The sequence below is a fragment of the Choloepus didactylus genome, chromosome 13 (genome assembly GCF_015220235.1).
Source record: "Choloepus didactylus isolate mChoDid1 chromosome 13, mChoDid1.pri, whole genome shotgun sequence".
NCBI classification, from domain to species: domain Eukaryota; kingdom Metazoa; phylum Chordata; class Mammalia; order Pilosa; family Megalonychidae; genus Choloepus; species Choloepus didactylus.
The window spans coordinates 66249045-66537402 of record NC_051319.1 but is presented as its reverse complement, the minus strand read 5'-3'; the positions used below and the strand labels follow the sequence as shown (position 1 = coordinate 66537402).

Sequence of the window (288358 nt, the reverse complement as noted above, 5' to 3'; positions counted from 1 at the left end):
ATGCTCCACAAAGGCAGTTTTTCTTTTTTTAATTCTGAAGATAAGTAACTGCCTGAAGGTGGGGAAGGGAGCCTGTTTAACCTTGCTGGCTTAAATATTTTCCCTATTTCATGGTCTGTCATGGTTGGTTGAAATCAGTTAGAATATCTTCCATCTCTTACCTGCAGAATTCAAACAAGTCACACACTGAATTGTTCACTTCAGACATTTCACACATTCTTTCTTAGTTGATGCACATTCCACTTCACATCATTGTGTATTGATTACTCCCTGTGTCAGGAATTCAATCTTAGATTCTATCAGACAGTCCCTACTGCTATGAGTGGGATTTCTTTCCTCCTTGTTTTCTCACTGATGAGACTCAATCCAGTCATTTTAAGCTAATTTATAGCTTCCTTGTCCTCATGTTTGATTCTTCTTTATATCTGTTCTAGCACAGAACTTGGCATGCAGTAACAATTGAACACTTTATGAATGGAAAAAGAAGTAAACATTAACATTGCCACCAATTTGTTCTTCTGAAATATAGTAATTACATATGGCTGTGTGATGATTTCTAAAATATAGTAATTGAGCGCTAATTGAGTTACTAAAATTTGTCAATGTTCAATTAATGTAACATGTAAAATTAAATCAAAGTATTATTAATAGTGAGGGGAAAGCCTGGCCATAATCATTTTTAATTCAATGTTTAAGAGTTCTAAAATAAAGGAAATGTCTATATTCTGAAACTCCAGTAGAAATATGGAAGTAGGGTTGTTTTTTATATTGTTTTGTTTTGTTTTCAATTCTCTGAAAGTTATTGGTTTAGGAGAAGAAAAATCAGAGTGAGACCAAAATACAAAATCTTGCTCTTCATTTTCCTGAGAGCTGATTTTTCTAGACTGCAAGTTCCAAAGGACCATATCTTTATGAATCATTACGGTTGACTTAGTTTCTTAGCATCATGCTTGGTAAGAAATGAATGTATGAATCTGAATACCCAAGTCATACTTGTGTTTATACTTACAGGAAAAAGTGTGTGTATATGTGTGTGTGTGTGTGTGTGTGTAGTGTTTTACAATACTGTGGGAGGAGCACAGCTGTCAAGATTTCTTCTTCTCTGAGGCTGAAGCAGGGAAATGTAGGAATAATATTAAGAAGTCAACCCCATAACTGCCCATTCTCTGCCCAGGAGTGATGTTGACCCTGAATCTCTGAAATAGTGGCAAATCAATAAATAAATTTACTTCCTACAATACAAGGATCATATTTGTCCTGGATCCTTCTTTGCTACGCAGTGTTCCACATATGATTTAAGATTTAGACTTTTTTTAAGGCTACAAAGACTTAGTTGAGGGCAGGAAGAGAATGTTTGTGTATACTTTATTTGGGTGCTCAATTTGAATTGCAGAGCTGAAAGATATCCTCAGATAAATTGTTACTTAGGTCAAAAAAGAAGTAAATCTGGGGGAATGCAGTAGATACATTAAAAGTGCTATCTGGCATGTCTAAGGAATTTGCAGATGGGAGGATATTCGGTGTATCACAACTTCATAGGGAAGAATCTTGCAGAGGTTACCACCCGCCATGAGCGATGGACAATGGGTGGCTTCCTGAAAGGCATCAAAGCAGCTCTGCCTTCAGCTTCAATTTCCAGTTTTAAGAAGCTAGGAGGTTTCAGTCCCTTCTTCATTATTGACTAGCAAAACTACTTTAACTCTTCCCAGATCTTCATAAAGTAAGTCCTGAAGTGGTTTTAGAGGGCTAACTTGAAAATTGAATCAAGTCAAAAACATAAAGGAGTTCCTTAGTCAGAAGGAAGTCAGATCTTCCTCTTGCTTCATTCTAATGGAAATGTCTGTGTATATAAATACATCTACTTTGAGATTCCATCTATGTGTACCATTCCCATCAGACAAGGCTTTAACAACCATACTTTCTTCCTTGATTATCAGATGAAGGATGTGGCTGTGTTCCAATAAAACTTTATTTACAGAAACAGGCAGTGGGCCAGATTTGGCCTATGGGCTGTGCCTTGTTAACTCCTGGGCTAGAATATTCCAGAAACTAGGAAATTTGTTTTAGGAGGTAGATATGTAGGTAGGTAGGTAGACATGAATGCGTAAATATATATGCTAAATATATTGTTTTAAACTGATACCTTGTTTTAAACTGATCTAAGTCAGTATGGTAGATCTTAGTAGCTACATTTACTCAGTAGATAAATATACAGGAGGAGTTTTGCCCTAGTCCTTATAACCTCTCTTTAGATCATAATGAAAGCAATTCTCTGCTTGAATTCTCCCATACTTAGGTTTATTAGCAAGTAAGTACAAAGAAATGTCATGCATCCTTGATAAAGTCCAAGCTCTATGTCTCTTTAGGTACAAAAAACAAAAACACTTCATAAAAGCTTTACCTGAAATAAATGATGATGATTTTACATCTTCAAGATTCAGCTCATCCTCCTAGCTGGAGTTAGGAGGTCAAAATTCCTCCAAATCAGTGATGGGACACAGTATTATTTAAAGATCAAGGCTGGGTGACCAGACGAGTTTTTAACTCCTATGTATCCAATCATGGGGTGGGGGAAAAGTGTTTCTGCAGCATCTTGATTACCACTAAGTTCACCAATGACAGCCTACTTCAAATATATATTTTGCTAATGAACAATCCACTAATTTCACCATTGAAACCTATTCCTAACATTGATTATGCTAACTTGCAAAGTCTCTGTGTTAATTGGTTCTGAAGATAGTTGAAGCACTTACAGTAGCCACCTGCATAAAGTGGGCCTTTTGATTAAATGCTGATCAACCATGGGACTTCCTCATGAGGGCGAATCGCTCTTTCAGGTGCAGATACAAATTAACGCATACATGTTTATATTCTACTGTATCTGCTGAAGAAATTAAGTAAAGTACAGACATAGTGACTATCCCATTTTTAGAGAAACTGGTTTTTTCCATATAAGATAGCATATAGACAGATGAACGCTATCAGAGTTTGGTCCTTGGCAGGGGATAAACGAATTCCACAGGGAGTAGGCTGGGAATGAAAGGAAATCAGGGAAGGGGAAGTAGGAAGTGTGGAAAAATCCGATCAGGGCCAGGCAGGTTTGAAAAGAGTCAAAAGGGGATTCCAATCTAGAGGAGCAAGATTGGACTGTGACTTTAGATACACGGAGTGGAGATGGTGAGCTCAAGGTTATTTTAGGAAATCTGTCCCAATAGGAAAAGAGCCTCCATCCTGGGCCAGTTTTGGAAAGTAAGTGATCCAGTAGACCCGGAAAATCAGGTATCTGCTTGAGAGTCTCGGCGAGACACGAAGCAGTGACTAGTGTATAAAGAATGAAAAGGACCAACAAAGCCAGCATCCCGGAGGGATAGGCACCCTCACCCTCACTCAGAGCCACAGAACAGTTGACGAAAGAATGTTCTTGGCATGTGGACAGCTGTCTTCTCATTAGTTCCAAGGGAAGATCAAAAAGTTGCCAAGGAACTAAATTTGATTTTTAAGAACTGGAGTTGGAACAGATAAGTTGTACCAAGTACAGAAGAAAGAAAAAACCATTAAAATGACTATAGACTTTTAAAATAATTCATTTTGAGTTAAAAAGATTAAAACCAGAGGTCATTACAGGTGAAATCAGCGTCTTAATAGCTTTTCCTATTTTTACAGACATCTCCAAATCTTCATCTTTCCCAGGTTCCTTCAAATCTGTTCATGGCGTTGACTGTTCTGCTTAGCTCACAGCGGAGGTAACTCAATGTGTATAGTACTCTAAGCTTTCTTTCAAAAGGTGTTGTCAGCTTTAAATGGTTTTGATATTTATGGATGGGAGTGTTACTAAGCAGTTTTCCTTGTGTAGGCCATAACTAATACTTGGCAAATCCCAATGCTACACAAATATTGCAGCTGCAGAAAAAATTTCAAAGCAATATGCAATGTCATAAAATTTAAATGCAATGAAAAATTTTGTGTATTTTGGTGAAGGTATTTGTAGCTTTATTTGAACTTGGCATAATACAAGTGCCAAAACAAATGGAAAATTATGAGTCATCAAATGATACATACTTGAGATATTTTTAAAAAATAAAATAAAATTTATCTTTAAAAATTTCAAAAATACACAAAAATAGAAATCAAGTAGTACAATAAAATCCCATGTTTCCAGCACCCAGGTCCAATGGCTATACAAAATTTTGCCACATTTACTTTGTCGATCCTTTTTATTTTCTTTTGCTGAAGTTACTGATGTATTTTTAACACTGAAACTAGAGTCAATATTTAGAATTAGTTTTGTGATTTTCTGAATGCTTCTTCTAAGAGGGTGCTTCAGTCCTTTAATTTGTTCCCTTAATTTGAATCTCCAACATCAAATGTTGCCCACCTCCTATGTGAAAGGATTTATGAACTTTAACTTCATCTGTCTTCAGGTCTTAGAAATGTAAGGCAGTTCCAGGAATGTCAGACATCTTTCTGGATTTCTTTATCTCATTGTATACACAGCTTCCCCATGGCAGAGATACAGAAAGTAATCTAGCCAAGTTGTGTAGATAATAATATGCCAGCATATTGGTATACTTAATTTCTTTTTAAGAGGATTTACTTTCTAGCATTTTTTCCAAAGCAATATTGTGTTGTTTTAATAATGTTAAATTAGAACAATAAAAGATATTGCTAATTATTTTTTTCTTTTGTTTGCATATCTTTATAACTGTATACTGTGCCTACAGAAAAGAAGCTAACAAATAGTTGGAAGCCACAAATATAACCACAGTTTGGAATAAGATAATCCCCAGTTCCTTCTAAATTCTTAGGACCTATTCCAAGATACATGTTGCTGTCTCCTGTGATTTGCTACACTTTGAGAGCCATGCCTGCTCTGTCAGCATCTCCAGTATGAACTCTTTATTCATGGGTTTATAACTCAACTGCTTAAAATTGCCCTGAGCCAGAACCTGACGTGGAGTTTTAACTTGGGAAACAAAAGCATGTCTGTGCATGTGTGAGAGTCATATATAGTTTTTCCTCTTTACAATAAGTTCATTTAAAATATACACACATGACAACTTGGCCATTTCAGAGCTATGTCCAAAAATTGGAGAATTGGTTCTTGAGTTGGTTGAATTTTACATGCATTAATAATAGAACTTAAGAAAGCCTTTCCTTTAGAGAGTGTTTTAGTTTGATAAGCTGCTAGTGTGCTTAGCTGCTGAAAGGAGACACCATAAAATGAGTTGGCTTTTAACAGTGGGAATTTGTTAGCTTACAGGCTAACAGTTTAAAGGTAAGAAAAATGTCCAAATCAAGGCATCATCAGGCAATGCTTGCTTCCCGAAGACTGGATGCCAGTGATCCTGGACGCCTCTGTCACATGGCAGGGCACATGGTAGCATCGGCTAGTCCCTCCCTTCTCTTTGGGGTTTTGTTGCTTTTCAGCTTCTTGCTTCCATGGCTTTCTCTCCCTTTCTCTGGATTTCATTTTCTTATAAAGGACTCCATTTAAGAGGATTAAGACTCACCCTGAATGAGGTGGGTCACATCTTAAGTTAAGATCCTACTCACCAAAAGATCCTGCTTAAAATGGGTCTACACCCACAGGAACGGATTAACTTTAAGAACTTACTTTTCTGGTCATACAATTTCCAACAATCACAGAGAGGAAGCTCTGTAACTCATAGGCCCAGGCAATTGGAGGATTTTAAAAGATAAATAAATAAAAGAGAGCAAGAAAATGAAGAACTGACTTCTTAGACCTTGAAAATGAGCTCTTATTCATCTAGTGTTTCGCTTATATCTGTTTACCATGTGAATACTTTGAAATTTGGTATAATGACATTAAATAACCACAATTGAGACAAACATTCTAAAAGGGACCATTATGGGTCGCCTCTAATGTGGTAATAGATGTCATTTTAAAAATGCAACTGCACTGTCTGAATGAAAGACAGTGACTCCCAGCACATTGGTTACAGACAATTGAATATTACAGCCATCTTTCCTCCTGATTTGCCGTTATCATTTATGGACTACAATTAGGGTTGGATTGTCATGGAATTTTTGTGGGATCAAGGAAAACACCCATTCAGGAAACTCTTATGTTCATTATGAAACAGGTAAAAAATAGATATGACTAAAGATGTGCTTATCTCCAGAATGGGGAAGAAAAAACAACCTGTACATACACATTTCTGAAATCTGGTGGGTCGTTCTGAGTTTAAGCATATACTCAACTTCTCTAAGCCCCAGTATCCTCTTCTAATACTTCACAGAGTTATTATTAAAGGTAAATGTGATAATAGAAAGAAGGAGCCTAACTCAGTGCCTGGTACATATGGAAGGTTCAAGCAATGTCAGGGCCCTGCTGCTTTGAAGAGATGATACATTAACTTTGTGGTTCCATTTCACAGAGATAAGTTGGCTCTTTTCTATTTAGTGGCTGTGTAGTAAAGAGTTAACCTTACCCAAAGAGATGCCTGGCCTTTGCTCTCTGCTACTGGAAAGTGATCTCTGGGGTCCTGAAATGTCCTGCTTGATAGGAGTTTCTTTGCCTGGAAGCTTTGCTCACTGGAAACTCTAACAATGTGAATTATGATGGGGGATTTGGAGCAAGTGATATCAGTTCCAGCCTCCATAGGAACTGATGACTAAGGTTTTAGACCAATCTCCAGGAGGGACTGGAGACTAAATATGAACCACATGTACAGTGTGTGATGAAACCCCAGTTAAAAACTCTGGTCACTAAAGTTTCAGCTGAGCATCCCAGGTTGGCAGTTTTGCAAGTTGTCGCATATCATGGCCAGAAGGAGGTAATGCCCTCCGTGCTTCCCGAGGATGATGAAAACAAAGCTCTACATTTGGACCCGTCCTGGATTCTGCCCTGTGCATGTCTTCCCTTGGCTAATTCTAATTTGTATCTTACCCTATCATAAACCATAACTGTGTGTATAACAATTTTCAGTGAGTTCAAAGAGTCCTTCTAGTGAGAGCACTTTTGGAATCCCTTCCACTCCCACCTAAAAACTTGCAATTGATGCTTGAATCTATAGCAGAGGGCAGTCTGGTGGGGTCTGTGCCCTTCAACTTTGTAGTCGGCTAACTTTTGCAGTTGGCCCCAAATTCATAATTTAGTTTCACTCCTTCCTAGGTTATTACCACTGGTCCCTGAATAATTGCAAATTTTCTAAAGTCTTCCAAGTTGGAATCTCATGGCTTGTAGTACTAAAAAGATGGAGCTTCTATTTTATACTGCCTACGAGTTTTCCATCTTGTGCGTTAAAAGTGAAGAATCTTGCCTTACACTGTACTGTTGGAGGGACAGATAGGTAGAAAACAATAGCCTCCTAAAAATAAAATTATTTGACCCTTATTTTCCACATTGAAGTAAGAGAATTTCCAGAGAATTTTCACTGATACTTATTCATCCCTACAATATTAGCTGACATTTGAAAGGGATTAATTTAGCGGCTAGGAGCTCTTCCTAACAAATATTTTATTCCAGTCTTTATTTTCAAAAGATTATTTAAGCTATATTCTATGATTTGCTTCAGCCACATTTGAAGAGAGCTTTGCATATTAAAAGCTAGTAATTGTCCACTTACAAATGAAGATGCATAGTCCTGGGGAGAAAGTTGCAGAACTGCTCTTGTTAATGATAGTTTAATACCCAAAAATTTGTATTGAGTATTTACACTCATCCGTGTATCCACACCCTAATTTACAGAGAGTAACTGTGGTAATCTGAAGCTGTATAGACCCCACAAAAACGTGTTCTTAGACCTAATCCATTCCTGTGGGTGTGAACTTATTAAGTAGGACCTTCTAATAAGGTCAGTTAAGTTGTGGCCCACCTCAGTCAGGATGGGTCTTAATCCTTTTACTGGAGTCCTTTATAGGCAGAATGAAATTCAGACAATTCAGACACAGGGAAAGAAAACCACAGAAGCAAGAAGCTGAAATTCAATGGAACCCAGAAGAGAACAGAAAGGCCAAGAGAGGCTGCCCTGTGCCTTGCCATGTGACAAGCTGGACAACAAACATTGCCAGCAGGAGACCCCAGAAAGCCACCATCTTCGGGGAACAATGCATCATCCTGATGGTGCCTTGATTTGGACTTGCTCTTAGCCTCAAAACTGCAAGCAAAAAATTCCCATTTTTTAACCTGCCTTATTTCATGATATTTTCTTGAGCAGTCAATGGAAACAAAAACAGTACATTTTGCCATACTTACATCTTCTCCCTCCTCATTTGTAAGCATTATCCTGAAGTTGGTTATATCATCCTCCTGCATGTTTTATATTTCTTATATATTACACAATGCTTTTACAAATAATATGACAGCAAGTATACAAGATATGGACTCTAAGAGACATAAAACAAATGGTACACACAGCACCACTTAATTCAGTACCACTGAACCAAGAAATTTCAAAGTGCTGTGGATTTAGTAGTAGAGGGAAGGGGTAGTGAGTTGGGATCTTAGTGGAAAGGAAGATTGAACCTGGCTAAGGAGGATGGGGAATAGCATTCTAAATGAAGAAACAATGAGAACAGAGGGACACCTGAAAAACATATAATACATTCACTTACTTGTTTATTTCCTGCCTCCTACTTCATAAAAATACAAGTAGTTTGCATTGAATTGAGCTGTTACTTCACACCCTACACTACTCTGGGCAGCATAGGAACACAAAAATTTTATACTATAATCCCCTGAACCTCATGGCATTAAAACTATAGGTTAGTGTAAGATACACTAAAATACTTACATTATTAGCAATATTGTCCCTTCCCATCCTGAACTATGGTATGGCTCTCCATACCTAGAACTATCCAGTTCTTTTATATTTCTTAGAAAAATTTTTATCACTTTCTCTACAGAAATTCCCCATATTTCTTAGAAAGGTGGTTCATGGAACATGCATGGGTTTTATTTTTATTATCAATAGGATTTCTTTTTTCTCACTATGTTTTCTAACTACTAAAGCTTGTGTAATGGAACTCTTTACATACTTGGATATTCCCCTCATAGTCAGGTGCTTTGCTGAGTCTTACAAATTATGGAGGTTTTTCAGCTAATCATTTTTTGCATTTCTAGGTACTAATGAATCCTCTATTCTGATAGTTATAACATTTAGTTTTGTTTCATGTTCTATTGTGTAGATCAGAACTTCCAGAATAATACCAAAGAATACTAGTGGTATTAAGCAGCCTTGTTTCACTCCAACTTGATAGAGATGCCTAGAGTAGTTAATTTTTAAGTATTATGTTGGCTGTTGGTTTGAAATAGATTCTTTATCATATTAAAGAAAAATTCTACTGTTATAACTTTTACCTAGATTTGTCCCCAGCCATCATTATTGTATAAAACAAGGTATTCCTGAAACTTAGAGTATATGCTCCCCTAGAGAAGACTTGGCACTTCCTGCTCATAAAAAGCACTCCCATTTCCTGGCCAAGATGGGAATTTTCAACCTTTTAGTGAAATCACTACTCTGTCCTCCCTTCAGGAGGGTGAGTTTTGCTTCCATAGTCGTACATTCCTAAACAATGGGATCTTCCATGCCGAATCACACCGTGCATGGCGCCTTCTCCAAAATAGGACTGTAACAAGCCCACCCAGCTTCCTTCTCACAGCCTTTCCTCTGGATAAAGTGAAAAGGTCATGTTCCCTGATGGAGTATTGGAGGTCACAAATAATATTTTTTACAGTCAGTCCAGTCTACAAATGTATTTTTTAAAACATGATCTCTTAATCTCAAGATACATCTATTTGTCAATTCTAAAAATAATATCTCAATGTGATCATCTGCCTTCAGGGTGAATGATGGTGTGCCGGTTTGTATATATTACATCTCCCAGAAAAAGCCATGTTCTTTGATGCAATCTTGTAGGGACAGACATGTTAGTGTTGATTAAGTTGGAATCACTGGATTAAGTCATTTCTGTGGAGATGTGACCCATCCAACTGTAGGTGATAACTCTGATTAGATAATGTCCATGGAGGTATGACCCCACCCATTCAGCTTTGGCCTCGATTAGTTTACTAGAACCCTATATAAGAGCTCAGACAGAAGGAGCTTGCTGCTGCAGCTGAGACAGACATTTTGAAGACAGCTATTGAAGCTGACACAGACATTTTGGAGAATGCCATTTTGAAACACAACCTGGGAGCAAGCAGACACCAGCCATGTGCCTTCCCAGCTAACAGAGGTTTTCCAGACACCATTGGCCATCCTCCAGTGAAGGTACCCAATTGTTGATACCTTACCTTGGATACTTTATGGCCTTAAGACCTTAGCTTTGTAACCAAATACACCTCTTTATGAAACCCAATCCATTTCTGGTGTTTTGCAAAAGAGCAACATTAGCAAACCAGAACAGATTTTGGTAACAAAAGTGGGGTTTGAAAATATTTAGCACTCCTGAATTTGTGTATGGGATGTGTGAGTCAAGGAGAAGAAATGAGTTATAAAAATCTACCAACCTATATACCAGAACAAGATGGTAGAGTAAGAAGCAGCTTTAGGACTCTGCCCCCTACCCCCAAGAAGCTTTGAAAAACAAGCAAAAACTGGCAGAAATATCTTTCTCAAAGATCCAGAAAACAGTTAGACTGCAGTAACAGGGAGAGCCCCAAATAAAGGGAACAGCATCTTCCTAATGGTAGGATCTCCTAGCAACCAGACTGGACCCTACCCCACCCTTCATCAGCTCGTTGCAGAGCCAGCCTGAGCTCCCAGTGTGTATTCCTGGTCCTGATTGCAGAGGAAGCTGAGTAATCCTCATGCACATAATGGGAGTATGTAGGGCTGGCCCAATCTGTCCAGTGGTAGTGTGGGGGACTTGCTGTCCCAGAACTTGCCCTGGGTGTAAAAGGCAGAGCTCTTCTGTAGAACACTGGGAGAGCAGTCAAATGGATGCCTGGAGCAATAGATTGTTGGCTGTAGAACACACAGCACTGTGTCTGGACCATGAGGAAACTATTTCCTAAGGAAGAGGGGACATTTAGAACCATGTAAACGCAGGATTCCTCTGCTATTCCTTAGGCAATGATGCCTAAGACAAGAAACATGCAAAGAAAGGAATAAGGAGACCTCTACACTTCCACCAGGATTTATTCTCTAAACTCATTATATGGATGAGCTTTGAAGGAGAGAACTAGCATGGGTCAGTCAGCAAAGACTGGAAAAGGTGTTTCTTTTTTTCTTTTTTTTCCTTTTCTTAATTTACTTTTTTGTTTTCTCCTGGCATTCAAGGAAGCTCTGTTATAACACGAGTTGAATACAAGCTTAAGAAGCACATGCCTCGGAATCTAAATCCCAGTGATAACATATTAAAATATCAAAATGTCCAGATTTCAACAAAACATTACAAAGCATATAAAGATATAAGAGACAAAGGCTTAGGCAAAGGAGAAAATTAAAACATTAGAACCCTTCTATGAGGAGGATCAGACCTGGAACATTCCAAGACTTTTAAAAAAATGGTCCTAAAAAGGCTCAAAGAATAAAAAGAACTACAGAGAATCAAGGAAATTATAGATGATTGAAAAGATGATATCAATAGAAAGGACAAAATTATGAAAAGTGACCAAACAGAGCTGAGGACCACAGCAACAGAAATTAAAAATTCCTAGAAAGGTGCAACAGCGGATTGAAGCTGGTGGAAGAAAAAAATCAGTGAAACTAAAGATAAGACAATTGAAATCAAACAGGAGCATAAAAATAAAAGAATGAAGATAATTGATGAGCCTGAAGATCCTGTGGGAAAACAGTTGTACCAATATACTTATTGTGGGAGTCCCAGAAGGAGAAGAAAGAGAGAAAGGAACAGAGAATATTCAAAGAAATAATGACTGAAAACTTCCCAAATTTAATAAAAGTCATGAATATGCTCATCTAAGATACTCAACAAACTCCAAACAGGATATATCTAAATAGACTCACACCACACCATGTTATAATCAAATGCTGAATGCCAAAGATAAAGAGAGAATTCTAAAAGTCACAAGAGAGAAGCAATGTGACACATACAAGAGATCCTCAATAAGATTAAGTGCCGATTGCTTATCAGGAACGATGGGAAGTTAGAAAGCAGTAGGAAGATATATTTAAAGTACTGACAGCAAAAAAATTTGCCAAACAAGAATTCTATATCCAGCCAAACTGTCTTTCAAAAATGAGGGAGGAATTAAGATATTCCTAGATATCTATTCCTAGATATCCTAGAACTAGGCATGCCCTACAAACAATGTTACAGGGAGTTCTGCAGGTTAAAAGGAAAGGACATTAGACAATTAACCAAAGCCACATGAAGAAATAAAGATCTCCAGTAAAGATAACAACATGGGTAAATATAGTGCGATTGTATTTTTGTCTTGTAACTCCACTGTTTACTTCCTACAGGATCTAAAAGACAAATGCATAAAATGTAATGATAAATCAATGGTTCTGAACTCATAATGTGTAAAGATGGAAATTGTGACAAGAACTACATAAAGCTGAGGAGATGGAGGAGTACAGGAGTATAGTCTGTGTATGCTATTGAAGTTAATTTGGTATCAAAGCAAATGAGATTGCTATAGATTTAGAAAGTTAACATTAAGCCCCATGGTAACCACAAAGAAAAATATGCAAATTCATAGAGACAGATTACCAGGGGTAGGGGAAGGGACAAAGAGAAGTAAGTCAAAATGAGTGCAGCATTTCTGTCTGGGTGAAGGGAAAATTCTAGTACTGGATGCTGGTGAGGGTACTGCAGCATTGTGACTATGAGTAATTCCATTGAATGGTAGGCTAGGGTGGAGTTGGGGTAGGAAGATTTATGTTGTACATATGTTTCCATATTTAAAAAAAACAAAGAATGAGAAACTAAAGAGATAATGACAATTAAATGTCATATGATACTGGATGGGATCTGTATTAGTTAGGGTTCTGTAGGGAAACAGAACCAACAAGAGATATCCATAATTGTATGATTCTATAAAAGTGTCTCATGCAACTGTGGGGATGCACGAGCCCAAATTCCGTAGGGCAGGCAGCGAACTGGCAACTCCAATGAAGGTGTTCAATGAACTCCTCAGGACACGCTTGCTAGCTAGCCAAAGAAGAAGTGAAGGTCCTCTCTCTTTCTCCCTAAAAGTCTTCCACTGGTTGGATTAAATCCAGCTGGTTGAATTCTCTCATTGCTGAAAACATGCCCTTTGTTGATGTACTCAGTCACGGGTGCAGTCAGTTGACTGATGATTTAATAAACCAGCCTTCTGGTTTATTAACCAGCCACAAATGTCCTTGAAGTTACGGTTAGGCCAGTTGCTTGCTTGACCAGACACCTGGACACCATCACCTGGCCTAATTGACACATGAACCTAACCTTCACAGGATCTAAGAATGGAGGTGAAAAGTCTCAAAAAGACATTATTGGGACATGAGAGAAAATGGAATGTAGAATGTAAGCTTTATATCAATTGTTAATTGCTTTAGCTTGATAACTGCACTTAAGGTGATTGCATAAATGAATGTCCTTGTTCATAAGAAAAATACATGGAAGTATTAGGTGTTAAGGATTATGTGCAACCTGCTCTCAAATGTTCAGAAAATGATAGATTAGCTAGATAGATAGATGATAGATAGATAGGTAGATAGATAGATAGATAGAAAGATAGAATGACATGGCAAAGGTGGCAAAATATTAAAATTGAGTTGAAGGTCTCTGTATGGGATTTGCATTATTGTTAGAACTGTCCTGTAAGTTTGAAGTGATTTCAAAATAAAAAAGCTTAAAAAATGGATTATATCAATAAGAATATATTCCGAGGCAAGCCATGGGTGTCTAAGGGTGTCTCTGAGGGTCATGGCTCAAAGCTTGCTCATATGAGAAATAGTTGATGAACAGAGGCTGTTTATTCTGGGAAAGACAGGTTATGAAATATGTATAATTATTTAAAATATCTGAACAGCGCCACATGTTGCATAAATAAAACAATCAACTGCCAAAAAAAAGGGAAAACCTACCAACCTTATCCATTTACAAGCAGGAACCATGGTTCCTCCAGACAAAGCATGCCATCTCTTTGTTCAGGGGCTATCTCTGCCCCCATACATTGTTGTGTTAAATGAAGGCAACTTTGTGCTGGTGATTCAGAATTCCTGGCATTCACTACCCAGCTAATTGTACCTTCCAATTAGTCTTTCCTGATAAGGAGATGCCGTGTGTCCTCACTGATGTGATTTTGTGCTATACACAAATTGGTTTGTGGAAACAGATTATAGCTTTGTGCCACTGCAGCATTTTAATAAAGTAAATCTGAAATTCAGAAGGGAGTTTTCAGCCCTGGTTTTCTTGGTATCACTTCAACCTTAATATTGCAATTTACCGCAAATCAGTGCTTACAAGGAAAGAGTATGAGTCTTCAGTGGTGTGCCCTCTCTAGTTAATTTTACTGGGACTACTCTAATGGCTTTACTATTTCACAGGACTGCACATTTCATCAGATGGATTCTTTGTGTTCTACATACACATATACAGATTCCAAAAGAATTTTATAGCTTTTTCAAAACACAATTTCATGGGCATTTCAGGGAAATGTTTGTTAAGGGAATATGAGCTGCTACAGGAAAGGTTTTGTTTTGTTTTGTTTTGTTTTATTGTGAGCCTACACCAAAACAGTGGTCTTCAAAGTGTGGTTTCCAGATCAGCATCATCAGCATCACCTAAGAGCTTGTTAAAAATCCACATCTTAGGATACACACCAGATCTACCAAATCAGAAACTTTGAATGAGGGTCCATCGATCAGGGTCTTAACAAGCCCTGTGGTGATTTCTGATGCAAGATCAAGTTTGAGAACCAAAGGATCAAAGAGGTTCTTAAAGAATGTTGCCATAGACCAGTGGCTCTCACACTTCATTTTATGTCGGAATTATCTGGGATGTTTGTTAAGAGCCTGATTGCTGGGAGTCATCTCCAGAGTCTCTAATTCAGCAGGTCTAGAGTGCTGCCCGAGAATTTACATCTTGGAGTTCCCAAGTTAAATTAATGCAGTAGCTCTGGAAACCGTACTTTTAGAACCACTGCAGAAGATTTAATAATCTACTTCTTTGCAATCTTTTGTGACACTATCCAGTGTTGTACTTTGGGTATAAAACACACAAAATCTGACAGGATCTTGGAACTCAGAAGAGTTCCATAATCTCAGAAATTTTAAAATTATAGAACTAAATGGAAAATGCTAAGAGTTTTACGGGGTCAGAGGGAGATTTGCTTCTGATATTCTGACTTTCAGAGTCCTCTTGGGCAAATTGGGTTCTCTGGAAATGCACTGGTAAGCTAGATATATGATGGGGCACAGATACCTATTTCAATTTTTTGCCTGGTAGTTTATATTGGAGAAGTATATTTACTAACTAAGAAGAACTGTAGTAGTAAAGGACTACAAAGAATAAAGCACCAGACAGAAATTGAGATGAGTATAATCCTAGTTGCCATTCTCTCACTAGCTTGCCTCATAGACAAGTTTTTTAACCTCCCCAGCAATCAGTTTCTTCTTCTGCAAAATTCATTTAACAAATGTCAATTGACTCAACCATGTGCAAAACACCAAATGTCATGTTGTTGAAGATGAATTAAACGTCTTCCTTGAAGAAATATATGCATGTAAGTAGCTACAGCACGTGGTAGAAAGTGAGAACATTGCTGAGAAAAGTCCCATAAACACTATGAAATTATGGCTCCTGTCACTACATCCTAATGATGCTTCCATTCACCCAGGCCTGGGCTTAATGATTTAGAATCATCTTCTCCTTCCTCCTCTATTTCCACTGACTCCTCAAATGACTCCTCCCTTGAAATTTCTCTAAGCATCATGTCTCCTCCTCCCCACAGCCTTTCATTCTCAGTCTTTGTCTCTTTACTCAACTTTGTAGTAGCCCCCACACCACTCTAGATGCCTGCCATCTTACTTTCTTCTAAGATATCCTATAGCCTGTCACCAGATTCATCTTCCTCAACTGCTTTTCTCATCCTGTCTCAACTCTGCCTCTGTTTATTGGTTCCTGCCTAACCTGCCCCATCTGGCATTCAGGAATCTTCAAGAAGTGCCTCCCTCCCCACCCACCACAACTTTCCTCTCCAGTGCTATTCCTTAGTGCTATTAGTTTGACTTTTTCCTGTTTCACCAACACATTCCATGCATCAAAACAATGAGTCTTTACTAACATTCCACCAGGCTCTTGGAAGATCCTGCCCTCTCCTCCACTCATCCACATTTGGCCCATTAGTCAAGATCCCCTTTAAGGGTCCTTCTCTTACTTCTCCAAACACAATATTTTCTCCTACTCTGGATTTCTCCCACATGTATCAAATAATCCATCACAGAGTCCTTTTCTCTAATTGTTCTTAGAGTCTAGTTATGTCTCTCCCTTGAGGGAAGGGATTTGGCCTTCTACTTTTGAATTTCTTCCCACTGTGCCCATTGCCTGATTCCCTGTCCCACATGACTTCTCTTGCTCAGACATGCCGTTGGTGCAGGGTGTGCAGCAGAAACTCGACTGATGTTTCCTGGATGGGTGAAGGAAGGTGGCAGACATCTGTGGTTTTCTTTTTGCCAGACTGGCACACATTCACACTTCTGATTTCCATGCTCTCTTTTTAGTGCTTTGGGTAATGCTGAGAGACATGGTACAGGCCTGGCTAACTGGAATTCTGGATCTCTAGACAGCGGTGAATGTTCACAAGTGATTTAGTGACCCAAGCCACGCAGAGAAGGACCAATGAGACTCAATTTGAAGCCTTTTGCCAAACTGTAGGAAAAAAGAAACTCTTTATCTGCTGTTCTTGAAGACAATTGGATACTTACCTGGAAATGCTGGCAGATGTCTTAGGAGAGAAAATCTTCTTCAGAAACATGCCAACCCTGAGGAAAGAGGAGCAGAAAGGCAGATATCCACAACATCATTGATAACCTGAAATGCGCTGTGTCTGAAGCCAGGGCCTTGATTTTTCATAAGCCAATAAAAGCCTTGTTTTCCTTAAGCTGCTTTGATTTGGCTTCTGTCATTTGCTGTGAAAAGAGACCAGACTAATTTAAATAAAAATAATAAAAACTAACACAAATTGAAAATTTACATCATACAAGGCAATGTGCTAAGTACTTATACTAAAAAGTGCATTTACTCTTTGTTAAAAGAACCCTTATAAATAATTGTGGTGCAGCAATAATTTGGGATGCTTATTTCTGGTTGAAATAAGATAATGATGGCAAATCTTATACACCAGTCAGTATTACTGATTCTTTCATGATAGGTTTTATAATCCTAAAATGTGGGAAAGTGTTGGAGAAAATGTCATTACCTACATCTGTAGCTACTGAGTTATACATGTACTGTAGCACTAGCATCTGCAATCACATTTACTCCATGAACAAAACCATTTAATTCTGTATAAAAGTTGTATGAGCATACAGTACAGAATGTATGACTATATCAGTAACTCAGTTTTTCCAAATACAATTAGTTTGTTAAATGCCTGAACATTAACATGTATATTTTAAATTTAAAAATAGCATTAGAAAAAAATCCTTAACACAACAAGTAAAATGAGGTTTTATGTGTGAATATGATTTAGACTCTTCTGATATAAAGACCAGAGGCAAGCATCTTTACAAGAGATTGACAATTGGAACTAGCACACATGCACAGACACCAATTTGGGACTATGAGGGGTAGTTTGGTCAACAGGAAGCTTTGAATTCCTTCTATGTTTATTGTAATTATTTTTAGACTTGTGTTTTATTTGTAATCTTTAAAATGTGATTTCTTTATACATGTGGACATGTAGCCTAAGTGGTCTTTCAAGTTAAAATTGGAAATATGTAAGGGCTCTGACTTGGATTGGATTTTAATTTCTCAAAATACAAACTTTTTTCTGAAAAAAAGAGACATCTTGGTAAAACATCTTACATCCATGCTCAGTGAACTGTTAGAGTTTTGCTTTTCAGCTCTTTTGAACAGAATGGTTTACCAAGCTGAAAAAGCCCTGTTTGTCTTATTAAAACCTTGCAGTTTGACTAAGAAAGGTTTGTTGTCACATACACCGTTAACTTTTAAACTCAAGATCAGTTCATGTGACCTTATTCAAGAAAAATTGTATCTCCTTTGCAAGGGCACATATTCTGATGCTCGAGGAAGCCTAAACCTGGGTAACCCCAGTTCAACATGGTGGTAGGAGGCCTCTTCCATCAGAGGCAGATGCCCATCCCCAGACTTGCTGGGAGAACAAAGAAATAGAAAAAATCAAAATCAAAATTAAAGAAAGGAAGAAATGAGGAGGGAGAAAGGAGAAAGATAAAGAAAAGAGACTATCTTGCTTTGAAAGTTAAGGAAAATACTCGTGTCTGGTGGGAATTCTTTCCATGGGCTGATAACGCACTTCCACACCCTTGCACTTCTGTGTTTCTCCACTCAGCACTGGCGTCCAGATAGAAAAACCACTTTCATCCAGAACAACCACAAAGACTTCTAAAAGACCAGGTTATGACCTAGTTTGTGTTGACCAGCTTGAGGCCAAGCCTAAGTTTAAATTCCTTCACCTTTAGAAGAGAAAAAGAAACTGATGATTATGATGTAGAACTGAATTGGGGAAATCTGACAACACTTAAGCCCCAAATGCTTTTAAAACAGCCAGATTTCTTTGGCATAACCAGGCTGGGAAGAGACAATGGAGTCTTTTCTGAATCATCATTATGCACTAACTGTGCAATGTAATTTTAGAGCAAGCCTCCCAAAGAAATAATTAGAGACCTGTTTGCAATAGGGATCAGTGACTCTGAAATTTCTCAGACTCTAAATGCAAAATGACATTAGCCTGCATGCAGTTCTGGACACGGCATATCACTCAGCGGTGTTGAAGCAGCAGAATTTGGACACGCTAGCTGAGCATGTGGAGGAATCCGAAAGGGCAGTTGTCATTTTGTCAGAGCCAAGAAAATAATGACGGAGGAAAAGCTCAGCCAAAGATCCGAGAACAGCAGCTAAAGGAAGCAGGCACATGGGAGAAGAGTCTGCATCGACCATAAAGAATGTCTGCCTTTGAAATGTGAATGCACAGAACCAGGCAAACGTTTGAGCCACGAGAATGTACCATAAGGGATATCTTGTTTAATAGCCCTCTAGCTGAAAAATCAGGTGCAAACCTGATATGTGATCCTAAGAACAGAAACAAAGCAGTTTTTCTTGAACTCGACTCAGGGGGAAAAAAATCTTGATCTCTAAACACAGATAGAACATACTAAACCTTGGCTAAGACAATGACTATGATTCCATATCTTTATTTTGTCAAGTTAAAGAAGATAGAATTAAAAATCTCAAGGGATAGAATGGCAACAATAAAGCTTGCTAAACAGGAACATTTAAATTTTACTGGGTGTTTTGCATCTTCTTAGGAACCATGAGGCCTATAAGGAAATCATGGGGCTTGATTTTTCAGAGGCTGTAAGACACACAAAGAAAGTTAACAATACATTTACACATAGAAAGTTAAACAATCATTCACAACCACAATCCAAGTGATGTCACAAAGCTGAATTGGTGCCAAGGAGCAATGAGTCACTGCTTCAGAATTCCCCGTCATTCAGCAGCCACCACACTATACTGTGTCCCCACCTCCTTGGACTTGTGACCCTTTACAAGCCATCTGACTTCTCTGATTCTTAAGGTCTGCATCTCAAAACTTGGGGTTGAACTTGAGGCCCCCTCCACTCTAAAATCTCTGAGGATCGTTGAAGTTTTCCTAGACCCTGAGATCCTCTACAGTCACTGTGATGTACCATTGGCCTTCCTTCCTCTCTAAATAGGAAACTAAAGCTGAAATAGTGAAAGGTCAAAGAGGAACCCAGAGTTGGTAGAGCTTAAGGAGCAAAATGATTCTTCCTTTAACATAGATACCTATTTATGTCCAGTCAACTAATGTCCCTAAATTTACAAGTGAGAATTATAATATATAGAACTCTATTCTTCCTATAGCTTTTAACTTCAGAATTTCTGTATCTTCAGAATCTCTATATAGCCCATCAAGTGTTAATATTTTAACTGGAAGGCTGAATGAAGAAATTACTTCCTAATTTCAAATACAAAAGACTACAATATAAAAAATTAAAATTTTGTTGTAATTTAAAATGCTCTCTAATCTGCTATACCCTTCAGATTTTAAACTGTACAAGTGATTATTGTCAAAGGCAAGTCATGTATATCTCAAATAATCTGTCATTCAGGAACAAAATCTAGAGCACTGGTATTCAATAGTTGGAATTCCATTAGGCTAGCTTTTGGTTTTATTTCAAGACTGATTCTATGGCATTTAAAATTTAGCCAATACCTACAAATCATCATATTGACTCCTTCAGAGTAATATGTCTTTCCTACTTTGATTGCTTCCTCTTTTTCTTTCACTTTAATTAAGTAATAGACCTGATAAAGTTGGAGTGTCTGTTTTCCTTTTTCCTACTTCCACTTAAAATATAGTAATAATATTTCACATGTAATGCTATATGATGAGGTGTTTACACTTACTTGTAATGCACCATCTCTCTTGAATTGTCATTGTACTAGATGAGAGTAAATGATAGAATGCGAGGCACAACCAGCTCATGAAATGTGCATGGAGAATTTTTAATTTTAGCACATAAAAAAGCAAACCCAGGCACAGGAAATTAAGGGGTCTTAACAAAATCACTCAGTCAATCTTTAGAAGGACTTAAAATCATTCGGTCAATCTTGGTTTTCTAGACCATTGGTCTAAATATGGGATCATGCTAACTTTGGGCTGACATAACTAACATTTTTTAAAACTCACTGGATTATGTTAGATTTTACAAAAGCTGCCAATTCAATTTACTTATGCATCTTTTGAGGTTTTATATACCTCTAAGCATCTCTGGAGTCATTTTAAGTTGCAAATATGAAGTGTGTCCTTGAGAATTTATGAGTAATACTTTTTGGAGTTGTTAAATTTTCTCCATGGAATGTCCTATAACTCTAACCTCACAGATGATCAACAATATTTAGTGTAGACAAGACTCTCAGTTGCTAGAATCTTGACAGGGTTTTGAGGTAGAGTAAAACTCAAATAATCAGAGTCAATCAGCATTAGATGTATATTAGACTATTGAGGAGTCTGGATAATCTAAAGTTATAGTATGGAGCCCCCTAATTTCCTAGAGGATGAACCAGTTCCAACCAATATGGAGGGAAGACATTCTGTTTCCTAATAGCCAGGGGCCTCCTCAGCATGCATGTAGTTTGCCATTTAATAAGCTCACTGAATTCATTGTTGATTCTACGACGCATGATGCTCGCCACTAAGGATAACAAGAAAAAAGACATAGTAGCTGCCCTCAAGGAACCTACTGTCAAAGTTCTAAGATGACCCATACTCTGCCTTAATTCAAGGTGATATAGGAGGGATTAATTCATTTCCTCATTCAACAGGATATATTTGGTGCTCAGTATGTTAAAGGCACTGTGCTGTGAGCTACAAAGAGAGTAATGAATAAAGCAGACATGGCCTTTGTTCTCACAGAGCTTACATTAAGGGAAAATAAACAGGCACGTATTTCATTGCTATTGTTATATGTGCTGAAAGGGATAGGAGGGAAAATGGATAGCGATGAGTAAAGGATTGAACATGACGGATAAGGGAGAGGCTGGTACCAAGGTTGAATTCTAGGCTCCTGGCTTGTGCAACGGAATGGTTTGTGGGACCCTTCACCAAATGGGAGAAAAGGGAAGAGGACCAGGAATAAGGCAAGATGAGTTATGGCAGGTCAGGAAGAGGGTGATATCCAGGATGACCCAAAGTGTCTAATTTGGGCAAGTGTTGCATTTAAAGGCAATATAGTCTCCATGAAAGTGTGCTTTTATGCCTTTTGGAGGAGGGATGAATTTTCGGTCATTGCCAAATATCATACTATTACTTTTAAATTTGTATTTGTCACTCCATCATACTTCAAGGTTTTAGTGCAAACCTAACCTAATCAGCAGCATGAAAATATTTGTCGTTCTATTATAGTATAACACTGTTCATTTTCTCTGCCTTCCCATGGCCCACCTCTCTGGACACCTCTCCCTCTTATTTGCTTCCCCACAGTTGTTATTCTCACTTCTTCTGGATCACAGTATGGGAAGAGATAGCCAATGGCATCACATGCCATAGTTCAAATCCCAGTGCTGCTACTTGGTAGTTGTATGACTGTGTTCAAGGTGGCCAAATTCTTTGCATCTGCTTTTACATCCACTATATTATTCATCCATTCTATATCCTTTCTATTATTAATCTATAACAATAACTACTTCAGGGTTTTGTGAGATTTTAATGGAAAGATTTATTTAAAATGGCTCATTCCCTATGTTTCAGAATTTCCTGACACCCATTCCTCTAGCAAACCAGAATGGTAGATGAAGCTCTCCTGCCCCACCCCTTAGGGAGAATGCAACAAGGGTACCGTTCTAACTTGAGTCCAGAATCTCTTTAGCCCGCTCTTTTCCCACTAAGCCTGTCCTCTCTCCAAAGTACACAACCCCATCACTAACCCTCCAGCCCCACTCCTGAAGCTGAGAAAAGGAAGGGAGAGGAGTTTTTTGTACATACAATGACATAATGCAAACGGGAGAGGCCCATTAGAGTTCACCTCTGGTTCCTCAGCATAGCGTGGTTGAAGTAAGCCCATGATTGCAATACTTTTACTTTCAGAAGTGTGCAGACCTAGAAATGATTTCCTTTCCTTGAATACCCCAAACGCTTTTGACAAAAGCAATTGAGAAGTTGCTTATGTAGACATAACATTAGTTTCAGCTGCCAATTTTGGAATTAAATGGCTTATTATATGACAAAATTTTAACAGAACATGTTTTCCCAAATAAATGATGCTAAATCTACACTCCCACCAACCAATTAAAGACTTGAGCTCAGAAAATACAGCAAAAACAGCAGAGCAACAACATAAAAGAAAAACACATGCTCACTTCTTAAGGCAAAAATGATTCTTCCCTTCCTCTCACATGAAGGCCCATACACTTGGGAAATGATTAAAGGGAATTTTGCTTCCGCTAAAAGTAGGGAAGTCCTAAAAGGTGTCCACTTGTTATGAGTTAAAGTTGCATTAGACATTGTGGTAGACTGAATTATGTGACCCAATTTAGACATGTGCTTAATCTTAATCCACATTCCTGTGGTTATGAACCCACTGTAGATAAAGTCTCTTGAAGTTATTTTTAGTTAAGGTGCAGCTCATCCAAATGAGGTTGGGTCTTATTCCAGATTACTGGAGTCCTTTATGAGAAGAAGAAATTCAGAGATAGTAAGAGAAAGCCAATGGAAGGAGTTGGAAGTCAGACATCAATGGAACCCAGAAAAGAAAGGAGAGGACATCACCATGCAAAATGAGGCAGGGACATAAGCCAAGGAACCTCAAGGATCATCGGCAGCTAAAACCACAATGTTACAGACTTTGGGGAAAAAGCATCTCCTTGTTGACACCTCAATTTACGGCTTCTCCCAGACTCAAAACCGTGAGTCAATAAATTCCTATTGCTCACCCAACCAATTATGTGGTTGCTCATCAGAGCAAACTGGTAGACTAAGGCAGACAATATTCAATTCATTTTGTCACAATTTAAAGTTCCATTTTTAAATTAACATTGAGATCCTCTTTATTTATTTTTATTAATAATTTAAAAACAAACATGACCTGAAATACTAAACATTTTGGCAAGTCAGGGAAGCCATAAAACTGAGGAAATTTGCACCAAGAGTCTTAAAAATAATTTAAGTATTGTCTTCTGGAGCTGAGAATCTTACCTATCTTCAGAAGAGTTGTATTTACAGTTCTGAGAGTTAATGAGCCACAAAGAGATCATTTAAGTGGTTGTGTCACAGTGGTGGTCATATGAATTCATCATTGAGATGACATTCCTTGGAAAATCATCTCAATTTGTACCTTGTACTTTTAGAAAAGAGAAAAAAACCTTTATACCTCATTTCTGCCCATTTTCTCCATCTGGAATAGAAGCAGTGTCTGATTAAACATATGGCACATAAACAGTAATTTAATTAAATGTGAACACAGCCTTTTCATGTACCATATTTAAATTTTGAAATGTAGCCTGGTTTTCCTTCTTTTTAAAATACATGGAACAACACACACACACACACACACACACACACACACAAAGTCACATAGTTAATGACAGATGTGATAGTGCCATGGAATGTGCTCTTGCTGTGTATTACAGCCTGGCACCACCATCAACGTAGGTAGGCTATTTTGAGGATGCTTCATCTCAATCCTCAACAGAGTTGAGTGATTTTGTCTTGACCAACCTATCATTTTAATAAAACTGCAAGCATAGTTTTGTTTTGTGATTTCATCCAATTCCAGCATCTGAAATAGTTTGACTTAAATCATTCTAGTGTTTTTTCAAGCCAAACCACAAGCTAACCAGAGACAGTTTATTGAAACTTTTACGTCCTCTTAGAAGTTCCTGAGCAAGTCAGGAATCAAATACAAGTTTGAGAAAAAGACGACTTTCTACACACTGCCTGTACAGAAGATTTGAAATTTATTTAGCTACAGCAAAACTAGAGAATTTGACTAAGGACTCACATAAATCAAAATTAACAGGATAATTGTTAAATATGTCCCCCATCAAGTTGGCCAAAAAGAGTAAAAGTAAAAACAGACTATAAGAATCTTGAAATATTTGTTTATTTTTCCTTGATAGAAATTATCAAAATTCTACAAAGAGAAGACCTTGTGGATCACACCCCCTTTATCTAGTGTATGGATGAGTAGAAAAATGGGGATAAAAACTAAAGGACAAATGGGGTGGGATGGGGGGATGATTTGGGTGTTCTTTTTTCACTTTTATTTTTTATTCTTGTTCTGGGTCTTTCTGATGTAAGGAAAATGTTCAGAGATAGATTGTGGTGATGAACGCATAACTATGTTATCATACTGTGGACAGTGCATTGTATACCATGGATGATTGTATGGTGTGCAAATGTATTTCAATAAAACTGAATTTAATAAAAAGAAAAAAATTCTACAAAGACCCTAGTTATCAAAATGTCTGAGGGAGATGAAATGGTATATGTAAAACATGATCCGGTAGATTGCACTACTTTTTGTAAAGCCTTAAAAATTTAAACAAAATTATCAAATATCTCTGTAAGTACAATTGCCCAGTTACACATCTTTACTCAGACAGTACACCCCTATTATGAAATGGATTCCTCACAGCCCTGTCCCTGGTTCTCACACAATAAATGCCGATAAATACCTGCTTGGAAATTTTTTAGCAATATAATTAGGTCAAACACTAAAAATATATCAAGACTTTCAGAATGGAAGCTCTCAGACAGAATGTTCTGACTGCTGGGTCTAACTAAGTGGTGTACATTATATAAATATTTAAAACTCATGATTGCTTTTGACTCAATTGTCTTCATCATTCATCAACCTCCATCTTCTAGAGACCACAAGAGAAAAAAGAACAATAAAATTCAAAACATGTTGTGCAGAACACTTTTTTCCATTAATTTTTAAACCCATGCATATGGCAAGGGAAATAAAATCCATGTGTTTCTGACTCATTTACACTTAACTCATCAAGATAATTCTTTTTTAAAAGAGAACTGCTGCCTGACGAGTCTTCTGAACCTTTTTTTCTTTTACATATTAGTCCCATCCTGTCGATGTACAGTTCCCAAGGTTCGAGGTTGGTTCACAGCTTTGAACCCATATGCTGAGAGTGACCTTGAAACTTCACAAAACAAATATGTTTTGCTGTGACCTCTCTGAAAATAATTCCAGATAAGCTTTGAGTGTGATATTTTGTCACTTCTACTTCAAACTTGAGTTAAAATTAGAAGCAACGAGAAAAGTGAAAGCAAAAAAAGAAGAGGAGGAGGAGAAAGAAAAGAAAAAACAAATGAATAATTCACTTACAATATGGTAGAGCAGAAAGAATGCTGGACCAGAAGTAAGGGGGAACCCTAGGGTTGTTCATCCCATCTTCAACACTAGCTAGTATACAGGTGACTGTGTTACCCATCCAGTCTGGGCCACAGATCCACATTCATAAAAATGAGAGGGTTGGAATTTACAAATACAGTTGGATGAGATAATTATTATGTTTCCTTCTATCCCTAACAACTTTATTACTTGATGGATTTATCCCTGAGCGATAAAGCAAGCCAAACCACTCAAGAATCTCAGTGATCATGCAAATTGCCCCAAACTGGCATTTATTCTACCTCTTATTCTGTCTCTGCCTTCTCCACTCCCCACACTACACCAGGAAATTTCCCTAACCTCTTGGCTGCTTCAAAGGCTCCAGCTTCATGCTCCTATTGATCCACTTCTATTTCACGTTCTTATTGACCCATTGCTCTAGATCTTGAATCTTCTGCTTAATTCCATAGTCCCTTCTTGGCCATGAATTGATTCCTTTGGACCTATCATGGGATTTGGCCCCAGTGCCTTCCGTGTTTTGCAGTCTCTGAGCCCCTCCCCTCTGAGCTCTTTCAATCTCCAGAGACCAAATTCCTGCATCTCACAATTTCTAAAGGCCTCTGTGTAAATAGTATGAAAATGGGTTCAGATTTAACAGAAGCTTCAGTCTGCTGTAAAACAAGACAATCAAACCTTAATCCAAGATGTCTTCTACTCTAGTATTCTGATCGAAAAACATATCCAACCTTAGGGAAGAGAAGAATTACTTCCAGCCTAGTTACATAAATACAAAGGAGCTTTTTGATAGATATGTGTTCAATATATTTCATTAAAAGGAAAGAAAGTCATTGGGACAACAGAAGTTCTGAAGAATGGAACTTGTCTTTTTTTGTGGAAACATTAGCCTATTGGCTTCTGTTCAATGTTTGGTGCAACTGGTCCAAGGCGGGGTTCTTTGTCCTGATCCTGAAGTTCTTCTACTTAAGGAACATAGGTGTAAGATGATCTGTATTTCAAGTCGCCTGACTAAACATCTTCATATTCCAGAGACCCTATTTATGCTTGTGATGATTTTGACGTCTTTTGACGTCTTTTGGTCACATTAAAGACTTTGTAACCATGTGTATGAAAAGAAATTTGCCAAGTTTCAGACCTCTTGGAATTTCCTTAGTTCTCCATTTGGAATTAGACTTAAGCTCTTCCAGGTTCTGTTTTACCCCTAGCTAATGATGACTTCCTTATCCGAATGGGGGAAAGACTTTTGAACATATATTAAAATGTGTGTATGATTTCTGAGACATCAAATAGCTAGAATAACAAGTCAACATTTTGATGAGTTAAGTATAAATTAACTAAAAACATATGAACTAAATTCTCCTTGAAGCACAGATGGTTTTAGAACCTAGAAGTGCTTGGGAAAAAAATATGGCTTTTATTTTCATGAACTCCCAAAGTTTGAAAAAATAGTTGAAGATTAATTTCCATCTCTTTCCAATTTTTGTTTTAGATTTTTAATACACTGTATCCTTTTTTTGTTTTAACTCAGATCTCCTAAGGAATGAAGTCATTTCTTCTTCTTTCTCCCCTTTCTTACTCAAGGATGAGTGAGAATCAAGGGCAATAAACTTAACTTCCAAGTGGGAAGAGTGCTAACTGACATATTAAATATCAAGACACTGGTCAGCCACATTTTCTAATGGATGAAACACTAGATATTTAGTAAACCTATAGAGTGCTTGGCTCCAACCCTATTTCCTTTAATGCTGGCAGAAGTACCTTTCCATATATTATTAGAATGCTAAGTCTTGATCTTCTGGTGTAGTAAGGCCAGTGTTCAGAATGCTTTGATTCAGGATTCAAGGTTTCCAATAGCTCAGGGAAAAAGAACGCCATGCTTGGTGCAGAGAAGCTCAGGGGATGCTGCACTGGTTTTGAACCAAATGCCCAGCAAATTAAAAAGTGATATACCCTTCCTTTCTTTGAACATGCTTCTGTTTTAGGGAGATTATGGAAAGAAGGCAAGAGTCTGGATCTCTGGGCAAAAACCCATCAATATGTTACTGCGCTTCATCTAATACAGCCCCATTATTATTTATTTCTGATACTTAGAATATTGTACCAATATTTAAAGTATCTCCTTTTAACCATTAAAATTTATGTGGCAACAGAGAGAAAAGAATTTTCTATAAAACATATCAATTATGTATTTTCACCTTTTAAGTGTTCTTCATTCACTTTTTAAATTATAAAAGTAATACATACTTATTAATCATGGTGTATAAATTTTTGAAAAAACAAACATAATTACATCACCAAATCATTTTACTACTGATATAACCGATTTTAATAGGCTGCCATGTATAATTTCACACCTGTTTTCATATTGGTGTTTATGAGTGCTCATTTATGTTTTTCACACACACAAAAAAGTTTGATTACATAACACATTATTCTTCAAGTTGCTATTTTCATTTAAATGAGCATTTTGAAAATCCACCACCTACTTCAATAGCTATAGCTCACACATGCCTTTTAAAATAACAGCTTAAAAATCTATCTTATTGCCTATGATATATTGAATCATTACATAATTGACGGACCTTCAGGTTGTTTCTAGGTTTTTTGCCATATTGAACAGTTTTGCTATAAAAATCCTCATACTTATATCATTGCATTCAGGGGGCTTTGATCTATGTAGTATTGATGCTCAAAATGAGATTGCTCAGCCAAAGAGAATGTATATGTTTGATTTGTAAAAGGTATAACTACATTTATTCCTAAAAAGAAATGCAGAAATGTGTGACAATGTCCTTTTCTCCAGACTCCCTTTTTTATTTTGCTCATTTAGTGAATGAAAATAGTTAATATTTCTAAATTATTTTCTATTCCATTAATTTCAGTTTTTTTGTTTTACGAAGAAAATTTGTTCAAATTTCCTTTGTTTATTTTTTTCATTTAATTTCTGCAGTGTTTGTTTCTTCCTAGTTTCATTAGTTGACTGCATGGTTCCATTATTATATTTTTATTTTTTTAATAATGAAAACATTTCAGGTTATAAATTTTGGACTGAGCATATTTTTTATGGTTTCCTACATGTTTCACTATGAAATGTTCTCTTAATCTTTAATTCCATAAAAATTGTAATTTCATTTTTCCTTTCTTCTTTGATCCAGAGATTATTCAGAACAATATTTAATTTTCAATTACATAGACTATTTTATAGGGGAAAGAGGAATTCTATTTTTATTGGGTTATGTCCAATGGCCTTAAGAGAATGATACATTTTTTTCTGTATAATGTAAAGCTACATTTATACAAAATTATTGGTCAGTAGGCAAGACACCTAAAAAGATGTCAACCCACCCCAATATGGGTGAGGGGTCGCCAGCACAAACACAGCTATACAGGCTCTGGTGGAAAGACATTTTACTCACATAGAGAAGAGACAGCAAGGTCAGCTCACTGGTGGTTGTCGGTTCACCACAGCCAGTGAGTCTCCATCCTGACCACACAAGGAGAGGTTCTACGCACAAACCCCCTCTCTTGTATTCCTGTGCTGCCACAGTGGGGGAACCCGGCTCCTTCCCCACCAGGGAAAGAAAGACCACTGGGTGTGAGCCGGATATTGTCAAACACACCCAACAGAATCAGACTGTCTCCAGTGAACATTTACAAATGCTCCTGACAATAGGGGAAGGAATATTCCAGCAGTCCCCTTATCCACCAGGGGATTGCGTTTTATCCTGCAGAGAGGCAGCGGCCACACTACGACTCTCCCCTACCACAAAAATCAAGCTTACTTTTTGAGTTATTAGAGCTGTGTACATGTTTATTTTTTGCCTACTTGATTAGTCAAATTATAAAAGAAGTGTATTTTAAACATTCTCCCATAACTTTGTATCAAATTCTCCTTCTGTTTCTGAGAATTTGGGACTGCATGTTATCTGGTGCCTAAATGATAACTATAATATCTTCTCAGCAAATTTTACCACTATCATTATTTAATTTTCCTTTTTTGTCCAATATAATGCTTTGTCTTGAATTTCACTTTATTTGATGTTAATATTGCCAATCCAGCTATCCCTAAACATCATAATAAATGTGCTTTTCTCTACTAAAATAACAGTTAAGAATAACTGTCGTCACATCAACGGTTCTCAACATGCCCATCTCTCTCCCCACCTCACTCCTGCACTAGCACAGATGAAACCATAATATACATGGACTTCCCACTCTACCAGCTCCTCCTCCAACTTACACCAAACTTTCTGCTCTTACTGAGCACGTTTAGAACTTTTCATTTCAGGCTTTTTTTTTTTTTTTTTTCTTTTATTGATACGTGTCTCTTCCATTTTAGCAACATGCAAATTCCAGCCATTTCTGAAGTCATATTGTCATTGTTTCTTTAGACTAAAGGCACATTGCTTAAAACTATTTCTTATCTTCTCTTCCTTTCCCTTGTTTGAGATTTCTTGTGACTTCATAGACATTGAGTGTAATATTTCTTTGAGTATTTTCATCAGATAGGTAACATGGATAATAACCTCTTGACTGCCCTAACACTGAATGTTACCTTAGCTGGCTAGAGGACTCTGGGATCATTGCCCTTTTCTCTTCATAATCTAAATATTTTCTGCAAGAAATATTATACTGCAAGAATAAATGGCTGGGAATAGGTCACCCACATCACTGGTACAAAGGGAAAAAAAGGGAGGTGGGTTGTGAGTGGTGGCAATTCCCTCATCAGACTACATCTGTGCAATAATTCTATACATTTTTTCCTGAACACATAGCCTTGGGTCTATTTCTCCTGCTGCCCCATAAATTTGTAAGCTATTGAATATCCTTCAATAAACTCCTATTCTCCTTAAACTAGCCAGAGAGGATTCTGTTACCTGTAATAATAACTCTTACTAATATAACAATTTCTCTTTCAGTAGTGAATTGTCTGAAAGCTTATTGAATTTTTCTCTTTATCCTTTGATTTTAGAAATGTTCTTGCATTTGCCTTGAAAATATCTTTTTACATTAATCATGCCTAGAATTCCAAGTGCTCTTTCTATTTTCAAGTCTTTCTTCTGATCACAAAACTTTTCTTTAATGACAATGAGGAGGATGATATCAAAAATAATAATGTAAGATGTAATAAAAATAACTAATAATAATAACTTATTGAGCTCTAATTCTGCCAGAGAGTTATAATGCTTTATCTGCTTTAAATTGTGTAATGCTCTAAGCAAATATCTTATATATAAGGCAAATTCTATGATTATCTCCAATTTATAGATTAAGACACAGATGTGCCATTTAATTATTATTTTTCTTTTCTGTTTTCTCTGCTGGAATTCCTATAATTTATATGTTAAGTCTTCTGATCTGTTCTCTTTTTCCATTGTCAATTGACTCATGATTTTCATCTTTTTCTAACTTTGTTATGTGTTCCGAGCTATTTCTTCCATTTGATCTTCCTGAGCACTAATTTAGTTCTCAGTAAGGACCAATCTTTTCCACAATTTGTATAATAAATTATAAAATTTGGAAAACAAATGAGGTATAAAGTATGCTACTCCCACATTAAGGAATATTCTAGTAACCTCAACTTTGCACTCTATTGGTTAAAGGATATGTGGTATGTACATCACCAAATTACTCCACTGTATCAGATCAAGTACACATAAAAAGATCAGAAGAGTTGTATAAACAGGGCTTTACTTTAGGTTTGATTTATTCCAACCTACATATTGGGCTGGAGGGAGTAGAGGAGGTGGGGAAGAGATTCCAAAGAGGCTTGGCTTCTCTATTCAGCTCATCCCCAAACTCCTCCCACAAATGCAGGCCATTAATCCCTAGTTGACACAAATATGTCCCTTCCCCCGCCCCGCCAACTGCTCTGTTTCATTTAAACCTTTTGCTGCTTTTCCTTGAATCTATAACTTCTTGTACTCAACTTTCAGCATCTCCACCCAGTTCAGGTCGGTTCTGATGTTGCCATGCATGGCCAGCAAGGTAGGAGCCAGGAGAATACATCTCCATGGAGTAACCTTACAGTAAACTGTCTATAAGATAAGCACACCTTTTGCAATGCCAGTATTCCAATTCTCCTAGCCTCAGCAGCTCAACCACAGGAAATGGGAGTGAGGAGTGAACAAATTACCCTCATCTTGATACTAATTAAAAGAATTAGATAGATCTCTCTGTATTGGTGTGAAGGGATAGTGAAAGGATTTTGTTAAGCGAGAAATAAAGTTAGAAGGTAAAGAAATATATATAAAATAATTCCTTTTTTAATTTAGTAGGGATAAAAAGCTAGTGGCAAACACTATGTAGAGTATGGTTCTGTTTTTTAAAACTATATATAACTGTCCTCATACATAAAATGTATATGCTTGCATATGTGCAAAATCAAGTATAGAAAATTCACACAAAACTGACAGCAATGAGGCTGGCCAGAGGTTGGAAAAGGGGGAGAGTGAAGGATGCGTTTACTTTTTACTTTATACACATTTGCTTTGCTGAATTTTGATAAGAATTTATTTTCATCATTTAAAATAATGATGATGACAATGAGTTTTATAAAGAGAAAATTATTACTGTGAAGTTTAACACAAAGCAAAAGAGAATGAGTTAGGCCATATGTTGACATAGGAAGATGCCCACCACCAACTAGTAGTAAAATCAAGATGCAAAACCAAATTAATAATATAAATTTCATTATATAAAACAAAAAAAAAATTTTCTCATAAATGAAGTCTGAAACAGTGCTTACCAAAATGATAATAGTGTGGCTTCTGAGTACTCTCTTTGTAGGGAAGGAATCTCATGTTTTATACTAAACACACATTTGTACTGTGTAAATTTGTTTGAGTGTGTATTATTGTGTACCTAAAAAAAAAAAAATACAGACAGTTTAATTGAACACTTTACTACTTAGTTTGTAGTGGGCATCTTCCTATGTCAACATATGGCCTAACTCATTCTCTTTTGCTTTGTGTTAAACTTCATAGTAATAATTTTCTCTTAATAAAACTCATTGTCATCATCACTATTTTAAATGATGGAAATACATTCTTATCAAAATTCAGCAAAGCAAATGTGTATAAAGTAAAAAGTAAATGCATCCTTCACGCTCCCCCTATTCCAACCTCTGGCTGGTTGCAATGTGGCTTATACTAGTAATATTTTTTTCTCAGGCAATAAACCTTATTTTCTTACCTTGGTAAGTAACAATATTGTGTGCTGAATTTAACTTTGTTTCCTGAAACACTGTCAGACTCAGGCTAGAATATTCCAGATAGAATTTAAATCTGAGCTAAATTTTTCTGGCTGCTCAGTCCCTGACTCAACCTAATTAAGAGCGACTAGTTTAAGTCACATTACCCTGGCAAGAAAATTAACACAAGGAAAATACTTCCAAGTGGAAAGATTGTACCTGTTAAAACAGCATTTCAGTTACCATGCTGCTGTTGTCTTAGGCATCACTTTAGACACTGATATTTGTCAGACCACTGTGACAACTTCTGACATGAGCCATGCTCAGTGTTTAGTAGCGACATCTATGTCTGAGACCAATTTCCAAGTTGGTTCTGTGGTATAATTTTATTCTTCTAGGATATTACTGTCATTTGTAATTTTTCTGTCTGAGTGAAGTACATCTTGCTCTAGTTCGTAAGGTGTTTTAACCACTAAAGTTCAAAATACAGTATCATTAACAAAAAAAACTGTATTAGTCAGAGTTCTGTATGGAAACAGAACCAAGAGAAGAGATCTGTAAATATGAGATTTTTATAAGAATTATCTCAAATGACTTTGGGGGTGGGCAAGTCCAAATTCCATAGAGCAAGCTGCAAGCTGGGAACTTTGATAAAGGTTTTCCATGAATTCCCCAAAAGAAGCTGGCTGGCTAAAGGAAAGATGGAAATTCTCTCTTCTGACTTCTAAAATCATCACTTCTCCTTTTAAAGCTTTCAACTGATTGGATGAGACTTCTCTCATTGTTGAAGGCAATCTCCTCAGTTGATTGTAGATGTGATCAGCCATAGATACAATCAACTTACTGATGATTTATGTCCATGAAATGTCCTCACAGTAACAATCGGGCCAGTGCTTTTTTGACTAAACAATCAGGCCAGTGCTTGCTTGACCAAACACCATAACCTGACCAAGTTGACATGTGAACTTAGTCATCACAACAACTTTACCCTTTCTTTAGAAAATTATAGAAATAAAGTTAGATGATACTGGTATATGAATATACAAACTGATCAATAAAATTAACAGAAGTAAACATTATATTACATATTCTTATATTGTATATAATTATATATTACATATATTATAAAATTCACATGTCAAATAAGAGAAAAGATGGAGTGATGGTTAATTTTATGTGTCAACTTTGCTAGGCAATGGTGTCCAGTCATTTGGTGAAACTATGACTAGCCTAGATGATGCTATGAAGGTATTTTTAAATATGATTGGCATCTATAATCAGTTGACTTGAAGTAAAGGAGATTACCCTCGATAATGTAGGTGGGCCTCATCCAATCAATTGAAGGCCTTAAGAGCAAAAACCTGAGGTTTCCTGAAGAAGAAATTCTTCCTCAAGACTACCACATCAACTCTTGTCTGAGTTTCCAGTCTGCCAGTCTCCCTTATGGATTTCACATTTAAGATTGCAATATCAGCTCTTGCCAGAATTTCCAGCCTGCCGGCCTGCCTTACAAACTATTTCATACTTGCCAGCCCTTACAAACGTGTGAGTCAAATCCTTAAAATAAATCTCTTAATATAGATGTCTCTATCCTGTGAGTTCTGTTTCTGTGGAGATCCCTTACTGATACAGATGGATTATCCAATAACTGGTGACAATACAACTAGGTAACCATCTACAAATTAAAAAAAAAAAAAAAAAAGCAATCCTCACCTCACACTTTATGTCAAAATAAATTCCAGATAGCTCAAATATTTTAACATAAAAAATGAAACCAATGAAGTACTAATAATATGGGGGAATTATTTCTATAGTCTCAGAGCAGAGGAGGCTTTTCTAATGCCATAGAAAGCTAGGAAACAAAATAGAAGACTGATGAATTTGACCACATAATAAGAAAATGTCTGCCTATCAAAATATGCCATAAACAAGTTAAAAGCCAGGTGACTAATTAAAAAAAAAGTTTAAATGACATATCCCAAATTGAGAGCCAATATTTTTAACTTATAAAGCATTCCTAAAAATCAATAAGACCAACAAATTGTTAGAAAATGGAAAAGAAATCAGAACATAAGGAAATGTGAAAAGTCTCTCTAAAAATTACAGAACACTCCGCTTCACTTATAACAAGAGAAATGCAAATTAAAGCTTCAAGATACTATTTTTTTTTTTTTTTTGTACCCTCTCACTGGAAAAGACCAAAAAGTTAATAACATACTCTCTTGGCAAAAGCAAGGAAAATAGGCATTCTTATCATTTATGTTTATAAGACTATAAGTCCCAATGGTTCTGTTGCAAAGAATTTGTCCATATATCTTAAAATTAAAAAATTCTATTTGACTCAGCAATTTTACTTCTAGGAATTTATTCTACAGATTAACATGTACAAGGTCAAAATAATGCATGTTAAAGGATTTTTGTTACAGCAATTGCTTGCAAGAGAAAACTTAGAAAACAACTAATGGAGGTCTGGTTAAATAAATTATGTTATTTCCTTATATTTGAATACTATGCCAACATTGTAAAACATAAGCCAGCTGTATGGATACTACGGATAGTATGGTTAGTGATACAGTGAAAAATAGAAGATGTGGAACATAGTATGCTACAAATTGTTTTAAAAAGGAGAAAGTGCACATATATACATGAATAGGCATAGAAGTACCTCTAGGAGTGTAGATATGTCCCTGAAGACAGTGGTTTTCTCATGGAGAGTACCTGAGTCCCTGAGGGATGTGGGTAGAATAAAGACTTGCCTTTCACTATATACGTTTGTTACATTTTGGATTGTATCATTTCCCCAAGTATCCCAATAAGGGTCCTTGCTCCTGTTGCAGGGTACTCCCACCCACTCCTACTTCCCAAGTGAGTGACTGGATGCAGAGGAATAGGAGAAAAAAGCTTTTCTAAATACCAAAATATTTCCTCTACACATTAAGTGCCAAGTTTGGTAAACTCAGATCACAAAGTTTTACTATCATCCATACCATAGACACTGGGAGAATGTGATAGTGAAAGGAAAGGAGAATAAAGAGAAGAGTGGGATTTTAGAAGTGAGGTCCTCTCCCCTCTTGTGGTCACAACCCTGAGGGGATTGGAGCAATTCCAAGGCAAATCTCCTTGTTTGTTTTGGTTTGCTTCAGTTCAGTTTGGTTTGATTTGGCTTGGTTGGGTTCTTTGGGGATAGCGAGAGAAGCTTTTGTGCCTCTTAGAAAAACTCCATGTTCATCATTATACCTGAGAAACAGGGGTTTGTCTAAGTAGGGAGACTTATGACAACACCCCCTCAGTTCTCTGATTGGAGGACAAAAAAGGGCAGAGTGAATTTTTGGACCGGAAGAGGACTGAAGTTGGGCCAAGGAGGCTACAGAGTACACAGATTTTGTGACCAGAATCACAACAGGGACCAAGAACTTCAGCAGAAAGTGCCGGTGCTATGCCCAAAGAGACTCCAGAGGACTGGTCACTCACGGGAAGCACCAGCCAAGATACCCAGGACAAGATCAAATCAGCCACCCTGCCGTGGAGAACACTGAGGAGCCAGAAGATAGGATGTAACACAGACCTTGCCCTGGCTTTTGAGAGAACACATGCAAAGCCCAGCTTTCAAGACTATTATTTGGCAGTGACCTGAAAACTATAGTTTGACACTCCATGCTAAACAATGATTTCTTCATTGTAGGTGGGATCTGTCCTCATCCTAAAGCAATGAAGGGTTTGATGCAATATATAGGGAGTCAAAAAAACATCACTCATGGGAACTGCAAAATGCACTGGTTTAAATACATTATCTCTTTTACATCAGTATGTCATTTTTGCTTGTTGTAAATACAGCACCTAAAATTCTGTTAGGCATAAATAAATAGATGTATGCTATTATACATTTTGACTATAATGGTGAAAAAATCAATATTTTTTTGTCAAGGGCTAATAACTATTGCATATTTGCAAATGAGAATTATATTTCCCCCTAAATATTTATTTGATAGGCAGAAACGACGTAGGAAATAGTAATATTTCCCTTTTGTTGAGATCCCCTTCTCTCTGACCTTGAACATGCAGTTAAGACTCCAATAAAATCTCCATTTTTAACTTCACCTGCTCTAAAAGCATCAGCATGTCAATTATCCAAAGCAAGAAAGAAGTGTGTGTGTGTGTGTGTGTGTGTGTGTGTGTGTGTGTGTGTATCTTACAGCCACGCACACAAAAAAAGTCATAAGGTTAAGCAGCAATCAACTATTTATAGTGCTTTAGGTATATTTCCAAAAACAATGTGAATATACTTGGAAACCCCCAAAGTATTTCTTGCCTTGTATATTCATCAAAGTGTTGGAAAATTATACCAACAGCAATCAGATAAGACAGTTAATATGGCTGGCACCAATGTGACTGCTTTACTCCTCCCTTCATGATTAATTACAACTAAATTGATGTTACCAGCAATGATTAATTTACAACTTAGGTGCAAAGTAAATGAACTAAGCAAATTGAAATTGGCACTAGCAATTTCTTAAGCTCAGCAAAGCACCCCAATCATGGTAAGCCATTATGCACAGAATAATTTCTCCCCCAAAATGGTTAAAATGCATAAGTGTAGACTTTGGTTCATTTTTATATACAGTTAAATATTTTCTAATATCTTATGAAGCAAAGCTTAAGTATAAAAAGATAACCTTAGCTATTCTGTGCTTGGCTATACAGCATGTGTATGCACAAGAAGACAAGTGTCTCAAGTCTTATTTATTCAAAATAAATACAAAATGTTGTCTTCTACCCTCCTCTTTTACTATTGGTTTTAAGACCTTAGCTTGAGTTGTACACAGACTGTGGTAGTTTGGAGCTGTCCTTTAACTGTATTAAACCTCCCAACCTAGTATTTAAAAAATTTCATTTTTCAGCCACTTTTTCTGATTTTCAAATTCTCAATTGCCTCACCCTTCCTGTGCTAAGCTTCAAACACTAAAGAGCAAGCAGAGTTATTTCACTTCTACAGCACATTGGATGCCAGGAACATTCAGGGCACTTAATAATCTCCAACAGTCGTAATGTGGATTGACAAAAATCACATAAAATCACCCTCTTCTTACATTATTACTTCAATTTCCCTCTGGGTCTAGGTAGAAATGAGAGAGAGAATAATTTATATGATGGGCAGAAGAAAGACCTTCCCACAGTTCCTGTGGTGCTGTCCATTAATATCCTTCAGTAGCGTCAGTATTTGTCCACTCTCTGCTCATTTGCTAAGCTGGTCCAGCATTCCAAGTGTAAAACAAAAGGAGCTATTGGACCTGGCAGAAGCCCCTTCTCAGAAGTACCCTCAAGAACCCAAGGCTCTGGCCTTAGTCATTAACCCAAAGCACTTACCTGAGTAAGCTGTGTTAAGCTATGCATGCCACTTAAAAGAATCATTGCTCATGCGTATTATTATTAAACTTAAGATCAATTACATTTACTTCCTGAATTCAGGTAGGATAATGTGACAGCCTTTGTCTTCAAGGCTACAATTAAGGCCAAGATGACAACCGATAGCTGATTTCCTGCCCCCAAGCATCAGAATGCTCATAGATAATTCATGTCATTGAAAACCGAAATGCATCCATATTTTGAGAATGAGAGTTTTATAAATGAAAGCCAGGCCAAATCAAGTAAACAAAAGCAATAGAACATGAATCCCAAACCAGAGCTTATTATTTCTTTTCTCTTTTTTCTTTCATATATATATATGCCAGGCTATTACTAAAAGAGATATTAAAAGACTGAAGATTTTAGAAAATATTACTATGTTTCCTCATTAAGTTTCACTGGAGCAATTTACATTTCCTTGCTTCATGTTAGCTCTTTATTTTCTTAACAATCCATGATAAATTTCCTTATATTCTTTTCAGTTTAGCTATGAGATTCCAAAAGCTAAGTATTGATTATTTCAAGTTACATAATGTGTTCTAGAATTCATAACCAAGTAAGAATTTCAGAGAAAATTTCCATAGTTTACCAAAATGTTCCCTACAATCAAAATATAGGGCTATACACACATTAGTTTTTTTTTTTTAATTCATTGTACTCAGTAATTTATCAGTCATCTGTAAAACTTCAACCTACAAATTATTTATAGCTATATACTGATCATTCTTACGGCTCTTACATATGTTCTTCCTTCATCTGCAATTTAGTTTTATATAAAGATTTAATCTTTTTTTTTTAAATAAAAGAGACTCATGTCTTTAGAAAAAAGAAAGAAAAGTGGACTTTTCTTCCCTGCCTTCTATCACCACCCTGCAAGAATCTCCATATTGGATCCAGAGACAATCTCTCTGACATTAACTACATAAGGATATAATGCTTATTAAAATAATGTTATTGTCCTGATCTCTCCAACTAGCTTTTCACAGGTAACAGGAATTTGGCCCCATATATACCCATTAATGGTCCACAAGTCAATTTGACCCATTTTTCTTGAAGAGTTTCATCAGAAGAAGATTATATTTCCTCTGGTAATGAGAGAACCACCTCCATCTCTATCTAGTACAGAATCATTTTATTCTCACATTCCAAAGAGGCTTTCCTTGGCAAGAGTTTTATCTTGAATACCGAACTGCCTCTGGCCAAGAGTTTAGGAAATCATTGTAAGAGGGTTCTGGGAACTAAATTTCCAAAATACAGTGACTTGCCAGTAAATTCCCTTCCTCTCCTAGCTTCCTTTTCGGCTCTTGCTCACACTCTTTTGGTGAGGAAACATTAATTTCAAAAGCCCTGATGCTGTATTAAACATGGTTGACTCTTGCCAGAGTCTGTCGTGGAATGGGAAGGGATGTAAATACCATTTTAAGGTAGCCATATTTGGAGGGAACTAAACCTCCAAAGGGGGTTTGTGCTTCCCAATTCTAGTCCCTCAAGGTCAAACTTTTTTTACTTCATGGATTCAGTGAGACATTCTGTGACCTTCCAATATACCTCTCTTCTCTGAGGACTAGTCCTAAAAGCACCATACAGTTATTGCCTTCCACGGTCCTGTCACTTTCTTGGGGAACAACACAGGAGCCATAACAATGCGCTCTGGTTTGTTCAGGGAACCTCAAGCCTAGTCACTTCCTTAGACTTCAGAAAAAAATCTCTGTCCCTCTCTTTTCTGTCTGCACTCTCTCCTCAATGATACCAACTTCTCCCTGCCTGTATTGTGTCACCCTAGCATAAGCTTCTCCAATGTCTTCAGCTTTCTAAACCAAAATCAGAAGAGAATTGACTTTGGGCTATTTCTGCTTTGACCCCACAGCCCAACCACCCTAAGGCAGGGGAATTCAGAAGTCCAACCACCTATTTTTAGAACTGGTGAGGGGAAAAATACAATGAAAATAAAATATGAATTAATATTCAATAAACTCTATCATCTTAATAGTATAAGTATGTATCTGCTAGTTGCAAATGAAAGATTATTGACTAAAAGAAAGGATTATTGAAAATAACAAATGGCAGTTATCACCATGTCATTACCAGAGCCAAGTCTGATGAATAAGGTGGTGTTCAAGATGGGTAATTCGGTTTTGGGTCCAAAATGAGCTGTAACTATAAAGTAATTAAATTGACATTATTAATGACTTGCAAGCTGGCTCTTAAATCAATTCAAAACCATTGAAATGATTACATAGTTACCCAAACGACTATGATAGACGGCTTTTATTTGCATATGGAATTGTTGATAATGTGTTTTTTTACTTTTCAAAAGTTTCCATGTGTCGTAATTCATATATTCCACAAATACTTGTTGAACTCCTATGTACTGAAAGCTGTGTTCTGGGTACTAGGGATACTTTGGTGAATAAAACAAACAAATAAAAAATGCTCATACTCATGAAGCTTACATTCTTGTGGATGGAAACACAAAATAAGCAAATAAGTAAGTAAATTATATATTATGTTGTATGGTAATAAGTGCTGTGGAGAAAAATAACTCAGAGCAAGAAGTGGGATAGGAAGATGGGATTAAATTCTAAATAGGGTGGTCAGAGGAGGCCTCACTATGGTGACATTTGAGTAAAGGAAAAGGAAAAGCCTTTAGGAAACCATGAAGGAAAAGCCTTTACGTAGTGATCAGTAAGAATGAATACATGACATATTTAGGGCAGCAAAAAGACCAAGTGGCTGGAGTCAAGAGGGCAAGTGGTAAAGCAGTAGGAAAGAGGTTAGAGAAGGAGCAGAGAGTCAGGCCTTTTAAGTCCTTTAGACCATTGTAAGGATTTTGGTTTTTACTCTGGTGAGATGAGAAGGCTTTGTACAGTTTGACATGATCTGATTTGTGTTTTAATAGGATCATTATGGCTGTTGTGTTGAAAATAAACTAAAGGATGTCAAGAGTAGGAGCAGGGAGACCAGCTGGAAGTCTCATGCAATAATCCTGGCAAGGGATGTAGTGCTTTGGACCAACATGTTACCAGGTATGTTGGTGAGAAGACTTCAAATTCAAGATGAGATTAGAAGTTAGAAACCAGGAGAATTTGCTTCCAGACTGAATGTGAAGTGAGATAGAAAAAGAGAAGGCAAGGATGAGCAATGGAAAAAATTGGTTTACCATTTAGAGATGGGTAAGAGAGCCAGCATAATTGGGGCAAGATGATCAGGAGTTCAGTTTTAGATGTATTAAGTTGGCACAAGCTAGAAATAAAATGTTGGGCACTGTGATTCTATACACAGTGTTAAGATTTTGATTAAAGGTCCCAGACCTAGTGTTTACTAGGTATAATGTTAACTTATAGATTTTTATTTGGTAGGGCAAATCATGGTTTATTATCCTGTGAGACATTAAACTGCTTTGTATCTAACTCTTAAATCTCATTTTGTCATTCCTTTATTAAGTTCCCTATATATACATAGTTTCCCAAATATTCTTTGAACTAGTCTTGGCGTTTTAATAGTTACTTACTCATTAATTAATGAGTTTTATATAAAATATTTGGCATGTGTTCATTTTATATTTGCATGAAAATTATTATTTTACCTTTTGAAAATTAAAGTTCTAGCAATAGTGTTTAAATGAGACAACCAATTAAAATGAATGTAAATCAAGAAGTGAAAAAGTCCAAGGACTGACTCTCAGGCATTCTCCTGTTGAGGAGAAAGAGATGAGAAGCACTCAACAAATGAATTGAGGAATGGCTAGTGAGACAAGAAGAAAACTAAGAGATTGTGTTCTCCTGGAAGCAAAGCAAAGATTGTAGCTCAAGAAGAGTGATCAAATATATCAAATGTTGCTGCTAAATATGGCTAAGTGATGACTAAAAATTTATCACTGGTTTTGGCAATTTGGTGGTCATTGGTGATCTTGACAAGAGCACTTTTTATGATGGTGGGATAAAAGAGTATTTGGAGTAGATTGAAGAGAATGAGTGGAAAGAATTTGGAGACTGTGAGTATAGAAGACTCTTCCAAAGAGTTTTCTTGTAAAGGAGAAAAGAGATAAGTCTGTAGCTGGAGGTTGGGCTGGATTATTTCTGTTGTGCTCCTTTTTTAATGGAAGAAGTAAGAGTGTGTTCTAAGCTGATGGGAATGGCTCCATATAAGGGGAAATGGCTCCATATACAGAAGACAGAGGTGGAGATAGAAGAGTCATTCTACTTTCCATACATTTTGTGTTCCTTAAAATGTCAAAAAAATACCTTTCAAACTCTACTTAGGTAATAGTAAAATGAATTCTGCTGGTGTCTAAGCCCAGCTCTGCCACTTTCTTCTGTATCTTCATGAAGTCTCTCAAATCCTCATAGCCTAAATTTTCTCATCTGTAAAATTAAACAACAGAACAGATAATCCCCAAGTAAACTCTCAGTCTCAGAGTTCTACGATTCCCTGATTTTCTCTTACTAATCTTACTATGAGATCTAAGACTATCTTTTTATCACTGGATCTCCTCAGGCTTCCTTTAAAAAAAAAACTCAAAGCTATACCTTTTTATAGCAGATTTGATAAAGGGAACACATAAGATGAGCAAAGAACTTGAGACAAGCTAGACGCAATCAGAGACATCTGAGTGGATTTAGCATCACAACTTAAAAACATCTGGGTGATGTTAGTGCTCCAGTTGTGAAAATCATACATTGATAAATCTGACGTTAGTTTGGATGAGCAACTTGTATCCTTAAGCAGCATGATGCCTCATTTTGTCAAGAAAATCTTATAAGCAAAGGATAAAAAACAAAAGAAAATAAAAATCAGAGCATGTCCAGCATGCAGTAGTAGAATATCTTAATGTAAAAAGCTGGGATCTAACTGTAATGTGGTTTTGTTTCATAGACTATAGGTATTTGATAACCCACTGGCACATCAAATTCAACATGCCTGAACCAAAATTGTTACATTTTTCATAATACAGTTCCACATGACTTGCCAACCTTTATTGCTTTTGCCAGTAATCAAGTTCAAAACTTAGGAATCATTTTTTTACTTTTCTTCCTCTTTAGTCCCCTTTCCTTTATCATTTGTTGCCTGTAGATTGCTATCTCCATCTTGTTTCTGGCTATCTTGCTGCATTATTACTGTTATTCTCTTTGCTAACTCCGTGTTCCCCGGAGCCTAGACTGCTCCATATTCCAATTCATGCCATTTGACCAATTAACCCTTTTTGTAGGTAAAACCAACCACAGTAAGACTGGGCTCAAAATGCCCCAGTGTCTGCCCCAGTGGGATGGCCTACCTACCCACCACTCACTGAATTGAGTACAAATGCCTAGGCCTGAGATACAAGTCTTCTTGAAATGTGGCCTGATCTTTACTTCCAGTGTGCCAGAAAGAACGCCCTAATGTCCTGGCTCACGTATCAGCATAATGATGATAACTGGTCTTGAAACATAGTCTTGTCTTTTCTTTTTCATACTTCTATGTAAATACTTATTTAGGCAGAAACATCCATAATCACAAAGAGGATTAAGATTACTGCAGCATGAGTATAAAGAGAAAGAGTTAGTGCCCAATTATGACTTCAAAACTGGGCCAGGAGAAGGACACAGAGCAGAGATGATAGTCATGGCTAGCCCTGGCCATGACCTCGGCACATGGGACCACCCTGATGCCACCCTCTCCACCACTCCCACCACCCAAATTCCTCACTACTCAAATGGTAAATTAAACTTAACAGGAGGGTTCCTTTCAGGGGAAGTGCTATGTGTTGTTGGAAGGAATAATATAAGGTCCTGAACAGGCAGGTTAAGACCTCAAAAGGACAGGTCCTGAAAAGAAGGGAGCAAAATTGCCATTTAAGGGGATTGGTTTTGCTACCTTCAGGGCTTATGGTTTTACTTTCTGGAATCTGCCCTTCAGAATCTCCAATTGTGTTTGTTTCTAAGGTCTGCCATAGCTAAGTACCACAAATTGGGTGGCTTAAAACAACAGCAGTGTATTGTCTCACAGGTCTGGAGGCTGGAAGTCAGAAATCAGGGTGTCAGCATGACCAGGCTCCCTCTGAAACTGGGCACTTCTTCCTCTCTTCTTAGCTTCCAGGGGTTTGTTTGCCTGCAATCCTTGGTGTTCCTTAGCTTGTAGCTGCAATACTTCAATCTCTGTCCCCATCAGCACACAGCATTGTTCCCTGCCGTGTTTGTCTATCTCTGAGTTCAAATTTCCAGTCATATTGGATTAGGACCCACCCTCATCCAGTTTGACCTCATCTTAATCAATCACATCTTCAAAGACCCAGACTGGGGGTTACAGTTTGAACATATCTTTTTAGGGGACATAATTCAATCCATAACACTGGCAAATCTCAAATTAGGTAACCCATACTTTTGGAACATTTTGACTTTTTAAAAGGCATTTGAAGAGGTGTCAAAGGCAGTATCAGTGATGTTATAGAGTGAAATCATACTATTCTCTTACAACAACCGTACACTGGTCTGCTGGAATTTGTCCTTGAAAGAAAGGAATGGCAGACTTCTAGAAGGTCATGTTGGGTATTAATATTGGCACATAATTTTGAGTTTCATTATTTAGTGTTACTTTGTAAGTTAGCTGGAAAATTATCAATTCATAATGAAATGCTACAGATTTGATAAGACTAATTGTTAGAAACATAATTTTTTTAAAATTCTCTTCAGACAAACTGGTTAAAAGATCTTCATTGTTCAAATGTAGATAAAATAAATTGGAGGGAAGGGCTTTGAGACAACCATCCATGAGACCAGAAAACAAGTTTATCATTCATAAAATACAATAAGGTTAAACACTTAGAACTTTTAGTTAAGTTTGCTTTAGAATCCTTAAAATAACAAAAGAGAATAGATGTAAATTGCAAAGGACAGTGGTATTAGGCAAATTGTCTTTAGTTCTATTTGTCTGTTAGCAGTAACTCAACACAATTGAGCTAATTCAAGCTTATTTAAAGAAAACAAAACAAAACAAAAAAAACCTCTGAGGCCTAAATTATGCTCCAAACACCAACAAAATACTTAAATGAGATTTTTAAAATATATTTTATTCTCAGAGAAACTCTGAGAATTAGCTAAAATAGGTTTTAGCTGCCCCGTTTGATCACTTAGGAAGCTGAGATAAAGAGAAGGGGCTGTGGCTTTCCTTGAAGGGCGCTCACAAGGGGTAAGAATGTGAACAAAGGCCTCCTGATTCATTCCTATCTAGAGAAAGTTAATCAAATAACTTCCTTCTTTTCTTCTTTTCACTATCATTATGTGTAACGCCAAGAAGACAAAATTTGAGAGAGATGTTCTTCAAGAAAATTTTATTTTCAATGTAATCTAGTAAATGATAAAATATAGACAAGAATTCCTGGCTGTGTCAAGGTTGCTGATGGCTAGCATGACAGGCAGTATCACTCAGGATCATTTGGTGGTGGTATTTTTTCTTAGTTCGAAATTGTGGTGGTAAGATGGATAAGGTCATTTAAAGATGGTGACATGCGGTATCCGTTAACAAATGCTGGGTCACATTTAAAACATGCTGAGAGCAGCAAAGAGGCAGGGACAAAATGTTCTTAGTTCTTCAAGCCTAATATCTCTTGCACTGTATAGATTTCCATCAATTGGGTCTATTAGGTAAATTACAGCTGACCTTTATATCTCAGTAAAGGTAAATGTAATTTAAGAGTTTATGAGCATGGGAGTAGAGAAAAAGAAGCACGTCCGTGTGCAAAGGAGGATTTGTGATATAATGACACAGGTGGCTTTACATATGCTCCCTTTGTTGTGTATCTAGTAAACTCCATTAGAAGCATTGTTCTTTGTTGGTTTGTTTTTTCCTCTCTAAACAGAATCTCAGAGCTGGAACTGAATTCCTTGCTTTTGTTCCAAATTCTCCCTAGGGAATCATCCATTTTTTCAATCATTATATATAGATAACTGCACAAAGGACAGAAAATTCTCAGTGGAACCGATAGTGTCGTATTCTGTGACACAGATATTGGGACAGACTTTAGAAAGAAAGTTTCCTCTGTTTTTTCAAGGGCCTTAAAGATATTCATAACTTTGTCCCAGTAATTCAACTTTTAAGAATTTATCCAAAAGAAATTATAAGATGCACATAGTGATTTCTACAAGGCATTTGTTATAAAAACCAAAAACTGTAAACAACGTCAATGTCCCATAATAGGAATAATGTTAAATTATGGTATATCTGTATAATGGAATAAAATGCAGCCATTATAGTCAGGTTTTCCAGGATACTCCCACCTTTAAAACAAGGCCTATAGCTATAGCTATAGCTATAGACAGAAAAAGAAAGAGATGAGATATTTTCTAAAAAGTTAACAGTTTAGATAAGTAGTGGGTTTCTGGGTGATTCTTCAAATGTTTCAGGATAAACATGTATTATTTTTGTAATTCACATAAAAACAATAATTTTTTAAAATCATCTTTGGAGAACATGTAATGGAATGAGTAATGTTCAAGATAATTTTGGATAGAAGAAATAGATACTAAATAGTATATACTATATAAATTCTCAAAGAATATATACATGCTTTATATTGAAAAGAGGAAAGGATCTGGAAAGAAACAACAAAATTCATACAGTGTCTGGCTTATAGAATTATAGGTAATATTTGTTATTGATATTTTTCTGTATTTTCAAAAATTCTTAGAATTAATTTTTAAATCAAACTACTATGTGCATATAGAAAAAATCAAATAGTACAGAAAACTTGTTTTAAGCATTTCTATTTTTTATGCTTCTGATACCTACTTCATAACTCTAAATAATAGGCTCATACCTCTCGTAGTCAGCTCCCAAGATGGTCCCCAATAATCCTTGCCTCCTGGTTAGTATTCACACCCTTGTGATGTCCCCTTCCAGAATGAATAGAGATGACCTGGGTGACCAATAGGATATTGCAGAAGTGACAGTGTGTGACTTCTGAGGCTACATGATTGGTTTCTTGGATAGTTCTCTCAGGAGGAAGCAGCTGCATTATCCACATGAGGATGCTCAAGCAGCCCAGTGAAAGAGGGGTTTGTAACCTCACGTGAAACAGAACTCCCAAGCCAGCTCCAAATTCTTGACCCACAGGGAAAATAAATGTTTGTTGTTGTGGTAAGCCACAAAGTTTTGGAATGATTTGTTATGCAGCAGAGAGTAACAAATACACCTCTATTTCTCTTTCTTTTTTTCCCAAGTAACAGTTTTATTCTAGTTTATAGCACAGTTTTTGCATACACTTCAGTGTTTTTGACAGTGTTAGTTTCGAGCAGACTTTAAATGAACCCACAGAAAGTTAATACATTAAAAATAAACTATATACAATGGAACAATGGGCTTCCTGATGTTGAGAATCATGCAAACAGAGAGGGTGTGGTTAGTGTTATCACTGAGTAGTTCATCTACTTAAGAAATTCACAGCAGATACCAGTTCTTCTCTTCTTCAAACCCACATAATTCATCAAAATCAGAGAATTCTAAATGTAAACACAGAAAACAAGCATTCTTTTAAAGCCATATCAGGACAAAATTTCAAAAACAAACTTAAATGTCATCAAATTAATAGACAAATCTTATGATCAAGCTGATGCTAGGAAACAGGCAACATCTGGCACCTGATCGAAAGGCAAAGTTGTTTAATTTATTAAAACACCAACAAGAGAGATTAATCAACAAAGCAACTGATACGCAAATCTTCATATAAGACACCGAAAGAAAACCAAAAATTATACATTAAATACCACTCACTGAGCCAGAATATAACCTGTGGACTACAACCACATGAGTTTCTGTCAAACAACGCTTTAAATACTTTTCTATGAAAAAAAACATATAGGAAGATGCAGAAGATAGGTACACAAGTGAATTTATGCATTTAATTCCACAATTTAAAAAGAACATCACACTGATCATGCAAAGCTAAGTGACAATGACATAACCATCAGGCACCAAACAGGAAATACAACTATGCCATACAATTCATAGTGCTCTTCAGTTCTCAGCAGATGGCCCGCCCAGCGATATTATGGTAAATACAAACGTGAAAACTCATCCAGTGTTGAAAGAGACCCTGGAAACATGGCAAAGGCACAGAAAAAGTTGGATCTTTTGAAAATGTTAATGATATCAAAATACTTTTCCATCACTGATAAACCCCACTAGATCAAGTATATGACCCAAAGCAGCACTAAATTCAGAGTCAGAGGTTGGCAGAAAAGTGGAAAACTTCAATTTTTAAAAATGGGCAATTTCTTCACACTTCATAAAACTACCAGTAGAGGTATAATGTTTGTTTGCTTGTGGAATGTTGACTGCTTGCTCCAAAAATTCACATGAATGAAGAACCATAGAGATGCGTGTCAATGGAATATTTTTTAAAACTTTACGAAAAACTAAAGTTTCCAGTTAAAAAATAACCAAGTTATGCTGAGATGAAACATGTAAAAAGTAGTGTAAATTCTGTCCATGATTCTTTACACAGCTAATGGGAAAATGATAGAAACAATTCTTTTCTTCAAAAGGAAGCTTTGTCATTACACTGACTTTTACAACCTGAGCTAGAATTTAAAAATATGTAGTAAAATCTGTAAAATGAAAATACAAAATTCTGGTTTTGTAAACTTCAATTAGCCAAGTCTATCCAGAATCCTTCATGATAGTGCAATGGAATGAATAATTAATTCACTAATTTATGTATTTTCTGTGAGGGGGGCAAAATTCCAGAACACAGCTTTTATATTTTCATAGTAATTATAAAGAAAATCAGTAAAGTTGCCTTTGTATTTGTGCATGTGTGTGTGCAATTTTCAGCTCTACCCTACTCCCAAGTGCCATAATTGAAATAATGCTGGTTTGGAGACCTAGTACAGATTGATCATAAATGAAGCATAATGTCTGTAGGACTTCATAAAGATATTTTCAAATGGCATAGTAATGCATGGCAGCTGCCTTGGCCACAAAGAGGTGCCAGATGGTATGGGCAAATGGAATGATGCCATTACTCTTGAATGAATACATCAGGCAATAAATCAATAAATCAGGCCCCCACTGGTAAGTTCCTGAAGTCCATTGGTGTTATTCACTGATGTCACCACCAAGGCTGGAGAAAATCCCATGAGATAGAAAAAGAGCTCGACCACCTTTTACTTCTCATGGTAGAGAAAAATATAAATGGTTTTTCCAGCTGCCATGAGCCAGTTACACCAGCACATATGAGAAGCCAAGGGCCCAAGTTCACAGAGATTTAACCATGGATCATAACAGGCAGCAATGAAGAGATAGATAACCATTCTATCATACATGTGAACCAATGCCCCACTGTCATTAGGTGGTTTTTTTCCACTATACAATACAAAATACAGTGAATACAATGAAGAGGGCACAAAGGCCCATTCCATAAATCCATGCTGTCTTTTCCCAGCAGTCATCAGACTGTGGTGGAGGTGAGCACTGCTCACAATTGCCAGAACAATGGGGAATGCATGAGTGTTAGCAGCATGTTCATAGCACGTTGGTCCGTAGTGGCCATTGGCTGGGGCCGGATGGTTCATGAACCGTTGGAATTGCTTCTAGAACCACGTTGATCCTCCGCTCCTCCTCAGGGGCCAGGGAGCTCCGGGCTTGAGCCAGGTGGAGCAGGGTGGTGGGGCAGAGTGGGAGTGGGCCAGGCCAGGTGTCTGGGGGAGGGAGAGAGGCAGCTTAAACGACCCTGGCTCCTCTCTCTATCTTAATTTATCAATCCTGAATATTCTTCATTGCCACCCTACTCTGAGAGATAAGATAGCTCACTTTCACATCTCCCACAAGGTAACATACTATATGATTCCATTTATATGAAATATTCTCTTTTTGTTGATTTTTGATAATTGTACCATTTGTGGGAGAAGGATTCTATTCATTAAAGTTGAGAATACAAACGATAGGCCTAAAACTCATGTCTCTTCCCATCAACTTTCAATGACATCTCTTGATTTTGACATGTAACCCAAAGGCTAAAGTGGCTATCCTACGCTCCACACTCCTCTCCCAGCCATCTCCTATTGTCCGTCTTCTATAGCTTTGTTTAGGATCCTAAAACCTGAGGACGTTTAGTTTACACTCTGCTCTGTGACCACAAGTAATTCATTGGTGCTTTGCTTATAGGTTGATATTTGAAACATACACAGTATTATGATGATGTAAAAAATTTTCTCGTGAAAAGCCATGTTGTCTGGTAAGATTGTGTTTCCATTTATATTGATCCAATGTGATGACTCTTAGAGGAATCAGAGGAACATGTTTTTGTGATAGGATCAAAGCAATTTTCTTTTCTTAGATTCCGTCAAGTTCTAAAAATCATAATGAGAATTCATGAAATTCAGTTTGCTTCATATCTGGCCATGCCTTCTTCAGTTTTTTGTCTTTATTAGAATTTTAATGCGTCTTTCCCATTTTGTCAATATCGTCCCAGATTTCTGCAGCACATGGGTGAATTCACTCCATTCTTCCTGACTTCATTCTTGGAGTCCCCTGCATCTTTTACTAGTTTGAACTCATTTCTTCCAATGCTACCCAGCTAGCATCTGGCATTTCTTTCCCTAGCACTCTTGCATTAATTCCACCATTTCTTTTATTTCCTGTCTTCCTTTTGTTTTATTCTCCCTCATTTCACTAGGGCATAATGTCAATAATGTCTTCAGATTGGCTGTTTAAGACCTTGCCTGAAATGTCTTCTTTTTACCCTCATACCAGATCAAAAAATTGAATACATAATTCTTGCTTCAAAAACTTTTTCCCATGGAATTTTGAAGTATTGTGCTATTTCTTATATACCCATTGTTAACTAAGGAGAAATTTGGTGCCAATCTGTTTGATATCAAACTTTATGAGCTATTTTATTTTTTTCTCCCTGGAAGCTTTTAGGATTTTGTCTTTACCTTGTTTTTATTGAAATTTCATGAAACATAGTCTAGATCCTTTGACCACACTTAAATACATTTACTATGAAGAGTCATGTCTTTCCTCAACTATAGCAAATTTTCTTCCACTATTTTTTTTTATAATTCTCCCCTGTGTTTTTTCCATACTCTTTAATAATTGAATATTGAACCTTCTGAATTGATCTTCTCAATCTCAACTTTTCTCTCATATTTGCTCTCTCTTTTAATTTTGCTGTTATATTGTATTTCTCAACTTTATCTTCTATGCTCTCTACATACATATATATTTTTAATTTTCTCAAATTTTAATTTGCTATTGTATGTAACTGGTTTTAATGAAGTGTGATAATGACTAGCTAATTATACCACAGTTCAAGAAACAACTTCACTGATAATCAGAAATCAGTCTTCATTGGCCATTCCACCCCAGGAAATCTCTTACTTGCTGCCCCAGGTCAGGTGACTTTCTCTGATCTAATAAGATGGGACAGAGATTGCATGGTGGGGTCACACACTATAGAACCAGAATACTATGGTTAGGGAATTCCTGAGTTTCCTTGAGACAGCAAGAGACTAGAGTTGGGGGTACACTCTAGGGAATACTTTTCCTTCCAATCTCTCCCCTGAGTCCAGTCTCCCCGCTCTTCTCTAACCCTCTGGAACTGCCAAAGGAAATCTGAAAATCCCTTTCCTTAAATATGCAGTGCAATTTAAGTTCCTTTACTCCAACCTCCCCATTCAGGACCATGTTCTGAGCCTTGTCTTTTATAACCACAACATAAATTTCTAATTCACAATAGCCAAAAGGTGGAAACAACCCAAATGTCCATGAACAAATGAATGGATAAACAAATTTTGGTGTATCCTTACAGTGGAATATTATTCAGCCATAAAAAGAAAGGAAGTATTGATACATGCTGCAACATGGATGAACCTTGAAAACAGTCAAGGAAAGAAGTCAGACACAAAAGGTCACATACTATATGGTTCCATTTATACGAAATATCCAGAATAGGTAAATCCATGCAGACAGAAGGCAGATTGCTGGTTGCCAGACATGGGAGGAAGGAGGACTAGGGAATATTTTGAGAAGATGAAAATGTTTGGAGCTGTTTATATAGATGGTGATTGCCCAACATTGTGAATGTACCAAATGCCACCGAATTGTTCATTTTTAAATGGTTAATTTTATATTTTGTGAATTTCATCTCAACATAAAAAAAGAAATCTCTAATTTATTCTCCAGCCACTCAGCAAATCTTTATGCCCAAGTACCCAATGTGCCCAAGTGCTCCTGTTCTAGAAGCTAGAGATTCAGCAGTAGAAAACAGACAAAAACTCCTACCCTCATGAAGCTTACATTCTAGTCAAATAAACAGAAAATGTATAATATAAATAAATAGGTGCAGTGTTATGGAGAAAACTAAAGCAGAGAAGAGAAAGGAAGGAGGATTTTGCAATTTTTAATAGAAGTTACCAAGGAGGACCTCAAGGAGAAGTGTACCATAAATGAAACCCTATCCAACATTTCTGGCTTCTAAATGTCTATCCAGATCATTTCGGTCCAATCCAAACAGATTTTTCAGGAAGAAAAAGGAGTATTTAATGATCAAAGTTCTTAAGGCGAATATCGGAATCAGACCACAAAACTGTTTAGATGTCAGACCCATCCTAGGCTCTCTGGTACTTGAGGATATCAAATTGCATAAGATTTTTGTAGAAGAGGGAGGACCATTTAACATTTAATGTTTTGGTGAGCATGTACTTTTGTGAGGATCTTCTGTTCTCCCTTAATAGTGCTTCCATTGAACCATAGCAAGTAGCTGCTCTGCCTTCTTACAAGAAATGTTAACATCAGCCTAAAAATACCATTTCACAAAACTGCAAAAGTGCAGTTTAAAAAAAGCAGTCAATATTGCCTTTGCATTTAAAATTGAGTCATAAACACTCAAACCCAAGCTGGAGGCAATGTATCCTATACAGAGCCATTGATCCACAGGTTAAAAGGAAATTCATTAAAAGGTATATTTAAAAACTTTTTTAATTTAGTTTAAAGAAAAGAAACATAAAACATTTCACCCACTTGCTTTTTATGATTAAAAAAAAATCGGAGCTTAGAAAATTTAAAACTTAAAATAATCTTTGGTCCTCTGCTACTTTCTTTTATATGGAGAACCATGCAGACCAAGCATTAAAATGGCAGTCATTTCCACAACAACCTTCTAAGGTATTTACTGTCACTCCTAACCTATAACAGCTTGTTATAACTATCAATATTTTTGAGTGTGCTGCTTCAGTATCTAACTTTCTTTGTCTAAGTCATTTGCCTGGCATGTAGCATTCCAAGGGAAGGAAGGAAGGAAGGGAGGAAAGAAAGAAGGAAATGTGGGACGGAGGAAGAGAGGGAGGGAGGGAGGAAGGAAGGAAGGGATGGCAGACTTTGAAATTTCAATTTATATAACACATTTTTCCTGCTTTTACTCATCAAATATCTTCTTATCTTCACACTGTTGAAAAATCATAAATCCCCTTTAAATTCCAACAAAAGACAATAACATGAAATGGTAAAATGTGCTATAATATCATAATTCATAGGCCTCAGGGATGAACATATATTCAAATCTTCCTAATTAAATAAGTCTCAGTACCCTTTCTATTTTCTTTCTCAAAGAGATTGAAATGTGTAAGTCTAAAATGATCAGGAGAATTTTTCAATACTTACATTTCATGGTCTTTAAATTACTCAAATATTAAAGATATAAACCTCCAATTTGTTTGCATTTCAGGTTGGGGTAAGTGGTTCAGGTATGTTACTGCATAACAATCAACCACAAAACTTAGTGCCTTAAAGTGCTTTATTATTTATCATAGTTATACAATCTAGGCTGAGTTCAACCGAGTGATTTTTCTGTACATGTGTTACTTACCAAGGCAAGAATATCCAAGATTGGGTCATCACTCATATATCAGGAGACTTAGCTAGGATGGCTGGGGTCTGGCCAGGCATCTCTTTCTCTCCACATTGCTAGTTTGATTGGTTTTCAAGATAGTCAGGCTTCTTACATGGAAGCTGGTTTTCAATATGAAGGAAGCAGAAGCTGTCAGTCCTCCTAAAAGCTTGGCCTGAAACTGATGGAACATCGCTTCTTTCATATTGTTATTGGCCAAAGCAAACAGAAGGCCAGTCCAGATTCAAGAGGAGGAGAAGAGAGTGCATCTCTTGATGTGCAGAATAGGTAGTGTATACAGGAAGGGAAGGAATAGATGGTGGGCTGCCTATGGAGACTCTGCAATGGTGGCATATTTCACATCTAAACAAAAATTTGTATTTGGATCTTTGCATTGCCCTATTAGAAAATATAATTAATACTAAAGACAAGACATGCTCCTTTAGTAAACAACAACAGTACAAAGTCAACACATTTTTAAACTCCTCCTTTCCACCGCCCACCTACTCAACTCTTTCCCCTAAAATAGCCATTATTAAAAGTCCTTGGGTTTTCTTCTGAGCACACTATATATAATGCTCTGTAATTTGCTTCTTCACTTTAAAAAAAAATTGTTGGACACATTCTCGCGTCAATTTGTTACCATCTACTTGACTGCTTTTTTCTACATGTATTTCATTTTAAGACGTGTCATATTTTATCCAACCAGTCCCTTATTGGTGGATATTGAGTTTGTTTTCAGATTTTTACTATTATAAGCCAGACTGAAAAAACATTCTTGTAAATACAACTTTGCACACACATAAAAAAAACTGTAAGATAGATTCCTATGTGCATTTTCAGTTATGAAATTACTAAATTGAAAAGGAGAAATATAGTTTCTAGGTCAGAGCCTTGAAACTATTAATCATTGTTCCAATGGTTTCTAAATTGCAGGTTTAATTACCAGCACCCTCTCCAATCATTTTTCTCTTCCAAAAAAATAAATCTACCTCTGCATCTCACAGATTTTTGTTTTGTTTCGATTTGATTTAGCTTTCATGTCAAATCAATTCCTCAGATTTTTAAAAATGTCATATTTTTCCTAAAATTCTATCTTTTCTTCAACCTCACTACTTTGCTATGGACACCCACTCCCCTTGAAAATACAAACTCAACACCGTGAGCCATTCCATTTCCACAATAATCAGTGTTGAATCAACCTGCTTTGTGCTTCTGCGTGTGAAGCAGTATCTCATATATAAATTAAGACTAATTTTTTATGAGGAAAAAAGAAACTATACTTTCACATAAAGCCAAGGAAAACAGCTTTGTGTGAGTATAAACAGAAAGAAAGTGTCGAAAATCAGAGATTCTTTTTAATGTAGCTTTTTACTCCATATCCACCAAGAATGGCCACAATTATAGGCTAATAATTCTGGAAAGCAAACATTTCATTTAGTTAAAATTAAAACACCAACAGTAGTTATTTCTAGGCAGTAAAGTTGAAGTGATTCTTATTTTCCATTTTTTGCATATTTTTACAGCAAATATACATTATTTCCATAATTAGGGAGAAAATAGTTACTAAATTTTCCTTTAAATTTGGTTTGAATAGTGAATATCAGAAGAGAAATTTCTGCCCATGCTGAGTGATTATTCCTGGCACAAAATTATCTCAATGAATATCATTGATTTATGCGTACTCTTAAAGGATTTGGAATATGACAATCAATATCCCAAAATATCTGATTATAAATGCTTTGAAATCTTGTCTGTTTTAAATGCAGCTGAGATCCAGCCCCAAACATGGAAAACAATAAGTAACGTGGAATGAAGGTCAGCTTCACTGACCACATTCTGTACATTGGTCATGAAAAGACAAAGAAGGAAAATAGCAAAGGAATACTTTCTATATGCAGCCTGTAATCATAGTACTACACAGAATTGTCCACTTGTTATCATTATGTTTGCAAAATTGATTTTAGAGAAATCAATTAAATCGAACATACAATGAACCAAATCAATTGTTGAAATAATCAAAAATTGATCCAACCATATCATAGGTTTTATTGTGTGGTTGAGACATGGCTTCATTCTCCAACATATCTAGATACATTACAAAGTTTATAGTACACATCTTGTTTGCTTGTTAAGCAAACTTTTAACCAGAATAAACTAATATAAAAGGAAACAAGAAGGAAAAAAGATCCACTCAATTAATCCTCTGAATTTGCAAAAATCTAAATTAGGGGAAAAGGGTTTATTTAAAACTATTGATTTGAAGGACCCCTTAAATTGAAAACTCCTATTTTACACTACAAGAGTCTGATGTAGCACATGATCACATTCACCTGCTCTAATAGGATGCGGTGCGTGTCTCTAATAATGGCACTTACTTCTTTTGACAGGAAACGCATACTTTCTTGTCTACTTTCCCAACAAGGCTGGGAGATCCTCTCAGGCAGGAGTCAAATCTGACTCATCTTTCACAAAGTGCCCAACACCTAACTGGTCCTTAATACTGTTGATGGCATAGCATGTTTCCCATTTTAACTCATCCCAATAACAAGAACATCAGCTAACATTTGTTGAGCACCTACTGTTCTAGGCAGCTGGCATCATTAGCTCTAACCCTCATAGCAAATGGAAAGGTTACATCCTCTGCCAGTTTTACAGATGAGAAAACTGAGGCTCAGAGGATTTAAGTCAATTTAGTCTAAATATATGCAAATAAGTATAGATTCAGTCTAAGTGTATACAGTAAGCAAAAATGGGAGGGCTAGGATCCCATGCCAGGCATGCATAGCCCCAAACTTGTGCCGCCATCTTGTATTACACCTTCTGCATCTCTTAGACACAGGTGGATGAGACGTCTCAGAAGGAACAAGGAGGAGGAACGTCATTTGTCTGTACTTTTGTTTCCAGAAAGTCCAAGAGAACATACCCGGGACATTCTAGTACACATTAATGTAAGATTCATCTGTCACCACAGCCCTCCCTTTGCAAATTTTAATGCATCACAAGCTCAGTGGCCACTAACCTTTAATCCCTACATCTCAGGCACATTTAGAAAGAGAAGAAATGGAAATACAATGAGGTTAAATGGCTTCTTATAATAAGATACACAATCTCTATTATTAGAACACTTGAAAGGCTCTATTATTTCCCTATCTCCCTTTTAGAGGAATAAAAAAAGTCCCCCCAAAATGGCATGCAAACCAACTCTGAGGTTAATAAGAATGTATAAAGGAATTTTTTTTTCTGTTTGGCAGGCCCTTATGTTGTTCATAGAGACCAAGAGAACCTGCAGAACATGTCAAAATTAGGGATGTCAAATTTTCAGTAACTCTTGGCTGCTTCTAGCTGTGCTTTGAGTGTGACCCAGGCAAGTCTAACATCGCGTGCTGGTGTGTGGTTTCCCATACTTTGTTCAGGCTCTGGTGTGCTCTCTCTCAGCCCACAGAGCAATCTTATGGTTTATTTGGCATGATGGCTTTACATAAACGTCCTGAGTTATGTAAGGCTATTAAATCAGAACTTGCCTAGGCATCTTTGGAAGGCTGTAAGGCTAGTTCATTCTGGGCAAATACAATTAAGGTCCTGACTATTATTTACAGCAAATACCAGTGAAAATAACCTGAAGTTCCTGGGTTTATGAACATTGAAGCTGAAAGAAAAGGGGGAGGATCAATGTGGAACGTGTTCAGTGTTGCAGCTTGCACTGATTAAAACCCTGCTTGTCATATTCTGTATCGTTGTACTGTAGTTATAGCAAATGTTCCTTGTAATGCATTTTCAAGCACAAAAATTGCTTCAGAAAAGATCATTTAGAAAACTAATTCTATTGAAACCAATGAAGTGTTGACACATTGCCTGATGCAGATTTGTTTAAAGAGGCTTGTTTTAAGTTATAAAAGTACAGTCCTGGAGGCAAAAATCAGTGACTCCTCAGTCTAGTGACTGAGAGAACAGTGAGGCAGTATGTTCAACCAGCACCCCCTCATTAATCCTTTCCCGTAATTCTACCCCAGCCACCTTCTCCCTTGCCTGACTCTATAGAATTTCAAACCTGCTGCCAGCCCAGAAACTCGCTCAGAAACCATTCATTACTCAGGCAAGGCATTTATAATGTTTGCTGATGTGATGATGAATAGGAACACAGTGTAAATCTGGACTGAAGAGTGGTCTTTTTTGTCATCTAAATTGCTCCTGTGTGATGTGTTCCATAAGCGTCAGAAATCACCCAGGGTTTTGACACCCTCATCTTTCTGAAAGTAGCATTTCACTATGCCCAACCCCAGGAACTAAAAAGGATAGAGAATGTCTGCAGCTGAAAAGAGAGATACGGCATGAAGTAAAAAGCTGATTATTTGCCTCAAACTAGGCCACTCACTCCTACAGAAAACCTTTAGTGCCTGTAGCTGCTGCTGGAATCAAAGACCCCAAGCAGGCATCTCTTGCATTCTAAGCAGGCTTGCAGTGGACCAAATTAAGCAGTTTAGTGATGAGAGAATAGTAGGGAAAGAAGGGAGTGGTCAGAAAAGAGGGCTGGTTCGGTTTTTACGTGACAAGCTATGTCGTGGGAGAAACATGCAGCAGTACTTGTTAGGTGTTAACTCCGTGTTTTAGATGGTACTTTGGGGTATCCTGTGGAAACGGGGTTTCTGGTAGGGTAGACAGAGGCACACTTTCTTTTGTTCACTTGGGTGGTGAGTTCATCAGATTTGCCCATGCTGTTTTCATCCGTGGTCATCTGTCTGAAAATCTGATTGAATAGTTCTCTTCCCAGTTCTGTGCCTGGTTATAGGAGACATTCCACAGACCTTGTGCCAGCAGATTTTAGCTCTTTAAATGGTATAGATAACCGTATCCACCTGTCCTGAGGAATAAAAGGAGAAAATAATCATAATTATGCATATCAAGTTTTAGAATATAGAAGACCACTCTGATAAAAAAAAATGTAATGGAAGAATGGGAAAAGGAAAGGCTTTGAAGATAGAGATTCAGGCTTCACCAATTTCTGCCTGTGTGACCTTAAATGTAGGTGACTTAACCACTCTGAACCTCAATTTCCTTATCTGTAAAATAGGATTAAGCTTCATTAGGTTGTGAGGGTTTACATTTATAAACATAAAACCTGTGGTCCCTAAAAGTCACTCTACAAATATGTTTGTCCTTTCCTATCCAATAAATAGGGCCACATGGAAACTTTCACGAAAATCAAGTCACATTTTAAGTCTGTGACTTAAAATACTCTTATTTTCTTCTTAAAAGGATTTTATGGTGAATCCAATCGTGTATAGAAGTTCCCTTTTATAATTAACTTTCTGGTTTTTGTCATTTGTAAGTGCTTCTTTTCATTTACAATCCACATCATGCTATATATTTTTTTAAACTTTATAAACCAGTTTTGAGTTCGGAAGGTGTTTTCCACTGGAATATTATCAATATTGTAGTTAGAGTTCCAGGCTGGCCCACAAGCCTCTGTTACATGGAACAATCTGAGCTTTAGGACTGTCGGAATCAGCCTCATCCGGGATTCCGGGGGCAGGGGCACCTGGGGCCAGGAGCAGGAAGAGGGAAAGGGCTGGTCCTGGGCAGAATTTTGAACTAGACACAGTACGGCTTTGGCATCCCCCTATCCTTTCGGTGCCCCTTCTCCTCAGGCCTCCATGCCCACCAAACACTGGAACTGCCTCCCCTTCAACCCTCCCACCCCAAAGCAGCCCTCCAGTCCTTTGAAATTGCTCTGTGTTCTGAAGACACCTCATCTCCTTGTCAAAATTATCATTTCCTCTGTGCCTTCTGATAAGTGAATTCCAAAAAGTTCCTTAAACTTCAAATAGGTATCTTCATTTTGGAAATAGGAGATTTGTTAACTCAAATAAATGACCAATTTTTGTAGTAATGGCAAAGAATTACTGTAGGACAAAGAATCCCTCACGAACCAGCCAGCTTTCCCCAGATCGTTTCTCAGATGGGCATCACTAAGCCACAGCAAGTTGTGCCTGCCTTCCTCTCTTCCTTCCCATCTGAGCCCAGAGTCTCTAAGAAGTCCATAGTTTTTTCCTGGTGGTTCTCACAACAGCCCCAGTGCTGGTGGTGGGAGATAATGGCGAGACTGCAGGCCCAGTGAGCCATTGCCTTGAGAGGATTGTGTATCTTTTGGGGGGTTATGAGTTTAGGGCAGCCTCTGTTGGGTTTAGATGACCTGAGATTCATAAACCACCTTCATTTCACAAGGAAATTCTTGGGTGTCATTTGTGGTCTAGACCTCACTGCCCTTTTTCATAATTATTTCCGTTTTCATTCTTTTTGCATCCACCTCCTTTCAGAAAGTCCACACAGTAAATATTACTGCTCCTTTTCACAAATAAGGAAACGGAGGCTTAAAAATCTTAAGTAACTTGTGCAAGGTGATACAGCTAGTAACTGGAGCCACATTCCCAAACCAGATCTGTCTCCTTCCAGAACCTGAGCCCTTAACCACTACACTATACTATCCCAATCAATCAGCTACCCTAGAACCTTAGCCCTGGAGCAGACCTTTGGGAACAACAAGCCCAGCCCATTCATTTCTCAAATGAGAAAGTGTCCTGAGCTCTCATCATTTACATATTTTGCCTTATATACCATTGTCCACCTGTTCAGAGTGACAAGAGCTCTAGTTTCCCTGAAGTGAATTCTGTGTTCTTCAACTAACACCACATATGTGCAAACCACATTCCAGTCACTTTGTAGCTACTGGTGGAGCAGCAACTCTTGAATGAACTCTTTGGTGGACAGTTCGATTTTGCTAGCGAACCTAAAAATCTGAGCTACATTATGGGACTTCCAGCCTGACGTGTGAAGCCCTCTCAGGTTTAGCCAGTGAAGCCCTCTCAGATTTCCTTTGAGGCAAAGAGGCAAATGCTTTGGTTAATTGGTGTGGTCAAGTCTCAGTATGAGCAAGACATGTTTTCTTGGCCCACAGTTTAGGGTTTCATGCTGATCTGGTTGACACAGCTCAGATCAGTTTGACCCACCTCTCCCATGGTTATCCTTTGATCTGGAGTCTGGTTTGTAATTTGACCCATTCAGATAGCTTTCCTATAATAGTCAAGCAAGACAAAACCAAAATCAGCCCATTTATCTTACTGCACTTTTTCTTTCTCTCTCTCTCTCTCCCTCTCTCTCTCTCTCTCTCTCTCTCTCTCTCTCTCTCTCTCTCTCTCTCTCTCCTTTTTTTTTAAATTTTTTTCAAGAGTGAAGCCTTGGAGATCTTTTGTAAGAAGAAAAAGGAATCTGTGTATCTGATGGGCTTTGAAATACCATCTGGTGTTTAATGTTATTGTGCTCTGTTCTCACAGTGGTGTGCTGAATCATATCTTAAAAGTTCAACAACCATTCAGTCACAGTCACCATTCAATACACTGTGTCATTATCAAAGATTTGAATTTACAAAATGCTACCTGGAAACAAAGGACACTTAACAGGCAGTTCTCCCTGAGGCCGGCTCTGCAGCTTGACACAGGGTCTTCAAGCGTGAAGTCTGTTTGTCTTGACATTTTGTAACTGCCCTTTGGGTACCCAACAGAACCTGTAACCCTGAAAATCGCTGGTTGAATTATATAGATTTATGTGACGTAAGAAACATGACAGTGTTTTTACTTTAAGATATAAGTCTGGGCATGAATTAGTTTTCTTTTATAAACACCCATATATTGGCAATGAATGTGTGAACAGATAAACTTCATTTTCATCATTAAGTATGTGCCAAGGAAGTTTTGTATTCACAGATATTCTCTAAGTGTTAACTGCCATAGGAAGACCCATGAGTGAAATAAAACTAGTGATGCATTATTTGTAGCAGGGAAAACATTTCGTAAGGAAATAATCATTCCAGAAGGCATCTGCTTAGCAGGTAAAAATATTTTTTAAGTGGAACACACACCCGCATTTAGTACACTTTCACAGGCTTAAAGAAGTATCATGAAATGCCTGCATGCAACTTGTGCTTACTACTTTCAGAATAACTATGTGGTTTTCTCTTTTCTCTTAATAATGATCAAGATTATTTGTATGAAACACAGCAGTATAGTGCTTTATGCAATAGTCATAAACAACGTTTCCTAAAATGCATTTTTGCTTTTATACCTCAGTGAACAGCTCTGTTTGAGTAAATGATCCATCCTTGAATCATGTACACAGGAGAAGATCAGCGCTGGATTGTTGTTTTAATAAACTGGAAGTCTGCCAACATTCTCTGGGAAGAGGACGAGGACATTAATGCTAGTGTGCAATCTAGCCCGTGTTTGGATTTAAGGTGGAATTTAATCTTCTTTCTTCCTTTCCCTCTCCCCGCCGCCCCCTTCTCGGTTCTTTCTTCCCTTGATACACATTCTCTTTTCATGGAGTTAACTCAGGCTGTCTTAAACAGCATGAACTAATAAAGGATGGCATTTTTTAAAGGGGAGGCATTCACAAATGTTGGAATGTGGAACATTTAAAATTCTTTCTATGGTACTTTAAGAGAGTGGTGATTAATGAGTTTATGTTATCTATCGAAATGCTTCCATCATGCTGCTGATGTGACACAAGATTTATGGTAATGAAAAACCTGTAATCCATTGCTGGTATCTAAATCTATCAGCCTTGCATCTATACAAAAAGCATTAAATGATATATTTGTAGCTATCTGAAAGCAAGATCATTTTTAAGAGATTATGTACTGCCAAAAAGGAACATTCTTAAAATACAGGAAGGAAATGATTTCCTTTCCAACCTAGTGCTCTAGCAAGCATTGTGCTACAAATATCAGTCTCTTCTTGGGAAAAACAAAAACTAGCAGATGATGATCACGTGGTTAGGCTAGTAATGCTCAATGAATTTCCTGTAATTTCCTTGGAACTCCTTTGTAAAACATTTGTTAAGGGTCGTATGGATTTTCATTGGGACAATTTGTAACTGCCCTTTGTGCTGCAGGTCCTAGAAAGAGAATCCACTAGTACCTTGAATAAAACTCACTTGATTCTGCCTGTCAGTCAAGAGAATTCACACAGCCCAATAAAAAGCTTCACCATTCTCAGCAATTGGAACACCCATATGTGTACCATTCATCCTTCCCTCTTCATTTGACAGATATTTCTATTTCTGCAAACGCCTTAAAAAAGGATGAAAATGCACTTTTAAAAATTTTTCCCGTATCTTGCTTTCCAATGCTCCCCTCAAAATGGTGACAAAAATATAGACATAACATGCCACATGAGTGTGTGAGTATACTTGAGGAGATGGGCACCAAATCTGGGTTCCAGAGCCAAGTCTTCACACTGACGGGTGTTGATTAGCTGTGAGGCGTGATGAAAAATTCATTTCTACAAACAGTGAAAGTACTGAACTTGGCAAATGATTCACTTTTTTAAAAGAAATTTACCAGATCAAGTGTATAGCCATAAAAATTTCAGTCTGCATTACTTACTTATTGATATAAGAGGGAGGAGTTATGCCTAGATGAAGCAGAAAACTTTACATAACCCTGGTCATCCTTGGAAGTGTGTTTCACTTGTGAACACAGTCATGTGTGTGCCCTAGTTGGGGGGTGGGGACCACTGCTCTTTGCATCATGAAGACCCCATTACAATTCTATATTCTTAACTTTGCGGGTAGTCATTTCAGTCAGGTCAACCACATGTCAGGCATTTTTGTGCCTACATTTTAAGTTAATCCATTTTTGTATGCTTTGGAACGCAGACAAAGAGCCCTGTAGTGGAATATTTGTTTAAGGCAGTATTTCTACCTCCAGAGTGCGGACACAAACTTAGTGTGTTCCAGAAACAGCACAGGCTTGTATTCCTTTGCCATTTCCCTGCTGCTTTGGCTTCTTCTGCCTTGGAGAAATGCAAAGGCTTCAGAAACACAGCTAAAGAGAAAGGAATCCCAGAGGCGGAAGGCGAGTGGTAACAAGCAAGCATGTGTGTGCTCTGTTGTGCAGTGTTGGGTTTGAAGGGTGTGGGGGCTTGTTAAAATCACAAAAACTGCCTTTGCAGCAAATAGATTCTCCTCCCCCTCCTCCCACAGCTAACACTGTACAAAATGCCATCTATCAAAATGCTCTTAAAAGCAGTCCCTGATGATGCGGGAATAAAACGATTGTTATGACAACTATGAGGTGGGAGGAGCCTCCTCCCACCAGCTGCCTGTCAGACCGGGGTGTCACAGGCCCTTTAGATTAGCAAGGTCACTCCAAGAACCTGGCTCCTGATTGAGAGTTTCTCATTCTGCACCTTCCCCCGCCACACTCCCAGGTGCCCTCAGGCCCAGCCCTTGGGGTCAAAGTACAGAAGGGGAAATGTCATTTCCTATTGATTATGCTGGTCTTGCGTGTGTTTGTTTTTTATTCTTCTGGTCTCAGTATTTCTGGCCTCACTGGTCTTACTGTGGCCCAAGTAACCCCAAATGCCATCTTCAATACTCCTAGATGGAGAAAGCTTAGAAAAGACGACGAACCGTTTTCAAGTTTTAAAAACCACTTCTCTAGTTTACACCGAGATTGGTTTCAGTTTTGAAAACATAGCGTAGTGTCAACGTTATTGCCCTCAATTTGTTGCCTGCCTCACTGGCTCTCAGTGTTAAAAAACAATTAATACTTTTGTTTGTTTGTTTGTTTTGTTTTGTTGCCAGCTTGGTAAGAAAATCATGAAAAATTCACTCCCTTGTCAAGGACAGCCCATTTCTTCTATAACAAGGGAAAAGGAGGAAAAAAGTTACATTTATTGTGTAATAATAAGAAAGGTAGACTTGCTGGTGAGAAAACACCATTAATTGCTTTAATCTGTAGGACGAAGAGAATGAAGAGAGCAGGCGTTCATTTCAAGCAAAAAAAAAAAAAATCAAACTTTGCTCTTGAAGCAGAATCACAAATAGAGACTAGATAAGCCACAGAAATAACCAGAAGGAAAAGGATTGACGGTCAGTGTATGGGGGCTTTCTCAAATCTGACCCGGCCACCGTAAGCATCAAGAACTCTCTCAAGGGTCTGACAATAAGGAAAGAAAAGGAGTTGCGGGATTGTGACAATACTGGACTGAGCCATACTGGAGCATGAGGCAAAAAGAAAAATCAATAACACTGATCCTGTCTTTATTTAAAATTTTGATTTTACGTTGATCATGGATTTTCTGCATTAATTTTTTTTAATATTGTATTAAAATATTATTTATCTTGATTCCTGAATTTTTTGGTACCCCCTAAATATTTCACCCAATGTAAGTCCCTCACTAGCCTCACTCATATCAACCTAGTCTCAGTCCTGCTTCAGGAAAAACAAAACAAAAAGTTTAGTCAAGCATCATGTGATTTTCTTAAGTTTAGCAAGACCAAATGCATAGAAGAACTGAAGAGTAGTTTTTAATTGTTGGAGTCACCAAGACTCACTGTTTTCTAAATCACATGCTAAATTTCTTAGGAGCCTGAAACATTTTCTTTAAATAAGGTGATATATTTTGAGATGATATTAGGAATTTCTTTTCCTACCTCTTGTTGCCAGTGGCACTCCCCTACTTCATCCGTGACATTCATTACCTCACAGGGAGGACATATAGCGAAGAGCAAAGAAGTGAATTGAGCAGCTATTTGTCAAAATAAAGCCAAGAAAGTGTAAAAAAACTAGTTTTCAATTGCAAGAGTCAAGTGATGGAGACAGAGATTTTTTTTCAATTCCAAAGGTGTGGCTTTTAATAAACAGGTACAAAACCTAGAACATTCAGACAAAATGCTGATACATTCTATCACACAATAGGAAGAATGTGTGATGGCATAAGAACCTACTATTTTCCCATCATAAATTAATAAAAAGTATTCAATTGGAAGATGGTAAAAGAAGAATTTTAGGGAATGTGGTGAAAGCAGAGACATTGGTAGGTGCCCAAGACACTGATAGGTCTTGTCCTCTTAGGGAATCAAAATCATCAGGAAGTGTAGAAATGCCAGGTAGGTACCAGAACACCAAAAAGAAGCGATTATTTTCTAAGGTTTCATTTTCTAGCTTGAGAGACAATGCACCCAAAGAGAACTTCACAATTATCATAATCCGGAAGACTCAGTCTGCAGAAATGAAAGTTACTTTATTTCTCTATAAATAAGCTGAACCAAACTTTGAAGCCTCCATTTTTATGGTAGAAAACTTGAATTGTATTTGGGCTTATGAACCAGCAGATGCAATGTTGCTAAAAGTTTCATTGCAAATAGAGATGCTGTTTGGAGCCTTTGGCAGATCCTTCGGATTTTGGAGAAAAGCCCTGCCATCCCCTGCAAATAACTATTCTTCTTTTGAGAGATAGGTTTGGTCTGCTACTGTGCCCTAGTAGAAACCAAACACTTAACTATGGGCCACCAAGTTACCATGAAACCTCAATTGCCCATCACAAACTGGGTGTTGTCTGACCGAACAAGTCATAAAGTTGGGTGTGCACAGCAGTACTCCATCATCAAAGGGAGTGGTATATATGAGATCGGGCTCAAGTAAGTTATACAAGGACATGCCACATTACCTTCTCTTTCCCAGCCTGCAGCTATGGCCTCATGGGGAGTTGCTTACATTCAGTTGACTAAGGAAGAAAAATCATGGATCTAGTTTAAAGACAGTTCTGTACAATAACAGGCACCACCTAGAAGTAGACAGTGGCAGCATTACAGCCTCTTTTTTGGGACATCCTGGAATGACAGTGGTGAAAGGAAATTCTGCCTATAGTGCAGTATACCTGGTTATTCATTTTACTTGGAGAAGAACTGGCTGGAAGTGCATTGTATACTGATTCATGGGTTATGGCCAATGGTTTGGCTGGACAGTCAGAGACGTGGAAGGAACATGATTGGAAAATTGGTGACAAAGAGATCTGGGGAAGAGATATGTAGACAGACCTTTCTGCATGGGTGAAAAAAACATGAAGCTATTTGTGTTCTGCATGAACACTCACCAGAGGGTAACTTCAGCAGACATGTATGGGTGCTGGTTTCACAAGGGGTGGACTGTGATGGCTAAGTTCATGTGTAAACTTAACTAGGTTATGGTGTCCAGTCCCTTAGTCAAGGAAGCACTGGCTCATTGTTAATGTGGGTGTGTTTTATGGATTTTAATCACTAGTCAGTTGATGACATCTATGGCTTGTTACATCTACAATCATCAAAGTAGATTGCCTTCAGCGATGAGAGAAGTCTCAGCTAATCAGTTGAAGGCCTTAAAAGGAGAACTGATGATCTTAGCAATCAGAAGGAAGAATTTCTCTAATTCAGCCAGCCAGCTTCTCCTGGGGAATTCATCAAACCCTTCATTAGAGTTCCCAACTTGTGGCCTGCCCTACGGAACTCATACTTGCCTATCCCCACAGTTACTCCTATAATAAATCTTGTAATATTTACATACAAGTGTATGTGTCTGTATATATCCTATCGGTTCTATTTCTCTGAAGAAACCTAATACTGATAGTAATCCTGTATACCTCTATGATTAAAGGAATTAATTTACATAAAGGACTTAAAATATTACTTGGCTGGTACATTGTAAGTTCTATTTTAAGTGTTTGCTACAATATTGTTACTCCTGAGAGGAATGGAAGAAAAGCAGAATCCTGAATTAACTGAAATGTGTAACAAATTAAACTATGTTCTAAGCTAGTAGTGACTGTGTTTACCTTGACAGTTTTAAGCTTTCCATCAAAAAAAAAAAAAAAAAAGATATGCCAAAGCTAAATTCAGTTCAGTTACAGGGATTAAAAAAATATTTCTGTACACTGCCTCTGCTGGGAGGCAATTTTTCTTAGTTCCCTCATGTGTCTACACATCTTATGAGCTGAGGAACTGACTGCTTTTTTTCCAAACTATATTGTCAACGATGACTCCATAGCAAAAGAAGCCTTGGAAGATATAGCAGCTCCCTCCAAAGAAAAGAGGGCAGATTTGTTTACTGTCCACTAAAATAAATATAGTGTCTCCCTCCAGGGCAAAGTTGAGGCACGTTTAATGCCCATTACAAAAGACTCAGCTTCCCTAAGCTCAGGGATCCTCTCTTGTAACAAAACCCACTGTGTGTGTTGTGTGTGTAGATACTGCCTGTTCCTCTGTGCTTAGCCCTGTGAAAACTGGAGCTTAGGGAACTGGAGCAAATGCTGATACTCTGGCTATTGCTATTGCTCTGAATAATAAATGGTCCTTTTTCTCTGACCCAGAGATCTTATGTCTTCTGCCAACATCTGTATAACTAGTAGGCTAACTTGTTAGCTTCAAGAAGGGTCAAAATCTCAGAACCTTTATATCCTGTTTAGTATATATCCATATCCTAACAAAGGAAACTTATTTAACTGATGTTATACAATGTGATTTTATATGATCATGAGAATACTAACTTTTTACTTTTATAGGTTTTTCAGTGTTTTGTTCTCAGGTCATTTAAGTGTATATTCTTATTTTATTCTTCACCCATAATATGTCCTTTAAAGAGAAAAATACTTGTCTATACTTAAGCAATAATTAAAGGTTTCTGCTGGTGACCAGAGACATCCAAATACGGTATATTCTAAACACATACAAAGTAAGAACATTGCCAAATACAGATTTTCAAAGAGCACAAATTCCATTTCTCCACTTGCTGCATTCAGATGAGGTCACGAAATCAGAATGCACTTGTGTTTCAAACCGAAGTTCAAGATAGTATCGTAAAGAAATTAATAACAGCAAATGGATTTAAAGATACAGAAAACAAATCCTCTGATGGTTCTTCTAAAATCACATAATGAGATCACCAAAGCAATCATACAGAATATGTATTCACCACACCACAAACATTGAAGAAGGGAGTCAACGTTTTTCTCTAGCTCTATCCACACCCGACCGTTCTGGAATAACATGTTTCTGCCATCTGCCCATTTGTGAATGACTTGTAGAAACTGACATCTAAAATAACTTGACGGGTGTAATTAAACCTAACCAGTCTTGGCTACTTTCTCAAATGTCATAATAAAAGGGTAAAATTATATACTAGACATAGTTGTTTTCCAAAATGGGAAACATAAAAATTTAGGGAGATGGATTATAATGTTATGACAGCAGTATTTTTACTGAGTAGAGCCCTGAATGTGGTGTTGCTGAGATGCTTCTTTGCCCTGCTCTTGGGAGTTGCCACTCCTCCCTGTTTTATGCCTCCTCCACTTTCCTTACTCAGTCATTATCAAATACCCCCATCTTGTTTAAATAACACAGTGCTTAACCTTCGTTTGATGTTGGGAATGCAGGGCTGCTGAAATTGAGACTTAGAGGGATATGAGAGAGTGTGAGAGAAACAGACAGAGAGGAAAAAAGGGAGAAATTTCATGTTTATGCCTCACATGACCAGAAATACTTTAAGTTCAAAATATGGCATCTATTTCTGGAAGGAAGAAGCCAAACAACAGACATTTTAACATGGTAAAACTGGGCCCATGGATAGCAATATATATATATGGGCTGAAAATTTATGTCAGGATTTTACTTAGCTATTAATATAGCTTGCTGACCACCATCCCCCAACCCCAACCCCATCATCAATACTTAACATTTCTCCAAACGACTCTTCAAGAATCATGGATCTGGAAAGAAAGTCCAGTAAAGTGCATCTTAATCAGGCCTTTGGGTTTTTCAAAAATTCTGTCTTTTAAAGAGTCTTACAGTGACTCTGAAGGTATCCATTGAGAATCACTGATCTTTGCTGTATTAGTTGGTTAATTTGAGTTTGCCCAGGAGAGACATTCATAGCTGACCTTCATACTGGGGCTTTTTAAAAGGGTATATAAGGAATGTCATTTATTTAGCAGTCTCTCTAAGTCACAGAGCTTTTTAAGACTGGGATGAATGGTGGGCTTCATGGAAGAACAGAATGTAGCTCAAAATGTTTGTGGAAACGACCTGAACTCACGTGGCCCATCTCTTTTATTTACCTGGCATTTATTTTTCCCAGAGTGAAGGTAGAAACAGTATCCTGCCATTCAACAAGGAGCCCTCCTATTAGCCAGGAATTCATGCTAAGCCACATCATAGGCCTCCCCAATTTTCAGCCCACGTGTAACTGCCTTTGGTTTGAGTCCCATTAACAAACTCAATTGGTGCACTTTCAGTACAAATAAAAGAATTTATACCTAGCTTATGCCAAACGAGGTCTTTTGTCATCTGGCATATCTCAGCCACAGCAATGGCAGTGGTTAAGGCCCAGAGTTAACAGGAACCAGAACTCAGATGAACCCGGGTTCTTAGGTCTCTCATTTTGTGGTTCTCTGCAAGCTAGCTTTTTCCTAGAGCTGAAACTATGGCTGCCAGTATCTTGTATCTTCCCAGCTCTGTGTCCAGAGAGGAAAGTACTCTCTTCCCCAGGTTGTAAATTTAAAAACAAAACAGCACACACACACACACACACAAACACACACACACATGCAATGGCAGAGCAGCCCAACCATGACTTATACCCACATTAATTACCCAGCAAAGATCCAGAAGTATGTCATACCACATACACTGCCGACTGGTTTATGTGGATTGGCTTGACTGAAAGTTAGAAACTGCCTGTAGAGTCAACCTTCACAGCAAGATGCCATCTATCTACAGAAGCCGCTATCTATGCACAGAAGCCGCTATCTGTGCATTTGTGTCAGCATCATGTATATTACTACATACTCCTGCTGTGACTATAATGCCCTTTAAGCCTAAAATGGAATCATTATCGATGCCTCCTGGCAGCCCTCTTGACCCTGTGGGAGACCTTCTGGCCTCCTGGCCAGTCTCCAGAGAGATTCCTGTTGTTCTGCCTGTGAGGAGACACATTCTGGGCTCCCTGCCCACGCCCTAGCGTCCTGTTCACACGGGTATGGAGCTATGCCTATTTGGGTCAGTCCTTCTGACTGAGTGTTCTGTTGCCTTTAAGGAAGTTCGTTTGAATGCTGTACATCTGCCAACTGTGTAAATGGCACGTTTGAATGCCAGTTGCCCAGTAAAGGTATGAGCTACGATGGAAAGGGCATCTGTAATCTGAGACTGAGGATTAAGACTAAGCTATTCTAGGTTCTGGGGTGACATCTTGGAAAACTCACTTAGGTTCTCGGAGCCTCAGTTTCCTCATACGCCAGAGAGTACTGTGACATCCTGTAATTTCCTTGCAAGCTTATTGTGGAGCTCCACTGCAATGAAATATTACATTCAAAGTGCTTTACTTTACCAAAAATGGGGGAAGGCGTGGCTATTATTATTATTATTTACCTAATGAGAATGTGACTAACTTAAAAAAAGTAAAGAAAAACAAGAAGTATTGATAATGTGGCTCAAGCCAATTTAAGTGGGGCTAACAAAAGAATTACAGTAGCTGGTGGCAAATCTATAAGATAAAAAAGGATGAGACAAAAGGATTGGTGAAATTTTACCTGTCCCAAAGTGATAGACATTAAATGACTAGATCCATGAGTAAATTCATAATATTCTAGCCACCGTTTTCATATATTATTCACCATTCTTCCCATGAATCACTAGTCCAAAGAACAAATCTAGTTTTTATAGAGTTATTAATAAGGGAAATCAGAAACCCTTCAGTTTTTGTCAAAAGGGGCTTTCTTTTATGCAGCATATGACACTACTTTGGTACCAACATTTTTATCTAAAGCTTGATCCGTGGCTAAACTTCTATGATTTGACATAACAAATTGCTCCCCATATGTGTGAAACAAAAATCATTTGGGCACCAGTTAGAAGTTAGGAGTTTCTGCTCTGATCTAACTTTAGAGGGTGATTTCTCTCAGTTGCTGAAGAACACGGCACGTGGCTTGACTGCAGAAGCCACAGAAGTCAACGAGCAGATTCACTGACCATTTGTGAACTTTTCATGCGACCCACAGCTGGAGCAAAGGACCTCTTCACTGTGAGGATTTTTTCCTGGTGAGATTAGAAACTTCTCACTCCAACTTACCAAAATCCACAACTTCCGTTGCATAGAAAACACACACACACACACAGAGTCCAGAAGAGGAATCCAATCTAGGCATGCCAAGAGCCCCTGCATGACAGCATCTGGCTTTGATGGCCACAAAGGGAAATTTTGGCAGGAGATCACAATGGTATTTTGTCCTCTCAAACTTAAAGTCTTCAAATCACACTGTAAAATTCACATAGTTTATAGCTGTGTGATTTTCCACTAAGAATTGGGAAAACAAGATGGGAGAATTCACTGAATTTTTACCAGACAACAAGGCTAGAAACTGTGGTTTCTGAAACACAGGTATAGGTGAATTTCTCAATAAGAATTGTGTAATTCTTTGTAATTCAGCCACCACCTTGAGACCCCACAGAACAGGAACCACAGCTTATCCATCCTTGTCAACACAGAGCCTGGAGTACGTCCCATAACATATTTAATTAATGTTAGCTCAAGGAACAAAGGAAAAACAGTAGAATGAGTCAAAGGATGAAAGTGAATCCCCTACATGAGCCCATTTTGTTTCTGTGAATCTATCAAGGTTTATATCTTTCATTCTGCTAATAAGGCATTACTTCACATTTCTAAGGACCAATTTGAATTTTCTGCTGTCAAGAGTAGCTAGGCATCAAGAGACAATAGCACCATACCGGAAATGCAGTCCACGGCTGAAAAGCAGGTGTTCTATTCCTGCAGACGGAGATATTAGGGGACAACTAGCAGAAAGATGTTGATTTTCACCACTGTGTTTTGGTCACAGAGCAAGAAGCAAGGTGGTATGCTACAAGAAAAATGGGCTCAATCTCAGGTAAAGACTGAAATTTGATTTTTTAAAAAATAAGTAAATTAAGGCCTATTCTGTACAAAGCAGTTAAGTAAGATGAAGTCTCTGCTTACCAGATTACAAAGAGAAAAATTTTGTCCTCAGTGAAACACAATTTTCTAGTATTACCAAAGTTTGTTTCCATGAACACCATCTATGGTGGAACTTTAAAAATATCACCAAATAAGAGTAGTTCCATGGTCAAATAAAAACAAATCACCCAATATCCCTCTTTAGATTTCCAAGGTACATTTACATTGTAAAGAAAACTTTTTAATTTTATTCACTCAGGGTTTTCCCAAAATTATTTGACTATGAGCTCTTAAATCACAAAGTATCTTCCAGAACTAGATTAGAAAACACTATGCCGGGAACCTTACATTTACTGATAACTAAGTTTTCTATAAGGGCTAACATTCTGTATCTTTGGTGTCATCATTTTTAGAAGTGATAGATAAGCTCTGGGTACTGATAACTGCACCAAAAGAACCAGAGCAGAAGAACTGAGGTCTGAGATTAAGGTTTAGCAAAGAACTACCCTGAAGACCAAGGGGGGATAAAGCAGGTGGCATCACTGCGCCAAACTGAAATATTCTTGAAAAAAAAAAAATTGAACTTGAATCTGATCAAGCTCTCTACACCTCACCATCAATTTACAGGAATGACATCACGGAATGCAATCAATAAAATCCAGACCTAGAAGACGGCATGCTGTCTTCAACAAATAAATTTCAAATACATAAATTTCCAGACATTTCAAATAAATTTAAGGAAAAAAAATAATAAAGGGAGGAGGAACCTGTAGATTAAAACACAATTAAGAGGCACATTAACCTTTTAATATTTGAGTTGTATCTGGATAACACATTTGGGGAATTTTAAACACTTTCTTTAAACACTTTGTTAATTTTTAAATATGATAAGGTTGGGCGGGGCAAGATGGCAGACTGGTGAGCTGTATGTTTTAGTTACTCCTCCAGGAAAGTAGGTAAAAAGCCAGGAACTGCGTGGACTGGACACCACAGAGCAATCTGTCTTTGGGCATACTTCATACAACACTCATGAAAACGTGGAACTGCTGAGATCAGCGAAATCTGTAAGTTTTTGCGGCCAGGGGACCCGCGCCCCTCCCTGCCAGGCTCAGTCCCGGGGGAGGAGGGGCTGTCAGCTCCGGGAAGGAGAAGGGAGAATTGCAGTGGCTGCTCTTATTGGAAACTCATTCTACTGATTCAAACTCCAACCATAGATAGACTGAGACCAGACACCAGAGACTCTGAGAGCAGCCAGCCCAGCAGAGAGGAGACAGACATAGAAAAAAAAACAACACGAAAAACTCCAAAATAAAAGCAGAGGATTTTTGGAGTTCTGGTGAACACAGAAAGGGGAAGGGCGGAGATCAGGCCTTGAGGCGCATATGCAAATCCCGAAGCAAGGCTGATCTCTCTGCCCTGGGCACCTTTCCTTAATGGCCCTGGTTGCTTTGTCTATTAGCATTTCAATAACCCATTAGATCTCTGAGGAGGGCCGTTTTTTTTTTTTTTTTTTTTTTTTTTTTTTTTTAAATCCTTTTTGCTTTTTCTAAAACAATTACTCTAAGAAGCTCAATACAGAAAGCTTCAAAGAATTGAAATTTGGGCACGTCAAGTCAAGAGCAGAACTAAAAGAGCTCTGAGACAAAAGGCAATATTCCAGTGGCTGAGAAAATTCACTAAACAACACAACTTCCCAAGAAAAGGGGGGTGTCCGCTCACAGCCACCATCCTGGTGGACAGGAAACACTCCTGCCCATCGCCAGCCCCATAGCCCAGAGCTGCCCCAGACAACCCAGTGTGACGGAAGTGCTTCAAATAACAGGCACACACCACAAAACTGGGCGTGGACATTAGCCTTCCCTGCAACCTCAGCTGAATGTCCCAGAGCTGGGAAGGGGGAGCAGTGTGAATTAACAGAGCCCCATTCAGCCATCATTTGAGCAGACTGGGAGCCTCCCAACACAGCCCAGCAGCCCAGAACTGTCCTGGGGGGACGGCACTCACCTGTGACATAGCACAGTCATCCCTCAACAGAGGACCCGGGGTGCACAGCCTGGAAGAGGGGCCCACTTGCAAGTCTCAGGAGACATACGCCAATACCAAAGACTTGTGGGTCAGTGGCAGAGACAAACTGTGGCAGGACTGAACTGAAGGATTTGACTATTGCAGCAGCTTTAAAACTCTAGGATCATCAGGGAGATTTGATTGTTAGGGCCACCCCCCCTCCCCGACTGCCCAGAAACACGCCCCACATACAGGGCAGGCAACACCAACTACACACGCAAGCTTGGTACACCAATTGGGCCCCACAAGACTCACTCCCCCACTCACCAAAAAGGCTAAGCAGGGGAGATCTGGCTTGTGGAGAACAGGTGGCTCGTGGACGCCACCTGCTGGTTAGTTAGAGAAAGTGTACTCCACGAAGCTGTAGATCTGATAAATTAGAGATAAGGACTTCAACTGGTCTACAAACCCTAAAAGAACCCTATCAAGTTCAGCAAATGCCACGAGGCCAAAAACAACAGAAAATTATAAAGCATATGAAAAAACCAGACGATATGGATAACCCAAGCCCAAGCACCCAAATCAAAAGACCAGAAGAGACACACCACCTAGAGCAGCTACTCAAAGAACTAAAGATGAACAATGAGACCCTAGTACGGGATATGAAGGAAATCAAGAAGACCCTAGAAGAGCATAAAGAAGACATTGCAAGACTAAATAAAAAATGGATGATCTTATGGAAATTAAAGAAACTGTTGACCAAATTAAAAAGATTCTGGACACTCATAGTACAAGACTAGAGGAAGTTGAACAACGAATCAGTGACCTGGAAGATGACAGAATGGAAAATGAAAGCATAAAAGAAAGAATGGGGAAAAAAATTGAAAAACTCGAAATGGACCTCAGGGATATGATAGATAATATGAAACGTCCGAATATAAGACTCATTGGTGTCCCAGAAGGGGAAGAAAAGGGTAAAGGTCTAGGAAGAGTATTCAAAGAAATTGTTGGGGAAAACTTCCCAAATCTTCTAAACAACATAAATACACAAATCATAAATGCTCAGCGAACTCCAAATAGAATAAATCCAAAAAAACCCACTCCGAGACATATACTGATCACACTGTCAAACATAGAAGAGAAGGAGCAAGTTCTGAAAGCAGCAAGAGAAAAGCAATTCACCACATACAAAGGAAACAGCATAAGACTAAGTAGTGACTACTCAGCAGCCACCATGGAGGCGAGAAGGCAGTGGCACGATATATTTAAAATTCTGAGTGAGAGGAATTTCCAGCCAAGAATACTTTATCCAGCAAAGCTCTCCTTCAAATTTGAGGGAGAGCTTAAATTTTTCACAGACAAAGAAATGCTGAGAGAATTTGCTAACAAGAGACCTGCCCTACTGGAGATACTAAAGGGAGCCCTACAGACAGAGAAACAAAGACAGGACAGAGAGACTTGGAGAAAGGTTCAGTACTAAAGAGATTCGGTATGGGTACAATAAAGGATATTAATAGAGAGAGGGAAAAATATGGCAAACATAATCCAAAGGATAAGATGGCCGATTCAAGAAATGCCTTCACGGTTTTAACGTTGAATGTAAATGGATTAAACTCCCCAATTAAAAGATATAGATTCGCAGAATGGATCCAAAAAAATGAACCATCAATATGTTGCATACAAGAGACTCATCTTAGACACAGGGACACAAAGAAACTGAAAGTGAAAGGATGGAAAAAAATATTTCATGCAAGCTACAGCCAAAAGAAAGCAGGTGTAGCAATATTAATCTCAGATAAAATAGACTTCAAATGCAGGGATGTTTTGAGAGACAAAGAAGGCCACTACATACTAATAAAAGGGGCAATTCAGCAAGAAGAAATAACAATCGTAAATGTCTATGCACCCAATCAAGGTGCCACAAAATACATGAGAGAAACATTGGCAAAACTAAAGGAAGCAATTGATGTTTCCACAATAATTGTGGGAGACTTCAACACATCACTCTCTCCTATAGATAGATCAACCAGACAGAAGACCAATAAGGAAATTGAAAACCTAAACAATCTGATAAATGAATTAGATTTAACAGACATCTACAGGACATTACATCCCAAATCACCAGGATACACATACTTTTCTAGTGCTCACGGAACTTTCTCCAGAATAGATCATATGCTGGGACATAAAACAAGCCTCAATAAATTTAAAAAGATTGAAATTATTCAAAGCACATTCTCTGACCACAATGGAATACAATTAGAAGTCAATAACCATCAGAGACTTAGAAAATTCACAAATACCTGGAGGTTAAACAACACACTCCTAAACAATCAGTGGGTTAAAGAAGAAATAGCAAGAGAAATTGCTAAATATATAGAGACGAATGAAAATGAGAACACAACATACCAAAACCTATGGGATGCAGCAAAAGCAGTGCTAAGGGGGAAATTTATAGCACTAAACGCATATATTAAAAAGGAAGAAAGAGCCAAAATCAAAGAACTAATGGATCAACTGAAGAAGCTAGAAAATGAACAGCAAACCAATCCTAAACCAAGTACAAGAAAAGAAATAACAAGGATTAAAGCAGAAATAAATGACATAGAGAACAAAAAAACAATAGAAAGGATAAATATCACCAAAAGTTGGTTCTTTGAGAAGATCAACAAGATTGACAAGCCCCTAGCTAGACTGACAAAATCTAAAAGAGAGAAGACCCATATAAACAAAATAATGAATGAAAAAGGTAACATAACTGCAGATCCTGAAGAAATTAAAAAAATTATAAGAGGATATTATGAACAACTGTATGGCAACAAACTGGATAATGTAGAAGAAATGGACAATTTCCTGGAAACATATGAACAACCTAGACTGACCAGAGAAGAAATAGAAGACCTCAACCAACCCATCACAAGCAAAGAGATCCAATCAGTCATCAAAAATCTTCCCACAAATAAATGCCCAGGGCCAGATGGCTTCACAGGGGAATTCTACCAAACTTTCCAGAAAGAACTGACACCAATCTTACTCAAACTCTTTCAAAACATTGAAAAAAATGGAACACTACCTAACTCATTTTATGAAGCTAACATCAATCTAATACCAAAACCAGGCAAAGATGCTACAAAAAAGGAAAACTACCGGCCAATCTCCCTAATGAATATAGATGCAAAAATCCTCAACAAAATACTTGCAAATCGAATCCAAAGACACATTAAAAAAATCATACACCATGACCAAGTGGGGTTCATTCCAGGCATGCAAGGATGGTTCAACATAAGAAAAACAATCAATGTATTACAACACATTAAAAACTCGAAAGGGAAAAATCAATTGATCATCTCAATAGATGCTGAAAAAGCATTTGACAAAATCCAACATCCCTTTTTGATAAAAACACTTCAAAAGGTAGGAATTGAAGGAAACTTCCTCAACATGATAAAGAGCATATATGAAAATCCCACAGCCAGCATAGTACTCAATGGTGAGAGACTGAAAGCCTTCCCTCTAAGATCAGGAACAAGACAAGGATGCCCGCTGTCACCACTGTTATTCAACATTGTGCTGGAAGTGCTAGCCAGGGCAATCCGGCAAGACAAAGAAATAAAAGGCATCCAAATTGGAAAAGAAGAAGTAAAACTGTCATTGTTTGCAGATGATATGATCTTATATCTAGAAAACCCTGAGAAATCGACGATACACCTACTAGAGCTAATAAACAAATTTAGCAAAGTAGCAGGATACAAGATTAATGCACATAAGTCAGTAATGTTTCTATATGCTAGAAATGAACAAACTGAAGAGACACTCAAGAAAAAGATACCATTTTCAATAGCAACTAAAAAAATCAAGTACCTAGGAATCAACTTAACCAAAGATGTAAAAGACCTATACAAAGAAAACTACATAACTCTACTAAAAGAAATAGAAGGGGACCTTAAAAGATGGAAAAATATTCCATGTTCATGGATAGGAAGGCTAAATGTCATTAAGATGTCAATTCTACCCAAACTCATCTACAGATTCAATGCAATCCCAATCAAAATTCCAACAACCTACTTTGCAGACTTGGAAAAGCTAGTTATCAAATTTATTTGGAAAGGGAAGATGCCTCGAATTGCTAAAGACACTCTAAAAAAGAAAAACGAAGTGGGAGGACTTACACTCCCTGACTTTGAAGCTTATTATAAAGCCACAGTTGCCAAAACAGCATGGTACTGGCACAAAGATAGACATATAGATCAATGGAATCGAATTGAGAATTCAGAGATAGACCCTCAGATCTATGGCCGACTGATCTTTGATAAGGCCCCCAAAGTCACCGAACTGAGCCATAATGGTCTTTTCAACAAATGGGGCTGGGAGAGTTGGATATCCATATCCAAAAGAATGAAAGAGGACCCCTACCTCACCCCCTACACAAAAATTAACTCAAAATGGACCAAAGATCTCAATATAAAAGAAAGTACCATAAAACTCCTAGAAGATAATGTAGGAAAACATCTTCAAGACCTTGTATTAGGAGGCCACTTCCTAGACTTTACACCCAAAGCACAAGCAACAAAAGAGAAAATAGATAAATGGGAACTCCTCAAGCTTAGAAGTTTCTGCACCTCAAAGGAATTTCTCAAAAAGGTAAAGAGGCAGCCAACTCAATGGGAAAAAATTTTTGGAAACCATGTATCTGACAAAAGACTGATATCTTGCATATACAAAGAAATCCTACAACTCAATGACAATAGTACAGACAGCCCAATTATAAAATGGGCAAAAGATATGAAAAGACAGTTCTCTGAAGAGGAAATACAAATGGCCAAGAAACACATGAAAAAATGTTCAGCTTCACTAGCTATTAGAGAGATGCAAATTAAGACCACAATGAGATACCATCTAACACCGGTTAGAATGGCTGCCATTAAACAAACAGGAAACTACAAATGCTGGAGGGGATGTGGAGAAATTGGAACTCTTATTCATTGTTGGTGGGACTGTATAATGGTTCAGCCACTCTGGAAGTCAGTCTGGCAGCTCCTTAGAAAACTAGATATAGAGCTACCATTCGATCCAGCGATTGCACTTCTCGGTATATACCCGGAAGATCGGAAAGCAGTGACACGAACAGATATCTGCACGCCAATGTTCATAGCAGCATTATTCACAATTGCCAAGAGATGGAAACAACCCAAATGTCCTTCAACAGATGAGTGGATAAATAAAATGTGGTATATACACACGATGGAATACTACGCGGCAGTAAGAAGGAACGATCTGGTGAAACATATGACAACATGGATGAACCTTGAAGACATAATGCTGAGCGAAATAAGCCAGGCACAAAAAGAGAAATATTATATGCTACCACTAATGTGAACTTTGAAAAATGTAAAACAAATGGTTTATAATGTAGAATGTAGGGGAACTAGCAGTAGAGAGCAATTAAGGAAGGGGGAACAATAATCCAAGAAGAACAGATAAGCTATTTAACGTTCTGGGGATGCCCAGAAATGACTATGGTCTGTTAATTTCTGATGGATGTAGTAGGAACAAGTTCACTGAAATGTTGCTATATTATGTAACTTTCTTGGGGTAAAGTAGGAACATGTTGGAAGTTAAGCAGTTATCTTAGGTTAGTTGTCTTTTTCTTACTCCCTTGTTATGGTCTCTTTGAAATGTTCTTTTATTGTATGTTTGTTTTCTTTTTAACTTTTTTTTTCATACAGTTGATTTAAAAAAGAAGGGAAAGTTAAAAAAAAAAAAAGAAAGAAAAAAGACAAACAAGGAAAAAAAAAAAAAAAAGATGTAGTGCCCCCTTGAGGAGCCTGTGGAGAATGCAGGGGTATTTGCCTACCCAACTTCATGGTTGCTAACATGACCACAGACATAGGGGACTGGTGGTTTGATGTGTTGAGCCCTCTACCATAAGTTTTACCCTTGGGAAGACGGTTGCTGCAAAGGAGAGGCTAGGCCTCCCTGTATTTGTGCCTAAGAGTCTCCTCCTGAATGCCTCTTTGTTGCTCAGATGTGGCCCTCTCTCTCTGGCTAAGCCAACTTGAAAGGTGAAATCACTGCCCTCCCCCCTACGTGGGATCAGACACCCAGGGAAGTGAATCTCCCTGGCAACATGGAATATGACTCCCGGGGAGGAATGTAGACCCGGCATCGTGGGATGGAGAACATCTTCTTGACCAAAAGGGGGATGTGAAAGGAAATGAAATAAGCTTCAGTGGCAGAGAGATTCCAAAACGAGCCGAGAGATCACTCTGGTGGGCACTCTTACGCACACATTAGACAACCTTTTTTAGGTTCTAAAGAATTGGGGTAGCTGGTGGTGGATACCTGAAACTATTAAACTACAACCCAGAACCCATGAATCTCGAAGACAGTTGTATAAAAATGTAGCTTATGAGGGGTGACAGTGGGATTGGGAATGCCATAAGGACCAAACTCCACTTTGTCTAGTTTATGGATGGATGTGTAGAAAAGTAGGGGAAGCAAACAAACAGACAAAGGTACCCAGTGTTCTTTTTTACTTCAATTGCTCTTTTTCACTCTAATTATTATTCTTGTTATTTTTGTGTGTGTGCTAATGAAGGTGTCAGGGATTGATTTAGGTGATGAATGTACAACTATGTAATGGTACTGTAAACAATCGAAAGTACAATTTGTTTTGTATGACTGCGTGGTATGTGAATGTATCTCAATAAAATGATGATTAAAAAAAAAATTGTAAAAAAAAAAAAAAAAAGGCAGTTGGAAGAGAAAGAAAGGGCAAAGAGATTATTATGAAACTGGTAGAGTTTGAAAAACAATGAGAGGAAGGAATTTGGGGAAGGAGGGAGCAAAAACTGCATAGACGCAACAAAGGAGTTAATGAGTATGACTGAGAAAAGAGAGAAATTTCAATGAGGTTTTGAAAGAGGAAAACAGACTGCAGGGTTCAAGGAATGGTACCTGGTAAAGCAACACTGCAAGCAGCTATAACCTCTCATTTGAGGAAGATAAAAAGAGATGGTGGTTGAAGGTCAAGCAAAGGTTTGTCAAAATGGGTAAAACATGCACATTTACTTCATTAGCCTCTCTTGCTGCTTAGTTCAGCATTTGTCATGTGCTTCTTTTATTATGTTGGACTTAGACATGGGAAAAATTAATGTCATTGAGGTATATAAAGACTCAGTAATTGCTTCTTTCAAATTTTATTTTTGTAACTTGCTCTTTTCACTGTGCTCACCTTTTATTTCTTTAAAGGAAGGTAAAAACACCAGCTTATAGCTTCAATAATATTCAGAAAGCTTGGATAAACAATTTCAATTCAAATCTTTCTCCCTTATGACTTTCAAAGGCATAGAGACCCCACTTCCTTCAACTACTAAAAATGTACTAGTTCAAAATTCCCTACATTGATGATCTTAATTTTCTTCATTTTTATTGTCTTCTTCTTTTTTTTTTTCCCCCCACTTCCTAAAAGCAAGGGTTTATTTCTACTTAAACAATATTCAAGGGAATTTTAAAGAGTAAAATGGCCCAAACATAGCCAAGTTCACTCCGAGGTTTGATGATTCATATCCAGGTTTGACTCAGCATATAGGTGTACTCATGGCTATGAAATATTATAGTAAAAGAATACAAAGCAAAATCAGCAAAGGGTAAAGCTGCATGGGATGAGGTCCCAAAGAAATCAGGCATAAGCTTCCAGATTATGCACTTCATTCCTTCAGCAATAAGTTGTGACAACACATGTGAAATGTCTACCAGGAAAGTCCACTAGAACCCTCAGTGCCCAGGGTTTTTATTGGGGGCTGCTCACCTAGGCACACTGCCTGGCATGTACCAAAAGTCCAGACATGCAGAAGGAAAGCAGTTGTTCAGCATAAACCACATTGCTGGTCCAAAGAGTCTAGGCACAGTGAGCCGCTCTCATCAGTTAGGGAATGGTGGGAACCCTCCCAAATTCCAAGTTCCCAGATGCCAGCCAAGGGCCAACCTTGTGATCAGGCCTTTCTAAGGACAGTAGTCTCAGGCTTGCTATGTTAACCCTTCCCAGAAACCTATAAGAAAGCCCTTCCTTCTTCAGGATCATTCAGAGTCCTCACTTTCTGTGACCTTCTTGTACTTTCATACTCTCACCACCCCCTCTTTCTAGAAACCCCTTTCATGGTTTTCATACCATGCTGCAGGAGACTGTTTCTCTCCTTTTGTTCCAAAAAAAAGGGGGGGGGGGATTAAAGGGCAATCCCAAGGTGAGATACTGAGAGGCAAAGTTGACCCCAAACTATAATTCTTTTTTTTTCTCCAAAAGAATTTGAAATAAAAAAACCAAACATATCAAAAATGGAAACCCTTCAGAAGACCAACCCATTTGGTCTCAAAGAGAAATTCATATCCTCTTATTCCAAGTCTCTATCCCTTCCCCTTGTAACATGATAACTCCAAACAGGCTTAGGTGACATTTGCCCCAACTTGTTTATGGCTTATTTAGAAAGCGTATGCACCCTTGCTTCTTTCTAATCCCCAGGCTTCTGACCTGGCCAGAGGAATGGAATAGGTAGAAGTTCTACCATAATAAGTTCTGCTAGTTCTATTTTCCCTGTTATGTCACATTGACCTAGTTTCCTTTCTCAAGATCATCATGCTAGTTAAGACCTTTAGTCCTTCCTGCTTAAGTTACTTCTGAAATCTCCTAATTGGCCCTTCTCCTTCCATTGAGTCAATTCTACTAATAGCTAATATACTGATTCCCTAAACCACAGCTATGATTTTTAATTTATTTCATGATTTAAAATCTTCAATGTTGCCTATTGCTTACTGAATAAAACTCATGCTCCTTAGCCTAGCGTTAAGACTGTCCAGAATTTGACCACAGTCTCTTTGTCTAGTCCCATCTGTCTCTACTCCTATTCCCATAATCCCACCACTTCTAAGGTGATCAAGGCAACCATTTAAAAATGCTTCTCAAGATAATTCAGTCAAAAATAGTATCAAATAGCCAGTTTTAAAGGAAAACGTACTTTTTTCTCCAGTGAAAACTTTTACTCCAAGCTGTTAGGTAAGAAGAGGATCAAGGGCCTCATTTGTAAAATCAGCTAGAGCCGCAGTTCTTTACTTTGCCAGCATATTGGAATCACCTGGGGTACATTAAAACAAACTGACTCTGGGTCCCACCCCTTGAGTTTTTGATTCAGTTGATCTGGGATGTGGCCTGGGCACTGAGATTTTAAAAGCTCCCCAGGGATGCTACTGCACAGCCAGGGTTGAGAAACACTGACAAAAGCAATCTGCCTCTGCCTCTGCCCAGAGCAGACTATGCAACATTTACAAAACGCGGTCCATGCATCTTTTTATTTCTATGTTATTAATCTGTAATTACTATCCTCTCCTCAATCTCCATTTCTCTCCCTGGACTCTAATTCATTGCCGTTTTCTTACAAAGACTTCCCTGCCCTCCAACATCCTTACTTTACTCTGAAGGCAAAAAAATTTTGCATGTGCCCTGAGCTACACTCGCACCACTGTTGGCCTCTTATACTATTTGCGTGCTTGTGCTGTCCTTCTTGCCTTGTGTTGATTCTTCTCAAAGTTGATTTTTAATCAAATTTTGCAGTTCAGTGTTACATGAGAATTTGAAAAATCAAAACATGACAGTTTGTTTTACAAGAGTTGTGTAATGCTTTCAATAAGAAATTCACCCAGCAAGTTAAGTAAAAGTATTCCAATAATTTCCATATCACAATTTGCTCTGAGGAAAAAAGCACTCTTCCCCCTAACCATTCTAAGATCTGGATCAACTGTGTGAGGACATTAGCTTTACTTCTCACTGAGAACTTGTCACTTTTCAGGCTTAAGCTGCCAAATCTAAAATTGTTTATATGGGATTCTGAAACAAAAGAAAACAAAAATAGTCACCTTTGCCATACTGTCACCTGCTGTGTTTTAGGCTGTTTGTTCCCAAATTTTAGGACAGAACAAGGAAATGAGAATTAACATGCATCATTGGTTTGCAATAGCTTGATTTTCTTTTCCTGATCGCTTCAGGGCTGACAGGTCAGTTGTATTTTGAAACAGACACCTGCTAATTCAATCTCCCATCCTTTAATCTCACCCTTTACCCCAGGCATTTTAATTACCCTACAGTTAATATGCTCCTAGTTTTACCCACAAGGAAGGGTGGAATAGGAGAGGTTGATGGGAGAGGCTGGCCTGATATTAATTCATAGCCCAGATACCCTGTTCTTCTTTATTCTTGGAGGAGGTTTACCTGCTTTTATGTCCCTAATCCTGATTCATTCTAACAACAGGCTGCCCCAACACACACCCACAAAGTAGTAAAAGAGGGTGTGTCATATCCTGTAATAGAATCATCAGTTCCTCACTTTCACTAAAAATGTAGGTCTCTGACCAAACCTTCCCTGGATTTCACCCCACAAACCTGGGGACCCCATCTTTAAGTGGAAGAAAAAGATGGGTTGGAATACCAACACAACATGAGAAAGCAACAAGTAGAGCAAACGTTTCTGAAGAAGTTGGGAGAGGGAGGAAAGGGGGGAAATGAATAAACAGCGATGTTTTTCTTTGCCCTTTGGATGTTCTCCACGACCCTTGGACTAATTTCAAATTCTCAGTGGAGGAAAACTCAAGGCCCCAGCCTGTCCCCTGCTTTATTGATAATCTCAACTAAGTAAGGTTAATGTGCCAAACTCTTTCCAAAAGAAAAATCAAGCTGTGGGTCATCTGGGGGTCAGAGCAGAGGCTCTTCTGCAATACCTTTCTCCCACCCAGCCTGCCGCCCTAGAAACTGACCAGCAGCGGCTGCAGTCTGCTGCTGTTTATAAGTTGTCCTTTGGGTGAGTATTTGTCTAAGAGGACGCAGTGGGAGTTGGACTCTGGCCATCTAGCCCAGGCTGCCTGCTGAGGTTGTGGCCCTCCCTCACTCCTGCATGCGTGGGAATAGGGCTTTGCAGAGAGCTTTCATCTTCTTGGCAGAATTTTCTTTTCCTTTCTATCCAACATGGCATCTACTGATCACCTTAAGTGGCCATTTGAGAATCCTACGGGGTCCAGCCTTCTGCCTCTTTAACTCCCCTGAAACAGCCTTTTCCAGATACCGGCTTTGAAGTGCAGAGAATTTAAATGCCAAGCTTTTGTCCTGGTGCTTCATTAATGTTTGCCGACCACCAGCTTTTTGCTGAGAACTTTACAATTTATTTCAATTAGCCTCCCATTGAGGCTCCGGTATTAGTACCCTTGTCCCCATTTTACAGCTGAGGACACTGAAGTACAAAGTCTCACCCTACTTGAGGCAAAGCTTCTCCCAACTGTCTACGATGACACACAATTTCTCACTTGGTACCTGGTAAGCTCGGTGCATACAGTGTTATGTGTAATGCTTTGTTTAGATTGAGAAAAGAAGGCAGGCGATTTATCCAAAGGGGCCCCTTTTCTTTGCCACAATCTGGGAAAAATGAGACAGGCTATATTATGGCTTCTGAGAAATTAAAGAGGCATCTTTCTAAGCCTCAATTCCTCTCCAGGAGTAATTAAGATGTGTGCAGGGCTCTGACAATTTGTGATTAAATAGACTTGGAAATATGGCAAAAACTTCTGCCTATAACCAGGGCAAAACTGCTGCTGCAGAGGCCACTAATGCAGTCTCAAGCTTGCCTCATTATTAAACCCACACTACCCATTAACCCAAGAGTACACACAATAAAATATTTTGAGTGATCTTCTTAGTTTTTCCTTGAATTTCATACTTTAATTTTTATAGGTCTTTTCATTTAGAAAATGCCTTCACCTGTCACCTGATTGTCATTTTTCTAATTCTTAGTCTCATTTCACAAAAGAAGCCACAAGTTCTGCCTTGGGATTCAAATGCAGTGTTTCTTCCACTGTTCCATGCTACCTCTGCTCTTCAAACACAAGCGTAAAGAAAATGCTCACTAGGCAGCATCTGAATACAGATATTACAGAACTGGGCCAAAGCTTGGATTTGGGCTGCAACATTTTCCAGGTTCGGGTAGATATAAGCTATTTTGCTCTTGCCAAACAGCATATCATCTGTTGCTTAACTTTTTACAAACATAGTAAAGTTTCTTAAATTTCTTTTGAGATCCTCAGTGTGGTAGGGGAGTTCCCAGCTTAAGTGTTCTTTTTTCAAAAGAACGGAAACACACAGTCAGCTTTTGCTAATTTCTGTTCCCCAGCCCTATATTGCTTGCTTCTAGCAACTTTTCCCAAAAATCATCCTTTAACAGTGGTTCTCAAACTTTTGAGGAATATTAGAAATATCTGGTGAGTTTTGAAAATCCCAGGGCCTAAATTGTAACCTCAGACCAGTTAAATCAGAATCTCTTGGGGCTGGGCCTGGACATGGGATCCATATTTTTTAGTTTTCCAGGTGATTCCAGTGAGTGTCCAGTCAAGTCTAGTAGCCTATAAATTCTCTTGGGGCTCTATTTCATCAGAGGACAAACTTGAGTAAATCCCCTGCCAGATTGTAAGCCTCTAGAACAGGTGTCAGCATCTAGCTCACAGCCTGTTTTTGTAAGAGAAATTTTATTGGAACGTAGCCACACCCATTCACATATGTTGTCTACAGCTTCTTTAGGGATACAATGGCAGAATTGAATATTGCAACAGAGACCATATAATGCACAAAACCTAAAATATTTACTATCTGTCCCTTCAAGAAGTTTGCAGAAGACTGAAACTTGTCTGAAAACATCTTTTCCTCTCACACTGAAGATCTAGCAAAGGGCTTTGCACTTAGTAAGGGCCCAAATGAATTCAACTGAAGTCAAGTGAACTGAAATAAACTGAATTAAATTGAATCTTCTTCAACACATTATCTGAAAACAATCCAAGGTATGATACTTCCCAGGAGTATTGTATTTTAGTAAGTAATTCATAAAGATCCCAAAGCCTTTATTTGAAGACAGAAAGGTATACCTAACTGCTGAAATTGTAAGCACCTGTAATTATGAATGTGCAGTTCTATTCTACTGGATTGAGAAATCTCCCCCAGAACCCTTAAGTTGTACCCGGAAGGCTGCCACACAGCTTACCCAAGTGTAAAATCTAATCTTATGAAACATACCCACTGGAGGGCTTAATAGTCCTTACTGGGAGAGGGGGCAGATCTCCAAGGTTTATTTGTTTTGCTTGCACTCCTTTTCTTTAGCCCAACAAGTTCTCCCATGGAAAACTCTCACTGGTTTTGTTAAAAGGTGTCATCACTTCCTATTCCCTAATTCCTAGAAATTTTTCCCATGTGAACAGGTATATCAGCATAAATATGTCAGCAAATTTCATAATTTTACTTTGCTCTAGTCTATGAGTGATGGGAAACTGCTCTGAATTTAATTTTCTTAATGCCAAATCAACTTAACTGGGGAATTTGTCAATCAACTACATTGATGGAGGGGCTTCTAAGGGCCTCATTAACTGAGGAGTTCTTAAATTTTAAATTAGTTAATGTGGATGCTCACAAAGAACAAATGTCATGCTCTAGTATCAAATAAGTCAAACTTTCCCAGAGGAAGAGATTTAGGACGCTGACTGGAGACAGAGGTCACCAACCCAGGAGTAACAGAGACTGAAGTTTGAACACAGACTTTTATCATTTACTAGTCACTGAAATTGGCAAGTTCCTGAACCTCTCCTAACACTAGTTTCCTCAAGTGTAAATGAGATGATAAAAGGGTTATAAGGATTAATGACATGTGAAGAACTTGACGCAGTGCCCAGCACCTTTAAGCATTAAATAAACACCATCTTTTCTTATGGTCTTAGCTGAAATTAAGTTACTCTTGTAGGCACTTACATTCTTGAGATGAATGGTTCTAGAGAATTCTAACCCACATTTTCATGAAACGAAGATACATGATATGCTATCCCACAATTGTTATAATCAAGTTTGTGTGTGCATACCTGTTTAATATAAACACAAATCTTTTGCATCTTCTAAGCAAAACCTTACAACATTTCATGACTCTTACACAATAGCCAAATCTCCTTGTCCTCATATTCTTCCTCTCTAGAAAGTCATTCTATCCACTACATCGTCTTAGTTTCTCCTGCTCACAAGGTTCAAGTGGCTCCTTTTTCCTGCCCTCACAAGCATAAACTCTTCTGCTTGCTTCAAGAACCATGAAAATCTGCCTCCCCAGGAACCATGCTTACTAAATTCTGCCACAGGTAATTTTTCTCCTATTCTAGACTTTTCCTCTTGCCATTCCGCAAGCATGTCATGTTAATCCTCTCTTCTGAGGTCTCAGACCTGAACTTCTTTAGCTTTACTCCTCTCTTCCCTCTGTTTTCTCAAATCATATCCATCCTTAAAGATTCAGCTTTAGGGGGCGGGGCAAGATGGCAGACTGGTGAGCTGTATGTTTTAGTTACTCCTCCAGGAAAGTAGGTAAAAAGCCAGGAACTGCGTGGACTGGACACCACAGAGCAATCTGTCTTTGGGCATACTTCATACAACACTCATGAAAACGTGGAACTGCTGAGATCAGCGAAATCTGTAAGTTTATGCAGCCAGGGGACCCGCGCCCCTCCCTGCCAGGCTCAGTCCCGGGGGAGGAGGGGCTGTCAGCTCCAGGAAGGAGAAGGGAGAATTGCAGTGGCTGCTCTTACCGGAAACTCATTCTACTGATTCAAACTCCAACCATAGATAGACTGAGGCCAGACACCAGAGACTCTGAGAGCAGCCAGCCCAGCAGAGAGGAGACAGGCATAGAAAAAAAACAACACGAAAAACTCCAAAATAAAAGCAGAGGATTTTTGGAGTTCTGGTGAACACAGAAAGGGGAAGGGCGGAGATCAGGCCTTGAGGCGCATATGCAAATCCCGAAGCAAGGCTGATCTCTCTGCCCTGGGCACCTTTCCTTAATGGCCCTGGTTGCTTTGTCTATTAGCATTTCAATAACCCATTAGATCTCTGAGGAGGGCCGTTTTTTTTTTTTTTTTTTTTTTTTTTAAATCCTTTTTGCTTTTTCTAAAACAATTACTCTAAGAAGCTCAATACAGAAAGCTTCAAAGAATTGAAATTTGGGCACGTCAAGTCAAGAGCAGAACTAAGAGAGCTCTGAGACAAAAGGCAATAATCCAGTGGCTGAGAAAATTCACTAAACAACACAACTTCCCAAGAAAAGGGGGGTGTCCGCTCACAGCCACCATCCTGGTGGACAGGAAACACTCCTGCCCATCGCCAGCCCCATAGCCCAGAGCTGCCCCAGACAACCCAGTGTGACGGAAGTGCTTCAAATAACAGGCACACACCACAAAACTGGGCGTGGACATTAGCCTTCCCTGCAACCTCAGCTGAATGTCCCAGAGCTGGGAAGGGGGAGCAGTGTGAATTAACAGAGCCCCATTCAGCCATCATTTGAGCAGACTGGGAGCCTCCCAACACAGCCCAGCAGCCCAGAACTGCCCTGGGGGGACGGCACTCACCTGCGACATAGCACAGTCATCCCTCAACAGAGGACCCGGGGTGCACAGCCTGGAAGAGGGGCCCACTTGCAAGTCTCAGGAGCCATACGCCAATACCAAAGACTTGTGGGTCAGTGGCAGAGACAAACTGTGGCAGGACTGAACTGAAGGATTAGACTATTGCAGTAGCTTTAAAACTCTAGGATCATCAGGGAGATTTGATTGTTAGGGCCACCACCCCTCCCCGACTGCCCAGAAACACGCCCCACATACAGGGCAGGCAACACCAACTACACACGCAAGCTTGGTACACCAATTGGGCCCCACAAGACTCACTCCCCCACTCACCAAAAAGGCTAAGCAGGGGAGATCTGGCTTGTGGAGAACAGGTGGCTCGTGGACGCCACCTGCTGGTTAGTTAGAGAAAGTGTACTCCACGAAGCTGTAGATCTGATAAATTAGAGATAAGGACTTCAACTGGTCTACAAACCCTAAAAGAACCCTATCAAGTTCAGCAAATGCCACGAGGCCAAAAACAACAGAAAATTATAAAGCATATGAAAAAACCAGACGATATGGATAACCCAAGCCCAAGCACCCAAATCAAAAGACAGAAGAGACACACCTAGAGCACCTACTCAAAGAACTAAAGATGAACAATGAGACCCTAGTACGGGATATGAAGGAAATCAAGAAGACCCTAGAAGAGCATAAAGAAGACATTGCAAGACTAAATAAAAAAATGGATGATCTTATGGAAATTAAAGAAACTGTTGACCAAATTAAAAAGATTCTGGACACTCATAGTACAAGACTAGAGGAAGTTGAACAACGAATCAGTGACCTGGAAGATGACAGAATGGAAAATGAAAACATAAAAGAAAGAATGGGGAAAAAAATTGAAAAACTCGAAATGGACCTCAGGGATATGATAGATAATATGAAACGTCCGAATATAAGACTCATTGGTGTCCCAGAAGGGGAAGAAAAGGGTAAAGGTCTAGGAAGAGTATTCAAAGAAATTGTTGGGGAAAACTTCCCAAATCTTCTAAACAACATAAATACACAAATCATAAATGCTCAGCGAACTCCAAATAGAATAAATCCAAAAAAACCCACTCCGAGACATATACTGATCACACTGTCAAACATAGAAGAGAAGGAGCAAGTTCTGAAAGCAGCAAGAGAAAAGCAATTCACCACATACAAAGGAAACAGCATAAGACTAAGTAGTGACTACTCAGCAGCCACCATGGAGGCGAGAAGGCAGTGGCACGATATATTTAAAATTCTGAGTGAGAGGAATTTCCAGCCAAGAATACTTTATCCAGCAAAGCTCTCCTTCAAATTTGAGGGAGAGCTTAAATTTTTCACAGACAAAGAAATGCTGAGAGAATTTGCTAACAAGAGACCTGCCCTACTGGAGATACTAAAGGGAGCCCTACAGACAGAGAAACAAAGACAGGACAGAGAGACTTGGAGAAAGGTTCAGTACTAAAGAGATTCGGTATGGGTACAATAAAGGATATTAATAGAGAGAGGGAAAAATATGGCAAACATAATCCAAAGGATAAGATGGCCGATTCAAGAAATGCCTTCACGGTTTTAACGTTGAATGTAAATGGATTAAACTCCCCAATTAAAAGATATAGATTCGCAGAATGGATCCAAAAAAATGAACCATCAATATGTTGCATACAAGAGACTCATCTTAGACACAGGGACACAAAGAAACTGAAAGTGAAAGGATGGAAAAAAATATTTCATGCAAGCTACAGCCAAAAGAAAGCAGGTGTAGCAATATTAATCTCAGATAAAATAGACTTCAAATGCAGGGATGTTTTGAGAGACAAAGAAGGCCACTACATACTAATAAAAGGGGCAATTCAGCAAGAAGAAATAACAATCGTAAATGTCTATGCACCCAATCAAGGTGCCACAAAATACATGAGAGAAACATTGGCAAAACTAAAGGAAGCAATTGATGTTTCCACAATAATTGTGGGAGACTTCAACACATCACTCTCTCCTATAGATAGATCAACCAGACAGAAGACCAATAAGGAAATTGAAAACCTAAACAATCTGATAAATGAATTAGATTTAACAGACATCTACAGGACATTACATCCCAAATCAACAGGATACACATACTTTTCTAGTGCTCACGGAACTTTCTCCAGAATAGATCATATGCTGGGACATAAAACAAGCCTCAATAAATTTAAAAAGATTGAAATTATTCAAAGCACATTCTCTGACCACAATGGAATACAATTAGAAGTCAATAACCATCAGAGACTTAGAAAATTCACAAATACCTGGAGGTTAAACAACACACTCCTAAACAATCAGTGGGTTAAAGAAGAAATAGCAAGAGAAATTGCTAAATATATAGAGACGAATGAAAATGAGAACACAACATACCAAAACCTATGGGATGCAGCAAAAGCAGTGCTAAGGGGGAAATTTATAGCACTAAACGCATATATTAAAAAGGAAGAAAGAGCCAAAATCAAAGAACTAATGGATCAACTGAAGAAGCTAGAAAATGAACAGCAAACCAATCCTAAACCAAGTACAAGAAAAGAAATAACAAGGATTAAAGCAGAAATAAATGACATAGAGAACAAAAAAACAATAGAAAGGATAAATATCACCAAAAGTTGGTTCTTTGAGAAGATCAACAAGATTGACAAGCCCCTAGCTAGACTGACAAAATCAAAAAGAGAGAAGACCCATATAAACAAAATAATGAATGAAAAAGGTGACATAACTGCAGATCCTGAAGAAATTAAAAAAATTATAAGAGGATATTATGAACAACTGTATGGCAACAAACTGGATAATGTAGAAGAAATGGACAATTTCCTGGAAACATATGAACAACCTAGACTGACCAGAGAAGAAATAGAAGACCTCAACCAACCCATCACAAGCAAAGAGATCCAATCAGTCATCAAAAATCTTCCCACAAATAAATGCCCAGGGCCAGATGGCTTCACAGGGGAATTCTACCAAACTTTCCAGAAAGAACTGACACCAATCTTACTCAAACTCTTTCAAAACATTGAAAAAAATGGAACACTACCTAACTCATTTTATGAAGCTAACATCAATCTAATACCAAAACCAGGCAAAGATGCTACAAAAAAGGAAAACTACCGGCCAATCTCCCTAATGAATATAGATGCAAAAATCCTCAACAAAATACTTGCAAATCGAATCCAAAGACACATTAAAAAAATCATACACCATGACCAAGTGGGGTTCATTCCAGGCATGCAAGGATGGTTCAACATAAGAAAAACAATCAATGTATTACAACACATTAAAAACTCGAAAGGGAAAAATCAATTGATCATCTCAATAGATGCTGAAAAAGCATTTGACAAAATCCAACATCCGTTTTTGATAAAAACACTTCAAAAGGTAGGAATTGAAGGAAACTTCGTCAACATGATAAAGAGCATATATGAAAAACCCACAGCCAGCATAGTACTCAATGGTGAGAGACTGAAAGCCTTCCCTCTAAGATCAGGAACAAGACAAGGATGCCCGCTGTCACCACTGTTATTCAACATTGTGCTGGAAGTGCTAGCCAGGGCAATCCGGCAAGACAAAGAAATAAAAGGCATCCAAATTGGAAAAGAAGAAGTAAAACTGTCATTGTTTGCAGATGATATGATCTTATATCTAGAAAACCCTGAGAAATCAACGATACACCTACTAGAGCTAATAAACAAATTTAGCAAAGTAGCGGGATACAAGATTAATGCACATAAGTCAGTAATGTTTCTATATGCTAGAAATGAACAAACTGAAGAGACACTCAAGAAAAAGATACCATTTTCAATAGCAACTAAAAAAATCAAGTACCTAGGAATAAACTTAACCAAAGATGTAAAAGACCTATACAAAGAAAACTACATAACTCTACTAAAAGAAATAGAAGGGGACCTTAAAAGATGGAAAAATATTCCATGTTCATGGATAGGAAGGCTAAATGTCATTAAGATGTCAATTCTACCCAAACTCATCTACAGATTCAATGCAATCCCAATCAAAATTCCAACAACCTACTTTGCAGACTTGGAAAAGCTAGTTATCAAATTTATTTGGAAAGGGAAGATGCCTCGAATTGCTAAAGACACTCTAAAAAAGAAAAACGAAGTGGGAGGACTTACACTCCCTGACTTTGAAGCTTATTATAAAGCCACAGTTGCCAAAACAGCATGGTACTGGCACAAAGATAGACATATAGATCAATGGAATCGAATTGAGAATTCAGAGATAGACCCTCAGATCTATGGCCGACTGATCTTTGATAAGGCCCCCAAAGTCACCGAACTGAGCCATAATGGTCTTTTCAACAAATGGGGCTGGGAGAGTTGGATATCCATATCCAAAAGAATGAAAGAGGACCCCTACCTCACCCCCTACACAAAAATTAACTCAAAATGGACCAAAGATCTCAATATAAAAGAAAGTACCATTAAACTCCTAGAAGATAATGTAGGAAAACATCTTCAAGACCTTGTATTAGGAGGCCACTTCCTAGACTTTACACCCAAAGCACAAGCAACAAAAGAGAAAATAGATAAATGGGAACTCCTCAAGCTTAGAAGTTTCTGCACCTCAAAGGAATTTCTCAAAAAGGTAAAGAGGCAGCCAACTCAATGGGAAAAAATTTTTGGAAACCATGTATCTGACAAAAGACTGATATCTTGCATATACAAAGAAATCCTACAACTCAATGACAATAGTACAGACAGCCCAATTATAAAATGGGCAAAAGATATGAAAAGACAGTTCTCTGAAGAGGAAATACAAATGGCCAAGAAACACATGAAAAAATGTTCAGCTTCACTAGCTATTAGAGAGATGCAAATTAAGACCACAATGAGATACCATCTAACACCGGTTAGAATGGCTGCCATTAAACAAACAGGAAACTACAAATGCTGGAGGGGATGTGGAGAAATTGGAACTCTTATTCATTGTTGGTGGGACTGTATAATGGTTCAGCCACTCTGGAAGTCAGTCTGGCAGCTCCTTAGAAAACTAGAGATAGAGCTACCATTCGATCCAGCGATTGCACTTCTCGGGATATACCCGGAAGATCGGAAAGCAGTGACACGAACAGATATCTGCACGCCAATGTTCATAGCAGCATTATTCACAATTGCCAAGAGATGGAAACAACCCAAATGTCCATCAACAGATGAGTGGATAAATAAAATGTGGTATATACACACGATGGAATACTACGCGGCAGTAAGAAGGAACGATCTGGTGAAACATATGACAACATGGATGAACCTTGAAGACATAATGCTGAGCGAAATAAGCCAGGCACAAAAAGAGAAATATTATATGCTACCACTAATGTGAACTTTGAAAAATGTAAAACAAATGGTTTATAATGTAGAATGTAGGGGAACTAGCAGTAGAGAGCAATTAAGGAAGGGGGAACAATAATCCAAGAAGAACAGATAAGCTATTTAACGTTCTGGGGATGCCCAGAAATGACTATGGTCTGTTAATTTCTGATGGATGTAGTAGGAACAAGTTCACTGAAATGTTGCTATAGTATGTAACTTTCTTGGGGTAAAGTAGGAACATGTTGGAAGTTAAGCAGTTATCTTAGGTTAGTTGTCTTTTTCTTACTCCCTTGCTATGGTCTCTTTGAAATGTTCTTTTATTGTATGTTTGTTTTCTTTTTAACTTTTTTTTTCATACAGTTGATTTGAAAAAAGAAGGGAAAGTTAAAAAAAAAAAAAAGAAAAAAGACAAACAAGGAAAAAAAAAAAAAAAAAAAAAGATGTAGTGCCCCCTTGAGGAGCCTGTGGAGAATGCAGGGGTATTCGCCTACCCCACCTCCATGGTTGCTAACATGACCACAGACATAGGGGACTGGTGGTTTGATGGGTTGAGCCCTCTACCATAAGTTTTACCGTTGGGAAGACGGTTGCTGCAAAGGAGAGGCTAGGCCTCCCTGTATTTGTGCCTAAGAGTCTCCTCCTGAATGCCTCTTTGTTGCTCAGATGTGGCCCTCTCTCTCTGGCTAAGCCAACTTGAAAGGTGAAATCACTGCCCTCCCCCCTACGTGGGATCAGACACCCAGGGAAGTGAATCTCCCTGGCAACGTGGAATATGACTCCCGGGGAGGAATGTAGACCCGGCATCGTGGGATGGAGAACATCTTCTTGACCAAAAGGGGGATGTGAAAGGAAATGAAATAAGCTTCAGTGGCAGAGAGATTCCAAAACGAGCCGAGAGATCACTCTGGTGGGCACTCTTACGCACACTTTAGACAACCTTTTTTAGGTTCTAAAGAATTGGGGTAGCTGGTGGTGGATACCTGAAACTATTAAACTACAACCCAGAACCCATGAATCTCGAAGACAGTTGTATAAAAATGTAGCTTATGAGGGGTGACAGTGGGATTGGGAATGCCATAAGGACCAAACTCCACTTTGTCTAGTTTATGGATCGATGTGTAGAAAAGTAGGGGAAGCAAACAAACAGACAAAGGTACCTAGTGTTCTTTTTTACTTCAATTGCTCTTTTTCACTCTAATTATTATTCTTGTTATTTTTGTGTGTGTGCTAATGAAGGTGTCAGGGATTGATTTAGGTGATGAATGTACAACTCTGTAATGGTACTGTAAACAATCGAAAGTACAATTTGTTTTGTAAAAAAAAAAAAAAAAAAAAAAAAAGATTCAGCTTTAGTGCAACATCACTAAACTCCTTCAATCCTCTTGAATTTTTTTCTTTTTCTGAATTGATAGTAATTATAGCCTGTGTCACACAATTCAGCATTTTACTTAACACCATCTTTTACTCTTTACTGATACTTTATGTATTCCAGTTGTGGCTGCTTAACCTGACTATATAATCTTTGAAATAGGAAAATATCTCTTAAGATCTTCTGTGGCCCCTGTTTCTAGATCTTATATAACATGTAGCATGATGAACATCAAATATGGTGTTAAATTCAAATCCCATTCGCTGTGACCTTGGGCAGGTTTCTGAATTTCTCTAGTGCAAAATTTCTTCAGTTATATAAAATGGAGATGTTGTTCTAAGGATTAAATTATATAATGTTTAGCTCCTGGCAGACAGAAACCATTCAGTAAATTCTAGCTATTATTTTATATTTAATTAATGGTTTGGTTGAACACCTAGATCTTAAAGGAAAGTGGTACCTTTGAATTCCAGTGCTTTTCTGTTTTGATATACTACATGATGTGGTACTCCCAAGAACCAAGAGCCTCGGGCAAATCTTGGGTGGTACCACTGTATTTGGGAACATAACCCAGGGAAGGAGATGTGACAGAAAGGGGAAATGAGGTAGAGAAGGACAGAGGAGCCAAATGAGGGTGCTGCTTTACAGAGCAGACTACCTCTATATATGGAGGGCTATTGATCACTTGATCTTGCATCAGAGTCTTCAGAGAGGCTTATAAGCCACTGGATCTCAAGACAATGTAGCCAGAGGAAGAAAGGAGAAGACTGTATCCACTGGCTCCTGTCTGCCACTGGTCAAAGGTTCTGCCCACAGTGCACTAACTCACCCACACTGCTAGGCTGTGCTTGTGGTGGGTGCAGAATGAATCCCAGATGATGTCTCAACACCTCAGTTGGGTTGGAAGGCAAGGAGTGCTGGGAGTGGACATGCAGATACACCCATTTGCGCTGTGACCATGAGCCCAAGCAGAACTGGTCATGAAGGCCAGCAGGGGTAAAACAAGTGGCCAAAGGCTTCAGAGAAAATTGAGACCGAGAAGAAACATGGTGAACTATGAGATAAACTAAGTGATCTTATAATTCAGTTCTCCCCTTTATATGTGTTTTGGATTCTTTTGAAAGGTATTTTGTCAATCTAATGGCCTTATTATATCAAACATCCCCTTCCCCAAGAATGCTAATGGAATGCATATTGTCTTCCTTTTATAAGTCATTTTGTTAAATTATAAAAGTAACAAATGCTCAATATAGAAAAATTAGAAAATGAGGATAATAAAGATAAGAAAATAAAATACTACAAAATCTCTTTATCACAGTATATATTTATCAGCTGTTTTTTAATCATTTTTTAATTGTAGAATATAACATATATACAGAAAAATAATAACTTTCCAACTGCAATTTAACAAGTAGTTAGAGATACAATTTCAAAGAATATTATGGGTTACAGTTCCATAATTTCAGTTATTTCCTTATTGTGAAATGTAACATATATACAAAAAGATAATATCTTTCAAAGTATGATTTAACAAGTTATATGGGAAATTTCCAAAGTTGTTGTGAGTTACAATACCATAGTTCAATTATTTCCTTATTGTGAAATATAACATCTATACAAAAAATGATAGCTTTCAAATTACAATTTAACGAGTAACTATAGAACAAATTTCAAAGGATGCTATGAATTAGAATTACACCATTTCAGTTCTTTCCTTCTAGCTATTCTAATACCGTAGCAACTAAGAAAAAGGAAATTGTACAGAGATTCAGTATTCATAACCCTTTGTTAAATTCTGTCTTGTCTGTTGCTACCCCTTCCTCTAATTTAACCACTTTCCCGATCTCCAGGGATGTCTAGGAAGTGACCACTCTAAGTTGTTCATGTTGAAAAGGGGTGTCTGACTTTATGAGAAAAGGGGACACATCTGGTTGATGTTCTTGAAGAGGCTATTGCCTCCAGGTTTTGAGACTTAACAGGCATAGGAGTTCCCGGAAGGATTTATGTTTCTGAAGAATAAACTTTGTAAGTGAAACTTTTATAGAGTCTCAGTTAGGGATTAAAGGCTTTAAAATTATCACATTTATTCATATGTATTTTCTCAAGAGGAATTTCTGTGAAAGGGGCAGCTATGTAGTCAGGTTTTTTTTAAATTAAATTCAGTTTTATTGAGATATATTCACATACAATGCAATCATCCATGGTGTACAATCAACTGTTCATAGTACTATCCTATAGTCATGCATTCATCATCCCAATCTATTTTTGAACATTTTTCTTACACCAGAAAGAATAAGAATAAAAAATAAAAGTAAAAAAGAACACCCAAATCACCCCCGCATCCCACCCTATTTTTCATTTAGTTTTTGTCCCCATTTTTCTACTCATTCATCCATACACTGGATAAAGGGAGTGCGATCCACAAGGTTTTCACAATCACACTGTCACCACTTGTAAGCTACATTGTTATACAATCGTCTTTGAGAGTCAAGGCTACTGGGTTGAAGTTTGATAGGTTCAGGTATTTACTTCTAGCTATTCCAAGACATTAAAACCTAAAAGGTTTATCTATATAGTGCATATGAATGTTCACCAGAGTGACCTCTCAACTCCATTTGAAATCTCTCAGCCAGTGAAGTTTTATTTCCTTTCATTTCACCTCCCCCTTTTGGTCAAGAAGATATTCTCAATCCCATGATGCCGGGTCCAGATTCATTCCCAGGACTTACATCCTTCATTGCCAGGGAGATTTACACCCCTGGGAGTCAGGTCCCACGTAGGGGAGAGGACAGTGAGTTCACCTGCCGAGTTGGCTTAGCTAGATAGAGAGAGCCACATCTGAGCAACAAAGAGGTTCTCAGAGGGAGACTCTTAAACACAATTATAAGCAGGTTTAGCCTCTCCTTTGCAGTAACAAGCTTCAGAACAGCAGGCTCCAAGATAAAGGGCTCAGCATACCAAACCGTCAGTCCTCAATGTTTGTGAGAACATCAGCAACAATCCAGGTGAAGAAGTCCAACACTTCTGCATTTTCCCCTGGCTCCTCAGGGGGAGCCTGCATACATTTTTATTCTCTGCCTAAATTATTTTGGGATGTGTCACTATTTCATAATAATCTGTACAAATCTACCAGATCTCACTTCTATTCAATGTTCCATGTAATTATGATGTTTGAACAAACTGACTGTAGAAGTTATATTGTTTAGAAAATATAGATCCTGCTCCAAATAAACATCTCTTCCCTTGGTCTTACATGGAAGTTGAAGTTTTAAAACACAGTCAGTTTTGACCTTTACCCTTTGACCCAAATTGCCCTAGTCTTAACCAGATCTGCTTCATTCATATCGCTAATTGAAGTCTGGTCTCCTTTTCAACCTTTTTTTTAACAGCTGCTGTATGTGCTGATACCGACATTCATATCTGCCGAGTTCTAGTTCTATCAGCTGTTTTTTTTAATTACTGTTTTGAATATCTTTTCTTGTTAATAACTGTCTAGAATCTCATTTTCATGACTTTATTATAATGTTCCATTTTATGGATGAACCATAATTTGATTCCTCAAGCCACTGTTACTGAGAAATTTCATTGTTTAAATTTTTACAGCTATTAATAACACCAAAGTAAACAGGTAAATATTCCTAAAGAAGAATTCCTAGGAGGGGAATTGCTGGCTTAAGGGCATGCACCCTTTTAGCAATATATATATTGGTACATATTACCAACTTCTAGTTCAGAAAAGCTGTACCAATTTTAGCTCCTCCAGTGGTGTTTGCAATTAAGATATGAATTCCGGATCATCAGATTCTGTGTAATAGCCTTGACCTCAGCCGAAGCTTCCCAAGTTCAGATTGACCAGGTATGATCCCATCAATTGGCATCATCAACAGGGCTGTGAGAGCTCTTGGGTCAGTGTTAGCTTCTCTGAGTCCTGGAGTCACCTGTCTCCTTTCCTTCATGTATGCCTGAGAAACTCATCAGCCTCATCATCACACTTGCTATCATGAAATCATATTCATCTTGGTATGGATACTTTGGAATTCAACATTAGTTTTAACAAATGGTATTCTGAATTATAAAAAGACCATGCCATGAATTCTTACTTTAATGTCTATCAGCACCAGCTATAGCAAATAATGTTGACAATGTTGGGACATTTTATGTTCCGGTGAGAGTAATTTCCACATATGTAATCCTGAGTAACCTGTTTGCCAACTTTACCATACTAAACCACAATTTTCTATGTTTCATAATCCTTTCATCTCTGGGAAATGCATTCCCCTGCCCAGCTAGGCCCTTAGAGTGCGTAAAACAATAATAAGCATTTATGCTGGGCTTTTAATCTTCAAAGTACTTTGTGAACATTAACTAATTAATTTTCACAACACCCTTGTAAGATTAGTAAGTACTACTCCTCCCCTGAAATAAAAGTGGTATAAACCACTGAAACATTTGACACATCACAAAAAGCCTAGAACCTAATAGTCTGGGAATAGAAGACTGCTGATTACCAGCTCAGTAATGAGAATGGAAGGAATCTGGGCACGTTAGCAATTTATCCAGAATCACAAAGGGAATCAAATCAGCAGCAAGGCCGCAGTTAGACTTGACTTTACCGGTACCCATTACTATGCTTAGGCCAAAGAGCAGCTAGACCATGGTAATTCAGTCAAAACTCTGTACAAGAGTTAAGGGTATTTGACAAATTCAAGGTCACCTATATGCAACCAAATAATATGAAGGAAAGGAAGAAAGAGTCATAAACATTCAAATTAATTTTTTAAGAGGAAGAAATGTATCTCAGAAAACAGGCACAGGGAGTACTGAATTTAAAGGCTAGGTATTAATAAGGAAATCCAAAATAAATGAAAATGGCAAGTGACTATACAATGAATTATATGAGAGGTGTCCCATGCATTCTTACTTTGATGTCTATCAGCACCAGCTATAGCAAATAAAGTTGACAATAAGGAACTATAGAATTCTAGGGAGAAGGTAAACATAAGCTTCTATTGCTCAGAAAAAAAAAATTTAACTTGTTTTGTATATCTGAGAGGACCTAGAGATTAGTTTTCCCCTTTGTGCTTTGGATACAAAATAAAATAAAGAATTCTAAGTTTAGAAACTTTCCATCATCAGCTAAATCATTAACTTGATCATGGTCCAGACTCCAATCTAAGAAGACAAGTGTCACTAAATGCCATTTTTCAACTTTACATAAATGGCAAATACAACAGGCACTGTGACAAAGTGTGCTAGGCTCCTGGAAATAAGAATAATAATGACAGCTATAATAATATAATGATCCATTGTGTACTGTAAATGCTTTATACTATAATATTGCCTCCTAGTGCCAAGTACCATACCCAGAGTATAAACGGCAAAGCCTACTGCATAAAATGAAAGAGTGTAGACTTCAGCAAAAAAGGCCTGACTTTGAAGTGCAACATTGCCACATATGTTAGCTGTGTGTCCTGAGTAGGTTACATACACTCTCTGAGGCCCAATTTCCTCATCCGTATAATGAGAATAATGATACAATATTGGTTATGACCCTTGGTTTCAAGTGACCTTCCCCTGACCCTATATTCCCTTCTAGTTACTGCCCCATTTTTCTGCTCCTTTGAAAGAATTGTTCATACGCTGACTCTACATCCTGATTTCTCCATCTCTCTTCAACCCGTCACAGGTAAGCACTTGTCTCTACCCCACTCCATGGAAACTTCTCTTTTCAAGGTCATGTTGGAAAGTCAATGTTCACATATCGTTCTTACCTTACTAGACCTCTCAGGAGCTAGTCCTCGATGGGCGTGACCAAGCATATTTTTTCCTCTTGAAACATTTCCTCTTCTCAGCTTCCTTAATATCACTATCTCCTAGATTTTTTACAACCTCACTGGTGATTACTTTTCAGCCTCCTCTGCTGATTCCTCTGCCTGACTTCTAAATTTTGGAATATACTTAACCAACATGAGGCATAAAGATGGCTTTTATATTCATTGGGTTCCATCCATTTGGGAGATTTAAGACTAATAGAAAAGGATAAGTTCACAAATTACTAAGTCTGAAAAACCAGTTGTGTATAAAGATTCTTTTGGACCTAGAAATATAAGCCATATTGAGTTTCACAGAGCTGTTTTTCTATTTGCCAAGGAACCTACACCTCAGGTGCTGGACAATGACTTTTCTCAGGCTTTCAGTTCCATCTACTTTGCTATTCCATGCCCATGTCAGCTTTCTGCCTTTGCCCCAGTTTCTCTCCTTATATAAGTAGATAATGTGCAGAACTTCAAACAGAAAATGGCTATTATTTGGGCTTTGTGTTATGAGATGAGTTTTATGATATGCACTTTCTGAGTGGAAGAGGCAGCATAGGAGAATGAATATTTCTGGCTTCACTGGGATTTTATTTCACTTACTTAGAGTGTGCTATCTAATTTATTCACACTCATTGCCCTGCATTCCATACATTCCTCTAGTCAACTCATTCTCCCTTTTTCCCAGACAATATTTTCACATATCCTCTCCTCAAACCTTGAACAATTTCTCCCCACTCTTTGTTCTCAACTAAAATAATTGCTCTTATTTTTCTAAGAAAATAGAAGTTATTAAAAGAGGACATCCACATGCTCCTGCCATTAAATCTACTCTTCTTCTTGCATAAAGCTTGTTGTTTCTGAAAATGGACTGACCGTGCTCCTATCAGTGATCCTCCCCATGAATTGTGCCCTGAATTCTACCTCTCTCATCTATTCAAGGATTTTGATCTAGCTAGCATTTATTCTTTCTCTTTCCCGCATCTTTTCCTTTGAGTGGACCAATGCCATCAGCATGCAGGCATCATTGTACAATCTCTCTTGATCAAACACACCCATACACCAGTTGCCTCATTTCTCCATTCTCCTTTACAACAAAATGTCTGTGAAATAGCTGTCTCCACCTCCTTTCCTCACCCCTCCTTTGAACCTACTCCAATCAGGTTTTTGTCCCTATCACTCCACCAAAACAGTTCTTGTAGAAGTCACTACTGACCAAATTGCCAGATGTCATGATGAATCTTCAACTCCCATCTTACTCTATCAGAAGCAATTGACACACATTACTGCCTCCATCCTCCTTGAAATGCCCTCTTCACTTGGCTTTTTGGGTCATCACTTTTCTTTGATTCTTGTCCCAGCTAACTGGCATCTCCCTCTCTACTTATTTGCTTCATTTTCCCAACCTCTAAATATTCAGGTGATCAGGGCCCCCTCCTCACAGTTCTCTTACCTCTCTACACTTAATGCTTTAGCAGTCTCACCCAGTGTAATTACTATCTATATGCTAATGATACCCAAATATGCATATTCAGCTTCTAGCTTTCCTTTCAATTCTTAACTCATATTCCAAGTTTCCTAATCAATATCTCCATTCAGAATTTTAATAGGCTTCTCAAACTTAACATATCTATTAAAACTCTCCAAAACTAAATACTCGATTCACAGAAATCCCAAACACACTCCTTTTTCCTGATCCCCATCTCAGTTGGTGGCAACTTCATTCTTCAGTCTACGAGGAAATCCTGTAAGATCTACCTCCAAATATTTCCGTAAACTGAGCACTTCCCATCACCTCCATTACTACCCCCAGTCCAACTGTCATCATTTTTGCATGAATTGAGTTAATAGCCTCATGACCTACCATAACTGATTCTGTTGCACATAAAACAGACAGAATTCTTAAAAATATAAGCCAGATCAAGTTCCTCATCTGCTCAAAATCTGCCAATGGCTTCCTATTACTTGCAGACTAGAGTCAAAACTCTTCACCTTGACCTTACAGACCTATGTAATCTGGCTTCTGACTATCTTTCTGACCTCATTTCCTAACACTGCCCTCTTCACTCACTAAACCACACTCACACCAAGCTTCTTGCTGTTCATCGAATGCACCAAGCTCATTCCTACCTCAGGGTCTTTGCATGTTCTGTATGTTCCATCTAGGGCACTCTGCCTGTAAGCTTCATACCCCCATTCCATTCAGATCTCTGCTCAGTATCATTTCCTGACCACTCTATCGAAAACAATTCCTCCTCTCTTTCCCTTTACAGAACTCGTTTTTTTTTTAAGCACTTATCCACAGGTATGAATATTAGTCAATGTCCGTTCAAGAGACAGAAACCATACCAGATATTTGAACAGGAAAAAATTTAATGTAAATAATTGTTAACTAGTAGGAAGTGGTTAATAAAAGACATGGAAGAGGGACTTAAAAGGATCTAAATGTGGCAGGTTCAAAAAAGCAGCTACTTCTGCTCTATACTGAAGAAGAATGCACTAAAGGAGCTAAGGACTAAGAGAATCCCCCAAGGCTGAAATTCAGACCTTTTCAAAGAGGGCATGACTACCATGAAAACATGCAGCCTGCCTGGGACAAAGAAACTTGCCAAAGAGTAAGGGATGGGCTACCACTGGTCTTTTGAAGCAGTCTGCTCTTACCAGAGGGTGTGCGCAGTTGGGCTCGAGAACTGGCCCACGATTGCCAAAGCATGTGGCCACCCATTATCCACTGTTGCTAGACAGTGTGGGCAGGACAGAGTTGTTGGGAAACAGTCCTGGAGGAAAGAGCATGGTCTAAGGGTGCAGCTGAGCTCCTCTGCCCTGACTACTGGACCCCCTTACTGATTAATAATAACGGAAGACAGGAACCTGGAAAGAAAGTATCTTCCTGCCACGATCACCTTCCCTGTGATTTCTCTTGAAGTCTAAAAAGCCTAACAGTCTGCCAGCTGGCAAAGCAAATGTGTCCACAGGGTCCAGCTCCAGTATTGCAAAGCAGGGCAAAGAAGGGCAGGATTAAGAGAGACAATAAATCGATAAATGGCACATGTCACATCTCTATCTGTTGATTTTCTGTTCCATCCCAATAGGATAAACACTTTATGAGAACAGAGACTTTACCTTGTTCACTGCTGTATCCCAGCACCTAATACAGTTTCTGGGGCATAGCAGGTGTTCAGTAAATATTAATTAAATGCAATTATATTATGTGGCCTAGACATTTTTAGAAGTTGTTTGTTCTTTTTGTGACCTGGCATCCATTCTCTTTTCTTTTGGCAATCACGCCCCAATTTCCCTTTGCCATTCAGGCCAGGTAGGTGCATCACATGCTCCAGCAATGAACATGAGCCCTAAGCCAATTTAATCACGATATTCTATCCTTAAGCCAATGAGAATTAGACCCAGATGTTTCCTGGAAATTGTCAGTGAAAAGGAGCCTTTCATCTTGGGTTTTGAGTGGTGAAGAGGTAAGCCTGGGCCTGCTGGCAGAAACCTCATAGTCACGATGGGAGGGCTCGTCTGAGGATTGAACTGGCCCAGATAAAAGCCAAGCAGAGAGATAGAGAGATGCTAGATTGAGATGATGTCATTTGAATCCCTGGGTCCAGCCAGCTGCAGATCTTTCAATTATTCAAGCCAATAGATTCCCATTTTGCTTCGCCAGTTTGGTTCGTTCTTCTGTCACTTGCAGCTGAACGAGTTCTGTTAAACTCCCTAATAAAATTCCAGGTTCCTAAGGAGAAAGTCTCTGCTTTATATCTTATACCACCTCATGAAACACCTGCCCTCTACATGGAAGATACTCAGTACACCCATAAATGGTCTTATATCAACATCTGCCAAATTTCTGAAAACTTAAACTTTCTGTTTGGCCCCTTGCTCTCTATTCCAGAGTAATTGCTTTGAGATATGCTTATCTATGAAAATGATTGGACAGAGGAAACCAAATTTCCAAACTTTTTATTGCCCTTATACATGGGCAAGTGGAAATGAAGAAACAGCTTTGAGAGAGTCAAAAATTAATGTAGCCAAAAATAACTAAGAAGCTACCTAAACACCTATTATAAGTTTAGAATCCAACCAGAGAACAAGTTTTGCAACCACAACAGGGCAAAGAATAAGAATGATAATAAAATGAACAAACAACCGCTTTCTTTTGGCAGTGTAGAGGATGCTGTGGGGTCCCACCTGGTCCCTGTTCAGGACCAAACCCACATCCCCAGCTGCTGGGAATATTAACTGAGACCTTCACTAGACGTCGTCTCTGGCCACAAGAAACGGTCCACCTCAAGGTTACACCCCCTCTCAAAGAACAATGACTAGATAATACAGAGTTACAAAGTCCCATTCCCCTTCCTCAATTTGGGACAATCCTGAAGGGCCATCACAATTCCAGGAATCCCTACAGGAATGGCTGAGACCTCAGTTGCAACTGCTTCTCTCTCTGCCCTCCACTCCCTTCCTCAACTCATGACCAGTATATCTCCCAAGAGCACTCCCCAATAAACCTTCCACAGGCAATTCTCCATCTCAATGTCTGTTCCTAGGAATCTGATCTAAAACAGGTAAAAGAGGAGAAGATATTAAAAGATGAATAACATGAGCCTTTTTATATAAAAAAAAAATGGAAAGCAGAACTGCAACCAATAGATTACCACAGATTATTGTAGAGTCACAAAGTTCCGATTCAAAACGCAACTGGCAGGATACTCTCTGAACTACTGACTCCTATAATAGTAGAAGAGTATTTTAAAGGCAGATCTGTATCTTTACCATTCCTAACACCAAAATGAACTGCAACTGAATTAAAGAGTCAAACAACAACAAACTCAAGACATTAGATAGATAAATGGATAGATAGATAAAGATAGATGATAGATGGAGATAGATGATAGATGATGGTAGAAAGATAGATAGATAGATAGATAGATAGATAGATAGATAGATAGATAGACAGACAGACAGATAGAAGATATGAGAGAGAGATCCATTGTAGTGGTTCTGCTTCTCTAATTGAACCCTGACTGATACATCATTGAACTGATTTGAACAATACTGAATTCCTAAGGGTAAGACTTAAAATTTTTAAAAAATTAACAATTTAATCATGAGTGAAAAAATATTACACATGGAGTGTGTATTTATCTAAATATCCCTAAAGGACAAAATGAAAATGGCAACTCTCTGAAAATTTTACAGAAGATATCAGAAGGAAAGAAAAAATATGGACAGTTGCATAATGATCTAAGTTTCTTCTGTCACTTTAGTTGTCCCTTGACCTCTGGTTCTACTTCTGTTTCAAAGTAACAGACATCAAGTGAGAAGAGAAACAACTTGGTTAAAATAAGATGGTTTATGCTAAAGGCATTCAGAACTCCAGACATGTAACATTGAAATTTACTTTCTTTTGTTTAAGTTATTTATTGCCTTTAAGAATGTATTTCATTACTGTTCCCCCAGAGGACTGGAGGTTACAGCTAAAAAGAGAAAAAAAATTTGCATCTTTACACAGTGTATAACATGGTGAAAATATTTCCATCAAGATTACGTGTGATTCAATTTCTTCATAACATCTGTTTCCACTGAACAAAAATGATACACTGTCATGTATCTGGGATATACTCACACTTTCTATCTTCATATTAACAGCACAAAAACCATCACTGTTAACTTGATGTAACTGCTACCTCATCACCTCCAACTCACGGACACATACTGCATACTCACAAATTCATTATTTCTCTCTACTTTGAATATTCTGCAAAAATAAGCAATTTCACTGGCTCATTTCAACCTAGCTCATTAAATCATAATCTGGACACAAAGTGACATTTTTATTCACATGCAATAAAATGTCTATATCATGTAAGTGTCATCATTTTTTTCTATATTTTTATATCCCCTTTTATAGAAGGTATTCTTCTTCTAAATAGAAAATTGCATTATACTTAAGGATATAAAACAATATAAATTTCATTTCTTTAAATTAAGGGAAAAGTGATAACAAAAGAGTGACTTTCAACAAAGTAGGAAAATATGTTCAAAACTCTAGCATGTTTTATAAGATCATCCCTGATTAAGCATATCCCAATCCCACTCTTAACAGTCCTTCTGACTACATCTTTTCTTTTTGTTTTTTTAATCTTCATTTTATTGAGCTATATTCACATACCACGCAGTCATACAAAACAAATCGTACATTTGATTGTTCACAGTACCATTACATAGTTGTACATTCATCACCTATATCAATCCCCGACACCTTCATTAGCACACACACAAAAATATCAAGAATAATAATTAAAATGAAAACAAAGTGAAAAAGAACACTGGGTACCTTTGTCTGTTTGTTTGTTTCCTTCCCCTATTTTTCTACTCATCCATCCATAAACTAGACAAAGTGGAGTGTGGTCTTTATGGCTTTCCCAATCCCATTGTCACCCCTCATAAGCTACATTTTTATACAATTGTCTTCGAGATTCATGGATTCTGGGTTGTAGTTTGATAGTTTCAGGTATCTACCACCAGCTACCCCAATTCTTTAGAACCTAAAAAGGGTTGTCTAAAGTGTGCATAAGAGTGCCCAACAGAGTGACCTCTCGGCTCCTTTTGGAATCTCTCTGCCACTCAAGCTTATTTCATTTCCATTCACATCCCCCTTTTGGTCAAGAAGATGTTCTCCGTCCCACAATGCCAGGTCTACATTCCTCCCCGGGAGTCATATTCCACGTTGCCAGGGAGATTCACTCCCCTGGGTGTCTGATCCCATGTAGGGGGGACGGCAATGATTTCACCTTTCAAGTTGGCTTAGCTAGAGAGAGAGGGCCACATCTGAGCAACAAAGAGGCATTCGGGAGGAGGCTCTTAGGCACAAATACAGGGAGGCCTAGCTTCTCCTTTACAGCAACCGTCTTCCAGAGGGTAAAACCTATGGTAGAGGGCTCAACCCATCAAACCACCAGTCCCCTATGTCTGTGGTCATGTTAGCAACCATCGAGGTGGGGTAGGCCAATACCCCTGCATTCTCCACAGGCTCCTCAAGGGGGCTCTACATTTTTTTCCCTTTTTTTTTTTAACTTTTTTTTTCTTTTTTAAATCAACTGCATAAAAAAAAAAAATAAAATAAAAGAACATTTCAAAGAGACCATAACAAGGGAGTAAGAAAAAGACAACTAACCTAAGATAACTGCTTTACTTCCAACCTGTTTCTACTTTACCCCAAGAAAGTTACCTAATATAACAACATTTCTGTGAACTTGTTCCTACTATATCCATCAGAAATTAACAGACCATAGTCATTCCTGGGCATCCGCAGAACGTTAAATAGCTTATCTGTTCTTCTTGGATTATTGTTCCCCCTTCCTTAATTGCTTTCTGTCACTAGTTCCCCTACATTCTACATTATAAACCATTTGTTTTACATTTTTCAAAGTTCACATTAGTGGTAGCATATAATATTTCTCTTTTACTGCCTGGCTTATTTCGCTCAGCATTATGTCTTCAAGGTTCATCCATGTTGTCATATGTTTCACAAGATCGTTTCTTCTTACTGCTGTGTAGTATTCCATCGTGTGTATATACCACATTTTATTTATCCACTCATCTGTTGAAGGACATTTCGGTTGTTTCCATCTCTTGGCAATTGTGAATAATGCTGCTATGAACATTGGGGTGCAGATATCTGTTCGTGTCACTGCTTTCCGATCTTCCGGGTATATACCGAGAAGTGCAATCGCTGGATCGAATGGTAACTCTATATTTAGTTTTCTAAGGAACTGCCAGACTGACTTCCAGAGTGGCTGAACCATTATACAGTCCCACCAACAATGAATAAGAGTTCCAATTTCTCCACATCCCCTCCAGCATTTGTAGTTTCCTGTTTGTTTAATGGCAGCCATTCTAATCGGTGTTAGATGGTATCTCATTGTAGTCTTAATTTGCATCTCTCTAATAGCTAGTGAAGCTGAACATTTTTTCATGTGTTTCTTGGCCATTTGTATTTCCTCTTCAGAAAACTGTCTTTTCATATCTTTTGCCCATTTTATAATTGGGCTGTCTGTACTATTGTCATTGAGTTGCAGGATTTCTTTATATATGCAAGATATCAGTCTTTTGTCAGATACATGGTTTCCAAAAATTTTTTCCCATTGAGTTGGCTGCCTCTTTACCTTTTTGAGAAATTCCTTTGAGGTGCAGAAACTTCTAAGCTTGAGGAATTCCCATTTATCTATTTTTCCTTTTGTTGCTTGTGCTTTGGGTGTAAAGTCTAGGAAGTGGCCGCCTAATACAAGGTCTTGAAGATGTTTTCCTACATTATCTTCTCGGAGTTTTATGGTACTTTCTTTTATACTGAGATCTTTCGTCCATTTTGAGTTAATTTTTGTGTAGGGGGTGACATAGGGGTCCTCTTTCATTCTTTTGGATATGGATATCCAACTCTCCCAGCCCCATTTGTTGAAAAGACCATTATGACTCAGTTCAGTGACTTTGGGGGCCTTATCAAAGATCAGTCGACCATAGATCTGAGGGTCTATCTCCGAATTCTCAATTCGATTCCATTGATCTATATGTCTATCTTTGTGCCAGTACCATGCTGTTTTGACAAATGTGGATTTATAATAAGCTTCAAAGTCAGGGAGTGTAAGTCCTCCCACTTCGTTTTTCTTTTTTAGAGTGTCTTTAGCAATTCGAGGCATCTTCCCTTTCCAAATAAATTTGATAACTAGCTTTTCCAAGTCTGCAAAGTAGGTTGTTGGAATTTTGATTGGGATTGCATTGAACCTGTACATGAGTTTGGGTAGAATTGACATCTTCATGACATTTAGCCTTCCTATCCATGAACATGGAATATTTTTCCATCTTTTAAGGTCCCCTTCTATTTCTTTTAGTAGAGTTATGTAGTTTTCTTTGTATAGGTCTTTTACATCTTTGGTTAAGTTTATTCCTAGGTACTTGATTTTTTTAGTTGCTATTGAAAATGGTATCTTTTTCTTGAGTGTCTCTTCAGTTTGTTCATTTCTAGCATATAGAAACATTACTGACTTATGTGCATTAATCTTGTATCCCGCTACTTTGCTAAATTTGTTTATTAGCTCTAGTAGCTGTATCGTCGATTTCTCAGGGTTTTCTAGATATAAGATCATATCATCTGCAAACAATGACAGTTTTAATTCTTCTTTTCCAATTTGGATGCCTTTTATTTCTTTGTCTTGCCGGATTGCCCTGGCTAGCACTTCCAGCACGATGTTGAATAACAGTGGTGACAGCGGGCATCCTTGTCTTGTTCCTGATCTTAGAGGGAAGGCTTTCAGTCTCTCACCATTGAGTACTATGCTGGCTGTGGGTTTTTCATATATGCTCTTTATCATGTTGAGGAAGTTTCCTTCAATTCCTACCTTTTGAAGTGTTTTTATCAAAAAGGGATGTTGGATTTTGTCAAATGCTTTTTCAGCATCTATTGAGATGATCAATTGATTTTTCCCTTTTGACTTGTTAATGTGTTGCAATACATTGATTGATTTTCTTATGTTGAACCATCCTTGCATGCCTGGAATGAACCCCACTTGGTCGTGGTGTATGATTTTTTTAATGTGTCTTTGGATTCGATTTGCAAGTATTTTGTTGAGGATTTTTGCATCTATATTCATTAGGGAGATTGGCCGGTAGTTTTCCTTTTTTGTAGAATCTTTGCCTGGTTTTGGTATTAGATTGACGTTAGCTTCATAAAATGAGTTAGGTAGTGCTCCATTTTCTTCAATGTTTTGAAAGACTTTGAGTAAGATTGGTGTCAGTTCTTTCTGGAAAGTTTGGTAGAATTCCCCTGTGAAGCCATCTGGCCCTGGGCATTTATTTGTGGGAAGATTTTTGATGACTGATTGGATCTCTTTGCTTGTGATGGGTTGGTTGAGGTCTTCTGTTTCTTCTCTGGTCAGTCTAGGTTGTTCATATGTTTCGAGGAAATTGTCCATTTCTTCTACATTATCCAGTTTGTTGCCATACAGTTGTTCATAATATCCTCTTATAATTTTTTTAATTTCTTCAGGATCTGCAGTTATGTCACCTTTTTCATTCTTTATTTTGTTTATATGGGTCTTCTCTCTTTTTGATTTTGTCAGTCTAGCTAGGGGCTTGTCAATCTTGTTGATCTTCTCAAAGAACCAACTTTTGGTGATATTTATCCTCTCTATTGTTTTTTTGTTCTCTATGTCATTTATTTCTGCTTTAATCCTTGTTATTTCTTTTCTTCTACTTGGTTTAGGATTGGTTTGCTGTTCATTTTCTAGCTTCTTCAGTTGATCCATTAGTTCTTTGATTTTGGCTCTTTCTTCCTTTTTAATATATGCATTTAGTGCTATAAATTTCCCCCTTAACACTGCTTTTGCTGCATCCCATAGGTTTTGGTATGTTGTGTTCTCATTTTCATTCGTCTCTATATATTTAGCAATTTCTCTTGCTATTTCTTCGTTAACCCACTGATTGTTTAGGAGTGTGTTGTTTAACTTCCATGTATTTGTGAATTTTCTAAGTCTCTGATGGTTATTGACTTCTAATTGTATTCCATTGTGGTCAGAGAATGTGCTTTGCATACTTTCAATCTTTTTAAATTTATTGAGGCTTGTTTTATGTCCCAGCATATGATCTATTCTGGAGAAAGTTCCATGAGCACTAGAAAAGTATGTGTATCCTGGTGATTTGGGATGTAATGTCCTGTATATGTCTGTTAAATCTAATTCATTTATCAGATTGTTTAGGTTTTCAATTTCCTTATTGGTCTTCTGTCTGGTTGATCTATCTATAGGAGAGAGTGATGTGTTGAAGTCTCCCACAATTATTGTGGAAACATCAATTGCTTCCTTTAGTTTTGCCAGTGTTTCTCTCATGTATTTTGTGGCACCTTGATTGGGTGCATAGACATTTATGATTGTTATTTCTTCTTGTTGAATTGCCCCTTTTATTAGTATGTAGTAGCATTCTTTGTCTCTCAAAACATCCCTGCATTTAAAGTCTATTTTATCTGAGATTAATATTGCTACACCTGCTTTCTTTTGGCTGTAACTTGCATGAAATATTTTTTTCCATCCTTTCACTTTCAGTTTCTTTGTGTCCCTGTGTCTAAGATGAGTCTCTTGTATGCAACATATTGATGGTTCATTTTTTTTGATCCATTCTGCGAATCTATATCTTTTAATTGGGGAGTTTAATCCATTTACATTCGACGTTATAACCGTGAAGGCATTTCTTGAATCAGCCATCTTATCCTTTGGTTTATGTTTGTCATATTTTTCCCCTCTCTCTATTAATATCCTTTATTGTACCCATACCGAATCTCTTTAGTACTGAACCCTTCTCCAAGTCTCTCTGTCCTTTCTTTGTTTCTCTGTCTGTAGGGCTCCCTTTAGTATCTCCAGTGGGGCAGGTCTCTTGTTAGCAAATTCTCTCAGAATTTGTTTGTCTGTGAAAATTTTAAGCTCTCCTTCAAATTTGAAGGAGAGCTTTGCTGGATAAAGGATTCTTGGTTGGAAATTTTTCTCTCTCAGAATTTTAAATATATCATGCCACTGCCTTCTCGCCTCCATGGTGGCTGCTGAGTAGTCACTACTTAGTCTTATGCTGTTTCCTTTGTATGTGGTGAATTGCTTTTCTCTTGCTGCTTTCAGAACTTGCTCCTTCTCTTCTGTGTTTGACAGTGTGATCAGAATATGTCTCGGGGTGGGTTTATTTGGATTTATTCTGTTTGGAGTCCGCTGAGCATTTATGATTTGTGTATTTATGTTGTTTAGAAGATTTGGGAAGTTTTCCCCAACAATTTCTTTGAATACTCTTCCTAGACCTTTACCCTTTTCTTCCCCTTCTGGAACACCAATGAGTCTCATATTCGGACGTTTTATATTATCTATCATATCCCTGAGGTCCTTTTCGATTTTTTCAATTTTTTTCCCCATTCTTTCTTTTATGCTTTCATTTTCCATTCTGTCATCTTCCAGGTCACTGATTCGTTGTTCAACTTCCTCTAGTCTTGTACTATGAGTGTCCAGAATCTTTTTAATTTGGTCAACAGTTTCTTTAATTTCCATAAGATCATCCATTTTTTTATTTAGTCTTGCAATGTCTTCTTTGTGCTCTTCTAGGGTCTTCTTGATATCCTTTGTATCCCGTACTATGGTCTCATTGTTCATCTTTAGTTCTTTGAGTAGCTGCTCTAGGTGCTGTTTCTCTTCTGGTCTTTTGATTTGGGTGTTTGGGCTTGGGTTATCCATATCGTCTGGTTTTTTCATATGCTTTGTAATTTTCTGTTGTTTTTGGCCTCTTGGCATTTGCTGAACTTGATAGGGTTCTTTTAGGATTTGTAGACCAACTGAAGTCCTTATCTCTAATTTATCAGATCTACAGCTTCATGGAGTACACTTTCTCTAACTAATCAGCAGGTGGCGTCCACGAGCCACCTGTTCTCCACAAGCCAGTTCTCCCGTGCTTTGCCTTTGTGGTGAGTGGGGGAGTGAGTCTTGTGGGGTCCAATTGGTGTACCAAGCTTGCGTGTGTAGTTGGTGTTGCCTGCCCTGTATATGGGGTGTGTTTCTGGGCAGTCAGAGAGGGGGGTGGCTCTAACAATCAAATCTCCCTGGTGATCCTAGAGTTTTAAAGCTGCTGCAATAGTCTAATCCGTCAGTTCAGTTCTGCTACAGTTTGTCTCTGCCACTGACCCACAAGTCCTTGGTATTGGAGTATGGCTCCTGAGACTTGCAAGTGGGTCCCTCTTCCAGGCCGTGCACCCCCTGGTACTCTGTTGAGGGATGACTGTGCTATGTCACAGGTGAGTGCTGTCCCCCCAGGGCAGTTCTGGGCTGCTGGGCTGTGTAGGGAGGCTCCCAGTCTGCTGAACTGATGGCTGAATGGGGCTTTGTTAATTCACACTGCTCCACCTTCCCAACTCTGGGACAATCAGCTGAGGTTGCAGGGAAGGCTAATGTCCACGCCCAGTTTTGTGGTGTGTGCCTGTTATTTGAAGCACTTCCATCACACTGGGTTGTCTGGGGCAGCTCTGGGCTATGGGGCTGGCGATGGGCAGGAGTGTTTCCTGTCCACCAGGATGATGGCTGTGAGCGGACACCCCCCTTTTCTTGGGAAGTTGTGGTGTTTAGTGAATTTTCTCAGCCACTGGATTATTGCCTTTTGTCTCAGAGCTCTCTGAGTTCTGCTCTTGTCTTGACCTGCCCAAATTGCAAGTCTTTGAAGCTTTCTGTATTGGGCTTCTTAGAGTAATTGTTTTAGAAAAAGAAAAAAGGATTTAAAAAAAAAAAAAAAAAAAAAAAGGGCCCTCCTCACAGATCTAATGGGTTATTGAAATGCTAATAGACAAAGCAACCAGGGCCATTAAGGAAAGGTCCACAGGGCAGAGAGATCAGCTTTTCCTCGGGATTTGCATATGAGCCTCAGGGCCTGAGCTCTGCCCTTCCCCTTTCTATGTTCACCAGAACTCCAAAAATCCTCCGTTTTTATTTTGGAGTTTTTCGTGCTGTTTTTTCTCTATGCCTGTCTCCTCTCTGCTGGGCTGGCTGCTCTCAGATTCTCTGGTGTCTGGTCTCAGTCTATCTATGGTTGGAGCTTGGATCAGTAGAATGAGTTTCCGATAAGAGCTGCCACTGCAGTTCTCCCTTCTTCCCCGAGCTGACAGCCCCTCCTCCCACGGGACTGAGACTGGCAGGGAGGGATGCAGGTCCCCTGGCCACAAAAACTTACACATTTCGCTGATCTCAGCAGTTCCACATTTTCATGAGTGTTGTATGAAGTATGCCCAAAGTCAGATTGCTCTGTGGTGTCCAGTCCACGCAGTTCCTGGCTTTCTACCTACTTTCCTGGAGGAGTAACTAAAACATACAGCTCACCAGTCCGCCATCTTACCCCGCCTCCTGACTACATCTTTTCAACACCTACATATCCATTTGTATCATATGATTTGCATGTGTGTATATTCTTTTAAAATTTTTATGTTGATTTTTGTGTGTTTGTGTGTGCTTGTGTGCATGTGTATATATAAAATCTCCTCCTGGCTGTATTTTCAATTCCTTAAGAGTGGAAATGGAAAAAAAGTATTCACTCTCTCTCTCTTTCTCTTCTGATCATCTCCTTCCGGTTTCCCCACAGGAATTTCAAACTCCAGTCCTAAAGGTCTTATCTTCCAACAAACTGTATTTACAGGCTCTCAGTTAATTCCAACCCAAATCAGAAACCTACAAGTTATCCTTCTCTCTTGCCCTTCTATATTCAGTTTGTTGCCACATCTTCAAATCCTCATCTGGAAATTTTTCTTGAATCCAGTCCCTCTTCTCCATCCCATTTGAAAACAATTTAATTCTAGTCCCATCAATTTTTTGCTGACTTCTTCCATAGACTACCATAATCTAATTATTGGGAAGTTCAATTTATTGGGGTTAAACGTGGAATGGTTTTATTTTTTCCAATAAGTACCCCCAACTCTGCTACATTGAATCTCTCCTTTTACACCAGGTTCCTATAACTTTCCCAACTTTTAAATACAAAAAATGGTGCCATTTTTCTGGGTAAGGTTCAATTCTGTTCATTCTTAAAACTTGAATCTCAGACTCCATGCAGAGACTATCTCCTCCCTACCTTCATTGTTGTATGCATGGTTCCAACAGCTTAGAAGGGGTAATTAGGGGTGCAGAGGCATCTGCTCTTCTCTCACATCCTTCCTTTTAGTCACAAATTTGTCCAGTATGCTAGGAAAAGGAAAAAGCACAAACATCTAACTGAGCTGGATCGGAATACGGTTCTCTCCTCAGTTGACTATAACTGCTGTTATCTATGGGGAGCTATGAAAATCTATCTAGGGTGAGCCCAACTCTAGACAGTAGTGGTCACTTGTAAGATTCAGCCAGCTCCTCCAGCAGACCCCAAGTGGGTATTGTATTTACTACATCCCTAAGATGTGTCTACACCTTGCTTCCTGCATGTCAGCCACCCCATCAAGATTGTGGCCTCTGATCTCATCTTTACAACACAGCCTGCTGCATGTGTAGAACCTATCATTCTTACCTGGGAGTGGGAACCTGTGGGGCCCATCTAGTCTCTGTCCTCCTGACAGTTCACCACCACAGTGGCTCTCTTCAGTTCTCTTTTCCCATGACTAAGTGGCACAGGGTTGGGTCAGCAAGTCCAATGGCCAAGAAGACATCCAGCATCCAGTGGGGTAACAAATGCCAGTCTTCTTCTGCACATCTCAATATTTAAGAGTAGATCTCTTGGGGTCTGTGGTGATTTGTAATTGTATGTGCCCCAGAAAAACATGTTCTTAAATTTAATCTATTTCTGTGGGTGTTAAACCACTGTAAGTGGGGTATTTTGATGAGGCTACTTCAGTCAAGGTGTGACCCATCTCAGTCAAGATGGGTCTTAATCTTACACTGGAGTCCTTTAAAAGAAAATGAAACCCAGACAAAGAAAGAGAAAGCCACAAGAAGCAAGAAGCTGAAATGGAGCCAGAAGAAAAGGAAGAAACTGGGAGACACCACCATGTACCTTTGGTATGTGTCAGAGGAGCCAAGAATCACCAGCCTGGAACAATACAGTCTTTCATGGAGAAAAGATTGCCATGGTAGTACCTTGATTTGAACATTTTCCCAGCCTCAAAACTGTAAGTGAATAAATTCCCATTGTTTAAGCCAACCCACTACATGTTATTTTCTTAAGTAGCCTTTGGAACTGAAACAGAGCCCATGCCCCACTTTCCTTGGCTTTGGTGTGAGAACAGCCTTTCTCCAAGAACACTGTACTTCTCCAAAAGTCTATCAAGAGAGACTGCTACCTGTTTTTGTTTCCTAGCTGTTGAAACAAATATCATACAGTATGTTGGCTAAAAAAAAAAAACAGGAATTTATTAGCTCAGGGTTTTAAGGCTAGGAAAAGTCCAAAATTGAGATGTCAACAAAGTGATGCTTTCTCTCCAAAGACTTTGATATTCTGTGGCTGGCTGGAAGTAACCCTTAGTCCTTGGCTTTTCCATCACAGAGCAATGCAGATGGTAGAGTCTTCTCCTTTCTTTTCTGGGTTCCATTGACTTCAACTTCTGGCTGCTTTCCATGGCTTCTTCGTCCAGCAACTTTCACTGTGCTTATAAAGGACTCCAGTAATCTGAACTAAAATCCAACCTGATTCACATCTTATTGAAGTAAAAACTTAAAGAAATCTTATTTACAATGGGTCCACGTCCACCAGAATGTGGACCAAGACCAAGAACATATCCAAACTGGGACACACAATTCAATCCACCACAATACCCTATTAGCCTAGGTATGTGGAAGGGCAGAAGAAGGGTGTTGGTAATAGGTGGTAGAGGCAGTCTTTAATTTGTTATGCTCTCTAATAATCCCAATTGCTGGTGGTTCTTTAAACTTCTAAGGTGGAGTACATAATGCTTTTTTCTTCAAATTTAATACATAATCACAATTCCTGGACACCAGAAAAAAGTACACCTGATGTCTTATTATACTTCTAATTGGTATTACTGTCCATCTTCTCATTCATTTTCCATCCATCAGCACATTTATTTCTGGGGAATTGTGAAAGGGCCTAATTCCCTGAGAATTGATATTCTGAAAGCCAATTGAGCAAATGGCTAACTTCCCAAATTTGTTAAGTTCACTTATTTACCAGAAGCTTATTTCTTAGAAAACAGTTCACCAAAATGAAAAAAGAAAAAATTGGAACATAAACTTTTTGGATGCTTAATTTCATGTGTCAACTTGGCTAGGTTATGGTATCCCATTGTTTGTCCAAGCAAGCATCAGCCCTATTGTTACTGTGAGGGTATTTCATGGATTTAAATCATGATTCAGTCGATTGCATCTGTGGCTGACTACATCTACAATCAACAAAGGAGATTGCCTTCAGCAATGAGAGGTTTCATCCAATCAGGTGCAGGCCTTAAAGGGAGAACTGATGATTTCAGCAGTCAAAAAGGAGAATTTCCACCTCTACTTCAGCCAATCAGCTTCTCCTAGGAATTCAACGTCATCTTCAAGTTCACAACTTACAGCCTTCCCTATGGAATTCAGACTTGCCAATTCTCACAGACATGTGAGCCAATTCCTATAATAAATCTCTTAATATTTACATATTATAGGTTCTGTTTCTCTAGAGAACCCTGACTAATACAGATTACAAACTTTATATCATGTTAAATTTCTTGAGCTTGATAACTGCACTTAAGGTGGTTACATAAGTGAGTATCCTTGTTCTTAGGAAATGTAAATGGAAATATTATGTGTTCAAAGAGCATGATGTGTGCAGCCTGCTCTCAAATGTTTAGAAAGTAGATAGATATAGATAGACGGATGGATAGATAAATAGGTAGATAAATGATAAGTAAATAGAATGATATGGTAAATGTGCCAAAATGATGAAAGTTGGTGGATCTGGGTGTCAGGATGAGAGGTATATTGGAGTTCTCTGTATGGATTTTGTATTATTATTGCAACTGTCCTGTGAATTTGAAATTACTTCCAAATAAAAAGTAAAAAATAATTAAATAAATAAATAGCAACAAAACAGTTCACCAAAAATTAATTTATCCAAGGTCATTTTGTGGAAAGCCTATTAGCCAAAAAAAAAAAAAAAGCCAAATTATAGATTTCCCAAACATGTGTTTCCTGTTATCTACTGAAGTTTATAGCAAAGTTGTTTCGGAAATTTAAATAGTCTTAAGGCTTTGTTTTGAAGTTTGGGTTTATTTTATTTATATTTTGGTTTGGATTGAGTTTAAGTTTTTATTTCACTATAGCTATTTCATCCAGCTGATAATGCAATAGATTTGTTAGCCCCTCAAAGTTGGATGTCAATTCTGTGTATGATTCACATCTTAGATGATGAGCTCTTCTCAAATTTTTGAAAAACATGCAAAATTTTCCTGGAATGGAGGCAGTTAAAAAAATCTGTGTATTCTGAGAGATAGAAAAGGCAAGGATTCTATTGAATATGTTTTAGTGAAATCCACTCAATTGTTTATAAAATGCTTGACATCAAGATATATACAACACTTGTCATTCAAAACACACTACAACTGTACATTTCCAAAAGCCTTAGACCAAAAGAACAGGAAAACTTACACATCAATGAGCTTTGCCTAGCCACGGTAAAATGGTGGCAACCAAAAAAAGTAAAATACACCAGGACTTCACTACAGTCAAACATAATTACAAAGAAATCTTCAAAAGCTGTTCAAACCATTCATTTCAATCAGAATTGCCCTAAAACTTTACAAGTAGTTACAAGAAGTAATTTTTTGCAAATTAGTGAGTTTGGTATACTTGATAAATTGGGCCGTTTGAAGACATCAAACTGGGCATGATAATGAAGTTGAAGTGTTCAACTAGCATCAGGCCTGATGTTAATTCAGAACAGGGGATTATAACCACACTGCTTGGGAAGGATGTTTTGCCTCAGCCAATGTGAGAATAAGGGCTGGACATGAGCACTGAGAAAGCTTTCCATGCCCAGGAACAAACATTTTGAACATATACAAGTAGGAAAATTTTATACAAAGGAGGTTATATGCAGAGAATTACACAAGGAAGAGTGGGTAGTCCACCTTGGCAGGGAGAGACCTCCTGGGTACAGAGTAGGTCTGTACTTGCACTATCTTGCTGAATTAGCAAGATAAGAATTTTCCTTGGTGGAGCTATGGGGCAAGCACTCCAAAACAGGCTTAGATCACATGGGAATAAAAGCCTTGCTGATAAAAGTAATAATAATTAAAATAATAGCTACTGTTTAACGAAAGGATACTGAGTGCCCAGTGTTGGCTATTAAACAAAAATCAACTGAAGCTGAAACTTATAATAAACAATATATTCTTAAAACTCTGAAACTTCAAAATCTGAAGTAGTCAGCCTCGTATTTCTCTGCTTTACTTTCAAAAGTCCTCTACTATATAATCTGAAAAGAGGGTCAGTTAATTCTTATTTCATCATGATAGGCATTCGAGGCCTACTGAATACGGAAGAAGAGGCAATTCATCATAAATTGGAAGACAGCACATCTCAGGCAAAACAAGACACCTCCTAACAGAACAAAAAAAGAACAGGGATGCAAATAAATAAAACCACAGGGCAGACGAGCTCAAGGAATATATTTGATGTGTGTTTTTAAAATTGAGGTTATCTCCAGTTCCCTTGTCCTCTGTGAGGATATAATGAAGTGAACATGGAATTTTCTTAAAGTAAGAAGTTTCTGCAGATTCATTTTTCTGGACACTGGTGCATCCCTTCTGCAGTAGACTAGGTTCCAGTGACAAAGCACCGTCAGCCGCTAGCTATAGGGGCAGTATTGTGCCAGGGTCAAGGTGTAGAATGCTCACAATAGCCCTAGGAGATACCTGAGGCTCCAGTTTTACAGATAGGAAAACTGAAGTTCAGAGCACTTGTATGACCCAAAAACACATTGCTAGCAAGTGACCATGATATTCAGTGGTACTTTGTTGGTTTGCTAAAGATCTGATGTGCTGCAGTAGCATTCAAAATAACGAAAATGAATAGGATTTATTTCCTCCACCCCATATTTGTCTGCACTTTTATTTGTTCATTTCCCCTAGGTCTTTACATATCTAGGTAGGATAGCTTCAGCTTCTATTTTACATGAGGATGTGACAAAATATTTTTCTATTTCTTTTTCACTGCTTGATATCCTTAAATTTTTCAAAACTGCTGCATATTCTAAGCATGTACAGTTACACTTTGTGGTGTATACCATTTTGCTTTATAAGGTCTTTAAAAAAAAAAATCCTAAATAGCAATAGGCTTTCTTGATGTGACTACAGACTAGTAATTAGCAGACCTAGGATAAATTCAGCTCTGCCCTAAACTCATTACTGCACTTATCCTTACTAGAGTGACATTGGTTTCTTTCTCTGTAGACTGAAACATAAGCTCTGCACCGTCCCTTCCAGCTCTGAGTCTTACTCTCTACACACTCTGGGCAGTCTGATCCACTTTCCTACCTGTAGTGAAAATTGTAGCTGAGTGCCAGGATCTCTGTAAAAGCCGGGCTCTAGGGATGACCCCACGTTAATGCCTAAAAAAAAATTTTTTTTTAAAATGCCTTTGAAAAGTGTTTCTGAACTCACTGTCAGGAAAGTTGTTCCTTCCCCAAATCTTTCCCCCCTCAGATTAATCTCATGTCTTCTGGTTCCATCCTCAGAACACAGTTGTAATAGCACTGTGCACATGTTTGACATAGTCTACATGTTAGCCCTCATCTGGAGATCATAAAGCTCTTTCTTCCTCCATATGTCACAGTTGAGTAGGTTTAGTATTGTTATTGCTCTCTTGTAAAGGCATATATTGCAAGATGACTTTTTTAATTGAAGGAATTGACCTAAACCACTCTGAAAATCTAAGGCACAATTTTCAAATCTCATAGGTAGTTAATTTTTTACTGATTAAGCTGAAGAAATGATATGAAAAAAATAGTGGAATAGGATCAGTATGAAATTTCCAAAGCACTCATTGCTTAATCTTGTTCAAATCAGTAGGGCTCGGATTCATATACTTTTCTTTTTATTTTGTTCTGTTTTACATGAATTAGTTCATCCATTTTTAAAGAAATCAGACAGAGATTTAGGGAGAAAATGAAGCACTTGCTATTTAAAAAAAAAATATTTTTGTATGTGTGTGCTCATAAAGGTGCAAAGAATCTATTTAAAATTTGGTTTTCAAATGTGAGCCTTTCATGAGTTTCCTTAAAAGAGTTAATAACGTGATATTAAACCTTTTTCTCCTTTAATTTACTACTACTTGATATTGAATTGGAAGCTCTTTCTCAAACTCCAATTTTTCATTTTAGAAACATGATCTTTATCATAAAATTGTTATCATCACCCTTTTAGGCAAAAACAAATCCACTTTGAACATGTTTCAATTAATGCAAAAAGGAAATAAATCCCAGATTTTTTTTTCTCTTCCTTTCAGAGATATCCTGCTTCTGTTTATGAGACATGCCTAGTCATTATTTTCAATTTAGTTATTGTGCCCATTAATGTTACTCATATATCTTCCTGATATTAATAATAATCGGGTCCATATCCTTACTTCTATGTCCATGTCATCAGTTTGGCTGAATGAAAAATCCAAGCAAATGACCCCTTAGACAGAGCTCCGCACCTAGGAGCTGCTTCATAAATTCTCTTCTGCAGTTAGAACCTCTTGGTATAGCTCTGTGCTACTGGCTTTAGCCCCTAGCTTCCTCTCTTCCATAAGACAGGGACTTCTGATGGGGCAGCAAAACCCAAAACAGCTCTTAACAGTCATTTCCCTGGTGACTGTCGCAGCCATTCACTTTTAAAAGCCTGAAAGAAAATGCGCAGCTGCCACAGGGACATCCCTTGTCTGCCCCCTCCTTTCCCCATCCGTGACCATTGGTAAGCCACATGGTGGACTCCCAGCAGCTGTCGGGAAGGGACCCGGGTCTGTGTTGGGGTGGGGGAGGGGAGAGAAGAGAAAGAGAACGATGGGATTCTGACTGGTAAGTGTGGGAAAGGCCGGCTGGGAGCAGCACCTGGTTTTGATATCCAGGTGCTACTCTATAAAGATTGTGTGGCCTGTCCTTACCTTGGTCACTGTTAAGCTTCTTGGCTGAATTAATATATGATGAGATGGTTTAAACCAGTCCTAGCGGGCTATGGTGGAAGTGAACTCTTCAGAAGCTTCTTGAATGAGTAGGGCTAGTTTGGACCAGATAGGTTGGGATAAGTTCTGAATGGTCAAGTCTTGATGGAACCAGAAGAATGTGAGCAGACCAGTACAAACTGAAAGAACACCAGAAAAATAAGAAATATTTTCCAGTTTGAATAAAAATTTGATTTCCACAAATTCTTGAAGGACATTTTCAGGAGATATTCTTAGGTATTTGGTAAAATTTCATGAGTTACAATCCAATGGCTGGTTTTATAGAATATATATATTTTAAATGTTTGTCATTATTTGTTGTGAAACATACATTATCTGTATTGAATTTTTTTTGTTTATGGTCTCAATTTACTTACTATCTCTTCTTTAATAACTAATTTATTAATTAAAAGTTGCCAAAAAATGAAGAATGAAGCTAATATGTGCACACCATAGTCCTGAAACTTTTGTTTCACATCATTCACTTGGCTGATTAACTTGCATTTTTTAAACTCTACTATGCTGTTAGGGCTATAAATAATCATGACAATATCTAATAAAAATAGATGTCATATCAGAAAACCACAGTGCAGTTTAAACTTAGTTTAGCAAAATCAACAGCTTCCTCACAAGACTGATGAACTGCAGTTATGTGTTTTTAACAAAAGCATTTCTAGCAACCAGATAAGCAAGTGTCTTCTTGACATAGACGGATGATAGCACATGTGCCAGAAGCCAGTGGAAAATAGGAGCTGTCATCTAGAAAATGACAGAGCCATTTCAAGTCCCTCTAGATTAGCACTCCATCTTCGGCTGAGCACATACACTGTTAGCTGGAGGTCTGTTGCCAGCAAATCAGAAGCAAGAGGGCAGAGCCCTATCTTTGTGAGATGACTGGAGTCATCAGAGGCCCAGAGGCAGAGAATACACATGATGACATCCCAGCCCTCTGTAAGGTCTGTATCTGAGGAATCCAACCAAATAAAATTACTCCTATGTAGGTCAGTAAAAATATGAATTAAGCTACTCACCAAAGAGACATCAAAGGTTCAAAAATGGTTAAAGCTAGTGTGAATGAACTGTTTTAGGTGCCCAGCCTCATTCCAAATTGTCTTTTAGACAGCTCCCTGATTATAACATCACAAGCTCTGCTACTTATCTTTATTTAAACAACTGAATGTTCAGAAATTTATCTTCTCTGTCTTATGTCACTAAATAAAAACTGTTGGACTGACCAGCATCTAAGGAAGTAACTGAGGCTAAAAAGGAAGTCCAGAGAGCCCAGAATTTAGCAAGACAGATTTTTCAAATGCAGCTGGTAGTTTCTTCAGCAAAGGCTTCCCCAACTCATCTTGAAGGCCACTGGGGGCCATTTCTTTGTGACAATGCTTAATGGCTGAGGATGTCACACTGCCCTCCACATGACCCTTTGGCAGAAATGGAACATTGCTGTTCTGCTGGCTTGGCACAGCACGGCACGATCTTCATAACACCGATCTAGTGCCTCTCAGCATGGCAAATCATGCCCAGATAAACCGCCTTTTCACAGTCAGTCGGGCAAAACTGATTTCCAAGGATCCAACTCAGGCACCATGAGAAGTCAGCTCAGAATGGTGCAAGGAAGAAGACAAGCTTCCACAACTGAGAGCCAAAGTTATGTCTCCAAGGGATACTAATGGACCTAACAGTTTTGCTACAAAAACAACCCAAAACTCCTGCCTTATGCATTTTTTTTATAATGGTTGGGGTAAGCAAAAGAGAGAGAACTATGTTTAAGGGTGTTTAGTAGCAAAGAGCAGTAAAGAAGCAAGCAATTCTCCCAGAGGAGAGACAACCGCTTTTCATTCCTGGACAGTTAACAAAGGTGTCTAGCTCTACTGGGAGCTACACAGGGTGACAGTTTGCATATAATGTAAGGCAACCTGGAATCTCCTTATAAATATCAGGCCAAAGACTTCTGCACAGATATTTCTAATTAAAATTATAATCCAAATAAAATTCAATTATATTAATGAGGCTAAGTTCAGAAAAAAATATTTTTCTGACTACTTATTTTGCCTATAATGCCCAGATATTTGCCCTTCATGCAATGGATATAGAAAAAATCCCTATTTCTGTGGTGTTATACTTTGATTTCTGGTCTATCTGAAGTGAAAACATATTCATATCACATAAAAGCCTCCTTTTTTCTCCCCTCTCTCTCTCACTATTTTATTTCTCAATGACATTCCCTACAATGAGCATTCCTGAAGAATAGCGATTGCTTCTCTCATCAGCTTGGTTTTGTCAGCTCTGAATGCAGGGTCTTACTTTGCCATTTTCAAGGTCTCTTTCAATCCTTGCATCACAGCTGGTGCTTCAATCAGGAGTTCACACCGTGAAGAAGCTGGCAGTTGATCCCCAACCAACCCTGTGGAAGATATATAATCTCTTTCACAGCACACAGTGGAATACACCTTTCATTTCATCCCTGAGAAAGACTGCATCATTCACAAGTCCTTCTTGACAAAAATATTAATAATGTCCCAGCCTCCTAAGGGACAGGAACATTTTGGAATTTGAACTGAAATGACCTTAGCTTGTCAAAATGATCTGACTTAAGAAATTGCAACAGTTGAACCCTGCTTTCTATTGTGGTTTTAAAATCTGGCATCATAATAAATCTAAGGACATTTTAATTAAATTTATCATGAAAAATGTGTCAGTAAGCATACATGTGGAGGTTTTGTAAAGAATATGTGATGGAATTAATCTTCTTTCCCAATCTGTGGCATAGTATTTCCTTATTTTTAATTCATTTTCAAGGGTACATATAATGAAACTCTTTAAAATAATATTTTTACTGTTCAAAAGTATTTTATTTATTCATAAAGGATGAAAATGAAAGAAAGAAAAACATCTAGGAATGAATTAGGAAGAAAGAGAATTGGCAATGCCACACAGATGTGATTTTAGAATTTATATTTCTAGCTGAAATCGACATTGAAAGTGAGCAAAGAAGTCAGAAAACTGCAATAGAATATAGTCATACATACTAAGGATTACGTATTTGAAGTAAAATTCTCCTTCCTTTGTTGTTAACTTTTTTTCACATTTTGTAGGTATTTGTTTTATAATTAATGTTTCTAACTTGTAACTTATTCAAAGGAAATAAGCCTTCTTCAAATACTAATGCAGATCGAATCTAAATATGCCAAATGAGGCAGAGAAGTGGTAGATTAGATGCCAAAAAATCGCTTTGACCTCAATTATCCAGATAGTATTTCAAGAATCACTTTGCGTGGCTAAAGAGCATGTAATCTAGTTGTCTCCAATATAATCACCGTCTTCTAGAAACCGTCTTTACACATTACACCATCTTCCACTCTCACCAAAACAGAGCCCAAGGTTACAAACATATTCATACAGCATCTTACTGGTAAGGGTAAAGCTTTAAACTCCCATATTTTTTGGGTAATTACTCCTATCATTAATGTTATGTGTAACAGAAATGAATGAGCTTTTTACATTGCATTTGTGCACATAGGTATTTTTTTTTTCAATAAGAGGACTTCTATTTTTAAAGATGCTCTGATAATTACTAGATACATGTTTCTGTATCATCACATCTGAAACTAGGCCCAAATCAGCATAAAAACATGATCAGGCAGAAAATTCACCTCTGGATCTAGGAAAATTGACTAGGTGGGATGTATCATCCACCTTGCCAAACACCAGCTTTAAGTTATATGAAGCATTTATGGAGAATGTTGGTTGAAGCTACCAGAGGTGTTCCAAAAAAACAAGAAGCAAGAGAAAGGATCAATACCTTGTCTCCTTGAATAATTTTGATTTGTGTAAAATACCAGAAATCACCTCTCCAACAAAGCTCTCACCATGAAAAATGTGGCACTGGAGCAAGGGGCCAAGATGGTGGCATAGAGAGGAATAGAAGCTAAGTAGTCCCCCTGGAACAACTACAAAAAAACAGAAACAACTAGTAAATAATCCAGAATAACTGTGGGGGGACAAACAAGACCATCCACTCATCATACAGCAACCTGAATTGGGAGGAATGCCAGAGAACACAGCATAAAATCTGTAAGTAAAACCTGCGGATCCAAGTCGCGAGACCCCACCTCCCCCATAGCCCCAGCTGCAAAGCCTCGTGGTGCCAGAGAGAAGCTATCTCCCAGCAAGCAAATGTAGCTCAGCTGAGCTCCAACCGGGGTTTTAAGTAGCGAGTGTGAACTGCTCACTACAGGTACGAATCCCCAAAAAACAGACAGAAGCTTTGGGTGACGACTGACCTTGGAGAGCCGGAGGGTCGCCTTGGACTGGGTCTGAAGGGGACTATCTGTTTCCTTTTTGGCTCAGTGGAGAAAGCCCCAGTCATTTTCAGTTTCCAAGGCTGTGACTCGGGGAAAGGTGGAGACAGCACAAGCAGAGAGCTAGACCATTGAAATGCTAATGACCTCCACCTGGGGGGTCTGTCTTCTCTAGGAGGAAAGGGGTGGGGCCCTTTCCATTCAGAACCAGACCCCAGAGCCTGGGGGAACACAGCCACACCTCCTCACACCAGTCAAGAATTATAGGCTAACAGGCATCACCTGCTGGGCAGAAAAGCACAGTGACCTGAGGCATCACAGGGTGGAGCAATTTTCTAAGACACACCCTCAGGGAAACCAGATACTTAATATTTCTTCCCTCTGGGACCTGAGCCTGTTCTGGTCTGGGAAAACCTGATTGGATAACCAAGGGAAACCCTGCCTAGACAACAGAAAATTACAAACCTACACTAAAAAAAACAAAGTTATGGCCCAGTCAAAGGAACAAACGTATACTTCAATTGAGATACAGGAATTTAAACAACTAATGTTAAATCAATTCAAAAAGTTTAGAGAAGATATTGCCAAAGAGATAGAGGCTGTAAAGGAAGCACTGGGCATGTATATGGCAGAAATCAAAAGTTCAAAAAAACAACTAGTAGAATCTATGGAAATGAAAAGCACAACACAAGAGATGAACGACACAATGGAAACATACAACAGCAGATCTCAAGAGGGCAGAAGAAAGAAAACACTCAGGAACTGGAGAACAAACACCTGAAAGCCTACACTCAAAGGAGCAGATGGAGAAAAGAATGATAAAATATGAGCAACGTCTCCGGGAACTCAAGGATGAAACAAGTACAATAATGTACGTATCATTGGTTGTCCCAGAAGGAGAAGAGAAGGGAAAGGGGGCCAGAAGCAATAATAAAGGAAATAATTAATGAAAATTTCCCATTCTCTTATGAAAGACATAAAATTACGATCCAAGAAGCGCAGCGTACTCCAAACAGAAGAGATATGAATAGGCCTACGCCAAGACACTTAATAATCAGATTATCAAATGTCACAGACAAACAGAGAATCCTGAAAGCAGCAAGAGAAAAGCGATCCATCATGTACAAAGGAAGCTTAATAAGACTATGTACGGATCTCTCAGCGGAAACCATGGAGGCAAGAAGGAAGTGGTGTGATATATTTAAGATACTGAAAGAGAAAAACCACCAACCAAGGATCCTATATCCAGCAAAGCTGTCCTTCAAATATGAGGGAGAGCTCAAAATATTTTTCTGACAAGCAGAAAATGAGGAGACTTTGTGAACAAGACCACCTGCCCTACAGGAATACTAAAGGAGCACTACAGGTGTGATAGAAGACGGAGTACGTGGTTTGGAACACAATTTTGGGTAGATGGTAGCAAAACAACGTAAGTACACTGAACAAGATAACTATGAATATGGTTGAGAGAGGAAGGTGGGGAGCATGTGAGACAAAGAAAGGAGGAAAGATAACGACTGGGACTGTGTTAACTTGGTGAAATCTAGAGTATTCAACAATTGTGACAAAATGTACAAATATGTTCTTTTACAAGGGAGAACAAGCAAATGTCAACCTTGCAAGGTGTTAAAAATGGGGAGGCATTGGGGGAGGGATGAAATCAGCATAAACTAGAGACTGTAACTAATAGAATCATTGTATTAGGCTTCCTTTAATGTAACAAAGGTGATATACCAAGGTGAATGCAGATAAGAGGGGGGGATAGGGGAGGCACGTTAGACACGACATTGGTGGTATTGTCTGATTCTTTATTCTACTTTGATTTAAGGTTATTTTTCCTTTTGCCGCTTCCTAGCTGTCATTTTTTTTTTCCTCTGTCTTTTGCCTCTCTACCTTCTTTGATTCTCCCTCCTGCCTTGAGGAAGAAATGTAGATGCCCTTATATAGATAATGGTGAAGGTGGTGAACACATAAATGTATGACCATGCAGAGAACTATCGATTATTTACTTGGGATGGAATGTATGGTGAGTGAACAAAACCATATTAAAAAAACAAATGGGTTGATGACAAAACCTCGAGGGCAATATACTGAGTGAAATAAGCCAGACACATAAGGACAATTATTGCAGGGTCTCACTGATAGGAACTAATTATAATATGTAAACTCATAGACATGAAATATAAGGTACCAAGATATAGGACAAGGCTTAAGAATGGGGAGTGGTTGCTTAGTATGAGCAGAATGTTCAATTAGGATGAACTTAAATGTTTGGAAATGAACAGGGGTGTTGGTAGCAAGATGTGAGAATAACTAACAGCGCCGAATGGTGTTGAATGAGGTGGAAAGGGGAAGCTCAGAGTCATATATGTCACCAGAAGGAAAGTTGGAGGTCAAAAGATGGGAATGTATAAAACTGAATCCTATGGTAGGCAATGTTCATGATCAACTATACAAATACTAGAAATCGCTTCCATGAACCAGAACAAATGTATGACAATACAATTAGAAGTTAATAATAGAGGGGCATATAGGGAAGAAATATTATATACCTATTGCAAACTATATACTACAGTTAGCAGTATTTCAACATTTTTTCATAAACAGTAACAAATGTACTATACCAATACTACGAGTCAACAATTGAGGGGGGTTGGTTAAGGATAGGGGAGGATTAGAGTTTCCTTTTCTTTTTTTCTTTTTTCATCTTTCACTTTATTTCTTGTCTGGAGTAATGAAAAGTTTCTAAAAATTGAACAAAAATTAAGTGTGGTGATGGATGCACAGCTGTATGAGGGTACCCAGGGGCAAGTGATTGTACACTTTGGATCTTTGGATAATTGTATGGTATCTGAAAAATCTCAATAAAAATGAAAAAAAAAAAAAATGTGACACTGATCCTTGACAACTGTCATTGCCTAGAACATTGACAAGGCCAAGTTTCGAAACATTAGATTTACAACAGGAAAAGAAACTCAGATGAAAGTAGAGGAGAAGGAAATAAGAGTTGCTGAGCTTGTATTGTGTACCTTACATGTGCCATTTCATTTAATCCTGCAAGATAGGTATTATATCCCAATATTTCCAAAAAGAAAAATTGGATCTGAGAGGTTAAGGAACTTGCCCCATTTCACCCAGAGAGTATTAGCTTTCTTTAGAAATGGGACTCTGGTTCCAGATAGTCTGATTCAGACCAACTTCAATTTCTGATACCCCATTTTTGAGAGTCAGAAGTGAAACTGAAGGATAGAGGCATAACTAGTTTCTCCTGTCACCTCTCAGACCCTGTGACTCTTTCCAGTCCCTGCTCCCCAGGACTCTAAGTCAACCTTCTTGAGTGACCATCTACCCTTAACTGAACTGTGTTAGCCATTATCTCAGTTTCCATCCTTTCAGTAACTCAATATCAGTACAGAAATCCTCAGGCATAGACATAGGAACATAATCAGGCCTCTGCCCTCAGAAAGCTAGAAGTCTAGTGGGAAACGCTGGCAGGTGAGTACTTTATTAGGAACCTGCCCCAGTGGCAGTAAACATAAAGGTCTGTGGAGGGGAAAAAAAAAAGAATCAGAGGAAGGAGTTGGTAGAGAAGAGCGGAGGGAGGTCATAGTATCTACAACCAAGTGCAATGAGAATTACCAGGGGTTCTCCATCCTCCAAGCCCAAGACTTTGTCTCAAGTCCACCCCTGCCTTTGTGAACATAATTCCTAAGATTTTAGGGCAGTGAAGAAGTACCTGGGATATTAATTTTTCCCCTTGTTAGTTAATGCAACTGACCAAATGGCAGATTCATAAATAGATTTATACTCCATTATTGAGGACTAAATGGGGTCCTTAATTAGGAAATAGATGTTGGGTAGGGGGAGGGAAGAGATAATTCCTTAAGGAATCTTGAGTGGACATAAACTGGTAGTTTTACCTCTCCCCTGTACATACAGTGAATGCACAGCATGCCAGACAAGTAAAATTTCACTCTTTCATCCTTTTTCTTCGTTCTTCTGCCATCATTCTTCGATGATTTGGAAATTCATCTTCCAATTTTGTATTAATTTATATACAAAAGTGTATATTATGATTACATATTATATAATTTTTCTTCCAATTTAACTAGGCCACCCAAAAGGATCCGGCCACCTAATTAGGCCACCAAAATCTTAAACAGGCCAAAATGTGATTTGTTAGCTATGATTGGGAAAGCATTTTTAAACTATCAATATTGCCCAAGATGCTTTTTTTTGGACTTCTTGGATCTGATGTTCACAATATGTTACAATAGCTGGGCTAAGAGGAGGCATGTGGGATATGAAATATCACTGTAGAGATCCAGGCTGAAGAAGCCCCTTGAGGTATTCTGGTGGATGACGCAGGGAAAAAAAAAAAAAAAAAAGATTCAGGGAAAAAAAAAAAGGAAGAGAAAGCTGGAGAGGTTAACAAACTGTAATTGGCTCCATTAAATCCCTTTAACTGAATTTCTACAATGTTGTTTAAACAATGGGGACATTTATAGGAAATAGAGCACACCCCCTTTTGGTCACAGGTCCCATGGCTATCAAATTTATTTTCTCAAAATGCCCCCACTCCCCCACCCCCCCAGTGCCCAAGCATTGTTTGTTATTCAGGAAATTTCACAGCTCTAGGGGACCCAGGCTTCAAAGTCAAGGAAGTGAGTAGAGCTGGGGGCATGGGGGCATGAGGGGCCAAGTGAGACTATCCATAGCATTAGAAAATTACTAGATTTTTTTTTGTCTTTTGTTTACTGCTGGATGCAAATCAGAGTTAGATACCTATGCATAATTTTGAAAGCAGATACATTTTTAAAGATAGAGATATATGCCAGCTTGTCATTTCATAACATTGGTCCTACCAGACAAAACACTGCTTTATCAGTTGTTGATGGAAGGAGACTTTCTAAGATGTTATGCAGTAACCTCAGCTTGACCCACGGGTCATGGGATAACACTTGTGGGCTCCTGCTCTCAGGGGCTTTTTTTTTATAAGTGGCACCTGCTGAGAGTCTCTCCATATAAACACTGAGCTCCTGCAGCAAATCACAGATGTTTTTTGCACTAGAAAAACTGACAGGAAATAATCACTAAAAGAAAGAAACAAAAAGGGGTAGGTAGGAGTAGGAAGAGGGAAAAAAGACTCCTTTTATCGTTTGGGGGATATTTGAGGGAATGGATTTAAAATGTAAAATATAAGTAGCCTATGTGGCTCAGTTTGATTATTTCTAGTCAGCTCAGCTAAGAAGGTACAGGACTGCTAAGAGGCTGGAAGTTCCCCAACATAAACTGGGTGGGAAAACATGCTCGAAAATCTCTTGGTTTGGGCGGGTTGGAGTCCTTTATTTTTTTTTACTGGGTCTTAATATTTTGTGGCATCCAGGTTTTTCTTAGAACAAGTACCCTATGATTTTTTTTGCTTTTTAAGTGTGAAAAATACTCTTCTTTGGGTGCCAACATTTTTTTTTAGCCAGGTACCTCTTCCTTTTAAACTTCCGGTGGGCTGCCCCCACCACACTGACTAGGTTCTTTCTGCTGTACTGAACAGTGGATACCGACCCTTAAAGAAAATTCATGTCTGAGTTTCTCTTGTTTTCACACCACAGCCTATTTTCAATGTATTTCAAGGTGATATAAAAACATTATTTTATAGACTTCCACATAAGTGGTAACAAAGAAAATAGTTGTCCACTCTCCATTTCCCCAACAATTTCTGAACCTCATTTCAAGGAGATGCAGTGTATCTGAATGTTAATGCACTTTTCTTTTTTCCTGATAAACCAAGCACATTGTTTGTTTTCACATGGGTATTTATACTAAACACATTTACATTTTAAGTCACATTTGCTCTACTCCTTAAATGACTTCTCTACTATCTTTTAGCTTATAATCACCTAACAATCTGCCCCTAAAGAATTCTTCAGAGCAGAGCCCTGGGTTTTTTGTTTTTTTGTTTTTAATTTTAATATTTGACTGTTTCCTTGTAGAAAGGAAAGAGCATTTGAAATAATATGGATGTTTTGCCAAGTCTGTCAAATGAGTAACACTTCCACTTTCTCAGCTCTGTCTCATTAAAATTGTATTCTAATTCTATCTTAAGTTGGTCTCTGTGCTTCATAAGTCATTGCCTGCTCATTACTTGTAGTGTGGGAGATGAAATTTATTCAAACCTGATAGCTGAGATAAAGAATTGAAAGGCAGGCAGCTGGGAGAAATGAAATTAGCTTATTTTAATGCTTTTCCGGCTGGATTTTTGCACAGCCACTGGTTTATCCCATGTGTCAGTTTGCATTTGTGACACTATCTATGTTTGGTATATAGATTTCCTTTAATATGATATTTTAAAACAGAAATGCAGAGATTCTCCACCCCTCCCCCTCCTGTTTTTGTCATAGCATTGAAATGCCACTGAGGATCCGTGTTGATAAAGGGGAAAGCATAATTTTCTACAGTTTTCTGTAATTATAGAATCATTAGAATTGCCCAACAAAGATTAATTGTTTCATTGTGTTACAATTTTTTTTGGTGTCTCTTACAGAAAAGAACATTAGTGATAAAGAGTAAATGTTATACCTTCAGAATGGTTTGAGGGGAAATGGATTTAGAATGTAATGTGACTTACAAGCAATTTCACATAGAATACAGGAGGGAGCTGTGCTTTCTAACCTAAACACTCCATCTCAAACTTTAAATGTCAAAAGAATACACTGTGGAATTCCTAATTTTGAATATAGAGGAGTATTTGAAGAAAATTGACTAAAAGCATTGTACTTTTCCATTACAAAATTGAGTTGTTACTAAACTTGGTATTTTTGACTACTTTGATTATGAACAGATCTTGTCATTAGCTAGCTAATTAAATTGACTGCAATAACAAGCAGTAATTTAGAAATATGTTCTAAATTAGTTTCTATATGAAAGTAAAGTCTTTGTTGATCTGTGTATATGATTAATGTGTCATAAATTAGCTGAGGAATTTCTGTGTAGAAATATATGCATTTATGTAAAAGAAAGAAGATGGTTATAGACAGTCCAATTCTGAAAGGAAAAGATGGAGCTTGATGAATGCCTAAATTGAAGTATCAATGCATTTTTTTCTTATTACTCTAAGACAATATAACAAGAAATGCACATTTCTCAGAAACATGATGATTAGTTTAGATTAGGTTTAACCATCTACACATACAGTAAAATGTGGATACTTAACCTAGAAGCTTTGCAAATAATAAATTTATTTAGATTTGAATAAAAATAGACAGAGCCTATTGAAGTATTATGTAAGATACGTGGACAAATCTGTCAAACCCACTGTAGTACAAAATTACAAAATATTTTATGTAACTAATAAATTGCACAGTTAAGCAATGGACCATAGTCATAAACTTGTCTTTGATGTGGTGTTCTCTAATAAAATACACGGTAGCTGAATTAAAAAGGTGACCCTCTTGAGGACACTTAGCAAGGTAGATTTTTATTTGCTTTTTATTTCTTGCTTTTTGAGATGTTTGGTTCACAGTCGATGTCGTGCTTGTACATATTATCATTTTGTAGACCATTTAGCAAAGAGGAGGTAGATTATAAACTAGGATTTAACTAAAGATTAATAGACCATGCAAAGCTGAGCCCTGGGATGATTTAAGAAATTCTGTTCCAAGGATTTCATCATGGATAAACCATGCAATGTGCATATACACTTATGTAAGAAAATCCCAAACATACAAACTGACATGCACATAAACAATCAACTTCTGGAAGATTGTTCCTGAACATGCATTTCTGGATTTCAGGATAAACTTCAGTCATATAGTATAACTAAAATACACAGATTCACTCAACTCCATCTCTATTCTTTCTCCTCTCTATCTTCTCCACTATGGGCACTTGAAATGAGCACATGTCCCAGCCCTATGCATTTGATAGCCTCTAACAAACGAATAAGACTCATGATAAGGTAGTAAAACATGTGACAACATGCACGAACCTTGAGGACATAATGCTGAGTGAAATAAGCCAGGCACAAAAAGAGAGCAATTGTATGTTACCACTAATGTGAACTCTGTGAAAAATGTAAAATAAATTTTTTATATTTTAGAATTTAAGAGACCTAGAGATAGACAGCAACTAGTGAAGGGGAAATGATAATCTATTAAGAACAGATAAGCTATTGAGGGTAATCTCAATGTTATGGGAATACTCACGAATGATTGTGGTTTGCAAATTTTCTTGGGTATGGTAGGAACATGTTGGAAGCAATGTAGTTATTTTAGATTATTTTTCTTATTCCTATGTTTTGTTTGGTTTGAAATCTTTTTTTTTAACTTTTTTTGATAAAACCAAAAAAAAAGCTGTTGCATATAAAAAATTAGCTTCAATGTAGTTATTTTAGGTTTTCAGGTTTTTCTTATGTCTTTGATTGTGGTTGGTTAATTTTCTTGGGGTATGGTAGGGACATATTGCAAACAGTGCAGTTATTTTAGGTTATTTGTTTTTCTTATTCCTTTGTTTTTGTCTGTTTGAATTATTTTTTTTATTCCTTGATAAAGTATAAAAAAGTTATTGCATTTAAAAAATTAATTAACTTCAGTGTAGTTATTTTAGGTTATTTGGTTTTTCATATGCTTTCCTTTGATTATGGTTTGTCAGTTTTCTTGGGGTATGATAGGAACATGTTGGAAGCAATGTAGTTGTTTTAAATTATTTGTTTTTCTGATTTCATTGTTTGGTTATGTTTAGTTAATCTTCTTGGGGTATGGTAGGAACATATTGGAAGCAAAGTAGTTATCTTAGGTTACTTGTTTTTCTTAATCCTTTGCTTTGCTTTGTTTGAAATGTTTTTTGTTGTTGTTGTTTGTTTAATTTCTCTATAAACAAAGTTAAAAAAATAAAATGCAAAAAAAAAAAAAAGACTTAAGATAGTAAAGTGGTAACCTATTTGTTATTCCATAGAACATTTTTGACCCTGACTTGGGTCTATATAACCCTTGAATTTCTAACTTAAGCCTCAGAAATCTACAGACTAAAGGGATCTGTCAAGAAACATAGCAAGAATACATAACATATGTTTCTGCAAAAGACTTTGATCTATTTTTTCATTACCAATGTATTTTCCTCTTTTTTCAGGCTACAAAGATCTAGTTTTCAATTATACTTTATTATATTCGGCACTTGATTTTGTTTTATCAACTGGATGCTTTCATAGAAATAATAGCTACAACAGCAGCACTTTCTCAAAAAGAAAAGCTATTCCAACCCCAGAGTCCTATGTTAGCCTGGACCTTCTCACCAGGGAATAACAAAAAATACCTACAGGGGAAATGAATAAAGGAGCAAAGGTCCATTACAGATCTCTTGTCAGTCTAAGACCCTGCTGTGGCCACCAGTCCTTGAGGTTGTGCTCTTTCCTTGGGACCACTGGTTGCATCTGTCCTTTATGGTTGTTTGTGGTGTTTAAAATCTATTTAGCTCCAGTGACTGCTGTGGTCAGGGTCAAAGAATGTGGTTGATTACTCAGATTTCGTAGTTCTCTTCTGTCACAACTTCCCGAGTTCTTAACGCTTCCTCAGGGATTCCAGCCACATGAAGGCAGTTATTTCAGATCTCAGAGAGGCAAATCTTTGAGAAAGTGGGGAGTCTGATGTGAACTATTTCCACATTATTCCTATGAATATGCATTTTCACAACCCCCTCCTGTTAGCTTTAGCATATATGGCATAAAACACTATTCCATTTACTCCTCACTACTCACTAGACTTACAGAATTTTTTTGGCCTGTAAAATATTTCCTTCCTTGTCCATTTTTTTTTTTAATTTTAAATTTAATTTTTTTAGATGTGATTCTATCTTCCTTTGACTAATTCCAGTAATTGAATAATTTCCTGCAATCATAAAAATGTCCCTAAATCTAAAGGTTTTCTCCCTTTCAGAGTCCTGGTACAGCATCAGACTTAATTGACCTGTGAAATCTGAAATGGATTTCCAAAGGTAACTGGTACCTAAGCAACAAATGAGCGGCCTCTTCTAAGGCAATATCTTCCCCACAGTTCTGTAGTTTATAATCTGGTCTCTTCCTTTATTTTTACTCATCCTGGCCTTTCAATCTATTCCTTTACTAATATACCGTTATACTTCCCAGATATTAGTTCACCTAGTCATCACAGATGAGGAAAAATCTCGGGGATATTAAGTGGCAAAAGATATAATTTGGGGAAAATAAATCACATCCAGTCCTAAGGCCTGTTTTCAAATTTGTAAAAGAGTGATTTTTAAAATGAGGTAAAATCATGACTCACACAAATAAAAAATGAACATGTCAAATAATGTATTATAACTAATTGTATTAATTAATTTCCTCATTAATTAAATGAGGAAACTGGTAACATGTTACAACTATTTCAAAGGAGAATCCAAAGAAAAGACACATTTATAGATTAGGAATACTGAAATGGATTTACAAATATATGCAAAACTGGCTGCTTCTACAGTAAGGGAGACAAGTTAAACCAAAGACAATTGATTTGAGTGTCTATGGATAAGAATCATCTGCATTACTATCAGTTTTCTACAAGTCAATTTCTATCTTTACAGAGTTGTTAAATAGGCTAAGAGGACAAAGGTGCATATCCTATATAGGATCAGTAATGCCAGGGAGCTCCATTAGTCTAAGGAATTCTAAAGTTTTACATTTTTCCTTAGAGATTTGTTTAATCTCCTTGATTCAACAAATGAATGTTTGAATGTCCTTGATTAAAATTCTGCCTGTATTTAGGATTAATTATACATTTATTTGATAAATATTGTTTCTTACCTACTGTGTGTGTATATTATATAGATAGATATAGATATAGATACATATCACTGAACATGTTCTAGGTGCTGGAGATAGTGCAGATAACAAAACAGAAACAAGAACTATCCTTGTTTTATAATCTAGTGGGGAAAGATAAAAAACAAATAATTAAAGAAGTAAATTATGACTACAGACTTTGTCAGAAGGTATTCAGTGCTCTATGGAGGAAAATACAGCAAAACAAGGTAGAGACAGTAGGGCTAAGAAAGGGGAAGGTGCTATTTTAAAGAGTGTGGAGGAAAGTTTCCACTGACAGGGAGCAGACATTTGAGTAGAGACTTGCGGGAAATGAGGATCAGAGTTGCACAAATCACTGGTTGAAGACCAAGAGCAAAGAGCAAGAGCAACGCTCTGAGACAGCAGCAGCCTGGGAATCAGAGCCCGTGAGGAAGCCAGTGCGATTGGGCAGAGTGAGCACGGGCCAGGGGTAGGAACAGCAGCCCAAGAAGTAGGCAGCGGCTGGGTGACAGAAGGCCCTATCGGCCATGACACAGACTTTGTATTTCTAAGTGCTACAGGAAAGAAATCAAAGGTTTGGAGTTGGGGAGTAAGTAGAATGATCTGATGTACATTTTACAAGGCTGATTTTACCTCCGTGGGACATGGGAGCAATTGGGAAGGCTACGGCAGTCTGCTGGGAGATTATGGTGGCTGAACTGGGGTGGTCGCTACGGAGACAAGAGTGGTAGCTCTTCTGGGCTGAATGTTTTGTAGGTGAGGTCCATAGAGAATTTCTGCTCAACTGCAAGAGGAAGAAGTAACTTTATAAAACACACACACAGAGTCCGTTTTTATTCTTTGAAATTTTTTCCTAATTCAAAGAAACAACTTGTCAAAACACAAAAGTATCCTCAGATTATTTTTATCATCTCCCATGAAGCATGGAGAAAAACAACCTGTTGTTTATGCCATTCTGTTACTAAGCTTTGCAACGAGGATGTTTGGTTGCAAACAGGAGAAAGTTACTTTGACTCAGTTAAGCAGGAAAACAGAAAATTGAAAAAGTATCCATTAGTTAAGGAATCCATGGGTGGGATGGCTTGGAACCAGAATTTTTAAACTTGGAGGAAAAAAGGGAGCCACAGTAGACACAGTCAGGGTCCAGTCCAAGAAATGGTACTGCTCCCGCTGGCCCCAAATGCTGCCACCACTGCACTCATGACCCGATGCTAAATCGTCTTCAACCATCTCTCTGCCTCTTTGCTTCACTTCCCTGACATTCTAAGTTCTTGGCAAGAGAATCATGCCCACTAGCCAGTGCTGGGTCACGTGCCTCTAACCAGCACCCACCTCCCCTTCATCCCCCAAAGCACAGGGAAAGGGAATACCTACCCTCTTTCAGCTCCCATAGGGGAGAGAGAGAGCCCCAACTCCTTACAAGAATCAACAAAGGGAGATTTCCTTAAAATCTGAAAGGTGTTCTGATGTTGGACAGCCAAACCAACTGTTCCCTTTTAACTCCCAATGGTGAGCCAATGGTTCCTTTCTATGGATTTATCAATTTATGGATGGAATGCTTTCTGCAAAATACAATTATGCTAGAAATTCACATTGGATTCTTAAGGAAAATGTTAACATTATAGATTGCAAAAGGAAACTACAAGTTGAACATAACGTTATTTCTATCAGAAGTTGAACTGAAGTACACTGCTAGGCTAGCACATATACCTAAAGTAGACTTCCCCAAACTATAAAAGACACCAGAAAAATTAAGTTTCCTAGAGTTTTTGGTGGGAGATAAATATAAAAATAAGGGTTTTTATATAAAACAGGAAAAATAAAGGAAACAACTAAATGAATACAAGAAAGTAAAAAATGAAAATAAGAATTATGCTTATGTAATTATGTATCAAGCAAGAATATGCCAGAAGTCACACATTTTTATCAGATAACTGAAATCAACATGCAATCATAGAAAATGTAGACTCTACTGTCTACAGGGAGACCTTTTCCTTGTAGCAGTTACAACAGAACCCAAAACTAGGAGGAATCTATTTGGAGAAAGCATGACTTCAGCCATTCATCAGACCCCACTTTAAAATTTTCTGATTCAGCGTATTTGGGTTGACAACTGGAAGTCCATATTTACAGGTTTTGCAAAGATTTTGATGATCAGCCAGTTTGGAAACTAGTGTTATAAGTCACAATTGGCAAATGAAAAAAATTTTAAACTTACCTGCTAAAAGACAAAAACTTAACGTTTTCACTTCTTTATTTAGAGCATACTAGTACTACTCATTTTAATGATCCACAAATATTGGAACTCAAAGATTATCTTGTCAAAAAGAAAACTAACAGATGAGATAATTGGGACCCAGAAAGTACCCAGAGTCCACACAAAGCCTAGTTGTCTTAAACTTTTCTCACTTCATGTCCTGCCTACCATCAGGGCATTGCTTGGTGAGTGTGTGTAAACATTTTTTTTCAACACAAAATGTTTTTTGCTTACTATGTTGTTTTGTATTGTTTTGCCTACTATGTTGTTTTGTATTGATTTATAGTTATCCAATCTCTACCTATTTTCAAAAATTAATCAAAGCGGCATTTAACAAAATACATATATGTATAATGAAATAGTAAAAAAAAAAGAAAAGGAAAAAGAAATGGGAGTGCAAGGCCAAGGAAAACAGAATGCAAATATGGCAATGATAATTCAAAAACTTTGCAATGACTGTAGTTTAGATTGGGTTCTGAGTCAGGGCGAAAAAGAAAAAAACTAAACCATAAACTTCACTAATGGTAAATGTCATGATTTTGTTCTCATTTTTTGTTTTCCTTCTTGTAAAAAGCCATGACATGCTCAGTTGATATTAACGGCTGAGCCACCTGCAACACCGGAGACAATACCACATCCAACTTTCATTTTATAATGCTAAGGGCCTGCAGATTTCAGGAAGAAACTTATTTTACAGATCTAATAGCCAAGCCTAAAAAGAGTCTGAGTTTCAGTTTATCCAAATCACTGTTTTTCAGGTTTCTGTTCACTTTTTCTCACAGGACACTACTTAAGTTTCTTCGACTCCATCTTTCCCATTTTTTAGGTATTTTTCCTCCAAAACAATGGTGGGAAATAAAAAAGAAAGAAAAACAATCCAATCCTACTCTCATAAAAAGCATGGAACTACCCGTTTCCGGGTTTGTTGTTGCGGTTCTCACTGTTGTTTTGACTGTCCTGTCTTTTGTGTAACTTGAATGGTTCTTGCTTTTACAAATGTTTATCCAGTGCTCAGCATACTTCCTAGGACTCCCTGCTGATAAAGCTTTAGCATAATTGAAGTATTTATATGAGCACTGCTGATCTCAACGTGCATTATTTAGATACACAAAAGAAAATTCCTGGCATTTCCAAGTCACAATTGTGTAATCAAGTGACATAGTGTCAGTTGGTATAAGAATACCTTTACACCCAATTAAAAAAATGTAAAATTGCTATGTTTTCTTTTTCTATTATATGGTTTTATTCAGTGAAATTAATTTCACTAGATTATACTTCAGTTTGGACTGAACTGTTGCACTAAACAGTCTAAAACAGTCATGCTGGACTATTATATTTGCTTGTTTAACTAACTCGGAAAAATGACCATATCTGGAGAGGGGGAAAGCCAACTCATCACTATTCAATTAAGGTCTTTTTTAGGCTTTTTTTTTCCCTTCAAGTGAAGTCTTGTCCCTTGACACATCCTCATTATGGAAATAATTGTAATACTGAGTAAGCTAATGTCATTCTTTTGGAATTATAACATGAAGGGGAAGAATTATAGCACACTGGGAATTCTGGTAGGAATCCATTTACAAAAGAAGTTGCCACATTTGTTTTTGTTGTGGTTAAAGCTCTGGTATGGGAAAAGACAAAAAGGCAAGGAATTGGGGAGTTTCTGGTTGAATGTGGATCTAATGAAGAGAGTCCATGGGTTCCACAGGCCAGCGTAAGATTCCCACAGTCCGGAACAAACACTTCTCAGCCTATAATTCCTAAGCTTTTGTTTCCCCACTTTGGAATTCTGACTACAGGCATGTTACCAGGCCAACTGGGTTCACTGCAAAGATCCAGTAGAGCATTTTTTATCTCAGAGATCAAGACAACAATTCTGTGCCTACAAGAAAAGAACAACTAAAACCATCGAACAAGCATTAAAAGAACAATTCCAGAGACAGTTGCTTTTGAACTCCAATAAATGGGCAACATTCAGTCCCAAGGTTTGAATTCTGAGTTAAAAGAATTCATTAACAATTGCCTTTCCTTGTAATTATATGAGCTGCTGGCAGCAAGTATTTTCAGCAGCATTAATTTTTCAAATATAATATTTTGCAGTCATGTTTAATCCCATACAACTGCCATATTGTAAATCAACTTTATAGGCTTAGTTTTGTTTATTATAGAGTTCATTTATGAAGTAGAAGAAATCTAAATTTTGTCTTGGCTTCACCCCAAACCACAGAAAATGGAATATTGTTTTACAAAAGCTTGTTCTGAAATATCACTTCCTGAATGTAAAAGTATGTTGTTTGTACAGATACATTCCATAGACATGCGCAAAGTCCAGCTGAGAAAATAAAGGAAGGAGAGTCAATCTAGACGTTTCCTTCTTTCTTTTATCTGTGACCTGTGAAAAATTTAGTTCCATGAGGAAAAAAATAGGAATTTCCATTTTTTGGGTAAACACTTCATTTTTTGATGGTGTGGAAGCAATTTAGACTGAATCAGAACAGACACTAGGAATTCAGAATTAATATTCTATTTGAAGGATTTTGATGACTATTATTTGTGTGAGCCCTATATATCCAAACCTTAGAAATAGCGCCTGGGATTCAGTCATTCCTTATCATGAAATCCATGACAAACTATTTGTTTCTTATGTGTTTGTTGCAAGCATGTATTCTGGTTTTTATTTTGCATGAGGAAAACTAAAGAACGGCCTTTTGACCAGCCATCCTGGAGGTTCATTTTGGGAGGGATTGACTGAGACTTACTTGAGCCAAAAACCTAAGAGTACCACACAAGACCACAGCAGCTTGTTTTTATCCAATGTGAACATTTTGCTGCTTCTAGAAAACTTCTTAGAAATACTTTTCTTGCCAAAAAGGATGGAAGAAAGTCCACTGATAGAATGGGTGCTCTGAGTTTTTGTTTGTAGCTTAGATTTTAAAGACTAATTATTCCCTTATAACCACAGATAAGTTTCAATGCTATGCCAGCAAATTTTATGCCAGCATCATTATGTAGATCCATTCTGAGGTATGTATATTAATTTAAGATGGCTTTCAGATTTAGCACAGTCAAAGGGGTACTCTACAAGGGAAATAAGTCAAGCTGGCAAGTAATTTCTCTTTATTTGTAAGTAGTTGGCTTTTATACATTGCTAGTAAGATCTCAGATTTTCATGAAAAGAATTTTTCAATTTTTTTTAGGTCTACATTTCAATACTAGTTGCTGGTATATAACAGAAATGCATTAATCATAAGTCAATACAGGCAATTCTTAACGAAGGTTAGATTGATAACTTACGTTCTTAGGGAAAAATTTATATAAATCAAATATGATTTTTGCATAGGGCTATAGTCCCATCAAGACCTTGAAAACAAACTTTTTTAGAAAAAAAAAAAAAAGACCACAACTTCTAGACTTAATTAATGATAAATAATTTCTTTATATTCTGTATGGTATAATCAGATTCATAAAGCAGCCAAACAAATGTATTTTGTTAAAGAGATCTTAGAAAAGGAATCATGCCCCAGTCCAGCAGCCAAAGGTCCCAGAACGATATAGGCCACACAGGACAGCCAGTGGAGAACAGTAGAAGAGAAAGGGAAGATTTTACATGCCAGACCTAAGAGGTTGTCCAACTAAGAATGTAATTTGTGTCCTGCCTGCCTTTGGGTACACAAATAATAACATGGGGTACACTTGGCAAAGGGCTTTGGGTATGAATTAGCTATATGTCAAAATCTATCACTATTATGCATATTAGGCTTTCAAAATGTAGAGAGGATGAAAGGAAAGCAATATATGAAAAATGGAAACCAAGACACTCGGCCTACTTTTATATGTCAGTAAACTCATAAAGGCTTCTAGGTGGTATTTTTGGTGCCAATAACACATGAGAAAGTGTGAAATTAGTATATATATATGATTAGACCCATACATATATGTATATGTGTGTGTGTGTGTGTTTCTGTGTGTACGTATCACACAAAAAACACACGCAGGCCACCTAAAGCTTCTAATTTGCCTCTGAAGAGTAAGGAAGAACTATGGCTACAACCAAAGTATGTGGTAGGTCAGATTTTATCTTTTGAAACATTATCTATCTTATATGTGATTGAAACATTCATGAACCATTGATTTGGCTCCGCAGTCTTGAGAACTGGCTGTTAAGAATAGTCTTGATGGATCAAAGCATAATTTATGTCTTTAAATATAGTATTACCACTTCCAGGTTGACATCCTTTTCCCCAAAATTTATATTTAAAGTCTTCCTATCTTTAGGAATCTTTCAGAAATTAAAAGAGAAAGAGAGGGTGGCTTAATACTTTTGTTTTTCTTGTAGAGAAACATTTCTGATAACCAAAGAAGGAACTTCATAAGGGATAAAAAGGAAAGCTTACTTTAGTTTTCTATTTCTAATGTTAGATCAAGATATGTCCCCACTGAACCATAAAGCCAACCATTAAATATTAAGTTATATGTATATATAATTTACATATATTATACATATATGTGTAATTTCAGCAGGACCCTTTTCAGTTTTCATTGGTGTGAAACTTGCTGTGTCAGCAAGACACAGCCCCTTAAACGGGTGTGATGCCATGGCCCTCTTCCAACAAAAGCAGCCTCATTCTCAGGTCATGTGACCCCTGCCCTGCTGGTCACAGCAGCCGGAACGCAGGCAGCCACCCTCACAGGTCCAGCCTGGCACACAAACTCAAGGTGGTCAAGAAACAAGAAGGAAGCAGCAACGCAAGACCTAAGTGCTGGTCAGGTTTTCATGCTTTAAATGTATTATTTCTACTCTTTGCAAGATTCCGCGTATTATCCCCACTTTACTAAATGAAAAAAAACTGACAAGCAGAAAAATTTAAGCAATTCTCCTAGGGAGTGTTTGAGCTAGGATTCACACCAAGCTCTACCTGACTCCACAACTGCCCAGCTAATTACTTTAGCCATGCTGTTAAGGATTATTAGCTGGTAGTAGATTATTATCTGTATGCGGAAAAAGTCCAGAGGCTCTTGGGTCAATCACTAGAGTGGAAAATTCTCGAGGGTCTCAAGAATCAAAGATTGGGTCTTATTTATCTTTACATCCCTCATGGAGGCTAATTCAGAGTATTATCATCAGAGATGTTCAATAAATAATGGTTAAACAGACAATTCATAAATTGGAATATATTTTTCCAGGTTGCTTTAATAAGAAATGTATTTTTAAAATACTATGGTCTAAACATAAGGTACACATTTAAAATTCTTTGTGTATGCTAGAGATTTTACGATAACGTAACAAAGTCATTAGCTACATGTTATATTCATTCACTGTCCCCTAATTTATTACTTTATTAAGGGATAAATGAATCCATGGGCCAATTGCACTCTTAAAATGGCTTTGACCTTGGCATCCCTGAAACTCAATTTAGAGTAAACTTTTTAAGATTGTAGACAGCATCTGGAAAAAATAAATAAAAGACAATGCTATATATCTGATTATTTAAAATCCAAACATCAACACAAGGAATCTATGAATGTGACATCAAAGCCAGTAGATCCATTAATGAATGTCTTACATGTTTGCCAAAATGAAGCAAAATCTAATAATAAGAAAACTTTATGTAGTATATTACTATTTACAAGGCCTTTTCCTAAGCTTCTCAACTAAGATGCTTGTTCTTCACATCAGAAAAGATTGTTGAGTTGTACAAATGCTATATTAAAGAAAATATGGACTCCTTATGGACTAAAAAGGCAAAGTACGTATGCAGTTTTAAGACTTAATAGAAACTTACAAGAAAAGACTTCAATAAAGTTCTTCTCTAATATGATGTTTTGGGTCGTCTCCCATTCATCCCCTACCATGAAAGACAGTAGTGAAAACCTTTGAGAAAATCTACCCAATGTTATCTCTTTTTTGTCCTGAGGAGAGGCCTGTAATATTTGTAGATTCATGTACATTCCAATTTACAGGTAAGTAAAAAGCTCTTGAGAAGTTAATAATTGCTCCATTGTGGAGAGGAAACATTTTTAAAGAACATTCTCATTTCCCAGAAAGTTTCTCCCCCTCATTCCTTATGGCTTCAACTATCCAAACCACATTGTGAAGACCCCATGTCAGATTTGGGGAGTCTAGAAATAAAACATGTGAATATGGGTATGCCAGTTTGTATATATTATGCTCCCCAGAAAAAGCCATATTCTTTGATGCAATCTTGTGGGAGCAGACACATTAGCGTTCATTAGATTGCAATTCTTTGATTGAGTCTTTCCATGGAGATGTGACTTAATCAATTGTGAGTGAAACATTTGATTGGATAATTTCCATGAAGGGATTACCCACCATGCCGGTATGAAGGAGTGGATTCCCTGCTCCCTTAAATCATAACTTTGTGTCTGTGTTTCATGTATTATGTCCCCCAGAAAAAGCCATGTACTTTGATGCAATCTTGTGGGGCAAACATCTTAGTGCTGATTAGATTGGAATCCTTTGAGCATTTCCATGGAGATGTGACTCACCCAACTGTACGAGATAACTCTGATGAGATAATTTCCATGGAGGTGTTACCCCACCCATTCAGGGTGGGCCTTGATTACTGGGGCAGTATATAAGCTCAGACAGAAAGAGCGAGCTTGACACAGCCAAGAGGGACACTTTGAAGAACACACAGGAGCTGCAGATGAGAGACAGTTTGAGGACGGCTGTTGAAAGCAGACTTTTGCTCCAGAGAAGCTAAGAAAGGAAAAACACTCCAAGAGCAGCTAAGAGTGACATTTTTGAGGAACTGCAGCCTAGAGAGGAACATCCTGGGAGAAAACCATTTTGAAACCAGAACTTTGGAGCAGATGATAGCCACATGCCTTCCCAGCTGGCAGAGATTTTCCAGACACCATTGGCCATCCTCCAGTGAAGGTACCCGATTGCTGATGTGTTACCTTGGACACTTTATGGCCTTAAGACTGTAACTGTCTAACCAAATAAACCCCCTTTTATAAAAGCCAATCCATTTCTGGTGTTTTGCATTCCGGCAGCATTAGCAAACTGGAACAATGGGTCATTGTATATCAAATATATAAAACAGGGATATATTTTTATTCACTCTTAATCTACTTCCTATTAACCACCTGTCTTAATTTCCCAGGGCTGCTATGACAAATACCACACAATGGGTTTTCTTAAACTATTGGAATTTATTGTGTCTCACAGTTTTGGAGACTAGAAATACAAAATCAAGGTCTCCACAGGTCTTGCTTTCTCCTGAAGCCTGTAGCTGTCTGGTCCTGGCATGCCACAATCCTTGGGGTTCCTTGGCTTGTATCTCTGCCTTTCTCTCTCTCTCTCTCTTCTCCTACTTTTGGCAGTCTGACTGCACCCAAATTTTCTCTGCCTTATGAGGAATCCTGTCATATGGATTATGGCCCACTGAAGATCCTAGTCACAAATTAGTCCACATCTTAACTAATAGCAGGATCTTCAAAGGTGCCATTTACAAATGGATTCATCCCCATGGGAACTGTATAAAGATTTGAGCATGTCTTTATGGGGAATATGATTCAATCCCCAACACCAACTCTCCTATTAATGAACATTTTTCCTTCTCTCTTTAAAATATGACATATTTAATTTCCATGAAATATAAAAATCTAGAATAATGGTTCTGAAAGTATGGTCTCTGGACCAGAAGCATCAGCATCACTGTTAGAAATGCAAATTCTTGGGCCCCACCCTGGATTTATTGTATCCAAAACTCTGGAGATGGGGCTGAGCAACCTGTTTTAAAAAGCCCTCTGAGGCCAAGAAACACATGAAAAAATGTTCAGCTTCACTAGCTATTAGAGAGATGCAAATTAAGACCACAATGAGATACCATCTAACACCGGTTAGAATGGCTGCCATTAAACAAACAGGATACTACAAATGCTGGAGGGGATGTGGAGAAATTGGAACTCTTATTCATTGTTGGTGGGCCGTATAATGGTTCAGCCACTCTGGAAGTCAGTCTGGCAGTTCCTTAGAAAACTAGATATAGAGTTACCATTCGATCCAGCGATTGCCCTTCTCGGTATATACCCGGAAGGTCGGAAAGCAGTGACAGGAACAGATATCTGCACGCCAATGTTCATAGCAGCATTATTCACAATTGCCAAGAGATGGAAACAACCCAAATGTCCTTCAACAGATGAGTGGATAAATAAAATGTGGTATATACACACGATGGAATACTACGCGGCAGTAAGAAGGAACGATCTCGTGAAACATATGACAACATGGATGAACCTTGAAGACATAATGCTGAGCGAAAGAAGCCAGGCACAAAAAGAGAAATATTATATGCTACCACTAATGTGAACTTTGAAAAATGTAAAACAAATGGCTTATAATGTAGAATGTAGGGGAACTAGCAATAGAGAGCAATTAAGGAAGGGGGAACAATAATCCAAGAAGAACAGATAAGCTATTTAACGTTCTGGGGATGCCCAGGAATGACTATGGTCTGTTAATTTCTGATGGATATAGTAGGAGCAAGTTCACAGAAATGTTGCTATATTAGGTAACTTTCTTGGGGTAAAGTAGGAACATGTTGGAAGTTAAGCAGTTATCTTAGGTTAGTTGTCTTTTTCTTACTCCCTTGTTATGGTCTCTTTGAAATGTTCTTTTATTGTATGTTTGTTTTCTTTTTAACTTTTTTTTCATACAGTTGATTTAAAAAAGAAGGGAAAGTTAAAAAAAGAAAAACAAGGAAAAAAAAAGATGTAGTGCCCCTTGAGGAGCCTGTGGAGAATGCAGGGGTATTCGACTACCCCACCTCCATGGTTGCTAACATGACCACAGACATAGGGGACTGGTGGTTTGATGAGTTGAGCCCTCTACCATAGGTTTTACCCTTGGGAAGACGGTTGCTGCAAAGGAGAGGCTAGGCCTCCCTATGGTTGTGCCTAAGAGCCTCTTCCCGAATGCCTCTTTGTTGCTCAGATGTGGCCCTGTCTCTCTAGCTAAGCCAACTTGAAAGGTGAAATCACTGCCCTCCCCGCTACGTGGGATCAGACACCCAGGGGAGTGAATCTCCCTGGCAACGTGGAATATGACTCCCGGGGAGGAATGTAGACCTGGCATCGTGGGACGGAGAACATCTTCTTGACCAAAAGGGGGATGTGAAAGGAAATGAAATAAGCTTCAGTGGCAGAGAGATTCCAAAACGAGCCGAGAGGTCACTCTGGTGGGCACTCTTATGCACACTTTAGACAACCCTTTTTAGGTTCTAAAGAATTGGGGTAGCTGGTGGTGGATACCTGAAACTATCAAACTACAACCCAGAACCCATGAATCTTGAAGACAGTTGTATAAAAATGTAGCTTATGAGGGGTGACAATGGGATTGGGAAAGCCATAAGGACCAAACTCCACTTTGTCTAGTTTATGGATGGATGTGTAGAAAAGTAGGGGAAGGAAACAAACAGACAAAGGTACCCAGTGTTCTTTTTTACTTCAATTGCTCTTTTTCACTCTAATTATTATTCTTGTTATTTTTGTGTGTGTGCTAATGAAGGTGTCAGGGATTGATTTGGGTGATGAATGTACCACTATGTAATGGTACTGTAAACAATCGAAAGTACGATTTGTTTTGTATGACTGCGTGGTATATGAATATATCTCAATAAAATGATGATTAAAAAAAAAAAAAAAAAAAAGAGTAAATGATAAAAAAAAAAAAAAAAAAAAAAAAAAAAAAATAATTGGGGTAGCTGGTGGTGGATACCTGAAACTATCAAACTACAACCCAGAACCCATGAATCTTGAAGACAGTTGTATAAAAATGTAGCTTATGAGGGGTGACAATGGGATTGGGAAAGCCATAAGGACCAAACTCCACTTTGTCTAGTTTATGGATGGATGTGTAGAAAAGTAGGGGAAGGAAACAAACAGACAAAGGTACCCAGTGTTCTTTTTTACTTCAATTGCTCTTTTTCACTCTAATTATTATTCTTGTTATTTTTGTGTGTGTGCTAATGAAGGTGTCAGGGATTGATTTGGGTGATGAATGTACCACTATGTAATGGTACTGTAAACAATCGAAAGTACGATTTGTTTTGTATGACTGCGTGGTATGTGAATATATCTCAATAAAATGAAGATTAAAAAAAAAAAATTATACAAACAGTCCTGCAAATAAAAATAAAAAAAAAAAAAAAAAGCCCTCTGAATGATTTGACATTTGAGAACCACTTATCTGGAAGGATTTAACTTGTACTTTTCTTCTCAATTGTCTATAAACTCTCCCTTCACTTGAAAGAAACAAATATTGGAAACTGTAGACCATGCATCAATGAGTCTGGACAAGAAAAAACATAAAGAATTTCCCAATCAGTGCAAAAGCCCTGGTGTCTCATAAAAGATTGCTGGATAGACTTTTAGAAGTATGTATGTATTATTTTTTCATGCATTCCCACTTGCAACTTTTTTGATTAACTGACCAACTGCTAGAGCTGTTTCCAAGTATGCTCTAGCTCTCTCTATAGAAAAGTAGAGATAGAAGAAGGATAGATAGATGATGAAAGATGGAGATAGAGATAGGTGAACTTGATAAATATATACATACACACACACACACACATATGGATATAAGCACACTTCTGCAACCCTTTAAGAGGCAGAGAGATACATTAGCTTTTTAAAATACATGTACTTGAAGTATATCGTGGGAAATGAAAGAAATATGGTCTTGAAAACTAAGAAAGAAAGAACCATCTGTCAATTCAGGGGCCTCATAACACAGATAATCTGAGAGAGCTGCTCCAGAAGCATGTGGAAAGATACAGAACTCCTATTGGGCAGAAGACATAGCACCTAGGCCTTTGAAACAAGCTCCTGGCTACTAATATTTCAAATCAGGGCTATACCTAATAGAATAAAGAAAAACTTTGCATAGGCCACCCCGATTGGAACTGCTCCAGGGACACTTCCACCTGAGAGTTCTTTAGGGATTGTCCATACTGGCTTGGAGCATACAGCATGCCTGCCACCCTTGTAGAATTTCTAGTGAGAAAATACTGTAACTCCCCGTGTATCTCCTGGAGACCCTCCATCACCATCTCCACCCCTTAGAGAAATCACAATTCCCTCCCCACCCCCTCCTCTCTCTCCCTCTGTCTTTCTCTCTCAGCTCATCTTTTCCTGCCTTGGGCACCAGACCACCTTCTATGGAGGAAAGTTACGCTCTTTGGTGGATTGAAATCATCTTCCACTGCAAGCGGATAACCAACTAGAAATTCAGAATTCAGTATGCTCTCTACAACACACTTATATTTTAAAATATTGTGAAGCCAACAGAACAAATTAAAAACAACAAGACCTTTTGTTCAAGGGCTTGCAGAATCTCTCCAACACACTGAATCCTGAACAAAGCCTTGCACCCTGGGTTGCAGAGGCCAGGAGCAGGGCGAAGGGAGAATGGAAGTAATATTGACAAATGGCTAGAAGTTAGAAGCTCTCTGCCTTTGGACTTTCTTATCTTAACCACATTACCTTCAAAAGAACCGTGAGTGATTACACATTACTGCCTCAAAGATATCCTAGCATTATTTAGTAGCTGGTTTTAGAGCAATGCAAGAGAAAACTGTTTCTGTTAGTCCTAAATGCTCAACAGTGTTTAACCGGGCTTTAAGGAACAAAGCCTTCTGACTCCCCAGGTGTCAATCTCCCCTCTCATAGCTGACTTCCTGCATTGCTTTCACTTCCTTCCCCAGCACTATAAGAAGCAGAGAAATACTTTGAATACGAATTTGCAGTATGAAAATAAGATCCTCCTGGTTTAAATGGGGCAGTTTGTCACAGATCTAGGATTCTGCATTCTTCCTAGTTTCAGGCTAGCTGTTACTGCTGAAAAGGTGAGGGAAGGGAATGTCAAAGTCACCTTGCTGGTGTTAACTTACCTCTACCTTGTGAGTGTCTATAAAGCTGTATTTCTTGGCAGAAATTACATTAAATCTCACTTTTACCAATCATCATATATTATTTATTTTTTAAAAAATAATATAGAATGTTAACTAAAAGAATCTGAAACCTGAAAAGGTGTTAATATTATGGGATATCTAAACTCACAATAAGTGGTAGGAATTGTCATTAGCAGGCTGTTCGGGGGAGTTGGTATGTGTATTTAACTTAAAAAGCTGATTTCCCAGGTTAATTTTAGAGGAGGTGGCAGGAAAGAGGGCAAATACTCGACAAAAAAAGGAGAGGTAAAAAGAAGCCCTTTGTGCAGCCAACCATGCAGGGGAGTAAGAAGAGACAAGTGAGAGGACCATTTGAGAGGTCTGAGAAGGCAACTGTTTGAAAGAGCTAAAAATAGAGAATTTAATCTGTGGACGGATGAAATTGTGTGTGAAACTTGACTGCAATTGATGACGACTCACTCCATGATGCTCTTAGTAGAATGTTATTGATGGTGGTAGGGAGGAAAATTTGGTATTGGGTGCCAACAAGAAGTATTTTGGCTGAGTATCTGTGCTCCAGAGGAGAGGTGAGAACGGGAAGGCTGAGGAGCACTTTTGGCAAGAGCTACATCAGGAAGCAGCCCACACAGGGGCCAAGGTTTGGGCAGGTTTGGAAGGGGAGGGACTGAGAATTTCTGGCACTGATGCAGAGCAGAACACAGCAGGATTTGGCAAGGAGAGTCAGGTAGGAAAAAATAGAAGGAAAGATAATCGAAAGATAAGAATGAGGCTTTAATCTGGTAGCCAGAAGGAAAAAGCAGTCGTGCAGATGAAAGGAAAAGATGGGGAAATAGAAGATAAGTTACAATTTCTAATATTAAATTAGAATTTAATTATCAATTTAGCAGTATGTTAAATCTAATGACCCAAATCTCCAAAAAGTTCTTTAAGTATAAGCATCACAGAAAAGGAAACAGAATCCAAGATTCCCAGGACTCGTCTCACAAGGGAAAAATCTCTCATTCATCTAACCACATGCATCAACACATTTGTGCTGTTTGTTTAGGTCTGTTTTCCTCAAAGCTTTGGGGCATTTGTTTGAAATCTTCATTCATGACTTTGAAGCCCCTTCATTTACGCTCCTAGAGGATGTAGAAAAACATCATGTACTGTAGACTTTTGAAGAAGTAATGAGATACAATAGAGGTCTATGCTTTTGTTCCCATAATAAAAATAGTGTTTGGTGTGCTTCAACCCCCCTAATAAATAATGTGTTGAGGTGTTATAGTCCACCAAATAAATCCATGAAAAATGTTTTCCACAAAATAGTTTTGTCTCAAACTCTTGACACGTATCAGAAAATAGATTCCCTGTGTTCTTAAGTATGAATCTCAGACTACCCCATGTAGGTGGTCTCTGTTTTTTGTTTTGTTTAAATTTAGAGAGGGGGGATGGTATTGGTTTCTAGAATAAAATCCTCAAAAAAAAAAAAAAAAGATTCTTCTCTTTCATTTAAGTTAATAACATACCACATATATTTGTCAATCAAATTAGAATTACCGTCAGCCCGTAATGCATTTTAGTTTAGCCAATATCAGTCAGTCCTGATTTATTTGCTTAATACAATTCTAATTGAGTTTCAGGCTGCTCTTCTCCTTTCAGCTGTTAACCGACCAAGTACATCTTTAATTTCCAAGACCGATGGTGTGGTGGCGGTTGAGAGGAAAAGTGATTTGCATAAGGCCCCAGAAGGGTGCCAAAACTCTTCACGCTTTAAACAACAGCCTTTATTATTCTGTAAGTGGATGTGTTGAATTTTCATGCTTTTGTTTCCAGTTCAGCCCTGACAGAAAAGAATAAAGTAGATTTTGCCAGCACCCCTGCTGTGCCCTGGGGGAGAAATTCAATGTGCCTCATTTGTCTTAATTGGAGAACCGCCCTCAGCACCAGCTTTTTCTATGAATACATTAGCATAACAGGCAGAAAATTCAAGCCCACTTTTGTAGAAGTAGTCCCCCTCCCACCACCCCCAGCACCCTTCCCGCTCTTAAGACTAATAAAAACTGCAAGAGAGGAAGAGGAAAAAGTGTGTGTTTCATCTCCTGGATTTCTTATAGTTGCTGTTGTAAAATTCTCTGTATGGGAGAGATGCATCAAGCTTATTTTATCTTCCTACTGTTATTAGAGCTGGTCATGAAAAAATGTGATAAATATCACCCATGACAGAGAGCTGAAAACATCTCTTTATTCTTCATAATGTGCTAATCCTGTATACTTGTTCTTTGACTAGGTATTCGGCTTTTTCAGAGGGTGAGTTTGTTTTACACAGATGAGAATGTGTAGTAGCTATGGATGAACCAGAAAAAATTCTTTTGAGGTGAATTTATTAACACTAAAATAAACTCAGTTATCTCAGTCAAATCAAGGTTTTAAACCTGGTGTCATCTCATTGGAGAAATATTAAATTCATCTTCACATTTTTCATATTACAAAAGGGCTCTAAATCTGGACAAACAACCTGTGCCATGTAAATCATTTCTCTAACCCAGGCTCTTCCAGTATCAGATTGAACTAATGGAATTTAAAGGTAGGGTTTTCCAAAGAAATATTTCACTTACATGTTCCCAAGACTGGTATTAATTCCCTCATCACATCTATGAAATCTGCTTGTTATTGCCAGGATGAAAAGAGACAGAATACACTGGGAAAGATGTAATTTCTTAATAAAACCTGATGTATACATTCTCTTGGAAAGATGGCTGCTTTTCAAGAAAACAATGAATCCATGTTTTGTCCTGATTTTTCTCCAGCAGGCCAAATTTACCTGTCAGTCACATACTGCTTTCACTAAAGCCTTCCAGGGATTTTAAATGAGTTTGTTGTTATTGTTGAGCTTGTTTTGTTTTGGATTATTTGTATGTGATTGAAAAATTAAATACCTTTTGGGTCAGGCCCTTGTGGGTGAATGGAAATTGAAATAAGTTTGAATAATAATTTTGAGATGCGGAAGTTTCTAAGGCCTAGAGAGAACCAACCAATTTCAGATGCTTGGTACAATTCATCAGAAGCACTAAGGCAAAGCTGAGGGAATGTCTTCTTCCCTGCTGCCTTCCCACTCCCCCCCTTCACTTTCCACTTACCCAGCCCCAATAAACACGCCAAGAAGCTGTGGTGAGTTAGTAAGTGTTGGAAGATAGGAATTCAATGTTTGCTCTCTTGTGTAAATGAACCTAAAAAATAATCGGTTGGTTTGATCTGTCCTGTGGGAGGAAGTCAGCTTTACGCTTTACTAGTGGTTTCATTTACATTATAAAAATGACAAGCAGTTTACCGGAGTTTATCAGATAATCCCTGCTGCTTTCTAAACAAACATTTCAACTACTCTGAGAGTTGTTCCTCAATCCTCTTTCCCCCAACTAGCCTTGACATCTTATCTGGGGTCTGAACTCACACCTAATTCACAGGGCCTGTCCTGTTGAATCTCCCTTTGCCCCACACGATTTGCTTATTTACTTCAAATAAATAGACAAACAAACACATTCAAGGAATCTTATATTTGTTACTGTTCTATCAACTCTCAAACAATTCTTAGAGGTGGAACTGAAAACTGAATTAAAGATTTCCATGGGACGTTGTTGCTGTTGTTCTTAAGTATATTTTATTACTAAAAATTTTTATTAACCTTTGTTGTTTTGAGAGTAATATGTGCTCACTGAATCAAAGGTAGAAAATTCTGAAAACCATACAAAAAGGAGTAAACCCACTCGTGTTGCTTTATACTGCTCTAGTTCCTGAGAAAGGCCCTACAGTCTTCACAGCAGAATAGGCAAACTGGTATTTGAAAGGTATTGACATGGTACTTCTGTGTTGCAAAGTGCCATGCATGCCCCGGTGTCCACCTGGCCAAACTCTCCCAGGTTGAGAGGTGCCAACCGGATTTAATTTCTTCGGGAAGATTAATCTGTTGTTGACCTGGGCATAGTAAAAGAAGACGGCATTGTGGTAATTCACCCATTATTTTTTGTACCCTCATTCTCTCTGAAAATCCATTTTCCCAAGAACAAAATTAAGCCTTTGCAGTGATAACTTTTGGAAATCAGACATAGCTATTTGGGGGGAGCCAAGTAGGGTGGAGGAGCAGATAGATGGGAAGTTCACTCTCCCCATATCCACAAAGCATGAATTTACCTTGAAGACCTAGAGTAAAAATAACCCTGCTGTTTTCAGCGCTGCATGGTGCTATCGGCATTATATGGGTAAGGGCTTAGAAGGTAATTCGATGAGAAAACAGTCTCAATGTTAAATGTTTCACAGAACAATCCTCTGCCTCTATATTTTTTTAGTGAATAAATACTTTGAAGTGTGGAATTCCAAAATTCACATAAATATTTACATGGAAAAATCTAGAATGACTTTGAAAGGACTCTTTAAACTATACAAATGTATTTACAAGTGCCTTACATGGTCAAAATACAAAAGCCAAACAATGCCAAATTGGGAGGGAAAACATGGGGCAAAAAATGGCACCTAGTAGGACCAAATTTAAGGGAAAATTTTCCTGGGTTTAAATAAACAGTTCAAATAATAATGACCTAAAATTGCATGTGATAATCATTTCTGTTAAAGTTACATGTAAGTGTGAACTTCGCATCAACAATTTAACAATAAGATGTGCCACTTCCTGTAGTAACAGGCCTAATGAGGCATTGAAGAGGAAACACCTATTTGTTTTGTGCACTGAAATTTCTCACTTTAGGGAGCTTGTAACAAATTAGCCAAATGAGAGTCTCTGTTTATTTAGGGACTACCAGGCTATTAATATTTCTTGTTTAAACTTCTTTGGAAGTTACTGGTTGCACACTTACTTTCTTGGTTGATAATGTCTTTGTACGGGATTGTAAAGACTTGGCCAACATAAACTGGGAGAGCCCCTGTCAACTCTCTTCAGTGATATATCTGTTCTTAGAAAAGAGAAGGAATGCCAGGTAATGAATGATGGTTGTTAAGTAACCATCTCTTTTAGGTTTTAACGTGGACTGGCTTTGAAAAATCAGGATACCTGTGGGAGGTGTGCAATTGTGCAGAGCATTTCCCCCTGCCCTGGAAAACCAGGTGAGGAAGCAGCAAGTCTGAAATAGGTGCAAGGTGGCCTGGATCTGATGCTTGGACTGAAGATGGATCAGGACTCTACAGACCAGTATTTGGATAAAGGGACATGGGCTGTCACTGGTACCAGCAGCCCTTAAGACCGTTCCCCCCAAAAAAAAAAGAGAGTAAGGGAGTAGAGCAAGCAATCATATAAATATATGTACCCAATATAGGAGAGAAAAAGAGGAAACCAATTGCTAAAAGGTATTGTAATAGAAGTTTGGGTGGTCCAAGAAGCAAGGGTGGTGTTGGGAAGACATTGCAGGAAGGGTGAACGGCAGGAACATGTGAAAAATATAAGAGGAAAGTAGACCCTCTCTGGGACAACAGAATGACACCACTGTCATTCGTTTGAGTATATTGCTCACCTCTATATTAAAGAGTGTGTCCTGGGAGCTGAGCTAAAATGGAATGAAACATAAGAAAACCAACAGGGAAGAGTCCTGCAGGGATTCCTACTAAGAAGCTGGCTAAAGACGAGGCCCAGATGTAATAGCTAATGAAGTTAGGCAACTCCTGACCCCCTAATCTAGCTATATATACTGATTTGTGTCGGTCCCAGTAACATAAGCATATAGAACTTGATCTCTATTGACAATCTTGGTTCAGACATATACAGATGGAGTGTGAGCATAATGGAGGCCAGATTTCAGGAGAAACAATGGTGTTCTAGTTTGCTAATGCTGCAGAATGCAAAACACCAGAGATGGATAGGCTTTTATAAAACGGGGGTTTATTTCACTACACAGTTACAGTCTTAAGGCCACAAAGCATCCAAGGTAACACCTCAGCAATCAGGTACCTTCACTGGAGGATGGCCAATGGCATCCAGAAAACCTCTGTTAGCTGGGAAGGCAGCTGGCATCTGCTCCAAAGCTCTGGCCTCAAATCGGCTTTCTCCCAGGACGTTCCTCTCTAGCAAGCTTGCTCCTCTTCAAAACATCAATCCCAGCTGCACTCCATTAGTTCCCCCCCCCCCAAGTCAGCTCATTTATATAGCTCCACCGATCAAGGACCACCCTGAATGGGCGGGGCCATGCCTCCATGGGAACATCCCATCACAATCATCTCCCACAGCTGAGTGGGGCACATTCCAGGCAAATCTAACCAGCACCAAAAACTTCTGCCCCACACAAGCCCACAAAGATAATGGCATTTGGGGGACACAATACATTCAAACCGGCACAAATGGAATACCCTAGAATAAAATAAACATAGAGAAAGGAGCTCTGTGTAGCAGACCAGATGTAGGCACAGATCTTAAGAAAAATGAATAGAGAAGCAAGTACAAAAAGAGAAATTGGGCTTGAAGCCCCAAGTCTCAGGGATCCCCTACGTGTGCTGGGCAAAAGAAGGCCATATGTGGTTGTGAGATGAGAAAATTAGGAGAGGAAGGTGTGCTCCTACTGACTGGAGATAAAGGCCCATAGACCTGAACACATGTAAAGATGTCAAGGAACTCTGAGGGTGAAGCAAAAGAGGCAGGTGAGCACCACTGTCTGGGTGGCCTGGGCACAGCAATGGTGATGTGGTGGGACAGTGCCAGAAGCATCACTGAGGTCAAGCAGAGCAGCAATGGAGCATAGGAAGAGCAGGTACAGGTAATAGCAGGTAGTAGTGTAAGGAAGGGAGAGAGCTGAGAGTCTGTCAACCTGGAGCTATTGATAAAAATGTGCAGCTGACCTTTCCAAAGAATTGCAGACCGTTGAGGCCTAAGGGATGATTTTATATGGACGTACCATGTATTGTTGGAACAGAGAAGGGAGGCCAGGGTAGGCCTTCATGAATGAACGCAAGAAATGGAAAAGCTCCAAAGTCCTAACTCATTCCTACCTGTAGGCTAAAGATGATCCGTCTGCAAAGGTTTGATATTTGTATATGACCTGTGAATAAGAAAGTCTTGCCACATTAGGTTAAAAAATCCATTTCTGCCTCTCAAGTTTTCTAAGAAATGTTCCTGATTCACTCTATAGTCTAGCGGGTATTAATCAAAAGAAGTATTTGCCACTTACATATACACTTTGTTCATCCACAGTATAGATAATTTCTTTTCCAGAATAAATTTGACAAACTATGGATAAGTCTCTTTTTGTAAATATAAGTGAAAAAATTGAGGCGGTGTGTAAAATCTGACTATCATGAATTTTCTTTGACTTTAAGAAAGTGTATTTTATCTCAGATTCATTCTATTGCTATCTACTTCATCCAATTCTTCAAAAGCCAGAGAAATAAAAATATGAATGTGACATTGGTATATTACATTTTGGGCTTGTAAAAATACCATGCTTTTTTAAAATTTTTATTATGGTAACTTATGTACATCATAAAATTCCCCATTTTAACCACTTTCAAGTATACCATCATGGTGTTAGTTACATTTGCAATGCTGTGTTACCACCGCTACCATCAATTAACAAAACTTCTCCATCACTTTGAACAGAAACCCTGTTTCCATCAAGCAATAACTCCCCATTCAGAATCCCACCCTGCCTCCTGCCCCTGATAACCGGCAATGTAATTTCTATCTCTATGAATTTGCATTTTCTGGTTATTTTATGTAAGTGAAATCATACAATATTGGTCCTTTTCTATCTGGCTTATTTCATTCAACATGATGTCTCCAAGATTCATCCATGTTGAAGCATGTATCAGAACTTCATTCCTTCATGTGGCTGAATAATATTCCTTCATATGGATATACCACATTCTGTTTATTCATTCTTCTGTTGCTGGACATTTGCATTGATCCTACCTTTTGGCTAATGTGAATAATGCTGCTATGAACATGGGTGTATTTACCATGACTTTTTTTTAATGCAATTTTATTGAGATATATTCACATACCATACAATCATCCAAAGTGTACAATCATTTGTTCACAGCATCATCATATAGTTGTGCATTCATCACCACAATCAATTTTTGAACATTTTCATTACTCCAAAAATAAAAATAAAAATAAGTATCAAAATCAAAATAAAAGTAAACAAGAACACCCAAAACATTCCCTAACCACCATCTCCCCTATTATTCATTTACTTTTTGTTCCCGCTTTTGTACTCATCTGTCCATACACTGGCTAAAGGGAGTGTGAGCCACAAGGTTTCCCAATCACATGGTCACAACATATAAGCTATAAAGTTATACAATCATCTTCAAGAATAAAGGCTACTGGAGTGTAGTTCAACAGTTTCAGGTATTTCCTTCTAGCTATTCTAATACACTAAAAACTAAAAAGATTCTATATAATGCATAAGGATATTCACCAGAATGACCTCTCAATTCCATTTGAAATCTCTCAGCCACTGACACTTTATTTTGTTTCATTTCTCTCTCCCATTTTTGGTCAAGAAGACTTTCTCAATTCCACAATGCCAGGTTCAGGCTCATCCCTGGGAGTCATGTCCCATGTTGCCAGGGAGATTTACCCCCCTGGGAGTCATGTCCTGTGTAGGAGGGGATACCATGAATTTTTAATGATTTTCTTTTTTCCAAGAGAAAAGGAAAATCAAAACCACACCAAAATTTTGGCATCCAATTGATTTTTTTCTCAAGAACAAGTCAAGGATCATTAAAGATTTTATTTTAGTCTACACTAGTAACCTGAGTTACGAGTGGCTCTGAGTACAGCCCTGCCCCATACTAAACAAATGTTCAATATCTTTGATTTGTTCTCTTTTAGTAGCTGAACAGCATTTGCGGACAGTATGGCCTGTAGGTTGGATTGCAGGCAACATAAGCCAATTCTGATTTAAGCAAAAAGGAAATCGGTTAGATGTAAGGGACAGGACACAGAATTGAAGACATGCTCCTAGCCTTTGAAAGGACAGTACAAAGGGTATCTCCATTTCAGGAATCTAGAGAGCATGACCCAATGGCCACTCTATTTAAGAGGTGACTATTAGGGTAAATCTCAACCTCAGTATCTGAACTCCCAATGCAGAGAATCAGATTGGCCAAACGTGGATTGGGGCCCTTTGATTACAATTCCACCAAGACTGCAGATGCAGTAGTGACAGTTTTTCAGGAAAACATTAGGTACTGTCAGGAGAATGAGAATGGACATGGCAGGAAAAAGCAATAAATGACCACTAGGAGCAACTACCTGAACTATACTTGTGTTGAATATTGATTATGGAAAGGTGAGAGTTTTAGTATTAGCACTGAAAGCAGCAAATTTCATTCTGTTTTTTTCCCCCTTAAATGACATCCAAGGAACCTCAACCTCTGAATAAAAATTTTAAAAACCCAGAAATAGAGATGCTGAAAATGGTACTGAATGTCTGCCTAGCTAGCCACATTAAAATTTTTGGTTCACTACCTGCCCACGTTGGAGGATATACATGTCCTTTTCCTGATTTTGTCCTGCCGCCACTGCCACTTTCTCACCTTCCTGACTTTCAGTATGATCTTCATTAGTTCTTCGTCTGCCCACAAATCAACTCTGCAGCCTGGATTTCTCAGCACTGCCAGACCCATAGTGGTGCTGTCTGAGTTTTAGTGGCTAATGGAAAAGCATTTTTAATCAACAGGGAAATGGCACTCCTACCTAACTATTCTCTAGCCCTTGATGCCAGGGATTAAACCTCAGCTATGGTCATGAGATTTCATGTTAGTCTGACTATGTAGCTCCCAGGAAAAAAAAAAAAAAAAGATTCTTATGATGTAATCAAGAAACATCTAGATAAAGACAGAGCAGCATTTCAACTATGCTTGCTTGGGTATTTTGAGGGCTGGTCTGCTTTTGAAATGGCTTCCTTAAAGACCAAATGGGGAAAAGACAAGAGCTCCGGGCAATGCTTCAAAAGTCAACAGCTGTTCTGCCCTCCCACTCAATGCCCATTTACCACTTGGCTGCTTGCTGATGAGCTGCTTGTATGAGTGTTTGATAGCACCATAGTGAATTCCCAAGGTCACCCATTGGCTTGTCAGGCTTTCAGCAGATTTCTGGTGCCCCAGAAGTTTGGCTTCCCTGCCAAACAGCTTGTTACAGGGGAAAGAATAGCGGATTGGAAGTCAATAGTTCATTTTCAGGTCTGAATCTGTCCCTAATTACATATATGGTGTTAGGCAAGTCACTTGATGTCACTGGGCCTTAGTGTTTTGTGTGTTTTGTTGTTGCTGTTAACATTTTTTTATGGAAAATTTCAAAAATATACAAAAGTCAAAAGAACAGCATAATAAATCTTATGTACCTATCATGTAGTTTCAACAATTATCAACTCATGGTCAATTCTGATTCACTAAGACCCTGCCTTATATACTGGGCTATTGTGAAATAAGTCCCAGACTAATATCAAGTCCATAAACATTTCAGTGTGCATCTCTAAAAGACTAAGCTTATCTTGTTTCTTTAAAAAAAGTGACAATAGCATTAAATACTAAAAATGTTAACAATAAAATTTTCAAATTATCCAGTGTTCAAGTTTTCCTCATTTCTAATTAAAAAATTTTTTTTGAATAGGATGCAAATGAGGCCCATAAAAGTCAATTGTGGAAATGTTGCTTAAGTCTCTTTTAAACTATAGGTTCTCTATCTCTCTTGTGATTTATTTGCAAAAAACAAACAAACAAACAAACAAAAAATAAAATAAAATAAAAGACATAGGTCATTTGTCCTGTAGAGTTTCTCAGTCTGGACTTTGTTTATTGCATCCTCATAACAATGTGCAACATGTTCCTCTGTCCCCCCCATTTCCTGTTGTTAGATCTAGAGGCTTGATCACCAAAGGTACTAATTTTTGTAAGAAAGCTTCTCAGGTGGTATTATATACTTCCATCATGAAGTTCATAATGTCTGGTCATTTCTCCCTTTGAGTTGTTAGCAGCCTTTGATAACTGTTCTCAAGATAAATTATTTCATTAGGGGTTACAAAATGATAATACATGCCTTCTACATTTACTAGCTGGAGTACGTCTATAAAAACTAACTTCTCCTTGTAAACCTTGAGGCACAGATATATAGGAAAGACAAGATAAATACTTGGATCTTTCCTTATATTTACAAATTTTCAAAGATAATAACTTATTTCATTAGCATCCTCCACAGGAGAACCATGAAGTTTTGTTTGTTTAAAATCACTATAAACTTCTGGGTTTAAACATATTTGATGTGCTTTAATCCATTCCAGTAACTATTCTTATTTATGGCCAAATCAGACAATAGGAACCTCTTTAATTAGGCTAGTAAGTTCTTGTAACACAACTCTAGAAGTCTTCAACAGCTTGCTTGTTTTCTGGTGTGACAAGCTATTCTAGGCTTATCTCATACATTTCCTCAACCTGCAAAGTCATTTTTCCAAGAAGGCCTGGTTTGGAGCTCAGTTTTTACAGATTCAGAATTTTTTAAATTTGTTAAAACGAATTTTTTCATTTCAAGTGCATGATTCAGTCGTATTAATTATTCATTACCAAAACTTTTTCATTGCCCCAAACAGAAACTCTGTACCCGTTAAGCAATAACTCCCCATTCTCCCATCCTTCCGGCTCCGGTAAACTCAAATCTACTTTCATGTCTCTACGAATTTTATTTGTTCTAGATATTTCATGTAAGTGGAATCACACAATATTTGTCCTTTTGTAACTGGGACCTTAGTCTTTTTTATATAATCCACTAGTCTGTAGTAGCTACCTCAATTTCTTGATATGACAAGGTGTTCTAGGCACATTTTGTACATTTCTTGGCCTAGACCCCAAATCAGCCATTTCTCCACAGAAAATGAAAATATTTGATTTGATAAATCCTAAGTCTCTTTGAGCTTTAAAACAAATTGGTTTTATGGCAATTCTTCATTTAACAACTATTTGCATTGTATATAGTTTTAGAGTAAAATACCTCGGAAGACTTAACAACCATTTTTTCAAATCAGCAAGCAATTTTTCACAATACCAAAGAACGGATAAAACCTTAGCTCAGAATCTGTGTTTTAATACTTGCTAGTTCTCTCATGGCTATTGAATTCATGATACTAAGCACTCTGTATTAGTTAAGCTTGTACAAGTCATAAGGCCATCTGATTGTAAGGTAATATATCTCAGAAAATACTGTGCAGTACTTCATTGAAATAATTCCAAAAAGGGAAAAATTTCACAGATGCCACATTTTTAAATTGATTAAGAAATTGTATGGCTCACAATAGGCTAGGTTATGCAGCAATAGCAAACAATCCCCAAATCTCAGTGGCTAAAAACAAGGGTTTATTTCTTGTTTCCTAGTAGCCCTCTGCATGTCTGGACATCTCTCGAGGACGCTGTCATCCATGTGCCGGCTCCATCTCCACATCAACATGTACCTCCACGAACACCACGGCCGAAGGAGAAAGAACCTGGGGGTTGGACACCAGCAAGTAAATGCTCACATATAATTGACCAAGACAAGACACGTAGCCGTGCAACCTTCAAGAGGGAATGTCTTCATGTGCTCCATAGGGGAGATAAACTAGAATTGTTGGGTAGTATTTGTAATGTCTACCACATGCAAAATAATTTTCAGAAAATGGATGGGGAGAGAGAAATAAAGTGATATAGAGGGTAGGAGACAAAGCAACATCTAAATCATGAATTGTTTTGGACGACAGAGAGTTAGAGGATAATATTTTTAGGATGGATTTTACCAGCGGACAAACAATTTTACCCAGAGCACTTTCTGACTCTGGCAGTAACCTTTTCCTTTAGAGCCATTTCATCTTAATCCTTTTTAAAAACAAACAAACACGCTGAGGAAGGACTGGAGGAAGGATGTTAAGTAGGTGTTAGTGTATTTAGGGGCTCTACTTGAGAGCAGGTGTGGGGATCAACAGACATTCCTACTGACAGTGTCTCTGCAAGAGTGAAACTGAAATAAAGAATAAACTTGTAAAAGAAGCAAACAATTTATCAATACCTTGCAGCACTTCTACACAGTCTGGAAATGTTTTAGAGCAGTCGCCTGTGCTCGTGTCCTAAGGTTGCCATAACAAATTACCATAAATTTGGTGGCTTAAAAAACAGAAATTGATTCTCTCACAGTTCTGGGAGCCTGAAGTCCAAAGTCAAGGTACTGGCAGGAATGCGGTCTGGGGAAGGTGCTGTTTCTTGCCTCTTCCAGCCCCCGATGGCTCCAGGAGCTCCATGGCCTGTGGCTACATCGCTCCAAGCTTTGCCTCCATCTTCACAGAACTCTGGGTCTGTCCCCTAAGGACACTTGTCACTGGACTAAGTCCCCCACCCCCACCCACCCCCATCCACCCTGCCCCAGATAATCCAGGGCAAGCTCTTCTTTTCAGGATCCTTAGATAATTACAACATGCAAGACTCTTTCTCCTTTCTCCAAATAAGAGAACAGTCACCTTTTCCAGGAATTAGGGCATGGACATATCTTTTGGGGGTCCACCATTCAATCACTACAACTCCGTAAGGAAGTATAATCACTGGCGAAAAGTCAAGGCAAAAATACCACCATCTGTCTCTGCAGTGCTGAAGAAAGAATGTGAATCCAGACACAAATCCATGAGACTTTCTTTAGTGCTCTTTTTTAAAAATAAAAAAGCTAATAAAATAAAAACCTTAAGTCACAAGAAGTTAAATTATGATTATGACCCTTTTCATTATGAAGCCGGGGTGGATAAAAATAAGTGTAAGCACTGTGATTTTGGAGGTTCTCTAAAGGTATTAGACACTGTCTTATGTGGAACATCTCCATCCTCAGTGATTCTGGATAAATTACCTGTGACCTTAACTTCCTTCTTGATTAAATTATAAGCTATTATGTATTACAACATGATTAAATATATGCCATTCCAAACCAAGCCCAAGAAAAAAGACCCATATTTCAAGTTAAGCTTTTTGTATTTGAAAAGAAGACAACAACCTTGGACCATTTCTAAGTCATAGAGCAAAAAGACTGATGAATCACATATTCTGAGTATCATTGAGTTGAAGGCAGTGAAATTTGTTATATACCATGATATTTGAGAATGTATGTAAGGTTTCAAAATGTACTCCATGGTTCAGTACTATTAAGTCCTGATAGATCCAGTTGATACATTGCGTCATCAACCTGCCAGGAAGCCTCTGGAGAGCCATTTGTCCCTGGATCCAAACCAAAGATGTACCCTGACTGTTAAAAAATATTTTGTTGGACTAAATGACTGTGCTACCTTTGACAGGCCTGCCAAATGAATTATGACAACAGTGGACCACTTTGGGCCCTAGGGCAGTGCTACCAAAAAGAAAAAGAAAAATTCTGATCTTATGTATAACAAATGCACCATTCGTTTTGCCATGAATCCTAGTTGAGGTCCAAGGTTTTTGCACTTTTTTGTATTGGAAGCTTGATAGCATACAGATGTCATTTATCTTCTATATTGTTTTCTCTTTTTTTAATTTTAAAATTACTTTATTTGTTAAAAAAAAAAAATTCCAAACAAAATAAAGCAAAGCAATGGGAAAAACAAATATCCTGAAATAACTTCATTCCTTCCAATATATTCCTACCATAACAAAAGAAAATTAACAAACCATAGTCAATTTTGTTTAAAGGGGCATATACTTAAAATTTGCATATAATGTTATTTTCTGAATCACAAGGTAGTTGAGGTTTAACGGAAAGAGGTTAGGTTTGATTTCAAATTCAAATATTACCACCTATTAGGCATAAGACATTATGTTCCCATTCTTTTTAAATGGGATAATAAGATCTATCTTGTGGATTCATGATGCAAAGGATGGCTTTTATTATTATTATCTAACAACAGGCTTCCTCTAAAATTGCTAACTTAAAGGCTTACAAGGATAAATGTGTGAATCCTATTTTTATGTATAGACAATAGGGAGCAGTTATGCCTTTGACCCAACTGGAAAATGCATAACCTGCCCAGACACATCCAAAAACAAAACAGCAGCAATCACAAATAACAACCACCACAGCAATAATCAATCCTTTGTGCAAACAAGACCAAACCTATCTGCCCACAGGTCTCTAAACATTCAAACTCTTTCTAACATATATTTAGGAAGAGTCATCAGAAATTAATTTGCCTTTGGGCTTCTTTATATCCCAGACATGCAAAAGAGGCTTTCACTTTATTTTTTTTCAAATAATTTCTCAGCTTATTTTAAGCTTTCCCTCACTCCTTTGACCAGCACATTAGTAATTCTGTACATCCCCACTATGTGTTACTGCTCTCCTGCTGATTCAGAGAACATGATCACTTGGATATCCACAATAAGTTTGTTTGGTTTCTCTGTCTGACTAACTTAATTTCCGGAAATTCACAGAAATCGAACAGAAGGGAAACGCAGAATATGTTTCATTTTCCTCAGGGTTTTGCCACATTTTGTGCATTTCTCAAGTCCCAGGCCCATGGAATGCCATTAATAGTTATGACTTCTCTAAGACAAAGACTTAATTTTTAGTCTTACTGCATTTCTTTGTGCTTTCCTCTACGTTGTGTTTTACAGGCATTTTAGAAAACACAAATCTCTTACCCAAGGGGAGAAAAGCTGCCTAAAACAATTCCTTGTTTTTACTGTTTGTTCAAAAAAGATTTTTCTACCACAAGTGTTTGCAAGTTTACTTTCTTGCAAAGGATGGGCTTTCTTAAAATTTTCCAATGGTCCGAAGTCCAATGCCATGAGTACTTGAAATTAAACACCCAAGTGTTTCTCTTTCTCTTTGTTAGCACCACAAGCAATCCCTTCCTCTGAATATTAGACTCAGTCTAACTCAGCCAGCATCTGGAAGCACGAGGACATAGAGGGGAAAATTCAGTTTCACCATGAAATCTGCTGTTAGGTCCCATCATTTTATAAATTCAGCACAGCTCTCCTTGATCCCCATGTTCAGCTCTGTACGGGGATACACACCAGGGGTCAGAGTGTTTGTAGAGAAAGAAGGGGTTAAGATCACAGAAGCAGGTGTGCAAAATTATTATTCAAAAATTTATCTAAGGATAAAACTTAATCAGACCAAAGATTATGAAGAAATGGACTCAAACCAAGACTACTTTGCTGACCCATTGCATTCAACGTTTTTGCACTTGCACAGATTTATTTCACTTTCCAAATATATTTTACAACAGTATAATTCTATGATCTGTTACATGTATACATGCCCAACAGCATTATTTTAATTCTACTTAATATTTGCAAACAATATGTCTATAAGGCACTTAAAAACACTTGGGCCGACCTCATTAAAAGAATGCCCCCAAGGGAAGTAGCAGAAGCTTAGCAAGTTCTTTTCCTCCACCCCCTATCCTCTTTCACTCCAGCTCCAACCCAACAAATACACTCATATTCTAATTAAGGTGCAAAATATATATATATATATACACATATATATATATATATATATATATAATATATATATATATGTATATATATATGTATGCATGTATATATATGTGTGTGTATATATATATATATGGAGGACGAAAACCTTAAATATAACCAAATCACTAAACTTAGATATTAGAATTGAACTTCATTGGACAGGTGCATTTTAAGACAGAATATTGTGGGCTCCACAAAGGAAAATCTGAGTTTGTTTCTTTGACTTGCTTGTTTGAAAACTGCTTTGTCTTGCATGGATGAGAAGAGATCAGATGTGATTCAGACCTGCTTTCAAGCATTTGCTTCAGTAATCTCTTAGTCTTTCACTGTGTATTCCTTCAGACTTTGCCTAGGCCTTTTGAATTTTGTACCTGGATTGCCTTTGGGATGAGCTGTATTGCCGATAATTTGAAGATGGTTACCTATGATTTGGCTATTAAGAAGATTTGCAGGTCATATCCAGAAAATGTGATAAAGTTTTTGTAATCCATTTCGAAGACACATAATCTAACATGATTCTATTCTTTCATTTCTCTTCAACTTACACATATAATCTATTACACTGTTTAATCGAGGCTAAATATGCAAGGACAGTGGCACTATAGCATTTCTTAACCTGTTATCAAGACCACAATATTTTAACTGGAATGAAAACCCAAATGCAAATTTCCGTTCCCTTTATATAACATTTATGTAATAAAGAATGAATTGAGTACATGATTTTTCATTTCTGGAGTACTAGGGCTAGTAATGCATGAGCTGCAAGAAGCAACATTAATCTATCCAGCCGCTAAGAAATGAAATGTCACTTAGAGGAACTTGTTCTTGCCGGCACACTCTTTTGTGTAATTCTCCATCAAAAAATAGAGAAAAAAAGTAATTCTTTTTCCAATTCCATTATATCATGGCACATCTACCCGCTTTCATGTTTTAGTGCCCACATATGGAGCATACCCAAGCTTGAGTTTTTCAAGGATGCTTCATTTTATTTCATTTTTCACATGAAAGAGGTGATTTTAAAAATAAAAAGAAAGGTGGGGTGAGAAGAAAAGGAAATATTTCTTCAAAAGAACATTTTTCTGGGGACTTTCCAGAATGCTCAGAGAGAAGAGGAAAGGTGATGGCTACCTGAGCTGCACATGGCGATGTGCTCCTTCCAGCTCCCACTCACTGGCCTCAGCCCACTCACCAGCTGCAGAAAATGGTGAAAGAAACCACTTACTATGATGTTTTGTAGCTCAAACTCATTGCCACCGAGGAAGAATTTTATAAAAAGCTTGCAGAAAACAAGCTTTGAAGTAACACCTTGATAAGAATCCAAATGAAGGGAAGAAGATTAAACTGATTTCTCAAGCTTAGTAAGTGCTCTCTGATGGAAAGAGAGGAGAATTATACGACAAATAGAGAGAATGGACCATCAAAGATGGTGGAGCAAGTGGGGTTTGGGCACCCCCATGGACAATTTTGATCTGTTTTAACCTACCAAGATTAAAAAAAATATTTCTTTAAAATTGTACTACACAGGTCCCTCTTTTCTTAAACAAAGACTTAAACAGAATTTAATCTTTTCTTGGTGATTCAATTTCATCATTACAAATGTCACTGACTGTACCTTTCCATCCGCAGTTCCTCTGACTCAGCTGAGACTTACAAAGTGAATTGTCCTTAGAGTCAATCACACTACCTGTTTTCAATTTTAATTTACAGATGCCTCCTCTATGTAATTTGATGACGAGATGGTGAAGAGGAGCTCTGTCCTCATGCCTATTGTTCACTTTCATTTTGCTGATTAGAACTTCCTTCTTGGAGTCTTTCTGCCTTCCTAACATGTAGTGCTGCTGTGGCCTGGGAAACCAGGGGGCCGATTATTAGCGTTCTGGGTGAATTTGGAGTAATCAGAGCCTGGCGAGACTAAGGACTTGCCTTGAGTAAAGGGCATAATAGTTAATGAGACCTGAGCTGGTCAGAGGTCTTTTTAGCTTCCTTCCCATTTCCTAATTCAGCACCAGTTAGCTGACATGGCCAGATAAGCAACGTCTGGACAAACAGCACATTATATTTGAAGGCATGTTGCTTCACACTGAAGAGTAAGAAATTATATAAAGCTGATGGCATTACACTTTACATGGAAGCAACTTTGGAACTTGTTTTGACAGCCAAATCCCTTAAATGGAAGTGGAGATGCGTCCCACCTACTCCGGCATCGCCTGCTCTTGAGACCCTGAGAATAGACTCCTCAGAGCCCAGAGCCTTCTGTTACCTCCCTCCCCAAAATACAATACTTTCTGATTTTTAATTCAATTAAACACTTTTCACTCTCCCCAATAAATGTAGAAAACCGAGGTAACAGTAAAGAAAGACATTTTAGTAGCTCGGGAAATGACCTTCAACACTGTTTTTCCTTATGAAGGAAAGCCAACCTTCCCTTCCATTCCAGAATTTTAATGCATTTACTTTTTGGTTTTTAATCTTGATAGACACGTATGTTCCATGTATGCTTTTCATAGAATTCTTCCTGGACCAGGGGCACAACTGCATCTACAATAATCTATAATAATGTTTTAACATCTCTCAATCCAAAAACACCCTCCATCCAGAGAGAAACCAACCTATTCAAATCAATACTTGTCATCCTTGAGGCAAAGTCTGCTGGAATCCTATTATGGTACTGGTCTCAATGAACTAACATATTCTATTTTTAATCTCTCAGCACTGATTTTTTTTTTTAGGGTAGTCTTTTAACTTTTATTATAATACAATGTGGAGTAATGAAAAGAATACTGGAGTCTAAGTCAGAAAACATATGAACTGCTATGACAATCAAAGAAATAATATTTGTAAAAAGTCTTTGAAAATGTAACATATTAGTTTTTTATGTATAAACAATCTTTTATTAAATGCCCACTATATGTTGGGCACTGTTTTTGGCACTGGGAATAGAGTAGTGAGCAAAATTAAATATCTGTTTTTGTAGATATTACATTTTAATAAGGACAAATAAATAATAACAGATTTATTTTTTTAAAAAATAGCATCATCACCATTATTAAATAAAACAAATTTTTTTACTTGTGCCATGCTTAAGATCTGAATCACAAACACCTAGAATTTGAGGTTGGAAGGTAAGGACTTGGTTTTGCAGACTGGCTCCCTGTCATTTATTCCCTGACTATACCAACAATCAAATCACTTCATCTCACCGAGGACATTTCTTGACTGTAAATGTGGGACAATGATACTACTTACCTCACAAGAATGTTTTAAATATTTTTAAAAGATGGATCATTTGCTTTGCACATCTTAAAGTAGTGTGCAATTTTACACATATTCAGTCCTCAGTCTTAGCAATGTTAATTTGATGTCTTCTTTCCACAGAGAAGCTCAGTGAACTTTCCTAGCTTTGGATAATTTAGGATATCTCATTTTCTGAACATACGATAAGTAAATAAATGAAACTACAAGGGGAAAAAATGGCTATAACTTTTATGAAAGGTTTACAATCTAAGTGTCCACTGTTCCAGATAATACAAATTGTGTTCACATTACAACATTAAAGCTATGCGAGCCATGAATAGGTCAACGTTTTGCCAAGACCAGAGTAAATGACAACTATTCACATATCAGTTCTCCATTGTTCTGATTACAAGCTTATACATCAGGATGATTCATGGTTTACTTGCTTTTCAAGTCACAATTTCAAGCAACATCATTTGTCTTCTATCAGCAACTCATGCTTAGACCAACAGTCTATGTGCTGATGTCTAGTATTTCACATCATTTCTAGTCTTGGACTGCCTCATTCAGATTTAATGTCTTTAAAGTAAATGGTGCAGATGGCCTAAGGGAAAAAAACAACTTTTCATTTACATATATTTCTTCATCATAATTATTATGCCTGGCTGAGTGTCTAGCTCAGTGCTATGTACAAAGTAGTTTCCTCAATAAATTTTGTCCAATAAATACTGTAGTACTTATTACTGTCTCCAATTGCATGTAACAAGTCAAAGACCAGTCTGTTTCTGGGAGAACAATATGCATCAGGGATGTAGATTTAAACCAGATGAGAGAAAACAGACAGGGGAAAGAACACGACCTATAAGATGGGTGTTCTTTGATTCATATGTTCACTCAAGAAGTAGGTTTTTGGATGCCTAATGTGTACCAGGTCCTGTACTAGGGTGGAGATACAACTAAGACATATTCTCTGCCCTCAGATAGAACCAACTTAGAAAGGGAGTGAGCCACATAAATGGTTACCAAAAAAAAAAAAATAATAATAATAATAAATGGGGGCAGGCAGGGGAACATGAGAAAAGGCATGGAAATAAAAACAAAGTAGTGCAGTCCAGAACAGGCCAATTCGTAGAGATGGAAAGATTACTGGTTGCCAGGGTTTGGGGCCAGGGAGGAATGGGGTGACTGTTAATAGATTTGTGGTTTCTTTTGGTAGTGATGAAAACGTTCTGAAATTAGATAACGGTGGTCGTTGCCCAACCTTGTGATGATACTGAAAACCAATGAATTATGTACTTTAAAGTGGTAAATGCTATGGTGTACAAATTGTATCTCCATTTTGAGAAAAACAAACATATATACAGGTCCAGGAACAATGAATTCTGCAGTGTGCCTAGGACACAGAGAAGAGGGTGTTTAGGCTTTGTTATAATGAACCTATAGCTCCAAGATTGAGAGTTTGCTCTTAATTTATTAGGCAAAATACAGTTATTGAAGAATTTTGAGCTGGGAAAGGAAATGAACTACATGTTAAGAGAGTTAGTCTGGCAATAATTGGGAGGATAACTTGGGTTTAAAAGAGACAAAAGGTGGAAAACCGAAAAAGGAAGAGCAGTAGAGAGTGACTGGGGAGAGCTGGGGAAATCCTCAACTTGTTTAGGGAAACTTTCCTCTCCTCTTTTTTTCAACCAACAGAGCTCTGTAATTAGCCTACCTCCAGGGCATAAGAATGTTAGAAATGTTGATTTTGAATATGGATTGCCCTGTGAACAATAATAGAATGGAAATTTATTTATATTTGTATTGTTTAGTAGTAAAAACACAGAAAAGTAGAGACACTTAGAGGATAAAATCCTCAGAATTTGGTGATGGGTTAGATATGCTGTTGGCGGGGGAGATGCCAAGAATGACTTCTGGTTTGTGGTTTGCATAAATAAATAACTTATTCACTGAGACAGGGATGTTGAAAGAGTACAGGTTTGGGTTGGGAATGGAGAAAGGGATAGTGAGTTCAATGGTACACAGGCTGAAATTGAGATGCTTTTGATACACCCTAATGTAAACCTAAAGGATCTGAAGCTCTCTTGTGAGTCTTTATGTATAGAGTGTAACTGAAATTATGGGTGTGGGTAAGATCTCTTAGAGGGTATAGAGGAAGATGAGGGAAAACCTTGAGGTACTCTGAAATTGAAGATGGGGTGCAAAGAGGATGAGCCTGCGAAGGATGCAGATAAGGAGAAGCCAGACAGGAAGAAGGAAAACAGCAATGTTGCTCTTCTAAAGGTAAGAAAAGGGAGAGTTTTAGATGAATAGGAGTATTCCACAGAGTTCAAAGCTGCTGAGAAGTGAAGTAAGAGGAAGATTTGGCTATACAGAGGTCATTGATGACATTTGCCAGTTAAATAACCATCCATAGCAGATGACTCCTAAAGGTAAAATTACAGTCTAGCTCTCTTTCCTGACCTCCAGACACATCTCCTATTGCATGTTGAATGTCTAATAAACATCTCAAGTTTAACATGTTCAAAAGAGAGTTCCTGGTTTTCTTCCCAAATTTACTTTTTCTGCAGTATTCCTTATCTCATTTAATGGCAGCTCCATCCTTCAAGTTTCTGAAGGCAAAAAATATTTGACATTATCCTTGACTTCTTACATTTCCTTATATTCCTCATTGTTATGACCCACTTCTATGCACATCCTGCCCCCCTGCTCATTCCCTACTAGCCTTTTTGCTGTCCCTTGAATACACTAGGCATATCCCTTTGCTATCTGTTCCCTCTTCCTGGAATAGACTTCCCACTATGTCAAATTGGTTTTGCTTCCCACCTCCTCAGATCTTCTTTCAAATGTCTCCTTATTAGTGAAACAGTTAACTTTCCTTAACTCCTTAGCTACCTTTTCTGCTCTTTTTTTTTGTCCAACACACTTATCACAATTAAATGAACTGTGTAGTTTAATTATATATTTGTTTTATATCTGTTATATGTGCTTCCCCAACAAGAATGTCATCTCAATGGAGGCAGGGATTCTGGATTTTATTCAATGCTATATCCCAAGCCATGTAGTAAGGTTAAAGAAACATTTGGTAATGAATAATTCAATGAATTGCCTTGAGCCTGGCAGCCATATTGGATAGTTAGAGTAGTGAATGAGAACTGATGACATGAGTCAGAGAGATTAGATAAAACCTACAGGAAGGTTGACTGATACTGGATATGGAGAGAAATAGGACGATTTGAACACATTTAAACAACCTCAACAGAAAGGAGAGGTTGCAAATACAAAATTCTCCCCACCTTTCCTCCTGTAACTATGGACAAAGGGTCCATGCTCCTACGTAAGGCCAACCCTCCACTTCGACCTAGGATCCCACCCGCTTTAGTCTGTGCAGACAGGCACCCGTGACACACTATTCAAAGGCACCACACACAAAGAGGACCATGTGATGGTCTCCCATGGAGCTGAGCAGTGGTGCAGGGCCCTACTCAAGGATATCACTTCTGTACATGTTTCCCTCTACCCTATATTATCAGCTTTTCCTTCTCAACTGGATCATCCTGTTACATACAAATAAGCTGTTATTCCCCTCAGCATTAAATAAAATAAAATGAATTTAAAATCCTTGATTTTAACAGAAAAAATTTAAATATGTACTAGGTATTAGATGATACCTAGGAATTACTGTGAATAAAGTTGCATGATATCCTCACCCTCAGTGAAGGACAGGAGACCACACAATACAACAAATGCAGAAGCCCTTCTGTTCATCCTGACTGTAGAAAGTCTTGTCTTTTCCTACATGCCCATGATCAAGAAGGAAGAGAAAAGGTGAGAATTCAGACCAGTCAAAAACATGAAAAAAGGAGAGCAACAAGGCCAGAGAAAAAGTCTTCAGGATCACCAGGGAGGTATCTCCACATGCCTACAAGTAAAATCCCAGTAAATCAGTGATATTTGGGAACTTCTACTATTGTCCTTGGGCTAAACATTGAACATCAGTGTTATACATAGATATGTACATATACATTTACAGACTTACACACACACATACACATATATGAGCACACATATAATAGTTTTGCCTCAAGAAAAAGTTGGCTTAATTTGGGGTGACTTAATTTTGAATACATAGTCCTACGAAGAAAAAAATAAATCTCTAAGTAATAGTCCTGGTTTTATCTATTAATCTTAAATTATGAACAGAAATTATCAAAGACTTGAAGGACTAGTTAAAATAATTCTATTCTCAGCATTGATCATATCACCTACCAGAAGCAATTAGCTTTTGGAATGAAAGAGTAAGCATAAATATAATCAACTAATTTGTCAGATTCACCAAATGCCAAAACACCAAATTTTGATGTTTGTTAAGCCAATTCCCAGGCCATCCTTAGATTGAGAACAAAAATGAAAATAGTGGTACATTCTGTAATTTATTTAATATTGATGGTTTTAGACATTCATCAACACAGCCACACAATTGCCAATCATGTACTCCTATTTGTTTCCTTTCCTTGCACAAAAGCCAAAAACATTTTCTATTAATTTCCTAGTTATTTCAAAATTAGCTGACATGTTTCTATAGATAGATATCACCAAGGCAAAAGAGAAATGATCAAAGAAAATACTTTCTTGTTGTTGCTACTGTTGTGTTAACTATTCTTCTCAGTGAGTGATTAAATAATAAAGAGACAAAAATATCAATGCATTGCTAAATGCTGGGAAAGTGAGCTTCTGAGGCCACTGTGGTAGAAAGACAAAGTAATGAAAAAGTGTTACACTGGGGCTCACAGACAATGAATGGGGGGCTGCTTGGACCCACTAAAGGACCCTGGCAGTTTCCTAAGCTGCCAGACTTACTGAAAGAAGAATAGTTGCTGGGCCCCAAACCCAGGCATAGACACACCAGGCATGGTCCTTCCATCTAGGAGGGCATCACCAAAAGGTGACAGACACATACACAGAAAACCAGGCAGTCAATGCTGAGAGAGAGGCATGCACCGACAAAAGAAGTGGGCAGAGAAAGAAGCACCTAACTCACCCCCTCATCAAGGTTAAGGAGAGATTTCAACAACTGTCATTTGAGATGACACTAAGAATGTTTACGACAGAAAATTCAAAAGTAAAAAGAAGAAAATATCACCCAACCAAAGATAATTAATGCTTACAATGTTTATAGTTTTAGCATGTTTCCTTCTACACATCTTCCTATGGATCTTTTCATATTTGAGGTAACTCTACATGTATTTTTTTTTTTCATCGAACATGTCTTAAGCATTATCTCTTGACAGTAAAGGTGATTACACTTTTTCATTTTAATGGCTGTACCATATATTACCATATAGATACACTGTAGTTTATAGAACCCTTTTCCTAGCTACCTAGCTACCAGCATTCCAGTTGGGTCTGATTTTTTACATAATACATAACACTACAATGAATATCTTTATGTATAAATCTTTGTCCACATTTATGATTATTTCTTTAGGGTATAGAATTACTGAGTAAAAAGGATTTGTTTTTACAACTTTTCAAAATTGATGCCAAATAGATTTACAGAAATTTAAATTTATAATCCTACCAATTGTGGGTGAGAGTAACTTATCAGACAAAATTGCCAAAACTAAATCACTCATTAACTTGTTAAAAATTGGGAATTTTATAGACCCAAACATTAATTTTATATTCTAATATGCATTTGTTTCACTGCTTGTGAAGCTGGCTGAGTATTTTTTCATGTCTGTAGGTTAAATGTATTTTGTCTGTTTGAGTAATTTGTTCTAAATAACCATTGGAGTCTTAAGCATTAACTAGTTGGTGAATATGCACATATCATATATAGATTACATACTAAAGATTTTTTATATTATGGATTGTTACCAAAGACTGATGCCATCATGTTATCTTGTTAACTCTTTATCTTTCATCTTTGTTCTGTGTTTTTAACTTTTATCCTTAAATTTTTGAGTGCTGAGGATTTTGTTCTTATTACTTGAAAAAAAGTGTTGATATTTACATCTGTAGTTGTGTGACAGACATGGAGGCATGCTGCTCAAATTGCCCTTCAAGAAAGGACTCCTTGACCAGTTAATAGGAGTGTGCTTAGCCAGTAACTTCTACCTGTTAGTTCCTTCAGGTGTTGCCTTAGCTTTTGAGCTGAGGGTACGCTCTTTTCAGGGTGATCCCCAGCCAGTGACTGAGCAAAGCAGTATTATGAGGTCCTAGCGATTTCTGCCCTGTACAGGACCTCTCTAATGTTCAATTTTGGTCTAGAACAGGAGCTGGAGGGCAGTTACCTCCATACAAAAGTCACGGCTACTTGCCCAGCAACTGAACCTGAACCAGTTCACACATCTGAAACCCACTGACCAAAGAGATGGCTGCCTTCCCAGGGGGAAGGTCCCTGCAACACCACTGCAAGTATACACAGCATTGACATCCTCAGTTCTTCCCCTAAAGGGATCTATGGCCATTTACTCAAGTGAATACACATCATGGTAAGAGGAACAACAAGGCATGTCAAAGACTGTTAGAGTATAAGTTGTCATTAATTCTTGGAGACATAGAGCATCATTGTACTCTTCTTGTTAGAGTGAGTCACATAGGCTTCAAGAAATAATGGACTTCTGTCCAAAATCCAGTATTATAGTAGGTCCACTGAGTTCATGAATCCACCTAGTGATCAATTCCCCAGTCCCTGAGTGTTTATGGGGTCAACATACTTGGTCATTGGAAAACCATCTACATTGAGTCATTTGACCTATAGGGTAAGAGACATCAAAGCATAGGAGGCCAAAAGAGAGATGATGAAGCTACCTACCATAACTACCACCTTCGCAGTCAGAATAGCAAATCAAAAACATTATTGCATGCCAGGAAGGGAATGAGGGGGTGGCAGAGATTAGTGCCATTCTTAAAGAACTAAATGTTCCAAAGGCAATAGTCCCTATCATATCTATGTTTAATTTGCCATTCTGTTTCCTACAGAAACTGAATAGATTCTTGAAAGTTCTAAACCTACTTTTAGCTCAACCAAGTTGTTGACCAATCACAGGTGCTGTGTCATATGTGGTGTCACTGCTAGAGGATGCGTTACATGGAATGTGTCCATTTATATGGAGAATGCTCATTTTACCTTCCAATGAAGTTAGAGGAACAGTCTCAATACATCCCAGAGTAATTTGGGCAGAGAATAAAAAAGTATTTCCAAAGCCCCCTTGAGGCACTGGGGAAAAATGTGGAAATATTAAATTTCCCCACCTGGGGAATTCTTGATATTCTCACAAGCATTGGGGACTACCAATTTAAAAAGCCAAGTCCTCAAACTTGGGGTTTGCCCTTATGAAGTTTGTTACTGCCAAGGAGAGGCTAAGCTTACTTACAATTGTGCCTAAGAGTCACCCCCAGAGAACCTCTTTTGTTGCTCAGATGTGGACTCTCTCTCTAAGCCTACTCTACAGGTAAACTCACTGTCCTCCCCCTTATGTGGGACATGACTCCCAGGGGTGTAAATCTCCCTGGCAACATGGGAAATGACTGCTGGGGATGACCCTGGCATTGTGGGATTGAGAAAGCAAAACCATCTGGACCAAAAAGGGAACGAGAAATGAAACAAAAGAAAGTTTCAGTGGCTGAGAGATTTCAAATGGAGTCAAGAGTCATTCTGGAGGTTATTCTTATGCATTATATAGATATCCCTTTTTAGTCTTTAGTGTATTAGAATAGCTAGAAGGAAACACCTGAAACTATCAAAGTGCAACCCAGTAGCCTTGATTCTTAAAGACAATTGTATAACTATGTAGTTTACATGGTGTGACTGTGTGATTGTGAAAACCTTGTGGCTCACACTCCCTTTTTCCAATGTATGCACAGATGAATAGGAAAATGGGGACAAAAATTTAATGAATAATAGGGGAGATGGAGGATGGGATACTTTGGGTGTTCTTTCTGCTTTTATTTTTATTCTTATTTTTATTTTTTTATTTTTTGGAGTAATGATAATGTTCAAAAATTGATTGTGGTGATAAATGCACAACTATATGATGACACTGAACAACTGATTTTATATTTTAGGTGATTACAGGTTATGTGAATATTTCTCAATAAAATTGCATTAAAAACAAATAGAGGTGCAGAAACAGTTTACATTTACATGGACTAGACAAAAATATAAATTTACATTATCAGCCAACGTTGTGCTCTTATCCCTTCTCATAATATGGCCTGAAGAGATCTGGGCTATTTGAGCATCCCATAGAATATCACATTGATCGATTCATTATAAAGATAACATTGTGCTGGTTATCAGTTTGAGCAGCATCTAGAAATACTGTTCCAGGTCATATACCAGGTAATACATAGACTTACAGCTTGGAGTGGATCCATAACAGGAAAGGACACTACAGCAATTCCAGGCTATAGTGTAATAATCATGTCACTTGTGCCTTACAATATGGCAGACCTTAGATTTTGGCAGTGTTGATGATTTTTAAAAAAATATAGAGCTTCCAGATGACCAAGATACCAGCTTAAGATACTTCAGGGTACCATTACCACACAGAACATTGAACAACTAGCAACAACTGTCAGAACCATCTTCCTCAAAACTCTGGAAAGCAGTCAAAGAGTTGCAGTAACTTGACAAGTACCAAATCAAGAAAATGCAGCTTTAAAAATGGTACAAGATGATGGTGCCATTACTGGCCCCACCCCAACCCCTTCTCTGGCCTGGGTTGGAGCCAGTCTGTGACATCCCTGTGGGTCCCAGGCCCTGTTCCTGAGGAATCAGAGCAACTCCTATGTGCAGACTGTGGTGAATGTATGTCAGTACCAGTCTATCATGGACAGACTGAAAGACTGAACCAGGAAAAACATCTTTGGCTCACCTTTCCAGAATTTACCCTGCAGGCAGAAGAACATGTGGATAGTTAAAGAAGTATAAGAAAGAAGTAACCCCCCATGCTACATCATTGAATAGATTCTACTCTGTTCAGAGTTGGTGTGTTGGTTATCATTTTATTGGAACTTCCATAATTCTGCCTTGACAACAGAATGACTGTTTCATGTCTGCTTAGTTTAATTCAATCCCAAGCAGTTCAGCAGTAGTTCTCTGAAAACACTGGAGACAGTCACCTCTCATAAATGAGCCAAAATGGCTACTGAGAAAATTTTCCTGACAAAACCATAACTGTCTTAATTTAGTAAATTATTAGCATATGTCCCAAATTTGTCTAGTCCAGGAATACAACTAGTGACTAAGTTTCTGACTCCAGATTTACTTCCTTTTTTTCACTTCTATATGCTCAGAGCCCTAGTAGTTTATAGTAAGTTACTAAATGACTCCCTATAGATATATTAATCTAAAAGCCTGACTTTTTTTTTCAATCCTCTTATTTGAAGGGTAGCATTCAAGTTTCCTGACAATGTTATCCTTTTAAAAAAGAAATGTCCCCCTGTTTGCTTTTTTTCACTTTCCTAAAAGCTTAGTTAACAATGCCCATGGCTTAAGCAGAGACACTCAGAGATGGACTCCCACCCACCCATGCCTGCACCAAAAGCCACTTGCTTCATGCTGAAAATGGGGCCCTATTTTCAATTTCAGCACCTCTGGGCCCTAGTCCTAAACTTATATATTTTCTATCAACACTAAGATTTAACCAGAATATACACCCAACTCCCTCAAGCAAAACAAAACAAACAATAAAAAAACAGCACGTGTTAAAAAAAAAAAAAAAAAAAAAAGAAATAATTAAGTCAAAGCAGCCTGGAGCAAAGGATTAGCTCTTTAAGTAATTCAATAGATCACCCAGGAGGGGAAGAAAGTCTATTTCATAGGGTGCAGAGGGTGTATTTAAATTCCTGCAAACAGGGAAATTCCTAAGGCCAGGAGCAAGTACAAGCCCATAACAAGACACAGACTCCAAAAAGATAGAAAGGACATCACACTTCACATATGCCTAATATGATCTTCTTGATAGGAAAGCTAAGTTGCAAAGACAGCACCAGCCAATGCAGAGCCAATTTGCAAAGGCTGTGAAAGGTGATCTTTGCAATGGTTTGTTTGTTTTTCATAATTCCTGGAAATCAAGGAAATCTCTATAATGTCAATAGCTGGATATAAAGTTAAGGAACAGACAGCTCAGGAACTAAATCCCATAGCTAACACTTAAAAATATTAAAATGTACAATGTGTAACAAAAGATTACAAGACAAACAAAAAAACAGTAAATGATAGCTCATCCAAAGGATAAAAGATAAAAAGCCAGAAATCATCAATGAACAATACCAGACTATTGACATACTGGACAAATACTTTTAAAAACTGATCCTCAATATGTTCAAGGAGATAAAGGAAAACACAGAGAAAGAATGAAAAAATATGTAGAAAACAATGAGTGAACAATATGAGAATCTCAATAAAGGAAAAGAAATTTTAAAGAATAATCAAACAGAAATATTGGACTTAACCATAATAACTGAAATGAAACGTTCCATAGAAGGATTCAACAGCAGATTGGAGCTTGCAGAAGAATCAGTGATCTGTAAAACAACAAAAGTGAAGTGATTCAGGATGCAGAGCAGAAAGAAAAAAGAATGAAAAGAGTGAATGGAGCTGAAGGGAACCATGGGACACCATCAAGCATACCAACATACACATTATATGAGCCCCAGAAGGACAGGAAAAACAGAAAAGAGCAGAAGGAATATTAAGGAAATAATGACAGAAAATTCCCAAGTTTAATGAAAGAAATAAATATGCACATTCATTTAAGTCAAACAATCCTAAACAGGATAAACTCAAAGACAGTCACATCCACACACAAAGAAGCTAAACTGTTCAATGCCAAGGACAAGAAGGGAGTTCTGAAAACTGCAAGAGAAAAGCAATGTGTTATGTACATGGGAGTTACCATAAGTTTAAATGGTAATTTATCAGAAACCACAGAGGCAATAAGGCAGTGGGGCAAAATATTTAAAGTGGTGAAAGAAAACAATCACCAACCAATAGTTTCATATTTGGCAAGACTGTCTTTCAAAAATGTGAGATTAAGACATTCTATTAACAAAAGCTGACGGACTTCATTACCACTAGACTGGCCCTACAAGCAATGCTAAATGAAAGGACACTGGACAGTGGATCAAAATGCCATAAAGAAATAAAGGTCTCCAATAAAGACTCTAAAATGCAATTGCATAAAAAGTGATGATAAATCCATGGTTTGAGATTTACAATGTATAAAGATTTAAGTTGTAGCAAATGCAACAAAAAGGCGGAGGCAAGGCAGAGAGATATAGGAACAGTGTAGGAGTATGCTATTGAATTTAAGTTGTTTCAAATCAAATGTGTTTTTTATAGATTTAGGATGTTGAAGGTAAACTCCATGGTAACCACAAAGATAATATACGAAAAATATATATAAGAATAAATGAGAAGGAACTCAAAATGGTTCAATAAAAACAATCAAATAAATATAAAAGTAGGCATTAATGGAAGAATTGAAGGACAAAAAAGTATAAGACTACACTAATAATAGATAAAATAAACTTTAAGTCAAAAAAAGCTACAAGGGACAAAAAAGGTCCTTATATATTGGTAAAGGGGTCAATTCAATAAGAAGACATAACATTTATAACTTAACAGCCTTTTGTGCAGAAATGGAAAAGCCAATCATCAAATGTATATTAAATGGTAAGCCCTGAATAGACAAAACCATCTTGAAAAAGAACAAAGTTCAAGGATTCACATTTCCCAATTTTAAAACTTATTACAAAGCTACAGTGATAAAAAGAACATGGAACTGGAAAAAGGACAGACAGACCAATTGAATCGACTTTAGAGTTCAGAAATAAACCTTCACATCTACGGCCAAATGATTTTTGACAAGCGTGCCAAGTCCACTACAATATTGAAGGAATAGATTCTTCAACAAATGGTGCTGGTAAAACTGGATCTCTATATGCAAAAGAATAAAGGTGGACTCCTACCTCACATCAGATACAAAAATTAACTCAAAATGGATCAAAGACCTACATATAAGAACCCAAGCTTGGAAAATGTCATTTTTAGAAGATGCCTGATGAAATGTTGGGAGGAAAGTGGAGTATTATGGTGACTAAACTTACTCTCACTTAAAGCAAAATGTGTGTGTGTTTAGCGGGAGAAAAAAGTAATCACGGCAATATGTTACCAATTGTGAATCTAGGTGAAAAGTAAATGAGTGCTCATTGTACTAGTCTTCAACTCTTCTGTAGATTTGAGAAATGTTCATAACAAAAGGTTGAGAAGGAGGAGAGAAACAGCTGAATCAGGCACAGCTGGCCTTGATATAAATAGGAAAGAAAAAAAGATAATCTTGTACAGTCAACATATGCATAGGAGTTAAGTGTTATGTTTTTTCCATTACCATGTCCTTCCTAATGGAACATATGTAATAAACTCATTTATTCACAGTAGTACCTGTAAAAAAGAACCCAAGCTATAAAACTCCTAGAAGAAAACATGGGGAAGCATCTTCAGACCTTGTGTTAGGCAATGGTTTCTTAGATTTTATACTAGAAGCATGATAAGCAAAAGAAAAAATAGATAAAAGGGACTTCAAGAAAATTAAAAACTTCTGTGCATTAAAGGATTTCATCATGAAAGTAAAAAGACAACCCACAGAATGCAAGAAAACTCTTGGAAACTACAACTCCAATATGAGTTTAATACAGAGAGTAGATAGAGAAATCCTACAGCTCAACAACAGAAAGACAAACAACCTACTTAAAAATGGACAAAAGTCTAAGTAGACATTTCTCCAAAAAATTATACAAAGGCCAAAAAGCACATGAAAAGATGCTCAACATCATTAATCATTAGGAAAATTCATGTCAAAACCACATTGATATACTATTTCATACCCTCTAACATAGCTACTATTTAAAAAAAAAGGAAAATTATGAGAATTGGTAAGGATATGGAGAAATAGGAACATGCATTTACAACCTCATTACCTCTCAGGCAACATCTCATACTACACTCCTCTTTGCTCATTCCCTCAGTCCTCCTGGCTTCCTTGCTATTCCTTAAGCCAACCGGTCATGCTTCCACATCAGCATCTTTGCACTCACTGTTCCTTCTGCCTGGGCCACTCTTCCTTGAGCTATCTTCATGGATTACTGCATTGCCTCCTTCAAGTCTTTGCTCAAATATCACATTCTTAGTTAGGGCTTCCTAATCACCCTATTTTATACTGCAAACCACCTCCCCACCCTCAATACTCCCTATGTCCTCTTTCCTATTTCTTTTATGCTATGACAATTATCACTTTTTAAAATCCTACATAAATTATTCATTTATATTATTATCTGCCTCTTTCATCACCACCCCATTACAATGTAAGCTCCACAAGGGCAGGTTACTTTGGTTTGTTTCGTTCACCGCTGTATCTCCAGTCTTAAAACCCTCTGACAAACAGTAAACACCCAAAATTTGTTGAAATCAGTAAATGAATCAATCAAGAAAAAGCATTATATGCATACTATTTAGAGTCAAGAAGGTCATCCCCAGAAGAAGGACTTAAAAACTAAAAAGGTTAAAAGTTGCAGCTGGAAATGGGCCTAGAGGTGTGGAAGGGTACTTCATGTAAGAAAGGGATAAGTTTAGCTTTCACATAGAGACAGCATGGAATAAGGGAAATGGAGGCAAAGCCAGTTTAAACAAGCCCCATGATAAAGAGAAGAAAGAGAGAATCTGCCAGCTCCTTATATGGAAAAGTAACCATAGTTACTGGAATGTAAAGAGATATGAGGTAAAATCAGAGGTGGGAACTCCCAGCAAAAAAAAAAAAAAAAAAAAAAATTTAAACTAAATGAACTCTCTCGGATAGGCTGATCAGTTCAAAATCTCAATAATGCGCTAGTTGGCTCTCTTGGATAGGTTATACAAATTAAAATCTCAAAAGATGAATTAGTTAGTGTTCTCGGATAGGCTGTAAACTCTGTAGTACCCAGTCAATGGGGAAACAGGGGAGGGACTTGCAAATTAGGAGTAGGAGACTTAAAGATCGCCGTTCTCTTCCTCTGGCGCACCAGCCTACCACGTGTTTGGCTGGACGCCCCATCTTGCAAGATCGTAAATACATTTTCTCCTCCAGAACCGAGTGAGTGTTTATTCCCTTACAGGTACTGCTTTATTTCCGACACTTCAGGAAATGAGTGTTTGTCTTTATAAACCCTCTCATAATATATAATGGTTTTTATCATATCAATGGATTACTGTTTTAAAAATTAAAAAGAAAATTTTAAATAAAGCAACATGGCAAGAATATCATAGAATGATAACAGTGTAGGAAGGCCAACCAACAATCTGCTTTATGGTAAATTGCTCCAAATTTGCTTTGAGACCAAGTTACTGAAACTGCTAATGGTACACACAGATGGTACAAAACAATATTTTTTTTTTTTGGTGTTGGCTATAATTTTAAATAGAGTATCTTTTATCATGCTTTAAAGTGACTTAATTCTACTTTTATAATCAAGCTTTATATTATTACATAAAGCTCTACATATTTCACAATAGATATAAAATGTAAAGGGGTGTCATCATTCAATACATTATATAAAATGTGATTTATTGGTTCTTTACATGTGGGTGGAGAAATAATAGAAATAATTTTTCATACGCAGATAACCAGCATATATGAATTTTTGCTAATATGAGGAGGTGGGCAGGAAGGGATAGAATGGAAGTAACAAAAATAATTTTGTCAAAGGCTGCAAGTGACATAAATTCAAACAATTGCTTTTCCAAAGTCCTCAGGCTTGTTTCTATTCACTGTCTGCTGAGCTTTAGAGAAGGCTGAATCTCACTATGGCAAACTGCCATCTTTGTCAGGAGCAAAGAGCTGTTTACATTCAAGGCACATAATAAGAGCAATGTGAAGTGAAAAACAGTGTGAGTTCTATTATGGCTGATTAGCCCATTGTACACTGTTACTACTAACATCTTCCTTGGGCTAAAAATAGTGTGAAATCATGGGACCTGAAACAGCGTGATCTGTCAGTACTGTACTCTTTCACAAGATTGCCAACAAAAGCTGCCTCTAACTCCCCAGAAAAAATGAAAGGGCCACTTATTCACTTCAGTGTCCTCCAAAATGTATAGATTATCTTGATTGTTAGGAAACCTTTCAGAAAATGAGGGGCAGAGAAAGCCTTGCTTCTAAATAGTATATCTGCCTTATCTGTAGTTTCCTTTTGATGGGCCAGATCCTTGATATGAACATCATACAAGTCAGCTGGCTGTGCTAAACTTGCATGCTTAGCTTCTTCTAATCATATTAGCAGTAGAATTAGTGCATATTTCAATGCATTGGCCACCAGTAGCCCAAACAAATAAATAAAATAAATCACTCTGAAGTGACAGAAGCAGAAGGGAGTGGTAGAGTAAACTCAGCGTCCCAGGTCATTTCATCATGAAGTCAATAGCCCTTCTCATTGAAGGGAAGAAAACAAACTACTTTCTATTCTTTTGAAAGCCTAGAAGAATTTGCACCGCAGTAGTCCTAAATCCAGAGGCAATCTATTAAGAACTCAGCTTTACCAATCCTGAGACTCCACTGATAAGCACATTCTTTTTTTTTTTCCTCCCCCTCCACATTAATCCTCTTAAAGACTGTGCGAAGTAATGAAAGGGAGCAATGAAAGAGGCCCTCTTTTTTATTACAACCGCATAAACTGCTTGTGTAAATGTTTCATTAACAAACTGCTGGACCAGTATTGAATATCCATTGCCTTCCTTCCTCCCCTTGGCCCCTTGGTATGGTGCTTCTGCAGACAGCATGACTAAATGTGTGATTTACACATGTTTAAGAGAAACATTCCCACACTTGAATGCTATGCCATGACAAAGGGAGGGGAGGAGCTGAGAGAGAGGTGTTGGACCTATTGTAGACATTTTAATTTACAATTCTCTCTTTTTACAGGCTTTAGAAGATGAATGACTTCCATCCACTTATCAGTTTATGTTTCATTTCTCAGTGTTCTTTCTAATAAGTGCTGTTCTCTATGTAAATGTCCTTGGCCAGCTAATTTGAGGCTGGCACTTTTGAAGACACATTTAGATGCTCTAATAATCTAAGAAGAAAAGGAAGATGAATTCCGAGGTGTGTTCATTGTACAAAGGACCCTTTTCTGAGCAGCATGGAGGCTAAAATAGATAGCTTACCTTCTGAACGTGCCAAAGGATGCCAGATAATTTGTGGAAATATGCATCGTGTGTTTCTCTGCAGTCATCGAATGTTTTGTGTTCTTTAGCAAATCTGGCAAATCCTGTCTGGATGCCTGCATTATCTGATGTAACTAAACATGGGATTTTCTATAAAATAACCTTTCCTTTCAGACAAATAAGATACGCCTATGGCACCACCTTCATTATTCAATATCCCCTAACAGGATGCATTGAACGCAACTTGAAGTTACACAATCAGTCGCTTAAAGTAGTAGCTCAAGTTAAATCAGGAAATAGTAAACAGGCTGTTACATCCAGATGAGTGTTATTGGGCCAAATTCTTAGAAAACACATTTATATTGTATTCCAAGAGATTTCAGACTTTGAAAAATTAATACATAAGAAAATTGAGTAGCAATGTAGCTTCTATATAATACAATTTTCTTTGCCCCAGTTGTCAATCATTTAATTTCAGATTACTGTGAATATTCTGGCCACAAACAGGGGTCACTCCATTTAGGGAAGGACCACATTTGGGGCTGTGTGTGTAGTCTTACCTGTAGCCACAACGATGATCTGGTTTCAAAGTGAATAGATGCATTTGGATCAACAGTGCCCTGGGGGATAAATGCTTAAACGTATTCAACCTTAGGAAGAGCTGAAAACATCAATACTTTCATAAAGCCACTTTGATTTGTGTTGACTATGGTTATGCTGCTAATTCATATACATCATTGTTTACTTCACAGAGCTCTTAACATGGCTTTTGATTTATAAAAATAGTGATTCAGTTTCTTCTAAGAAGTGATAAGCCTGGACTTCCCCCCAGATTCTTACTTTCTCTCTGATGTGAGATTGAAGGAGGAACTCTCTTGCCATGGCAAAATGAATTGCTGTGTAACAATTTATGTGCACTTAAAAAAAAAAAAACTTCTATAGTAGCGGGTAATAATAGCAAAGTAGATCATCAAGATAAGGGCCATCAATTATCTAAGCATGTTATTAATGTGTTTCTCAACAAAACCATGGATTCACACTAGGGCAAAGTCCACAAACTGGATGCATTTCCAACTCAGAAAATCCATGGTAGGCAAGGGAGAAAATTCACTGTCCACAGGCAGTTTCTGACATTTGTTTAGTGCCAAGCACTGAGAGCCTTTTGTTTATAGGAAACACTTGGACACATTGCAAGGCTCCATAAATAACACACCCTGTTCTGCACAAATTATGGAAACCTGAATTTGTTGAAAGTTTAAGATTCTTTTTTGTTTGATGTCACATCAAATGGAGGCTCTAAAAATTCTTCTTTGGCAGTTCATTTATCTCTAAGCCACTAAAATATATGGCTTTAAACCAAGCTGAATAGGCTTAAGTGACCAGACATGGATTTTGTTTTGTGTGTTGGTTAGTTCCCAAACATAACGATTAAAATATTTTGGATGTCCATGAGTTAGAGTCTTATCCAGAGATGCAACAGAACAAAGGTATTGATTTTATCAAGGAAAAATCTCATTGCTCAAGAAGTTTTCTGAAAATAATATTTAAGAAGACACAGAAGTCAGAATAAAAGAAGACAAAATGGTGACATGGTAGCTGACACTACTTTTTCTAACATAAGCACAGGCCCAAACGCAACATACCCATGACTCAAGAAAAATTCCCAGTTCTGAGGGAGATAAACTTAGAAAGCCTCGAGACAGCCCAGACTCATCAGCATCTCACAGTTAATTAAAGAAGTGAGTGAAGGCATCAAGGCTTGCTCACTTCTGCCTGAATAATTCACTGCCAGCATCCATTATTAAAGCCCGCTACTTCACCACAATGAATTCAGCTCGAGATGGATGGGTCTCAGAACTGAGAGATAAATTGTAACAAGACCTACAGCTATATTAATACATTGAAATGAACATTTATTTGCTCATCTAATTAGAATGGTAGTTTTTCCAAATAGTGTAGTCATGTATTACCTTGACAGACAGCAATACCTTCCTTCTGTGAGATAAAATGAACAGGAGTGTTTTGCCCCAAATTTAGGGTTTCTCTGGATACAAAGTTATTTGGTTGCTGCTATTCTGATAAACCATTCATTCTGCTACTATGCTCTGCTGATCCCATCTCTCCAGGACTAATGAAAGCTTAGCTTTTGAGGTACTTAGAGATCTGCAAAGAAATGTGCATATAGAACACACATTCTTCTTTTGTCCTACCTCTTTTTAAAGTGTTGCAGGAGAAAAGAAGAAGAATTTGAAGATTTTCTCCACCCCTCCCCATCCCCATTTCCCTTCATTAGGATTACAAAGCATTATAGCTAAGAGGTTCAAAAACCCATGCTTTGGGGTCTGGCAGGCCTGGGTTTCGTTCCTGAATTACTCGTTAACTTGTGCACAGCCTCAGTTCCTTCCTCTGCAAAATGAATTCAATAACATCCATTTTTGGCAGGGTCCACATGGAGTTGAGTATGGAACACATAGTAAGTGCTTAATCAATGATAAGCACTATTATTATTCAAAAATTCTTGTTCTTTCCTGTTTGCAAATTAGATTAAAAATCTTTTCATCACATTAGAAAAGAGGGGTCTTTCAATAACATAGCTGGCTCTGAATTTCTGAAGCACAAAAATGCATATTGTAATCCGTAATGTATCCACATAAAACTCTTTTGTTATGAATGGTTTCTATAGCAGAAGTGCTGCCTCTTCCAATTAGTTTTAAGCTCTCAGAGGGCAGGTTTTATATCTTCCACCTTTCCTGGCAAAGTGCCTAGTAGGCACCCCAGTAATTGGTTTGTATGTGTGTTTTTTATTTTTTATTTCATCATGTGAAATGGAATTTATTGTCATCATTTTTTTGTCACTGCTTTATTGAGACATAATTCACTTACCAAACAATTCACCCATTTAGAGTGTACAATTCAGTGTTGTTTAGAACGTTCACAGACCTGTGCAACCATGTCAATTTTAGAGCAATTTCATCATCTCAAAAAGAAACCCAGGGGAGAAAGAATATGGCAGCATAGAGAGGAGTGGAAGTTAGTCCCCCGGAACAAATAATAAACAGCCAGGAACAACTAGTAAATAATCTGGAATAACTGTGGGGGGACAAACATAACTGTCTACACATCATACACCAACCTCGACTGGGAGGAATGCCTGAGATCACAGCATAAAATCTACAAGTAAAAACCGTGCATCCAAGCCAGGAGACCCCTCCCCTGACAACCTGAGCTGCAAAGCCTCATGGTGCTAGAGAGCAACACTCTCCAAGCAAGCAAATATAGCTCAGCTGAGCTCCAACTGGGGTTTTAATTAACAAATGTGGACTGCTCAATACAAGCTACAAATCCCCAACAAGCAGACAGAGGCTTTTAGTGATGACTGACCATAAAGAGCTGGAGGATTTCTCTTGCCAGGATGGGGAGCCCAGAGGACCAGATGCTATCTCTGGCAGGCAGGTGAAGCTGGAGGGAGGAGGGGTGTGGACTGGCCCTGAAGGGGGCTTTCTGTCCCTTTTTCTCTCTCAACCTGGGTGGCTCAGTGGAGAAAGCCACAGCCATTTTCAGTTCACAGCACTCTGACCCAGACAAGGGTGGAGATAGCAGAGTTAGAGAGACAAAAAGCCTATTTAAATGCAAATGAAAACTCCCTAGCAGCTGTATCTTCCCTAACAGGAAGGAAGTGGTGCCCAGCCCTACTACTGACCTCCCATTCAGAACCAGACCCCAGAGCCTGGAGGAAAACTGCCAAAACAGAGACTAAGGACTAAGGGTGCCATACCTCCTTACACCAGACAGGAGCTACAGGTGACAGAGGCCACCTGCTGGGCAGGTTAGGAAAAGCACAGCAACTTGAGGCCTCACAGGTGTGTCAAATCTTCTAAGACACACCCTCAGGGAGACATGATAGTAAATATTGCCCCCTTCTGAGATCTGAGCCTGTTCTGGTCTGGGAATACCTGATTGGGGTAACTAAGGAAACCAGATGCCTAGACAACAGAAAACTACAACCTTTACTAAGAAAAACAAAGTTATCTCCCAGTCAAAGGAACAAATTACACTTCAACTGGGATACAAGAATTGAAACAACTAATACTAAATCAATTCAAAAAGTTTAGGGAAGATATGGCAAAAGGGATTAAGTGTATAATGAAAAGACTGGGCAAAAATAAGGTAGAAATCGAAAGTTCGAAAAAACAACTGGCAGACTCTATGGAAATGAAAGGCACAACACAAGAGAAGAAAGACACAATGGAGACATACAACAGCAGATCTCAAGAAGCAGAAGAAAACACTCAGGAACTGGAGAACAAGACACCTGAAATCCTACACACAAAAGAACAGATAGGGAAAAGAATGGAAAAATATGAGCAACATCTCAGGGAATTGAATGACAACATGAAATGCCTGAATGTATATGTCATGGGTGTCCCAGAAGGAGAAAAGAAAGAAAAAGGGGCAGAAGCAATAATAGAGGAAATAATCAACAAAAATTTCCCATCTTTTACAAAAGACATAAAATTACAAATCCAAGAAGTGCAGCGTACCCCAAACAGAACTGATCTGAATAGGCCAACACCAAGACACTTAATAATCAGATTATCAAACATCAAAGACAAAGAGAGAATCCAGAAAGCAGCAAGAGAAAATTGATCCATCACATACAAAGGAAGCTTGATAAGACTATGTGCAGATTTCTCAATAGAAACCATGGAGACAGGAAGTGGTGTGATATATTTAAGATACTGAAAGAGAAGAACCACCAACCAAGAATCCTATACCTGGCAAAACTGCCCTTCAAATATGAGAGAGAGTTTAAAATATTTTCTGACAAACAGCCACTGACAGAGTATGTGAACAAGATAACTGCTCTACAGAAATACTAAAGGGAGCACCACAGACAGACAGGAAAAGACAGAAGTGAGAGGTTTGGAACACATTCTTGGGTGATGGTAGCACAGCAATGTGAGTACACTGAACAGAGATGACTGTGAATATGGTTGAAAGAGGAAAGTTAGGAGCATGTGGGCCACTAGAAGGCGAGAGGAAAGATAAAGACTGGGACTGTATAACTCAGTGAAACCTAGAGTGCTCAACAATTGTGATAAAATATATAAATATATTTTTACATGAGGGAGAACAAATGAATATCAACATTGCAAGGTGTTAAAAATAGGGTGGTATTGGGGGAAAAATACAATCAGTGCAAACCAGAGACTACAATTAACAGAAATGTTGTATTATGCTTCCTTTAATGTAGCAAAGACAATATACCAAAGCTAAATGCATATAAGAGGGGGACCTAAGGGGACTCTTGGCATTGGTGATGTTATCTGACTCTTTATTCTACTTCAGTATAATGCTGTCTTTCCTTTTGTTGCTTCCTAGCTGTCATGTTTTGTTTTGTTTTGTTCTCTTTCTTTTTTCTTTTTCTTTTGTCTGTCTACCTTCTTTGACTCTTCCTCCTTCTTTGTGGAAGAAATGGAAATGTCCTTATGTAGACAGTGATGAGGGTGGTGAATGCATAAATACGTGATTATTCAGGAGACCATCGATTGCTTACTTAGGATGGAATATATGAGGTGTGAACAAAACTGTCTTAAAAAAATGAGTTGATGAGGAAACCTTGAGGACACTATATTGACTGAAATAAGTCAGACACATAAGGACAAATATTGCAGGGCCTCACTGATATGAACTAATTATAATATGTAAACTCATAGACATGAAATACAAGTTACCAGGATATAGAATGAGGCTAAAGAATGGGGAGCAGTTGCTTATTATGAGCACAGTGTTCAACTAGGTTGAACTTAAGTGTTTGAAAATTGGCAGGGGTGACAGTAGCACTTTGTGAGAATAAATAACAGTGCTGAATGGTGTGAGAATGCGGTGGAAAGGGGAAGCTCAGAGTCACGTATGTCACCAGAAGGAAAGTTAGAGGTTAAAAGATGGGAATGTATAAAACAGTGAATCCTGTGGTGGGCAATGTCCATAATTAACTATACAAATATTAGAAATCTCTCTCACAAACTAGAACAAATGTATGACACTATAACTAGAAGTTAATAATAGAGGAGCATATGGGGAAAAAAAATATACCTATTGCAAACTATATACTACAGTTAGTAGTATTTTAACATTCTTTCATCAACAGTAACAAATTTACTATACCAATACTATGAGTCAATAATGGAGGGGAGGATGCATTAGAGGTACGGGAGGATTTAACTTTCCTTCTTGTTTTTTTTTTAACTTTATTTCTTTTCTGGAGTAATGAAAATGTTCTAAAAATTAAAAAAAAAAAAATTAATTGTGGTGATGGATCCACAGCTGTATGATGTTACCATGGGCAATTGATTGTGCACTCTGGACCTTTGGATAATTGTATGGAATGTGAACAGTCTCAATTAAAAAAAAAATTAAAAAAAAAAAAAGAAACCCCGCATCCATTAGCAGTCACTCCTCCCCCCCGCCCATCCCCCTCAGCCCTTGGCAACAATTAATTTACTTTCTGTACTTATGGATTTGTGAATTCTGGACTTTTCGTACAAATATCTGGCCTTTTATGTCTGGCTTTTTTCACTTAGCATAGAGTTTTCAGGGTTCATCCATGTTGTAGCATGCAGCAGCACTTCATTCCTTTTCATGGCAGGATAATATACCATTGTATGCATATACCACATTTTGTTTATTCATTCATCAGTTGATGGAAGTAATTTGTTTTTTATCATAAAGATAGATATGGTCATTGTAAACTCTGATGAAATGAACACTTCTCATGCTATGATCCATAATACTGAGGCAGAGAAGTGGGACCCTCTTCCTGATTTTATGCAGCATTCAGTATCAAATTCAAGCTTCCCAAAAGCCTCAGCCACATATTCTCATAAGGAGAACACACTCTCTTAAATTAGCAGAAGTCATAGTCACCACATTCTCATTTTGAATTTGAAATTCAGTTGAGTGAGCATTTTTTACTTACTAAAATGGGAAAGTTTTAAACATAAATTTCTGGGTTGCCAAAATGAATATCTGGTCCCTTAATCTTCTCTTCACCTTACAGAAGAGATAGGGAATTACTGATGATTTCTTCTTTGGCAGGTTCTGACAGAGGCTATGCCATTATTTGGAATAGTAGTATTAAACTTGGTTTGGGAGAAAAAGCACTTCCAGTTTTTCTTCAGTGTATTCCTAAATTGCTGAATACCACTTCAATAAGTTTAATTTCTTCAAGTAAAATTTATAAAGAAGAAAATAATTTGCAAGTTATTAAAAGCATGAGTAAGAGATCTTCCAGAGCTTGTTTGCAAAGGTGTTGCCTCTCTTGCAATGGCAAGAGTATAAAATAAACAAATCAGCATCAGGTTATGTGTTATCTAAATAAATACGGTATATTGTCCCACAGTAGGTTCTTGATACAATGTAAAAGGAAAAGGATTCAATTTAAATACTCTTTCAATAATTCCTTATGCTATGTACTCCATTATTAACATGCATAATGATAATGTTTAAAGACAATATACATTGGAACAAAATTATTTTTATTAACTTTTCTCTAATTTAAAATGAATGAAAATTTAAGGTAAAAAAAAAATCCAACGAATGAAGAAGGCTATAAAGCAAAAGGCTAAATAAAGTCCTTTGCTCTTCATACCAGGTTTCCCAACCCCTCTACCTAGAAATAAATATTATATACTTATATATCTTCCAGAAACGTCTATGCATATGCAATTACATTTATATTCTTCCTGTTTTGTTCTGTTTTACACAAATGAACATGAACTCTATTTATTGCTACAAATTTTTTAAACAATGTTTTATCTTGTATATCTTTCCAAATAGATCTATCTCATTGTTAAGTGTTGTATACCATAGTTCTATAACATAAAGTGTATGCACTTTATTTTATTGAACCATTCCCCTATTGAAGGACATTAAAGTTACTTGCAATTTTTTGTTGTTGCAAATAATGCTTCAGTAAACATCCTTGTAGCAATATATTTGTTCACATATTGCTTGAATCAGTTGATTCAAACAATGTGTGATTTTAGAAATAGTTATTGCCAATTTTTTTCCAAAATCCAGATTTTAAAAAGTTTTTCCACCATTTAACAGTGTGCTTCTATGGGTCAAGGAGAGTCAATTAAAATTAGTCAAGTCACAATAAGTTATTCTTTTTTAACAATTAGCCATGAATTATATTCCTCTGATGACAGTGATGCTGTTGGAAAAAATATAGTTTTACTTATCGATTAAAGAATTAGCAGTGCATCTCATTCAAAACAGAATGAAATTCAGATGGAGTCAAGAGGTCATTCTGGAGGTGACTTTTATGTGTTATATAGATACATCTTTTTTAGTTTTTAGTGCATTGGAATAGCTAGAAGGGAATACCTGAAACTATTGAACTGCAATCCAGTTATCCTTGATTCTTGAAGGCCAGCATATAACTATATAGCTTACATGGTGTGACCAGGTGACTGTGGAAACTTTATGGCTCACGTTCCCTTTATCCAGTATATGTACAAGTGAGTAGAAAAATGGAGACAAAAAGTAAATGAATAATATGGGGGGTAGGAGGGGTATGGGATGTTTTGGGTGTTCTTTTTTACTTTATTTTTATTTTCATTATTTTTATTTTTTTGGAGTAATGAGAATGTTCAAAAATTGACTGTGCTGATGAATGCACAACTATATGATGATACTGTGAACAAATGATTGTACACTTTAGTTGACTGTATGACATGTGAATATATCTCAGTAAAAAAAAAATTTAAAAAAATGAAAAAAAAAAAAAATGGCCCAGAGTGCCTGGTCTGAGCTCAGTCAGTGCAATAGAGTCTCCAGGAACAAAATTTCAGATGCTAATTAGAACTAAACATGGAGACATGCCTATTATCCTAGATTTCTTTTGCTTTTCCTTAATAGAAGAGTAAAGCACAAATATAAATATATTGCCATCTTATTAAAATTATAAGTATCTTTTTTTTAATATGAAGTCATAGGGAACTCAGGAATGGCTTATAGACCTTTCAAAGTCTAGATTTTTAGAAGAACAGAAGAGGAAAGCAAAGTATGGGCCTCAGCTTATAATGGTTTCCACTTGAGGAGGAGGAGCAACTGACTGAAGTACTGCAAGCAAGACAGCTCAGTTTTCCCACCTTCCATAGGAATAGAGTCCATCATTTTTAGCTGAGCACACGGCAGCCAGGACCGAAGACCTTGTGGTTAGGGGTGGCGACTTAACTAAGTTCTGTGTAATGAGATATGCATATAAAAATGTGTGAAACTTCCAGATTATGCCTTGACAGAGAAGTGTCCTCTCCTTCCCCTTTCCCCCCTCCCACCGCTGAAGCACCGATGAGGTTGAGGACCATCTTGGACCACTGTGACAAGGACAATACCTTGTCCTGCTTACACCCTGACGCTTACAAGAGAGACAACTAAGCTTCTATTTTTCTATTTTGCATTGTATTTTGGGTTTCTGTTCTAGTGATTAAACATATATCAGTGCTGAATTCTCTTCCACATCAGTTTGCAGACAGTGTGTCTCTTGAATAAGTGCATCTCTCTCTTAGGCTTTGCTAAAAGCAGCAATAAGCTTCCAGCTCATGCTAACATTCTGTATTACTTAGGATTCAGTGGACTGCTTTCCCAGAGTATGAAAAAAAAATATTTTGACCCATCTGCCTCATTGAATACATATTGACTAGTTTACATACTTGCAATATTTGCACTTGCTGTCCCACCTCTTTCACCAAGCCCATTAGACATTTTAGGTTGTATTACTTGAGGCATCCCCACCACTCCCACCCCCTTCCTGCCAGTTCAAAAACCATATTTTATTTCAATTAGGAATTACATGTGGCTGGGCAAAACCTAGGCCTGAAAATGAGTGACTTTAAAGTTGGGGGGTGGGTACGCACAAAGAGTTCCAGTGTGTGGTGTCTGTCGGCTCTGAGTCTCTTCAACTCTCCCTCAGGGTTGGTTGGTTCCAGCTACCACAGGAGAAAACACAAGAACAAAACTTGTGCCTTCCAGCTGCCTCTGCCCTATTTTCAGTAGCTTTAAGTAACTTCTCATATATCATTGGCCACAACTGTTATATGGCCATCTCTTCTGCAAAGAAGGCTGTGAATGTGGTTTTTTAATCTGGGCACATAGCCACTTTCACCAAATCAGGGTTTTGGCTATCAGGGAAGTCAAAACAGAAGATTGTTCTATGTTACAGAGGTCATGATCCATTTTAAAATTTTGACATTTTGAGGGATTATTCAAATGGAAGATTTTGTACTGGGTTTTTTATTCTCCCCAATCCAAAAAACCATATCCCCTTTGTATTTCCCAAAATACAAAATGAGATATTACAGGCCATCTAAATGAAGTGTTTTTATTAATGGAATCCCTTTTTTTTTTTGACATCTTTAGAAAGAAATGCTAAAAGGCTTACATTACCCAAGTACAACCTGTGATCATGCAACAGGATGCATGGAGGAGTCATCAATAACCAAACTTCACTTTTCTGGGAGGTTTCTTTTCAGCCTGAAATCAGAGGATCTTGTGTGCTTAAAGAAGCATGCCCAACTGCTTTCTGAAAAAAAGGAAGAAGGAAGGGAGGGAGGGAGGGAAGTGAATGACAAGGAAAGAAGAAAATAGCAGATTAAGTGATATGACTGGGTTAGGTGAGGGATCATACTATTTCTTCTTGAAATTTCAGGAGCTGTAGTGAAGAATTTAAATAAAACATGCAACATGCAGTGTTTCCAGCATGCTGTTAGTGATGTTCTCTGGTCACTACCCTTTTTCTCCTTCTGGGAATTCAATTTGTCCCTATTATGCCAAGGTCATGGATTGAAGAATCTTAGTGGCCATCAAGGCTCTGTCTTTGAAGCAAAGGGTCAATGCATTAGTACAAAAGAGAATTAATCCAGTGTGCCGGCTCACCAAAAGGTCTTTACTTCATTTAAAAGGAATGACCAGGGTTCCTATTCTAGGTTTCCATCTGGGCCATCAGAAGCCTCTCTACTCCCAAACAAGAACTTCATTAATGAATATTCAACAGAAAGCATTACTTCATTGTCAGCTCTAATTGCTAGTTTTACCTTATTAGTAGAAGCCTTTCTGTGGCTGAGCCTGACATACATTTGTTTGCACACTGTTATTTGTCAAGACTCAGTGAAGTCTTGTAATTAACACCTCCACATTATCTCATGCAGTGAAAGCAAAGACAAAACCAGATGACTCACTTTGTTTCAGCGTTGCTCTTGTTTTCTGATATAGAAGCACTTAAGGAGAAGTGTAAGCTCATCAGAATGCCATATGGAGCCAACAGAAACCATAAAAGGTTTTTCAGGAAACAGTGCATGGAAGTTCATTAAGTGAACAACACTACAATCAACATCCTGATTTAAACCTCTACCCAGCACTGATAAATTGCTCAGGTACATTATTTGCCTCATGCTCAGGGCCGATTCCAGGTCACTGAGGAAGGATCCAGGTTTCCAAGAAGCAGGGGAGATAACATATTCTCTATAAATATAATGAAGTTAATGATTCACATGACAGTTAAATAGCTTTCAGAAATCTTATCAGTTTAGAGATAAAGCAGACCAAGGCAATAACTGTGTTTTAATCATTTCTACCACTGACAACACTGTGTCTAAAACCTGGCTTCCAGTGGCCTATAATTGATATTTCCGTAGAAAATGGGGCTGGAGGGGGCAGGGAAATGTCAACAGTTCATAATTCAGTTTTATATTTGGGAAGTGATTTTTTTCTAAATGCCTCTGTTACATTTCTAGCATAAGAGATTTGAGAAACCAAAATATCTTCCTGTCTTTTTCCTTTAATTTATGAACTTAACCTGTCTTACTATTTTTATGTTTTTAAATGCATAAACACCCAAAGTCTTAACAGTGAGAGACACCATCTGAAATTTTAGCAATTTAAACCTACAAAACCTGTCACTGTTTAAAAGAAAGAATTCTTATATACTGTTTGCAAAGATTTCTTTCCTAAGACAAGATAAAAAGGGAGAAAAGCAGCTACAGTAGGAAAGAGGAATGAATAATATAAATGCAATGGCATAGCGACCTTTCAGTTAACAAGTATCCCCAAAGCAATGAAGAACCTGACTATTAAATTAAAATTGTTATTATACAGAACCTACCCAATTGAATGTTCAGATAGCAAATGTTGTTTACAAATGGAAACAGGTCAAAATTTTTAATGGACCTCTGTCTACACTGAATTTCCAGTGCCACAAAAGTACCCATCAGAGAAAAACAACCAAAAAATGTTCCAAAGTTGCCCAGCTTCTCCGGAAACATCTCTGCTGGGCTTGTAGCTGACATGCTATGAGAAACAGGTTGTTATACATGCATTTTTTTTTTTTTTTTATGTGTCATGGTTTTTTTGTTTTTTTTTTTAATTTTTATTGGGATTGTTCAGATACCATACAATTATCCAAAGATTCAAAGTGTACAATCAGTTGCCCCTGGTACCCTCATACAGCTGTGCATCCATCGCCAGACTTAGTTTTTGTTCAATTTTTAGAAACTTTTCATTACTCCAGACAAGAAATAAAGTGAAAGATGTAAAAAGAAAGAAAGAAAAAAAAAATATCCATATCCCTAACCAACCCCCCTCAATTGTTGACTCGTAGTGTTGGTAAAGTACATTTGTTACTGTTTATGAAACAATGTTGAAATACTACTAACTGTAGTATACGTGCATTTTTACATGGTCACCCTCGTCATCCAAGTCACAACTCTGGTGCCACATTGGTTTGTTGTTTCACACCTGCACAAGGGCTGACTTAAATGACTGAGCCACAACTGTGACTGCATCATTATGATTTAAGAAAATTATTAAACATGGGCCACTTCATTGTTGAGACCCAGGAGTGCCATCCTAACTCCAGTGAAGTCTTAGCTGAAATTCACAGCAGAGGCTTGGGCAGAGTTATGGCGATCTCTCTATATTTGACTTCCACCTAACAATACCACCGTGAAAACATTTTCACGTTCATGCCACTGTGTAAGTTTTGGCAATAAACAGCTACTTTGCCCTACTGGGCCCAAGTCGGCCCTGAGGGTTAAGGTTTCTGCATATCTATCGCACCAGAAGAACACAGTCTGAAAATAGCAACATGGGCTGTTTTGTCACCACTGAATAGGAAGGTTAATAATAGCATTGCTTCACCGTCTGGCATGGACTCAAGGCTACTGCCGCCAAAGAGCAGTGTACACTGCAGTAACGGAATCATAAAATTTCTCCAGGGGACGGGGCAGCTTTTCAGAACATGTTTTATATTCTGGGATGGCCCAGGAAGGAAATATTTCAGAAGTTGTTTTGACATAAGTGTGCTTTGTTTCCAGTTTGAAGGGAGGGGGACAGGGCTAGAGAGACAAGCCAGGAGGGCAGTTGCTGAAGGGAGGCCAAAATGTCCTTGGGGAGCTCCTGACAGGTGGTGATAGGGCTGTGGCTCCTGGGCCCAAGGCCTGGCAGGGAGTCTGTTCCCGTCAGGTTCCCAGTGAGCGCGCAGCCCAGCCTTTCACACTCCTCTTATGTTTATTTCTATTGAACTTAAAGAGTGACCTTTTCAAAACTGCAGAGCATTGTTGACCCACACGCATTTCTGAGACCTAATTTCACTGAATGCCTTCCTTGTCCCTGCAGAAGAGAACTCTGTTCGAGAAAATAGGAAGAGGCTGAGGATAAAGAGCATTGGGATGGAAATCTTTCAGGCCTTGAATTCTGCCTGCTATTAATAATTCAGAAGTGTTTTTAATGCCCTGATATGGAAGGAAGGTTTTTTGACACCAAAGGCATCTAAATATTAATTTCCGAGGAATTGGTTGTTACAAGCAGTTAACATCCATTTTGTTAGTTGACCTCCCAAGGAAGGTTAATGCACTAAAATCTGGTCATTAAGTATAGTAACAAATGTTTTTCAGGGAGGTTATTACTACCATAAACTCTAATCCATGGTTCACAGGCAGAAGCCTCTAGTGCAGTACTCTGACTAATGAAGAATTAACTATTTCTGAGCAGTTAATAAAGATTTTTTTCCCCACCAATCAACATACTTTACATGATCCTTATAATTACTAAAAGCATTAAGCCCTGGGTATGAGTGCCCACATGTCAGACCAGAATTCTACTCTGAGTAAATGATAAATGGCAAACCTAATCCCATTTCACTTAATTTTTTTCCTAACATGTTCACTGAAATAAGAAATAATGGAATTCCTAAGTAAAAGAAAAAAAGACGGTCCAATATGAAGCATTTGCTAAATGAGTATTGATGATGTCTTTAGTCATATTTTATTGTGATGGAAGATTTTATACTTGGGTTTAGTTCTTGCTAGGATCCAGAAATTAATTGGCTACTAACAGGGTTTTCTGCTTGCTTGTTTGTTTTACTGTGTTTTCCCTTTATTAAAAAACACCCATCTGCAAGAAAACAGTAGGCAGAGATCGTGGCTAATATCTGCCTTGCAGCAACGAAAGGGAAAGGGTAGATCCTAACTTGTCTAAAAAGCCTCCAGGTCATGTTTTGCTTTTCAAATTTAAAGCAGCACAGCAAAGCAATGGGTCAGCCTCTAAGAAGTAATTTCCTTCTGGAATTAAAAGTCTGAACAATTAATGCACTGAAGCCTCGCATGCCTCTGAAGACATAGGCCAGGGTTGGCAGGCAAAATAAAAAAGGTAAGAACCACTTAGCTTTCCCTAGGACAATTATCACTCATTCAAGCAGGATCACCCTTCACATTTATGTCCACACTTTTTCCCTCTTTTTAATTTTTAACATAAGCTAATTTTTTTCTTTGTGACAGATGCACCTTTCACGTATTGAACAGAGAGAAGGGAGAGAAACCACAACTAGTGAAAACAAAAGGGATGTCATCATATAGAAAAGAAAATGTCTTTCAAAAAGGTGTGTATTATATACAAAAGCTTTGAAAGGGGAGCAGCTGCCTTCCTCAAATATTTGTGTGTATATAAGATTGAACACTCTGCTCCTACCTAAATAACCAGTAGGAGAGGGTTATCTGTTCACATTATGATTTGCATGAGCATTATTCATTTGTTTGATACTTTACTTGCTTGAAGATAACTGCATTGATTTCTCACTTATAAGAGAAGGCAAGTGAATTTTTTTCTGAGCCTCAGTTTCCTCATCTGTAAATGATATTACAGTATCTACTTTGTGGGGTAGTTGTGAAAAGTAGTGATAATTCATACCTGTATACAAAAGAGCCTAAGAAATACTGGAGTGAATTTTCATATAATATGTCCTTCACTTTGCATATTTTATCTCAATTTATAAAAGTGACTAGAATTCTAGAACATCCCCATAAAACCTTTTTGGTCCAAAATTGGAATGAAGGGAGTAATAATACATTAAATAACCTAACTTCTGAGAACTGTGACGTTTAGTGAGTTCCTCTCCTCTGTCACAACCCCGTCATTCAACACAAAGCCTTCCCTGGTTGCCTGAGTCAGAAATAAGTATCTCCTCTTCCTACCAATTTGCCTTATACTTTTCCCACACCATTGTTCACACTCAGATTTATTGTAGACAGATCTTGGATCTGTATTTCCAGCACTTAATCCAGTGGCTCAAACCTAAGGACTAAAATGGGGCTCATGAATCTTTCCATCTCTCTTCTGTGGCAATTTTTCTGCCTAACATGTGGTGGGTGAGTGAATGTCTGGATAACTTTGGATGTTATCTGCTATTATTTATTTATTTTGCAGTGTATCCCATCTACCAGTTTTTTGTTTTTCTTTTTTTTCACTTCTAAATTGAGTCTCTAGAATTTGCCCTACTCTCTCCTACATTTCCCCATAGATGACCAGCAGGAGGCAGGTGTTTGAAGGACTGGATTATTTCTAAACTGGTTATTTGCAGATGAGGGGTTTCCTGCACCTTGACAAGGATTCTGAAGTTAAAAAGGTAAACAGGAAGCTGCAGATTGAGAATCTATAAAGATGAATCAATGTCTTTTGAAGTCACTGCTTTCCCCATATCCCAATCGCCATATCCCTCATTATTCATAGAAATCACCGAAAAGAGAGGTTAACATTTCATTCTTACTACTGACTTGCTATGTTGACCTTTGACATGCTCTTTAACCTCTTTGGACTTTAGTTTGCTCTTCAATAATAATGACTTAACATACTCTAATTGCACATAGGCTTGCTAGGCAAATCACACCAGATAAGTTATGCATAAAAACTTAGTCAAGAGAAAAGAACTACATAAAAAAATATTACTACTACCAGACCTAGATATTAAAAAAGGATTAGATTAGCTAGGATAACATAATTTCCTTAACAATTAACATGATCTGAATCAATATATTAATAATGAAGAAAATTAGAGTTACTTAATGGCAAACTGCTATTCAAAATAGGAAGGAACCACGGTAAAGGAAGTTTAATTCATTGGTATAACAGGCTAAGCATATTGCTACAGTCACCTTCATAATGTTCTGTGCTCCCTAACTTCACAATGAATGGCCACTGCATTGAAATAAAGAACACAAGTGAGATGCTATCAAACCAAAATGGTTTTCTTGCTTTGATCAGTGGTAGAAATCAAGGCTATCAATTTAACACCCACCTCATCTCAACATGTGCACTTTGTCATTATTTAACAGTGAGCAAATGGTCTCAGTGACTCTTAGCAAATCCTGAACACGTGTAATTTCCATTCCCACCACCAATTTCTATCAAGGCAGTTCTAAAGTGTAGCAAATGAATTTAAGTACAGGTTGACACTGCACCAAGTGCTGACACTTTCTTGCTCCAAAAGAAGACAGATGTAAATGCTTTTAAAAACACAGTCAAGAGAATAATTGAAAATGGGTTCGATGTCTTCATCTCAGAGAACATGTGTGTGCATGTGTGTATTTGTAGTTGTTCTTTCATAAAATGTGTATGTGACTCTTTTTATTCTGAAGCTTCCCTCTGTTGTGGGTAGGTTTCACAGAGGGGTTCCAGCTTGTAAAGGTTAACCGTGCAGAAATCAAGGCTTTGTGCATTTTTGCAAAGGTCACACTCATCAACAGTTCCGGAAAGACTGCTGGGAAGGGCCACGGGAACTACCCCGTGATTGAACCATGGCTCTGGGTTTCATTTCCTTAAGAACAGTGCCACAGTCCCTGGTTGTGTCACCAAGAGATAAAGAGGCTGCTCAGTCACTTGAAATTCAATCTGTACAATACTCAATTGTAGCCTACCTCTTTCCTTCATGGTGTCTGGCAGCTGCTTGCTGGCACTCTGCATTTCAAATGCTTGAGCTGCAGGAAGCTGTTTAATAAATGGGATAGGTTTTGATTAATGTAACAAGCTGAAAATAGACCATGATGTAATGCACATCTCAGCAGGAATCACAGATCAAACTGGGCTGTTTCAAGGGACTGTGCTGTAGCAGAGAGTTTTCTCCCAACAAATGTACTTATGTTTTTGTAGCACCTTGAAGGGTCAAATTGTGAAATGTGTACATTTGGACATGGAAGCCTGTCTATGAGTAGCTATTATAGGTAACCACACAAGAAGCTCCAGAGAGAAAAACTAGATATTTGACATTGACTCAGGCCTACTGAGGGTCATTTCTTCCTCAACAGTAACCGTGGTATTATATTTAAAACCAGCAGAGGCTCATAGAAATGATAGTAAATAAAATCCTTGCAATGTTCATAAAATCAGTTACATAAGCATTGCATTTAGTTTCATCTTATGGCCTAAAAGCTCTTGTAGCCCTTTACATAAAGGCACTGATTTAAACTTCTTTCTCAGTGGATGAAAAAAATGGGAGACATGTAACCTGGTTCTGACAAGAAACATTAAAAAAGAAACAGTAGTCTTGTATACCAAGATCCCAATATATTTACTGAGGAATGGGGCAATATGTAAAATAGATTGGTCATTTTTCTTAACAGAGTTTGTAATAATGAGTGGTTAAAACAGAGTTGAAATGTACTAAAAGGAAGAAATAAAGAAAATAAATTCATTGCTCCTAAATACTAATTACTGGATCTATACATTGTATGTTGGTGAAATCACTTTGGGTGTGCAAAGTGTGCATATGTGTTTGGAGGAGGGCATTGTTGTGAGGGTGAGGGGATGAGAGCAGTCATCCTTCCTTGCTACAAACAGAATTAGACTGAAGGAAAAAAATTACACACTTGTATTTTTCCCTATAGATAAATTTCACCTTCCCACTAAGAATGTGTGTAATTTATGAATGTTGCCACACTCTGGTTACCGTAAAGATGTTGACTTAAGAGTTATAGTGCCTGGGTGGGAAAGCCAAAATTAGCACTGTTGTTCTCTTATGGTATGTTTTCTCCTACTGAACTTGCCTGTCTAATCAAAATAGATTTTTCATGGGACATTCAAAAACCTTCCACTAAAACCAAAGTCAATACGGATAAGTTAACTTCAAACAGAGCAAAACTCTCCCCACCACTGACCACAGTCTTAACCAAGCAAGTCATTTAACAAAAGAGTATCCACGATTAAGTAAAATCTGTCACAATTCCATAACAAAAAACTAAAATATCTTAAACCATGCTGTTGTGGGTTGAATGGGGGCCCCCAAAAGATAGTCTCCCTGGAATTGGGGAATGTGACTTTATTTGGAAAAAAAGGTCTTTGCAGATGTACTTAAAGTCTCAAGATGAGATCATTCTGGATTAGGATGGGCCCTAAACCCATGACAGACATTCTTATTAAAGAAGGGAAGGGAAGAAGACGGATGAGGAGGAGATACACACAGAGAGAAGGTGATGTGAGAGCTGAGGCAGAGTGGAGTGATGCTTCGACAAACTAAGGAGCACCAAGGATTGACTGCAAACCGCTAGGAGGGAGTCATGGAACATCATACCCCTCAGAGCCTCCAGAAGTACCTAATCCTGCAAAAAACTTGATTTAAGACTTCTGGCCTCCAGAACTGTGAAAGAATAAATTTCTGTTGTTTTAAGCCACATAGTTTGTGGTAATTTGTTACAGCGGCCCTAGGAAACTAGTACGCATACTGAGAGCACTATCTTTGTTACACAGAGGAGAGAGCAAGCTAGTTGAAAATGAGAATGTATAATGTTACATGAGCTGTATCTGCAAGTATCAAATAAGTACCATTGCTTGTTTTTACACTGTATACTATAAATACATATTTGACATGCCTTATAATCAAAACACAGGTACACAATTCTACCCAAAGTGATTTACAGAGCCAGCCCCTCTCAATCAAAATTTCAACAGGCTCCTTTGCAGAAATGGAAAGGCAATTATCAGATTTATTTGGAAGGGTAAGAGCCCCAAACAGTCAAAACCATCTTGAAAAAGAAGAATGAAATTACAGCACTCACACTTCTCTATTTTAAAACTTATTACAAATCCATAGTAATCAAAACAGCATGGTACAGGCACAAGAATACATTTAGAGACCAGTGGAACTGAATTGAGAATTCAGAAATAAACCCTCAATCTATGGCCAACGATTTTTAACCAGGAACAAACTAGAGAAGTTGAGAAGAAAACAGTAGCCAAGAAAAAAAGGGAAATTGGTGTTACAGTGATCTTGATATCTAATAAAAAGAATATGAAATTTTTAGTAAAATTTATTTAAAGGCAGTGATTCAAATTAATAAATGATGGTATGACTAAGTATATACACTTAAAAGTAAAATACGATCTGTTCTGGTACCACATGGGTTTCTCTGATATGAATAAGATTGGATGCAATTATAAATAAGAAAATTATTTTAATATAACATAGAAGTCTTGCTAGCTTTTATATGATTTTTCCCAGCACATTATGTTACATGTCACCAAGTAACAGGAACTGAATGCAGCAAACCATTGAGGAATAAGTTCTTGGTATGCCCATTTTGCTGCATGTTCTTCTTGACTCAATTTAGTCATGAACTTCATGATTCTCCTCACCTTTTTTAAAAAAAGATAAAATCAGGCAAATAATCCTGCTTCTTGGGTGCCCACCAATCAGTTTTCACTGACTATACTGCTGTAGTCTGATTATCACAACTTCTATTTTAAAACACTGTAAAGATGTTATCTCAGTTTGGACAGACTTTAAATTTCTGTCAATGTGATTAAAATAGTGATAATAAATTAAAATAGGCAAGAGGCTCACTGCAGGCAAGAGTACATAAAATTAATATGTTTCCAAATCCAAATAATCTGATAATTTGCCTATTTAGAATTTAAAAATTTGAACAAGAATAGCATTCAAACTTTCATACCAAAAAGGTACGCAGATGCATATTTGTGCAGACACGCAATATACTTGACTTGATCATAACTGCATGCTTATTGCCAGCAAAATTAATTAGGGCCACTTAAATGGCCTGTCTGACTGTCTAGGCCCTGCAAAACAATTATAAGCCAGAACTAATCATTGTCCCAGTCCTCAGGCTTTGTGAACTCAGTCAAAGAAATGTGTATTTAGACTTGATGGTCTTTGTGTTTGCCCTGGGCTTCCCCTCTTCTTTCTCTGGGTCCTGCAGAGCTGATCCTACCTCCTTCAAAATCTGTAGTAACCCTGGAATCAGATCAGATGCATTGGACTGGGTTGGGTAAGAACGGAGGAAGAGAGCTCATTAAGTGCTCACATTTTTATACCATTCTCAATGGCTTACAATGCCTGCTTAAAGAGCTCTACCTCTCCTTCATAGACTTTTATGTTAATACTTTTAGATATTAGCTTATTGGTGTAGTAACACGGATGCTAGTGTCCTGTAAGCCAACAAAAAGCCTTCCCAGCCATAAAAACAATTAATATTGTGTCACTGGAAAAAACATAATTATTCCCAATGTGTTTACTATAACCTTTTCTCCTTTTGAAGATCTTCTGCTTATACTCATGAGCACATATCTGTGTTTCTTAGCATAACATGTTGCACAGCTTTTTGTATTTTATTTTTAAACATTTATTGAATGCCTTCTCTGTGCAAGGTGTTTCACTAAAAACTGAAAATGTAGCAATGAGTAAGTCTAGATTACGATGGGGGACAGAAAAAAAAAAAAGGAAAATAAATGAGATCATTTCAGATCATGTTCCAGAAGTCAAGATGATAGGCAGGACAGAGCAAGGGTGAGTATTTAGACCAAGTGAGTTTTTATGTAGAGCAGCCAACAAAGGCCTCTCTGTGGAGTGTCATCTAGGTAGAGAACTAAAAAATGTTCAGGCATAAAACAGCAGGAGCAAAGGTTCTGGGGGTAGTACCAACTTGACTTGGTATTGTTGGTTTGTGTGCCTTCCCCAACACATTGTAAGGAGAAGGTATCATGGCATCTAAGAAGTAACAGTTAAGTACTTATAAGTAAATGAATAATATTGATACTACTACTGGTAGTAAAAATGATAATAGCTAGCACCCATTGCCCTTAGAATATTCCAGAAACTATTCTAAATGCCTTGCTTATATTAGGTTATTTAATTCTCACAACAGCTCTGCAAAGTAGATGAGAAAACTGAGGTCCAAGGTAGGTAAAGTCCAGAGTTATATCCAGCTGACATATCAAACTGACTGATGTGGAAATCTGAACCTCAGCATTCCGGCAGTTAACCAACCCCACAGTTAAACACCCTACTAGAATACTACACAAGAAATGAAGGAAGAACATTTGTTCAATGGCAATGTTTATGAAAAGGATAAAGAAATGACTTTAGCCCAGATCATTTATCTAAGTTGTATTTAATTCTGCAATATTTTATATATATATATATATTCAAGAATCTATCATTAATGATCAGACCAGGCTTATTCCTGGGACACAGCTCCTAAGAATGAGCCTGGCCCTGGCATTGAGGGATTGAAAATTACTTCTTGATCAAAAGGGGGAAAAGAAAGGTAACAAAATAAGGTAACAGTGGCTAAGAGATTTAAAATAGAGTCAAGGGACTCTTCTAGAGGTGACTCTTAAACAAGCTCCAGCTAGATATCCCAAACGGCCACAGTACACCAAGCCCTAACCCACAGTAGTCCCCAAATACCTAGGTCCCTATCTGAGATTCTATAAAAGTTTCACTCACTAAGTTTATTTTTCAGCAAATTAAATCCACCGGAGTGTTCCTATGCCAGACAAGTCCTAAAACCCTGTGGCAACAGCCTCTTTAAGAACAACAATCAGATGCAGCTCCCTTCCTCATAATGTTGACACCCCTTTTCAATATGAAGAAGTTAGGGTGGTCACTGCCTAGAAATCCCTGAAGATCAAGAAAGTGATTAAATTAAAGGAAGCAGTAGCAACAGACAAGATAAGATTTAACAAAGGGTTACAAATACTGAATCTTTATATAAATATATATGTGCCGGTTTGAGTGTATTGTGTCCCCCAAATGCCATTATCTTTGTGGTCTTGTGTGGGGCAGAAATTTTGGTGCTGGTTAGATTTGCTTGGAATGTGCCCCACTCAGCTGTGGGAGATGATTCTGATGAGATGTTCCCATGGAGGTGTGGCCCCACCCATTCGGGGTGGGCCTTGATCGGTGGAGCTACATAAATGAGCTGACTCGGGGGGGGGAAAAAGGGAGTGCAGCTGTGAGTGGCGTTTTGAAGAGGAGCAAGCTTGCTAGAGAGGAACGTCCTGGGAGAAAGCCGTTTTGAGGCCGGAGCTTTGGAGCAGATGCCAGCTGCCTTCCTAGCTAGCAGAGGTTTTCCGGATGCCATTGGCCATTCTCCGGTGAAGGTACCCAATTGCTGGGGTGTTACCTTGGATGCTTTGTGGCCTTAAGACTGTAACTGTGTAGTGAAATAAACGCCCATTTTATAAAAGCCAATCCATCTCTGGCGTTTTGCATTCTGCAGCATTAGCAAACTAGGACAATATATATATATAAATTTAGATGCTACAGTATTAGAATAAGCTAGAAAGAAATAACTGAAATGGTAGAACTGTAACCCATAATGTTCTTTGAAATTTGCTCTATAGCTACCCATTAAATTGTACTTTGAAAGTTATCACCTTTCTGTATATATCTTTTGTTGTTGTTATTTTTTGATTTTCTGTAAAATATCTTATATTTCACAATAAGGAAATAACTGAAACTGTGGGACCTATAACATTCTTTGAAATTTGCTCTCTAACTACTTGTTAAGTCATACTTTGAAAGTAGGGGGAGTGCTTTAATAGCTTGATATTTTTTCTTCTGTTATATGTTGCCTCAAATAAGTAAATTAATTTTGGAAACTGGTGGTGGTATAAAAATAAATAATGGGGAAAAAAAGAATGTGTCATTAATAATGTTCTATTTCTTCATTGTCTGTGGTTAGAGCATAATGTAAATCATCCAGACAGACTGATTTAAACTTTCATAAAACAGGTGGATTATCTGCCTACACAGCTACCATTTGTATTATTCCTCTAAGTAGGAATCTCATGAAGATGTACAGGGAACAAATATAACTCACAGTGCAAGAATCATCTTACTACACAAAGACCTTCAATGTTTTCACATCTTCAGTTTAAAGGATTATGATGATTCTAAGTGAACACTTCTGCGTTAATTGATTTGTTGCTTCTCAGCTCCAAATTGACCCTTTCTGCCTATGCTGTGAAAATGTATCTGGGCCCTTTAAAGTTTCCCATTGCCCACAGTCATGATGCTAAGCTCTGTCAGTAGGGAGCACCGTACAGATATTGTAGGAGGAAAAGGGTTTTGCTCCCTGGTTCATGTTCTTGAGCATGGACATTTTCTCCAGGCAGTTCCTCCAAAACCTGGCAATTGCAACATGGGTACATTGTGGGTGGTTTCTCCAGATCCAGCCCCTACAGCACACACAACTTCCCCAGTGCCCAGCTCCTATACCGTGGGTGGATTCTCCAGCACCAGACTCCTGACACTCTTGCAGTTTCTTCAGTGCCCAGTTCTGCAGCTTCCTCCAGCAACAACCGCCCCTCCCCCCCGCCCGGCCCCAGACTGTGCCTTCAATGAGAAACCTCCCCACGAACCACTTTACCAGACAGCCTAGAGGGCAGATTTCCAGCAAGTTCCACTGACGCAGCATCACGGCATCTTCTCTGGCATTCAATGAGCCGCATCCCTGCTGTGTCCAACAAGGTCTTAATCTCAGCCTCAGGGGGTCTCTTCCTTGGTTTCTCTCTCTCAGCCACAGCGATACTGACGATTACATATTATATGATTTGCTATTACGTTATACATTCTCTCTGCTATTTCTACTTTCTTTAGAGTTTTCTTTACTTCTTACTAGCCAATTCCACATTACTCCAATCCCCTCTTATAATTAATAATTCTCTATTCTAAACTTACCTTGTTCAAACTGCTGTGTGGTTTTTCTCTCCTGAAGTTTGGACCCTGACTGACACAGCCCTGAATAATCTCTCTTAACGTTTATTTGATGTTCCCAGTTAGATTTATGTAAGAGCAAGAATCATGTTATTATAACATCACCATTACCTCGAAGGCATTAAAAAGCCACCCCTGCACCCCATACTTGTGACCCCCGAGGATGTTCACAGAGGACCACATGTCCCTTGGCTGGCTTATTTTCCATACCCTGCAGCATGGTCCATAGTGGACCACAGTTCACAGTATTTATGAAGTTGATGTTCTAAAAACACTGAGATGAGCCCCAGAAGAGATGGTTCATCCCACTTCTCCATGCCCACCACCTCCCATACCTCAAATCTCCCCAGGAGAACTTTTTTTTTTAATTTGGCATTAAAAGTTAAAAGATTGTTGCTTCCTGCACTACATTCATTTCTATGATTATCTTGATTATGCCAGGAAGGATTTTTTTTTCTCTCTAATCCTAATTCATGCCCTCACTGTTCATTTTCCATGGGGCGTCATTTCATTTCCAGGACTCTAAAAGTGTATGTGGGGGGCAAGATGGCAGACTGGTGAGCTGTATGTTTTGGTTGCTCCTCCAGGAAAGTGGGTGGAGAGCCAGGAACTGCGTGGACTGGACACCACAGAGCAATCTGTCTTTGGGCATACTTCATACAACACTCATGAAAACGTGGAACTGCTGAGATCAGCGGGGTCTGTGGGTTTTTGCGGCCAGGGGACCCGCGCCCCTCCCTGCCAGGCTCAGTCCCGGGGGAGGAGGGGCTGTCAGCTCCAGGAAGGAGAAGGGAGAATTGCAGTGGCTGCTCTTACCGGAAACTCATTCTACTGATTCAAACTCCAACCATAGATAGACTGAGGCCAGACACCAGAGACTCTGAGAGCAGCCAGCCCAGCAGAGAGGAGACAGGCATAGAAAAAAAACAACACGAAAAACTCCAAAATAAAAGCAGAGGATTTTTGGAGTTCTGGTGAACACAGAAAGGGGAAGGGCGGAGATCAGGCCTTGAGGCGCATATGCAAATCCCGAAGCAAGGCTGATCTCTCTGCCCTGGGCACCTTTCCTTAATGGCCCTGGTTGCTTTGTCTATTAGCATTTCAATAACCCATTAGATCTCTGAGGAGGGCCGTTTTTTGTTTTTTTTTTTTTTTTTTTTAAATCCTTTTTGCTTTTTCTAAAACAATTACTCTAAGAAGCTCAATACAGAAAGCTTCAAAGAATTGAAATTTGGGCACGTCAAGTCAAGAGCAGAACTAAGAGAGCTCTGAGACAAAAGGCAATAATCCAGTGGCTGAGAAAATTCACTAAACAACACAACTTCCCAAGAAAAGGGGGGTGTCCGCTCACAGCCACCATCCTGGTGGACAGGAAACACTCCTGCCCATCGCCAGCCCCATAGCCCAGAGCTGCCCCAGACAACCCAGTGTGACGGAAGTGCTTCAAATAACAGGCACACACCACAAAACTGGGCGTGGACATTAGCCTTCCCTGCAACCTCAGCTGAATGTCCCAGAGCTGGGAAGGGGGAGCAGTGTGAATTAACAGAGCCCCATTCAGCCATCATTTGAGCAGACTGGGAGCCTCCCAACACAGCCCAGCAGCCCAGAACTGCCCTGGGGGGACGGCACTCACCTGTGACATAGCACAGTCATCCCTCAACAGAGGACCCGGGGTGCACAGCCTGGAAGAGGGGCCCACTTGCAAGTCTCAGGAGCCATACGCCAATACCAAAGACTTGTGGGTCAGTGGCAGAGACAAACTGTGGTAGGACTGAACTGAAGGATTAGACTATTGCAGTAGCTTTAAAACTCTAGGATCATCAGGGAGATTTGATTGTTAGGGCCACCCCCCCTCCCCGACTGCCCAGAAACACGCCCCACATACAGGGCAGGCAACACCAACTACACACGCAAGCTTGGGACACCAATTGGGCCCCACAAGACTCACTCCCCCACTCACCAAAAAGGCTAAGCAGGGGAGATCTGGCTTGTGGAGAACAGGTGGCTCGTGGACGCCACCTGCTGGTTAGTTAGAGAAAGTGTACTCCACGAAGCTGTAGATCTGATATATTAGAGATAAGGACTTCAACTGGTCTACAAACCCTAAAAGAACCCTATCAAGGTCAGCAAATGCCACGAGGCCAAAAACAACAGAAAATTATAAAGCATATGAAAAAACCAGACGATATGGATAACCCAAGCCCAAGCACCCAAATCAAAAGACCAGAAGAGACACACCTAGAGCAGCTACTCAAAGAACTAAAGATGAACAATGAGACCCTAGTACGGGATATGAAGGAAATCAAGAAGACCCTAGAAGAGCATAAAGAAGACATTGCAAGACTAAATAAAAAAATGGATGATCTTATGGAAATTAAAGAAACTGTTGACCAAATTAAAAAGATTCTGGACACTCATAGTACAAGACTAGAGGAAGTTGAACAACGAATCAGTGACCTGGAAGATGACAGAATGGAAAATGAAAACATAAAAGAAAGAATGGGGAAAAAAATTGAAAAACTCGAAATGGACCTCAGGGATATGATAGATAATATGAAACGTCCAAATATAAGACTCATTGGTGTCCCAGAAGGGGAAGAAAAGGGTAAAGGTCTAGGAAGAGTATTCAAAGAAATTGTTGGGGAAAACTTCCCAAATCTTCTAAACAACATAAATACACAAATCATAAATGCTCAGCGAACTCCAAATAGAATAAATCCAAAAAAACCCACTCCGAGACATATACTGATCACACTGTCAAACATAGAAGAGAAGGAGCAAGTTCTGAAAGCAGCAAGAGAAAAGCAATTCACCACATACAAAGGAAACAGCATAAGACTAAGTAGTGACTACTCAGCAGCCACCATGGAGGCGAGAAGGCAGTGGCACGATATATTTAAAATTCTGAGTGAGAGGAATTTCCAGCCAAGAATACTTTATCCAGCAAAGCTCTCCTTCAAATTTGAGGGAGAGCTTAAATTTTTCACAGACAAAGAAATGCTGAGAGAATTTGCTAACAAGAGACCTGCCCTACTGGAGATACTAAAGGGAGCCCTACAGACAGAGAAACAAAGACAGGACAGAGAGACCTGGAGAAAGGTTCAGTACTAAAGAGATTCGGTATGGGTACAATAAAGGATATTAATAGAGAGAGGGAAAAATATGGCAAACATAATCCAAAGGATAAGATGGCCGATTCAAGAAATGCCTTCACGGTTTTAACGTTGAATGTAAATGGATTAAACTCCCCAATTAAAAGATATAGATTCGCAGAATGGATCAAAAAAAATGAACCATCAATATGTTGCATACAAGAGACTCATCTTAGACACAGGGACACAAAGAAACTGAAAGTGAAAGGATGGAAAAAAATATTTCATGCAAGCTACAGCCAAAAGAAAGCAGGTGTAGCAATATTAATCTCAGATAAAATAGACTTCAAATGCAGGGATGTTTTGAGAGACAAAGAAGGCCACTACATACTAATAAAAGGGGCAATTCAGCAAGAAGAAATAACAATCGTAAATGTCTATGCACCCAATCAAGGTGCCACAAAATACATGAGAGAAACATTGGCAAAACTAAAGGAAGCAATTGATGTTTCCACAATAATTGTGGGAGACTTCAACACATCACTCTCTCCTATAGATAGATCAACCAGACAGAAGACCAATAAGGAAATTGAAAACCTAAACAATCTGATAAATGAATTAGATTTAACAGACATCTACAGGACATTACATCCCAAATCAACAGGATACACATACTTTTCTAGTGCTCACGGAACTTTCTCCAGAATAGATCATATGCTGGGACATAAAACAAGCCTCAATACATTTAAAAAGATTGAAATTATTCAAAGCACATTCTCTGACCACAATGGAATACAATTAGAAGTCAATAACCATCAGAGACTTAGAAAATTCACAAATACCTGGAGGTTAAACAACACACTCCTAAACAATCAGTGGGTTAAAGAAGAAATAGCAAGAGAAATTGCTAAATATATAGAGACGAATGAAAATGAGAACACAACATACCAAAACCTATGGGATGCAGCAAAAGCAGTGCTAAGGGGGAAATTTATAGCACTAAACGCATATATTAAAAAGGAAGAAAGAGCCAAAATCAAAGAACTAATGGATCAACTGAAGAAGCTAGAAAATGAACAGCAAACCAATCCTAAACCAAGTACAAGAAAAGAAATAACAAGGATTAAAGCAGAAATAAATGACATAGAGAACAAAAAAACAATAGAAAGGATAAATATCACCAAAAGTTGGTTCTTTGAGAAGATCAACAAGATTGACAAGCCCCTAGCTAGACTGACAAAATCAAAAAGAGAGAAGACCCATATAAACAAAATAATGAATGAAAAAGGTGACATAACTGCAGATCCTGAAGAAATTAAAAAAATTATAAGACGATATTATGAACAACTGTATGGCAACAAACTGGATAATGTAGAAGAAATGGACAATTTCCTGGAAACATATGAACAACCTAGACTGACCAGGGAAGAAATAGAAGACCTCAACCAACCCATCACAAGCAAAGAGATCCAATCAGTCATCAAAAATCTTCCCACAAATAAATGCCCAGGGCCAGATGGCTTCACAGGGGAATTCTACCAAACTTTCCAGAAAGAACTGACACCAATCTTACTCAAACTCTTTCAAAACATTGAAAAAAATGGAACACTACCTAACTCATTTTATGAAGCTAACATCAATCTAATACCAAAACCAGGCAAAGATGCTACAAAAAAGGAAAACTACCAGCCAATCTCCCTAATGAATATAGATGCAAAAATCCTCAACAAAATACTTGCAAATCGAATCCAAAGACACATTAAAAAAATCATACACCATGACCAAGTGGGGTTCATTCCAGGCATGCAAGGATGGTTCAACATAAGAAAAACAATCAATGTATTACAACACATTAAAAACTCGAAAGGGAAAAATCAATTGATCATCTCAATAGATGCTGAAAAAGCATTTGACAAAATCCAACATCCGTTTTTGATAAAAACACTTCAAAAGGTAGGAATTGAAGGAAACTTCCTCAACATGATAAAGACCATATATGAAAAACCCACAGCCAGCATAGTACTCAATGGTGAGAGACTGAAAGCCTTCCCTCTAAGATCAGGAACAAGACAAGGATGCCCGCTGTCACCACTGTTATTCAACATTGTGCTGGAAGTGCTAGCCAGGGCAATCCGGCAAGACAAAGAAATAAAAGGCATCCAAATTGGAAAAGAAGAAGTAAAACTGTCATTGTTTGCAGATGATATGATCTTATATCTAGAAAACCCTGAGAAATCAACGATACACCTACTAGAGCTAATAAACAAATTTAGCAAAGTAGCGGGATACAAGATTAATGCACATAAGTCAGTAATGTTTCTATATGCTAGAAATGAACAAACTGAAGAGACACTCAAGAAAAAGATACCATTTTCAATAGCAACTAAAAAAATCAAGTACCTAGGAATAAACTTAACCAAAGATGTAAAAGACCTATACAAAGAAAACTACATAACTCTACTAAAAGAAATAGAAGGGGACCTTAAAAGATGGAAAAATATTCCATGTTCATGGATAGGAAGGCTAAATGTCATGAAGATGTCAATTCTACCCAAACTCATCTACAGATTCAATGCAATCCCAATCAAAATTCCAACAACCTACTTTGCAGACTTGGAAAAGCTAGTTATCAAATTTATTTGGAAAGGGAAGATGCCTCGAATTGCTAAAGACACTTTAAAAAAGAAAAACGAAGTGGGAGGACTTACACTCCCTGACTTTGAAGCTTATTATAAAGCCACAGTTGCCAAAACAGCATGGTACTGGCACAAAGATAGACATATAGATCAATGGAATCGAATTGAGAATTCAGAGATAGACCCTCAGATCTATGGCCGACTGATCTTTGATAAGGCCCCCAAAGTCACCGAACTGAGCCATAATGGTCTTTTCAACAAATGGGGCTGGGAGAGTTGGATATCCATATCCAAAAGAATGAAAGAGGACCCCTACCTCACCCCCTACACAAAAATTAACTCAAAATGGACCAAAGATCTCAAGATAAAAGAAAGTACCATTAAACTCCTAGAAGATAATGTAGGAAAACATCTTCAAGACCTTGTATTAGGAGGCCACTTCCTAGACTTTACACCCAAAGCACAAGCAACAAAAGAGAAAATAGATAAATGGGAACTCCTCAAGCTTAGAAGTTTCTGCACCTCAAAGGAATTTCTCAAAAAGGTAAAGAGGCAGCCAACTCAATGGGAAAAAATTTTTGGAAACCATGTATCTGACAAAAGACTGATATCTTGCATATACAAAGAAATCCTACAACTCAATGACAATAGTACAGACAGCCCAATTATAAAATGGGCAAAAGATATGAAAAGACAGTTCTCTGAAGAGGAAATACAAATGGCCAAGAAACACATGAAAAAATGTTCAGCTTCACTAGCTATTAGAGAGATGCAAATTAAGACCACAATGAGATACCATCTAACACCGGTTAGAATGGCTGCCATTAAACAAACAGGAAACTACAAATTCTGGAGGGGATGTGGAGAAATTGGAACTCTTATTCATTGTTGGTGGGACTGTATAATGGTTCAGCCACTCTGGAAGTCAGTCTGGCAGTTCCTTAGAAAACTAGAGATAGAGCTACCATTCGATCCAGCGATTGCACTTCTAGGGATATACCCGGAAGATCGGAAAGCAGTGACACGAACAGATATCTGCACGCCAATGTTCATAGCAGCATTATTCACAATTTCCAAGAGATGGAAACAACCCAAATGTCCATCAACAGATGAGTGGATAAATAAAATGTGGTATATACACACGATGGAATACTACGCGGCAGTAAGAAGGAACGATCTGGTGAAACATATGACAACATGGATGAACCTTGAAGACATAATGCTGAGCGAAATAAGCCAGGCACAAAAAGAGAAATATTATATGCTACCACTAATGTGAACTTTGAAAAATGTAAAACAAATGGTTTATAATGTAGAATGTAGGGGAACTAGCAGTAGAGAGCAATTAAGGAAGGGGGAACAATAATCCAAGAAGAACAGATAAGCTATTTAACGTTCTGGGGATGCCCAGAAATGACTATGGTCTGTTAATTTCTGATGGATGTAGTAGGAACAAGTTCACTGAAATGTTGCTATAGTATGTAACTTTCTTGGGGTAAAGTAGGAACATGTTGGAAGTTAAGCAGTTATCTTAGGTTAGTTGTCTTTTTCTTACTCCCTTGTTATGGTCTCTTTGAAATGTTCTTTTATTGTATGTTTGTTTTCTTTTTAACTTTTTTTTTCATACAGTTGATTTGAAAAAAGAAGGGAAAGTTAAAAAAAAAAAAAAAAAAGAAAAAAGACAAACAAGGGAAAAAAAAAGATGTAGTGCCCCCTTGAGGAGCCTGTGGAGAATGCAGGGGTATTCGCCTACCCCACCTCCATGGTTGCTAACATGACCACAGACATAGGGGACTGGTGGTTTGATGGGTTGAGCCCTCTACCATAAGTTTTACCCTTGGGAAGACGGTTGCTGCAAAGGAGAGGCTAGGCCTCCCTGTATTTGTGCCTAAGAGTCTCCTCCTGAATGCCTCTTTGTTGCTCAGATGTGGCCCTCTCTCTCTGGCTAAGCCAACTTGAAAGGTGAAATCACTGCCCTCCCCCCTACGTGGGATCAGACACCCAGGGAAGTGAATCTCCCTGGCAACGTGGAATATGACTCCCGGGGAGGAATGTAGACCCGGCATCGTGGGATGGAGAACATCTTCTTGACCAAAAGGGGGATGTGAAAGGAAATGAAATAAGCTTCAGTGGCAGAGAGATTCCAAAACGAGCCGAGAGATCACTCTGGTGGGCACTCTTACGCACACTTTAGACAACCTTTTTTAGGTTCTAAAGAATTGGGGTAGCTGGTGGTGGATACCTGAAACTATTAAACTACAACCCAGAACCCATGAATCTCGAAGACAGTTGTATAAAAATGTAGCTTATGAGGGGTGACAGTGGGATTGGGAATGCCATAAGGACCAAACTCCACTTTGTCTAGTTTATGGATCGATGTGTAGAAAAGTAGGGGAAGCAAACAAACAGACAAAGGTACCTAGTGTTCTTTTTTACTTCAATTGCTCTTTTTCACTCTAATTATTATTCTTGTTATTTTTGTGTGTGTGCTAATGAAGGTGTCAGGGATTGATTTAGGTGATGAATGTACAACTATGTAATGGTACTGTAAACAATCGAAAGTACAATTTGTTTTGTATGACTGCGTGGTATGTGAATATATCTCAATAAAATGATGATTAAAAAAAAAAAAAAAAAGTGTATGTGGTGTATGTGTGTGTGTGTATTTGTGAATCTTTCATTGGTTTTATTCTGGCCATGTTTTTCTAGTCTTAGTTTGCCTGAGCTGCTAGTACAAATACCACAAACTGGTTTTGGCTTAAACAACAGGAATTTATTAGTTCATGATTTTGAGGCTAGAAGAAATCCAAAATCTAGATATCAGCAAGGCTTGCTTTCTCCCTGAAGACTGTAGTCTTTTGGCACTGGCTGCCAGCAATCCTTGGCCATTGTGTCCCATGGTGACATTTCCTTTCTCTTCCAGGTTCCCACTGACTTCCAGTTTCTGACTCCTTCCTGTGACTTTCATTTTATAAAGCTTCCAGTAATCCAGATTAAAACCCACCCTCATTCAGTTGGGCCACATCTTAACTAAAAATAACACCTTCAAAAGGTCCTATTTACAATGGGTTCACACCTCTGTAATGTGAATTACGATTAAGAACATGTTTTCTCTGTGGTACCTAACTCAATCTACCACAATTTCTTACACCTGTCTGCATTTTAAAATGCTCTAAGACAGAGCTGCTAACTTTATTTCCTTCTTTCTGCAGATGCCCACAGTTGCTGGTTGCTCTAAACACAAATCCGTTATCTGAATCTGCATCAGTCTGGTGGTAGGTATTCTGTTATCAGCCTAAGGTTAATATGCAAGTGCTATGTCTTATTGTCAAATGCCACCAAGTTTCACTTCTACTACATTTATATGATGGTCTTAACATGGAAAATCTTAGAGTACAAAACATGTATTCCCGTGGTATCAGTCCATACCTCACTGAGTCAAGTTCCTGTTTATTGTCAAGTGTTGGTTAAGTTTAATACTGGATATATCAGTCCCTTCCATCTTTCAGTATAAGTTTATTCCACTGAGTTTCAGTCCAGGAAAAGCGATATAAATTTTCATTAAAGAAAACACTGTATTATGACAGCACTAAATGAATCATCTGCAATCACTTTTAAAAGGCTTGATTTATTTCCTGCACTTGGGAGGCACTATGTTGTAAAAATATTTTCACTAACAAGTATGAAATATCGCAATATACATTTTTATACATACTGCATGTTGCTATATAATATATTTCATTTTTGTGTGTATCTACCCACACATGCGTATCTATGGAGGGCCCTCCAGGTAATTTCTTGGTCACATTTTCTTCTTTAATAAGAAAAGAAAAACAAATTGGCCAAGCAGCCCAGACGAACATCAAATTCATCATAGCAGAAAATGTTTTCCTGAAGTGATTCATGCTCTCACCTTCCTGTAGGAGCCTTGTCTCCACCCAGTGACACAGTGAAATGTCACTGAAGTGAAGGCTATTTCACTTAGCCTTGAGCAAACATGTAAACTGAACTGTGGATATTCAGAGCTCTTTTTCTTTCTAGAAGACATGGTTTTTATGCATGTGTAACTAGAGGCAAGCTGAATCTAGAGAGCTGCTGCATGATAAGAACTTGGTTCGAAAACATATTGTGTAACCGAATGATTTGAATCACAAAAATCCCAGGCAGAGTATTTCCAAGCTAACTGCATTTGCACTCTGCAAAGAGATCAATGCTTCCCCTCATTGATTTTCCTCAATTACAGAGGGAGGATTATGCATGTTGTGAAGCAGCATTCCCAGATTCATCCAATCTGATTTCCTAGTCAGCGCTAAAAAGGCATAGTGCTCAACTATAAACTGGAGGTTATAAAAGTATAACAGTATCAAATTTGTACTTCCACTAAGACTGCATGTTAAAAAGAAACGCAGTAATGTATTCCTGGTGTGATGCAAGGGCTGCATGGGACAAGACAGATTCTCTTTGTGTGCAGCTTCTAAATAAATGGCTGAGATGCCAAAGATAAATCTAAGATGCATTGCATACGTTTCTGTAACTCCCAAGATATTTTCAAATGTGCTAGAGTTTCCTTTCTGGCTGACTTGAAATGCAAAGTAAGCATATTAAGAAGTGATTCCCTTCCTAAATTCAGGGATTGCATATAGTCTTTCTGAATTTGAAATTGGCTTAAATTAAGAATTGGGGAAGGTGGGTGGTTGGATGGCTGCGAAAATCAAAGATCTATTTCACTGTAAACAATTGGCAGCTCTAATGGTTGCTGGGCTTAATCTGGAACATTATTTCGTCCTGTTCAGTGGAAACAGCCAACCGCAAAATAAAAATACCCAAGAAAGGCGACTTCAGCGCTTTCAGATTTTCAGGGTCTGTATAACGCTGTTAGTGCCCGGTGGGGGTGGGGGTGGGGGTGGGGGGCTGACTCCATATTAAATTTTCCCTTTCCCACTTGCCTTTGAGGCTGGAGAAGGTGTCACATTACAACTAGAACTTTAAATTTGCTTTTGAAAAAATCAGGTAAAATAAGCCATTTCCTACCAAGACTAGATAAATGATTACACAGCTGCTTGCCTTTCAAACAGAATTTGCTCAGAACCTGGGCTTGCCACGGTGCTCACTTCCTTATTAAAGCATGTCATCATAACTCCCTCTCTGTGTGCTGGGATCCAGGGTGCTTTCACACATCCAAAACCATCTGTGGCTTCCTCCACATAAACAAAGTCTGGGGGCCAAAGAAGGAGGGCTCTACACCAAGGAGCCTTGGGTTGATCCCTATCCAGGATTAACAGTTTCCACTTCCCAGACTTAACTTGTAAACTGACCTGGCAGAGCTACGCCCCAGCTAAGAAATATAAACAGGTTTCTAAGTTACCTATCAGTGGATATTTTCCTAGTAAATGATTAACCAAGCTGTGATCAGTTTATCAGTGACAGAAGGTGAAAAGCAGATTCTCTGTTCTAAACGTCAGAACTCACCCAAATATCTTCCTTCCTGCTTTGAATCATTCACATAGATTTTTTTTAATTAAATGGATTTTGCTTTCCAATGTAAATTTAAATGAGACCGGCCCAGCCTTACCTACTAAAAACCAATGAGCACACCTCAGCTTGTTTTTAAATTTCCAGTCTTCCATGTGCAAAATATGTATTTTACCTGCAGACATTGTCAATAAATGCATTTTTCCATTTGTTATTAATTATAAATTAACTGTGATGTAGTATTGATTATATTAATATCATGGTGATTCTTCAAGTAATAGTGAAGTATTCCAAGAAGCATTAACTTTTTTATGAAGAGTAACTTTCATCTTCCATCTAGTAATTTTGAAATATTTGAAGCTTAAATTGGAATTTATTTTCCTGAATGTAAAGGAACACATTTCCTGCATTCTTATCCAGATTATTTTTCTCTGGGAGTGTTCTCTTTAATGAAGTCTTAATTCTGAGAAAATCGTGTTTTTATAACTTGGTGCCCTTGATTCAGAGATGGTAGTCTAAATAAACATCGTGAAGTAATTTGATAATGAATAAGTAGGAGGAGACACTATTGTTTAACCTCCAAACTATGCTAATCAGTAGGGTGATAGACATGCTTTGCTGAATAATGGAGCTGTTATTCTAGCCCAGTGGGCGGGTCTCCAGGGCCTCCTAGGAAGATTTGCCAGGCCCAGGCTGCATGTTGCTCCTGAGTGCACTTTGCAAGTATCTGGTTACAGCACATTTATCAAAGGAAATCACAATTTAGAAGAAAACCACATTCTCCACTTTTTTCAAGTAAAAAACATCCCTATATGTTGCTTTCGTTTCAGTTGCTTCACACAGGTAAAACAGACTAAGCTGGAAAAATAATTATTCATAAAAAGAGCTACAACCATGCAAGCATTCATTTAAAATATGTATTTTAAAAAGCCCATTCAATACTGCAAGAAAAAAGTGTATTTTCTTATAGCGCCTGTACATGCTAACATATCATTATATACAGCATAAAGTTGAGGGTGTTTGAACAGTAAAAATAGAAAATATTCCTAGTTACTCAACCCCGAATACATAGGACATTTCATTTCTTTTTACAGCAACCATATTCAGCCAATAAAAAGATCAAATGCTTTCGGTTACTGGACTGAAAAAAATCAAATCCTCCGAACTTTTAGCACTTGATGTTCCCTGAGTATTTCTCCAGCTATAGCTCATTAAATGAGCTGATCCACCAAGTCTATAAATTGAAACAAAAGCAAAGAACACTTGAAAGAAAAAGAAGAAGAAGAAGAAAAAGACACCAAGCTGAAATGCACTGAACTCCAGGTCGTTTACAAAGTTTTCTTGCAAATAGTGGGGTATTCTGCAAAATAAATACATGTCATTAATATGGGAATTTTTCAATAATCTGATAGAGACTTTGGGCAGCTGTGGTAACTGGAAGAGATTCAGGGGAGACTATGCAAAAGGTTAAAAAAAAAAAAGGCTAGACAAACTGAGTATTTTGTAATGCCTTTAATTGCATTTATTTACAGCTTTAATCAGATTTTATTTATTTTATCTCATTTCATATAAACATATGGTGCTAGGCACAATTCTAGGCTTTTTACAAATAAAGTATACAAACACAAACAAATTTTTGAAATGGGTAGCATCTCCATATGAAAAATAATAAACTGGGGCACAAAACTCACAGAGCTTGCCCAAGCTTATAGACCTAATAAGCAACAGAGAGCCCAGGGAATGTTAGCCTGGAGTTTGTTCTCTTAACCACTATTCAACCTACCTCTTGCTCTTTCTGAGGAGAATGTTAAAGGAGGCAATTCAGAGTCCCAGGAAGTGGATTGATCTATATATAGCAGTCAAAGTATTCACACCTTCCATCTCCACAACATCTCCTTGTATCACACACCCTATTAGATAGAGTGTAAATCTAAGATCCCCTAAATTCTGATCCATGAGGAAAACTCATGAGTGCCCCTTCAGTCTTTTTTGTTTTGTGTGTGTGTGTGGGGGGGGGGGGGGTTGTCTCCTAATTGATTCATTCACTTTTAACCAAATATTTCCATCTGAGAGGTAATATTTACAATGTTCACTTTCAATGTTTATTTTTCCTTTACTTCATATCCTAAATCAAAGGAAAGTTTTCAACAGTTGTTAGGTCTTGTTGGCATTCCATTAATAGCTCTGCAATTTTCTCTCAACAGAGGGCTTGCCTATAGAGTCAGGTTTTAGTAATACATTCTAGTTGTTGCTACCTTAGGAATCTAAATTTATGTTAGTTATCAGTATGGTTCTTGAGAGCAAGAACCATTGTTAAAATTCTTAAATCTGAGTAATTGTAGATGGAAAATACCTATCCGTCACTGCAAAGCAAAATGCAGTCATTCAACAAACATTTACTGAACACCCATGTTCTAGTTTGCTAATGCTGCTGGAATGCAAAACACCAGAGATGGATTGGCTTTTATAAAAGGGGGTTTATCTGGTTACACAGTTACAGTCTTAAGGCCATACAGTGTCCAAGGTAACACATCAACAATTGGGTACCTTCATTGGAGGATGGCCAGTGGTGTCCGGAAAACCTCTGTTAGCTGGGAAGGCATGTGGCTGGTGCCCGCACCAAAGTTCTGGTTTCAAAATGGCTTTCTCCCAGGACGTTCCTCTCTAGGCTGCAGTTCCTCAAAAATGTCACTCTTAGTTGCACTTGGGATATTTGTCTTCTCTCAGCTTCCCTGGAGCAAGAGTCTGCTTTCAACAGCCGTCTTCAAACTGTCTCTCATCTGCAGCTCCTGTGCTTTCTTCAAAGTGTCCCTCTTGGCTGTAGCTGCTCTTCAAAATGTCACTTTCAGCTGCACTGAGTTCTTTCTGCTTGTCAGCTCATTTATATGACTCCAGTGATCAAGGCCCACCCTGAATGGGTGGGGCCACGCCTCCATGGAAATATCTCATCAGAGTTATCATCTACAGTTGGGTGGGGCACATTGCCATGCAAACAACCTAATCCAAAAGTTCCAACTTAATCCCCAGTAATATGTCTCCTCCACAAGATTGCATCAAAGAACATGGCTTTTTCTGGGGGACATAATACATTCAAACCAGCACAACCCACTAGGAAGAGAGGTGACAAAAGTAACTATAGACTAACAAAATCTCAACTCAGCTCCTTTACAGAAATTGACCAGCTGATCCTAAAATTCATATGGAAATTCAAGGGACCCAGAAAAGCTTAAACAATTTTGAAAAAGAACAAAGTTGGAGGACTCACACTTCTCAGTATCAAAACTTACTACAAAACTGAAATGATCAAAACAGTATGGTACTGCATGAGGATAGACATATAGATCAATGGAGTAGAATCGAGACTCCAAATATAAACCCTCACAATTACACTAAATTGATTTTCACAAGGCTGCTATAACAATGCAATGGGGAAAGAATAGTCTTTTCCATCGGTGATGCTGGGGCAACAACATATCCACACGCAAAAGAACATATACAACATACACAAAAAGTAACTCAAAAAGGACCAAAGATATAAATATAAGTGCTAAAACTATAAAACTCTTAATAGAAAACATAAGCATTAACTTTCATGAGCTTGGATTGGTCAATGGTTTATTAGATACGACACCAAAAACACAGCAACAAAAGAAAAAATACATTCAACTGGACGTCATCAAAATGAAAAACTTTTGTGTTTCAAAGGACGCCATCAAGAAAGTGAAAAGACAACTCACAGAAAACCCACAGAAAATGTCCACACAAAAACTTGGACACAAATGTTCATAGCAGCATTATTCAAAATAGCCAAAAAGTGGGGAAAGAAACAAATTTCCATCAAATGATGACTAGATAATCAAAGGATGGCATATCCATACAATGGAATATTATCTGGCAATGAAAATAAATGAAGTACTGATATATACCACCACACAAAAGAACCTTGAAAGCATTATACTAATTGAAAGAGGCCAGTCACAAAAGACCACATATTCATTCTATGTATGTGAAATGTTCGAAATAGGCAAATCTATAAGACAGAATAAAGATTAGTGATTGCCCTGGGATGGGGGTGGGGTGGGGACTGAGGGCTAAGGGGAATTGGGTTTCTTTTGGAGGCAATGAAAATGTTCTAAAATTGAATTTACTGATGTTTGCACAACTCTATGTATATACTAAAAGTTATTGCATTATATTCTTCAGAGGGGTGAATTGCATGATATGTGAACCTTATCTCAATAAAGTTATTTTTGTAAAAGTGAGCTATACTGATAAAATCCCTGCTGTCAGGGTGCTTACCTTCTAGTAGGGGTAATAATATGTCAGGTAGTGATTAAAAAAAAAAAAAATTAGGAGTTTAGAGAGTAATAGGGGGAGGTCATGATGAGATATTTTATGTGGGGTGGTTACAGAAAGACTTTCTATTGAGCAGAATTGAAGAATTGTGAGGTCTACTTACTGAATTTTGAGTGAGATGGAAACTCATTAGAGGATTCAGTGCAAGGAAGAGGTATAATATCCAAATTAAAATGATCAGGCCACCTGCTGTGTTAAGAATCAATTATAGGCAGACAGAAGAAGCAATGAGATCAATTAAGATGCTCTTTCAATAATAACTAGGCCAACATGATGGTGACTCAGACCAAAGTGGTTGTAGTAGACATGGTATAAAGAGGTGAGATTCTAGATATATTCTGAAGATTGAGCTGACCTGGTTTTGGATGTGAGAGGAAAGAGGAGTTAAAGATGACCCCAAGATATTTGGCCAAAAAAACACACGAAAATCTGCAGCAGAGAGTTTGTTATTTCCAGAGATGCTTCCCTTGGTTGGGGCAAGGTAGAAGGGTGGAGGAAATGATCTGTTGAAATGATAAATTATAGCCAAAAAATAAATTGTGTCATAATCAAAGCAGCCAATTGAATGAAGCTGATACAAGTATGCCACACTGAAAGAAAAGACTATTCCAAAAGAAAACTCCATGGAAATAAGACGCTTCAAAATAACAAGTCATCTTACAGCAATTAATTTTTTTATATTTGTAATTCCTATTTTACAAATTACAAAGGAAAGCATGGTTATGTGAAAATTTCAAGTACTACAAAAACATATAAAACAAAATACCTAAGTCTCCCTGTTCCCCTAAAAAGGCTAGCCACATCTAACAACTTAGTGTACTGTGCTTACTGACCTTTCTATGGGCAGATATTCATGTGTTACATAAGACATTAAAGGTATTCAATAACGCAAATGCTTGGAAAATGTTGCACTATTTTACAAATGCACTAAAAATGTGAGTGTTACAAAAATTCAGTTATCACACAACTTCTTAGAAAGTAACTTTTTAATAGAATTAGGCCATATAAAGAATATAAAACAGGTAAGAAATTATCCCAATGCCCAAGATCACAACATAAATTTAAATTTAAATGTTAGAGCTGAATTAAGTTGGGTTGTTTTTTTTTTAAAGTTCAGATACTTTCAATATAATGATAAATTCAGGTCTTTGTGCCATTTTCTGGTAAGGTATTGGCTACTGTAACCTTATTTTTTAAGTTTAAGGTACTTGGTTCACTGAAGTTATATGAGTTGGTGAATTTTTAAATTTTTACCATAAAATACCATTTTATCCCTTCCATATTCATTGAAGTCTTGCAAGTCCCATTCTCTATCCAGTTTCCCAAACTTAATTCCTTATATTCCCTGCAATTGCTTTACGTTCCCTTCTCTAAAGTCAGTGACTCTGGATTTTACCACATAAGGAAAGCCTGTTATATGTTGCCCTTTAAAGCCTTGGATGTTTGATATAAACACAAGGGAAATCCCTTCACTTTTATCCACCCTATAGTCCTTATTTCTTTTTCCTGAACCAGTTTCCCATTTTCTTCAATAGTTTCACTACTCCCTACAGAGCCATACAATAAAATGTATGCCTTAATTTCCCAGCCAAGGAGGGAAAAAGAATTGTATGTGGTCATTTTCACATAGAATACAGGGCTAGACCAGCAACAAAGCAAAATCATTTGCCCATTTGTATAATCATTTTCCAGTATTAGCACTTTACTTGTTAAAAACAAATGATTCAAGATTCTCCCCTGACCAATGGTGGAAGAGAGGTCTGCATGGGGACATTTGTTTAAATGCCCAAATTGTTTGGAAAAATTAAAGCATAAGTATGAAACTCAGTGTCAAGCTCTGTTTTTCAGGCATGACTGCGGAAATGATCAGACATATGGAATTACAAGGATTTCTGCTCATTTAGGGGTTAATAGAAATCAAAGAACAGTGGAAGCTATTATTTCCCAAGAAACAATGTTGCCTTCGAAAACCTCATCACCCCAAAGACACGTCTCTAAAATAGATGAAAAGGTCAACTTGGGCATTGTGGTAGAGCACAGATGTCTTGCATGTTCAGCAGAGAGCTAGGAGATATTATTTAAGTAAAAAAATTAAAATGACTAAAGTCAGCTCTCCAAAAGCATTTGTTTTTCAAGTTTCTGACAGTAATTTGCTCATCTGACAAATCTCTCTAGATTCCCTACTCTGTACGAATCAGTCCTCACAGCATGGAAAACATTCATACGGACGCAGGAAAGACACCAAAAGCTAAATTAGATGAGAGGAACAAAAGTAATTTTATTAGAGTTCTTAGAGAGAGAGAGTACCCTCCATTCAGTCGTTGTGGCCAGACAGGCTTCAAGGAGGAGAGGCGACCTGGGCTGGGCCTTAAAGAACGTGGAGATGTTTGCAAGAGGAGATGGACAGAAAGGATAGCTTGGATCAAAGGACATTTTGTGGAGGTTGAAGTGCAAGTCCTCTGGTCCCATTGGAGGAAAAGGATCAGTTCAGTTTGGTTGGCGTTTATATGTAATACATGTAAGGATAGATAAGAGATGACACTGAGAAAAGATGTGGGAAGAGATCATCAAGACTACGGTATTAGTTACCTATGGCACATAAAATACTACCCAAAACCTGGTGGCTTCAGACAATATACAATTATTATTTCACAGTTTCTAGGGTTCAGGTATCCTGGCGTGGTTTGGCTGGATGGTTCTGGCTCAGGATCCCTCATTAGAGAGCACGGCAATCAAGGCATAAGCCTGGGCTGCAGTCACCTGAGATTCATCTGGAGGATTCATTTCCAAACTCACTCATGTGGCTGTCAGTCAAAGGCCTCAGTTCCCCTCCGCGTGGGTCTCTCCATGGCAGCTGACTTCCCCCAAAGCAAGTAATAAGAGCGCATGCAAGCGTAGCCGATGCTGCAGTGCCTTTTGTAAACTGATCTTAAAAAAACACTTCTTCAACACCTAAGACCACATTCGTCTCCACACTGGCATTTCCTGGATGAGTCTCTTCAGGACTTCTAATCACACTCATGGACGGCTCAGCTGTTAGCCATTTCTAGCCACACAGGAATTAGTCTTGACCCAGCTTTCAGATCCTTGTTGTACTGGTAGCAGTACCCTGTAACCAAGGAAGCAAAAATCAGTATCCCTCAACATTATAGAATTAGATGAAATATGAACAGGAAAGTTCTAAATAAGTCTTTGAAATAAGGAAAGTTAGAATTTTAAGTAACCATATCCAGAAATACTCCATTGCCAAGTTAATTTTCCAAAAGGTAGCTGAAACAAAAAATGTCAAAAACCTCTGTCAAAAACCTCTATCCCTTCATGCCACAGGAGAGAGGTTAAAGTCCAAGCTTACTTTATGCACAATTCCTATTCAGTTGAGTACGGACGCTGTGCCCATTTGAAATTCTTAGACACCAACAAGTCCTACAAGTAGATCATTTGGTTTCTCAACCCACAAAAAAAGAAAGAAAGAAAGAAAAAAGAAAAGAAATAGCAAACTAGAAGGGGGTGGGAGAATAGCAATTGATGATGAACTAGTAATGAATTAAAAAAAGAGATAAACTAAAAAGCAGGCAGGTAACAGTGTTGGTATTATCGTATGTCATGAACATTCATAATGATGGGCCTGAGTTACCACAAAATGTTAAATTATGTTCAGTACCTTCTACTTGAGAAAAGATGAATATAATGTATTTTCAAAAAATGCTTCAAACAATAATTAATGATTGGGCTTTTAAAAACATCCAATTATACTTGGTTATTTGGAAAATTCACTCATCTATGTAGAACGGCTTTCATCATTAATGCCAGATTTAAAAAAGCATCAGTGGTAACAGTACGAAGGAGATTCAACATTCATTAGAGCAGTGGTTTCTTAAGTGTAGGTGAATTCATTGGCACAGATGCATTTTCCCTGGGAAAGCATACCATGTGGAAAAGGAGGAAAGATGTGGACAGATGGGAGCAACTAACATGCAGTGTGTAGGTGGAGGAAGAGAAGGCTGTGACTGAGACTGAGAGATTCAGAGAGATGGAAGAGAATGATGACACAGGAGCCAAGGGACACCACGATGTCAAGAACCAAGTACTTAAGGGCAGGAGTTACAGCATTGAATGTGTTAGAGAAGGAAACCAAGATAGGATGGGAAGGTGTTCACTGGTTTCAGCCACTGGGATGTCTGTGGCCCCTTTGGCAAGAGCCATGCCCAGTGTTAGAGGTGTCACTGTAGTGGCTGTAGCTAATGTATAAGCAGATTTTTCTATTTGAACTAATGTGCTTGCTCTGTGCTCATGAGTATGTGAAAGATAATAAATATTTAATATTTAGAAATAATATTCTTATAATGATCTATAGAAAAATATCATTTCAAGGACTAGCAGGTTCGGAGTCATCTCCTTTTTTTAATTTCTTAGGTCATCAGTTCCATGAAAGCAACGAAGGGAGGGAATGGAATATCATGTGCTCCTTCCGCTCCCCCTGCTCATCACCAGCACATTTCATTCCTCACCTACTCAGAAAGCCAATAAGCCAGCAATCCCTTGGGCCAGGGACCAGGAACTGTCATCCACTCTAGCCCTTGGACAGGAGTCAGACAATTAAAATTTGTGGAGATGCGGCAGGTTGTTTGAAAATATGAAGTAGGTCAAATCATCCTGTGAAATGTAGGCTGCCAACATTTTTATTAGTAAGAAGGCCATTTATTCAGTTATTCATGCATTTGACATCTGTTTCTTGAGTTCAAGACTGTTTGATGGAGATTTTGAGTCTTACCAAAACAAGTCAGGCTCTGTGCTCTGGAGACCTTTAGTCTAGAGAGAGACTATAGGGACATAGACATGAAAGGATAACACAGGGCACAGCATTTTATGCTGTGCAATACTAATTTCACAATAGCACAGTTTAAACAGCCCATTGACATTTTTTGGATCTCACATTGGCAGCAAAGTTCAGGTGTGGTGAAACAAATGTAGTAAGACATTGCTCTTGGCTGGAAACCAGTATTTCTGGGCTAGCCTCCACCTGCTGACCCAGCCCATAACACTATATGTATAGTTTAAGTGTTCTAAAACCAGGATCCAAGAGTTTGACGTATTACACCTCTTTTTTTTTTTTTTTTTTTTTTTACCAAGTCCAGAAAAGTTAGTTAAAATCACAGTGGCTTCCTGTATGAAGACAGCATTAAAGGCTTCATGAACTGGGCTCAATGGACAACATCCATTGATCAGAGCAGGCCAAAACACCAAAGAGTGCCAAGAGGCAAGCAGAAAGCTGGAAGATCACCAAGGACTTGGTGAAGAGCAGCTCAACATTACACTAGAGGTGCTCTGAGCAGAGAGCTGATGATCAGGCTGATGAGAACAGGCAGCTTCCCTGTGAACAAGCTGAGTTAAAGCAGAGCAGTGAAGCTCTAGAGGCACAGACAGTAGTGAGAATTTTGAGTAGAAAAAGGAGCATGACCAGAGTCACAAGAAAGGGTTTGAGCTGAGGTGGATGCTATTGATAAAGTCCAAAAGTACCTTTACCTAAGATGTACAAGCTGAGGGACATGCTAGTAGCAGGACCTAAATAATGCTATGGGGCAGAGAAGAGTAGAGAGCATGGCTTCACAGATGACCTGAAAAAGGGGAAAGGCACCAGCAGTCAGACCTATTCTGTTTTACTTTCTTTGGCTGCTCAAGAAAACACCATGAAAAAGATCAAGCTAAACAATGGGTACTGATTAGCTCACAGTTTTGAGGTTAAGAGAAAGTCCAAATCAAGGCATCATCAAGGCAATGCTTTCTTCCCAAAGACTGGCTTCTGGGGCTCGCTGCCAGCCCTCCTTGATCCTTGGCTCCTCTGTCACATGGCAATGCACATGGTGGCCTCTCTTGGCTTCTCTGTTCTCTTCCCATTCCATTGAATTTCAGCTCCTTGCTTCCACAACTTTCTCTCTTTATGTCTGAATTTCATTCTGTTTATAAAGGACTCTGGTAATAGGATTAAGACCCATCCTGATTGAGGTGGGCCACAGGTAACTGAAGTAATCTCATCAAATGTTCTACTTACAATGGGTTCATGCCCACAGGAATGGATTAAGTTTAAGAACATGTTTTTCTGGGGTCTGTACAGCTCCAAACCACCACATACTCCTAGCGTTCCCACTTGGTCTAGACTGAGGGTAGAAATCATCACCACCACTAAAGGAGATGATTTCTTCCAGCCAGGATAAGTAACTCTCCGCATTCTCATAACCATAACATCCCACATTTACCCCTCCCATATCACTGGATTGTAATTGCCTACTTACCTACATGTAACCATACCTATTGTTCTGGTTTGCTAATGCTGCCATTTTGCAAAACACCAGAAATGGATTGACTTTTATAAAGGGAGTTTATTTGGTTATACAGTAAGAGTCTTAAGGCCATAAGGTGTCCCAGGTAAGGCATCAACAATCGGGTACCTTCACTGGAGAAAGGCCATTGGCATCTGGAAAACTTCTGTTAGGTGTGAAGACATGTGGCTGATGTCTGTTTGCTCCTAGATTGTGTCTCAGCTCCTCTCTCAGCTCCTATGCATTCTTCAGAGTGTCCTTCATGGCTGCAGTTGTGTCTGGGCCTGTGTGGCTCTTTTTAAAGTACTCCAGTGATCCAATAAAGACCCACCCTGAATGGGTCAGACAACACCATGGAAATAATCCAATGAAAGATCTCACCCACAGTTGATTGAGTCACATCACCATGGAAACAACCAATCTAAAGCTTCCAACCTAATCAACACTAATATGTTTTCCACCCACACAAGATTGCATTTAAGATAATGGTGTTTTGGGGGACATAATACTGGCACACCTACCTAGGCTGTAATCTCCTTGAAGAATCCATTATTTCTCTATTTCTATTACCAAGCACAGTGGGTAGCACACGGGTACTCAATAAATATTTGCTAAATGAGTCAGTAACTGAATGATTTACTATTGGGTTTTGTTGGAGTATAGGGTGCAGGAGTGTGAGTAGCAGGGCATTAGCTCTGAAAGAGAGAATGGGGCCCAAATAGAATATTTATTATTCATTCATCATCTAAACCATGTTCCTTTTCCTTTGTGGATTTCACCACTTTTGATTCATGAAAGGAGGCAAATCCCACATACCATTAGAGATGGTCAACCTGCCAAGTGTGCTTTCTCAACCTTTCCTGCAGTTAGAGCATGGGCATGTAACCTAAATTCCAACAATCTGATGCACCCACCCACCCCTGACTTTAAATAGGGAGCTAGTGAGTCAAGAGGCAGGGAGGGAAAAAAATCCACTGAGGTGTTGGTGACAGTTGCAAGAGTACTGAGTTTTTGGAGCAGCAGTGAGCATGATGGCTTTGGCAGAATAGAGTGCCGATGGCAACCGCTCTGTGGTGGGAACTGCCTCTTCTAGCCTTCAGAGGCAGCAGCAGTGGTGTCCTCATCCAACGACTTCCAGGACACGATTTTGAGAATTAGCACCGGCAGCACAAGCTTCTGATCCCAGTTCTCCAATCCTCCCAGCAATTCTGTGAGCTGCCCAATATCCTTTTTTAGAAATTCCTCTTTTGCTGAAATCAACCAGAGTCAGTTTCTGTAACTTGTAATTCAGAAGCCTGCCTGATATAGGGCTAAATCCTGGGGAACCAGATTAGAACTTTCAAATATAATCTGCAGGCAGCAGAGAACCAATTGTGATTTTTAAGGACATTGTGAAAATCACAGATGTCCTCTAGGAAGCTCAAACTGGAAGCAGCATGTAGCATGAAGAGGAAGCTGAGTCTGGAAGAAGACAGACCAAGCAGGAAGCTTTTGCATCTATACAGGTGAGAAGTAATGAAGTAATGAGTGATCTAGGAAATTTGTAACTACTCAGATGGTGGGCAAACAGAAATAGGTCTGTTTCTAATACCTTTTCTGATTTTCCACAAGAGCATCAGTCTTGTATAGGAAAAATGCTTCAGTGGAAAACTATGCATTGTTTTGATCACACCTCTCCAGGTTATCTGATGCTAGTTTTTCATTGTCTTTGAGCTATTTTGCAACTCCATAAGTTATAGACAACTGATAGCAATGCAAAATAATTCTTGCCTATAGACATGCAAAATCTATCTAGAGGAGATTCAATTGACTTTCTTCCCCACTGTGGAAAATTGCGTATTCATTTCAATATTTCTGATCTATAAAAATGACCTTTAAATAAAAATTCCCTTGAACTGGTTGAAACACCTCACCAGTTTACTCATTAAAGAATTAAATAAAATCTTAAACGTGTTCGTTTTTCGATCTGTATGAGACTCATGATTTTATATTTTTTCTGAAAAATATCTTTTAATAATCTTTATTTCTTTCTTGAAAATGGCTTCTTGAAAAAATACTCCAAATGCATATAAATAATTTTTATATGATAGGGCAGTGTTTAGCAGTGGGGGTACAAATCTAATAAATGACAGAAGAGGCCGCTTGCCAAGTGCAAATTCCATTGTTTTGAAAGTTAAATGTGAGTAAAATAATAAAGGCCTGGTGCAATTTCTATCTTCCAGAAGGATATTGAGTGTTCCCAGTCTAAGCTCACTTTCCTTTTTGCAGTTATTTTTTGGTCTAATCTTGAAAATAGTATTTTTCCTCATTGCAGAAAAAGCAACATCATGTAAGGAAGCACAGAAAAAATCCAAGTTTCTTTCATTTTATGTTTCAGGCATTATCAAAAAGAAATGGATATCTACTTTATAAGAAATGGAAACAGCCAAATATTTTCCACAGAGCTGGTTTATTTATATATAAAATATTTGTCACCCGATGTCTTAAATGCATAGGAGAGCCACATAGAAATGTATAAGGAGTTAAAATCCCCGTATATTCCTATAGAGTTCTAGGTAGATCTGTATTATGAGCAGATGGATGGGGTGATTATGTTTACAGTGCCAATCTTATGGCTGCAAGCCAATTCCTTTCAGTGGACTCCAAGGAAGTGACCCAATTCTTTGGTTACATTAGAATTTTTTAATGTGGAATATTGCTTAAAATATAAGTGGGCCATCAGTAAGAAATCTTTGAGACCTATGGCTACTTCCTTGAAATGGAATTTGATTTGTATCACAGTCATAAAATGCAGTCTAGCAGTGCAAGATTTCTTCTATGGGTTCATGAATACCGATCTATTTTTTGCACAGATCCAGCTCAGAAGCTAACATTCGGAAATGTGCTCACACAATATGTCACAATATGTTGTTTAACAAAAATATAGAAAAAAGTCATATCTGCCACAAACGAAGAGTGTCATTAATGCATCAGCTGCAAGTTGTTCACAGGCTTCTGACTTGGCAGTTGGCTAAAGAGAACCACTTATTTAAGCAATCTCTCACTATTACATTTTGCTTGTTGCTCTTGGCTTCGGCACAAAGCTGCTTTCAAAAGCAGGTGACAAAAAGAATTCTATAAAGGCTCAAGTATACGACCTTATTTCAGGTCATCTGTAACTTCATAGATTGTTGGTAAAAAAAAAAAAAGTGTTCTGCAAAGAGCATTAATAGAAAGATTGACTAGAAAAGGTTGGCATAGTTTTCTTAACCCACTAATAGGGTGGTTCTCAGAAGGAGTCATGCGTTCCATAAAGTGAGGGCTCTAGAGCCAGAATGCCTGGGTGCAAATGTATGGCTCCACCACCTCCTAGCTGTTTGACCCTGAGCAGATTACTTAAGCTCCCTGTGTCATGTCTCTGTTCCTCATTAGTAAATTAGGGATAGCATTAATGCCTACCCCCCAGAGTTGTTATGAGGAGTGAATATTCTAGCACTTAGAACAAAGTCTGGTCCATGGTAATGCTGATATTAGTATGATCTATTTAGTGGTTAAATAAAGGCATTCCTAAAACTACAATGGTTCTGCCTACTTTCCCACATGTGGAAAAGAAGGAGTGAGTCCTCAACATTACCAACAGCTGGAGAAGGACAAGAGGCCTGACTATTCACTTCTCTATTCTACTATTTCCTCTCTCCCTCCACATTTCCCACATTTCTGGGAGAAGTGCCCAATCATGAGAACAATTTGCTTGCAGGAGCCTCCCATGAGCTGTGAAAGTGATGAGATGTGAGAGGGTTGGGATCTGGTCTGGAGCCTATTCTTCAAGTGAAATCCCCTGAATCTTCCTCAGTCTGGTGAGAATTAAGCAATTCCAAGAACTCGAGCTGGGGTGTGCATATATAACATTTCTTTTGAGAATTTTTTCTGTGAATTTTAATGACTCTCACCCCTAACTGCAGGCATAATAGATGTGAATTCCATCCTCTTATGTTTTCCTTACGAAATAGTTGGGAAGTCTGAATTAACCTGATTCTACTTCAGGCTGGTCTTCAAAAGTCAGACCTGGAAGAGGGAGACAGACTTCCTCCTCCAGGAACAGGCTGCAGAGGGTTCACCTTCAGATGACAAGTCCTTTACTGCACTTTGTAGGAAAATGGGAGGTGCCTCGCAGGATTCTTTTTTTTTTTAATTAAATTCAGTTTTATTGCGATATATTCACATACCATACAATCATCCATGGTGTACAATCACTGTTCACAGTACCATCATATAGTTATGCATTTATCATCCCAATCTATTTTTGAACATTTTCCTTACACCAGAAAGAAAAAGAATACAATATGAAAGTAAACAAGAACACCCAAATCATCCCCCCACATCCACCTGATCCCTCACTTCGTTTTTGTCCCCATTTTTCTACTCATCCATCCACACACTAGACAAAGGGAATGTGATCCACAAGGTTTTCACAATCACACTGTCACCCCTTGTAAGCTACATTGTTATACAATCGTCTTCAAGAGTCCAGGCCACTGACTTGAAGTTTAACAGATACAGGAATTTACTTCTAGCTATTCCAATGCATTAAAACCTAAAAAGGGTTATCTATAGAGTGCATAAGAATATGCACCCGCGTGACCTCTTGATTCCATTTGAAATCTCTCAGCCACTGAAGCTTTATTTTGTTTTATCTCATATCCCCCTTTTGTCAAGAAGATGTTCTCAATCTCATGATGCCAGGACCAGATTCACCCCCAGGAGTCATACCGTTGCAGGATTCTTTTACCCAAAACAGAAGGAGCTGGCGAGGCTTGGGAAGAATTCGTCCAGAGCTTGAACGGGTCACATAACTTCGTATAACTTGCAACACAGCTTTTGTTTAACATTCAAGTAAGATTACAAAAAAAAAAAAGTGAGAGAGAGGGGAAAACTTAAGAAAGCTATGGTGAAGACAGCCTAAAGGTCAAAATTGTAATATTAAATAAATCTTACAAGATTTTATAAACCCTAATTTATTGTCTAAGTGCAACTGACATTTTAGCTCTTGGTTTAATACCAGACACTTCAAAGTATTCTTGTAGAAGAATGGTTGATAACCCTCTTACACAGTATAATTGGAATACTGCATGTTAGAACATTTGGTTTCGGAAAGATTTTTGTAAATGTTAATAGCTGTCTTTTAAAATGGTGTAAGTGTGAAATGCTATGAAAAGCAAAGGTTTAAATGTCACTCTGTCTATAATTTTCATATTGTAAAAACTAAATAAGTTTTTAAAAATGGAAAATCTTAAGGCCTGCTGCAAGTTTGAAGATATCAACTCATTCTCATTCGTTCTTCCTTTTTGAAATGGATATGACATTTAACCAAATGAGCCAAGTTTAGAATTAAAGGTAGTCTGTTTTTTCTAAAATTTACTACTGAACATTTAGCTTATACTGAAAAGCAATTATATTTACAGATTTCTCACATTGCATGGGTTTATGCTTAAAGAGCTGCCTTTCAAACATGCATCTGATGAGCCGCCCAGGAATCCATCGTCATTACCATTTTGGTTTTCCTCCTTCAGCACAGACAGCATGACTGAGGAGGTATTTAGGATCTCAGGGTAGTGTCAGAGCCAGTTTTATTCCTTCCTTGGGTGACTGAACAATTTGGGCATTGTGAAAATCAAAAATACTTATTTATTCTTTTGTTTTCTTTTTCTCTCTGGTTGGTTTTCTTTTCCTTTTTAATAATTACTGTGTAAGCGGGAAGATATTTATTTTTCTTCATGACCTCTACTTAGGGATCTGAATTCTGCATCACCTCCAGGACTTAGTCTTCTGAGCATGTAGGTCAAGGCTGAGCCTTCAACAAACAAAATAAATAAATAAATCTGATCTACCCAGAACAGGGTCTGAACATTACTGCTTAAACCCCACCTTTGTCTAAGTCCTGATTAATGCCCTAGTGTAGCTCTAAAGTGTGGTGTTGGTTACGTGGGTGCCTCTAGAAATCTGTTACTCTTTGTAAATTCCAAATGTTGTGGAAGAATCGATTCACAAACATGTAAGTGAGATGGCATTCAAGGATTATCCTATTACACATCACATGCATTAACATGTTTCAACATGTTTTGCTGATTGGAAGAGAAAGGAGCCCAGTTACAGCTGGAATGCCAGGAAGCACACACTGCTCACAGCTCACGCCCTAGCTGTCCTCTGCTCCTGTAAGCGCATGTTGTCCGCCTCGGCATCCTTCGCCTTCTGCGGCATACCGGGGAAAGCCTGTTGAGTACTGCTGGTTTAATATACATGAAGGCTATTTTTATAGAATTGTCTGTAGCATTTATTGAACCTCTCTCAGCCTTTAACTCTGTGTCCAGAAACCACTTTAAAAATATCATATCTTGGGAGGGGCCTTAATAGATGATTAGCCCTGTTATTTAATTATGACACAAGAGCAGTGGCTCTCAAACTTTAACAAGCAGCAGAATCACCTGCAGGGCTTGTTAAAACACAAATTGCTGGGTGCCACCCCCAGAGTTTCTGATTCAGTAGACCTAGGATGGGGCTGGTAATTTGCATTTCTAGCAAGTTCCCACATGGTGTGAATGTTGCTGGTTTGAGCTCCAAGCTTTGAGAACCACTGAAAAAGCATGTTTTTCCAGTACGGAAATCAATGCTTAACTGGGTTGTACCTAACAACCCTGAATAGCAAACTCACCGAGTCACCTAGAGGCATATTTTATTTCCTCCTTTTCTTGGTTTGCTAGAAAGACAAATTACTCAAAACCAGACATTCTCTAGATCATTTGCAAAGATCATTTCTAAAGGTATGGGTCATTGACAGGTAAAGCTTCTAAAACATTTTCCCAACCAAAGTGTTGTGTACATGCTCTAGTTGGGGCCTTGATTATCCATTCATTCCAACTTTTTTTCCTGAAAAGTAATAATAACTAACCACCATTTGTTGATTTCTTCTTACAACATAGCTGGCTCTGTGTTACTTGGTTCCCACCAGTTTACCTCATTCAACCCTTACTGAAAATCTATGAGGAAGATTTCTCATTCCCATCTGACAGATCCAAGGAGGAGGATCCAAGGCGGGGGAGATAAGAAGGACAGTTGGAAATACTACTTTAGCTTCTCTAAAAGGTAACCTTGGATTAAACCAGACTATCAGAGAGCATTATCAGTCTGGCGGATTTCTTTTTCTCTTCTGTGCTTTGGCATTAGGTAATCAGACACGTTGAGAGACATCGGAAGAAACCTGGTAACTCATTAGCTGCTTGCCTCTAAGGATGTTGTCCAGGACATTATTTACTTTATTACGAAATGTCTTCTTTGTGAGTACCTACTTGGGAAACTTCTCTCATGTCTCAGTGCCAAGAAGAGTTGTGTTGCTCCTGAACCCTGGATTTCATTTTCATGGACAGTGTAAATCATATATCCAGCATGTCCTCCTTTAGCCAAGTGTAGAGAACCTGGCTTTGCTTTATTTTTTTCATATCCAACATCTCCATAACAATATTTACTTTTTGAATGCTCACAACAATATGATTAAGATGATTTGGGGAAACGGACATTTTGTATCAACTTATTTGTGTATATTTCCTGCAGGCAGTTATCAATGTTCCCATTGAAAGGAAAACTATAGAAGGAGGTGGAAGTCCACCTCCCCGTGGGGTGTATAAATACCCCACCCTTGGACATCACAGATTTGTCTCTCCTTTTCCACTTTAAGTGGGGCTGTGGAGCTGACATCCACCGATGCTGACCTGGGCAGTTGGATTCCAGGGAGACTGGCCACAATGGGATCTCTACCTGTTCTCTTTTGGACCCTTTGTGCTATATAGGTAATGAGGTGGTCATTTGCTGAAGGTTTCTGTTGCGCCTGAGCCTGTGCTCCCAGGATACACCATGTAGCAACTTGCGCCTCATGTATCACCATCGATTACTTTGGTCTATTCTTGAACCTTAAATAAATGGAATCATACAGCAAAAAAAAAAAAAAAGAAGGAGGTGGAAGTAACTATGAGTGGAAAAATGAATGACTTAGGACCTGTGTAAATTGAAAGGGCTAAGTAGAATTTGTACACACCTAATTTATTTGAAAAGTCTTTATAAACAATAATTATTGTGTTGTTAGCATTTTTATATTCTCCTCATTCTTCACTCATTCCTCTGCCTATCCCTTGAATATCTCCTTTACATACATATCACCTTCACTCACAAAAATAAGGTGGGGGTGGGGTGAGCTGGGGGTTCCTTAAGGCTCCAATTCATTTGTTTGTAGTTGAAGGGCCAGAATTACTACCATATCTTGATTATTTTGACAACAAACTTCGATTTGGGTTAGGGTGGTAGAAGGGGAAAGGCTCTACTTGATTTTACACAGGGCTATACACCAGAGTGAGGTAAAAAAATAAAATCCAAATATGTTTAGTCAAAATGTTTTTCTGAGCTATTTAAGAAATCTTATCTAGCCTCTTAAAATATGTGAGATCTTCCCACAACATGTTGTTCAGCTATGCTATCTCAGAGCAACGCCAACAAGGAAAAGAAAAATCTCTCCACAATGTGTGTATTAATTATAAAGGGAAAAACAGTGGTTAAACTGTGGCACCACCTTACCAACAGTGGGCTGAATGGACAAAAAGGTCACACCACCACTTACCTTGCATTGCTGGAAGAGAGTATCCTCAGTCAAATCAAAATGAAACATCATAGAAACCCAAATGGAGGGATCCTTTACAAAATTGATGACCTATACTCTTCAAAAATTTCAGTGTTATGAAAGACAAAGAAAGGTAAAGAACCACTCCAGATTAAAGGACACTAAAGAGTCTTAAAAATTAAATGCAATGCAAGATCCCAGAATGGATCCTGAACCAGGGAAAAGGATTACTATAAAGGGCATATTGGTACCCTTAGAAAAGTTTGAATAAGGTCTGTAGATTGCATAATGGCATTGTATTAATGTTCCACTTCTTAATTTTGATCATTGTACATTGTTATGTGAGTGAATAACCTTGTTCTTAGGAAATACACACTGAAATATTTGGGGGTAAAGAGGCATGATGTCTACAAATGGTTACTCTCAAACAGTTCAAACAGAATCATTATATAGAGAGGGAGAGTGGAATAAGTATAAATAATAAGAGCTATTAAAACAAATGTGGCAAAAAAATGTGGCAAAAATGTAAAAAATTGGTGAATCTCAGAGTATACAGTAGTTCTTTGTACTACTAGTATAATCTTTTGTATGTTTGAAATTATCACAAAATTTAAGTTTTTTTTAAAAAGGAAATAGCCATAGAATGTTCTTTTCCTGAGCAATAGTGAATGAAGTGTATCTGTGAAGTGGCAAAGCACATAGCTGCAAAATAAGGGCATTTACGTAATAAGCATAGTAATTTTTAAAGCATGATGCCTATTGGAAACCATTTCTTTTCATGCATACACTGGATAAATCCCTTTTAAAAAAAAAATTGAAGCACAACTGTTTATTATTCACACCACAGAATTCTCATGTGGTAGCAATGTGATGCATGCCACCTTTAAAACATGTTTTGACCTCAAAAAGTCCTTCCCCCTGCCCTCTAAAAAATATCAGAACATATCAGAGCATAGGAGTTACCAGCTGGAGTAGTATATTCGTTTTCTGTGACAAGGGTAGCACCGTCAGAATCCAATAGACCCATGTGAATGTGCAGCAAACATTAGCTTCAATTTTTATTGTAGCACTCGATAGAAAAGAACATTTGTTCCTTTTCATTCTTGAATGTTATTGTGGTGACATTTCTCAATCTGCAGGTTGGGAGTGTGTGGTATGTGTGTGTTTACTGCTTTCGTTTCCCTCAAAGAGATCATCCAGTGACCTTGAAATCTGCACTGGCATTTTGCTGGCAGGAAGGAAAGAGCTCTCTTCTCATTTGCAAAGTGAATAACAATTTGATCATCCTTAAACTTCTAAAAGGTTAATTATGCTCTCTCCATGAGTACTGAATAAAAACCTGTTTTATCTCTGCCCAAATGAAACCCACAGGGCTCCCTCTCCCTCTGATTCTGCCAGGAGACCCAGTCCTTCCGGCTGTCAATTAACCACTATCAACTCCTAGATCTGTGCGAGCTGCAGTAGATTTTCTCATCCAAAAACTCTGACAGCCCTCATTTGCTAGAGCTGTGTGGTGACTTTAAAAATTTCTCAGCAGGAAAACGTTATCTGGCTGCCGGCATGATGGAAAGAAAAGAGAAGCAAGAGAAGAGACCTAGAGAGAAAGAAAGAGAAAGATAAAAAGGTGTTGTATTACTGAAACCTCATTTCACTTCAAAGATAACCACACTAAAACAAGCCAAAACAACAAACCAAAAATGCAGGCACAAAGATAATAACGACAACCACCTAAAATGAAAAGCACATTTAAAGTATTTAAGTTCTAGTGCACTTGGATGCATTAGATCCTTGCTAAGCTGCCAATTCTCAAAGAAGGTCTTTACACTCGGCTATGGTAGCAGCTGTGGGCCAACACTCATGGAAAAGGTTGAACATCTACCCTTCTCCCCTTTAAGATTTCCAAGCTGCTACTGTTTCTTGGCATAAACAGTCTCTTTAGCTATAAGCCACAAACCATATCTTAAAAAGCAAGTCTAAAAGAGTTACATTTCATTTTTATTACCAGAAAACCTCATCTTTCAAAGGAAAGTAATGGCAGATTGGGGGAAAATATCCCTGCCTTCTGCTTGATACTCATGGTTTCTTATTTTAATAACTTTAAATTTATATCATATAATTTCACTTAAGCCAACCAACCATGATTATATGTGAGAACAAATACAGACGAAAACATGGAACAAGCAATGCATTTTTTCCTAAAAGAAACCTGTTAGTATAAATGACAGTTCAGATGTTTTAAAAATAATATAATTATCAAGATGCTTTGCAGGGCCTGAGCTTTTGACCAGACTGAAGTGAGTTACTGCCTAGTGTATTTAAAAAGTCTCTCTAAAAAAAAAAAAAAAAATTCTCTCTGTGGCTTTACCCAATGCTCACCATGTGAGAAAATAAATACCACTGAGAATGGTACAGCAGATCTCTTATTTCTTCAGCAACATTCCTCTGGCTCTGAGAAATGAAATTAAGCACATCAAGGAGCACTATAGCAAAGCATATAGTTTTTTTATGTGCAACAATTGTGTTGGCCAGGCCATTATATGTGAGGTAAGAAATAGAAATTTTTCTTAGCAAATATTAGATATTAGTTCGCTTGAATTCATTCCAAGATATTTTTGTTGTTTCTCAATTATTTGAATGTTCATTTAACATTTTGAAACCTTAGAAAATGGGGGAAGAAACTGAACCTATCTTCTTCAGAAATCTCTTCTAGCAAACTAAATCACTATCATAGGTTATACTATCTTCCTCTGTGGTGTGAGATGGAGCTAGAATTTTCCTCCAGCCTCATTTGTGCCCCTTTTCTTCTTGTAATGCTCATCCCCATGGTCCTCCAGGAAACTACCCTCTCTCATCCTCTCCAATTCACTCCAACCCATGGGCCTTCATGAATCAGGTAAGCTCCCAGCTAATGCTAGCTTGTCCAGGGATCAGCACATCCTCCAAGGAGAGTCCATCTATAGACTAGCTAGCTGACCTATGGATCTTGGTTTTGGATTGCAAAAATAAGCTGAACTAATTGGGTTCCTCTCTTACGAAAAGAGAATCAGGAATCCCAGAGACTGAATTGTATTCCCATGAGGTAGAGTCAGGTTTAGAGAAGACATCATAAGTCTAAGGCAAGTACAAGCTAAGGTAATGAAGAAGCAGAGAAACTCAAATATTAGAGACAAAATGCACAGGGAGAAGTAGAAACATCACATGAGAAAGAGCTTATACAACCCATGAAGAAGATGAAAAACCTCCTTGAGAGAGCTGCTTTTGTTCCTAAGGCTTGGCATTTCAAGGTCCATTTTACCTATGGACCCTTTCGTTGAGTTGGCTACAGTGGGGCCGGTCTCTGTTCCCTGCAGGTTAGCAAGCCTGACTGAAATTCTGCTGCCACTTTTTCTTTTATATCTACCTCCTTCCAATGTCTTCTATTATCCTTCTAAACTTCTCCTTTCCTTCTTTCTTATTTTTTACCCTCCCATCTTCCCCCTTATGCTCTAAGTGTATCACTTGGCCCTATCCCTATAAATGATACTAGAAAATTGAAGAGAGGTAATGCAGTGATTTTATTTAAGTAACAGCTTTATTGAAATATAACTCATACCATAAAACTCGTTCTTTGAAAGTGTACAATGTAGTGGATTTTAATATATTCACAGAGTGGTACAACATTACCATTGTCTAATTCTAGAATATTTTCATCACCCCAGAAAGAAACCCCATACACATTAGCAGTGACTCTCCTTTTCCCCTCTCCCCTCACCCATGGCAACCACTATTGTATTTTCTGTCTGTATGGATTTGCCTATTCTGGACATTTCAAATAAACAGAATTGTACATTATGTGGACTTCCATGACAGGCTTTTTTCACTTAGCATAATGTTTCCAAGCTCATCCACATTTTAGCATATCAGTAGTTTGTCCCATTTTATTGTCAAGTTATATTCCATTATACAGATTTACCACATTTTGTAATCCATTCTTCGGTTGATGGACACTTCTTTATCTCCATTTGGGGGTTATTATGAATGAATAATACTACTATGAAAATTCATGTACAGGTTTTTGTCTGGACATATGTTTTCAGTTCTCTTGGGTATATACCTAGGAATGGAATTGCTGGGTCATCTGGTATAATGCAGTGTTTTCAGTTGTCCTTATGCTCCCTTTCCTTCCTTCTGTCATTTTTTAAGAACTTCTGCAGGCTTTGCTGCTGTTGTTCTCTGTTCTTCTTTACATCCTCTCTGTGTGTTGCTGCTTTCAGTACACCGCTTCTGTTTTTCCCTTCTCACTTTTGCTTTTACACCATTATTTTAGTTCATTTCATTTTTACAAAATCATCATTAAATTGCTTCCCCTGAGGTCCTGTATTGCATTCCCATTATCATTCCTTCCTTCTCTGTCCCTATCTCTGATAAGCTTAAGTAAGGCCTGCTCACCTAGAGGAAAGCAAGACTCAAGTGGAATATGATCACATGAATGAGGCCTACAAAGTAAGAACTTCAGAAACTGAAGAACCTAAATTCAGGAGTGCATAGACAGAAGACTGTATAATAGTTCACATTTAAATGGCCATTGTAGTCATATTTTTATTCCTGCATTTGCCAAGTCTCAACAAAAACACTTGATACTGACCTGCAGTCTCTTCCATGCATTCATCTAAACAAACTGCACGTATAATGTGACTCCTAGTTAATTGCTGCAGCACTGCTGTATGGTCTGTCACCATCAGCAGCACTAACCCTTTGCCTGGGGCACCACATGGACAGTGACAGGCGTATCACCCTGATGAGATGAACAACTGTAAGTGGATTGAGGGAGGCCTTTGACTTGCCCCAGCCCCACTGCTTCCCAGTAGGTCATGCCTCTGTCTTATTCCCACTGTAAACTCAAGCCTGGAGCTGTGAAGCACCAATTTTGCTCAGGGAGATGATTCAGTATTTTCCAAGTTTTTGACAGCTGACCAATTAAAAACCAGATGCCAACTTTAACAAGCTCTAAATAAGCCAGGATTTAGAGCAATGGAAGGCACCAAAGCACCTACTATAGGGCCAAGCTCAGGAGGCATTTGAGAGAAATTCAATGGCAATTACAATGATGAGGATGGTTCTAATGACTTTAGGAAAACTGGGCAGGATTCAAATCATTATCTGGAAGGCAGCAAGTTCAGCTACACGTAAATATTTCCAATGAGACTTCCATTTTACTCCATTTCAGGATTTTTGCTATCCAACTTCGGTTAATGATTTGATTCCTGCCTGACATTTCTAAAGGCTTCATCATCATCTTCACCATCATAATTACCACTAAATATTTTTCACACTTTTACTGAGCATGGCCATATATTAGGTGAAGTAATATGGCTGATTTCACATGTAACTTTAAAAGCCAAGTTCCATCAATCTTTAGTTAAACCATGTTGTTTAAACCATCGAAAACATAACATGACTATGACATTCATTAAGCCCTTTGTCAAGATTTTCAATCTGTGAACAGGAACGCTGGGACATATTCAAAAGGAAAAGCCACCCAAACTCATATTCCTAACATTCATTAAGTTTACTATTTCGTAAAAGCCATTTTTTCAGGACTCAGCATGACATAATGAGATCTGAGCCCAAAATTGATTGGCATTGTCCTTACCCCACAATTCAGACAAAAACTCGGTGTATCGGGAAATAGGATCATCGTAGATATGGTGGGCGTGAACAGCAATGGTTTTTGTTTTTGTTCTTATTTTTGCATTCTCTACTAGCCAATATGGCAAACTCTTTTTCCAGAAAAAGAGCTGGAGAGAACATCAATCAGGGATTTTCAACCAGCGAATGTCCCCTTCTTTCTGTGTGATCAGATGTCAGCAAGACAGGCCTAAAACAACCAGTGCTAGCACTGCTGGATTTGGAGCTGTTACTATAAAGTGCACGATAAAGAAGTTTCATATAGCACAGCACGATGCAAATTGCCACCAAATGCATCACTTAGCAGAACCACCGCCAATCTCAGCAAAGGTATCAGGAGTGACATCAGCAACCCCGTGACTTGAAAACATAGCTGCTGTAACAGCGATGGTGGTGGCAACACACGGACACCCAACAATGCACAACATACGAGACCAGTCAAGAAGCAGTTGCAGGGGTTCTCTATTCCATTTCTCAAATTTTATAGCTAGCCCATATAAAAAATTTATAAGAAGCTTGGGACATGGTGAGGGAAGGATGGGAAGTGGCACTGTGAGCAACATTTTATTTTGTTCTTATCAGGTCTGAAATCACCAGGAATGAAAGTTTCCGTAGCATCTGTGCTAAATAGCAAATTGACCCATACAAAATAAAACAGTTCAAGGGCTACTCCATCCGTTTCCTATGCCAAATAACCCTTCCATTAACACTTTTGCTCTCTTCCCCGAGGGCTTGCAGTGTTGAAACAAAGGAAGCCCCAGGGGTGACCCAGGCAGGAATAACATAGGACAGACCGTGTCTACACAATGCCAGACACTGAGAATTTCCATAAGGACTGGCATTTTTACAAATCCCTGGACAAATATCCAAAATTTGTTTTGATTATATATTTTAACCTGTCATCTGAATTTGGGGCCTTAAGTAAGTATAATGTTTGCCAGGAGCCCATCAGTATAATTGGGGTCCTGGGGGAGGGGGTCGTGAAGTCATGTTGGATAGCGCCACAGGGTCTCAACTTCTCTTTCTCAACCTGGGGACTGGCTGACACTCGTGCTCTTAAAACCCAGACTCAGCCCTCACATGACAAAGCTCTGATCCTGTTTCCTGTCGTTCACAACTATGTATTGAACACCTCTGATGTGTCAGGTGTTGGCTAGGTGCTGGAGATAAGATGATTAGCAAAACAAGCATGATCCTTGCCCTCGTGTTGCTAATACTTACCTGTAGAGGGAGGGTAAGAGACATCAACCAAGGGCTACTCAAAAATATAAGTACAAACCACTACTACAAATAAAAAGAACAGGTTGTTATGAATAGTTATGGGTGTTACGGGAGGAACATGGTGGGGTGGTCAAGTGAGACCACACTGGGAGATAGAACTAGACTCCGACTCCTCAACACCTTTTCTGATACTTGCATCACCCAAGCTGGGACCATGGCAAGAGCCTCCTACCTAGTCTTCCTGATTAGTATCCTTACCCCGCTACTAACTCATGTCCACACAGCAGGCAGGAGGAGCCTCCTGAAATGTAAGCAGGTAATTCCCACCCTCCCTCCCCACTCCCCTGCCCAAAACCCTCTAGTGCAAGACTAAAGTCCTCTGATGACCCTCAAGGCCCTAGATGATGTGGTCCCTGCTATCTCTCGGCCCTCATCGCCTGTGTTTCTGCCCTACTGACCTCCTTGCTGTTCTTGGAATCCCTAAGCTCAGCTGTCCTGCTTCAGGGCCTTTGATGTGTGGCCTCTCCTGCTAGAAAGCTATCCCCCTAGGTATCTGATGTCTCCCTCTTAACGCAGACTCCACTGAAATGTCACTTTTTGTCAGGTCCACCTTTCCTGTCAATCTGTAGGACAAGCACTCCTTACTAGTACCCTCATGCCCTCCCTCTGCTTTCTTCTTCTCTGGAACATTTATTTCCTACCGCATATAAGGTCTGTTTTCCTCACTAAAGTGTAAGCTCCACAGATGCAGCGTGCTAACACAGGGCGCTAACTAGGCTAATACCATGAGGAGAAGCTGAGCAAAAAAACAGCATGAGAGAAATCCTGAGACAGGAGAGAGTGTGGGGTGTTGGGCAATTGGCAGCATTGTGGCTTTCTGATTTATCTGGAACCACAGGTGCCTTCACCTCTGAAAACTGAAGCAAAGGGTTGGACAAAAGAATTGAAATGCCATTAGAAAAAAGAATTTCCTGTGTGTAAAAAGAGACCAGATACACAAAGAAAGGGGAAGGGGCTGAGGAAGCTTTTAAAAGAATCATGCCTTAAGAAAAGTATTCTCTTTAAATTTCATGATTGTTGTTTGCTCTTCATTTTCCTGATAAGATCAAATGAAAAACATCTGTCTTTATAAAATTCAGTTAGAGGAAGTTGGTTGCAAGAAAAGTGAGGCTGTTTTAGCATGAATCAGAGCAAAGCCTGCACTTTCAACACTTTCATATACTCTATTCTATTATCAGACCTTTTTTAAGCTTTAGATGTCATTGTTTATCATAAAAACTAATGAAAACTGTCAAATCAATTATAATAGTAAATTTTATTCAACACGTTATTCTCTGGATGCATCTATTCATTGAATAAATTTTATTGAGTACCTACTAAGTGGCAAGTCCTGGGTTAACATGCTTGGGATACATGGACCTGTCTTCAAAGGACATTCTGATCCAATAGGGGAGTCGGGTGAGTACATTAAAGATTACAAGACTGCTGACAAGGGCTCTGGCATGTGAACACCACCTGATATGGAAGCAGGATCAAACCTAGAGGAGATCAGTCATACTTCCCAAGCCTCAAATAAGAGCAAGTCTCACAAAGGCTGAAAATTGAGGAAGATTCTTTTCAGGTGGAGGGAGCCAAGTAAGCAAAGCCGTGGAGGCACTAGAGAGCAAGAAACCCTGGAAAATCCTCAAGTACGGAGGAGTCCTTCAATTAGGTACATCAGAGACCAGCCATCAGTGGGTTATAATTTTTAAAAAATCAGTTAAAACACAGAATAACAAACAAACAAACAAACACAAAAATTACATGCTTTTCGCAAACATTCTAACACTCATTTGCCATTTTTTAAATACACGGTGTACCAGTTTGCTAATGCTGCTGTTATGTGAAATACCAGAAATGGATTGGCTTTTATAAAAAGAGGGTTTATTTGATTACAAAGTTACAGTCTTATGCCCATGCAAATGTCCAAACAAAGGCATCAACAGTAGAGTACCTACACTGAAGAACACCGATGGCATCTGGAAAACCTCTGTTAGCTGGGAAGGCACGTGGCTGGCGTCTGCTTGCTCCTAGGTTACATTTCAAAATGGCGCTCTCCAAAATGTCTCTCTAAGCTGCAGCTGCACGGAAGTCCTGTCTGAGCTTATACAGTGCTCTGGTGAACTAATCAAGACCCATGCTGAGTGGGCAGGGCCATACCTCCAAGGAAATAATCTAATCAAAGGTATTACCCACAGTTGGGTGGGTCACATCTACATGGAAACAACCAAATCCAAAGAATACAACCTAATCAACACTAATACCTTTGTCCCCTCGAGACTGCATTAGAGAACATGATGTTTTGGGGGACATAATACATCCAAACCGGTATACACAGCTAAGATTATGGGCTCCCACCCTGGCTTTCCTGCATGAAAAATTTCCAGAACACAACACCATTTTTTTTTTTGTAGAAGAAACTAAAGATACTTAAGAAGCAATATGAATGCAGAAAAGTCTAGATTTCTAGAATTTTCCTCCAACTATTCATTTTGTCTCTACCACACCTAATCAACTGCCTTACCTTTGCAGCAACTCAATATCAAGCATATCCAACACATTCAGCTTAGTTTTTATTAAAATAAATTTCTTTTCATCTCATATTTTAGTGGTTCACATAAATATTAATTAAATTTCATAATTACAATTGCAATCACAATGTGCACAGACATGTTTGGGAACAAATAACTGTTTATGAAACAACACGTTAAATGATGGGAGCAGTACATAGGTCATAGAATTCAGCTGTACATTATGTTCCCCACCAGTGCCTCTCCTTGACCTCCCACACCGGATAACTAGGAAGATGCAAATGCTCCTTTTAAGAGCATGCGAAACTAGTTAAAATACTTTTTTACATCTTCATCACTTATGTTTTCTATCCACCATGTGCAGAGGTTTGCAATTGATTCAGTAGGATGGCTTTAAAATAAATGAAAGGGAAAAATGAAGGACATTGACCTTAAAATGCCTCTAATGTTATTGTAAAAATAATTGCCACCATCACTGTTATTAGCTGACATTCTTTGACTAAGTACTCTGCCCCAGACATTACGCAAATTCTTTGCATACAATATCTTATTTAATCCTAACAATGCACTTTTGAGATAGATACAAATATCAGTAACTCCATTTTACAGATAAGTTAACTGAGGCTGAGACTGCCACATAGCAAGAAGCAAAGCCATGATTTCACCCTGAGTAAAAGTTGCTGCCACTTGGCTTCATTGGCTTTCATTATTACCAGGTCAGTCTTTCAGCTGTTGGACTCTGTTACGGGTTGAATCAAGTCCCCTCAAAAAAGATGTGTTCAAGCCCTAACCCCCAGTACTTCAGAATCTATCTTTATTGGGAAATAGGACCATTTCAGATGGACTTAGTCCAGTTAAAATGAATGAGGTCATAAAGGAGCAGGGTGGGTCCTTGATCCAATGTCACTATTATGTGTGTCCTTACAAGAAGGAGAGAAGAGACACAAACACAGGGGAGAACTTCAGGTCATGATGGATGCAGAGAGTAAAGTGATGCATCTACAAACCGAGGAATACCAGGATTGTCAGCAAACACCAGAAGCTAGAAGAGTCAAGGAAAGATTTTCCCCTATAACTTTCAGAGGGTGCATGGCCCTGCTGCCCTCTTAATTTTGGACTTCTAGTTTCCAGAACTATGTGACAATAAATTTCTATTGTTTCAAGAGTTTGGGATTTCAGGTCTATTTTAGCCACTATTAGTATGGCTATCCTAGCTTTTTTTTGGGGGGGTAAAATTTGCATGGAATATCTTTTTCCAACCTTTCACTTTCAGCCTATTTGTATCCTTGGATCATATCTTTGTATTCATTTTGCTAGTCTATGTCTTTTAATTGGGGAGTTTAATCCATCAACAGTCAGTGTTATTACTGTAAAGACAGTACTTCGTTCAGCCATTTTATTCTTTGGTTTTTATATGTCATATCTTTTTTTTATTTGTCTCATTTTTTTACCCTTTTAGTTACCCTTACTGATAATCTTTATTTCCTCACAATACTCCAGGCCACTCTCTCCTGTCTTTTCCTTTCAGCTTACAGGTCTCCCTTCACTATTCCTTGTAGAATAAGTCTCTTGATGATGAACTCTCTCAGTTTCTGTTTATCTGTGAATATTTTAAATGCTCTCTCATTTTTGAAAGACAGTTTTGCCAGAATTCTTGGCTGATGGTTTTTCTCTTTCAGTACTTTAAATATATCATACCACTGCCTTCTTACCTCTATGGTTACTGATGAGAAATCAGTACTTGATCTTATCATGATTCCCTTGTATTAATAGACTGCTTTTCTCTTGCTGCTTTCAGAATTCTCCCTTTATCTTTGGTATTTGACATTCTGGTTAGTATGTGTCTCAGAGAAGATCTGTTAGGATTTATTCTGTTTGGAGTTGTTCTAGTTTGCTAATGCTGCCAGAATGCAAAATACCAGAGACGGATTGGCTTTTATAAAAGGGGTTTATTTGGTTATACAGTTACAGTCTTAAGGCCATAAAGTGTCCAAGGTAACACATCAACAATCAGGTACCTTCACTGGAGGATGGCCAATGGTGTCTGGAAAACTTCTGTTAGCTGGGAAAGCACGTGGCTGGTGTCCACTCCAAAGTTCTGGTTTCAAAATGGCTTTCTCCCAGGACGTTCCTCTCTAGGCTGCAGCTCCTCAAAAATGTCACTCTTAGTTGCACTTGGGATATTTGTCCTCTCTCAGCTTCTCCGGAGCAAGAGTCTGCTTTCAATGGCCGTCTTCAAACTGTCTCTCATCTGCAGCTCCTGTGCTTTCTTCAAAGTGTCCCTCTTGGCTGTAGCCCCTTTTCAAAATGTCACTCACAGCTGCACTGAGTTGCCTCTGCCCATCAGCTAATTTATATGGCTCCACTGATCAAGACCCACCCTGAATGGCTGGGGCTACACCTCCACGGAAATATCTAATCAGCGTTATCACTTACAGTTGGGTGGGGCACATCTGCATGGAAACACTCAAAGAATTCCAACCTAATCAACACTAAAATGTCTGCCCCACAAGATTGCATCAAAGATAATGGCATTTGGGGGACATACTACATTCAAACCGGCACAGGAGTACATTGTCCTTCTTGGCCATGTCTATTTATGTCTTTCATAAGAATGGGGAAATTTGGGGCCATTATTTCCTCAAATATTGTTTCTGCCCCCTTTCCCTTCCTTTCTCCTTCTGGGACACTGATGACACATGTTTGTATGATTTGTGCTGTCATTCAAATCTCTGAGATGAGACCCTGTTCAATTTTTTTTCATTCTTTTCTCTATTCTTCTGTCTAATAAGACTTCAATTGCTCTGTCTTCTAGCTTACTGATTCTTTCTTCTGCCTGCTCAAATCTGCAGTTGTATGCCTTTAGTGTAATTTTAATCTCTTCTGTTGTGCCCTTCATCCCCATAATATCTATTGTTTCTTTTTATACTTTCAAATTCTTCTTTATGTTCACACATTGTCTTTTTAATATCCTTTATGTCTTCAGCCATATTTTCCTTCATCTCCTTGAATTGATTTAGGAGATTTGTTTGAACATCTTTGATTAGATTTTCCAAATTCTGTGTCTCCTCTGAAATTTTAACTTGTTCCCTTAACTAGACCATATCTTCCCATATCTTCATATGGTTTGTTATTTTTTGCTGATATCCAAACATCTGATTATCTTGATGGCTTTACTCTGAAAGTCAGTTTCTCTCTCTTGCCTAGGGTTTTACTGTTGATTGGCTTTGTGTTAATGCTCTTCTTTAACACTTAGTCTGCCTTATTCTAGACCTTTAAAATAGCCCATGTTTAACTGAAAAGATTTTTTTTAGCTCTTCTTCATCTGTTTCTTGCCCTGGATATGTGGTACAATTTTTAGGATTGCACTATTTGTGCAATTGTTTCACCTCCAAGAGAAAGTTTCCTTTCCTCTGCTCCTTCTTTGGGAATCTTGATCTGTTCTGTTTGTTTTTGTTTTGTCTCTATGGTTTTTTGCCCTTCTTTCATTGTCTCTAGCTGCTTTTTCCTAGAGGGCAAATTCTGGGAGGAGGATCACTCTAGAGAGGACATCCCCAAGTCAGTTTTTCCCAGCAAAAGAGTCGGGGGCCCATGAAGGGGACACGGACACAGACCAACTCCAAAGTGCCCTTAGGAGGGGAACAAGTAGAGTGCCCAAAGGCTCTTTGATGTCTCCCCAGATATGTGCTTTTCTGGCCTGCCTAGCAAATGCAGACTTCAGCTGACCATCCCCCAGAGCCCAGAGGAAATGCTGCATCTTTAAATCTCCACTGCCTCCTCCCCTGTCCAGGGTGGGGTTGAAACACTAGCTCAGAGCCAGGACCTAGGGATGCAAATTCACTAATTAAAAGCTGTGATCAGTGATCTGCTGTGCCTGCCCCTGTTTTGGGGAAAGAGGATATTTGTGTCCCTTTCTGTCCCCAGCGGGCTAGCCAGGGCTTGACCCTAAGGCAGCCCACATGGTGAGAACAACTTCTTTACTGTAGCTTATCAACCTCTTCCTTCCACTCTTCCCTGGATGCTGTAAATGACCTTCTGTATCCTGGGGACCCAGAACAGTTGTTCCTGACAGTTCCTGCTTGTTTAATAGCTGTTTTGGTAGAAGGACTGAGTCCTGCAGCTCCCTACTCTGCCATCCTCGCCCAGTTTCTGTTATTTTAAGCCACCTAGTTGTGGTGCTTTGTTATAGTAGCCCTAAGACAGGCTCTGATAAGCCTTTCTCATTTGTTATTTTTTATTGTGGTAACATATATATAACATAAAATTTTCCATTTTAACCACTTTCAAGTATACAATTCAGTGGTATCACATTCACAATGTTGTGCTACCATCACCACCATCAAATACAAAATCTTTTCCATCACTGCAAACAGAAACTCTGTACCAATTAAGATTAAGCATCAATTCCCCATTCTCCCACCCCACCCTACTTCTAGAAGCCTGTAATCTACTTTTCATCTCTATTAATTTGCATATTCTGGGTATTGCATGTAAGTAAAATCATATAATATCTGTCCTTTGCGTCTGACTGCCCTTATTTTTTACTATCAGCATAGACAGATTTTTAAAAATCACTCTGTCCACCTGAAGTTACCACTAAAATAAATAAGACCTATAAACCTGTGAATCTGTAAGAAACACACTGAGTGGCACTGTACTGGAACCCCAAACACTGGAATCAATCTCCGGTCCCACAATTTCAGTGGTTTTGACCAACTAACAGGGCAGTTTCATGACTGATGGACATTCTGCCTAAAGCCACAATGAAATCATCTCTTCTCCATCTAATAGGGGAACCCATATTTTATGACTTGCATTATGCTCATTTTAATAGGACTCCTTTTCTTAATTCTTTTTAGAGAACTAGGTAGAATAAAGAAAAAAGCAAATGAACAAAGCAAAACAAATGGTGGTTGTGGCCAACTTCTATGACAGCATTAACTGAATACCTAGATTGTTCTAACAATGATGAAAAATGTCATCTATTGCATTTATAGTTTTAAAATAGATAAATAATACACACTTGTAAATGACTCCTACAATATAGAAAAATATGGAAGATAAAGCACAGAAATCCCTTTACCCACTGACAACCATCATTAACATTAATTTTTATTCTGCATGCATAAACAAAGTTTTCATGGTTTACTGGCTTCTATCTCTGCAAATAATTTTCATGGTTAATTATCTACTTAGATTTCACCTTTGCGAAGGAGTATGATGGATCCGTATAAGCCATAAGTTATTAGTTCATGCCTGTGTTTCAGGAGACTATCTCCACAAATCCAGTTATAAGTCAGTGCTGTGATAGAGATACCATGATGTCCTTTTGCAAGCATCTTGGCATTTCTACAGAGCCTGTCTTACATTTTTCTGTGTCCATGGTCCCTAAATAAAATGGTCCTTTTTGTATCCCCTCCATAGATTTGATCCAGGGTTTAATTAAATTCAATTGCATTGATTTATTGCAGTTAACTGAATTGAGTTGAATTAAAGAGAGCTATATGGGATTTGTTGAGCAATTGTTAAAACATATCTCTACTTCTGTAGCAATGTAGTGCCTGCAATTTCATGGACTTAACAATAAAATAAAAAGACTTGGAATCCTTTAAAACCTCCTAAATCCCAGTGAACAATGTTCTGTTTTACCCATCCAAATATAAATAAATTATACCACCACAATTCCCTCAGTAATTGAAATAAATCAGAGAATACGAATTGTTTATTTTCCTGATCAGTAGACAGATTATCTTTAATCTCAGAGTTATCACTCCCTCACACCTTCATCTATTCTTGAAATCCCGTCCCTTCTAGGAATAGCACAACAGCTAATAAATATTTTAAACACTGGAATCTACTGTGAGGAGAATTCAGAAAATCTGTAATAACATAGTTTAATTCTTAAGCCTACTACATTTCTCATTTATGGAGATGCTTAGGGATTCTAGCTCTTTGGGGAAGTAGCAAGAGGATGTCATCATTCCCCCTGAAACAAAAGGGTCTCCTGTGCCTAGTAACTGCTGCTAAGGGTCCCTGACAAGACATTCTTTACCCAACTAGGCAGGTTAGGAAGAACTTTTTTACTACCTTTCAATGGCATGGCATTTTCATTCCTTCTCCAGATAGAAATCAGAGCTCTTTAATACATGTCTTGATCAGGCTTCTAGACTGCGTCCTATAAAGGGCTCTAGCCTTGAAAAGCATCCCAATAATCTTCAGAAACAAGCAAGTATCCAACATGGCAGGAATGTAAGGATCCTGTCTGAAAAGCAATTTCACTACATGGAATGAGTCCTGGGAACAAAAAATGTAAATTAGGAGTCTTTCATCTATAGAATCAAAATAAAGGAAAACAGTGGAGAAAACTTAAACCCCTATGGCTGGTAACTGACCACCATCTGGCATCCATAAATCCCTTAGAAGTGGAGAAGGCATTTCAGGTGCTAAACAGGACAAGGGTTACAGCCCATATGTTAAAATCAGTGTGTTTACAAATAGCCACACCCCCAGTTACAGTTATTTGCAAATGGAAGAGACAGCTAAATGCTTCCCAATAGTCGCTCTCCCCTAGCTTACTGACAGACCCCTGATTTTGTTTGAGTGCACCAATGAACTCTGATATAGGATTCTATTTTTCAGCCTCCCTTGCAGTTAGATCTAACCATGTGATAAAGTTCTGGCCCATGATCTGCAAAACAAAGGGTTGTATAGTATTTACAGAAAGTTTCCTTTAAAATGCAGGAAGTGAGCCCTTCTTTCTGTCTTTCCTCATCCTGCTGTATAGAACATGAACACTGCAGACCCCTGCTAAGGAAGATGGAGCAGGAAACTAGAAGGAACCATGCCAGTCCTTTACTCACCACCTCTGGATTTGCTGTGCGGGAAAAAGAATTAAACTGTATACCGTTTAAACCACTTATTATTTGAGAGTTCAGAGTCAGTAAGGGTAAGAGGGTGGGGCAGGTACCAAAGGAGCAAGGAGGGACGAGCCCAAAGACCAGGGAGGACCATCACTGTACTCGCTCCTCGACTCCACCCCTGCCACCCCCCGCTGAGCCTGAACATAGCCTCACTTCAGGGATTCACCACTTCCAATTCTTTGGACTGGACATAAACTGAGACAGACATATTATACTAAGGCTCTACAGCAGTGCTCCTCAACTTTTTATTCCATGCCACTCTGATAAACATGAAAAGCTCCAAGGTCTCACCCCTGAGATAATGATACATCCCTGAAGGACTGGTTAACCAGCCCCTCCCCACCTATGCCCATTGAGAATAACTAGTACAGGGCTCACATCAGCTGCCTTGGTGCTGCTGAAGGTACTCACTCATTAAGGGATTTTATTCTTTGTGCATAAAGCAGTCCTCAACTTTTTTTTCCTCTGCTTCAAGTAACAGAATAGATGCTAATCACAAGGTGAAACACCCATGGGCATGCCCAGAGTGAGAAGAAATTCCCAGCTTGCTAACTGCAACTCCATCATTTTCTATCCTACTCAAGAAAGCATAGAGGAATTGGAGTGAGAATGACATTATTATAAGCCATGTAATGGTGTGACCATGAATTTGCTTTAATATATAAAAATATTAAATCGTATCAAATTTCCTTAAATAACAAGTCTTAGTTAAAAATTATTTGTAACAGCCCTCATGAAAAATAGCCTCAAATATTCTGGAATACCTCCAAGAAAGCCACTCATTTATGATATACTACCCTTGCTGCAATAGTACTGAAGACTCCAGACTCTCCTCAATGATTTCCAAGCCTGAGAGGCTTCCAATGTAGAAAACCACTCACCAGGTAAATAGCCAAGCAAGCTTCCCCATGTAAATGAGCTCTGAATAAAAATCTCTTTAATGATAATAATGAGCATGCTGATCAGAGCCAATTATTTCAAGCTTCATAATTTGTATATTAACTAAACATCCTCACAATTAAGCAAGTTAGCCTAGGGAAATACCATTCATTAAAGGCTCTTGTGTATTTTGTTTCTGAATTTTTTGCTGTACAATATTCCTGTGTAAAGGAAGTGAACTTCTCTAGAAGTAGCAGGAAGCTGAAAAGTGGGAGTTTAAACAAATTTGGAATTTTATTATTATTATTATTTTAATGTAACCAGAATTCTGGAGGTAGGCAATCCAGAGCTGTGGAGTTGAGATTGCTAGTAGGAAGTAGGAACACAGACTCTTTCTTTCTGCTCAGAGTATCCTTAGGGTTGAGTTCATCTCTTGGGGGGGGATGGGGGGGCAAGATGGAGGCTCCACACCTACTTCCCAACTTCTACTGTATAACCCCATTTAAAGCTGGAGGAAGAGGAAGGCAAAGGGCAAATCTAGCTGAGTCTGCTTGCTTTTTAAAGACTTTGCCTAGAAGCTTTACTCCTTAACAACTTCTGCCTACATATCAATGCCCCCAACCATCCAGTGGCCAACTTGGTGTGGCCACACAAAGTGTGCGGTGGTGTTGGTTGTGTGGGGTGGTGATGAGAAATAGAGATTTTTAGAAGGTGAGTTCCTTCCCCAAATAGGAAGGAAGATGGAGAAAATTGAAATTAGGTAAGCAACTACATTTGTAAGCTATCTCCAAGTACTCAGGACCATAAAGCAAGGTCATAATTTAGGAATTCTAAAAGTTTTTTTTTTTTAATGCTAAAAAAATGTGTTTGAGTCCACCAGTATAAGTAATCAAAACCCTACTTGGAAAACAACCTATAGCATGGAGATAAGTGTGTGTCTCATTTTGGATCTGAAGCAAAGAGCTGAAATCTGGGTCTATAATGAAATGCTGACTGACCTAGAGCACACGAACCTAAAAAACAGCCAAACGGCCTTAAGCAATGTAACATGTGAGGAATGTTGGTTTTCTTTTTATAAAAGATGAATGATGACTGAAATGTAATTCTTACTATATTAAACCTTTGTCTTTTTGTTTGTCCCTAAAGCACCTTCTTTTTGTTGTTACTTTAAATTTCTGTTTTCTCCAGTTTCTCCTTATGATAAAAAAAAAAAAAAAAAGATTCTGAAAAAGTACCATACAGTGTTTTCTTCATATTTTTTCCTCACCTACAATGTTCTTATCAGCTAGGCCCTTCTTTACACGTTAAACTGTGCGGTTTTCTGTTGGTCAGTAATGGAAACCTGGCTTAACATCTGACAGTCAGACTCAGTCCTTACTGCTTTACACCATCATCAACCACTGGAATTAGCACTTCACTGTCAGTTTTGTTAACGATGTTTGCAGTAAAGAAGAACACAACCAAAGCTTCTGGGAATACGATATATTGTCTCTGCAGAGCTGACAATAGTAAAATGTTGGTTTAATGCCAAATTCATGTTTCAGATACATCTGAAAAGTTCTGAATATCTGAATTTAATGCTATATTAGTACATTGTGAAAAGCTGAATTTAAAAATTGGCTTTATAAAAGATTACCTTATTTAAAATGTTATTAATCATCAGAAAATCTCCATTCAAGTCGACACAGAAAAATAAACAGCAGAACTATTTTGTCCTAATGTAGTATTTTCCCATCCAAAATAAAAATGATAATTCATTAATACTGCGCCAGTTTGAATGTATTATGGCCCCCAAAATGCCATTATCTTTGATGTGATCTTGTGGGGACAGACATATTAGTGTTGATTAGATTGGAATTCTTTGATTGAGTATTTCCATGGAGATGTGACTCAATCAACTGTGAGTGAAACATCTGATTGGATAATTTCCATGGAGATGTTACCTCGCCCATTCAGGGTGGGTGTTAATTGGATCACTGGAGTCCTATAAAGGAGTTCACAGACAAAGACTTCAGAGCAGCTAGAAGTGACATTTGGAGAGGAGCTGCAGCTAAAAGAGGACAGTACTGAACCAAGTGTCGTACGTGCGGCCCGCCGAGCCGACTTTCCTGGCTCGCTTCAAAGAAAGGGTCGGTTACAGGGAAGGACCCACTGTTGAAACCAAGAGAATCCAGCCTCAGCTCCCAGATGAAGATGGTGATCACAGCGACAAGGAAGATGAACAACCTCAAGTGGTGGTTTTGAAAAAGGGAGACCTATCAGCTGAAGAAGTCATGAAAATTAAAGCAGAGATAAAGGCTGCCAAAGCAGATGAAGAACCAGCTCCAGCTGATGGAAGAATCATGTATCGAAAACCAGTCAAGCGTCCCTCAGATGAAAAATATTCAGGTTTAACAGCAAGCTCAAAAAAGAAAATGGCAAATGAAGATGAAATAAATAAGGACTCAGTTAAAAAGAACTCACAAAAGCAAATAAAAAACAATAGCCTCCTTTCTTTTGATAATGAAGATGAAAATGAATAAGCATACACATTTTGGACTTAGTCTCCTTGGGGAGTATAAGGGGTATTTTTTTTTAATAACTTTTTTTTCCTATTTTAAAGATAATACAAGTTCATTATAGGAGATTTAGAAAATACAGAAAAAAATTTAATAAGATAAAAACTATGTCCAGCTTTCAATACCCCTCTGACTTGAAATGCTAACAGTATAAAAGTTAACTACCATTAATATTTTATTTCTCATATGTGTGGGTGTGCCCCTGTAAATTATATATTTTTTAAACAAAATTGAGATTTTATTGTATATGTTCAGTGTCCTGCCTCTCACTTGACATTAACTGTGAACATTTTCCAAGTCAAAAAACTTTAAAACCTGACATTTATAGCTACAAGGGATTTCAAAATTAAATGGAACCCCTATTGCATCCTTCTTATTAGTGGAACCCTGCTTAGGGTGAGGGAGATGATAATGTGCCTAATTAAAAATACCTCCCCAACTCCTGCTAGGGGAGGCCGTATGACTCAGCTCTGGCAAAATTAAGAGCTACAAGTGGAAGTCTGCTCAGTAAAGCTACTGGGGTTTTTTTGTACAAAAGGGAAAGCCTGAACCTTTGCCATTTTCCCTTTATACTGCCTGGAGCACGGACTTGGAACCTAGAAGTACCTAGACATGTTTAGGCATGAGGAAGCCAGCCACTTGCTCTGGATGATACAGTGGAAAGATTCAAGGAGCATCACTGGATCCCTGATGGCATGCTTCATGGAGCTGCTGTCCCAGCCTTGGATGGTAACCTCTGGGCTTGATACATAAGAACAGTAAACACCATGCTGATTTAAGCCTCAGTTAGGTTTTCTGTTACAAACAGCCAAATGCATTCCTAGCTGATACAGTAAGTAACTGTGGTAGAACATGCTTATACAGAAGTCTTCACGTGCACTTCAGATGATTTCCTTTGAATAAATTGCTAGAGGCAGATGTACTGAATCACAGTATTTGAATATTTTTAAAGCTATTTATGCTTACTGTCAAATTGCATTCTAGAGGTGTTTTATCAGTTTATTCTTCCACTATCTATGAGAATCCATTTCACCTCAACCATGATTTCAGTGCTGGCACTACCCCTTTAAATTTTGTCAATTTGATGTATTGAAAATGGTATTTTATCATTTAATTGGCCTTTTTTCTTGTCTACCAGAAATTAAACTTTTCCATATGGTAAGGGGAAAAAAAAAAAAAAGAGGACAGTACTTTGGAGAATGTCATTTTGAAACACAACCTGGGAGCAAGCAGACGCCAGCCACATGCCTTCCCAGCTAACAGAGGTTTACGGGTACCATCGGCCATCCTCCAGTGAATGTACCCTTTGTTCATGCCTTACCTTGGACACTTCATGGCCTTAAGACTGTTATTGTGTAACCAAATAAACCCCCTTTATAAAAGCCAATCCATTTCTGGTGCTTTGCAAAAGGGCAGCATTAGCAAACTGGAACAAATACTTACAATAACCCCTGAAATAAGCCTAGACAAAGATTATTCTATTTTTAAAACAAATTGTCAAAACAGTTGAAAATGCTCAGTAAAAGTTATATCCTTTCATCACCTTTTGGTTGAAAAATGAACCATCTCTTCTTGTTCTGTGGATCCCACGCTGTACTTTCACAGGTTAAGGCAGCATATAATAACCATTATCTTCTTATCATGAGATCATAGATCTAAAATTTAGAATTAGCCCTCCAGCTTTCTTGTTAGAATAGCTAACTGCCAACTCTCCAGTGAAATAACTCAAGATATACTATGTTTTTCTTGGAATCTTTGTTCAAACGCATGCTAAACACGTTTGCCCAAGATGCACAAATGCAATTGGTGTAAACACACTGAGCTCTGGAAAGAAGATGCCAGTAGTTCTATGCTGTCTAGCCACTGAAGTAAATACACTTCTAATCTTTTTTTCCCCTTCATCAAATAGATTTGTTAAATCTAAAATGTAAACTACCGAAATGGATCAAGAACATATTTCAAATTGTATTTATTGGTCATTTTGACATAATAAAAGCATCAATTTCATGAAAAGATTTTGTTAAAAGGCATATCAAAAATAGTTTTCTTTAATTCTTCATAAGGTCCTTGTCAGTCTTTCCACATAGAGCAAAGATAACCACTTTTCCGATGTATTTTTAAATAGTAGAGCTGAGTATTAGCGTCCATTTCATATGTGGGGGAAAAAAGAAATATTAGGAACAAATTTCCAAAGTAGTGGGTAGCAGAGCATGACAGTAGAAAGAGGTCCATCTCTGTGACTTAGCAGCTGTGTAACCTTAGGAGAAACTTTATGCTATAGTTTCCTCCTCCATAAAATAAAAACCTCTAATTGTGTGATTAATAAGTCCCCATTCCAGCTCTTACATATTCCATCATCTCAGAATTCTATTTGCCAAAGCTGTATGCTCATTCATGATGTTCCAGGGCCTGATTCAAAGACTGCAGGTTGTTTTTTTAAAAAAAGTTTACTTTTTTAAACTGAAATTCCTTTTCCCAGTTGTAAGGAAGGGAAAACTAACAAGATATTCATTTGAAAAACAATGTGAGTTTTTCAAAAGGAATCACTAATGGAAAAAATTAGTGAGCCAAGGCATAATCCTTGTAGGTTATATACTTTCTGAAAACAAGAACGTTTTCATCTACAATATCCCCGTGTTGTGAGAGCTGGCAATATATCATAAAATGTTATTTTTCAAAATTGTCCACTGACTTGCTCTTCTTAAAACAGAGATTAGCTAAGAGATTATGGACAAGTGTGATGGCCAATGAAGTTTTTCAGACTACCCTTTTACACCAACAGGGTTTCGTGTGTGCATGTAGATGAACGTTTTCCTCTGAACTGTGCAGTGAACATCTTTAGCTCTCCCCCATGGTTATTGGTTCACGTCTGAGTCTTGAATAACCCAGTTTGGATGACCACTTGGTTCAAATAAGCTACCTAATTGCTAACGTTCCACTTCGTTTCCTGTTGAGTAAACACAGAGTTTGTGTAAGATTGTGTTTTGTAACTACGGAACCCACTCTTCCGTGCTGGCACGGACGCCACCCATCCCTGATCCAGGGCCGCTGCTTTCAGAAGGGGTGGAGGACGTGGCGAAACGCCTTTTGCATTCTCTGATTGGTTAGGTCCTTACAGGAAGCATGTAGAAGACATTCTGATTGGAGCAGAAAGTTACCCTTTGTGTGTGTTGCGGGTGGCGGGGATCTTTATTGTGCTCTATGCAGATAGTTCTACCTCACCCTACCTTTTCCAATCCTCTGAAATTCAAGAATGCTGATAGCTTACCTGCATGCCCAGTCATTGAGCCACTCACTGCCTGGTGGTGTCAGCTTAACCAATTTGTGCCTCAGTTTCCTCATCTGTAAAATAAGGATTACAATAATGCTACCCCATTTGGGTTTTGTGAGAATCAAATGAATGCACTCAAGGTGTTGAGATTTGTGCCTGGCTTGCCTCATGGCTCATGGGCACTTACTTATTCCAGAGGCTCACCAACTTCCAAATACAGGCTTACCCTTCTTTTCACACTCTCCCGGACCTCTCCCTGCCCTGCTTCCGCGACCAGGCGGCCCATGCAGTTCCAGCAGTAAACGATATTCAAGGTTTGGTCTTGATGAAAAGCTCTCTTTATATAGCCTGGTCTAAGTGGGGAATGGAAATGGTGTGTGTGGCTTGGAAACTGGTGAATAACTTTCCTAATCTTGTGGAAAATGAGAATTCTGGGACCCTCTGCAAACCTTTGCACCCGTCTCCAATCAGGTGATGCTCTATAATGAGTACGGGGTTTAAGGCATGTATCTTGCCCTGAATCATAAAGGATGTCAGTAGCAGAGCCAGAAATATGGGCCAGTTCTCTGCTTCCCCGTGGTTATGTGCTACTCATTCAACTATAATGCCAGAAAAAAAAAAGAAGAAAAAAAGATACCACAGACATTTCATCAACCTGTCTCTTCTGTCAAATTGCATTATTCTCAAATTGTGTAAGCCGTATATAAACAGTATCGCTTCACACATGGGGTTCCATAAGTACATTTTCTGCGTGTTTCTCACACAGCAGGTTTTCTATGGATGGATATATAAAAAGTGCCAAGATTTCAAACTTAAGAAAACACTTAAAGAGCAGCCGTCCAGCAGAATTGCAGTCGTTTTTTGCCCTGAGGCACGGGAGCCTAAGTTCTTTCCAGCTGGACTGTCATAGGTGGTACTCATTATTGAGTGCTTACAATCAGATCGGTTACCTACTCTGCCCATTGACTGAGACCTAAAGGCTGACGGATTTGACTTACTTTTGAGGCTTATTATTTTACACTTGGTTGCTGCAATTTTCTTCGTTCTTTTCCCCCCTTCTGTTTTTGCCCCTCTTCTTCTCCCTAACTCTCTTATTCACTGTTCAGAATAACCGTTAGCTCTCTCCTCCATCCCACCCTCCACTCCTTTCCTCTCTCTTAAAAAACTATAATACACAAGATCACACATGTTTATTTGAATTGTAATGTCTAAGGAAGGAGAGTCTCTTTTAAAGCTCCTTTAAAACACCCAAATTCATTATATAAAAAGTGTGCTCCTACCTGATGTGTATTTATAAGGTTACTGAATTTTTATTGTATTTTGTGCAAAAGATGGAGTTTCCTTTTACTAGTCACTAGCTAAAAATCATTAGATTAGCTTTCGCTCTAATAAAATGAAAGCATTTACTTGATTGTTAAATAATTTAAAGGAGGCTCACTAAGGTATATTGCCACAATTTAATATGTTGTTGAATAAAATGAAGATGCTAAAACCTTGACAAAGAACACCTTTGTAATTCAGCAGCATGTATTATAATTTTTATGTATATTATACTGTATTATATTAAGATCTTAGGTAAAAAAAAAAAAAAAAGATTTTCCTGCCTCCAATCCCTTCTCTATCCATCTAACCCACAGTTGCTTGCTTTAATCTTGTTGAAACCCCACTTTATACATGTTGTATTCCTTTCAAAATCTGTGGCTTTGGGTAATTTAGAGCTTTGGTTCTCCGGAGAGCAGCAGAATCTCCTGGAGGGCTTGTTAAAACAGATTGCTGGGACCTTCCCCAGAGTTTCTGATCCACTAGGATGGGGTGGAGCCTGGGAATTTCCATTTATAACAAGTTCCCAGGTGGTGCTGATGCTGCTGATTTAGAGACCACACTTTGATTTTAAAACCCAGGCTTATAGCATGACTTTCAAAGCCTTTTCTTTTAATAGCATGGCTTTGTGCTGCTTCAGATGGACATCCATGATTCCCTTTCATGGAACCTACTATTTTGGTGAAACTCCTGTAGTCTTTATTTTCAGAATGGATACTCCCACCTGTGTTGAAATGAGTTCCATTGCTTAGAATATACTTAACACCTATAACTTTGCTGTGAAATACAATTCCACTACCTCTATGAAATCTTCTCCAGGCACCATAGGACTTAAGGATTTCTTCTTTCTCTGACTACAGTAGCATTGTTTTTGTTTGTTTGTTTGTTTGTTTGTTTCATTTATTTGCCTTTGGTATAGACTGCCTTGTATCATTAGTTACCTGCCAACCAATAAATTTGAAGATCTTAGGTTGGGTTTATTAGCCAAAACAAAATCAACTCCTTTTTAGTTTTTGTTTCCTTTTGTAAATAACCATGACAATGGCCCATCACAAAGTATTCTATAGATTTCATCAGCAGTCTTACTTGTAGACTCAGATTGACTATGTGGTGAACCCATCAGTTGTTAAGCACTCTGCCATTGTACTAAACAAAAACCTTTAATTGATCCATTAGTGTGGATGTTTGATTTTTTTTCCAGGACTCTCTCATATAATATGGCTATTAAGTAATAAAACTGATTTCCATAAGCCATGCACACCTTGCACAATCACATTGTACTTCTGATGGGTGGGTTATTGCCATTCCTGTCCCAGTCTTGCTGTGTATAAGTCCAGAGGTGGATTTACCATGAAGCTAATGAAGCTTAACCTTCAGTCTCAGCGCTTGCATGGGACGGGCTGCTCTGTGGTGCGGGGCTCCAGTACTGAGTTCATGGAGTCATTTATTTTTGTAAGTTTTGTAAAAGTGAAATATTTTTGAAACATTTTTTCTTAAAGAGTCCCCTAAATTGTATAACATTGAGCCCTATGTAATAGGGTTCATATTTCTGACCTAAATTGAGTAAGGTAACCAACTCAGAAGCAGAAGGAAGGGCCTCAAAAATAAATAATCACCCCTTTCCCAGTTCTCTGCTTTACTTTGAATCCATAAATTTAACTATAGAACTATTTCGACAAATGAAGACAAGCATTTTGCTATTTGAAAATTGGTAATACTGTGAAAATGGACAATATTAATTTGTATTCTCATTGATTTTATGTGGTTCATTTTATAAATGAACTATAAGCAATTACAGTTTTAACAGCAAGTTATCTTTGTAAGTAATCCATGGATCCTGATTGGAAAAAAACAAATCTTTCATTTACTTTAGGAATTGTCATAAAACTTTTCAGATGACCTTTAAGAAACATTTAGATGATGCGGTGTGGTTAGGTTCATGTGTCAACTTGGCCAGATGATGGTGTCCAGGTGTCTGGCCAAGCAAGCACTGGCCTAACCATTACTGCAAGCACATTTGAGGCTGGTAATAAACCAGAAGGCTGGTTTATTAAATTATCAGTCAATTGGTTGCATTTGTGACTGATTACATCAATGAAGGGTATATCCTCTGCAATGAGAGAACTCAATCATCTGGATTTAACTCAATCAGTTGAAGACTTCTAAGGGATAAGAGAGAGAACTTTCAATTCTTTAGCCAGCCAGCCTCTTCTGGGGAGATCATCAAAGACCTTCATCAGAGTTGCCAGCTCACAGCCTGCCCTACGGAATTTGGACTCGTGTTCCCCCACAGTTGCGTGAGACATTTTTATAAAATTTCATATTTACATATATCTCCTGTTGGTTCTGTTTCCCTAAAGAACCCTAACTAATTCATGCGGCAACATCAAAGGAAAGAACAAAGGAAATTAAAAACTCATATTTTTATAACCAGTTTGAAGAATATACTTAAACCAATTAACAAAACATTACATGTTTGCATTATCAGGACATGTGATGACAATGCATTGCTCAAGTACTTTATTGCCACAAAGAACATAGGTAAAAGGTTTAGAAAGATCTGAAAGGCACAAACTAGAAAAGATAAAACTGAACCTTTTAAGTTTATGGGCAGAGAAGATGATTTACAGGTACTAGAATATGTGTAGTACTTACACAAATTTGTTTCAAAAGCAAAAAGTCATGTTTTCTTTCAAAGCAATTCATCCTGAGCAATTTGTCATCACAAACAGCCTCTGGCACTTGACCAATTCTTCACAGAAACTTGCTTTAAAACAAATGGCCATTAAAATCTTACAATGTCACAATAGAAATGTCTTACTGTGATTCATTCTTAATGCAAAATTTGCTTAAATAACTGTATTCATTGGGAAAGATTGCCAAACTTCATTTCATAAACAAAGTCATTTTCATAAGTAGTAAATCATAATTTAGATTTCTCTTTACTTTCATCAGATGCATTTTTGGTTTCACATGTGTATGATTCTAATTGTTTTTCTTCAACTAGTAAGTAATTTCTAAGAACATAGATTTACATTTTTTTAACCCTGATTTCTTGAGGAAACGATGGTACATATTAAAAATTAGGCTTACATTTTTAAGCAAAGAAACACAAGATGTTGAAGTTAGGGATCAAAAAAATGTTTACTAAAGTCCATTGTAATTTAAATTAAAAAGACACTATTAAATAATCACTATGTGCACAATCCCTGGCACAGAGAAATTTCTCCGTAAATGCTGTTTGAATGAATGACAGTCAGAAGTATAAATTGCCAAAGGATGAAATGAAGAAAATTTTGAGATGTTACAAATCATTTGAATTCAACTGAAAATATAACCAATGCAAAGGAAAAGTTCTAACATTGACAATTGAAGACTATCTCTTTAATTGATTGTCTCAATTGCTACATGTAAAACTAATAGATTATCATCTAGATGTTTGCATAGCAGGAAAAATAATCTAATATAAAAGGGCAAATGATGACATAGTGCATTCACAATGCACTTAAATGAAAATGATCTGTATGATCTCATTTTTGAAAAAAAATTTCTTCTCTTTCATCTAACTATCTATCTATTCTATGCAAAGATTAAAGTCTGGAAGAACAAATGCCAAAATGGTAGTGGGTTTATGTTTTATTTTCTTCCTCTTGCTTGTTTGTAATTTATAAAATGATTTTTAAATAAAATAAAATATTTTAAAATCTTTCTAACAACGGCAAATAATCTCCAGTTATATAGATCCACTTTCTCTTAGGAAGAGTCTAGTATTAAGGTTGATTTTCTACTTTGCAAAATAAGAGGTTTCCCTTCTTGTACTCCACCTCCATTTCAGTAAACCTTGTACCAGAATATGTATGAGCACATATTAGAATGACTTAATCATCTAAGATACCTGATATTGTATTAAAGAACAAGAGGAAGAGGAGGAAGAGGAAGAGGGAGGGGAAGGAGGAGGAGGAGAACCCTATGTGTCATCCCTGGAGAGTCTGAGTTCATTAGTCTGGGTTTGCACCTGGGCATTAGTATTTAAAAAACCAAACAAGACAAAAAAACTCTCCACATGATGCAAATGTTTGCCTGAGGAATCAATAGCAACAGCTATAACGGCAGCACTGCTTTAGCTCCGTTTGACTGTTTTCCAAATGAGAAGGTTTCACACAATGGTACAGTTCTCTGTCTAGCCTTGGAAGAAGGGCAAGGAAACCAGAGAAATGTGAGATGTCTGGAAGCCCCCTTTTCAAGGTGGGCTTTTGATCAAACGGCTCCTTCCTGAAAAATAATTGTGTAATGAGGCTCCCCACTCCTATGCCACCCCTTGCCCAGTGAATGGAGATGTTATAACATTTAAAGGTGGGGTTCTCAGATATGTTAAATATAAGGGAGAAATTTGAGGGTATTTCCTGTATATGATGATGAGTTTTATTTTTAATGTTAAATTATGTATCTGAAAGACCTGAAGTATTAAACCAGAATGGTCAGTCTCTGAAGGGGGTTGAAGATATGGAAAAGGGGACTGAGTCAAGGTCAAACTGAATCACACAATGGCCAAAGGCAAACCACAGTCTCCGATGGAGCTAAGTAAAGGCCACTCCGAGAATTCCTGTTGCCAAGTTGTGGGAAACACAGATGTAGAGAAGGTGTATCTGGGATTTTCCAGTATCTTCTGATTTAAATGGTTTGTCCTTTTTCCCTTTAAGCGATAAGCAATTGACACAACATTTTCTTCCCAAAAATATAGTCTGTATAGTGCTTGGCTCCCTTGAGATTGTTGTTTGCTTGAATTTTAAATGGGTGGCTATAGGGCTTAGGCAGGACAAGACTCCATTTGTCATGGCTCTTGTTAGAATAAAAAAGATGGTGCAGATTAAGTGACAGGGATTGTGGAAGTGTGCACCAACAAAACTAAACAAGGATACCAAGAGCAGTGTTATTGTTTGTTTGTTTTACTAATGATCACTATTTTTATTTACTCATAATCAATTCAATCAGTTATACATTCAACAAATACTTATTAAGTGCCTTCTGTATGCCAGGCATTGCTTTCGATGCTGAGTACCACCTTGTACGATAGATGTGTGCTCTGCTTTCACGGAGTGTACATTCTAGTGGGAAAAACTTTACTAATAGTCAGAGAGAGGATCCCCAGTTACATTTTGTCACTCACAGAATTGCAGGACAGCATGACATGATATGAAGATCTGGCTGGAGTAAGGGTCACATTTGAAATGGGCAGTGCAGTAATGTTGACACTACAGAGAGTTGGTTCTGAGGCTCGAAGGCTGGCTTCCTCCCAAGTTGGTAGCGTGGCTGGCAACCAGCAATCCTTGTGGTTCCTGCCTTACAACACATGAAGATGTCCTCTCCTTTCTCTTCCAGAGCCATGTTTCTTAATCCTCACCCTTTAACAGGGTCTGATACATGGTGCTTGGCTCTGGACTCAACTTCCCAACCCCCCAGTTCAGATTCAGTAGGTCTGGGATGAGGCTCAAAAGCTTCTCAGCACCCATGGGAGTGAATTTCCCTGGCAACGTGGAATATGACTCCCGGGGAGGAATGTAGACCTGGCATCGTGGGATGGAGAACATCTTCTTGACCAAAAGGAAATGAAATAAGCTTCAGTGGCAGAGAGATTCCAAAAGGAGCCGAGAGGTCACTCTGGTGGGCACTCTTACACACAATTTAGACAACGCTTTTTAGGTTCTAGTGAATTGGGGTAGCTGGTGGTAGATACCTGAAACTATCAAACTACAACCCAGAACCCATGAATCTCAAAGACAATTGTATAAAAATGTAGCTTATGAGGGGTGACAATGGGATTGGGAAAGCCATAAGGACCACACTCCCCTTTGTCTAGTTTATGGATGGATGAGTAGAAAAATAGGGGAAGGCAACAAACAAACAAACAGACAAAGGTACCCAGTGTTCTTTTTTACTTTAATTGCTCTTTTTCACTTTAATTATTATTCTTGTTATTTTTGTGTGTGTGCTAATGAAGGTGTCAGGGATTGATTTAGGTGATGAATGTACAACTATGTAATGGTACTGTGAGCAATCGAATGTACAATTTGTTTTGTATGACTGCATGGTATGTGAATATATCTCAATAAAATGAAGATTTAAAAAAAAAAATGCTTCTCAGATGTGGCACCATCTGAGAGCGTTGCCCCAACCCAGACATACTGGACCAGAATCTGCATTTCAACAAAGTCCCCAGATGACTTGTATGCACATTCAAGTTTGAGAAATACTGCTTTAGAGAATGGGTTTGTGTGGTGATTTGAAGCTGTATGTTCCCCAGAAAACTGTGTTCCTAAAGTTAATCCATTCCTGTGGTTATGGACCCATTGTAAGTAGGATCTTTTAGTGAATAGGATCTTCACTTAAGTTATGTTATATCCCACCTCATTCAGGGTGGCTCTTAATCCTCTTACTGTAGTCTTTTATAAAAGAATGAAATTCAGACAAAGAGAAAGCCACAGAAGCAAGAGGCTGAAAGCAATGAAAACTGGAAGAGAAAGGAGAGACCAGAAGATACAGCCCCATGCCTTGCCATATGACACAGGAGTCCAGGATCACCAGCAGCGAGTCTTCAGTAAGAAAGCATCACCTGATGATGCTGTGATTCGGACATTTTTCTGAGCCTGAAAACTGTAAGCTTTTAAGTTAAAAAATTTCCATTGTTAAAGCCAACACATTTCATAGTATCTGCTTTGAGCAGCTTAGCGAACCAGAACATTTTCTGACTTCAAAAGAGAGTTAATGACAGGGAACACTTTTAGGGACTTCTTGTTTAATATTTTAATACCGTACTAGTTAGGAGAAGAAGAAATGTTTGCTTCTGATCCACCGCAGCAGTATTTATTACTTATTATGAAATTTCCCCACACTGGATGACAGTCAGGATTTCAGCTGACTGATGGGCTAACCATTTCAGGCCAGCAGAGACAAGAGTCCTGGAGTCAGAAAAACTGACAGTAGTTGAACAGGGTTCATCTCTGATTTTAGAACAACGGTTTTTCTATTTTTGACTTTCTGCTGGCTAAGGGTATCCCTTGGCCTAGAGGTATTGATTACAGCCAGAAATAAATCAAAGACTTCTATTCCTGCTTGAGTTAAGAGAATTCAGACTTCATATTTCACACTCTTGACACCTCTGCCTGGGCTGAGGTCTGTGCCCAAGCCAACAGGAAGCATTTATAAACAGAAATGAGAAGGCACTCTCCCAGCAAGGCCACACTCATTGAAAGCATTAAGCTAAAACAGTGGTTTTGGTCCCCAAATTAACGACATCATCATTACCTGGGAATTTGTTAGAGATGCAGAGTATGAGACCCCATCCCACACCTATCAGAGCAGTATCTCAGGGGAGTGGGGGACAGCAATCACAGTATTAACAAGCCCTCCAGGTGATTTTCATGCAGGCTAATCACTGAAATAAAGGAAGATATGCTCCCCTTGGGTGTTGAATACTTATAAGTAGCTGGCACATTTCTTAGCCTAGTAACTCATTTACTCCTCACATCAAACCTCTAAGGCAGATACCATTATTATCCCATTTAACAGATGAAGAAAATAAGGCTCAGAGCACCATTTTACACCATTTAACAAAACTGAAAGGAGTCAAGGGCCTGACTGTGCTGTTTTGAAGAACAAAACTCATGTGAATCTGTTCTAATTGAAACCAGTGATGTAGATTATCCATTAAGGACATGAACAAATGAGAAGTTTGAGGCAAACTTTGTTATATAAAAATATAATAGAACAATAAAAATATAATAAATATCTAAGGCCTTCCTAGTTATCTACTGCTGCATAACAATTACCCCAATCCTAGTGGCTTCAAACAACAATAAACATTTATCATCTCTCACAGTTTCTGTGGTTCTGTAATTCAGGAAAGGCCTGACAGAGTTGTTCTGGTTTGGGATTTTGCATGAGATTCATTCAGATGATGGCCAGAGCTGTGGTCATCGGAAAGTCTGACTAGCACTGGAGGATCTGCTTCTCAGGTGGCTCTCTCACATGGTCAGCAACTTGGTGCTGGCTGGTGGTAGGAGCCTCCTTCCTTTCCACATGTCTGTCCACCAGGCTGCTTAAGTGCCCTCACAACAGAGCAAGCAATCCAAGAGAAGAAGGTGGAAACTACAATGTACTTCATAGGATTCACCAGATTTAGCAAATAAAAATATAGGACATCTGGTTAAATTTGAGTTTCAGATCAGCAACAAATAATTCTTTTAATAAAAGTATGGAACATGCAACATTCACAACATACTTACACTAAAAATTTATTTGTTGTTGATCTGGAGTTCAAAGTTAACTGGGCATCCTGTACTTTATCTGGCAACCCTACCTTCATGAACTAAACATGGAAGTCACACACTGTCATTTCCACCATACTTTATTGGCTACACAGAGCAGCCCTGCTTTAGTGCGGGAGGGGACTACACAAAGGCTTGAATACCAGGAAGTGAGGATCACTGGAGGCCATCTTGGAGACCATCTTGGAGGCTTTCTTGGAGGCTGGCTACCATACCAGCTCTACAACCTTGTCACCAAAGGTTGTCTCTGAGGATACATTTACATTTTCCCCCTAAGGAGAAATGATCTTTCAGCATCCATCATTATAATTTTATAGTATGAAAGCACAAAATAGGAAAAATAAAAGAAATTTCCCCTGAAGGAAGGGGAAGGTAAACAATGTAACCTTATTTGAAGTCACTTCCTCAACAGTAAGATTTTCAAAATGGTGTTGATGTTTGCCTGAGTCTGAGTTTAATATCTTTACAAAATATCTTTATTTACAAATGCAAAAGACTCTCAAACAACAGTGACACTTTTCTTATATTCCCTTTATGCTTCTATTGGTGATCATTATGGGTATATTATTTGAATCACTTCTAGATGTGTGGACTTTTTCAGCCCCTCTAAAATAAAATATTATTTTACTTTCCTTTTTAAGATCTTTAAGTCATTATAAATCTTTATTTTCTGGCCTTATAATATTGTTGAATGAAACACTTTAACATTTTCGTAATACCAATAATCTACTTGATGCATAGTATTTTATCAGCTATTTAGACTTTGGAAAGCAATTAAGCAGAAGTGAAAATATGAACCAGCATTTCTTGAGTACCTACTAGCATTTGGGAACTTTCCATATGTTTAAGCCTCACTGAAAGTCAACAATGTAGATACTGTAACTTGATTTCCTTTTTCCCATTAAATTTTATCCTACTAATATCAGGCTAAGCACATTGTGTCATTGAATGTTTTCAGAGACTAGGATTTAAATACCTGCTTCATTCTGCCTAGCTGTAGGCATTGAATAACTTCAAAGAGCAGGTCCTCAGTCATGGGAATCAGAGAACCAGAGCAGAGATGGAAAATTGTGAGTTGGTTTTAGTGGTAAGCTTAGCAAAGCAGCAGCAGATGACAAGCTATAGTGTGATAATGGGACAAAGGCAGTTTGTTTTCTAATAGGTCAAAATCAAATGCCGCGTCTTCCATCACACTATTCAAAAACTTTCAGCTCCCAAAGAACAGAGTTCTGTACTTACGTTATAATTCCTATTTCATACTGTGTTTTATAATGGATTTTTAGTATGAATAATAACGAAAGCTCCCATTCACTGAGCATCTTGAGCGCTTTTGTCATCTGTGGTGGCTTGGAGTTATGTACCCCAGAAAAACATGTTCTTAATCTTAATCCATTCCTGTGGGTTTGAGCCCATTGTAAATAGGACCTATTGATGAGGTTACCTCAGTAAGATGTGGCTCAACTGATGGGTTTTAATCCTATTATGGGTGGCCTTGTAGAGAAGGCCACAGAGAAGCCACAGAAAGCAGCCAGAAGCTAGGAGTCAAACAGAACCCGCAAGAGAAAGGAAAAGATGCTGCCATGTGCATTGTCATGTAACAGAAAAGCCAAGGAACCCAAAGACGGCCGGCCAGCCAGAAGATATCAAGCCTGGGAGGAAGCAAGCCTTCTAGCCTCGGAAACTGTGAGCCAATAAATCCCTGTGATAAAGCCAACCCATTGTGTGTTATTTGTTTTAGCAACTAGGAAACAAAAACACCATATAAGTCTAATCTCCCAATAGCCCTGAAAAACTGACTTTCTTTTCCTTATTTCACAGACGGAAAAACTGAGGCTCAGAGATGCAAAGTAATCAGCCCAAGTTCTCATGACTATTAAGTGGTATAGTTAAAGGATGACCAAACTTTCCAGTTTGCCTGGGCTATAGGGTTTCTAAGGAACATGGGAATTTCAATGTTAAACCCTGGGCATCCCGGAAATTGGGAAGATTGGTTGCCCAATTGGGTTCAGATGCCAGATCCTTCTGAACCCAAAGCTCATATTCTTTGCATCATTTCATGTTTCTTTGTTGAGTCATGTAGTGTCTGTTTACTCTATTTCAGCAATGCCTAGCACAGCACTTGATACAGAAGACCTTCAAGCAAATATTTATTGAATGAATGAAAGGATGGGTGGATAATTTCTGTAACAGTTGTGTAATGATAACGCCTAGAATATGGGTAGGAGAGGATGAAGCTATGGTAGGTCCATCATTTTGGGAGGAGGGATTCATTTAGCTTTAAATAGAAAGTTGTTATGGAACTAGTAACATGCTGGTAAATACTTAATGGTTCTTGGGGGTGGGGGGGAACAACCCTGAGTTGTAGTATTTGCTCATTTCCCACTATGGCCACTTTCAAGCTACCAACACATTGCTGAACATGGACTTGGGAATAGATGCAGGAGAATACATTATATAATATTTCCATCATACAGATCCAATAGATGTAAATAACTGCAAGAGCATAGGTGATAGGAAAGAACTAAGAAGTCCATTTGATGTATTCCCTTTGTTTTTAATATAATTTATTTAATTGTAAGTTTATATAATTTAATTTTTAAGAATGGCTGTTAAATAACCAGCCTCAAAAATTCTGAGAACTGAACCACCGGGTCTTAGGAACAATTGGTTCCACTTGTTAGAATACCCCTGGCCTGTATCACAACCTTGAAATTTATTCCACTGCAGAAATTAGAAGTGAATAAGCTGGTTGAGGCCACACCCATCATCATGCCTGACTTGAAAAAAGAGAGAAAACTCCCAGCAGATATTTTTTGACACATAAAAACAGCAGGGCATTTTTTTCAGAAGTAAAGTACCAAAATCACAGGTGAGATTTGGGAAGATTTAGAAATTCGTTGGGTAAAGAACATTAATGGAAATATTTCTAACGTTGGCTAAATTGCATAGAAGAAAGCAGAATTCCCATATAATTGTGTCTTTGTTTTAACGGATGAAAACAGACTTCAAAGAATGTCTGGGAGAAATGTGATGATATAGCCTAATGTATTTAGGTATATGGTGCAAGGATTTAGTTATGATACTGTTAAATTTGCATACTGAAATATAAATAGCTGAAGAAATCCCATAATGTTTGTGATATTATTTGTTATTTTTATAAAACCATTTCTCCAAATGTATTTCATATAATAGAATAAATTCATAATTAAGGATAGGATTAATTAGGAAAGAGGTACTGTCAACACTTCTCTAGTCTAAAGGAGATTTATGTATATAACACTTTGTCAAAACAATAGCTTCAGGTATAGTAGGAGTTTTTTATTTTTTATTTTTGTCAAGCATTTGAGCTTTATTTTGAAGGATAATTAACTCTAAAAAACTGTGTCTATACAAGTAAAGTAAAAGGAATCCCAAAAGCAATTATCCATTTCTATTTAAACAAAAGGAACGATAACTGAACAAGCATGCTTCTCTGGCTAGACCAACTTTGCTCATTTTTTCCAGGATACGCTTAAGGTAGAAATGTTCTTACATTTGGTTAAGAACATGCAATAGAATTCAATAATATAAATTCCATTTACACCCCAAGTCTCTGCTGCCAAAGAAGATGGGCTTCTAGAACATCTCTATGACTCGTCTCAGGATGAAAGAGGATTTTAAAAATCCAAAGACCCAGCCTAGACCATCTCCTCGGACCCATCAATGCATGGCCAGTACCACCAATATTCATAAAGATTGTTTGGACCCTGAAAAGTTAGCTAGGTTTACAAGGTTCCCTTGGTTCAATACTGGGAAAAGGCCAAAAAGGTCACTGGTGACTATGCCTTTAGAGGACTAGTAGAGATCTTCATGTATTCTGTCAACAAGTAAAAATGAGCCCCGACTCTGTACCAGATACTCTGCTAAGCAACGGGATCCTGTGCCAAATAAGCCAGGTAAAGAGCCTCCCCTGATTGCAGCCTAGGGAGAGAAGTTAGACCTGACCTGGAATTCACACTCATGAAAGTACTCAGAGACTCACACATAAGCTTTTAGCAGTATCTTTAAATGAGTTTATTCAGCACCAGGAATACACTGACAAGACTGCAACTTTTTTAAAAAGTCAAGTTCATTGAAGTATAATTTATCTACCTACCTGTCTATCTATTTATTTATCTATCTATAGGTTCACCCTTTTTAATTGTGCAGTTTGATGAATTTTGATAAAAATATACAGCTGTATGACTACCATCAACATGCTACTTTAAACTTACATCACACTGCTGGACCACACCATCTGCATTTTAAATGAAAAAAAAAAAAATTAGCCCTGATATTATCTCATGAACAGATAAATATGCTGCTTTTAATATTTTGCATGTAAAGCATTAACTTTGTTTAATATAATCTCTAAAATACATTTTTATTTTTACAAGCCTGCTTTGGCCATTCTTCATTTTTTAAAATTATGCCGGGGCTATCAAAAAGCAGGGTAGCCTGGTGTCTCACACATACTGAGAGGATTTGGCCTAAACAAATTCTGTGAAAAGTAAAGAGTAGGCACACAAAACATTTTCAAAGAAAGATGAATTGCATTTCTCTTGCACTGTCTTCTTTGTACACTATATTTCTCATCACCATCCCCAAGAATAACAGTGGCAATAAATTAAGTTACGTGAAGTAATATTTGAAAGCTAGTCGCTCTGTTGTGTGTTGTAAATGTGAGTCACTGGAATGGTCTATCATTTCCTCTTGCCCTACCCTTGTGTCCCATTCCTATTTCTCCCTTCTTGAAAATGAGTGAGGCCAAACCACATTACTGAGGTTTTTCAGGCTTGTTTGACGTCTATATTATAGCAATTATTCTACCTTGAGGAAATTGGTCCCAGTATAGGGGGAGAAAAATCAATAATCACTTTAGCAAATGACCAGGCAGACATTGCAGAGAAACATTTGATGAAGAGATACAGGCATGGATAGTAGCAGAAAGACATAAAATTTTGGTGAATCTTCCCTCAGTTCAATTCCCAGTGACTCACTGTGTCAATCAATGCTACTTACTTCATCTTTCCATGTGTAAATGTGCCCATCTGTAAAATGTAAATAACACATATCTTGTGGGGTTGGTGTGAGAATTAAATCAGAATAACATGTTTGCCAACCAAAGCCCCTAGCAGGTGGAACATGATGCTCGACCATCTTAGTTCCTTCTGTCCCCTCCCCCTTAAAAATAAGTTTCAAAATCCCTTGAAATTTTCAAGCATATACAGACTCCAAAGTCTATATTAAAATCAAAGAAGTCTGGTAAGAAGATGGTCAACAAAGCTGACTCTTAGCAAAAGTATCAAACAATTTTGAAAATACAGATCCCCTCTTGGTGGATTTTGCATCTCCTAGTTTCCCATTTCTAGTAAACAAGAGCCTTTTGTGGTGCTCTCTCCCACGTGAGCAATGGGGAGAGACTGTCTTTAATCTAAAGCAAACAAGAAATTGCTTAAGTCAAGGTAGTGACTGTATGACTCATAAACCACTTTCTCAGATAACAGCCATTAAGTAACTTTGTGTAAAAATTTGACAATTTTTATTTCATTGACTTTTGACAGCCCTTTAGAAGGGTTTAAGAGAACAAGATCTGACTACAGCTTTCAAAAATTCATCACTGAATATTTGTTAACCTTGCTCCCTGTGGTAGCTGAAGAACTAAGATAATGCCCTTCAAATGGAGATAAATTACAGTCTTTCAAAAGATTATCACGGTCTTAATCGAGTTTGCTCCAGCAGCTGAACAGCCTGTGACCTTGTTAGCTACACAACACACATATCTGTTACTTTATGTTTCCATAGGTACTAGCGTAGAACCCTTTATCTAAAAAGTTTCCACATAGGAAAGGATAGATTTATGTCAGTTAATCCTTTTGAAGATAAAAGAGAAGATTCAGCTTATTTGAAAGGAATGTATAAAGTTATTTCAGATACATAGTGTAATTTTAAAAAATGTTTTATTTTGACATAATTTCAGAACTACAGAAAAGTAGCAGAGAGAATATCTGGATACCTCTCACTCTCACTCAGATTCCCCAAATGTTAAAATACAATGGATGTGTAGTGTAATTTAAAGGAAGGGGAAGATCATTCCAGGCTTAGAAACAGGCTTTGTCTTACATAGGTCTGAAATAGTGCGATATTACACATAAGATAAATGCATAGGGATTTCACAATTAAAATCATTCAGGAGAAGGTTAAACAATGCACATTCTTAATTTCTTTGAAAGAAATCACTTGCCTCTTTTTATATATAAATGTAACTAACCACAAGTATATGAACAGATTACAACATATGGCCCAGTTTATGGAAACTACAATTACCACAACTTGGGAAATTAAAGTACTTTTTTCCTGAATGTAATCTTACAATAGCTTGGAGATCAGCATACTGGGGGTTTGAAGATGTCAGCACATCAGCAGTTACACCATGGTGCCAACTTTCAACAGAAGGGAGGGAGAGTTTGAATGGTATTAATTATTAAATGGTAACATTTAATCCTAGATCCTTATTATCTGTGCCAAATGAAAACATCTGTGGGTGCTTAGAATAGAGAGATTTGGAGCCTCCATACAGATTTTGTTAGGTTTTGATGAAGCCTCCCAGGGACAAGGTAATTTGGGAGGTAAGCATTTATTCTTCTACTTAAAATCTTACCTCTCTGGAAATAGATGACTCTGTGGGATTTAGAAGGCCTTTACAACTTACCTAATGTGGCAGAGAAGAAAAGGAGAGGAGTTTCCACCTCTGCTTTGTCAGGACTCTTTGAAATGGGTTCAGTGTCAATCACTGAAAGAAAACTCAGTATCACTTCACAGGCTACTTTGGAGACCGAGTCTGTATGACAATATCCATTCTTTCTGTTCCTTGCCACCCCTTTCCTTTCTGTTTTAATGTTCTTTTGTAAGTGTTCCTGACATTTTGTTTATCTTTCTTTTAAACATTCTGCCAAGATTATGTTTGAAAATGAAGAATAAAAAAAAAATCCATTTTTCACTTCCTAAATCTGTTGCAAGGGAAACAATCCACTACCATTCTCGAAACACCAAGAACTTCTCAAAACACTGAAAATTCTCCAGAAAGTTGATGGCCAAAATCAGGGCTGGAGTACAAATGTGAAAAGACAAAATAAATTTCTATACATGATGTCACTTGCATGCAATAAGACATTTAATTGATATTGTATTCTCTCCCTTGTTTAAATCACAAACAGTTTTAAGGAAAAATACAACTTCACTCTTATTCTCAAAAGTAGATGCAGGCACATATATACACTCCTGATGCTATTCTTTAGAAATAAGAGTATTGATGAAAGATGAGCCATGTTGAGATATCTGGAAGACTTTTTGATAAAGTGTTTTTATGACTTCATAAGAACAATCTGGACATTTGTTTAGTATGATTTGATTGGTTACAAATATTTGATATTTGACAAGGAAGTTCTTTCCTTTTTCCTCTCTGGAGCACCCTCAAGACTCCCAGGGCACTAGAATTGCAGCAGCAGAACCACATGTTAATTTTGTTAGATTTGGGTGACTTGCTCATTGGCCCAAATGTATTGCTTAACCATTCTGTACTGAAAATGCCACAACTTATCAACTAGAGGAAGTCTGTAAGGAAGTCAAAGTAACACATTTCATAAGTGAGCCTAATCTTTAGGCTGCTTTTGAATTTTAAACTTAATTCACCGTTGTAAACCTGATTTCCACATTATCAGATTTCTTCTTTGTGCTTTCCATTAGCTAGATTGGTTGGGTGGCCCTCACACCCTATTTCTGACCATTCGTTGATCCCTTTAACTTCTAATATTTGAATCATGCTTTTCCTTTCTGAGATGGGGGTAATGCTTAGAAAGAAGATAGAAAACTTCCTACAGAATGACCAGAAGTTCTCACTAATTTTTATATAAGCTCTGTATAATATTTATAAGTCCATGACAAAAACATAGACCAGTTTTGCAGAGGTATCTCAGCTAAAGAGGAACAGCCAAAAAATAATTGCTAATCTTTACTCGTGACTTTCTCAAATAGAGTTCTTCTGCTCTAGCTCATTGCACCAAAAATTTCATGTGGCTTTTGTCTTTTCTACGCTAACATATCTATTAGACAGGAGACTTCAAATAGAGTCATATTAATTGTAACAAACTTTCTCTAGCTCTCCTTTCCTCCTGCTATTACAAGTCTTAAAGCCCATCGCTCAACTGTGGGAATCCCAAGGGTTGTCTCCAAAATCCTCATAAACAAACAAGATTCAGTATTAGATAAACACAGGCTGTGATTAGATCTTTAGCTCATATAACTGTTGTTCTTAAGCAATGTCTTTCTGGCCTCCCTAGGCCTAGTTTGTTTGTTTGTTTTTTCCTCAACACAATTTATTCATACACCATACAATCAGTCAAAACTGTGCAATCGATGGCTCTCAGTGTAATCACAGAGCTGTGCTTGGGTTCCTAGGCCTAGCTTTTATACTTGTAAACCAAGGACAATAAGAGTACCTATCTAATGAAAGTGTGGTGCAGATTAAATGAGATCAGGCCTATAAAGGCTCTCATACAAGACCGGATTCAAGTCATTCGCTGGTGATGTCTGGGAACATTACTCAAATGCTCTGGGCTTCAATTACCTTAACCATAAAAAAATGGTCATAAAAATGCCCACCTACCTCTACCGGAGAGATTTTGTAAGGACCAAATGAAGTTACAAATGTCAAAACTCCTGGCATATAACATATATTCAAGAACTGTGGGGATCTGTGCTCTTCCTTCCCCTTTTCCCTCAAACTACTGAGGGTGGTAGATGGAGTGGTGGGAGAGAAATAAAATGGGATGAGGTTATTTTATTAAGAAGAATGGCCAACTGCAAGTGTTCACTCCAAAGAAGAGCATCTTAAGATTGGCTCCTAGATTTCGTTAAGCTGTTGTCCTCCACATACAGTTTTCAGAAGTATTGATAATGACATTGTTAATGCCATAAAAATCTATATAGAGACAAAATTAATAAAATCACATCAGCAGTTCTATCAGTTCAACCAGTCTAGATCTTCCTTCCCTGTTCCTTTCTTCCCTTCTTGCCAACATTTCTTCCTATCCCCTCCCTCTCTGTGTTATTACACTGCTCTGATGTCGTGATTTGGATGACAACGCTGATCATTCTGAAAAGGGAGTAGCCCCGGTCTGCTCAGGGTAACTCATTGTATTCTAAACATGATGTCCCAGAGAGTACTATAAAAGAATGTTCCCGGGCACTGTGGCAGTTTTCACTAATAGCCAGAACAGATGGCTTGAGAGGAAACAGAGAAAATATGCAGCATAGAGACAGGGTAGTGGGTATTTGTGAGCAATTCAATAAATTGCAAATGATCCACAAGACCAGATTGGTGGCTACAGTCAGGGCTATAATCTCACATGTGTTGACCACAAGTCACCAAAATCAGTAGGAGGATCAAGCCAGGGAAATACGTGACAGGAACCCAGTCTCCTTATCAGTCATTTATTCAGTGACCTTGGGTTTGCTGCAGTCACCTGGGAGAGGAGCAGCCAGGTGTGTCACTGGCTTTGGACAGCCTGAGGGAGAAGCAGAGGAATTATCCAGAGCCACAAACAGCTCAAAGTCAGGGGACTGCCGAAATCATGTGGGTCTCGAGACCACTTGCCCAAACAAGATAGAGTCCAAAAGCATTTTCAAGAGTCTGAAAAACTTTCCAGGGGGATAGATGAAGGGCTAAAAATGTTTTAAGATGTAGAAAATGTAATTCTTTGGAGTCACACAGTCCTTGGCGTGAATTCAGCTCTGACACATATTTGAGCGCCCTTGGGAGAATTACTTCTTTAAGCTTCGGTTGCCCTAGTTGTAAAGGGGAGATAAAAATAAACTACCAGGCAGGCTTGCTGTATGCCTTAACTGAAGTTATGTATGAAAACACACTGGGAAATAACACTGGAAAAAAAATGGACTCTTCCTTCTTCCCTTCCTTCCTCCCTTTTTTCTTTCTTTCTCCTTCTTCCCTTAGTGCCTACAAAATAAGTGTCCAAAGATAAAGAACATTTACATTCAATATGAAACAATCTATTTCTTGTTCACTCAGCATCAAGACTCAAATGGTCCTTTCTTTAGTAAAAGCTTGGCATTCTCTCTTAACAGACACACTTAGATTTCTAAAACTGGTGACTGTCGGTATGTAAGCTCTCTCCACTTGTCACTAGGTAAGTATATCCCTCACTGTGAGCTACAACTAGCCTACATATATTATACACACACTTTATGTTCCTGAATCCTTATTTGTGATGGGTCAAGGCTGGACAAAGAAGGAATGATTAAAATGGCAAATAAGTAGTTGCTACATTATCTGGGAGTCATAAAGCTGGAAAAAAACAAAAAGGAAAGAAAAGACAAGGTAAGTGGCCAAGAAGCTAATAAAAGATACCTGAAAATAGGGAATGAATTAAGACCTTACATGAGGGATTTAGACTTAAAGAAGATGGATTACTTAGGAAGATTTCAGTTTCCAGTAACAGAAAACTCAGCTCAAACTTGCTTAAACAACTGATTGGCTCATATATCAGGAAGTCCAGCTACAGTGAGGGCTTCCATAGCACAGGATCCCATG

General features: G+C 38.1%; 1 protein-coding gene and 1 pseudogene across 1 annotated transcript; one reads left to right on the top strand and one right to left on the bottom strand.

The window, feature by feature from the left end:
- Positions 1-49480: 49480 nt before the first annotated feature.
- On the bottom strand, positions 49481-242597 carry LOC119507738 (annotated as a pseudogene).
- A 5278-nt stretch (positions 242598-247875) lies between these two features.
- Positions 247876-265477, top strand: LOC119507737 (uncharacterized protein KIAA1143-like). Its single transcript, XM_037800906.1, has 2 exons — positions 247876-247894; positions 264323-265477. Exons 1-2 carry the CDS (start codon positions 247876-247878, stop codon positions 264778-264780), a joined length of 477 nt encoding a protein of 158 aa, XP_037656834.1. The 3' UTR covers positions 264781-265477.
- Positions 265478-288358: the final 22881 nt, after the last annotated feature.